This window comes from Sebastes umbrosus, chromosome 15, assembly GCF_015220745.1.
Source record: "Sebastes umbrosus isolate fSebUmb1 chromosome 15, fSebUmb1.pri, whole genome shotgun sequence".
Classification (NCBI taxonomy): domain Eukaryota; kingdom Metazoa; phylum Chordata; class Actinopteri; order Perciformes; family Sebastidae; genus Sebastes; species Sebastes umbrosus.
Genome location: NC_051283.1, coordinates 22,147,069 through 22,364,704, shown reverse-complemented (window position 1 = coordinate 22,364,704; position 217,636 = coordinate 22,147,069). Strand labels below are relative to the sequence as shown.

Below are 217,636 nucleotides of genomic sequence, written 5' to 3'. Positions count from 1 at the left end.
TTATTCTTATTAATCTTGCCTTAATTTAGTTAGTTTTCTTTCTTTATTTCTTTCTTTATTTATTTATTTTTATTTTTATTTTTATTTTTATTTTTATTTTTATTTTTATTTATTTATTTATTTATTTTTTCTCTGCATTTTGTTTGATCCATATTTCATTTTATTTTATTTTGTTATGAGGAAAAGAAGAAAAAAAAAAAGAAAAAATATATATATATATATTAAAAAAAACCTCCTCAACTGGCCAGGCATGGGCCATGCTGCCTCAACACCAACTTGGCTCCTCCTCCATCTCCTCTCTCCTCCCTCCAATGATTGCCTATGGATAGAAAAGGGCATAAGCCCTGAGCTATCAAACCAGGCTCACAAATTTACGATACGATACGAGAAAATGTAATCCTCTTTATTAAAAACAGTAGCCTAGAAATAAATCATGATCATGTTTTGACTGTACACAATCCTTTAAGAATCAATTATACTTTAATGTAGGTTTAGAATTAATATAATATTTAGAAACAGTAGGTTTAAAGGTGTTGTTGATAACATTTTTATGTAGAATCATAAACATCCACAGAGCTTTTAGATGGTGCCGAATAAAAAAGTATGGCTTTTCCTTAAATTTTTTTTTATTATAGTTAGGGATGTTAATGATTAATCGATAATCGATTAGTTGGCCTTGAGAATTTGATCGAGCATGCAAAATTGAATCGATCTATCAAATAAAGATCTGAAATATAAACAACGTGTCAGTAGAATGGAGTATTTTCAAAGCATGTTTCAATGACTCGCATTCCCAACCAGAGGGCGCTGGGAGAGGCGGTGGAGGTGTCCACATGCTGAAGGTGATGCGCCCGACAGCGGTCAACAGCGTCGGGAGCTGCAGCCGTGCATCAGGCCTCCGTCATGGTTCTAGCTGGCAGCATGGACACGGAGGTGAGAATTTTTTTAAAGGATACTATAAGCCAACAGAAGGGATGCACCGATCCGACTTTTTCAGTCCCGATACCGATACCTGCTTTGGGTATCAGCCGATACCGAATACCAATCCAATATTAGTGTTTAATTAATAAGCTGTGTGCTTCACTGAAGTGACTGGGATCATTCTTTTATGTGTATGGCAACAAATAGAACAAAAATACATAGATATAAATTTACTGAACTGTTATTTACTATTGAAATAATAAATCGTACACCAGCGCAAGTGCAAGTGAATGCAATGGAACGGGGGAGAGAGAGTGTGACATCCAGTGGAGGATAAGAGTTTGGTTGAGTTTGAAGTGAAGGTGAGATTTAGGAGTAGGCTATATAGGTTTAGTTAATGGACATTGCGATTTGAATAACACAGCACAGGTCACTTCTAATAAGTAGTTTTTATGTTTACTTTGGGATTACACTGGGGACACACTAAAAGAGACAAATCCTCACCAGCTGTGAAATGACTCATTATCACACGTTTAATCATTATCACAGTTAATTACAAGCACACTGTTCAAATTCCTGTCAACAGCTAGAAAAAAAGAGGAAACTGTTTGATGCAAATGTTTGAAGAATTAAAGGAAAAAGCAACTCGATGCTGGTGGAGAGCGCTGTCTAATACTGAGAACAGATTACATGATAACCCGGTAAAGGCCCAATTTGAGATTGTGAAAGGCAGCAGGCTATGATTGATCAGGGTCCATTGTGTAGTCTACCATGTCGCTTGGCCAAATCACAGCAAGAAGACTAAATAATCGCTAATCTATGTCCTTCAGCTTTCTGAGACATTTTAATGACCAAGACTTGCTTTCTAACTAAGTGTTTATGAATCACAATCAGTCTGCACATTCACCTCGACACACAAAACATGCACACACAAAATGCCAATATGTTCCTACTACCATAGAATCTTCTCAAAGAATCTATAGATGTTTACCTTGTAAAGATGGACGACATAACAGCTCCCGAAAAGTGAAGCAAAAACATCTTGATCGCCCCTTGGTGGCTGGCTGCAGTATAGGTCATAAAGCCTGCCTCCTCCATGTTAGCGGATGGGACCTGGGTCAAACTAAAAAGTCGAAGTACACGTCAAATACATTTTTCCCAAAGATGGTTTCAGTCATTTTAAGCAGTTTTTTATCATGCTGATGTACAGTATGTTCATGTGTTCATTTTTCTGATAAGTTTGGTTTTAATTAGTTATTTGATGCTATAAAAACGGGATATGACATCATGATTGACAGCTGCTCTTAGTGAAGTAGTCGCGGAGCCGTAGGATCGGGAATAGTACAAGAGACGAGATGTGACTTTAACTTTCCATAACAGTCACGAGTCTGTGTAATAGAACATGTGTCAATTTGATCATAAATGTACTTATAAAGATATTATGGTTAGTTTTTGTGTCTTTCGTAGCAGCTAAGTGGCTCACGCTGTGCTCGGCTCGTGATTGGCTCGGGCGGGTGTGTGGACGGGACCTCGATACCGCTTCAGTCCCCTGATCACTGCTGCGCAAACTCTGGCTCCAAATGACGAAATGAGAAAGTGGGGACGCGTCATCCATCTTTATACACAGTCAAGGGTTCCTATGCAGCTATGATCTGGGTTAAGCCCCATAAACCCAACTCTGGTTCCACCTACTGTATGACTATCTGTAATTGTGATACTCAGACTGGTCTGAGGCTCAATCTGGATGCCAGAAACTAATGCACTGTACAAAAATAGGTAGTAGTTTAGTGTTATTGCTTTTGTTTGCTGGAAAGCGTTGGAGTGAAAGATTTTGGAGAAATTAGGTTATTTCAGATTCCCTATTCAGCAGGTGTTAAAGGGGACACATCTTGTTCATTTCCAGGTTCATATTTGTTATTACTTGTTGTTACTTATTTTGGGTTTCTACTAGTAAATTTTTTTTACATGCTTTAATGCTAAAAGACCCCCGCCGGAAAAAGCCCAGACTCATTGCCTCGCCAGAAAATTATGGTGCACCTTTGCAAATCTAGTTCTCAAGCTGTGGGCGGTTTCTTCTAATGAGCCTGCATGTGACATAAGAAGGGGCTCCAAATCTGAATGCTTGTTCAATCACATGTTTATGATCTATCAGCTCACAAAAAACTGACTGGGTTGTGTTATTTCACAGTTTGTGGGTTGGTAGACACTCCAGATACCCAGATGAATGTGCATTGAAAAAAGTGAGTTTTTCATGATATGTCCTTTTTAAGGGTTAAAAGGCTAGGATTCAGATTAATATTTGAAAATGAATACAGTCAGTGGAAGGTCATCACAAGTATATTAATAAAACATGTGTGAGTAATTGTGTGTGTGTGTACATTTGTGTGTTTCCCAGTGAAATACAGACTGAGGGAAAGAGCGTGAAAATTTGGAGACTTTAATTAACCTGTTTAATTTCGCCTGTGGTGGTTTAACCACTCTATCTAGCCTAACGGCAGCCCGCAGTATTAATGGCTCAGTTAATTCCAAATATTAAGCATTAGCCTCGGTTTGATTAACTCTGCCAATTTCATATCTCATAATAGTGTCCTTTTTAGAGGGGATATCAGTGATATTCACACCCATAAACGTGGTCGTAGACGCTGTTGGTGAAACTTTAGCAGAGCGATCCAAACATTAATCTGAATGACCTCCAATGATGAATGAACGCTCATTACACTTCTCTGGCGAGTCCCTGAAGGTCATATTCACACTTCTTTGAGGAGTGAGGTAGTCGGTTGTAGATCCGCTGCCATACTTTCTCCTCTCTCGGCTCTCATTCATACACACAGTCTGTCTCGTTTGCTCTCGTTTGCTCTCACTCACTCCCTGCCTCTCTGTTGTTTTTGTCAGTGATGACGCCTCTCTTGAGTGCCCTCCAGGCATGTTGCCGTGGCGACTGGAGTAAAGGAGCGGATGAAAGAGCAAGTACCATCACTTTTTTTTTTCCTCCCTCCCCAACTCTCCCTCTCTCTCTGTCCCACCACCTATCTGTGCGGCTCCAGTGGATCACTCGCCTCCATCCACTCTAACATTTGTCATCCTTTTTGTCGCCTCGCACTCGGGAGGGAAAGTGCTGCATATGAAGAGCATATTCTTCCATTTCTTCCCGAACTGATGATCTCTCGCTTCCTGTTGCGCGCACCGACCGCACAGTGCCAATGAAAGCCAGATGAAAATATAGAGAGTGACATTTAATATGTTTCCTGGACCCGTCTCAACCAGCAGAGGCACAAATGCATATATTTATGATGTGCTTTGTGTGTATGAGTGTGTATTTTGAACATGTGACTGAATGAGGCTTCCCAGTGTCATAAGTTATTGAACGCAGTTGTTCTTTCGACTTTGCGCCGTGTGATGCACTGTTTATGTATGCTTATTGCCCCCCTGCAGCCTCTGCAGCAGCACGGTTTGCAATAGGCTGCCGGTGCACACTGTAGTAACAGTAACCATGGCTTCTTACCTTGACTCTGACTCTGTTTGTGATTAATTCATGAACAGCAGCTATGGGCATATTGATTATTCAGATAATTTGTTCTCATCAATCAGCCTCAACACTTTCATATATCCTTGTTGACTTCATATTGATTCCCTAACTGACTTCATTCCTGGCGTAAGCAATATTCCAGGAGAAAACGTGCCGGTTTTCTTCCTCAGTGGGATTTCTTTATTTCTTCCTCCTGGCTTCTATCTGTGCAATCTCTAATTCCCTACACCCGTCTGTCCCTCCTCTCTCCCTACGTCTCACTTCAGAGTAATCTCTGCTTTAATGTTAATGGATTAAAACGAGGTTGTCTTGATTGAGTTTAATGTCCAGTGGCGGTGTCAGTAAACAACAATTTATTTGATTAATCAGTTAATCTAGTGAAATGTCAAACTGGAATATAAAGTAGCTGTGACAAAAATAACAACAGCCTTTTGAACCTGCAGACGCAGACACATGAAACGTCTCTGTGTGAAAGTGAGAGTGTGTGAATACAACGTATCCTCATGCAAGGGTTCATATGATATCTTACGAAAAGTGATTCGTCATTTCTCATGCATTTTCCTACAAATGTCCAGCAACACCTGACGCACGTGTACATTTCCACTCGTTACATGCATACAGTCTTTTCAAAATAAACTTCCGTCTTCACAGGAAACAACTTGGTAAAGTTTAGGCAACAAAATTACTTAGGTTAAGGAAAAGATCGACTTGGTTAGGTTTAGGCAACAAAACCATCAGGTTTAGGCAACAAAACTACTTAGGTTTAGGAAAAGATCAACTGTATTAGGTTAAGGCAACAAAACTACTTAGTTAGGTTTAGGAAAAGATTGACTTGGTTAGGTTAAGGCAACAAAACTACTTAGGTTTAGGAAAAGATCAACTGTGTTAGGTTAAGGCAACAAAACTACTTAGTTGGATTTAGGAAAAGATTGACTTGGTTAGGTTAAGGCAACAAAACTACTTAGGTTTAGGAAAATATTGACTTGGTTAGACTTAGGCAACAAAACTACTTAATTAGGTTTAGGAAAAGATTGACTTGGTTATATTTAGGCAACAAACTAAGTATGGATGTTATGTGACAAATAAATCAGTGCTGACTTCTGTTTTCACAAGTGTCCAGAGTATTTTTACCCACCCGTCCAACTCGACCTCCTCCCTACACGGCGTTTATCGTTCTTTATACTTCGTGGTTCACGATTACATGGATTACATACAAATTGATTTTGTGATATATATATATAAATTCAACTGAATGAATTACAGTGCATTACTTTCCATAGGTATAGCTACGAACGGTGTATAAGAACAGCCTGAAAAATGCATACTGCATCTCTGGCCTGCCGCCCGAGCTCAGCATTGTCTCAGCAAACAGTGCTGACACAGTCACCTCGCCAACTTCCCTTATCCTCCTTTCTTTACTTCTTTCATTTGGTGTGAATCTGCATTTTGCAGTCCCTCAACTCCACTACGCCCATACAGGTGATAAAGTGAGGAATGGATAAAAAAGACTAAGGGACAAAAAAAGTTCTAGAGTGTGAGAGAAAAGAGAGGAGGAAATGGAGAGAGCCTGGGGGCACGGATACATCGAGGTTGGAGGAAGGAAGAAATTACAGTGCAGGAATCAAGGGAGAGGTAGAGAAGGTTAAAGAAGACTAAAGTATATGAGACACTGAGGAGTGTCAGGAGGGGAGATGGAGAGGGAGACGTGGAGGCATTAGCTAAATGGAAGAAAGGCCTACAGTGTTTTTGGTAATGGCATGGTGCTGAGGAGAGTCCTGGCCTAAGCTCCAGGTGGGCCTCCATCGTTTTGCCCCCTCGAGTGTGGTGCTTAACCTGCCTCGCTTCAGTAAGTGCCCAGCTGTGCAAATGGCTAATGTGATTGTGAAGATATAAGCCCAGGATAATGGCATCTGCCAAGCAATCAAGAACAATGTTCCTCAGCGTCGGGCTGTGATGAAAAGGGAGCACGGGGAAATGGATGCTAGGAAGATGGCTGAGCCTTTAGGGAAGGGAGCGATGTGTTGGTAAATGGTCGTAAAGGACAGAGGGCCGGAAGAGCGAGAAGATAAACTTTAAGGACAATCTGTTTTGAGAAACAGATAGAAATGAAATAGCAAAATGATGATTGGAGTAAATTGGCATGGATTAAGGGCACTTCTTAAGAAAACAAATATGGTCATCATATGAGGGCTTGGAAAACAACCAGAATAATAACCTCAATGCAGCAGGATATTTAGCTTGAGCTGCTTTGGGAACCATTGGTGGGTTGGACCCTTTAAAAGTTATGTATGTATGTTATTAGGCGATACAAAAACTTCACTTGACTTGTATAAGAGCGTTTTCACAAGCCAACATTTAGTCTGTTTAAATAGACTCTGGTGCGGTTCGTTTGGGCGGTTGTGAACGCAGTAATCGTACTCTGGTGTGGACCAAAACAAGCGGTCCGAGACCGCTAGCAACAGGTGGTCTCGGACTGTTTCCAACCGAACCAAACTGTAGGCTGACTGTGTGGGCATTTGTTGAGATGGACACAGGTAAACGACGGAGAGGACTGACCTGGACTTCTGCAGAAGTCTGATGTTTGATTGACATCTGGGTCGAAGAGAACATCCATCCATCCATTATCTGTATCCTATTCAGGGTCGCTTGGGAACTGGAGCCGATCCCAGCTGACATTGGGCGAAGGCGGGGTACACCCTGGACAGGTAAGAGAACATATAGAATGTGCTAAATAAAGACCACAAAAATAATGATGTTTATAAAGTTGTTTGAGATAAAATGGAGAAGGGATTCATGCGCTCAGTAGATCAGTGCCAAGTCAAAGTGAAAACACTTAGACAGCAATATATCAAAGTCCACGATTCCCTGTATATTTGTCTCTTGAGACAAAAAAGATAAATTCGCTCCTTCGTAAACCGCCCCTCAGCAAATTATTTTTTTTTTTGGTCCGCTTTAATTTGTGCACTGTGAAACCAAACCAGGCAAAATAGAAAACAAACCAAAAGTATCAATTTCACTCTGATTCGGACCAGCAAACGGACTATGGCTTGTGAAAGCGCCTTAAAAGACTTGGTTTGTAACAAAAACAAACTAGTTCATGTGACAAGTTGTCCTACCACGTCAAAAGGCAAAAAAGGAGCTGTACTGAACAGCAACACTCGAAGACGGGGCTGCCATCATACATACATTGCACATTCAATAAGTGACGGGAGTAAATGTGTGAAGAAAGAAGAGAGCTAAGCTCAAACCTTGCCTTTTCTCTCGTCTCCTCACACCCAGCCAATTGCAATGCTGAACTGGGTGTGTTCGTCAGATTGCCGGTTTTGGAAAGCAAATGCTGAATTTACAACCTCGTAGATGGTCATTTTCTTTATAGACCACACATGTTTTCACTACTCCATAACATGTTCAGCATTGTGTATCCGATCTCAACAAATTTCACCCGCAACATTAGATAATACAGTTCTTGTCCTTTGATATGCTGAGCGAGTGACGCAGGCGCACTCAAAACTCTCTAAAGAGCAAACATACCATCACAGCCTAATGCACATGATGGCCTCTACGTACTAGAAGGACGGGGAGGCAGAGAGAGGGTTAAGAAAGGTGGAAGGGTGTCAAATGATGGAATATTATGTTGTGACAGTCGGGAGGTGGTAGGGCACGGGGAACGCCGAGAATAGATGCACTTTCTACGGCATGAAATATTGAGGAGAGGAGAGAGAAAACAAGAGCGGAGCAGCATGTGTCTGATAAGCAAACAAAAAGAGAATGAGAAAATTATTGGAATGACTTCCAATCCAAAAAGGCTCAGAATTCACTTCTTGCTAGTAGTAGCAGTGATGCTGCAAAAATGGGGGAAAAAAAGGCTTTAATAACACATCAACCGGTATGATTTACTGTAGTATTATGTGAACAAAGAGGGGCTGAGAGGTTTGAATGAAAGACATGTGATCATTAAAGAGAATTAAACTCTTGATCTTTCATTCACAGAAGAAATCTGAGAGCTCAGAACATATGGAGCTGGCATTATATTGTAATGTTGCATTATTGACAGAAACAGGTGCAGCAATTCAGTAATAATCTGATTTGATCTGTAGTAAAGAAAGTGTTAGTTATAATCTGCTGTTCAATATACAGTTCAGACTGTCTAATTAATATGGTTCATGAAGTAATAACTACAGAATAGATTAACTGTATATTGATCTGACTGATAGTGTTGCATCCAAGGGATGGATGGATGGATGGATCGATGGACAGATGATAGATAGATAGATAGATAGATAGATAGATGGATAGATGGATAGATGGATAGATAGATAGAGAGATGAAACATGATAAATAGATGGCTAGAGAGATGATAAATAGATGGATAGATGATAAATAGATGGATAGATGGATGATCGATAGATGGGTGGATGAATAAATGGATAGATAGATAATACGTGGATGGATATATGGATGTGTGGATGGATAGATATATGGATGGGTGGATGGATAGATGGATAGATAGATGGATTGGTGGGTGGATGGATAGATGGATAGATAGATAGATGGATAGATTGGTGGGTGGATGGATAGATGGATAGATAGATGGATGGATATATGGATGGATATATGGATGGATATATGGATGGATAGATGGATAGATAGATGGATGGATATATGGATGGATATATGGATGGATAGATGGATAGATGGTTGGATGGATAGATAGATGGATGATGGATAGACAGAAATGAAGAAAAATCTCTCTGCTTCTTCATGATTGACTACGAATCGATACGAGTAATGGCAGATCTCGTTGCCAGGCATTTTGTTCACCGCGGCTGTGTCTTGGAAATTAGTTGATGCACGTCGTTGCAGAACACAAAGCATTGAAAATGCCTACATAAGCCGTACGCAATAACAATACGAGTGCAAGCACGAACAAGTATTGACAAACCTGATAGCATGCTGAGAGTTACAAGAGTTATGAAGAAAATGCAGAGGAAAATCACTAGACACTATTTTCTATCTGTTTTTTTTCCCCTCGCTCGGGTCTGCTCTTACTGAAGCTCTGAGGATTGGTTTTGTACGACAAAGCAAACAACAGCTGAGTCAATAACCGGGCTCAAATCAGCAGCCTGGCCTGACCACGGGACGAGCATCGATCGAGGAAGCAATTAAGTAAGCACCTCAATGTATTCATAAAGGATCGTTTCTCTCCTCCTCACCCTCGCTGCTGTCTGTAAGTAAAGCCAGTGTCTCTGAAACCCTCTAATGACCAGTAATTGGCTGGAAGCAGGGCGTCATCAGTAAACACAGCTCATTGTCTCTCATTGCTAAACTTAATGTCACACCCTGAATGGAAAAAAAAAAATCACTTTGCATCTCATCACTGTGCTTTGCCCACTGCTCTAATGAGAAGCTATAGAGGTGGAACTGCACTGGCAGAGAGGACTGACTGGCAGTGTGAATCAGAGTCAAAAGGCAGCGTTAGTCATTGCCATCACAGCCTCAGGGGTTGGCTGTTTCCTGCATGTACAAGTGCCATAATGCTCAAGGAGAACAGATATTATTAGCATGGAAACGACTCCCAATATGCCGTAATGGCTTGTACAGTACACGCGGCCGGGACACTCAGATCAATGTGTGACCACTCAGCCTTGTCATCCCTCGTCTCTATATGGAGACTTGTGTTGTCAAACAATGATAATCCTTATATGCTGTCCGTCTGTCCTTCATCCAAAAATATACAGCCCCGCTAAACCTGCTGCGTCTTCACATCGACGGCTATTTTTTGCCTCCTCTGTAAATGTTAGGTCGAAAGTTCACTCTGAAATAATGGAGCATGTGACCTTTTTCTCCGCGAGCAGAAGATATTGCACCCGAGGAATTGGGAGCATTTTGGATGAGAGGGTGTACAGAGGAGGAGGGGGAGGGTGGCGGAGGGGTGCAGCGAAGCCCTGAGGGAGAAGGAGAAATGTCACAATCACTACCGGAGCAGGGCCTGGCGTGGACATAAACCTTTCCCTGGTGTGTGCTTTATGGAAAGAATAGAAAAAAAAACACAGCCGCCCGGATTACGGCTTCATATGAGGGACTGGGAATACAGATGAAGAGGAAGACAAGCTGATTATGGAGGATGATGACACAGTGGGTTCAATATTCATCTAGCTGATAACTAATGGTTTGATTATTTATATAGTGTCAGGCAGAATGCAGCATCATTTACAGCATAGCAGCCTGTTATTGGCTCATTACTCATAACCAATGCTGCAGACTGCTGTATTCAACAAGTTAATGCAGCTCAGCCTTATTTCACACAATTATTACTGAAGCATATTGTCACACTGCACCGCCCTACTTTTTCATTTAACCTGCACAGAAATCTGAGGTGTCGGGAGAAGATTAAAGAGAAAATCCAGTATTTTTCCACCTGGGGCTTATTCTCATTCTCAACTGTAGTCATTCTGGCTACAGACGTTAACAGATGTTAATTTTGAACTTCTTACATCTGTTGTAGAGATTCGGGAAATGTGACTCCGGCAAAATAACGCAATTAATAAACGTATATTTTCAAGATATACTCACACAACGGTTTGTATGATATCTTACGAAAAGTTATTCCTCATTTTTCATGCGTTTTCCTATGAAAGTCCAGCAACACGCGGCACGTGGCAATATCCGCCTGTTACATGCATACAGTCTTTTCAAAATAAACTTCTGTCTTAACAAGAAACAACTTGGTGAGGTTTAGGCAACAAAACTACTTAGTTAGGTTTCGGAAAAGATCATGGTTTGGGTTAAAATAACTACGGAAGTTGCGTTACTTAAGAAGTTATGTGACAAAAAAAATCAATGTTGACTTCTGGTTTCACACGGGGTACGAACGCCTGTCTCCTGGACGAAAGTCTAGTGTTTTTTGACCCACCCCTCCACCATGACCTTTTTTCTATAGAGTGTTGGACGCTCTTTATACTTCCTGGTTCAGGATTATGTGGATTACATAGGAGTTGATTACGTGGGATATATACGAATTACAGTGCATTACTTTTTTGTAGGTATAGCTACAAACCGTGTATGAGAACAGCCTGAAATTTTAGAGGAATCAAACACTCCAAAATGTCCAGTCAAAATGATAGTAACTGAGAAATTAGTTACGTATTAGCTTCTGTAGCTAACTGCAGTTAAGGATCAACTTCCAGGCAATTTTCTGGCTCACAGACAAGTTTAACAGGACAGGATAGCAGGAAATATATTTAAACCTTCCATTATTTTAAACACACCTAGGGCATCTTGTCCATGTTGGCTAAAAGTTGTGCTAGAAAAAGCAACAAGCTACTGAACAAAACAGAGTTGAGATTGGTTTATCAACTGCAGTTTCCAAGGTCAATAATCCGCAAGCTCAAAAACTTGTATAAATGTATATTATTATTATTTTAATATTATTTTTCTTGTGAATCACTGGATAATTTTGGAGGTTTGCACACAGAAAATGTTGGAAACTACTGTCTTTGGCTGTAACTGAATGCACTTAGAGAAAACACTGTATCCTTTTTTGTAATTGTTTCATCACTCTCATTGTCATATTGCACCATGTTGCAAACTCCATCTGGCACTTCATGCAGGTTCAAGTAAAAGCTAGTAATTGTATGCAAATACAGTTTAACCTAGGTCTGAGTAAATTCCTCCACAGATGTCTGTGAATGGTCTGTGTTTATCTCCTGAAATCAGATCAATCATGGATTCAAGTGTTTGTCTACTGGGTGAAAAAGGAGACCCTGTCCAACTGTTCAAAAGGACTTTACTCCTGGTCGTCTTATATCCGTAGAGTAGAGTATCACAGCGACACATGGCAGGATGCCCAGAAGGCCTGTACTTGATGCTCGGGATTTCAATCACGAGTCCAACTGACGCTCGGGTCACTCATCCCTTTGGCTTTGGACCAATCCCAGCCAGTGATGCCCAGGCAAGCCGTCATGAGGTCACTATGTCAGGCCCGACCATCTTGCACAACCCTCCGCCTGCAGGGCCGAAGGAGCTGACTGACCTAATTAGCTGTTTGAATAATTGCCGTACTGTCTGGCATTTGGCTGATATGGATGTATGCGAGTGTGTGTGCGTAACAGAGGGAGTGATAGTGAGGACACGCTGGGCTAAAATGAAACATTTTCATTTATTGCTATAGACAAATCAGGGTTGCAGGCAATAGTAGACAAGCCTCCATTACTCACTTGTTCACACCCCACTTGTTAACACACATATAACACTGCGATATATGTACATGTAAAGGATTTCACTTTTTAAGAGGATTTGCCAGGAAATCTGTCCAAGATATGCAGTATAACCTGTTACATGCTGAAGATATAGTCACCAAATGCCATTAAAATAACGGTTATAATCTACTAAATTAAAACTTTTTAACAAAATGTAGTCCAGTTTTATCAGACAGCTAGACGTCTTTTCTCTTTTGTATTGTAATCTCCTGCACAAAAAATCCACTTCAACTCTGGAAAAAAAGGGAAAGTGAAAACCACATGCCTCTGCTCCATGAAATCTATTTCACTTCTATATTTCTCCATTAAACCCTTGTGTTTCGTTCACATTCTGAGCCATCCAGGGATCGCTAAAGACCAAGCAATCTGTCTAGACGGGACTGATGGTGAGCCACCACCGCGTATAGCATCTTTTGCGAGCTTGTTTCCTGGCTGGAATTCCATTTTTACAGTATCATGCGTTTCCAATTTGTATGAAATGATGCATTTCTTCAGATTACAACACACACATTCTCACTCCCAACTCTTCACATACAGACGCTCGGTCAGGACCCTTTGGCGTCACTTTGTAACGCACTACGCACCGTTTTAGCGTCAATTTTCCACGTGCAGGGTAGTCTGATAGACACACATGGTTAACGTTGTGAATTGAAACAAAACGACTTGGTTAGGTTTAGGAAAAGATCATGGTTTGGGTTAAAATGCTGTAAGTATATTTGTTAAATATATTTTGTTACCGGAGGGTGGGCTATCGAGACGGCGTTATCAACTGTAACTGCCATATGAGCGCAGTGCAGAGTGGCGGCGATTAGCTATCCAGTGGGGCACAACAGTGATTCAAAGGGCGGCCCGGCTATGTAAACAAAGCACAGAGAAACTCAGATTACAACACACACAGAGGGAGAGTGACTTCATTCTCTGCTCAGGTAGACATTACTCCTCTGTATCTTTACATAGCAAAGAGTTGTTTGATGCTACAGTATATCAATATTCTGAATCTTGTTTATAGAGCCTTTAACTTATGTATATAAGTTAAATAAGTCAACGTTGTCTTTTGGTTTCACACAGGACACCGGAGGCAGCCATGTGTGCGCTAGAGGAGTACGTGGAGCGTCATAGTGTGACGCATAGAGCCGCTGACCAAGCTGCAGTTTGACGACTTGGGAGTTTGATGATGTAAATCATTAGCTAGCAAGTAATTCCTGCTGGGTTTAATCAGCCAGCTGTTCCACACAGCACTTTCACATCCACACTGCGGAGGTTAGACAGAAGCTGTATGTTAATGTTATTTTTTCCCAAAGCCTGTATCATAACTGATTTAGTGATTTAGTAGAGCTTTGAGACTAACACAAACTAACCCTTCATAGGGGACAAACATCCCAAACGCCTCCACTGTCAGTGTAAATGCCTTCAGTTCATGTCACGGCAGTAATGGCAGCGGCGCTTACACAACACATAAATCAGCCGACAGACTCATGTGTACAGAGGGGTCAACCAACAGCACACACGACGTCCCCGTTAGGAGAGCTCACGCCTTTTGCTCTGCTCCTGATCACATGTCAAGACAGTTCTTCTTGACTGACCTGATCGACACGAGTCCCAACTGGGAGTCCCGAAGCAATATCTGCCTCCATTTAAAGCCCCTTGTTCTGGCTTCTCCCCAAACACCCTTGTCTTGCTTTTTCTTTTTTTTTGTGAGCGTCAGTATGAGCCACAGAAGGATCAGCTGATGCTCGGAGAGCTATTTCAGCAAGCCGCACAGTCCGCTCCGCTGTAAGCACTTGTGCGAAGGCCAAGTGCAATGCCTCAGAGGAGTATTGTTATTCAGTAGTCCAGTGAGGAGGACTAATGAACCAAGCAATCAGTGTTACTTGCTGATAGCTCCAGTGACACACCGCTGACGTAGTCACATATGTGGTTATACAAACCTCAGCAGGGATTTTGAGTGGAGCTGCATCTGTTTTTAAACCAAGTGTACCCAGATGTATGGCAGCCATGTTGGTTTCTTTTCCTGTGCTCTCTGATGAGCTGATAGTCGACAAGGGCGACACTTGTGCTGAGGCGGTCATCAGATTCTATTGTTCTATTTTCTCTATCACGCTGCCGGACTGAGTGTCTCATGACGGCGTGATTTTTCCACATGTCAATTCATCTTTTGAAAAACGCCACTCAAACTGCAAAAGAAGGAAAGAGAAAGTAAATGATTGAGTGGGGTTTTAAAACCCTGGAGAGAAACTTGTTTAGCTACATTAATGTTGAACTTTGCTGAACGAGAGAGAGAGAGAGAGAGAGAGAGAGAGAGAGAGATGGAAAAGGTAATAGCGCTCTCTCGACTGAGGACGCCTCATTATTTGCGGCGATGTGAATCGCATCAAAGCAGCTTATTATGATCATCAGTGCTCGATAGTGGAGATGGAGGTGATCCACTCCTGGGCCGAGGGCGCAGCCGTAGCGTGCTATTGATTTGGCTGTTAAGAGGTGCTTGTGTTACAAAGGGCATGCATCTCAGTCTTCCATTAAGATAATTATGCTTTCTATCGCCTTTTGCACACCTCTGTGGCGGTGGAATGAATAAAATTAAGCAAATAATTAAGTTGCTCTTTATGTGATTTTTTTTTTTTTTTTGCAGAGCTCGACAAACTAAGCAGCTACGTGCCATGCACGAGGTTGCGCAGGTGCTAAAAGGAGGGAACTAAATGCTTTCTCAGTGGAGAAGCAAGACTTTATCATAAACTGCAGGTGATTTCATAACCGTTCCATAAAAAATAAATTGGCCCTTCAGATGCTGGAATTTTGGGAGAGCAATTCAGTTTTGTTTTGTGCAGGAACTTAATTGAGTGAAGTTATTTACCGAGAAGTTCTTCCTCCGTAAAAGAACACACTCTATAATGAATGCAGCCGGTTTCACATTACACAGGGCTTTAACCCCGAAACTTGACACGGTGCCCTCTGAACACACACTGCTTGTGGTCGTCTTCCACCCTTTTATTCGACACGCCGAGGGCCTTCTCGGAGGACCTGTTTTGTAGAGAACCATTTGGTATTAGCATTTTCAAAAGGGCAATCGAGTCAGCGCGTCAGAAAACAGGGAAAGGTCACCAGGTTTCCTGCCGCTTAAAACCTCCACACTCTATCAAGTTCTTGCCTCGCTGCCACGGACCGGCTCATGCCAAATTGAGAGATTGCCCATTTTTCTCCCCAGTGACATTAAGAGGGTCATTTAGCACTCCAGCTCCGAAAATCCTGATTGGGCTGAACAAGGTCCCCCCCTCCCCCCATCCTGAACTGCTGCAGATAGCAATGTGGTAGCAAGACCTCAGACCCCCAGACGGTTTAGGGCTTGGCTGCGACATGACTGGCACTGAACCTCTGGGGTAAAACCGCCACGCTGGTTTGGGGAAAGGGCTGAGAGCGCAGGGGGGTGGCTGTGGGGGAATTCTCCATGAACGTCTGTCTGGCTTCCAGTGAAACTGGCGGTGCGTGCCTGGTGCGTGCTGTGTGGCAAAGCGAGCGAGGTTCCCCCACGGAGGCTGGTTCCAGCGGTGGGGGAGATGTGCTTACACGGTTGAGTTAGCTAAGCCTGCAGATCCAGAGGGGACGGAGGGGGTGGCATGGGGAGGAGAGGCACAGCTCCCGGGAGCAGCGTGAGTCTTGGCGGTGGATGAAAGTGCTGCCGCACAGGCGGCGATATCTCTGAGTACCCCGGGGTTGACCTTGGCAAGCCTGCCCTCACTGCCAACCCATCTGCTTGTTATAGAGATGTAATGGTTATGGCAGTAAGTCAGTTATACCAGTTATTACATGTTTGTTAGTGAAAAATCGGTGTAAAATCATAAATTAGAAAATCAAAAAAATCTTAAAACTGAAATAATGTTAGATTTGATTCAATTAGATTCAACTTCCTTTCATTGCACAGAGTGAGTACAGTACCAGTCCAATGAAATGCAGTTTAGCATCTGACCAGATGGTGCAAAGTGCATATAGACATACTGGGCAATAAATCAATATGTGCAATATGAATACACATAAATATGATACAGTGTGAAAAACAACTACTTATTACAGTACAATGAATGTAACTGTGATATATGTAACAATTTCACATGACAGATTTATCTATTTTTTCTTTTGTCTGGGTGATGTTACATAATTCTGTGAACCAGTCAAAATGTAAATGAATCAGAATGTGATCACAGGTGGTGGCTTGTTTGGAAGCTGTCGCTAAAATCCGATCAAACTACACCCACACGGTCCCGATGTAGCAGCTTAGCTGTTAAACTCTTCATAAATAATAAATAAAGATGTGAACTTTAACTTCGATTGTCGCTTTTTGAGTCGTGAATATTTCATGTTAGACTGAAGATTTGTCACCAAGTTTCCCAGGACTCAGTACCGACTATATACTGTAGGCCTACTGTAGGTACAGCTACCGAACAATAAACTTGAATTCTTAATGCCCAATTCTTTCTTTATCATATGCATTTAAGCTAAATTCAGACACATAATTAAAGAGGGTTTTTTCTAAATCATATGACTGCATTTAGTGTGTTTGTCACGTGATCATCACTGAAACTATAGGACAATTTCAGTGATTCACCACTTTCAATGCAGTCCTGTGATGGTCATTTGAGAGGGTCCCTAATAAAAACTGTGTGGTGTTAAACTTGTGTTTGATGATATATGGTTAGAATTATGGTAATTATCATGTATGTTGAAAATGTATCTGAAAATTAAAGGTGCAGTGTGTAGGATCTGGAGGTATCTGGCGGTGAGGTTGCAGATTGCAGCCGACTGAAGCCTCTCCCGTATACCAAGTGTGTAAAAGAACTACGGTGGCCGACGCAAAAACGTGAACAGCCATCTCTAGAGCCAGTTGTTGTAAGAGTAGAGTGCACAGAGTGCGTGTGTGCGTGGGAAGTGAGTGGTGAAGCAAGAGAGAGAGAGCGGTGGCGATGGCAGCGAGTAACGTTATTGACTCCATCCCAAGCAGGAAAAGTTAACAGTGTTTGGCTTTTCCGTTCTGGGCTACTGTAGAAACATGGTGGTGCAACATGGTAGAAACACAACAATTCTTATTTTCAGGTGATTATAAACTAAAGAAAACAGACTTATCAATATAATATTCAATTTCTACCAATCGAGCCGCCTAAATGTTACACACTGGTCCTTTACGCAAATAAAATCCCAAATCTGAAAATGTATTTCCAAAACATTATACAAATAAAATGTGATATAATAAGAAAAAGAATCAAGTCAGAAATTGTGAAACTTTTATCACACACATGAAACTTGATTAAGATAATAATATAAAAAGATGACATGCGTGGGATATATGCGCAGACGGTAAGAATATGGCGGCCGCCGGTGAAAATATTCTTTCAACACGGCGCATTCCCAGCATTGTAGGTGTCATCATCGGCATAAGCGAACACAGCATTGATCAGTGGCCACGTGAGTTTATTTACAATACCAAGGTTGTAGCCTTGATTGTTGAAATGAAATCTGTGTGGTGTGAATGGGTCTTGTTGCAGCAAGGACATTTAGTCTCTCCCGCCATGATTGAGACTATGAACAGTGGTAGTAAGTCCCAATACATGATATATCAAATGCAGTAAGCCAAAAATATCAGGTTGTCCTACTACATCTGGTTGCATTTTGCAGTATGCAAGCCAGCATGCTTTTCTGGCTATTCTGACTCACAATCCTCTGATATATGTCCCAGTTGTATGCATACTGCATGCAACAGTATGCACTTTGTAAGGGCAGCTTCAGTATGTACTAAAAGTAAAAAGTAAAAGTATGTGATTTGGAACGCAGCCTGGATCTCATCTGTGCAAGATAGATGCTCAGATGGTAAGAAGAATGGTCAAGGTCAGTGGATGATTATTTTTTTTTTCATAGCAAAATTTCTTTTGTTTATTTCTATGATTTCAACACAGATTTGTTGTTCACGATGTAGCATTATCAGGGAAGAAATAGGGTGCGTCCCCTGGATGCGTCAATAGTGAGTTTACGGCGTCCTTACGGGTTTCAGAGACACAGAAGGTGTCATCACTGCAATTTTACCACAATGATTACAAAAATAACTGATGTAAACAACACTTTACTAGCCTCAGAAAATATTAATAATTTAGATAGTGTTGTGGTCCCTGTATTAAAATACCTGTCAATCAATTTGAAGCTGAAAGAGCTTTGGATTCCGCTGGTGGGTTGATGTTTACATTCAAGGTTTTGTTTGCATTTGGATCACACCTTTCTGCGTCTCCCATTTATACTGGCGCAATTGTCTCTGAAATGTAATTATGTGTATGTCAGTGTATGTTTACATATTCAAACAAACACATTTATTACAAACCAGTCACTTTTCATTGACTGATATCTTTTGTCCGCCACCACCTGGTGTCTCAGCTGTTGATGTCTTCTTGTGGATGACAGCGTCCTCACTAATGTGAAATGGCATCCTCGGGGTTTGCATGGATTTTTATTTTTCTTCAAACCAAATCTCCTGATTAGAATTAAGAATCTCAGTCCTGTTGTTTTCCTCCTCTCGCCCCGGCCCTTCATTGGCTCTGTCAGTCTGTAAACGACGTCTGAATGGCTCTCTCCACCTGCTCCTCTCATCATCAGCGTGTTATCATCGCCTCAACACTCTTTCTCGCTCATTGCCTCCTTTCTCTCCCCTCTCCTCTGTCTCTCGTCACCTGTCCTCAACCACTCTCCCCCACCCCTTTTCTCCCCATTTTCTCCCTTTATTCCCCTCGTCCTTTTTTTTTTTTTGCCTGAGCGGCATGTGGCGAGCAGGTAAATAAATCACTAAGCAGCTCTGGAGGAGATAACGAGGCAACGGGGGATACTCTGCACTCTGCAGATGTGTGCAGATGCTGCGCCTGGAGCCACATGGAAGAGGACCATGCCACTTGATATATATACACCAGATATCTGCTGCGCCCCTAGAAAAACACATGGACTCTAATCAGATGCTCCGAATAAACACTGCTTTGAATGCATGGAGCGTATTTCGCCGGGCCTGCCTGTATTAGATTGAGGAACATTTGGAGGGGCAGAGAAAGGGAACGATGTTGAACCTTTTCTTTCATGCTCTCTGAATATACCGCCCTCCCAAAAAATTATTCATCGCCTCCCAACAGGAGTCCGAGGAAGCCAAGAGGGAGGTTAAAAGACGGTGAAAATATGCCCAAGGTGAAATTTCACTCTTGGTGATTTTTACATGCAGCGGATACAGAGACAATCACCAACACGCAAAGGCCCAATTACATTTTCTGAAAAGAAGAAGAAAGAGACAAAATTGTGACATTAGGGTAATGAAGGCAAAACTTCGCTAATGAGAAAGAGAGACACAGAAGGAGGGAGAGAGAGAGAGAGAGAGTTTACTTCCATTCCGGTTCGGTGACAGTCAAAGGAGCATAGTTCAAGAACAGCGAAAGACTCCGACGAGGACTTTTAACATGCAATTAAATCCCCGCTTTGGAAAAAATGATTATTCGAGCCCTGAGAGAAAGAAAGCTCGCTTTTCATCATGTAAAAGAAAGTGGGGAGACGAGGTGGGAGAGATGATGAGCGGGGAGTAAAGGCTGCCATCGGAGAGATATCCTCTTACCAAATGACACTAATAAGCAACGCAGAGAGCCGAGGAACACAGGGACAAATAGATCGATTGTCCGACCAAGGACCCAACGTTGGGGCGAGCGAAAAAGATAAATGAGTGAGGAAATATGATCACAGCACGTTATACAACACACAGTTTGCTATGATTGCATTATACTGTTATAATTAATGTTGGGGTGGGTCTCAAATATGAATAGGATGTAATTATTGCAGAAGAATTGCCGGGGTGGGTGTGCATACGTGTAGCTCAGGCATGCATACGTGTGTGTGCGTAGTGAAGTTTATGACATTGAGGAGTTTTCTTCCTGCTTATTAGGCAGGTGAAGTGCTACAGTATATTAGGATTTGCTCAGCTAAATGCTTCATGGCATCTAGACAATGGCTTATTCATTAACACTTGTGCCAACCATCAGCAAAGCAAATGGAAGCGCAATTAAGGCGAATAAATTAGGATTAACGTGGAAATGCAACGCATTCTCATTTTAATTAAACGTGTTTATTATTTATTTCCGGAGCCGTTGTCTCGCTGCCTCCTTAGAGGGCGACACAGGCTGAAGGAGAGTCACCCAGGTAGAGGTCTTTGTAGTCAAAGTGGCTGCACTCGCACATTTTATGACAATATGATATGGTCGTCATTAGCCTTGATAGAAATCCACAGAAAATCCTCATCCCACAGCCCGATTCTCAACGCATTTATGATCCCCTGCAATGCGACAGAGGGAGCCGAATCAACACCCGGCCCTTCCATTTCATTCTTTTAAAGTTACGCTCGGCGAGGTTTTATGAGCTCCTACACAAATCACATTAGATGAGTTGCCACCAAGTCATTTCTTATATATTACTGCACCTCATCACATCACCCACAAGGAGAGAGAGAGAGAGAGGGAGAGAGATGCAGCGAGGGCCCCACACACAGTGCCACATCGCTAAATGGCAGAGAGACAGCGGAGGGGTGACACGCGTCGTGTCATCGATGTCATGGCAGCGCGTCCCGCTGTCTCGTACGGTATAATCTAACCAGCCTGGGTGTTAAGACAGGCTTTTTCTGCCGTGCCAACGTGGCTCCTTGGAATGGAGTTGCAATGACAAGGCAGAGAAAATCAGGGACACGATGCAGACATGATGCACAAACTCTATACTACACACACACACACACACAGTTATATCCATCTGAAACTGAATTATGTTGAATAGGTTTGTAATTCCAGATCCATTATGTAGTTTGGTGTAATATTTTTCTAATATGCAGATAAATGGCCAAACATAATGGTATAAAGTCTATGGCTGTCAAAGTTAACGAGATAATAACGTGTTAACGCAAATTTGGTTTAATGCCACTAATTCCTTTAACGCGTTAACGCAATCGATCTTCCAGAGGTTGTACCGAGTTCAGTTTTAAAGCGAGAGTGAAGATACTGGTATCATATGAAACTAGGAAACCTAATGAATCCATTTTTACCAACCGTGTCATACAAGTCAGCACACTCACACACTGACAGCTGTTGTTGCCTGCTGGGCTGCAGTTTGCCATGTTATGATTTAGCATATTTTTTATGCTAAATGCAGTACCTGTGAGGGTTTCTGGACAATATTTGTCATTGTTTTGTGTTGTTAATTGATTTCCAATAATAAATATATACATACATTTGCATAAAGCAAGCATATTTGCCCACTCCCATAAGTGTATTAAATATTTGAGATTAATCAAGATTCATTATGGACAATCATGCGATTAATCGCGATTAAATAACATCAATTGACAGCCCTAATAAAATCACATTAAGATCATTTGCAGTGCTGCTACAATAAAGTTTGATGCCAGAAATGGTTAAATGTTGGCTCAAACTTGGCTCCAACAGAGTCAGCAGGATTCTTTTTTATACATTCACCATTTGGATGTTTTCATGTCAGTTAAGCGTGACAAATAAACAACATGTAACATTCACGTTGTCATACAAACAATTCGAAAAAATATATTGATGTGCAGCTTAATAGCACTAAAGATATTACGCCGGTGTGTAATGGCCTTTATGCAGAGAAAAATTACCGCCTCGCGGTTGTATGCGTCCTCCAACCAGTCAAGTTGCAGTTCACATCCATGTTTGTCCAACATGTCATCACTTCTTCATTCGACATCTGTGTAAAATTGTCATAGTTAACATATGAATTCTTGATTTATGGCCAAAAACATGTTTTGTGATGTCAGAGTGATCTTTGACCACCAAAATTAAATCAGTTCACCCTTGATACCAAGTGGACGTTCATGCCAAATTTGAAGAAATTCGTTCAAAACGTTCACAAAATATCACGACAATGGTACGGAAGTAAGGTCACTGTGACTTTGACCTTCGACAACCAAAATCTAATCAGTTCATCATTGATACAGGAGGACATTTGTGCCAGCACAATATTTTCACAATCGTGTAAATAGACCAGAACACAATGCAGTCACACAATATCTGGTGTTTGATCGAGAGATTTTTATGGGGAGGAAGAATGAATCTTTCTTCCTGTTACCACGTTTGACTTTCACAACTGCTTTCCCCTGCCACATACACCTCTAAAACAAACACACTGAGGAGAAGATTGAAGTTAAATGTGCGGCTAAATGCAGGCAAGTTCACTGAGAAACAGAAAAATACAATCCATAAATTAGAAGTGAAGAGAGGCTCGTGGGAGGAAAACAGATACGCTAAAAATCAAAACCTACATTACCGTAAAAGTGAATACCCGAGAATGCTTTTTATGTCTTCTTGAAACTGTTTTCACACACATCTTTCCTTCCTTTTGATGAAGTTACAAGGTGACAGCCTATATACCTTACCTTCTACTCACAATAGACTGGTACGCTGTGATACTGCCGGAATGAAAGTGGTACTACAGCTGAACAGACAGGCAACAGAAGGAAGCATGCAAATCGTCCCTGTTAGAAACTCCTCAAAGCTGCAGAGAAGAGTGACATTTTACTGAAATGACCAGAGCACAGCCAATCATTATCGCTGAAGAAAATCTGTCAATCACAGAAGCAAACATAGGCGAGGATGCCTCGCTACAAGGAGAGAAAATGTGGTTTTAAACAAGCACTTAGAAATTGTGGAAAAATCAACCCGGAGATAAGTGTTTCGCTTAGAGCCAGTGGAGGTAGGTTGGTTATTACATAATTACATAAGCGTAACCCTTTGTTGTGCATTAGCTCCCCTCCACACCTGAACCCAGTGGGAGTAAAACTGTAGCCTCAGCAGCACTTTGCTTTGAGTGGTCTCAATACGCCTATACTGTACGTCCATTGTCTTCTTGGGTAGATGGATACAAGAATGAATCAGCTCTCCATTAGACTTTCATGAGGGAGCAGAAAAGACAACCCACAGATTTTTATTTCTTTTACATTTACCTCGCAAAGGTAGAAGGGTGCTTGCTTTGCAAACAGTGATGTATGGCGCGTACCCACACAGATGCATTATCATAAAGAAGAGCCCTATATAGGAAGAAAAAGGAGAGTTTAGAGCCCCGAGCAGGACACAAATGGAAGCCCTGTGGTATTGTAAACACCTAGATTGGGAAGCTGCTAGAGTGGAGCCCATTTGAGTATTGAGGTAAATTAGGTATTAATTCTGTGCAATGAGAGTCACGTTGACGGCGGCTGGCCCCGGCGAAATTAACAAAATAATGAGATTTCGACAAAAGGAGAAGGAGAGAAAGGGCAAAAGAGAACCTGATGGAAGGGGCAGATGAAGGAGAAAGCAGTGAGACAGATAAACAGAGAGACAGACAGGAAAGAGAGAAAAAAAAAGAAAATAGAAAGATGTCATTTTAGAGGAGACGGGAAGATAGGGGTGTGGAAAATGAGGAGGTAAACACAGCGAGAGAAAGGGCAGACAGGGAGTCATAAACTGCATTTATAAACACGTCTCTATAGTAACCAACTGGTAATTTCACTAGCGGGAGCGCCGGGGAGGAGGAGGAGGAGGGGGGACAAACTGGGCCACCATTTACCAGCATCACTAGAATCAGGCTAAGAGAGACAGAGGCGGAGAACACGGGGAAAGACTGGCTGTTAAATTTTAAAAGATAAAAAACTCAAGAGGTTGTCTGGAATCAAAAAAGAAGAAGAGGGAAAAAAAAGAAAACGCTCACACACACACACATCACTTTTCTTTAAACACAAGCAGAAAGCAGGTCGTGCTCCCTTGGGCACTATAATTCTGTGATTGGTCTGTAGTTTTACCCTGCTGGGGGAGCGATTCCATCCTTCCCTCTTTTTTACTGTGAGAAGCTTCCAGAGCCTCGCTGTGTAAAATCACGAGCAGTTACAGCCCACCTTTACTACGGCGGGGTAGGTGATAATGTTGGCAGAGCGAAGACAAAAAAAAAGGCGAGACGGAAACATGGAACGTAGAGGTCATTTCTCCTGTACCAGTACGTGCTGCACATACTGTTAAGAGCTGCGGCACTTTCCTTACCATGTGCAATTACCCTTTGGCTGTGTGATGGTGATTACTAGGTGTGTGCGAGTGTGCGTGTCTTTTGCTGTTGTTGTTCTTTCATCGTCGAGGCTCTGCTACAGGAGCCATAATGTTTTCTAATGTACTGTAACAAACAGTCTCTATACGTCTCTTTTCTCCCCTGTGGCTCTGTCTTTGTCTCCATCAATCACACATATATACAATACCGCACACCTGAGACGCAGCACATGTAAAACACCATGTGTGGGATGCTTTCACGTGAACTTCCACTAGTAAATCTCAATAATATGCGTGTATGATATCTACATACGCTACACCTGACATGCATACAGCGGGGTGTTACATCTGGAGTGTCTGATATACCGTTTCATCGAGTTGTCATCCAAGACACTCAGACGGCGAGAGAAGAAAAAAAAAATGTAATCTACATTCAGATTTATGACAGCTTCCATTAGCCTGGAGTATTTGAGCCCGGGGATCGGCGGGCAGTATCCCTTTACTTTCAATCTCTCTTCGCAAAGCTGGAGTACAGACAATCCGGGTAAAGCTCTGCCCCCTTCCTTCCCCCTCTTCCCTTGCTCCCTCTGTCTTTCCTGACAAGACTGCAGATAAGACAGCAGCGAACAACAACGAGAGCGTCTCATACAGCCCACGGTGTCACCGGGGACCAAAGAGGGGGAGCCCTCCCAGGGACAAACCAAAGGAGCAGATAAATAACGGTACATGCTTGACTCCTTGGACGCCATGCGAACTGGAGTATTAATCACGGGCGCTACTTGAGGTCCTGCAGAGCAGCTGAGGCCTGCTTGCAGGAGCTGCTCGGTTGTAGTTCTGGTCCTCCTCGACATGCAATACATTCAATCACATGTACACTAGGCGTGGGGGAAAAAAATCGATTCACTACGTATTGTGTTTTTTTTTTTTTTACAATTTTGAAATTGATTTTTTAACCGGCAGAATCGATATATTTGCTTCATTTGAGTCTATGCGGAGGTAGAAGGAGGTTACAGCTTTTATTGTATGACGTGACGTCATATGCATTCCGTATCCGTCAACCAAAACAAACCGCAGTTGGCCAAAACGAGGAATTACAAAACAGCGGAGGGTCCGCGTGTACTGTAACAATACACATACAGTAAAGTATGGAAACACTTTGGGTTTCACACATTACCAGGGAAAGCAGAGCTAGACATCACGGCCAGAGCTGCATGCTAACTCTGTCCTGCCCAGGAAATGTTATTGTATTGCGGTAACGTGCAGTCAAGCCGGCCGTCACTCTCATCTCTGTGGTCAAATCGTCCGACGCTACAACTGTAGAGCACCCATATACTGACATTTATGTTAAATGCATTCAAACGACCCCGATGGAGCTGACCATGGATGTATAAATTGAACGGAACTGACGCTAAAAGATAGCGACGGACTTGGTGAAGTTAGCTTAAGTATACACGTGTGACTACGTCCAGTTTTCAAAATAAGTTGTTAACAAAGGGAACTGTATATATAAAATACATATATTCAATTCAAAGAGATATATTTGACTTCAAGACATCTCTGACTACATACATGCTGAAAATCAAACATTTTATTGGATTTATTTAGATATTTTTTCAAATTAAAAGTCCCTAGAAGTGTATAATTCAACTTTTTCCCCATGGTCTAGTGTTAAAAAAGTTAACAAAAATCGCAATAAATCATAATATTGAATCGCAATACATATCGAATCGGCACCCAAGTATCGTGATAGTATCGAATCGGGAGATAGGTGTATCGTCCCAGCCCCAATGTACACACAATGACCCAGACATAGATGAATATACACACAAACTCGTGCACAGCTACACAAACACACGCGTGCCACAGTGGTAACACTGGCCACGGCAACATTAGTCTCGCCGCATGATTGTCCTTGTGAGTGATGGCGGCGGCGGCGCACGGCCTCAGGTGAGAGTTATCTCGCCGCTTTACAAACTCCGCTGCGCTGTAATGTGACACCAGCATCGCTAATAACATGCAATCCCCCCCTCCCCTTCTTCACAGCTCCACATCTCTCCCTTTCTCACTTTCCCATTTTGGCACTCGTTTAATTGCTCCCCTCCCATCTTTTCACTGCTCTCTTCCTCCTTTTTAGCTCTCTCGCTTCCTCTCTGCTGCTCCCTGTTTTGTTCTTTTTCCTCTCTCCTCTGTGATTTCAGTCATAGATGCAGGAAACCTATTCCGCGGGGAGCCCTTGAGGCAACATCCAGAGAAATGAATGCCAGGATCATATCACACAAGATGCATATAGATATGGAGTACTTATGTTGAGCAGTGTGCAGCGCGGGCTGCCACAGAGGACTTATGGGGATTATGCCTGCAACAAAGCATCTGCACTGTAAATGCCTGTGTACAAAAATATACATAAAGCACGGTGAAAAGAAGGGAAATGTAATGTCCTACGAGGGAAACATTGTGTTAAATCAAAGGAGCGTAGGGTGCAATGACAGTGTATCGCTAATGCAGTCTCACAAGGCCGATCAACCAAATGAATTACTGGTTTATGTTTTGGCCACCTACTTTATTTGTTCATTTATTATTTATCCTTGTATAAATTTCTAATAATTCTGTGATTAATAGCGGTGCTTCTTCTCAGTATTGGGACCGCCAGTTGAGAATATAAGATTATGCAATGCAAATTCACAACACTTTATCAGCGAGAGCCTGTAAAGCAGTGAAGCTGAAAACAGGAAATTCTCTAAAGAAGAGGAGGTGAAAGAGCTACTTATGGACCCAAACTAGAATTTATTGAACCTGACAGCAAAAGCTTGTCCGTTTTATCATCGATAAACAAACACAGGAGGGAGGGAAACAGTGGATGAAGGCTTCTCTGATTTGAACTCAGCAAGGACCACGGGATGCGAGGGGAGGGGGGCCTGTGCGTTGAAACAGACGTAGGCCTATACTACTGATGTAGGAGGAGTGAGTAACGTTACAGAACACTTTTTCAGTCCGACGCCCTGCCAGGTGCCAGGATACAGTGACTGAAGGGCAGTGTTTTAATCAAGACCAACTAAACCGAGACCAAGTCATGACCAAGACCAGAGTGTATCGAGGAGTCATGACCAAGACCAGACCAGTGCGAGTCCCACACTGCATGACACACTTAGATAAAATGTGGAACATGCAAAACTAGAAGCATCTGACTGATCCACATTCCCATAAAAAACACCCACAGAAAACAAATGAAGCTTCCTCTCTGTCTAAATCAGACAACACACAGGGAATTTAGTGATATTGTGGTGAGTTGTGGTCTTGACCCGGTGTTGAAATAATATCCTGAGTCCTCTTTGTCTGAGATTGAGACAAGACCATGTAAAAATGCAGTCGATTCCAAGATTCTTTCAAAATCAAAGAATACATTCATTAGTCAGAGCACTCATACAAGAATGTAGCACTATCAGAGCGCTAAATATTTTTTTAACTTATTAAAGATTCTCTGTCAAAAATCAGCAGGGTGAGGCACGTAGAAACGGCAGCTTGCAGCTCTCTCTCTCTCCTATCGCTCTCTTTACAACCATAAAAAGCAAGCAGGCTAAGAAACCAAACTAAGTGACGTGTTCTGTCTGTCGATCTCCTCTGCTCCGTTTCAGTACTACGGACGGCGCCGTAAAAATCACATCGCATCACAGCAGTCAGTGGAAACAAACAAAACAGCTTGTTTAGGTTTAGGCAACAGAACCACTTAGTTAAGTTTAGAGAAAAAGATCGTGTTTTGGTTTAAAATAACCACATTACAACACCTACTAGTGGGTGTAGCAGGCCCCTTCTGACCCACATCTATGATGCTTATAACCACTATATAACCACCTGATAACAGTCAAACCGGCTGCAGTGGGAGTGGGTGACCGTGACCAATATTGTTTGGCTCGTTTAAAGAACCAGTTTTGAGAAAAAACACGGATATAATTCAGGCTTTTCTTTAAAAATATGATATCAGATTCCAAAAATGACAAGCTCAATTCAGCAGTCTATGAAAGTCATTCCTGAGCAAGGTTTTATTAAGACAATGCTGGTCCTCGTTCATCTGGCTGCTGCAAACAGGCGCAGCTGCCAGAGTTTCCCTCTATGTCCAGGAGGGCCCAGTCCTATCACTTGTGCGTCTCGGCTAATCCAGCTAATCCTGCCTCTCCCCGCAGACACCTTGTGTCTCTTGGCTCCCCTCCTTTGAGCTGAAGTTGCAGGAGGAAAAAAAAGCCTCATCTCTTGTCCACTACTTCTCCACGAACAAGGATGAGGAGGTGGTGGAGGAGGAGGAGGAGGAGGAAACTTGGCAGTGCGGCTTCCCTCTCTCTCACTCTCATTTCCGAAAATATCCTGCTCCCTAATCCGGCTGGAGATGATGGGAACAGAGCAGGTTGTCTTCCAAGGTGGAATATTGGATTCTGCCTGTTGCCCATCCTCATCCTGCAGGGACCAACTTTGTGTGATGAGTAATGAAGACCGAACAGAGAGGAGATTCCCTGCTACAGCACCGCACAGTTAATGAGAAACACTACAAACTGAAACAATGACACCATGCCAGTGATACTACTACACTGCCACGCACGGCCCACATATTCTTGGAACGTTTTTTTCTCCTCTGCAAAAAAAAATGTAGAAAAACACTCCTTTAAGTCTTAAACGCTGAGGCAACTGATTGCTGATCGGAGACACAAAGAAAAAGATGTTTTTTGAATAAACCAACAACACAGAAATGTCATGTCAGCCACTGGAGTAATTGCTTGTTTGTGTTACTCTGTGAATATTTGGCTCACCTATTTTTTTTTTACAGATCAATGCTTTCAAATATAGATCAGGCGAGCTCACAGTTGCAGTCCATTTTGACAGATGAATATAATGAGGAGTACTCTGTCATCATTCAAGGATCAAAGGGCAAAATCTAATTTTATTCACACCTTGAAAAATCCAATCAATTGCATTTTTTTGTGGCATTGTGTGTGTGTGTTTTAATGTTTGCATACATTAATGTCAATCTGTGAACTTTATAAGTAAGAGATGCTTTTGTGTCTCTGTGTACAAAGATATATTTGTGCGAGGGCTTGTGAGGGACTGTGTGTGGGACTGTGCACGAGATGTCATTCAAGCGGCGCACTGCGAGTGCTGCGAGGCTGCGATAAGCGTAAAAGATCTGATTTCACTTCTCAGCGTGCCTACCGCTTCGGCTAATTTTCATAATTAATTAAAAAGCCGGTAAACATTACATCACGCGGCTGATAAGTTCCCCCGCTGCTCTTCTTGCTTCCCCATTAACTGTGAATTATCAGTGTGCGATTGCATTTTCCCTCTTTACTATTGAACTTCAATGGAGTGATAGTATAGACCTAATGTTTGACATCACAGTGAACTGACACAACGTGGCCCCTGTCAAGCTGTCAATCACTGTGATGAGACTGAAGTTGGCTCACCAAAGACAGATTGTTTTCCATCAGCTTAAAGCAGCAGTGGGTAGAAATGGAGCAAATATGATTACAAAAAAGTTATTTTTATAAAACGGTCACTATATCCTGACAGTAGGGCATGAGACGGGTAATCTGAAAAAAAATAATGTGACTCTGTGTCCTCCGGTGCTCCTAATGGCATCTGCAAGATTTCACAGACCGGAGGAAAACAACCAATCAGAGCCGAGCTGGAGCCTTGCTGTCTCTGAGCAGCTGTCAATCACTCACGAACTCTGATCAAACGGTCAAACGAGGCAGCGCTGATCAAATATGAATCAATATTCTGTTACTGTAATGCCTATTTCTCTCCTCAAATGTTTTCAGAAACATCTTGTAGTGTACTGTTTAGCTGTAAAATGAGAAAGACCAGGCAGCCATGCTGAGATCAGTTGAGGAAATACCAAGCACCGCCCACCAGCCGGAGAAAACTTTCTCAATTTTACAGAAAAACAGTACACTACAAGACGATTCTGAAAACATTTGAGGTAAGAAAAAGCATTACAGTAACAGAATATTGATTCATATTAGATCAGCGCTGCCTAGTTTGACTGTTTGATCAGAGTTCGCGAGTGATTGACAGCTGCCTCCGTTGAATGAACAGCCAATAGGAACGCTCTCTCCCGTCACGGGCTAGATTTTTTAAAGCCTGAAAACAGAGCCATGAGGAGGTGCAGAAGTCTAGTTATCTCTCAGAACTTTTGAATTACAATATGCTGATAGGTTATTATGGATTTTTCACCCATTGATGCCAAAAACATTCTGCCTACTGCAGGTTTAACATTAACTTGTAAAGGCTTAAAACATCCCTCAAGCCAGAGAGGAATATATTCACGTATCATGTTGTGTTATTGTCGGCTTCCTTCACATCTTTTCCTTAATGAGCAGGAGGAGGAGGTACGTTTACTGCCAGTCTACAGATGGAGAGAGAAAAAGAAGAGGAGAGATTTTTATCTTTTTATTTTAATCAACCTTTTTTTTTTTTTAATCCAACTTACTCCCACTATGATCCAGGATCTCATTTACAAGCCAAGACAGGCAGCTTCATTTTGAGCCAATAAGACACCGACAATAAAATAAACAATTCATAATAAGTGACGTGCAATCTCAGCAAAAGGAAGCGGGTGAGCAGGAAAGACATGGTGGTGGTGGGGGAGAAGAGGGAGGCGAGAGAGGTTTCAAAATGATGTGCTAGCAGCTGCCTGCTGTGAACAAGCCCTCTCAGCATCCAGGTCCTCATTGGTTAGGATGGCTTAGAGTGGCGCCATGGGCCCTTCACTCTACTCAACCACCATCCTCCGTCTCCGTCTTTCACTTCCTTCTCTTTCTTCCCCTTCCTCCCACTTCTCTCTCGCTCTCTCTCTCTTTTTTTATTCGCTGTTCTCTTCAGCTTCCTCTTCGGAGTCTTTTCTCCTCATCAGCCAAGCATCTCCTTCACATCTTCTCTCCATATCTGTATCCATCTCATTCTGTGGGTGTCATTACAATGGATGCTAATCTAGATCGCCACACTTGTGTACAGGTGTACATATCCCACACCTATCACTCTCTCTAAACCCCCCACACACACGGTGCTCTAGCTGTCAGCATCACCCGCCCGTAGCAGCAGCTGCACTGTTTGCTTTGGGCCTTTCTAAGCAGGTCTCCTGTTGTCCGTCCGTCTCCTCGCTGCCCTGTGTGTGTGGAGTGTCACTGTCAGGATTAAGGCCTCGTAATGAAGAGCTGAGGGAGCGCCGCGGGCCCCAAAGGTTGGGGGGCAGAACAGTACTCCAACGGATTAACGCAGCACATAAGTGTTTGGTTGCACCACAGCGCGTGATTTGACAAACTCATTCCCAGGGAAATGCTCTCTGTGGGTTGCGGCGAAAGCCAGCAATGAGCGCGGCGAGCCTGAGTGAGATTGGCACATCGAGAAAACAGATCGATGCCATTCCTAATCTGAATGTGTGTGACATGTCAATGTGGTTCCTTGTTTCAACACTAAACTAAACTTCCTTGTTTCAACACTAAACTATAGGCTGTAAAGCAATCCAGTCTGTGGGGTGTCACCTAATTCAGTGGTTCCCAATCTGATCTGGGGTCCGGGCCCCCCATTAAGACGGTGACAAAGATCACAGGGATTTGTCTGCTCTGAGGTTGTCAAAATTAGATTTGTTTTTTTTATAACTAAAATCAAAATAACACACTTACTGGATAATTTATACAAAAGTCGGTATATTAAAAACTATTTAAAAAGATATATTTTTTTTAGGGCTGTCAAACGCAAATTCTTTTTAACGCCATTAATTTCTTTAACGCATTAACAGAATCAATCTTCCCGAGGTTGTAGCGGGCCCAGTTTTAAAGCTAGAGTGAAGATACTGGTATCATATGAAAATAGAAAACCTAGAAATCCATTGGTACCAACCATGTCATAGTAGCTCATCGTGAAGGAGGTTAAATAATGTCCGAAACTTGCGCTAAATTTTGGAGAGGAAAAACTGTCATGGCCATTTTCAAAGGGGTCCCTTGACCTCTGACCTCCAGATATGTGAATGAAAATGGGTTCTATGGGTACCCACGAGTCTCCCCTTATCAGACATGCCCACTTTATGATAATCACATGCAGTTTGGGGCAAGTCATAGTCAAGTCAGCACACTGACACACTGACAGCTGTTGTTGCCTGTTGGGCTGCAGTTTGCCATGTTATGATTTAATCATATTTTCTATGCTAAATGCAGTACCTGTGAGGGTTTCTGGACAATATTTGTCATTGTTTTGTGTTTTTAATGGATTTCCAATAATAAATATATCCATACATTTGCATAAAGCAAGCACATTTGTCCACTCCTATGTTGATAAGAGTATTAAATATTAATATAAATGTTATTTTAATATATTAATTGTCGATTAATTGTGATTAATCATGGACAATCATGCGATTAATTGCGATTAAATATTTTAATCGATTGACAGACCTAATTTTTTTGCTTAGTTGCAAAATCTGATGAAATATTCTGCTTCGATCCCTATTTGTTGGCGTTTAGCCTTTCAAAAATAACATTTTTCACTGCAGTCAAAAAGCTATTTGCTCTCCCTCTTGCCGCACACAAAGGGAGGCACCTGTATTAAAGGGGCGGTCTAGCAGCAATTTAACAACACCACAAATTACATTTATTTAACCACAATAACCTTAAAAAAAAACTATTTTGTCTCTAACACTATTATAGTAAATCAATTAAGTTGTCACAAAAAAGAGATCATATTATGTATCTGCATTCATTTGGCAACTCCGTCAAGATGTCATCACTTTTTTGATGAAACTGACGAGTTCTACTCATTAAAGAAAGTTGATTTAATGAAAAAAGACTAACTCATTTGCATCACATTGAATCACCTTATTGAAATTGAGGATTTTGTTCGAGAATTTGTAATTATATTTAGGGTGATGACGTGGGGTCAGCTTTTCTCAGATACAAGCAGGGGCGGGTTTCAAGGAAAATAGATTGGGAACCGCTGATCTAATTGTTCATAGGCCATATGCTCACAACACTATTTCATCCATTAGTGGGACTCCCTACAGAGAAAAAGATTAGGGAAATAAAATGCGCTAATTCCCCCAAGATGTCCCTCACACATACCTAGAGGCGACAGGAAAGATGGCACGGAGCATCGGAAAGACTCCAGAGCTCCCGGAATCAGGTGTAACCCTAATAAATATGGAGCCGCGCCATGCAAAATAACTGTCCACTTTAATTGCACATTTTCCCCACAGTAATTGACGGAATAATTAAGACTCGGAGGAGTCACCAAAACCATCTGTGCAGGTAAAAGAGAGGATGTCCAAGAGGGTCGATAGAGAAGTGGAGAGAAAGAGAGAAAACAGTAGCGTAGCAAATGAAGAGGAGGAGTGAGGCAGATCGAGACAGAGGGCAGGAGAAGGGAGAGAACAAGAGTGCAAACGTGGAGCAAAGAGGGAGACGGAGAGAAAAGAGGAGTGGAAGAGATGAACTCATTAGTTTTAGTTTTTATTCGCCTTGGAGGATCTGCTCTGCCAAATTCAACTTCTGCGAGACAGATTTACCCAAGATACCGAGTAAAGTTTCCCTCTTGGTGTCTGATTGTGTCTTTGTGTGTGTTCATCTACATGTCATTAATGTACATTATGAATGTGTGCATGTCTGTGCTGTATATGTGTTTGCATTGGAGGTACAGTTCCTCATGTGTCAATGTGATCATTCAGTTTAGAGGACAAACACAGGGACACGGCAGGCAGCAAGAGAGCACAAACAAAGATATGAAGAAAATAAAGGAAGAGGAAAAGACACCGCCATTACTCTCCTGATGCCTCTTCTTCCGTGCAAACATTCATTCTTTGTTTAGTATAGATACAAACAGGCCATCTGGGTGCAGCCAGCAGCTAGAAACGCCACTGCTCTCTCTCTTCGTGCATGCTAGTATTACAAATTGTTGGCAGTGTGGCAGCTGATCGTGTCACAGCAGACAGGCCTGACATGATGACTGGCTGACAAAAAGATGAAACAGATTTGCTTTAGAGTCTCTAGCGTGCCACAATGTTTGTTTTCTGTTGTTTGTCCTCCTATAGGCTCACCCCGCTGTGCGTCTGTGGCTACATTTACACCCAGCTATCCGCTAATGAGAGTGAATTTCAATTTGCGGTGCACAGCGGAGCAGAATGAAACTAGGAGCGGCGTGTGCGTGTGAACAGGTAAACGCTGTTAGCTCCCTTAACCAATGAATCATGCCTTAGCTGTGATTAAGGTCCGTAGCCATGGCAACGTTTAGTGCAGACAAAAGGTGGTGACTTCAGCAGCTTGGGAGAGTGCTGACAGGTGTGGGTTTCTCCATCAGCTTATGTGACAAATTGACACCAATTTTTCTTTTTCTTTTTTTCTATTTTAAAAAGCTTTTTCTTCCAATGAATTCATCATTTTCACGTGTAGAGCCCAAAAAACTGGTGGGACCACAGTGAATTGGAAAATGTGAGAATGTCACATCTCTCTTATCTCCATCTCCAGTGTGTGCAACTTCCAGCTGTCTGGTACAAATCTAATATGCATTGCAGATAGCGACCAAGTGTGCAGTCAGATTTGATAGTAACTACATGAAATATTCAGTTACAATGGAGGTGTCACTCTTTTCAAAGTGAGAACTGTATTTAGCACAACTCTTGAGGAGTGACAACTGTATTGCTGTGATGCCAATATACAGTGTACTGTAGTTTATTATTTACATGCTGTCAAGTGCCTGGTTTCCTGAAATGTCCTGAAATGAACACCATGATGTGTTTATATTAAAGCTGTCAAAGTTAACGCGTTAATAATGCCTTAACGCAAATTTGTTTTACCGCCACAACTTGCGAGGCAACTTGCGTTTTTTACGGTGTAGCGGGTTTTAAAGTTAAAGTGAAAATAATGACACAATATGAAACTAGAAAACCTAATGAATCCATTGGTACCAACCATGTCATATTAGCTTGTCAGGAAGAAGGCTAAATAACACTCCAAACCTACGCTAAATTTTGGCGAGGAAAAACTGGCATAGCCATTTTCAAAGGAGTCCCTTGACCTCTGACCTCAAGAAATGTGAATGAAAATGGGTTCTATGGGTACCCACGAGTCTCAGCTGTTGTTGCTTGTCGGGCTGCAGTTTGCCATGTTATGATTTGAGCATATTTTTTATGCTAAATGCAGTACTTGTGAGGGTTTCTGGACAATATTTGTCATTGTTTTGTGTTGTTAATTGATTTCCAATAATAAATATATACATACATTTGCATAAAGCAAGCATATTTGCCCCCTCCCATGTTGATAAGAATACATAAATACTTGACAAATCTCCCTCTAAGCCTTAGAGGGAGATTTGTCACACATTTTGTATCTGTTCACAATGTACCTTAGAGTCTAAGGTACATTGTGAACAGATACAAAATGTGTGATTAATTTGCGATTAATCACGATTAACTACAGACAACCAAGCGACTAATCGTGATTAATTAAATATTTAGACTGACAGCCCTAATTGATCTGCAAGTGTGAGCTCTTCATAGTGAAAGCAAAAGAAAGCAGGTTCAATGACCAGAAAGAAACAGATATGGTGCAGAAATTTGGTTGACAGGTAAATTTCTCTGTTCTTAGTTAAGCCCAACCACATTTTAGTTCCTAAACTCATCACCAGCCTTAATAAATGTTGTTTTTCTTGCCTAGACTCAACACTTATCCAGCTGTTCATGCGACACACTGATGAAAAAAGGGCTCATCCAATTTGTGCCACTTTTTCATAATCCAAATCATGCCATTGTCACATAATCCAATTTTTGGCGCCTGAAATGTAATCTTGGCATTATTCGGGTCCACGGCGCATAATCTGCATTTCAGTTTTATGAGAATATATTGCACTCTCTCTCTGCCTCATGGTTTCTCTCTTGCAGTTTATCCGATCCGAGTTTGCCGGGGTCTACGAGAGAAGACATTAACCCATAATAAAAGGCGGGAAGACGGGAATCAACACATTATAAAAGGATGGGTGGGGAGGTAGTCAACAGGCCTCGGCTCCCGCAACATCAAGGAAGTCCCAGGAGGAAAAGAAGAGGAAGGGAGCCAGGTCCACGGAGGCCCGCGGGGAGGGCCAGAATACATTACTGTCATCGACGGCACAGCTCCCCCGACTCACAGGGCTAGAAAGTAGTCTTGAGAGCGAGGGGGAACGCAGAACACAACCTATTCTATGGAACTACAAAGTGTTCTAGCTGTCAATGCGGCCGTGAATGATGTAGGGGATGGGCTGAGGTGTGTGTGTGTGTGTGTGTAGTGGTGGGTGGTGGTGCAGTAGAGCCACATACTGTAGAGGCTCGTAGTAATGAATTACAATAACAAATGTGATCTCACTGATGAATGAGTGGTTGAATACTTGAATAGCTTTCATTTAGGAGTGTCTGCCTCATTTCTAAAGCACGAGTGGAAGTCAAGAAATACTGAGGCCAAAATTGAGTAACAGAGTGAAATAGAGACGAACACCTTGAACTAAGTAACCTCAGTTCTGCTGGAGAGTCCTTGAGCAAGAATTAGAAACTGTAGAGGCTCCGCTAAAAACAATAGTTAGACATTTTAGGACTGGACGGAGCCAGGCTAGATGTTTCCCCCCGTGTCTAGTCTTTGTTCTAAGCTAAGCTAACGGGCTGCTGGCTCCAGCTTCATATTGAATGGTCAGATATGAGAGCGGTATTGAACTTCTTCTTCTTGCAAGAAAGCAAATAAGTGTATTTTCCAAAATGTTGAACTATTGCTATAATAGAGCACTCCACTGATGCAGCGTTGCCCTCCTATAAAACTGTCAAAACTCACGATGGACACTCGTTGACAAAAAGGATATAAATCGATGCAGCTGAACGAAGATATGAAGGTATTCTTTTTTATTTCACATATTCTTCTTCCTTGTCAAAACCTGGCACCTACATAGCCCACAATGCAACACGACCACCGACGCAGGGTCTGAAATCAACTTTTTTCACTGCCTGCCACTATGGCAGGCAAGTATTTTTTCTGCCACTCAGAAATGTTTTCTGCCACTTTTGAAATCTTTGAGCTAAATGAAAGAATATCGTTTTAGATCTGATGTTCAATGTTCGATATATTTTACACAAAAAACATATGCATAGTAAATTACAATGTTCGAATTACACCGTAGCTTCCGGGGCAACCCTATTTTTCAGGGTTAGGAGGGTACTGTATACAGAACTGTACTTTGTTATTGTCATCTATAGTGGTTATTTGCATTAAAACAAAAATGATTAGGAAATAAATGATTGTATTTTTATTTAAAAAATTAATTTGATTAAAAAAAATCTTTGCATTAGTAGTTTTAACAATGCATTATAAGCTGCTTAGAGCTAGTGTTAGGAAGTTAAACAGGTCTTAATTCCCTCTCTATTATCTAATTTATATTGCTGTGAAAACATCTCCTTCAGATTTATTCAAGTTTCTCGCCAAAAACTACATTTTACAAGATTACATTTGAACAAATCATGATAAAATTGTAATTTACCTTCGCCCAACAGCTTGAACGCATCATAATGTAACTCTATGGAATCTTCGTTAACGTTAGTAGATCAGTTATTTAGTCAAGCACGACTGTGCTGCCCACCTGCTGCTAACAGCTAACGTTAACTAGCTCTCCTCCTGCTATTGTTCACAGTGCAGCATTATCAGGGTAAAAATAGGGTGCATCCCTCAGGTTTATTAGCGCCACGCTGTTGAGCTTTTTTTCTCTTCGCCATGGCTCCAGTCCCAAACAAACTGAAATGTGATACAGGGTGCATATGGTGTTACATCATTGTGCATACGTAACTGTCGAAAAGCATCGATAAGAGGAATCGATAGTGACGTAGGCATCACAACTAGGAACCTTCTCAACAGGAACCTATTCTTGATACCCATCCGTAGCATTTTCCGTGTCCTCCAAAGTGGCGGCTGGCCTGACGATTTTACCCGCCACTGCCAACAATTTACCCGCATTTGGCGGGTGGCGTGTGCTAATTTCAGACCCTGCACCAACAATTCAGTTGGAGATTTAGGTGTGTTATGTTAGTAGCGATTAATGTAGCCTCGAGCTGCTAGACTCCAACCGAGATGAGGAGTGGGCTACAGTGGTCTGGTAAACTCACTTCTTTCTACCATGTTCCCCAGATTTTTTTCATTTTCAAAACTTGTAGTTTCATTCCCGACCAACTCTGACTCAAGTGCATCACTTGGGGCAATTTATCATGGAGTCACAAAAAGGCTTTATACAACTATTTCCCCGTATGTAGTAGTACTCCTCAAGACCTGTAGGTAGATTCTAATGTGTAAAACTGATGTAGTTCCCCTTTAAGCCTGCACTCTACGAGTGATTTATTAGTGTTAATATGGCAGGGAGCAGATTAAATGTACGTGTTGGGACACAACAGTACCAGCTTCATGTCAGCCTACTGATGAAAAGGTCTGGCTGAAGCCAACGCTTTTCTTATAATCATTATTACTCTCAGCAGGTATTTGAGATATGATATATATAATTTCATTACAAACTCATTTTAAAACTGAAAAGATGAAAGAGACGGGGGTACTGAAGTGCTCGCATGTCCTTGCGCAGCTATTATTAACACAAGAAAAATGAATATAGAACTTGAGATGAATGGGATTAGTGTCTTAACGCTGCTCTTTTCAAACATTAGCTAGATCCGACAGTCCCTGCCCTCTCCAGGTTATTAAACTGCCCATTGAGGGCATCAATCTTCTCTGATAATTACGAACTGCCTGGAAAGCTCTTTCTTTTATTTAACAATTAAATGTCTCGGAGATTGTCTAAGTGTAAAGATATATATTTTCTCCTGCCCATGCCTGGCTCTATCTGGCCCAGATTTCTGCCGCCTGCACCTCTCAGATCTAAAAAAGCTCCAACGACAGAGGGGGGCTGTGAAGTCTTTAAAGCAACTCTGAATCTCCAAATGTCTAAAGAGGCAGGGAGCACCGGGAGGAAGAGTGAAAGGAAGAGAGGGATAAAGCAAATGAGAAGGGTACAAGCATAAAAAGGACTGAGAGAGGAGTACAGAGATACAGAGATAGAGACACAAATACAAAGTGTGTCCATGAGAGATGGGGAGAGGGAGGGCTGGTCGTTCGACACAGTCAGAGAAGGGTGCAGTGACTGTGAAACTGCTTAAATAAACACTGCAAGAGAGCAGGAGGGGGGGAAATGAGCGATCGGGCCCCCCGGGGGAGAAACAAAGCAAAAGAAAAGAAAGGGAAGAGAGTGGAGGCAGGCTATTTTTTAAGTAAGGCAGAAGAAGAAGAAGAGGCATTAAGGAGATAGACCGAGAGGTAAAGAAAGTGAGGTACTGTAGATGATGTGTGTGACCAAAAAAAAAATAAAAAGAAGAGATAAAGAGACAGATTACGATCCAGACCGTAGAAAATTGGACTCAGAGGTGGAGCGTTTTTTAAAAGATGGAGGCAATGAAGGTGAAATGTGGCTGGCATAAAATGTGGCAAAACAGAGGGAGAAATAGTAAGTGACTGAGGAGAGTGAATCGATGGAAACAGAAACGATGACTGCCAGAGGGGGGGAAAAAATGCCTCAGGGACCGCTTCAGCCTTAACTCACAGAACGCCGCTGTGACAGGAAAACCTTTTACCTCCAATCCCCGGTAATTTCCATATTCACTTCAGCCGGCGTTGGCACGGTCTGCTACGTGAGGAGCCAGTGTCATGACTCTACAGGGATTATCCAACCTATTAAAACCAACTGACATTTACAAAAACAAATGGTAGTTTAACTTAAATGACTGTGCTTAAGATGTGAGCTTTTCACATCCAGCTGTTCTTACACCTCTCGCTAATGTTAGGAGTCACTTTTTGCTTTAGAGCTTTTAGTGCAGATGTGGTTGGTTTCTGAACCACCATCCCTAGATATATAATATAGAATACAATTTCATAAAATAAAGACCTTTGTTTCTTACACAGTGCATGGGTTATTAATTTACATTATACATATGCATATACTGGTACATCTACAATTCAGAACATAAGTAAGTCAACTTCTCTAGCTCATGCAAATTTCAGAGGATTTTAAAAGTCTTTGACCCGATCCCAAAGAGAAGTTACAGATGCAAGGTGACAACTTCCAACATGTCCATTATTACCTCCTTTCAAAGCCAAGTTGGTTTGTTTGTTTGTTTGTTTGTCTGTTAGCAGGATTACTCCAAAAGTTCGCGATGAGAAAAAATAAAGCGGCAGATGACGGGATGAGAGACAACGTAGTGTAACGTTATACAGACACAACAAGGCTGCTGAATGAGAGAGGCATCCGCCGATACGTTACACGGAAACACACCGTGTTAATAATAAGCCGACCACCTCACGATACTGGCAGTTGTGAGCTGTGATCTGTTTTTAAAGTCATGCAATCCCCGAGTGCCATTCTAGTCTATTTATGTTGCTCAGACTATTCCAACGTATCCTCATACAACAGTTCGTATGATATCTATACAAAAAGTTGCTCCTACTTTTTCGTGCGTTTTCCTACGAATGTCCAGCAGCACGTGTCAGTTGCTGCTTGTCGTACAGTCTTTTCAAAATAAAATTCTGTCTTCACAGGAAACAACATGGGCAACAAAACTACTTATTTAAGTTTAGGAAAAGATCGTGGTTTGGGTTAAAAAAAACTACAGAAGTGGCGTAAATTAAGTACGGAAGTTACATGACAAATCACATGGGTACGAACACAGCAAAGTCCGGTATTTTTTGCACCCGACCTCCTCCCTACGCTGCGTTTGTCACTCTTTATACTTCCTAGTTCACGATTACGTGGATTACATACCAAATGATTTTGTGGGATATATACGAGTTACAGTGCATTACTTTTTGTAGGTACAGCCACGAACGGTGTATGAGAACAACCTGACTATTCATAAAAGATAATACAACACAATGGGCTATTTTGTATCACATAACATGTACCACATTTTCAAATTTCTGTTTGTGTTTGGATTCAATAGAAAGATACAGCATGCTATAATGGGCTTTAGAGGCACTGGTAGGTGGATTCCTTAACTTTGGACAGCTAGACGTTTCCTCCCTGTTTCCAGGCTTTATGTTGAGCTAAATTAATCTTGTCCTGGCTTTAGTGTACAGACATGAGAGTGTTATTCATATTCTCTTAACTCTCTGCAAGAAAGTGGGAAAAAAGACATATTTCCCCAAATGTTTAACTATTCCTTTTTGGTTCAATAATTTCATTGCTGCCACCACGAGAAGGAAAAAAAACAGCTTAGTTTCTTAAATTTTAATGAGAAAAATTTCCATGTAAGATACTTTCATGATACATGTGTTTTTTTTATTATATTTTTAAAAAGAAATCTTTCTTGTTATAAAGAAATACAAACTTTACCACTCAGTAAAGCTCATTAGATGAAAAAGTAATAATAAAAAAATAATAATAACAAAGAAATAAAGAACTAATACAGATTAGTGATTTTGGTTGTAACTTTCTTAAGATGGATATTTTGTGCAGTTCTTTACTGTGATTATTCTCACATCTTTTAATGATGTACTAATTTCCTTTTCTCCTTTTCTGGGCACTGGGTTGAACAATGCACATGTAAAACTGATTTGCTCATAGTGGGGTTATTGTTGCGGGAAGCACAAGGTTTTTCCTAATTTGAAATGTTATTATATAAGTATATCATATGCTCAAACACACACACTATTTCACACTACATTGTTATACCTTGTGCACTTACCCTAACCCATCTATTATAAAAGCATATGGTACTGCTACATTTTAATCATGTATGTTTAAGGTGCTAAATGCAAGATTTAGAGGATTGTTATTGCCTCAGCACGGCTCTCAACATGGCTGAGCTGGTGGCTCGCAGTTAACAGTGACAACAAAGGCAACACTGCTTACAGAGCACACAGTGTTAACCTGGGGGGAAACAAGAGGGTGGGTGCTACGCTTGCGCAACAGCGCTGTCGGTCGGGACTGCGTTATCAGCTGTCGTATGAGAGCGGTACGGGGCAGCGGCCATGAGCTAGCACGCTCACATGCATGAACATGCACTAAAAGCAGATACGGCGAGGTCAACGAAGCACAGAGAAGCCCGGATTACAACACACAAAGAGGGAGAGCGACTTCATTCTCTGCTCAGGTAGACATTACTCCACTATGTCTTTACATAGCAAATAGTTGTTTGCTGCTATATCAATGCTCTGGATATCATATAGAGCACCTTTAAGGGAATTCTACACACATCCATACACAGATAATGCTCCGTCTGTGAGTTTGTGTGTTTGTCTTTGGTTGTGTTTCTCTTTGTATTGATGGAGTACCCATGTGTGCATGGGCGTTGCCGCTCCGGCTGCCGCTCGCTGTCTGTCGTCTCCGGGACCAAAGGTCAGCAGCTCAACTGTCACATTTAGTCCGTCACAGGATCTGCTCTGTCTTACAACAGCGGTGTGAGGTTCAAGCTCCGCTGACGACACTCGACCCTCCGGTGTGGGCTGCATGCGGGCCGGGGAGGAGAGTGACAGGGCCGGGCTGAGAAATGGCAGCCGACACAGGGGTCACGGAGCCAAAGGGCCATGAAGAGAGTCGCAGGGATGGAGAAAACACAGGCAGGGTGATGGAGGATAACCAGAGGAGAGGACAACTTCTCGGGGTAGCATTTGTGTCTCTCTCATGCTCTCCTGCTCCGTCTTTCTGCATTTTCTCTCCTCACCTCCACACCTGGCTCTGCTCTTTGTTTTGTGTTTCTCACCTCCTCTCTTTCTCTCTCTCTCTCTCTCTCTCTCTGCTGCTCGCTCTACCGCTCCGTTGGCTTCAGGCAACGCTGTCCGTTCCCCTCTCTCACTCTGTGATGGAGGGATGGCTTGCGGAGTGAAGGGGGCGATGGAGCGACGGAGGCCTTCAGGACGGGGAAACACATTCTCCCTTCCCTCTATTACCATCTTTTGCTGCCCCTAAACATCATTCTGATTGGTTATTTATTGTCTGTATGTCAACCTTCAGAACATCAGTTGTTACATTAAAGGGTCAGTTCACCCAAATTACTAAAAAACACATTTTCTCTCTTACCTATAGTAGTAGTAGTATGTATGCAGTCATGTAGTTTGTTTTGGTTCAATGTGGTCCAGGTTTTGAGATATCAGTCTCTTATATTCCTGACTAGATTAAAAGCACTTTGGTTCAGGTTTGGAAAAGATTGTGGTTCAGTGGAATCTTAATGAGGTAAACACATCGTGTCTCGTGCCTCAAGTCATTGTTGAATTTTTCAATATTTAACCAGGAGCACGATCTTTCCCTAACCTTAACCAAGTGCTGTGAGTTTCTAAACATAACTATAAACTAAGTTTTATCATGCCTTCGTTGATAGGAGAGGATATTGTATTTCCAGAGCGGATATTGTAGGAGGAAAATTGAAAGATGTCAGTGAACATTTTACTGTTATTATAGTATCAACATTTTGCAACTTGCCACATACGTTAATTAACCTAAATATGTTGTTAAAAAGCACCATTATATCAGTGACAAAACATTTTTGCTACTGCAAATTAGTAGTTTTTAATTCTAGGACACTGGTTCCCAACCTGGGGGTCCCGACTCTCACTAGGGATTGCCAAAGCTTCACGGGGGATTACGAGGCCTTCTTGGCCTCCTTCGTGATTTTAATGGGTGTAGACAACCTTTTTTAAAAATATACAATTGGCCTATATCTCAGCATTTAAAAAAATCTCACAGGATAAGGGCACGGTAAGACCTGAACACAAGCTGTATTCACAGACTCTCTCTCTGCTAAACAGCCTCGTCCTTCATGAGAAATGTAAGCAGTTAAAACAAACAAAGAGCTATAATGGAACAATGGCCAAGCGTCAGGGAGAAGAAAACACTGAATTTGTCAAAAAAATAAGCCTATCAAAAATTTAAATAAATACATAATACAGGCAAAGAATTGTATTAAAAGTTCCTAAAAATGACAGGAAAACTCATTTCTGACGCATCATTCACAGGAAATAATCTGCTCAACATTCATCCAAATCACTCGTTTTACACAAACTTCCTGCAGTTATTGCATTCACTATTTAGGTTAATTGTACAGTTTAACAGTTGTTCTGTACTGTTATTGAATATAATATGAATGATCCATGAAATGTGTCACTTAGTCATGGGTCGTCAGTTTATTCAATGGTAGAAAAGATGTTGGGAATCACTGTACTGGGAGGCCGGGTTAGTGATACGGACTATTGCTTTGACAGAAAAAAATCTTAGAAATTCAGGTGGAGGCAGAAACCTCATGAGGTATATCCGCCTCAGAACCTGGACAAATAAAACCAAAAGTGTGTGCATGGCTAGATATTACTAGGTGTAAGTGAGAAAATATGTTTTTGTAATTTGGGTGAACTGACCCTTTAACAAAGATCCCATTAATACATGCTGCGCCACACTGTAAATAACGATCTCAATTATCTGAAACCAGGTAGTGAAAGTGTGTGTGTGTATATTATTTCTCCTAGCATGCTTCGTTATCTCCTCACACACCTTAATGAGCCAGTTCTTCAGGATTGGACCAATTAGTCTCAGTAATCTGGTCAATTTAGCCGTTCTTGTGTCTCCTCAGGGTTTTCAACTCCGGGAAAATCTCGCTAACGCTCTCCCATTCGATGCCTCGGCATCGGATGTGGGGGTGGGAGGAGGAGGAGGAGGAGCAGAGGGGGTTTTGTGTGGGAGTTGGTGGAGGTGGTGATAGGAGGAGGAGGGGAGGAGGAGGGGGGGGGGGGGGGGGGGGAGCTATCGGCCGTTCGATATCATAATGGTGCATTACAGCTCCGAAAAGCTCCCTAGCTACCCCCGAGGTCAGGGAGAGTATCATTTAGCTTTGATAGAAGCATCTGTGCTCTGAGCGGCGGGCCTCTCTCCTCGCTCCCTCTCCCACAGGCATTATCGTTTAATTGCAGGTGTAGCGGGTACACAGGGTGAGCAAGGGTTATCCGTAATGCGAGGCAGCGTGGTTATATCCATGTATCACCGTCACTCGTTTCACCATTAGACCGAAACAAGCGTCGGGGTATCGATCTTCGAGCCCTCATTTACTTTCCGATAGGCCGCACAATTATTGGAGCTTTAATGAAGATTTTAAATCTGGATCTGGCGTGACCTCGGCATCGAGATGTGCGGTCCACTGCTTTGCACACCTTTTCGTCGTGACCCTTTGCTCCGCTTCGTCTCATTATATGGCGACATCGGCGCAGCTCCAATCTAGCATAATTAGCTCGTACCTATAATTAAGGCACCTCTTGTGGCTCTTCACTATCTGATTGTTTTGCTGTGGTGTGCTGTGTGTTATTAACTTTGCAAGGGGAAAAAAAAAAACCTCCCGTTTCTCTGCTGATTGTCTCTTCAGTAAGGTGCTCACTTCAACTTAAATGCTTCCGGTGTATACGTTTTGTAATTCTTCATTATACTCGTTTCTGGTAATTTACTTTTTCCCCCTGTGTACATGACGAGAAAAAACAAAGCGTTTAAAAGTGATAGCTCCATTTTTCTTGTCTGAATAAAAGGTAGCGTAAAGGTATTAAGGTATACATAATTCAATGACGTTCACAATAAGACGCTACTTAAATCTTTTTCGCTCCGACACATCATCTTTCACTCTGCTGCTTTTTTAGGTGTGCATAAACGACTCTCTTTATCAAAGCATACAGTGGAGAGATGACCAGTTAATTGAGATACAGAGTGTTTGTCTTGGACTGAATACACTAACATCATATTGATCGCGAGGCCTTGTTTATGTCACATCTGACTGAGCATGATCAATTCTGTCCTGGCACTTTGATTGATCACCAATATGCTGTCACGAGTATTGATCAGGGCTATGGTTAGAATAATGCCACCATGTTAAATGGGTATAGATGAAGAAGAATGTGCTGAGCTGGACTGATTTGTTTCTTGGACCGGTCCTTTCTCCCACTAGAGTTTCTTTTTCCTTTCTTTCTGTCACAAACATTTCTTGAATCTTCTTATTTTTGCATCTCTCTGGGCACATCTCTGCCTCACCTCTCCAATAAGCTTCCCTCTCTTCTCTCCACGTCTCCCTCTTGGCCTCGGTCTCTCCCTTTCGCACACAAATGCGTGCTCCTTCCTCTCTGTCTCTGCTCATTATCCCTCCTTCCCCCAACTTCTTGACTTGTCATTTTTCCAAAGCCTCTCCCAGATCTCCTCTGTGCGTCTGTGAATTGTCTCTCTCCGTGGCTGTGCCCCTGTACAGCCAGACTCTTCACTCCATCCATCTCTGTCTCTCTCCTGCCTCACCCCACTCCCCTCATCCATCTCTCCTGCTCCCTTATTCATATCCTCTGAGCTTTCTCTCCGCTCCTCTTTGTTGCATGTCATGGCAACCAAGTTTCTCCTTGACCCTGTGCAGCGAAAGCACACGCGAACACGTGTATGAAATACGTCAATACGTGAGTATAGACATATAGTTTATAAATATATTAATAGGACAAAAGTATGTGGACACCAGTGAGCAACTCCAGGTCTGAAAAGTGAAGCCAATGCTGAAGTGTCTTAAACTTGCATTCTTTCTAATAGCCAGCAGGGGGCGACTCCTCTGGTTGCAAACAGAAGTCTGATTGTATAGAAGTCTATGAGAAAATGAGCCTACTTCTCACTTGATTTATTACCTCAGTAAACATTGTAAACATGAGTTTATGGTCTCAGTCGCTAGTTTCAAGTCTTCTTCAATACAGCATGATGTTCATTTACTAAATTATGGTCCCATTTAGAGTCAAATAGACCATAAAGCAGGGTATGCTTTAGGGCGTGGCTACCTTGTGATTGACAGGTCGCCACCACGACATTGTCCGGTCTGGGTGTTGTCCATGTTTCGTTGTATAACTTTAACCCTTTCACAGTCCCTTTCACTTCATTAATTATAACCTTATTCAGCATTGGGTTGTGCATAGCTCCACCCTCTCATGTCCCTTCTGATTGCAAATATCCATGATGACAACCGCAAAAAAAACAGATGGCGACGGCAAAAATGCAGAACTCGAGGCTTCAAAACGGCAGTCCACAAACCAATGGGTGACATCATGGTGCCTACGTCCACTTCTTATATACAGTCTATAGTGGACACTCATATGTAATTGATGAACATCTCATCCAAGGTTGCAACCAACTGAGAATCCCTCCACTCACTCCTCCCTAACGTCAGCTGCCGAGTTCAAAACCGTGGTAACGCCTTTCACCTTGCTCAGAGGCCGTCCTTACCACAATAACACTACGAGCAACGGAATTCAGGCAGCAGCTGGTGGTAGCACGGTTTTGCACTCTGCCGCTCACATTACTGCAGTTTCACAAGCAGAGAACTACGGTGGCCTTCAGGTAACGTAAAAATGCGAAAGTCTCTCTCTAGAGCCAGTGTTTGGTTTGTCCATTCTGGGCTACTGTAGAAACATGGCGGAGCATCATGGCGGACCCCGTAAACAGGACTCGCTCCCCATGTAGATGTGAAGGGCTCATTCTAAGCTAACGAAAACACAACGACTGTTAGTTTCTGGTGATTATACGTTAATGAAAACATAGTGATGAATATTGTATTCCGTTTCTGCCAATAGATCCCCCGAAATGTTACACACAGTTCCTTTAAATAAGATGTAATGAGTACAGTAACTAAGGTTTCATATCTCTATGGGCAAATACACAACAGCTTGATCATACAAACATGCAGCCAAGCAGACAAAAGTCCAGTCATTCCTCCTCCTTTTCTTCTCCTCCCGCGTTGCGTCTGTCTCCTCTCTCTCCCTCCTTTCCTCCTTCCCTCCCTCTCCACAGAGCAGGGCCAATTAGAGAACATCCCATGTTCCTTCTTGGCTCAACCAAGACACTCTCCAGGGCTGCTAATTAAACACAAACCTTCCATCTCTTTCTTTCTCCCTCCCTCCCTGCCCTGTCACCTCTCTCCATCTGCCTCACATCCTCTTGCTCTCTCACCCCTCCTCTTCCCCTCCCAGCAACCTCTTTCCATCATTTCGCTCCTGCTCCACCTCTTTTCACAGCCCTCGCCTGGCTCTTCATCCCTCGGCCTCTTTGCCTATTTGTCACGGTGGAGGTTTGATATTCACATTGGGACAGTCTTCAGAGTCAATCTGTACAAAGCACCGGACTTGTTATTCTCTTCTGCTGGTGTTAACCACTCGCCCTGTGACCTCGGCCGTGTACGCTTTAGGAGAATGTCCAGATCTGACAGTGCTGCTCCTTTTTAACAATGTTCCTCCGCAACTACTGTTGCCCACTGTCCGCAGCTGAGCCCCGCTGACACTGACAACCAGTCCCGTTAATGGGCCAGTCATAGTTACCCGCTGTACTGCTTTCTTTCTCAGTCTCCCTTTTTTCTTTTCTCCCCCATCACTTCCTGTCAGGGCGCAGCATGAGGAAAATATACACTGTGCCGCTTCATAGAAACATTCACCTGGCTTTGGCAACATGTCAGTCAGTTCTCGCTATAAATTTTGGCATAAAAACACAGAAGACATCTGTCATTGCCATTTTCACTTAATGGGTTTCATCCAAAAAACTTTAGTCAAAGAAGCACAGCTATTTGTTCTTTTTTTTTGGCTGCAATGCAAAGTCTCCAATAACCAGAGAGCTAGTTAGCGATCTCTCTTGTTATCTCAGTTTTTTTCGTCTTATATCCACACAACTTTGAAGAAAACTTCAGACAACACAAATGTTTTGTTATTGCATAATCTCCGTACCCTCCATCACAGGAAACAACACCCTGGTGTGCACTATTTCTGTGTTGAAGGCTCCGCTGATGGCCTCAATAAAAGGGGAAAAAAATATCTCACAAGCGAATCTTTCATTTCCAAGGCAAAATAGGAGCAGCGAGAGATTCCTGCCAACCGAGAAAAAGGAACAGCTGTAGATGCTCATTCTGATTCATGCGCGGCAAACTAGTTTCTTGTTTTGGACTGATGGAGGTAATTAGTCGTGATTTTTAGGGATGGACTACCTCCAGGAAACAAGAGGAATTTGAATCCGCTGATGAGGTGACGACGTGTTCCATCTTCTGGTCGGTCACACTCTGTTTACCAACTGTTTCACGAGCAGACACTAAATTAATGTACACCAGCGGCAGTGGAACAAAAAAAGAAGATATCTGCGGAATAAAATGTGTTATCAGATATTTCTCTTATCTTTGCTATTTTCTTGTGAAATACTGGATAGTTTTGCCATTTCATTTATTCAAAATAACAATCTGAGAAGATAAAAACTAAACTCTTTCCTCTAAAGTAAAAGTCTCTCTAAAGATTTTCATTTGAATAAACATCTGTTATGTCACTATCTATCTATTCAGCGTATCGGCCACTGATGAAAGCCCTTGCATTAAGCAGTATTACAAACTGAGCGTCTGTGGCGACATTCCCGAGAAAAATCACAAGCGGCGCAGAGTTATTGACACGTTTTCCATCACCAGCAGTGACTGGTCTGCTAGAGAGGGTAGGCAGAGCTATGACTACAGATGATGAAACTTAAAAAACAAGTGCAAATCCAATGAAACAGTAACAAATTCGACTTCACACAGGCAACACTGTTTGGATCTCTGGGAAGTGAGATCCAAACACACAGCTGCAATTTACCACTTATCGTGCCGCCAAAGAGAACGAAATGGAGATCTTCAAGATTGGAACTTGTAAGTTCTCATAGCTCTTAAAAAAAGGGGTAACCTTTGGCAAAGGGTTGCAAGTTAACTTTGCCTTGTTTTTAAGGTTCACAAGCCAACAAGACTAAAACCTTGCACACTGATTCCGATGCATTTTATTAGGCTATTAGTTGCGAAAATTCACAGTACTAAACAGAACTGAATTAATGACGTAGGTGCGATGGATAGCGCTAGTCCCAAATGGGTCTAATGGCATTGGCAAAAGCTATCGTTTAGCTGCCTAGAGCACAATCACTGCTGTCTTATCTTTCCTAGATCCTTTGTTTGTGATCATCCCTGATTCCAAGCTGTTCTGCATTCACCTGCCACAATCTATCTTTAAATTACGCATCTCTGTATTCTTCTATTTCTTTATCGTTAATTGCTTTGTGCTGGGAGACGTGAATCAGTTTATCAGATGCTATTTTGGGTGATGACGTTTGCAAAGACAGTGGCTCTGAGTGGTCAAACAACACTCTTTTGCCTTTTGATGCATGCGAAAAATCACAGAAAATTGAACCTGTTCCGAAAGCTTCAATGACGGACGAAGATTTCGGATTGGATGTGTAAACATGAGGTTGTATTTGTGTTTAAACATGCCACAATTTCTGACGAAAAATACTTGAACTTGGTGTACAAAGGCCTCAAGAGTCTACAGCCAGCCAGGAGCTCTGTGAGACTGTACTGAGGAAAGTAGGTCTTTGAGGTAAATGCTAATGTTTGCATGCTGCTAGCATGGCTAAAACTTTTATAGGTACCATTGGTATATAGAACACATGAAAATATATTATTAAAAAAAAGAAAAATAGTAGTATTTTTGAAGATATGATCTCATATGATCACTGACTGCAGTGAAGAACACTTTTATTCACCACTGCATCATTAGTTATAAAAGTGTGCTGCCAGTGACGTCCAGTAAATATACCCATCCCAGAGGGCTGGGGGGGGGGTGCAGGGTGAGAGGTAGAGAGAGAGAGATTGTTCTGGGTCTCACTTTGTCAACAATTGATTGATAAGAGGTTTTGTTTCCCTGACGCCACCCAGATCACCCAACTCCCTCTCCCTCATTCAATCCCCGGTCCCTGAAGCAAAACTAATCCTAACTAAACTCCCAGGATTCCTCCCATCTTCCCATCCCACTCCCCGTCCTCTCACTCCCCCATGTTCTGTCATTCCTGAAGTGGCACTAATCCTCCCCCCTTCTCTCTTTTTCTTCTCCTCTTTCCTCCCCTTTGTGTTTTTTATGATCTGTCGTTACCGGAGCAAAACTAATCTCCCCCCCCCCCACCTCTTCCTCCTCCTTTTCCCGTGGTGGCTCCGGTCCTCCTCGCCTCTTATCCTCCCTCCCTTCTTCCCGCTCTGGCTCCCACTTCTTCCTCTGACACCCTCCTGTTATTCACCTCAGACCATAACTGTATTCACCTCTCAGCCCCACCACGCTACATCTCTCCTGCTCTCTACGGGCAAACTTATATTGACAGGAGAGCCTTTGGAAAAAAAAAAAAAAATCCGCTGCCATGTATGTGATGTTCCTCCCCAAAACATCTTGCGCAAATAGACTTCATCTGACACTTTGTATCCAAGAGCTGTACCAGAAGGAAGAAGATGTACCATGTAATAGTGTTCTTCAACCTTTCAAATAGGAGACAGTGACAGTGCAGCGGGAATGAAAGCAGAGGCAAGAGATTTTTACCCACACATACCTGCAGCCTTGCCGGATTCAGACATACTTTGACGTCTCATTCATATACTGAGATACAGTCATAAGCCCTGACAATACAGACGCACACACACACACACGAATACACATGTATTTGTATGAAAAGAGGCCCTGCAATTTTAGCTGTATCTCACAGAAGGAGAGTGGACGCACAGAGAGCACGAGGCTGTCAGCTCATTCTTCACAGCTCTTCCCGCAAATGCGCATATCTGCTGTAGCCGCATAATTACAGAGTTATCAGAGCCTTTCTCAGGTCCTCAGCTACCGACAGCATATGAAAAGACCCCAATTAAGCAATTATCTTTAAAGGTAGAGCCTAATTCAGTCATTTGAGCTCCAAAGAAGCATTGAGAAGGAAGACCACAGTGGCTGACAGCTAATTCAGAAAGTGGGGCTAAAAGCATTAAGGCTGAGATAAAAATGGAGAGGGGCTTGTCATCACGTAACGCTCTGAAAAAAATTGCAATAGCGGCGCCCGAAACGCCAGACTCCTGTCAGAAAAGATTATAGTTTTACATGCACGCCGTGGACATTGATGCCACTTTATCATACATGCCCATTCTTCCCTATGGTTTTAATAACACTGCAGCTCTCAGTCGTGGAGTTCAATTCACTTTAATTCCAAGATATGCCGCTAATAGTACAACATTGGACTCTCTAATGGCTAACAACTCAATAAAGCGCCCTTTCTGCAGCATGCCACCTTTTTAGTTTTTGCGGTTTAACAGTGGCTAAATGCTGCTGTCATTTTTTACAATGAGTTTCTCACACTTTCACTCTCTTGTCTTTGTCACTCTCGCTGATGTGAGATGTCCTCCTCCTGAACAAATCACCACGCCGCTTGCACGATCCTACGTTGCGTAGGAATCGAGAAAAAAAAGGAGAAATTGTTGCAAAATTTGCACATTTTTTACACCCATCTGCCATTTCTGCTGTGTCTAATGACAGATCATTTGCACCTCCGGATCGGCATTTCACTTTTTCAGCCTGCATATTCTGTTTTTTTTCCACTGCCTCTTGATCACTTGAGCCCGGTTGTCCGTAACGGTTGTTGTGTGTGAGCTTTTCGTGAGAAGACAGTGTTGCTGTTGTGGTCTTCTTTGTTATGTCCGGAGCTTTCTCTACGGTTGTATCAATCTCAATTGTCTGCGTTATACTGTTTGTCAATGTGTCTACACTACTGGGGCAAAGTGAAGTGATGAACGACTTGACTGGCTTCTCGCCTCTTGAGCTCACGATATATGGGGAAGGAACTGACAATTGCAGTTCTGGCTTTATATAACTTTGTGGTATTGTGCTGCAGTATATTCTAACTGTAGAGAGAGACTGACGATGTATATAGAGCTAGAGCTGTGCCGCTGAATGTCTTTTCATTTTGAAAACACTGCTCCGGCTCGTCCTGACAATAATCAACACAATGATAGCCAGACATATTGCGATGCATTATTCATTTTTGTCTGTGTCTGATTACCCGCTACCATTTGACAACCATCACACTCAAATGTGTTTGGATTACAAGCAGTGAGGAGTGAAAAGGGGGGAAATGGCTCATATATTGCCTATCTATCATGCAAAGAGGGTCTTTTGCGGCGGCAAGGGAAGAGAAGTAAACACGCTGGGAGTATAGTTCATAAACACAAAGCTCTATTTGACACAATGTCTATCCTGAGGGAGGATAAGTGGCCTCACGAGTGGTCAATAAGTCGGACAGTGCTCCATAATCCGCAAAGATGAATCCACGTTGCCGTGGCAATTCATAACGTTTGAGTTGTGTGGGGTCATTTAGCCATTTCCATTGATTACTGTCATTTTGGAAGTGTGTTGCCGTCGAGGGGCCTGAATGGAGAGGCTACTTAAGACTCGACATGCTGATCAATAGTGCAGTCTTCAGGTCCAGACGGCATCTCACACATCAAGGCCATGTGGAAGTCCTCCCCAGCTCTCCACCAGCTGGATCGATACTCCTCGCACGCGCACAGTCGCACGCACACTCCCTTTGCTTCCAACCTCCCATCAACAGGTGCAGTTTAATATGCCTCATTTATAGTGAGACATTGAATCAGCCCGGATTGAGTCGCCTTGTTCTACATAAAGAGAGCAGTCAGACGTTTCGACCGCCACTCGCCGGCGCAAGAAATATACTAATGTTTAAAAGACCCCTGAAGGATGTGCCAAGGTTGAAAATCAAGATAAAGCGCTCGGTCAATTCTAAAATTGATTTATAACCTACTTCTCACAAAAGAGCTCTTGAAAATACATGAGGCGGTGCCACAGTGTTTAAGGCTGATTTCATTTTGAGCCTTATTCCCTTTGAATAGAGTCTGGGGATGTAATCCAAAAATATGGTTGGATAATAATTTCTGTCAGCTTCAAAGCCACCTCCGGGGGGAATGATGGAGAGGAAACTAAGAGACCCTGAAAGCAACGCCGTGTCGTGTGTTTACAGGGCAGCATAATACTGTAAGGACAGGTGGCTTGACCCCTGCTGCTCATATCGACAGACGTTACAGATTTTCCTGCTGTACGGCTCGGTGTGCCGCGAGCAATCCCAACAGGCCATCTCATAAAATAACTCCCGCTGCCAATCTCAATATCCTTTTCAATGGGGCCAACTCATCGAACGACTCTTACACATATATTGCCATAAAGTCCAATGAGCAGAGTCGGCAAGGTCAGATCAATACAGCTGACCGGAAATGTGCTCGGGATCAAACGTCTTGAAATCTGTATCACCAGGAGGTGCCAGAGTCGCTCCTCAGACCAGATCAATGCTGACCGTCTGACTCCATTAGAAGAACCTTTTATCAACAGGACTGATTGGTGGAGGTGGATGAGTTAGAGCTTAAGGTTCAAGCTCTAACCTCTCGCAGTAGGTTTCAATTGCTCTTAAGTGGATTATCTCATTTTGAGATCTTGGTGGAACTCCTGCTTGTTGAACGGAGACGTTTGAAAACTAAAACGGGGACACATTTTAGTTTTAAAACTCCGGTGTTGCATCTTAGTCTGGACGGACAGAAACGGAGACCTTTGAAAACGATGACACAGACACCCACGTTCGCGTCGTGATTGGGTCTTATCAGTCATGACGTGTCCTACCCTGATTTGTCGCGCCCCATCACATTAACCTTTTTTGGAAGAAAACAAAGGACATCAGCCTTGTTGTCTATGCTAGCAGCTGTTGCGCAGTTAAATTCTGCATTTTATAACGCTACTACTGCCTACATACACAGGAGGCAAGCTATTATTGCAGTGTATTCAAAATGCCACGTTAAGCCGGCCAGGCACTGTACGGATTAAGCCAGATTCAACAACAACTTGGTCGCCCTCGACTAATTTTAGTATCTGGTTGTTGTTTGAAGAGCATTTTAGCAGTTTGACGGGGGTCATGACCCCTGATTGATGACCTGAACGACCAATAATCTGACTCTCCGAATTTTGGTTAGCTGCAGTTTGAGCAGTTCCATGGTCCAATTTCCCACATGGCTGCTGTGAAAAGATCTGCTGTAAACTGCAGTGAGTTTGTTTTAATGTTATTGGAGAAGTATCTTACATGTTGTGGTTAATTGTTGTCTTGACTGAGACTGTACTGCTACATAAAATTAAGGCTGCATCTAATGATTATTTTCATTGTTGATTAGTGTGTTGATTATTTTCTCGATTAATCGATAAGTGGTTTGGTCTACAAAATGTCAAAACATGAAATGAAATGAAATGAAAAATGTCGATCAGAGTTTCTCAAAGCCCAAGATGACGTCCTCAAATGTCTTGTTTTGTCCACAACTCAATAGATATTCAGTTCACTGTCATAGAGGAGTAAAGAAACCAGAAAATATTCACATTTAAGAAGCTGGATTCAGAGAATTTTTATTTTCTTTGTTAAGAAATTACTCAAACTGATGAATCGATTATTAAAATAGTTGTCGATTAATTTGATAGTTGACACCTAATCGATTAATCGTTGTAGCTCTAAATAAAACTGAACGTTGAAGAACAGACAGACCATAATGTCTGAATCTTCAACTCCATATTTGTCTTTTTTCCTCTTCCTTCTCTTACATTCAGAGTAGAATTGCACAAAGTAACGCTGTCTTTCTCTGGTTTTATCAACATTGTTTAGCACGCGATAATATGTTGATACGTCAGGCTAACACTGGTCTTCTGTCAGATTTCAACGACCCCTGCTTTACCACATTAACATCTTGACAGGAGTAAAATTCAGTGGGAACTCAATATTTTTAACTTTAAGACAATAACTGTGGTGAGAAATATTGGCCTTTGGCAGGTTTGATGCAAAGACGAGGTATCGTTCCTAAACGACAGCCTTCATTAGTCAAGTTTGCATTGTGTGATGTTGCACTGTATATATTTTGCAGGTCGCAGAGCAATTCTCCGCTCAGCTGGAGGAGAGATAAGATAAAGCCCGCTATTTCAATTAGCGTGAAACAGCTTGCTGTTAAAAGTGGTGAAGTTCAATCCGGAAAAGCTGCCATACCAGGATTCTATGTTGTTTCAGATTAAATGTAGAACGACTTGAGATACCAGGAAAACCTTAGAAAATATATGACTGCACAGAATGTCATTGACTTTGCTGTTATCACTATCACACATTTCTTTTTTTACTACCCTATATGGCCACGGTTCAACAACATTAATGTGGTGTTAAACACGGCTCCTTGGAAGTTTAATTTATGTCCTCATTTAGCCTTGCAGCACTAATTCTCCTTAAAATTGGAACTGTTAGACTGAATTGATGATTATTTCTTTATCTTAAATGGCAATTCAGCCAAAGAGTAGGGTTGGAATTTGGCCAACACTTGAATCGGGGAATACTATAGATTACAAATGTATTTATTATGCTTATGTGAAATAGTTGGATACAATATTTTGTCATTATATTTATTGAAACTTGTCTTATCCTATGTGATATTTGGACATGAGTTTTAATAATGTATGAGGACATCATAATTTGTTTTGAATATCTGAACAACATTATAGTGGAGCAAAGTAACACAGTATTTAAGGCCCCTTTGAAAAAGTTAAAGCAACTTGTGACTAAGTTATGTAAAACTTTGCAGGGGAGCCAACCAGCTGTCAAAGTGAGCGACGTTCACTGATTTTACTTTCATTTTGAGGGGAAAAAACATGCCATGTATGAATCTCACAGTGGGGATTTTTCATATTATTGTATTAAGACTTGAAGGAAGTTTTTGTCTCTTATAATGTTCTCAGCAGCGTGCCCTTGCCTCTGGACAGATCCCACCAGGAGCTTTAATTTAATATATGACACTCATTTTCGCCAGAATTGCCCTTCTGGCCTCAAGGTCTCATGTCATGTGTCTTAGGCGGGTGGGAGATCATTTCATATTTTCATTTTCCCTGACGGTATCAGTCTGAGGCAAATCACTAAATTACATTAACTAAATTATACATTTTGTGAAATGTATTATTCAAAGATTAATTTATCACAGACAGTTTGTTGTTTCACAGAATATTAACCTTAGAATGAATTTCCATTTTTTGTATACTTTGATAGATTAGTCTTATAAATTATTCTGTGCTATTCTAAAATTCATTTTTAGGATATGATTCTCTGGACAGTCTAATGGAGCAATTTTGGGCTCTTTGTTCCATCAGCCGTCTTTCAAACAGCAGCTCTCTCTCCTCTCGCACTCTGTATCAAACTTCCTTTTAGAAGGCGTCCCGCTGAGCCGACGACACCCAGACATAAATACCCCTTCTCGCCAGAGCACTTTCCATCTCCCTGTCTGACCTTCTTTCTCTCTTCTCTCTTCCCCAATGTCTTTCTCTCTCAGACTCTCCCTCTTTGTATTTCCTTTCCATTCACATCTCACCTCTACCTGCTCCTGTAAAGAGTTGCCTTTTGCCCTGTTTGGCTCTGTCGCTTTATGTCTCACCTCCTTCTTTCAGTGTAAAATCCCCCTCCGTCGTTTCTCTCCTCTGGTTCCTTAACTGAGCCCATCTTCACAGCCCCGTTATCCTCAATCACACTTTCCTCTCACCGCTTTTCATTTCCCTTTAAATTATTCATATACCTGGCTAAACTTAATAACACTTCGGAGCTCTTTTGGAAGTTTTCTTTATTGAATGGAGGTACAATGTTAATTCCCAATACCAAAATAGAACTGAACCAAACCATGAATCTTTATCTGGATCATTTTGTCATGCTGTATAAGCGTTCATAATGTAAGATCTGGGATCCGTGTTCAAACCCTGAACTTACAATAATATTAGTTCTCAGGGTTTTTTGTGCACACTGCAGAAGAGGCTGATCCTCTTCCTATTTTTGAGAGGCAAGAAGGAGATCAAACTATATAAAAGAGTTTTCCTTTTTTTAAATCGAGCAGTAGCTAGCTACTTGTGTTAGCCAACAGTTAGTGCGTTTTAGCAGCCATGAAGGGAGGGAGAATATGCACAGCCGGCCTGGCTATGTCAACAAAGCACAGAGATTTACGAGACTACATTTACAACAAGAGTCAAAGAAGATAGTAAATATTATTGTGTATAAAGAGATTATACTGTACAATGTCACAGAGTCCTGGAGTACACCTATACATCACTGCAGCAAGGTGAGAAGTTAAACCACCGGAGGAAAGCAATGACAGGATTTCAGGGGGTTTTAAGTTAGCACATTAAAAATCACTGGGTTAAAAGTTACCTTTACCCAGTGTGTTGTTTTACTCTTTGTTCGTATTATCTTTTATTTAACTGTTAGGTAGGGATGGAAAGAGTACTAGAATATTATAGGCATACTCAAATAAAAGTACTGTTTCTATAAAGAGAATTTACTCAAGTAAAAGTGCTTTTGTTAATATGTACTCGGATAATAGTTAAAAGCAGGTCAGATAAAATAAATTGTATTAAATGTAAACATATAGCCCGCACCAGTGGAACAACATCACGTCACAGAACCCTTGAGTCTAAACCAACAATAAAGTCAATTTCTATAGACAGCACTTTGCAGCCTGTGCATACAACTGATTATTAGCAGAAAAGAGGACACTGACAATTAAACAAAAATGGCCGACAGTAAATAGAAAGTCTGCGGACACCACACAGGCCTTGTTAGATACATAAATTAAATAGCCTGACACTTCTTGTAGAATCAACAGCAGAATAAAACACCACCAAGGCAGACACAACAGAGATATGCACAGTATAAAGACCACAAACACATATATTAAAACAGAAAGACAGCACAGCTTTACACACCATGTAGAGCAACACATAACACACACAACAGTGGTTCATGTGGAGAGAGTTACAACATCCATCAATGAGTTTGTTGTTGTACTCACCGGTCTGAATGTCTTGTGTAGCACGAAGTCCTCCTCAGTCTACTCCGGTTTCAACCTCTCTGCTAGTCCATCCTCAAAGCATCCAATTCAACAAGTCCAATTACCCTCTTTTGTCCCAGTAAAACCAGTCCACTCATCCTCTCTGCCCCAGTCAGTCTGGTCCCAGTACTGTGTAAACAGCAGAAAGGCCTCACACATTTCACTGAAGGTAAAAACTTCCTAAACAAATGCAGAAGTCACTGCTGGTGACCATTAGCATGTTAGCATGTTAGCCAGACCCACAGCATCATAGGTGTGTTTAATTTGGGTCACTTAGCGTGCCAGCCGGGTGATTAATTAAGGTAGATGCAACTTTTTTTTCTATTATGAGGCACAATAATGCAACTATTGCATTGTTGTGCAGTTTTTTTTGGACTATTCTCTACCTGCTAGCTTCCGACCGGTGTTATCCGCCATGTTGGAACGGTGTTCTTCCCGCCCTTCAGGGCTCTGCACCAATCATGAGACTGAAAACTAATTAGGCTCGTTGGAGATGAACTGCTCCTCACCTGGAAAGAAGACCAGATCAGGCAGCAGCAGCAGGGGGTGGTGACAAAAAGCTGCAGTCAAGTCGGACAGCTTTCAGCCGTTTCCAGCAGCCTTCACTGAATTAACAGGAAGTCACAGAAAAAGTTACTTCCTGTTAGATCTGATCTGTAGGCCACTTGTAGTTCTCAGACCACATTAGGATTTAGTTATATTTGTTTGTAAATATATATATATATATGGAAATGTGCGTGTACCTGGCATTGGATTCTATCCTTTATTATTTTTATGTCCGCCTTGTAAAGCACGTAATGAGCACTCATTTTGATAAGTGTTATATATAGATTACCTTCATTATTATAATAATTTTTATTATCAACCACACAAGATATGTTTAACAGATGTCTGTCATGATGATGCATGACATAGCCTCCTTTCCATAGGCCTTGGACACATGGAGTTCTGCTCTCCTGCGGCCGCTGACCGTTCTCTTTAAACATCCATGCCGCTGACACACCAGCTTGACCAGGTGGGAATAACCAAAGAAGAATGTTCTGATGCTGCAAGGCCATCAAGATTCAAGTTATTTACTCAGACAGCAGAACAACGTGTGAAAAACAACACGGACAGATTTTTGACAGGGAAGAAAAATGACAAGTCATTAAGCAAAAATGTTAAGATCCACAGAGGCTCCAGAGAGCAAGATATCCTTCTGAGCCTTTGTGTCTTTTCTTAGTAAAGACATTAAGCAATCTTTAGGTTGTTCATTTGCATAACCTGAAAAAAAAAATCATTAAAAGAGAAATGTTTCGTGATCGGGCATAATGACGTTTTGAAATTAAGCAATGATGGTTGTGACCCCTTTACACTGGTGGCATATGCACACTCAAAGGGTTTGATTTGTGTAATTTTAAGTCATTTTTCGAGCATACATGCCAAATATCAACTAGTTCCACCTTCTCAGATGCAATCATTTGCTGTTTTTCTTTGTCTGATTTGAATTGACAACACACACGATTACCTCAAGATTGTAATTGGTTTATAAAATGTCAGAAAATACTGAAAATGTCACACAATTAATTATTTGAGACAATAATCTGAAGCTTAATCGATAATAGAAATAATTCCATTAGTTGCAGTGATTGTCCCCTAGGTTTTTTGTTCAGAGTGAAACATTCTCTGAACACCATTAAAACCTTTCTTTGAAAATGAGCCCAGTAATATTAGTAATAATACTCTAAGTGAATAATACAGATTTTCAATAATAGGTCATCGGCCTGATGAACTGATTCATCATTTTTGCTGCACCTAGCTGTTCTGTAAATACAGCTACAGATTTAGGTTATCATCTACCTTTAAGATTCCAACAGGAAAACCATTTTCAGCATGATTCATCTTGGCAGACGCTCAAGCTTTTTTTTCCACCTTGAGGCGTCAAACATCTTATTCTGCCCACCACACATCTCCGGATCTCAGCAGGAGGCTCAGATTGCTGACCGTCATCACAGCCCGGTGATTACCTCGGCAACATTTTTCCAGAAATTGTCAGAAATCTCCCTGTGATTCGCAAAACATGTTCTTTTTCTCCATTTTCCCCTGACTTCCAAAGTTGTGTGGTTACTACCCACGGTGTCTGACTGTGTTTGCACCCACCGTTACCACCGGTCTGTGTGCATGTGAGACAACACAGACTAACTGATGTGCTTTTGTTAGATCAGAGCAACGTCACATTATAGAAACGGTTTTACAAATGTGATGTAGACAAAGAGAAAGTGCAGATTCACCCTGAGTCATAAACATTGTGTTTACATTTTCTGTTCCATGCAGCCTATGCAAAAAGCCACTTGAATGAATGTAGGTGATCTCCTCCTTTTTCCTAGTTGTGCTGTACTGCCCTCCACAGTCCAGAGTGTGAAACGTGAACATAGTGGCGTTTCACAGCAGAGCCGAGGCATTTCTATGTGCTCTATGTTTTTGATATCCTTTAATATATTTGAATGAGGAATTTCCTTTTTTGCATTGAACGGATTATATTTGGTCTCACTTTGATTATTAGTCTCTAGACACATTCAGCCTAAGGCAACTGGAAGTTTTCTTTGATTTACATATTTCCATGACCACAAAAAGCAGACAGTTTTCAAAGACGGATTACTGAATAAGACATTTACCCTTTAGAAACACATTTTGGATTGCTCTACCCTGATGTATTATGAAGATTTTTCATGGATTTATTACATTATTAGACTTCAAGATGGTTTTGAAGATAAGGAGCACCATATTCATAAGGTTTTAATAGGTTTTAATGCTCTCCCATACATTGCACCCAAATGATTTGGTGTAATGTAAAAAAAAAAGTAACATGGTGCTGCTGGGAATTCAGAAGTCCATAAGACACTGTGGCTACGTTTTAGATCACATACTTTTCTTTTTACTTTTAGTACATACTGCAGCTGCCCTTACAAAGTATGTACTGTTGCATGCAGTAGGCATACAATTGGGTCATACTACTTCATAACATTGTGCCTTGAACGTTGACCTTCTTGCTCATATATCCCAGAGGATTGTGGGTCACAATAGCCAGTAAAGAATGCTGACTTGCATACTGCAAAATATGATAGGATGTAGTAAGACATCCTGATATTTTTGGCACACTGAATTGAGACTAGGGCTGTCAATTGATTAAAATATTTAATCGCAATTACTCGCATGATTGTCCATAGTTATCGTGATTAATCGCAAATGAATCACACATTTTTATTTGTTCCAGATGTACCTTAAAGGGAGATTTTTCAAGTATTTAATACTCTTATCAACATGTGGCTGGGTAGATATGCTTGCTTTATGCAAATGTATGTATATATTTATTATTGGAAATCAATTAACAACACAAAACAAAGACAAATATTGTCCAGAAACCCTCACAGGTACTACATTTAGCATAGAAAATATGCTCAAATCATAACATGGCAAACTGCAGCCCAACAGGCAACAACAGCTGTCAGTGTGTCAGTGTGTTGACCTGACTATGACTTGCCCCAAACTGCATGTGATTATCATAAAGTGGGCATGTCTGTAAAGGGGAGACTCGTGGGTACCCATAGAACCCATTTACATTCACATATCTTGAGGTCAGAGGTCAAGGGACCCCTTTGAAAATGGCCATGCCAGTTTTTCCTCGTCAAAATGTAGCCTAAGTTTGGAGCATTATTTAGAATGAATATGCACGTTATTATTGCGCTATCTTTGACAGCCCTAATTAAGACATACTAAATCTTTTTCTGGCATACTAAACAGTATGTTAGTATGGGTATTGGAATGCACAGTGTGACACTGGGACCTTCACTCTTATATAATGAACTGAGTAGAGTATCACCTTTCCTCTGTTAATAGCCTCCTCCAGTGTGAAGATCAGTGTTTCAGCTCCCAGTGTTGTCTAAGCTGGAGATGCTACTGCTGAAGCAACCTGATTGAACTACATTAAATGCTTTAATGTGAACTAAACAAGTAGTCAATTATCAATTGTTGCTTTCCAATTTTCTGTCAATCATTTTTTAAGCAAAAATGCCAAGAATTCAGTGGTTCCAGCTTCTGAAATGTGAATTTTTGCAAGTGTCCTTAGTCTTATATGCTAGCAAACTGAAAATCTTTGAGTTTTGGTCTGCTGGTCGAGACATTTAAAAATGTTAATGTGTCATTTCATACACCAAATGATTAATCGAGAACATAATGAGAATATTAATTGATAATGGAGATACTGTTGCAGCTGAAGTTAGTTCATAGATAACCTGCACAGTTAAATAAATGACATGTGGCTATACAACTTTACATCATAGAGAACAAAACTTAATTTACAAAGAGCTGAATCCTGTTTAAAACACCTCTGAAACTGTGTTTTTGTTATTGCCGGTTCATTAAAACCTCTGTAGAGCAATAAGCCACCAGTCATTTACACCAAGTCTAACTTTTAAATGTGCGGCAGATGCTGCGCCCTCCTCTCCCTTTATGCGTGTACGCCGTCGTAACGACCGGCCCATTCAGTAAAACATTTTGTCCATTAAGCTCACAGAGGCATTTACCGGTAGATGAGACCCATATTACACATGGAATGGGAGACACTGGGATTGGTAGATTGGCAATATTACAGGCAGCTAATAAGAAAAACAGGAGTCTGGTCACAGCGCCAGACAACAGATGCAGTATCGCTGGATGAACACCAACTGTGTACCATAATATCACACATCCATGAAGTGTGCTGTCTGTCTGGCAGATATCATCAGATCACAGCTTTATCCCAGCAGGGCTCATTACATCACACGAGGACAGGTGAGGTGATGAGCTTCCACAACACCTGATTACCATACACATGTTGATGTTACAGCACAGATTCGACTCCAGTAGCACGCATGTTGAGTTATGAGGCTGTCTGGGGTCACAGGAGAGCAGCATATCAGTGTCAAAATAAAAAAAAGCGGCATGAACTTCAAAGATTTGGTGTTGTAAACAGCAATAACTCTTCAGTCAGCAGTTTTATTTTCTCTGAACAGCATCATCAATGATTGGTACCAACTGGGTCTGGTCGAGCCAAAGTGATGGTACATATAGAAAGATCACGTACTGGAGGTTTAACATCACCAGCTCTCTGAAGAAAGTATAAAGCAGTGTTGAAATAAACATTTTAAAGAATTGTTTGAGTTTTCTGTGCCCATGTGAAAGAGCCTCCTTCAGACTATCATTAAATTCAATGTTACATTGCAGTAATTCTCAAAGTGGGGTCCATGAAATAATGAGCTATAAATGATAAAATTGTGATGTATCCTTAAAAAGTGCACATCTACAGATGGGGACCATTTTCACCAATAAAACAAGCATATTGTGTCCAATACTCCCACCCATGTTAGCTTTGGGCCAACCCTGATATGATTGTGACACACAGCAATAGGTTCATTATTTTGATTTGAAGCACTTAAAAGATCTACTGGTCTTGCTACTGTTCATTTTCTGAAAGCTTTTTAGATCAGTTACTCGAAATGTAGGCTATTAACGCTGCCAAGTTTAGTTCAAATTCAATTTGAATAAAATGGCCCTCTGATTAAAAGGTATATAAGTGGTATTAACATTCAATAACAATTGCAAATGTCCCTGCTGTGGGACTAATAAAGAATTCTCTCATCTTAACATGATTCAAATTGAAATGTGTTTCTGTGTATCACTGTGAAGCGCGTTGAAAACAAAGAGTTCTTCCATGGGTAGTTCTTCCACTGGCATCTAAGAATACAAATAGTAGTAAGAATATGCTTAATCAGTGTCACGATTATGACGGGGTCCTTGGAAAATGTTCTCCCCTGTAAGGGGGTCCCTGGCCCCAAAACATTTAAGAACTCCTGGTATATTGTAAACACATTTGCAGTGAAAAAAATGAAGGCATCAGATGGCATGTTATGTGATTAAACATCAATTCATTTATGATTATCTTACTTTGTCCCGTGTGGGTGCATCATGCAGCTCATGAGATGTGTTTTGTTAGTGTGACCAGCAGTTTGCTTTTAAAAACAGGCTGTGAGGATATAGGGCAGTAATACGGATGATTCCAACATGCAAGTCACATTTCATTTGTGGCATTTTCCTTTTATTTTACAGTTGACAGAGACAGGAATCATAGTGAGGTGTATTCAAGAATGTCATGCTGCTGTCTGGGGGAGATTTGTGTTTGCACCAACCACCACATGATCGTATACAAACTTTAAGTTTGAAAAAGAAAAGAAAGTTTTGGGGGGTATATTTGCTAGTACTGACAAATAGGTGTTATTATAGAGTAAAAACAGTTTCATTTTGATGCAGCCACATGTTTCAATGCAAAAATGGGGCATTATCAATCCCACTGTCAACAGTAATCCAACATCCTAGTGTTCCTTCAAGATGTCCCTGCACATCACTCAACACAGATTTCATTTCAGTCGTTTCATCAAAGTTTAAATCCATCATAACTTTGATTTGATTGCATCTATTCTTTTTAATAATTATGAAAGGTGGAACAGCTCCACGCCTACACATGTAATTATAAAAAAAAATAATTGTCAAAGAGAACTGAACAAAAGCAAACCTTACAAAAAGGCACACGTTCAAAGAACAATTATTCAAGGCAAAATGTTGAGCCTCGGTGACAGCAGAGCAGCTCAGTGTGTGGTAGTAACGAGGAATAGACGGTAAACACAAACATGTCAGAGTGGGTGCAAGTACGAAGATGATAACAAGTGCCTTGATGCAATAGTATTCAATACCACAATCTGAAATAAATGGCTTTCCAACATCTCGTTCAGTGATCCACATTTATTCTATAAGAGCATTTTTAGGGTAGCGTTCGCCATTTATTTCATTGTCACAAGTATGTTCATGTGTCAGGTGGCTCTGTGTAATCGTACAGTAGTTGTAAACCCCAAATACTGCCAAAGTAAAGATTTAAAAAGCTTACATTTATTTCAGAAAGGGCAACACATTCATAAATACTGAGCAGCTGACTGGTACAAGCAGAGCCATCAACGTTATTTGTTTTAAAGTAGGCCAAAACTAATATAATATGCTCTTATGGATAAAGGGATCAAAAAACTAGTTTCTAAGAGACTCTCATCGTTGCGGCTTTTCAGGCACATGACAAAAAAACAGTGTTAAATGCCAATTTACAGTGTCATTTAAACCAAGCAGCAACATGTCACTTCAAAACCGCACTTTGATGTTTCAGAGTCAAACTTTAAATGTAGGATTGTGTCTGGCTTGTGACCCGAGCTTGACCCAGAATTCATTCTGTCAGAATCACTCAAAAGGTTTGATCAAGTTTCACTCTCCACATCTTATAACAATCGTTCTAAAAAAGCTGGAATATCCAAGCAGGTTCAGCATGTTGGACAGATTTAAGTCAAAAAAGACTGTAAGCTGATTTCAAGGTTTTCTGGCAGACGGCGTGTCGCTGCTGTTAAACACATGAAGAAGTCTTTTCCCTAAGAGAAGGGTGATGATTTTTTTTTTTCTTCAACGAATACTTCATTCCATAACCACTGTTCATACATGTGATAGTCCTTCTCCAGGTCCGACATGATCAGCCCAAGTCACCTACCACACCAGAGTTTGTTAATCTGACAGCATGATCCCTAGTTTGATGAGTTGATCTGTGGCAGGTAGGACTCGATCTTCAAAAAAGGACCCGGAGATTCTCTCCCTTATGCCTTTTGGCAGGTCAGAGGGCGCCGGAACAGCAAGATGTGCGGCTCTGAAAGAGGAAAGAACGAGGTAAATATATAAGCAGAGATAATGATACTTAAAGTGGCAGTAGGCAGAATATTTTTGGCATCATTGGGCATAAATTAACCTTTCAGCATATTATAATTCAAGTGTTCTGAGAGATAACTAGACTTCTGCACCTCCTCATGGCTCTGTTTTAAGGCTTTAAAAAATCTAGCCCGTGACAGGAGACTTTGGCCAATCAAAGGTCATTTCAGATGATTCCTATTGGCTGTTCAGTCAACGGAGGCAGCTGTCAATCACTCGCCATCTCTGATCAAACTAGGCACAACTAACTATGCTGATCAAATATGAATCAATATTCTGTTACTGTAATGCCCATTTCTGGTGTAAAATGTTTTCAGAAACATCTTGTAGTTTACTGTTTAGCTGTAAAATGATAGTGTGCTCCGGCACTTGGTATTTCCTCAACTGATCTCAACATGGCTGCCGGGTCACCATCTTTCTCATTTTACAGCTAAAACGTGAATAAAAGATGTTTCTGAAAACATTTGAGGAGAGAAATAGGCATTTCAGTAACAGAATATTGATTCATATTTGATCAGCGCTGCCGAGTTGGACCGTTTCATCGGACATTGCGAATGATTGACAGCCGGCTCTCATAGACGGCAGCTGGATGGCAGACAGCTAATCAGAGACGGCAAGGCTCCAGCTTGGCTCTGATTGGTTGTTTTCTTCCGGTATGTGAAATCTTGCAGATGCCATTAGGAGCACTGAAGGACACGGAGGCACATGATTGTTTTCTCAGATTACCTGTCTCATGCATTACTGCAAGGATATAGTGACCATTTTATAAAAATAACGTTAATCATTTTTTCTCCAGTTCAACCCACTGCTGCTTTAATGTGAAGCCTTTGATTCTTTACAGGGGAAACTTGACTCTTGTGAGTCCTATTCTGTTATTTTTGAATGAAGGTTGCGGTTTGACGCTGGCCGTCCATATGCTCGGGGTCACCAAATCTATTGAAACATTCAACACTACTCCGTACAAACTCTTCAAAAAAGGTACAACTAAACCCGTTTTAACATCAAACCCTCACATCAGACTTTGCATCTCTCATCTTCTGCCTGAAAGACATCAAGATTAGGTGGCAATTGTACTAGCTGAAGAAAAGAGGGCCAACAATACACAAGATACGGGGGCTTCAACTTTCAATCAAATAAGAACAGCAGTGGACCAGTTCAGTTAAATGCAAATTAGCGACATAGCAGTCCTCAACATTGTGTCATGTGCCTGGTTAGTTTCAGCTTGTGATCACAATTTTGTAAATATAGATTTTGCACATAAATGTAAAACAGAACTGTTGCTCATAGAGTTAGTGTGCCCTGCAGTTGAATAATGTCTGGCACAGAGGTTTCATACATATTTCACTCCCAAATATCCATAGGCATTATATACAGTGCTGTTCTTTTGATGAATGTCAACATTGTTATCTAGATCAGGGGGCTCATTACAGAAAAATATCCTAACTGCTACTAAAAAAAAAAAAATCCTATCTTCCTATTACAGAAGCAAATCCAAACCTCATGACTGCGTCCTATCATCAGACCTCCTGTCTCATCTTGTCTTTAGAAATCCTAACTGTAAATTTGATTCTTCAATCAGCACTCGTCCCGTCACGCCTGCATCTTTGATTTGAATGTACCAGCAAGCTACTCGAGATGGACAAGCCATAATATCACCAGCTCTCACTTGTTACTGGCTAGCAAGCCAGCTACAGCTCCATACCTCCTGGTAGGCCTCTCCAGAGCCGGACGCAGCATGTCAATCAAATTCAAAATTAATTGTCTTGGCAGTGGATATATACCCATTAACACATCCGGTCTGGGAAACTTAAAGCGTCATCTTACAGCTTGAGTAGCCTTTCAAACATTATATTTTGGTGTCCATGTTGTTCCCCAGCTTCATTGTCATTGCCATCCAGACAAAACAACAGTGCTGCAGCTGTTGTTGGCAGTTATTTTGAATTTAGGACAGGGTATAAGCCTTCCTAATTTAGGATCCCTAACTTGGGAAGTTAAGATGGTTCTGTGACAAATAAATATCTATCCTAAGATAAGAGGATTTTGTCCTAAATGCAGTTAGGAAACATGTTTCTTAAATACCAAAACCCCTAAATGTTATCCTAAACTGAGATAAGACAGGATTTCAGGCTTAAGAAGTTTCTTTAACGAGGCCACAGAACCCCTTTATCACACTTAAATCATAATCAAAGCCTTGTGGCTGTTCATTTATTATGGCACTGTACTTTTGTGAAGCCTATTCAATACTTGAACGTCTACAGCTACAGGTTACGAAGCCTATTTTCCATCCAGTGGTCCCATCAAGTAATAGAGGGGAACCAAGGAAACATTAATAATCAGAAAGACACAGAGTTATGACTGCTTTGTTAAGTTGTTAGAAGACCGTTATCCCTAGACACAACATTAAATACCTGGCTGGTGAATCATGTAATGAACCCATCCTTGGCTCTGCTGGACCCCCAGGTTCCTCCACTCGGTCTCTGACATCAAATGAGTCCTGGGTACCCGCTTTGCAATGTCTTTGGGTAGCATTACATGCCTGTAGGAAATATTAACATAAGATTAATGCACTAGATGAACATTATTATGACGTATCATGTTACAAGGCAAGGCAGCTTTATTTGTATAGCACATTTCAGCAACAGGGCAACTCAAAGTGCTTTACATAAACATTCAAGAACATTGAGGCAAAGTGCAAAAGAACATTAAGACATAATTAAAACAGTTATACAAACATTAAAGATTAGAAAATAAAAACAAGCTAAAAATAAAAGCTAGGATAGAAGCTAAAATAGAGTATAACACACAAGAGTAAAAGCTCTAGTGCAGTATATAAGATCATTATCTAGTTTAATAAAAGGCAGCAGCAAACAGGAAAGTTAGAAGCTTTGATTTCAAAGAACTCAGAGTTGGAGCTTTTAAAACGATTTTAGCAACGTGGCACTGCACAGAAACAGTTATGTTTTTATGCACCAAATATCTGGAACAAGCTCCCAGAAACCTGCAGGACCAACTCCAACTCAGTTATTTTAAATCAAAGGTTAAAACGTTCCTGTTTGCTGCTGCTGCCTTTTATTAAACCAGATAATGATGGGAGCTTGTTCCAAATATTTGGTGCATAAAAACATAACTGTTTCTGTGCAATGCCACGTTGCTAAAATCGTTATAAAACATAAAACAGCGTTGACATGCTGACAAAGTGACATTAGAAAGCGGATAAACATGAGCCATACACACCTGTACTCGTACTTTTCATCGTCATATTTATCAGAGTAGTAAATCTGTTTGTTAGACATGATGACGGAGACCTGCTGGAGAGAGATTTGTTTAACATTAGACATCAATCACACTCAGAAATGAGGTAAATTAGACGAATACTTTAGTGGACAACGTGACAGCAAGTTGTACTTCGTGTGGCTAACGGTCAAGCTAACAAGTTAGCCGAGAACAAGCGTTGTCTTGACAACTTACGTAAACGTCAAAACTATGTTTTTGCTGTTGTGTGACGCAACCAACTGGGTTTCAAAAGGTACCTTATATGACTGCCAAAGTATACTGATGAGAAAAAAGTCAATTAATCCAGGTTTTCTTGTCCAACAGTAGAAACACGTTCACCCTCTTTGTTTCCCTCTCGAATGTTTGCTAGCCCGCTTTGCTCCGTTCAAATAGACCTCCTCTCATCCTATTGGTCAATCCGTCTGGAGAACTCTCATCCCATTGGTCAATCCGTCTGCAGAACTCTCATCCCATTGGTCAGTTCAGTCTGTCGCTGGAAATCTATGTAATCGCTACAGGGACTTCTGATTGGTCAGCATAGAAGAGAAAAAACATAGTACATAATAACTTCCTGCAAGGAAAGTATGCAAAACAAAAAATGCATTGAAACTTCTTAGTATAATATAAGAATACGAATTACATGTACAGCCTTAGCCCTTAATTTAATTTATTATTATTTTCATCTCTTATTTTCATGTATAATTTTACATATTCTATTTGTTGTTATTCTGTATGCACCTTGTCCTTTTTACTTGAATGCAATGATCTATGAGCCATGTTGTTTGTAAATTTGAATTTGTTTAATAAAATATATTAAAAAAAAATTATTTTTTTTAAAAAGAGAACCCTAAAAAAAAAAAAAAAAAGTATGCAACACAATTCAAACATGATATGCTTTAATGCCATTACATAACAGTGACAGATATTTCCACTGTTTTGTTCTGGACGCATGTGTACATTTATACACATTTATGTATATATACTGTATATTTGTTTTTATCAGCTTGTCCTACCATTTTACCACTTCTATTATTATTGATATGTTTTAGCAGTTACCATATTTGTTTTACCCTATCTGCTTTCATTGTCTGAAGCCCTTTGAGACATAATCAACAGCTGAGAGGTACCATGGATCTAGGCCATATCTAAAAATGTTCATTAAAAAATCTGACCGCTGCTGGAACAAAAGATCTCCTACAAAACTACATTTATTTGACAGTTACTAGTTAATTTGCATATTGTTTCCAGATGTCACGTACAAAATATGGTCATTTTAGATTAAAGATTAAACCACCTTGACCAGATGCAAAAATTAAAATTATTCTTATACATCATAATAAATCAATACTATGAGAGGCCATACTTTTACTTTTTCATTTTGGGGAAGGTTTACACTGTGGTATTTTCACCATTATTTTACTGAAGTAAAGGATTTGAGTCTTCCTTTCACCACTGCAATCTAAATATAAAATAAATAATAATAATATATATATAATAATAATAACCACAGACTCCAATTCTCTTTAATATGTGTTTGGATTCTGATTTCAGATATATAGAGGTGTTAACTTAAATGTGATTATCACAGACAAAACAGTTAACAGACTCTAATTTTAAAGAAAAAGAGAGCCAGATGATGAAATCGATGTGCACACTGGAGCAACCTGAGTAGAAGGGTTTGTCCAGTCTGGTAAGTACCACAGTGCAAATATAACTCTGCAGACGTGTCAGTGTGCAGCTGGTCCTGCTATAGCCTCTCCCCCTTCTGAGTATATATATATATGTGTGCACGCATGCATCTTGAGGGGTTAGGTTCACACATGAAGCTGTATTATTATTATAAACCAGAGGGAAGGATCTGTGCTGCTCATCACCTGCTACTTTCACCTGCGTGCGTCAATCAAGTTCTTGACATCACACTCTCTTACCTGATTGGTCCAGAGTCGGTTCAGGGGGCGGTAGCTCAGGAGGCTGTGCTGAAATCCCATTGGACGAGAGATGCCTTCTACCTGATTGGTTAATTCTCGGTTAAGGGGGCGGGAGCTAAGTAGCCTGTGCTGAAATCCCATTGGACGAGAGGCGCCTTCTACTTGATTGGTCAAGCCTCGGATCAGGGGGCGGGACTTACGCAGGCTGTGCTGAAATCTCATTGGACGAGAGGCGCGTTGTTCGACGTGACGCAGCTTGGAATTCCCAAAGTTCCCAAGTTCACTGGAAGAGAGAAGAGCGTTTACTTAAAAAACAACACGTTTTGAAGGGAAAAACAGCAAACAACTGAGGTGTTTAACAACTTTGGTAAATAATCTTCTCTGTGTTTGATGTGATAAGAGTCTAGCAGGTGTTTTTAAAGCGTTCCCGAGCAGCTGGGCCCTGTGAGAAGGCGGAAGGAGAGGTGGGAATACTCAGCCTGCCATCCTTTGTTTACCATGATGACTGAGCTCTGAACTGCTGTTGCTACGACAACTATTAGCCTCCTTAATGCTGTGTGTTTTAAATATATACATGTGTATGTTAAACTGAAGCTAATAGTGTTGTCGACAGGTGAGTATTAACGTTTGTTTGCTTCGTGTCTGCATCAATGACCATTTTTGGTCATTTTAACTGCCAACACAGATTTGACTGGATGTGAATGAATGATGAAAACAAGCTGTTTATTCTGATTAAATCCTTTTTTTTAGCTACGCAGCAGTGTATTATGGATGCCAACACACCGTTACATAACTTGTATCAACGACAATCTGGTCTTTATCCCCTATGTGTGTGTGTATGTGTGTGTGTGAGCTCCCAATCTGCACAAGTGTGTCCTCTTAGACTACTATTTGCATAGTCACCATCAAAAAATATTGCAGAAAATGAGTCATTTTGTGTGCATGTTCAGAGCTATGCATATTTGACATTTAGCCTACCTATATTGACACTAATAACCAGTCAGATTATTACATCTAGATGCATGTTAACTCCCCACAAGACATGATGTGTAGTGTATGCATGCATGAGGGATGTTCAGTGAAAGACATTTCTGTCGTCGTCTGCAGAAAAGCCAGAAAGCTGAGTGTGCACAGTGCTGTGCCCACGTAAAGCCTGAAGAGGGCGATGTCTGACAACAGCAACAGCACAGGCAGCAGCAGTGGCTCCTCCACCAACAGCTGGACACTCCTCTCCCCAGAGGTAGGTTTATTTGTTTATTTGTTTATTTGTTTATTTTGTTTATTTGTTTTGCACAATTTAAGACTATACAACATAACAAACAAATAAATAAATGAATGATACAGGCAAGGCAAGGCAGCTTTATTTGTAGAGCACTTTTCAGCAACAGGGCAATTAAAAGTGCTTTACATAAACATTCAAGAACATTGCGACAAAGTGCAAAAGAACATTAAGACATAATTAAAACAGTTATAAAAACATTAAATATTAGAAAATAAAAACAAGCTAAAAAATAAAAGCTAGGATTGAAGCTAAAATAGATAACACACAAGAGTAAACGTTATAGTGTAGTATAAGATCATTATTTGATTTAATAAAAGGCAGCAGCAAACAAGAAAGTTTTAAGCTTTGCTTTAAAAGAACTCAGAGTTGTTCCAAATATTTGGTGCATAAAAACTGAACGCTGCTTCTGCATGTTTAGTTTTGACTCTGGGGGACACTAAGCAGACCTGATCCAGATGACCTGAGGCGTCTGGATGGTTCATACAGTGCAGGAAGAGGCAAAAAAAAAACACTGGGCTTATCTGAAGCCTCCACCTAGAGACAAGATTAATATAAAGAGATAATATGACTAAATAATAGTGATAACAAACAATTAGGACAATATATATATAATAACAACAATAACAATTCAGTAAATATATCAAAAAAGACAAATGTACATGGACAACATGGGGCAAAGCAATTACAAGACAGCAATTAAATGACCCTTTAAGCGACTTTTGAAACATTTGCAGCTTTCTCGAGATCCGTTCATCCAAACAACTTCACACTACCATTCCTTGGGTCCTCAGCAATACACACACCAAGTGAGAAGTCAATCAGATGAACGGTTGTCAAGAAACTCGAAGGACAAACATGCATACATACAGCTTCCATTTTAGTTTTATTATACTGAGATAATATTTCATCACTGAAATTATATTAAATATGACAGCTGAGTATATATATCACATATGTCAACACATCACATTCGACATTTATGGTTGTTAAATGTAAGTCTAGCTGTAACTTGTAGCTGCTATTATCAAGTATTTCAAAAATCATTACGGGAGAAAGCCGACTCAGCGTCTACTTTATTGATACAAGTTAAAAAATCCCACGATTCAGTTACAGTGACAGGTGATTAATGGGAAAAATGAATATGTTTCCTAGGCCAGGCTTGTGTGCAGGTGCATGCATGCCTGTGCTGTAAATTTCAAGGGCAGTGTTGCTAACGGGAGTACTGTAGGTGTTAATGTAAGCTTTTGTAGGAAGATTAATCTCCATGCATCTTCTGACTCCACAGGAAGCTGCTGTTGAGAATGTCGGGCCGGTGGATGACGGCACCGAGAGCCTGGGTGACGCCCCGAGTCTCTCTGAGGATGTGACAGGTATTGACAAGTCTGAGGCAACTGGCTCGGGTTGTGAAATGAATCGACATTTATAAGGCATAACAGGTTGCTTTTTTTTAAATGTTTTCTTTGATTGATATTTTTAGATTTGACATTGTGTGAATGTTGTTTCAGGAGCTGCTGCGAGTGACATTCCAGTAGAAACTGTCCTGTCTGAAGAAGGCCATCAGGTTGGTACACAGTAAACTAAGCATTAATCCAGTGAAGGCATAAATTAGACAATTAAACAACGTCAAAATCCCTCTACTGCATATTTACCTTGTTATAACCAGCCTGATGTATTTGCTTACAGCCCACACACACAGACAACGCGACAATAAAACATTTCTAGCATAGGTGCAGTCAAGTTTGATAGAACACTTTTCAGATCTATAACATCAAATTTATATAACCCGCCTTTGTTACCTGTACTTCAGAATCAAGAAGCTCCTTCTACAGTTAACATTTTGCACCCGTATGTTTAATAACCACACAGGGTGAAATGTGGAGGTACACTGAAAGTAGCCTCAGTAGAGTGTGATGTGTTTTCTAGGGCTGCAACTAACGATTATTTTCATTGTTGATTAAGCTGTCGATTATTTTCTCGATTAGTCGATTAGTTGTTTGGTCTATAAAATGTCAGAAAATGGTGAAAAGGGTCGATCAGTCTTTCCCAAAGCCTGTCATAGAGGAGTAAAGAAACCAGAAAATATTCACATTTAAGAAGCTGGAATCAGAGAATTTTTACTTTTTTTTCTTCAAGAAATTATTCAAACCGATTAATAGATTATCAAAATAGTTGGCAATTACTTTAATAGTTAATAAATAATCGATTAATCGTTGCAGCTCTAGTGTTTTCAGTAAGGTGACTGGAATACTGCCTCAGTCTCATTGGCGGCACCAGGGAGGGGCTTGGGTTTATTTCTGTGGTTTATTTATAATTTTTATTGTTTAATTCCTTAGAATACATTTTATTGAGTGTGTTTGTGAGAGTCAAATTGTGCATGCACATGAGTTTCTGGTTAGTTAGGAGGAGAGAAAAAGTCATAGAACGCATCTGAAATCCACAGTGCCTGGAGCACAATGGACAACGGGTGTTAGCTATTAAGACTAAACTACACTGTCATCACAAACAAAGCATTATTTATTTACATTTATTAATCAGAGCATTCACGATAATCACTCAAAATCAACAGGGGGAGGCGCATAGAAACAGCTGTTTACACCAGTCTCGCTCTCTCGTTGAACACCACGGTCAGTCATTAACACTATGCAATGCTCATTCATATAACATAGGGAAGGGAATACTGTTGATTCATTGGTTGAGTTGGTAGGCAGTATGAGTTTGATCTCAGAATCTGAGACGGAATTGTGCACAAACCTGCCTGTTGCTTGCTGCTGGTGTGCAAGTCCTGTCATAATTGAGGCATAATTGTGTGAAATTTTATGTTGAGGTGTGTTTGCGTAGGCAGGCTTGTGAACCTTACATCTACATCCCTTGAGCTGAATATGCCGCCTTGTTTTTAACACAGAATGACATTGTAACTTTCGCGAAGCAGGTACAGCGTGTGTGGGCCAGGGGTAGAAATTAAATTGAAATTAAACACGGCACATTAATGGGAAACCCTAAATTTCAGAGCACCCTCCCCTGATAAGTGGAGCAACCCCATTAAACCAGCAAAAGAACATTTCTGGCGCCACCACTGCTCAGTCTTAATAAGCCAGTGCCTACGCCCAATATAATTTGAGAAGTTAAGACCTGTTCTTTTGAAATCATCACTCTGAGCAGCATAGGAAGTAATTAAATGAAAGAGAAGTACTGTAGACAATACAGGCTGAGGGAAAATGGATGCGCTTAAAAAAAAATCATGGCACTTTATCTCAAAATAACACCTTGATTGCAATGAAGGTCACAGAAAGGATGATTTAAAGGTATTCACAGATAACTTTACTGCCCTAATTTCTAGGTGTGTCAAGAGACCTCTCCGGAGTCCAGTGAGGGTCCCATCCCGTCTAGTCCAACCCGGATGAGTCCCCTCCCACCCAGCCCTCTTGATCCTCTTGATCCTCTTGATCCTCTTGATCCTCTAGACCTTGACCTGGAGAGTCAGCCTCCAGTCATCCATGACATTGTAACCAGCTCCCCCAGTGACAACGAGCCCCTGGGAGCCATACCCTTCGTCACCAACATTGATATGGGGGCTCCGTTTGATATTCCTGCTGCTGATCTCCTGTCAGCCGAACCCGAGGAGTTCTGCTCTGCTCCTCCTCTGACCGAGATCCCCGTCACTACAGAACAAGCGCTTGATACGCCCGCTGATATCGGGCTGCTTCGCGAGGAGAGTCCTGTCCTCACTGCTGAACCTGAGGTCGACATCCCCACAGAGACCCTCACAGCCACTGATCCTCCCTCTCATGTTGAAGCCGATATCGACTTCGTTCCAGAGAGCGCAGAGCCGCCAAGTCAAGTCCCAGAGAGCCTGGTGACAGAAAGCCCCATCGATGAGAGTCCTGCACCAGAGACTGTTGGTTCAGTGGAGGCAGAGGAAGAGGAGAAGATGGAGGAGGAGGAGGAGGAGATGGAGCCTTCTGAGACAGTAACTCAGTATGAGAGAGAAGAAGAAGGTATGGGATCAATCTACACGAATACTTATGATGATTCAAGCATGATAAATCAGGCAATAGACAAACATTCCCAAATGTTCCCAAACATACCAACATTCCCAGTTAGAGAGGATGAAAAGTAGAGCAAGACGGCGTTTGCCTGGGGCTCCAAAATCACTCAAATCTGCCCCTGTCTGCATCCAAGTGCATCCCCATCCTCATGTTTTGCTACTGGCTGGACAAAAGCAAAAAAACAACAAAAGAAACCTTAATAGTATAACAAAACAATTTCCAGACAGGAAGGATATAATGAAACAAGAAAATGCCATAGAAGAAAACAAGTGAAACAAATATTTCCTCTCAATCTCTGTTTATTGTATACAGTTTTTCTCTAGTGGAATAATACACGGCTCCAGATGTGCTGTGTGGTAATATACGATTAGACACAAACTGATTTGAGAATATGCACCATATGAGCACAATATCGGCTGAAATAATGAGGCCTTTAATCTAGATTTGGCAGAGGCCTCCTCCTCAAGACAGAGGCCTCGATATGAGGTAATAAAGCAGGACCTGTTTTAAGGCCCTTATCATTCCAGTTTATACTGTAAAAGCGCTTAAACCCCAAACAAAGTTACAATTTGTCATATTACCACAAACAAGCTACAACACAATGAACTTGGGTTTTTTGTGGGCCCCTGGGGGTTCTTAGGCCCCGCTGGTAACACAGCCTTGTGCAATGTAAGCGGTTTACCGCTCTTTGAAATCAGCACTAGTCAATAGAAGCAGAAAATGAGAAGGCTCTTGCAGAAGAATTGGTTAACATGTTTCTTGTCTGTGTCACGCCAGCATCTGGAAAGTGATTTATCAGTGTGACAAGAAGGCGAACACCCTGCTGAGAAAATGAAGAAACACCCATGCATGAAATTACTGTTGTAATTTAGTGAGGAAAATGTCATCCATTTCCACGAGCAGCACCGACTTCTTTCTGTTTACACACTGTTGTTTTGTATTCGCTTAGATTTTGGTATTTTGCTTGAGGCAGTCTGCCAGTAGATAATTATGATTCCTGACACTTTTGTAGTCAAAGATGTCGAGGTGATTTGTTGAATTGACTCTGGGCCACAGTTGAAATACACATGGTTTAACTTTAAGCTCGGTGTCATTTCTCAAGAATACATTGTAAAATGTGACGGTCCTCTGCTGCGTTGCTTTTTCATGTCTCAGTATGTCTTCTTCCTCTTGTTATATTTCTCCCTCCCGTAGTAGCATCCAGCAGCTTCGATATTGGCAACATAAGCGGCGTTGGTGACACGAGCGGCTTTGACGAAGGACTGAGGAGGAGGAATGTCCCGAGGACATCAGATGAGGAGGACGAGGAAGAGGAAGTGGAGTTCAGGCTGGCCGAGAAGAAGGCGGAAAAGCCGTGGTTCTCCTTGAACAAATGCATTGTGGGTTCTCTGATCCTGCTCTTCTTAGGTTCCCTCTTCCTCTCAGGTGAGTTCCTCTAGCACACAACTGAGCCTGCTCGCTTGCTTCTGCTTTTCATCGTCCGACACAGTAAGAGGCACTACTTCTGTTCACAGTCACAGTCATTAACAGTAAGACTGAAATCATGTTTATCGTATTTATTACCTAATAAATATGCTTATGTTATCTGAGGATCTGTGCACCTGTTTACACCTGTCGTAACCACTGTCAAAAATTTGCACATTTTTCTAATTTGACAATGTCAGTATTTACAAATTACATAATCACATTTATCCGCAGCTGTCAGCAGTAGATAGATGTCTGTTTTTAGATCTTGTTGACTAAGCTCTACTATGTCAACAGGTTTCCTCTATGACCTGGATAATGGTAGGTCCAGTACTACAGATGAGACAGCAGTGTAAGCTTTTGCGCTAGCTGGCTAACGCTCAACAGCTCGTCCAAGCACTTATCTGGCCTGACACTTCATGCAGCGGCAGCAGAAAATTGCAAATAACACGCATTCTGAATGGTACAATAACACTCTTCATCACGGTTATGAAGGACTCACTGGATGTTGAGGGGAAACTTAAACCACTGCTGGCAATTTGCTTGCAAGATATCTCTTTTAAATAAACAGTTTCTGTGTACAGGTAGTGCCTGAGCTCATAGAATGCCCTTCACAACAAAGGTATCTTATATATGCGGTTGTATGACATCTTGGCAGCCGTGTGTCAATAAGAATGCCTGTTGTAAGACTGGATTTGAAAGATGTGTTGTTTTCTTATCTGACAGGTGACTTCGACGCCTCTGAACTGAGTGATGGAGAACAAAGCCAGGTCTGTTCCTGCCGTCTCTCACTCCACTCAACTCAATCTCAGTGTCTATACTGTAGTGAGTCTTAAAACCTAAAAGACACATGCTAAATAAGATTATTTAAAAGTATGTGTTTTATTCATTTGCCAATGATTTTTCAATCCAGGACTGGCTTAGCAGTGATCCACAGGATATGAAAGAGCTATTGGATAAACTGACACAGGAAAACCAGCAAATCGCTGAGCTAGAGGCTCAACTACGGGTCAGTATACCGGTTACATTGATGTTAATGATGTCATTTTATCATTTCATGATGATCTAATGCACTGCAATATATAGACAGCATGTTTTCAATAAACATTTTTTGATTATTGTCCAAGATGTGCACATCCTGGCTTTGACAACAACACTTGTCTGCATTGTGATCGTCGCTATTTTTCTTTATTTGTTTAGTCTCAGAAAGAAGAACTCGACTCAGCACTGACGGCAGTCGCAGTGAGCGGTGATGAAAAGGGTAGAGCAGATCTGGAAAAAGAAAACGTGAAGTTGAAGGAAGAGCTGTCATCTCTGCCTGAGCTGAAGACAGAGCTGGAGAGTCTGAGGTCCAGGGTGACCGAACTCAGCCAGCTCACAGGTATGATGAAGTGAATCACATCATTTAATGTAGAATTAAATCTGGGCTGTTATATTTTGATTTCAGTTAAAGGGACTCTCTGTAAGAATCAGAAATTACTTGTTTTACAGTGACACGTGTGGCCGTTAAGTCAACGAAATATAATTGAATAATATCAGTTATGTTAGTTTGGATAGTAGTTGTAGTGATTCCGTCTGGAGGTCTACCAAAAATAGCTACATGAGGGAATGGGGGGATTTTAATCGCTACGATTTCTGAGACCGCATCAAAAAACAATTGACTCATCTGCTGGTGATAAGAGGTCATAGAAGTAGGAGATGTGGCCCTTGGATAAGGTTCTGGCTTTAAGCACCAAGTCTTCGCCTGTTTGGGGGGTGGGATCTGGGGGAACTGGGGGGGGAGTGAGTTCTAGCAAAATTACGTAGCTTAAAGTATCTAAAAAAGTCGGAGCTCCCTAAACTGAAAGCAACACGCAATTGATGGAAGCTGGTAAACAGGTTGTGTGTATACAAGTTTTCCAGGCAGTGGATGCCTTTCCTCTCCAGCGAAGTAAATCTAGGATCAATTCCAGCTGGTAAGAACAGATGATTATTGCACATAGGGGTCGCCTGAGGAAGAGTAAGCCATCCAAAGCGCCGCCTAATCTGTGCCCAAATTTTTAGAGTACCGATAACGATGGGGTTAGACGTGTATTGCGAAGGGGAGAGGGACAGGGTGCTGCAAGCCAGGGCTTGAAGTGAGGAGGAAGTGCAGGAGTCAGCCTCAATCTGATACCAACTGCCACGAGATAGAGGGAACCAAAGCATGATCTTGTGCGCGTTGGTTGCCCAGTAGTAACCAAGGAGGTTAGGTAAACAGCCCGCCCAGCGACCTGTTCATCTGTAGAAGTGTTCTACCAATTCTCGCGTGCCTACCGGCCCAGATGAATGAAGATATAACACTGTCAACAGAGTTAAAAAACGATCTAGGTAGACCGATAGGAAGACACTGAAATATATACAAGTACCTAGGTGAGATGTTCATTTTGATAGTCTGTACCCTTCCCTGCTAAATAGAGTGGTAGATGGCTCCACCTCTGTAAATCAGAGAAGGTCTCATTTTTAGGTTAGGTTACAACCTGTTCACACATTGGCAATAAAAAACGTTTATACGTGTAAAAACCCATTTTAACTTTGATTTCTTGAATCCTTCACAGCTGATCAAGAAATGCCCCCTGCTACCTCGAGCTCAGCCCCTCAGCCCGGTGACAAAGATGGTCAGAGCGACCAGAAAGCAGCTGCACCTGAGAAGAGGAAGGACACACATGAGGGAGGACGTCTGAAGGAAGAACTCCAGAGGCAGAAAGGGCTCCTGGAAGAGAGCAAGAAGAGGCTGCAGGGGATGAAGAAAGACGGGGGCAACAGGAGACGAGTGAGGGACAATTTGGAGGAGATCCAGAAGAAGCTTTCTGAACAAGTGGAGAGGTGGGGGAAGAAGAAGCCGCAGGAAACCAAGTGGAAAGGGAACAAGGGCAAAAATAGCGACCACTGGAAGAAAGATGAAAAGAAAGAGTGGAGAGGAGAGAAAGACTGGAAGCACGGCAAGGAGGGAGGATGGAGAGACAAAGAGGAGAAAAAGGAGAAGGAGTGGAAGTCCCAGAAGCAAAACTCTCACAAAGAGGCCTGGAGGAAACACCAGGACGATTGGGAGAAGAAGAAGGACGAGCGCAGAGTGGACAGAGAGGAGAGGAGGAAGGAGAAACCGTGGCACAGCGAGCCTGGTAAGAACTCCCACAACCATCATCATCAGCACGAGCATCAGCACCACCACCACCACCAGCAGCCCCGCCAACCTCACCAGTACAAGCACAGCGACTTCTGGAGAGACCAGGAGCAGAAGCTCAGGCGCAACATCCGCCCCCAGCTGGGCTGCACCTCCGTGGAGGACTGCGCCGCCAAGGAGGGGCTCTACCCGGTGGAGCTGCCCGAGTTCGAGGAGCTGCTGGAGGGCTACCTGAGCAAGCTCGAAGGCTCCTCACCCGAGAGCAAGGACAAGATCAGGAAGCTGACCGCCGAGTTCTTCGAGGACGGCGGCTTCATCCACGACAGGGTTCTTTTCAGCGACTTCGCCGAGGACGTGGCGGACATCCTGGAGGACATGGTGGACGTTTTGGAGGACGGCGGGCGCGGGGACGACGACTCCCTGGAGGAGGAGATGGAGGAGTTTGAACGGGAAGCCCTGTGGAAGTTCGCCGCCACAGTTTAAATAAACAAAGATGGAAATATGGTTTTATAGGACATTTCTTGCCTACATTCTCCTCTTCTGAGCTGTAATTGTAGTAGCTTCTGGTACAGAGTGGTCGTGCCTCTCATAAACGTGTCCCCTCGGAGTCTTTAATTATAAGCTAGACTTGTCATTTTTGGACTTAGTTGTTGTTACCTACCTCTGTCAGGTCATGCCTCCTAATGCGAAGTCCTTCAGTAACGTGTTTTGTGGGTTTTCCTCTGCTGTATAGTGTTTTCTCAATATGTAGTGCATGTTGCAACTCATCCTGTAAATTCAAACTGAAAATATTTAGATCACTCAAAGAAAACTGGGCTTTAAGGAGATGGTATTTGCAGAAATAATTCCGTTGAGCACCATTAAATATATTCTTACAATCCATATAGTATTATATAAGTTGTCAGCTAAATACCTCTCTGTCATGTGACGGTGTGAAGACAGACCTGACGTCACTCCGAGCAGGTTAAGACAAATGCTGAGACTTTTTTTTTTTTTTTTTGAAGATACCATTTGCCTGGAGTCACAGTGTAGCTGTCCAATCCCAGTGGATGAGGATCCTGGTTCTTTCAGTGATAAGAATCAGATCAGGTCAGACCAGTTTTGAGTCAGCAGCTCTTTGGTACATTTGAGCCAACACACACACACACACACACAAACACACAGAGAGAGCAGTGGTGTTTGAGAGCCCCTGAGCGTTTGGTTTTCTACATCTGAAGGACTTTTCATCCTCCGACTAACCAACTGTCAGTTGACAGCAGATGTGCCGAACAACCAGGAACCGGTTTGGGGAAAAAAAGAATTAAAAAACAAGCAATAGGACAAAGTGATAGCCATAGTAGCTACATTTATGACTGCTAAAACCACTTTAGCACTTTTCAAAAACATTCACATTTACAGCAAAGTTTCTCTGTTGTTTTTTTTTTGACCATTACTTCTCTTTAATATTTCTTGTAATGTAGCCATGGGGACCTCCAACACATGATCTACATATACTGGGTATCCCAGAGAGTCAAAAGTATAAAGTTAATGTGCCAGGTTGATGTTAACTGACATGCACACACGTGATATAGTACAATTTATTTAGTGCAAGAAAATAGCAAAATGAGGAAGCTGCTGCATTTTTGTCCCAATTTTAAGGTGAATGAGCCAGACAGAAAAGCAAAGCAAGGTACTTTAAGTGTTTCAGAACTGCTTTCCAGCGTTGGCTAGATGTTTAAGTTCTTTTTTTGCTTTAGGGTTTGATTCATATTCAGTCAAGAAGTTTTCCCCTCTTTAGGTGGATGTGAAGTTAAAGTCGACACATTGTGATTGTTTCTCATTGTTCAGCGGTTGAAAGAAGCTTTTCATGTTTATTTATTCTGTTATTCTGTCGGTACACTGCAACTTGTTTCCTTCTTTTTAGCGACACTTTGTCTTAGGCCATACTTACACATTGAATGTGAAAATGGTTACTTTGCTGTTCAGAAGTTTAGTTTGCCAGCTACTGCTTACGTGCCTTTATTATTAGGAATATCGTAGATTGGACAAGAGGTCTTGGATTTAATTTGCTTCTGCGAGATGAAGAAGAAAACAAGTTTACACTGCTTGTCTAGAGGGCAGAGAATGAATGTCACAGGGTTTACATATGAACAGAGTTGTGTTAAATGTTCTCTGCTGTTTGCACAGAGGAACTTTTTATTTTTTAGACCAAAGGGATCGGAGGAAAGCTTAATTTCAACAGATGAATCAATATTTGAGAAGTGTTTTTTGTCTTTGTGGGACAACAGTAGGGCTAATGTAGGACCTGGCTCAGATGTGCATGTAATTGATCCCTGGACAAAATGTAATTGAAAAATTTGGATAATTTTTTAATTTTGTTCATCATCAGTTATGTCCTCTTTTAGGAAGTCAGTGTTAAGTTCAATAAATTTTTCACCATTGAAATGTTCCAGTTGATTCATTTATTATATCGAGACAATAAAAACAAATACCACAGAATCAGGGCTGTCAAGGTTAACGCTTTAATGCAAATTTGTTTAAACACCACACATTTCTTTAACGCTAAATGCAGCTTTAAAGCTAGAGTGAAGATACTGATATCATATGAAACTAGAAAACCTAAAGAATCCATTGGTATAAACCATGTCCTACGAGCTTGCCGGTAAGGAAGCTAAATAACACTCCAAACTTACAAGGAAAAGGAAAAACTGGCATGGCCATTTTCAAAGGGGTCCCCTGACCTATGACCTCAAGATATGTGAATGTAAATGGGTTCTATGGGTACCCACGAGTCTCCCCTTTACAGACATGCCCACTTTATGATAATCACATGCAGTTTGGGGCAAGTCATAGTCAAGTCAGCACACTGACACACTGACAGCTGTTGTTGCCTGTTGGGCTGCAGTTTCAGTATCAGATAAAAAATGTGTGATTCATTTGGGATTAATCGATTGACAGCCGTACACAGAAAATATCCCCTGCTTCTATTTAAGTACTGAAAAATGTACAATGATACCAGACCACGTGTGACTTGCTGTCTGACTCACTCTCTGACGGGAAGTGGACGTGTTGGCATGACAGGCATCTATTATCACACCTATAAGGCCAAACTAAAATATTTACATCTAGATTAAATACTCTTTCGCCGGCACGAACTCTCTCTTAGCCTGTTACACAGGATACATGAACCACCTGACCTAATATGCTGCTGATGAACGAGAACGGAAGCAACGACTGAGAACGATCATGAAACTGCAAAGAGAGCTCGTCGTTCTTTGAATACTACAAGCATCTCTGTGTGTTTCTGTACTTTTCCTCTGTAGGATTTCTTTCTTTTCCACACACATTTACTCCTGACAAAGACAGTGTGTTGTCCTGAATGCCACATTATTGCAGTCATGTTTTGTATAAACCAATTACTGCTGAGGCATGCATGATTCAGTGGCTTGATTAGAACGGCCTGACAGAGATCCTTGCTCTGCAGACACACTGGAAATGGCTTTTGTGCTATCATCAGTACAAATTTGCCCTTTGTAGGACAGAGTGGCAGTTTTTTTTCTTTTTCATGTGTGTGTTTATGTGCAGCTTTTAGTGGAAATCAAGCCGAGATAAGGCCGGCCTGGTGGATGGGGGAGAAAAGGGCAGGTTTTCCGCTGATGTGTGCATCAGTGGACGGAGATGAAGGGTATATATTGAGGGAGGTGATGGTCAGAGTGGAGGGACGAGGTTCTTAGTAACACATCGCACAGCATCTCGACACAAAAAGGTGAGACCACGGCCACTGTTTTTCTGACTAATATCTGCAGTGAAAGATGTTTGTTGAGGTTTTACTCTCTATATTCACTTCTCAGGTCTCAGCACAAACCATCATGGAAGCCGCCATCTGCACCCTCGTCACCCAATTCAAGAACTACGCTGGGAAAGACGGATCCTCCAGCACCCTGAGCAAAGACGAGTTCCAAAACCTGGTGACCTCTCAGCTGCCCAACTATGTCAAGGTAAGTCTCAGACGTTGTTCAGAGACACTTTGCCTGATGATTTCTATCTGCATTCTGAGCACCTACAGATAACATTTATCAAAGAAACTGTAGTTTATGATGCAACGTGTCTGAAGCCTCTGCTCTGTTATTCAGACATGTTACTGCAGGTGTATTGCTTTTACATATAACTCAGCTGTGACCCTCATCTTTAGTTTTACAGATTACTTTCTCAAAGTTGAGCATGATGTCACTTCATCATGTCCTGGGTAGCCCATATGAAATATCTACATCATCAGCATGTAAAATGTACAATATATGTGTATATTTCATCGAATATTGTGATTATATACTTTTTATATTCCAATTCAGTGCATGTTTTTATGCTCTGTTTCAGTGTATGACATGTCATTATGAGGTCTCATGCTGCAACATACAAAACAACATACTAGAGTTGCAGCTGAAGATAATTTTCTTTATTAATCTATCAGTTATCTTTTTCCCATTACTTCATTGTATATTAATGTGTATGAAATGTAAAAAATAAAACCAATTTCCCATCTTCAATTAACATTATATGATGTCCAGCATACAGTAACGTCTTAAAATGACTTAGTTTATCTGGGGAAAATAATGTATTTAACTTAACAGTGATATAAAATGAAGGAAAGCAAGCAAATACCATATTTAATAAGCTATAACTGCCAAATGTTTAATAATTTTACCTGACAAATCAGTTAAAGTTCAGTTAATTATCACATTTGTCACAAGTAGGTCTGTCACAATATCAGATTTTTTTGTCTCTTTTTTGGCAAATTAACTACACTCAAAATACCAGTGTAGGGAGGTGGAGAGAGGGTCTGTCACCATAACTGTACAAAAGCGTGATTTAAGAGGCGCTGCTGGATTATTACACAATATTATCATATGTGTATTTTTAGCATCTGGTATATGGTTTATATGGTATATATACCCGGTATACCCCTAGTCACCAATTAACTTAAAATTTGTAAGTATAATGTTGTATTGCGTCTCAATGAGACTAGCCTGGAAATATTCAGGCATGAGCAATAAGTCAGACGCTGTGCAAAATGTATTAATTGCACATTTTTCAACATATTCTGATTGAATAAGTGTTTTATAATGACCACTGTAAGTGATCATTTCCCATTGTTGTCCACTAATATATTTAACATATCATCAAACACATTAAACATGTGCTTTTGAAGGCATCAGAAAGGTGCATGTGGCTGTGAATGAATGCTATTTATTACTACGCTCCACCATTAGATGGCAGGACAGTCTTGCAGAGTAGCTGATGTTGCAGCTCAGGGTGATGTTGCATTGATCAGGGTCTCTTCTCTCTGATGTGATCACCCAACAGAACGCCAGCGACCCCGGGGCCATCGAGCAGCTCATGGGTTCCCTGGATGAAAACAACGACGGGGAGCTGACTTTCTCCGAGTTCTGGCAGCTGATTGGGAAACTGGCGAGCAAGCAGGGAGGCTTCAGTCAGTAGAGCTCGCCGCCGCCGTCTCCTCATGTCAACTGTGGCTTTCTTTGAGCAGATTGTGCAGCGCCGATCAACTCGACCGGAGCTGTCACACTGTAAAAATCAAAGGCATCTGAATTCTTTCATCACTCCACCAGTCGGTGCCACATGTGTAACTCTTTAGTTAACCATTTGTTGAATGTGGGGGAACATTTGAATTAAAGGCTTCATTGTCTTGAACCCTCATCCACCCAACACTGTCTCCTGTCATTCATTCACCACATTATATGATGTCCAGGCATTTGAGCGGGAGCGTATTACAGCCTTGATTTACGGGCCTGTAATCCTATATGCGTTCCCGCTGCCACAAATACACCATCCAGACCATATCTTGTTCCATAGAGCTTCATAATGCCGGCACAAAGCTGCCTGTCCGAGCGTTAAACATAAGGTCTTCACTGTCTGTCACGGAGGCCTCTCAGGGGACTGCGTAATGGACCCAATACATCCCATTATATTTGGGACATTTGGGAGCTTTGCGGTTTAATTGCATTGTCCTTGTTTAGCGGTTTAATTCTCGGTGTTATACGATCACTTTGTGTTCATTCTGATGTCTAGACAGAGTTATGCGTGCTGGCTTCCTCCCCAGCTGTTTTATAGCCTATAGGCCTGTTTTAATTCTGTACAAGAGAGAAAGGTACCGCTCGCTGCTGATGTTTAAAACGCAGATCCTTCAACAGATAAGACAATGTGACCTTTGTATCCAAATTACGCATGCTAAAGGTGCCAGCGTGGGAGGAGCGGTGGCGGGCACATGAGTCAGCGAGCAGCATTACAGTGAGAGACAGGGCACTACATCGAATGTAGGCTGGCAGCGTGTACGTCGTCTGTGTAGGGATGTCTGAGTGGGTTTCCCAGAGTGTGGAGGCGTGTATCTCTCACACAGAAAGAAGCACTGGTAGTGAGATTTAATCTGTGGAGGGGAATTTAAAAAACAATAAATACCTGAAAGCCCTGTCAAGAATCTGGCAAGACTGCTTTTCCTCTTTCACCACCTTTGCTACCCACACTGACTTCCCTCCCTGTAGTATCTCAACGCGTTCTCATTCCAACTCGTCACATACTGACGCTTTACCAGACCCCTCGGCGTCACTCTTTTGGAGTAAACATGTCCTTAATGTTTTGAATAGGACTGTGAATCGAATAAAACATTTAATCGTGGTTAATCATATGATTGTCCATAGTTAATCACAAATTAATCACACATTTTTATCTGTTTCAAATGTACCTCAAAGGGAGATTTGTCAAGTATTTAATGCTCTTATCAACATGGGAGTGGGCAAATAAGCTTACTTTATGCAAATATATGTATGTATTGGAAATCAATAAACAACACAAAACCCAGAAACCCTCACAGGTACTGCATTTAGCATAAAAAATATGCTCAAATCATAACATGGCAAACTGCAGCCCAACAGGCAACAACAGCTGTCAGTGTGTCAGTGTGCTGACTTGACTATGACTTGCCCCAAACTGCGTATGATTATCATAAAGTGGGCATGTCTGTAAAGGGGAGACTCGTGGGTACCCATAGAACCCATTTTCATTCACATATCTTGAGGTCAGAGGTCAAGGGACGCCTTTGCAAATGGCCATGCCAGTTTTTCATGGCAAAAATTTAGCATAAATTTGCAGCGTTATTGAACCCCCTTCGCGAAAAAAACTAGTATGACATTGTTGGTACCAATGGATTCCTTAGGTTTTCTAGTTTCATATGATGCTACTATCTTCTTTGCGTTAACTTTGACAGCCCTTATTTTGAGGTAAACCAAAACACATCTAACCCTTTAGCGTCTCATACTCGACACTAAAGGGTGCCTTCAGTGTCGGTAACGCTGACTGCCGTGACAAAGCGTTGGTATTTCACGCCCCGGGAATGACAACGGGCTGAGTTTTTTTCACTTTAGATTCTTAACTCTCAAATTTCCAAAGTATCAGTTGGGAGAAGCTTCAGCCAAATTTCAGTTTAAACAGTCTTTTTGTAGTTGAAAACTATGATTTTGTTCATGTTTGTCACTTTTGTTGAATTTGTGTCACTTTAACACATCTATGAGACACACAGATGTGTAAAAAAAAAAAAAAAAAAGGCACATCCTCCCTAAAATGGATTGTCAGATTATGGAGCTATGGCCTACTTTCCAAGTGTGTTTTTTTTCTATGTCTTTAATAAGTGAAATAGTTTAGAAAGCCACCGAGCCCTGTGCAGATGAAGTAATATATCCCTCCTCCCTCCTCTATCTGTCTCCTCGTCCCAGCACATGAAGCCACAAGCCTTCCTAGTTGGCGTGAAACTGCTCAAATCACACATGACGCGAAACAGCTGGCCAAAGTGAGCCAAAGATAATTCCAATAAAAACACAACTAGAAGTGTTTTGATTCACTTTTCACTCCCTTTTTCCTGCGAGTTTAAAGCTTCTCTTCCACATTCCCACTTCTCCTTCTCTCTCTCTCTCTCTGTGTCTCTCTCACTCTTCCAGGTACACGCCCTTTGACTTGTCAGGGGGAAAAGTTTTAAGGAAAGAAAAAAAAAAGTCTAAATCACGGAAGAGATTCTGCTGCTGTCCTACTAGTTTGGCAAGTTTTCTCTGCTCTCAAAGCGGCGTAGAAAAGGCGGAGAAGAGGGCAGAAACTCCACATTTGCGCACATTTATACACTACAGACTATATACGGTGAGTTGAACGCGTCTTTTTGGATTCTTTCTGGGTTTTTCCTGCCTATAATCACTGTGTTTGTTCATCGTTTTTGCCACGTTTCGATAGACTCTTGCAAAGAGCCATCATCATGAAACTCAGTCTGACTGCAGGACGGTGTCAATGACTCCAGCTCTCACTAGTTTATAGGCTCATGTTGCACTTTTAGCATAAAAAAAAGAGTGAATAATGAGAGTTTATGGTTATTCTTGCTTTTATTGAGGTACTTTTGGGGTTTTTATTGGTGGTGTTTGGTGCCATATGCTTTCTCTCTTTCTCTCTTGGAAAGATATTTGAGATTTTGACGTAGATCAGTTGTCAAGTCACCGATCATTTGCCAAACAGCTTATGAAACATTAAGGTGACAGAGTTGTTGAGTTTATGTGGATATCCAGTTGGGCATCCGGGTCGCGCGTAAAAGCGCACAAAATCAACAAATATGCCATTTTTTCTTTTTTTTATTTATTTATTTATTTATTTATTTTTTGCAATTTGACAACTTTTTTTTAATGTCTAAAGCTCAATGTTGATCATTCAAGAGCACCAAAATATTTGTGATTTTTTTTTTTTCTTTTTTGTCAAACGATTCTTTTTCTCACACACTATGACCATTTTTTTTATATATATAAATATAAAGAGGCCTTGAGAGAGTGACAGCTGGTGTTCAGGGTGGACTTTTGGTGTCGTTTTTTACACCTTCTTTCAACACTCTTATTCAATATTCAAAACAGATCATTATGGTGTTGATGGTGATGAATCCTGTTGCGCAATCTGTATTTTTCAAACCCAACTATGTGGCTATTGGATGAGAGACAGCAGAGACAGAGAGACATTTACAGCCACAACCGAAACTTGTTCCTCTGTTAATATTTTATGCTGCACACGAGCGGTAGTATTGTCATTACTCTGCGCACATACCGTCTCACATTCAGCCCATTTGGAAACGCAACACTCAATCTCCTTTGGGGCTCTGGAGGGAAACGGGAAACCTCTGGTTGTAGGCCTGTGTCTTTAATTATTTGCACAGTTGTTGTTTTTTTTGGGGGCCTTTTTTTTTTTTAAGACAAATAACTGGGGGTTGGTTGGACAAGATGGATCTCTGACGTAGGATGGGTGATGCAATTTGTCTAAATTATAGGGACACGTGTTGGGACTGTGTCCAAGCTGGGTAACACCACCTTAAGAAAGGTCACTAGGTGAATAATGGATGTGAGAATGGACAGAAATGTCAATCCAGGAATAGAGGAATTGTCTTTAGCTGGGTATTTTATGACAGGAGCCGTTAAGGCCCTTGTGTACTAGGAGGGTGTGTCACCTCCACCAGTGCATTGGTAAAAGTCCAAACAGTACAACTCCATTCCTCATATATGATAAATAACACATTTACATGACAGTAGAAGCATCGCTTTGTACTACTATATCATGATAGTCCAGTGTTGGTCATGTATGGTTTTTCTTTTGTTGCTTTTCCCTGATGATGGGCCTTGAGGCTAAATGGTTGTGGAAGATGTGTATGAATGTGAAATTTATATATGTTTGGAAAATTTGAATGTTATTAGTGTAACAAATATATGATCTTGTATATAGTATGTATGTGATAAATCTAATGTGCTTGATTTCGGACCCCAGGAAGACTAGCTGGTGCCATTGGTATCAGCTAATGGGGATCCTTTTTAAATAAATACTAGTTACCACTATGTTCATATGTACAGCATGTGCATCCCACTATATAGCACATTTACCTCATTGTGATAATATACTATGATAGCATGCAGACGTACACTATCGTATGCATGCCATATCCCTGTGAAAGTTTACTGCAAAATATGAATTGACCTGCAGCAACACACTGACACACGTGACCAAAGTGTCACTGTAGCCATGATGTTAAGTTTTAATACCCCACGTTTATCTTATCCCCACTTATCTTCTACTCCTTTACACATATTGGTCCTTGGTAAAACTATATATATGACAGTATATATCTTGCTAAGCACTAATGGCTTCAAGGAATAGTTTGATATTTGGACAAGATGGATCTCTGACGTGTGACGGGGTGATGCAATTTGTCCAAATTATAGGGCACGTGTTGGGACTGTGTCCAAGCAGGACAACACCACCTTAAGAAAAGGTCACTAGGTGAATAATGGATGTGTGAATGGACAGAAATTTCAATCCAGGATTAGAAGAATTGTCTTTAGCTGGGTATTTTAGGAGAGGACACACGGAGAGCCGTTAAGGCTCTTGTGTACTAGGAGGGTGTGTCACCTCCACCGGTGCAGGAAGAAGTCCCCTAATGTTCCAACGAAACTAGGAGACGGTTGTCTCTGATATCAGAAAGAAACTGACAAGAAACATGATATACATGGATGGAAGTTTTTAAAAAGATGTGGCAACTGAACTTCTTTTGAATCTTTGCTCATATAACATTATTACTATTGTTAAATGACAGCTGTATTGACAATCAGATAAGATATGCTTATACTCTTTTAGATACAAACTTGTGGTTTTGTTGTGCAGTTTTGGGATCAGCAGGTCAGGTAGTAAAATCTGAAAGGGGGTCGAGTGAAATGTTAGCTTTTAATAGCCCTATCTGTGCTACAGTGTCAGAGCTCCCTAATGACACTAACAGGCACACAGGCCACATAATTGGCCACATATGCTGCTTGTAGTGACCGCTGTGGAGAAGAAATTGCTTGGCTGGAGGGGTTGCTTCAGTTTGACACGCACTTCAGTAATTGAGGTACGAATTTGTCGCCTAACAAACAAGCGTTCGGCTCAGGAGACGAGGAATCCACAGTACAGTGTGTTTTCTCACCAGCACTGTTGTTTGCTCTGCTCGCATTTGAATACCGAAGCAGACGGACGAGTACGGTCGCCTCGAACATTATCCTCTCAGTGCTTTGGGGCAAACTGGCTCCGGAGTTTGGCCTGTAAATTCCTGTCTAAGTGATCTCCACAGACAGCAATGAATGGAATTCCTGCAGAGCCGTGTCACCTACTGGCGTGTTTTACATTCGGAGCAAATGTCTGTAGATTGCCTATACATATGTCGACATATTACGCTTGTGATTGTGTCTCTGTGAGTCATGTACTGTAGCATCTATGGACTTTTAAATGTGCAGGAATTCGCTGCTGGCGTGTAACAAAAGCCTTAAAAGATCCTCATGGAGCCTCATTGTCAGATATGTTTGAGTGTATTTGTGTGCAACAGTGTGAAGGAAGAGAGAGTGGCACTGAAAGAGAGAGGCCGCTACAGCTGGTGAGAGAGAAAGAAAGAAAGAAAGAGAGAGAGAGAGAGAGAGAGATGAGCAGACAGGGACTAGGTAATCCCTTAGGTAATCTGAAGCCCGGTCCCTTCGGTCGTCTCAGCAGATCAGATGACCTATCAAAGATCAGAACTTCCATTGTGCATCACGGCTTGTCTCTCAATCAGACTCCCTCTCACCCTCTCCACTTATCTCACGTCACCGTCCCTCCCTTATTGCGGCTCCATAGACTCAACACCTGAAACGAAAGGCCTCGCCGGGACACGAGGAGATCCTCTGTTTCATTTTCCACTGGATGAGCCTACGTCGCTTGAATGTGTTTTGAATCAGACCCTGTCCTGGAACTTCCTCCCTAAGTTACACTGCACGCTACAGCAGCAACAAGTTGAATCACTTCTGCCCTGGTCTGCTGTTTGTCTGTCTATCTATCTATCCATCTATGCATCTAACACCTCTTCCTTTCCCCAGAGAGAGCAGTCATGGAGTCTGCTGTTCAGACCATGGTGAAGGTCTTCCTGAAGTCGACCAAAGGAAAGGAGAGTCTAGGAAAGAGTCAATTCCAGAGCCTTGTGAAGAACCAGCTCTCCAACGTCCTCTCGGTTAGGAAATCTTCATTTAACCTCTCTGAAATATTACATTGTGTAACCACCTCACCACATAGTAGTCTTGCATTAGCATCAAAATGACCAAATGATGGTGTAATATACAGTAGGTAAAGTGATCTGATATGATAGAATGACATTCATCAGCATTATAATGTAGATAGAGCCACTGATAGAGGGTCATTTACTAATCGTGTATTGTGATGTCACCGGTGGGAGTCCAGGTAGAGTTACTAATCGCCGTGCTTGATTGTCTCATGGTTGCGTGTGCCCACTATCCAGGACACAGACAGTAAAGAGGCAGTCAACAACATGGGTCAAGGACTGGACGCCAACCAAGACGGCAAGGTCGGCTTTGAGGAGTACTTGAAGCTGGTCGGCTACCTGGCGACCTCGCTCAGCGAGCAGCGCAGCCTCGCCAAAGAGGAGCCCGCCCAGAACGCCGCGTCCGGACAAGTGGCACAAAGCACCCCGGACAAAGTGGAGGAGGTGAAGCCAGAGGCGAACAACGCAGAGGCGAAGGCGGAAGCAAAGCCAGAAGCGAATGAAGGGCCGAAGCTAGAAGCAGTTGCTGGTGGCATAAAGGTAGAAGAAAATGTCATGAAGGTAGATATAAAGTCAGGCGGTGAGACGCTGCTCGAGGTGGCGAAGGAGGAGGTGAAGCCAGCGGCGGCGGCAGCGGCAGAAGCACCAGCAGCAGCAGCAGCAGCGGTGGTGGCGGCGGGATCGGTGGCGGCGGGATCGGTGGTGGCGGCGGGATCGGAGGTGGTGGCGGCAGCGGAGGAGGCGGTGGCGCCCGTGGAAGTGGCCGTGAAAGAAGTGGGGGATGAAACAGAAGAGTGTGTGGAAGCTGCAGAGAATCTGGCTGCAGGCTTGCAGGAAGACGTAGAGAAGAAGATAGAGGAGGCGACCTCATAGGGGACAATCCATCACGAAACAAAATCACACTACACGATTATTACATTCAACACTACACACAACATTAATGCCAAAATAAGTATAAGCCACTAAAGATTTTTTTTTTTTCCCCAAATGCACACAACTTTGAAGTAAAAAAAAAACAGTAAAAGTCCAAACACTACAAACCCCAGCTCCATTCCTCATATAAAATATGATAAATAACACATGTACATGACAGTAGAAGCATTGCTTTGTACTACTATAGTTACCACTATGTTCATATGTACAGCATGTGCATCCCACTATATAGCACATTTACCTCATTGTGATAATATACTATGATAGCATGCAGACGTACACTATCATATGCATGCCATATCCCTGTGAAAGTTTACTGCAAAATATGAATTGACCTGCAGCAGCACATTGACACACGTGACCAAAGTGTCACTGCAGCCATGATGTTAAAGTTTTAATACCGTCCTCTTCCCCACCACGTTTATCTTATCCCCACTTATCTTCAACTCCTTTACACATATTGGTCCTTGGTAAAACTATATATATGACAGTATATATCTTGCTAAGCACTAATGGCTTCAAGGAATAGTTCGATATTTTGGGAAATATGCTTATTAGCTTTCATCCATTGAGTGTGAAGCTACAGCCATTAACTTTAGCATAAGGACTGGAAACAGGGGAAAACAGCTACCATGGCTCTCTCCAAGATATAACGAAAGTGGTTCCAATTTTCTCAGCTAACTCTCAGCAAGAAAGCTAATAATTTCCCTGAATGTCAAACTATTCCTACAACGGCTGCATGGAAATCTGACAATAACACTATATCATTTTTTTTTTTTACATTTTACATTCTCGTCTTTTAACACATCACAGTGCTATGGAGCTGATTTGGCATGACAATAAACACATTGTTTTGCTGAAGATTTGCATTTACTTCAAACCATTTTTAATTGTGTGCTCACTCAATGCCCACATTTCTCTCTCTCTCTCTCTCCTTCTAGTCCACTTTATGGGCTGTCTCTTTCATTTCTGTAATTCCCAGAGAGGTTCACTTCCTCCAGTATATATTCTCTTCACACGTAGTCAGTCATGGATTGGGAACTGGAAGATCTCGTGTGGCCTTATAGGCTAAATAATTAAGGGTCCAAGAGTGGAATGGACACCAAAGGGCCCTTACCTTCAATAGGGAGCCCAAAATAGTCCCATGGGAGTGGGTTGGTGACTAGAGGAGTCGGCCAGAGAAGGTGCTCATGCAACCTAATCCATCTGGATTAGAACTGGCAGATAACGGGTGTCACTTGGTGGCAGTTTTTATACTTTACGATACAATTAGTTAATTTTTATTTGTTGTGTTTCTTGCACACCGTATGACATTTCCATGGTTATTGATCCATAAATGTGCTGGATATCTGAAGGGACCCCTGGTAGCACTGGATTGGAGTGACAAAAAAAGTGGCTCTCATTAAAATTGCTAATTGTTGCTTGTTGTGTTCTGCCGGTTTTAGCACCAGTTGATCAGGCTCGCGTGTTTGTTTTGTCGGTCACACCCCTCATACACTTTAAAGACCCTGTTTGACCAGCAACTGGATCCTTGAGGCACACAGGCATTGGGAAACCACTGGATTAGGCATTTGATGGGTAACACACCTTGGGACACAAACAATTACATGAAAGCAATCCTGGGCTCCAGTGATCCTGCACATCAGATGAGGTGGTGGTAGTGTCAGAGGGATCGTTGTCGGAGGTGCAAAAAAAAAAAAAATAATACTGAGCCATAAATATTAATCTATGTGGTGTGATCTTTTACAACAGGCTAATACATAACATGTTGCATGCCATCAGAAACGTATTTGCTAATATTTTACATTGTATTGCAATTATTGTGGCCAAATATTTAAGTTGGACATGGCCTCTTCTTTATATTTATCTTTTTAACCCTAACTCTTTCTTATTTGGACCACTATGGAGATCACTTGAAAATTCTTTGTCACATTATATGCAATTTGTTAATTACAATTTAATGGTTTGTAAATTGTCTCATCATCAATAATGCAGCCATGAGAAAAAGGCTCGTGTTGCAGCAGGCCCCGTTATACGTACCTGGCCAGCCCACGTAGTGATTAAGGCGTGCACAGTTTTGGGCACGCTACCAAATGTGCACCTTGTGCACTGTAACAGCACCTGGCACTTCAGACTGCTCAGCAGCAAAAATGGGGCAAGACAAATAAACCTGAGTCATGTGGTCACCTTGCCTCGCTGCGACACTCCCATTGTAAATACTCTCTCATTTACACACACTCTGCTCAGCCTTTATACTCATAATGTGCTGTGTTTCCTGCATGTTCTATTACTAACCAATCTATTGGATTTGGGGCTATTTAGGCTTTATCATTATTTCTTTTATTACAACCTATATTCTTTTTTATATCAAAATATTTTCTAATCATGGTACTTCCTGTGAATAATGGAAACATATCACTCTCTTGCACCATCTACAGCCAGCTTTCTGTTCAACATGTACATAGGTCTCATGTTTAGTGCATGTTTGTGTTCTTTCTTTGCTCTCGACCAATCATCATAAGCAAAATTATGGTTAAAAAAAAGAAACTGGATAAAGCAAAATATACGTTACTGGCATGTTTTAAAGGGGACATATCATGAAAAACTTTTTCAGTACTCATACATTTAGGTATCTGGAGTGCCTACCAACCCACAAACTGAAGTAAAACAACCCAGTCTGTTTTTATTGGCTGCCTAGATCAGAAAACATGTGATTCAACAAGTCATTCAGATTTGGCTCCCCTTCCTATGTCACATGGAGGCTCATTAGAATATATCACCCACGGCTTTAGAACTACCTTTGCAAAGGTGCGACATGTTTTTCTCGCAAGCCAATTAAAGCAGACTGGGCTTTTTCAGGAGGAGTTCTTAAAGAGACAGGCGCTAAAACGGAGCGTTTCAGACAGAGGGTGAATACAGGTAAATTCAAACAGACAGTATGAGAAAAATAATGTGTTTTTTTTAACATTAAAGCATGTAAACATGTTCTAGTAAAAACACAAAACACAAATATGAACCTGGAAATGAGCATGATATGTCCCCTTTAAAAATGACCTGTCTTGCACTAGCACTAGCAATTCTATCGCAGCTAATGCTTTCTTTTAGCTTGTTTGGAACCGCAGATGGACGGAGTGAACTGTGAGAGCTAAGTCCTCTTACAAAGAGCTCAAACTGTCTGCACTGGCAGTTTTTTTGTTACTGTCCCATAGTGTGAACCCCACCCCAGCCCTAACTCCATGTAGATTAAAAACATGCTGGAACGAAACGAAAGATTTGTGGCAGGGAGTGTTTTGCAGCCAGATTTTCATCGACACACAATACGTCTCTTTCATTCTGTGAGACGCAGTAAGATAAAAGCTTGTGTTAAGAGCACTCCCGGCGGATATAATAAGTGTACATACAAGTATATGGATGTGCTTCGGGCCAAAATGTTTGCGATTATGGGACCATTCCCAGGATGTTGTGCAGGCTTTTCATCATTGTGCGCTGATGTACTTTATTTCCTGCCAAGTACTACAGGGTGTGTTTAGCAGTTGGACTCGTTTCAGTCCTCTGTCATGTCCAGTAAACTTCACTATGCTAGTATTTCAACTTCATATGTAATGCTGTATCATTTTTGCTACTTCTATGTAACGTGTTTAAAGGCTAATATCGAAATAAAACTGTGACGATAACATAATTTGTGTTTGCGTGGCCTACTATGTGCTAGGGCTGTGTATTGGCAAGAATCTGGCGATACGATACGTATCATGATACAGGAGTTACGATTCAATATATCACGATGTATTGCGATACTGTAAGCAGGTTGATATATTGTGATTTTTTAAATAAAATTTTAGGAAATCTGTCATAGTAAAAAGAACACACCACCATATGCATAAAATCTGAGTTAAAAAAGTAGAATTTTTTAACGTAATCAGAACAGTGGGATCTGCATTTGCCTTCATCACAGTCCCTGTAACATCCAACATCATAGCACTACTTTGAGAGGGCACAAACACTGAGAGGGCGCATCTCTTTGCGAATGAACTAAAGTACTGAGTAAGAGTTATGCAAGTAAACTATATAAACTAACTTTTTATATATAACTATATAAAATCTATAGTGTTTTTGAGAATCGATATAGTATCGCAAAACATATTATCGCGATACTCAATATTTTCCTACACCCCGACTATGTGCTCGGTTACTTGCAAGAACTGAGTGCTAGTTAATCTTTGCATGTAAACTATATAAACTAACTTTTTTATATATAATTATATAAAATCGATACAGTTTTTTTGAGAATCTATACAGTATAACAAAACATAATATCGTGATACTCGATATTTTCGATATTTTTTTACAACCCGACTATGCGTTTTGTTACTTGCAGAACTTGAAGAATCCAGTTGTCTTGTATGTGATGGAGAGAAAGCACCTGCAAAGAGAGAAAGGGGGAGGATAGAGAAACAAAAGTAGAGAGTATGTAATAGGGTGAAGGAGTTTGGGGGGTGAGGAAGAGGAGGAGGGGGAGGAGGGAGAGGGGCAGGTGATATTTAAGCCACTGGCAAACTCTCTCCCCATCCATCTCTGCCTTGGCTCAGTCCCCTGCACCTCTTCACAGACAAAGGAGGCCCTCCATCAACACTCAGGTAAGACAGACAGCTCCGAGGGGTTTCTTCACTCTACTTTCTCCTCTGCATTTATCGAAGGTCTACTTGTAAAGTAAATTAAAAAGCATTTTGTGTCAGCCGTGGAACTGCAGTAAATATCTCCAGTGCAGAACGACGCTGGGTAGTGGGCACTCAGAGCAGCAGAGGTCTGTGGGAGCCATTTGAAAAAAAAATGTTATGCTGTTTGCTTCCGTTTGATGTGCAAACTTTGAGAAGAACATGACAGGGAGTTTATACATCAAACAAGTGAAGCCAATAGGGATTAGTGGCAATGCGGTGTTAAGAAATGACAATATACTGGCATTGTTGTAGAATAAGGTATTTAAAATGTATGAATAACAACTATAAGCATGGATTAACCAATATGTCCTGCCTTTTTTTTAACCAAATGTTTTAACCTCATAGGCAACTCAACGTAGACATTGCTCCATCATACTCAATATTGTGTTACTGACAGCATTCTCGTCTCCATGGTTTCCTATTGTATTGTGTCAGCGAGTGAGACAGATGACCCGTATAGATTTTCCAGTTAGCCAGCTTTGGTGTCCACTCGCCTCCTCATTTGTCTCCGCTCGGCCTACGACTCGGACCTCTCCGGCACAACGCTCCGCAGCATGATGACAGGCGATAACCGCTGACTGACATTATCCCTGCATCCCTGTCTCTTTATATAATAATTCATAGTTAATAAATCATGCACGGGGGTTGATAGACGGACTGATTGTGTCCCTCGGTTATGGGTTAGCTTCAAAATTATGCCATTGACTTTTATTTTTAGATAGCTAGATCCTTAAACTTTAGACTTGAGCAAGTGTGGAAGTGAGTGTCTAGAGTATGCTGGTTAGGTTACTCGGCCTCTTAGTCTCTGAATGTGATTACCAGACGAGTTTTGTGTTTCCCTCCTAGTCTTCATCTTGAATGATGAGGCTGTTACACGATCAACAGACAGAGTTCAACATTGAAACCACTTTTCAGCGATACCACAGCGTTAATTGTTCCATGCATTACCCATTCAGCTTACAAGAGCGATAACTCAAGAAATGGACAAAACATGTTCTTAAAACTATCTACTATCTAAGTGTGCATTTTCTAAATATATTGGGACAGGAAAAAACTTCACCCTTTTAACTTTGCATCATTGACAGTGACTTATCTGTGTCTGTCTGTGCAGTCTCTCCACAAGTCCAGCATAAAGAAGCTCCAAGATGCCGGACACAATGTGTGTAAGATTGTTCAAAAAGCTTTCCCAAAAGCTATCCTCCATCTTTCCATCCAAACCTCTGAAACATAAAAACCCAGTAAGGTCAACACACACACACAGTGACCACACTATTTACATTAGGGTCAGTAATAGCGTCTGCTACACGCAGAGCGTTATTCAACCCATTGTGTAGAAATGGGGAAAACATCCTTCCTTCCATCCATCTGTCTGTCTGTCCTACTGTCACTTTGACTTGGTGGCTTCACCCTTGACTGCCATGTGACCGCACATGCAGCTGGGGCTGGAGCGGGCATTTTGTGACAGAGTCTGACCTTTTTGACCTTTGACCTTCCCCAGAATGTCCAAGGAGCCCAGTTCCAACCTGGAGAGCGCTATGCAGATGCTCATAAAAACCTTCCACAAGTACTCTGGGAAGGAGGGCGACAAGTACACGCTGAGCCGGGGCGAACTGAAGGAGCTGCTACTAGAGGAGCTGGGGACTTACTTAGGGGTAAGAGAAGGAGTGTGTGAAATAATGTGCACTAGTGCAAAGTGAAGGTATGCGCTCACATACTCAGACGCGCAAGTCCAGACAAGCTTGCGCAGTGATGTATGCCCGCACACACACATAACAGAGCACACATTCTTAACTCTTTCTCTGTTCGGCCTCCTCACAGGGCTCCAAAGATAATGAAGCGGTTGAGAAGGTGATGAACGACTTGGACGCCAACAACGACGGGGAGGTGGACTTCACCGAGTTCATCATCCTGATGGGCGCCCTCACCGTCGCCTGCAATGACTTCTTCCTGGATGTCAAAGATGAGAAACCGGCGGAGTCGGCGGAGAAGAAATGAATCAGTGCAAGAGAGGGAGAAAAGTGGGAGGGAGAGGTGGAAAGAGGGGGAAGAGGAAGAGGGGGAGGAGGGGAAATAACTGTAAGAGAAAGAGGACAGAGCTGCAATGGATTTTTGTCTTGTGCAATTTGTAAACTACACAGGAGGGGAGCGGTCCAGCAGATAGTTTGTGGGCTCACAGTACACGGGGGCATTCAGCAGGAGTGGTGTTTTCTCCTCTGCAACTGTTTTTCCATACCACGCAGCATATCCGGAGCTAGTCGCACTCAAAGCAGTGAGTGACTTCACATACAGAACAGGGTAGATTTCAACTTCTTTCAACCAAAATATAGCAGTTTGGACCGTTTCTTGTAAGGCTCTGGAAAGGAAAGGAAGTTAAGCAGAACGCACACCCGGATGTTTGAGCACTCCTTGCACATTTGTGAACATATATTACAGATTATCATATTAATTGTATGTACTCAGCGTTGAACAATACAACATGATTTATCCCCTCTCTTGCGCATATTTTGTAATCCCTTTTGGTAATAACCAATGTGCATTCTTCCAAAAATATTAAACGTGGCATTTAACCAACTATTTTATTGTGGCGTGTTTGGTTTCGCATTCTTAGAAATCCCTCAAGTATTCGTGGACATGACGGGCATGAATCGCTGCACCTGGAAATCAAGTTGAGAGAAACAATGCCAGCAAAAGTGTGTGTTGGAGTGTGAGCGTCCACTCTCTGTGTCTGTTTATGTGTGTGTGTATTGGGGATTCCCACAGAGTAAACTGCTCCAGCTCACACATCCTGCCAACAATATCCTGCAAGTCTTGTTCCACTAGATATAAGCTGACCCAGATGTTTGACTTGGATGTGCATGGAAAAACTTCTTCAAAAGAGCGAGAGACAGAGGGAGGAGAGGAAGCGACAGAAAGAAAGAAAGAAAGAAAGAAAGAGAGAGGGTGTGAGGAAAGATAAAGAGTGTTTGTGTGCATGTGTGTGTGTTTGTGAATGAAGGAAGGAGTGCATACGCGAGGAGTGAATCCAATTTATGGAGCACATTAGGGAAGTATGTAACTTGGAAAGCAGTGGTATAATCACAGAGGAATGCTCAAGTTGCTGTGACTGTTAGCACACTTACTGTCCCTCAGTGTCCAACACACACACACACACACACACACACAGATCAGTAAATCAACACGTCTTCTTCCACCTCATTGGCTTTCCCAGCTGCCCGTCAGTTTTAAAGAAGAAACGCTGAGCGGCTGAATCACAGATCCTCGCCTGTCAGCCGGAGGGATTTCTTCACTTCTGGGTGTAATTGTGCTTGAACACTGATGAGCCTCCTCTTCTTACCTTCAGAGATATTAAGAGACTGATTCCAGGTCAGCCAGCGTCTATGGGCGTGGCTCGCCCCTATCTGCTTTCATTCTTCTGCTGCTGTGTTCTCTGAAGGCGTCCTCTGATTGGGCGGTTTGAATATTTGAGCTGGAGGTGCTGGGCCCTGCAGATAGGTAAACAATTCAAAACAAAACAGTAGTCTGTGGCTGTTAACCCTGTTGTAGCCTGGAGGGAAACAAACAACCTCTTCTCTTCTGTTCTCATGTGGGACAAAAGAGGGTAGGCAAAATAATACAAACGGCAGTTTTTAAAGCAAATGCAGGTGCAATAAAAAAAGGAAATTAATATGCCAAAGGAAACAGTTTAAAAAGACCTGACAACATTATGCCAAAAACAAACTGCAATAACAGTCACATATAACAGACATACAGCAGCCTATACCTACAGTGGTGGAAGAAGTATTCAGATCTTGTTCTGTAACGATATCCAGAGCATTAATATAGCATCAGACAACTATTTGCTATGTAAAGATATAGAGGAGTAATGTCTACCTGAGCAGAGAATGAAGTCACTCTACCTCTATGTGTGTTGTAATCTGAGCTTCTCCGTGCTTTATTAACATAGCCGGGCCGGCGATACATGCCTTTTAGTGCATGTTAGTGCATATGAGCGTGCCCCACTGGCTAACTAACGGCCGCCACTCTGCCCTACTCTTATATGGCGGTTACAGCTGATAATGCTGTCCCGACTGACAGCGTTGCCTCAGAAGCGTAGGACCACCTTCCTCCCCTCCCCCCCCCAGGTTAACACTGTTAACCCCCCAGGTTAACCCCTCCAAAGGGTCACAGGATACATCTAAGGGTCATGAGATGATTCATGGGGTGGAAAGTTTTTCTACACAAATTTACATGAGTCTTTTTGAGACTTTTCTCTAATCTTTGCTTTTTTAATTCAAATAAAACCATCTGGGAAGTTTAGAGACAAAATCACTCTTTGGTTAAACTGTTAACAACTCGAACTAACTAGACATTTTATATGTGAAGGGGCTCCAACCACACTGCTTTTTTCTGTGAGGGGACACAAGCCAAAATGACTGGGAACTATGAATCTTTAACAGTGCATTGTGTTTTTTTATGTAAACTCTTCTAAATGTAGTAAAAGTACAATATTTCCCTCTGAAATGCAGTCGAGAAGAAGTATAAAGTAACATCAAATGGAAAGTATGTAAGTAAGTACAGTACTAGAGTAAATGTACTTATATTTCACCACAGTTTGGACTGGTGAATACTGTCCTTTCACGTGTAATAAGGGTTATTTTGTGCATATTTTAGACTATAAATGTATTTTAGTATTCAAATTGAGTGCTTATTAAATGCAATGCAATTCCAATGGGATTCTGTGAGAGGAGGCTGATGTTTGTTCAATCAAATTTAGGCAGGTAACTGATGTGTATCAGTTCAGATGAGAGCCAGGCATCCACCACGAGTTTATGCTCTGGGGCACTTACTTAATTCTCAACCACACTTGGACAAACAATGGCTTGAGGACATCCTACCAAACAGTATCTAAAAACATGCCTGACCTTACAAGGTGAGCCGGTTCCACCTAAAAGGCAAGAAGAGTCTCTGTGGATCGATCACACATGGCAGGTGCTGCCAGTGTGAGGAAAGGAGATGGGCAACACAAAGCCGGGGCCATGTCACTGGCAGCGAGCCTGAAGCATCTGATAAGGGAGGCAGGGACACTTCGGTTACCAACAGATCAGGTCAAGCGGCGCCCAGATGTCAAGCCACCGCGTCCATCACACAGGTATCACGTCAAGCCGTCATGCAAGCTTGAGAAGGGCGGCAGCGATTGCATGGGAGTAGGGTGGCATGCATGTGAGAACAAAATGAAATTACTCATTCAAGTATACAGTGGCAAAGATGGCTCCAGGTCTATATCATGTGATGATTAATTCCTTTCCAGGTGTAGCTCGCTCTCTCTCTTGGGATGAATTTGAGAAGGCCTGCTTTCCTCAGGTTCATGAAATCCATCTTGATAGAAGAGCGCTGGGAGCCCTTATGGCTGCAGAACGCTGCCAGCGAGCAGTCAGGAGACATATGAATTACAAGGAGCTGGCACTCACAATTCATAAAGAACATGCTCTGATATAACAGGCTCCAATCACATTTACTCAAGTATTGTATCTCCATTTTAACTTATGTTATACTTCTACTCCTAGTTACCTTTAAGATTAAGCTTTTATTTTGTATATATAAAAACATATTATAATCATAGAATACACCACATTGTTAAAGATTAACCCAGTGGTTCCTTATCTTTTTGGCTTGTGTGTCTAGTTGGGGCCCCTTGTCACATTTCAGATGAGTTGTTAGCACTTCCACCAAAGACACATTTACTCTCCAAACTTTTCACATGATTTCATTTTTTTTTTTAAACTGAAATGATCCAATATTTTACCAAAAAAAATGCAAAGATTAGATTGTTTTTTTCTTCTTTCCACCCCATTAATCATCTCACGGCTCTGCAGATTTGTCTCCTGACCCCAGGTAAGTAGGCCTGCTAAAACAGTAAAATGCTGCTTTACACATTGATGCATCAGTGCTAACAATCAAATCCTATGTCATATACAGAAACCATCTGTATGCAGAACTTTTGATACTTTCATTTTGCTGATATTTACATTGTTGTATTGGTACTTTTACTTACCTGACCTTAATACTTCTTCCACCACTAATAACAGATTCATTTTTTTTCTCGCTAAGCAGGTCACACAATTTGACTGTTATCAGACTTTTGAATGTGCATTATCAGTCGCTATAAGCACCATAAATGTGGGTCATTAGGAGTCTACTACATCTACCATGTTGCAAAAGTGAAAGCGAAACTTAAAAGCACCACGTTCTAACATGTTGTAAAACTGAATGAAACGTTACGTTCTGAACACAAACAAAAAGGCTTCTTTAGGTTCAGGCAACAAAAACTGTTAAGTTTAGGGAAAACATCATGTTTTGGCTTAAAATAATTACGTTTCAAAACACGGGATGCAAAACTTGGTCTCCTGGGTGAAAGCCCTTTCACACTGTCTATACTTCAGCACCTGACTTCCACTTCTGCCTGCCATAATTACTACGGTCGAAAAGGTCGCTGTCGTGTTCTTTTAAACCTTCTTTCGGTTATCGCCCATGTGAATAGATGATAAAACTTACTATTAGATGTAGTAGGCCCCTATTGACCCACATCTATGGTGCTTATAGCGACTGATAACGCCTATCTAATGGCCTGACAACAGTCTAAAAGTGTCTCATAGCCTACGTCACCTGCAACCAGTCCGCTGAAAGTTACCTCTGGTTTTAGCGTGATGAAATGTTACCTGTGGGTCACTTGCCTTCATAAATTAAAACGCAAACTCTTGGCACCCAATAGGAGCAAACAGTGATAGTGTCCTCCCCGAGAGTCAAGGTGACAGACAGATATCAGCCTCGGGTGACAGCGAACAGAGTGAGGTAAAGGAGAGGGGCGAATGATACGTAAGAAAAGGACAGAGGGTTGGTGTCAATTGCTGTTTTTTCCCTTCACATTAAGCGTCCTTGACACAGGTGTAATGATACTACTCTTACACTTTGTCTGTTTTAGTGCTGCATTTACCTCAGATCTACACAAGGTGCTCCTTGCAGGTATACATAAGATGTTTGTCCTCAACATGATCCTGCTGCCTAAACCTAATCCCTCCCCAAGACCTTTCCTCCTCACCTTTTCACTCTAACCTGGCATAATAATCTCTCCCCTTTTAGTGAAATGGAGCACTTAAACTTCCAGACAAATTACCAAACCACTGAAACCACAATCAAGCTCTCGCAAGTTAAAAGATTCATTATGCTCAAAAGTGCCCTCATTCAGTCATTCCGGCATCTGTGAAGAGGCCGGCTCCTCAGGGACGATGAGGCAGTTTGATGCTTTGATCACTCCCTTTCAGAGCGCACATCACCGAGACAAACACCCTCACGTGTTGCTGTTCATGTTGCTGATTTATTGGGATCAGAGAGACGCTCACAGGGGGATTTCCAGCATCGACATTCAGGAACTTTTATTCTAATGAGTTTTACGATGTTTGAACAACAGGTCTCAAAAATAAGAATGGTGAAAAAGTATAGCAGGTGTGTTTCCTCATACAGAACGTCTGCTTCAGTGCTCTGCCAAAAACTACAAACTGACATCCCTTAAATCTTTCAAGGGACATAAAAGTGGCGGCTCTCCAACAAATACGTAACATAAGACAAAACTTAACTCTAGTTATACCATATTTTATTGTAAACCTGGCTGTGTTACAGATCAGAGTTGTCCAAATGATTTCCAGCATCTCTAAATTAAGAGTACACATACAAATGTTTGAGTTACATTTAAAATACACGATGAAAAAAAAGACTTCAGGGAATATAATATAGTTTCCACTTCTCAATGTGGTGTTCTGCCTCTAGCACCAGGGGGCATTAAAGGTGTTATTGATAACATTTTTATGTAGACGAATATTTAAAAAAAAAAAAAAAAGTCACAGAGGTGCCGAATAAAAGTATGGCTTTTCTAAAAAAATCATTATGATTATGAATTAATCATTTTAAAAATCTTGGCGGGTCCAAAATGAATGTTTTGTTTATCTCTGTGGAAGATATCTGACGTTTGGTTCCCACTTCTAACAAGGCTTGTGAGACGATAGTAAACGACGTTGGTATCACATAGTATATCTCTGGGTTGTCAGTTAGTGTAGAAAAAACAGATAATTGGCTGAGTTTGATGGTAAGTTCCTGGCAACGACTTGTTGTGCAGTAAATGAAACGGAACGTGAGGGAGAACGCGACAACTAGTGGCTGAATGTTATCAATAGCACCTTTAAACCCTGAGGGAGAACAGCATTACTTTTTAGCTACAAAGGTTGTTTCTTTTTCTTGATTATTTTATTGCAAAATCTGTCATTAATTTCTCACACTTATACCTATAAGTGATCCCCATTTAAAGATGTCAAAACCCATTCATTTTACAATGTTTTCTTACCACAAATCACGCTAATTTTCAGGTTTATTTTACAGATATTCCCCCATAATTAACAGGCTTGTTTAGCAGAAAATCAAAGATGAAACGTGGCCTCAGTTCTCGCCATGAAAAACACTAAGCCATGGTCCTGCAAGGCACATTGCATCAGGGTGAATCACTCACTCTTCACAGTGCACACATAATACAATGGAAACAACTCCCTCATTCACAGTAAAACAGAGGAAATCCTCAAGGGGCAGTGGTTACAGACGACTAACAAGCATAAGAGCATAAATTAGAAATATGCTGCGAGCACAAATATTAAAATAAGCTTGTCTTTGTTCATATCTTGATGAGTGTAATGATATGCTCTGTGTGTGGATTTGACCAACTATCAGTTTTGAGGAAAGAAGAGAATTCTTTGTTGGCATGTTGGTGTAGTGTACCAGCACGTCCACCAGAGAGGGAAAGAGAGCCACAAACTGCTGAGTTTCACTCCTTTCTGCTTCATAGTAAGTTAGTGTCAGTAACAAAAAGTATCACGTGTAGCTTCTGATAGAGCCACGTTGGATAATTAAACATCCGTGTATGAGTCTTGGTCCCAATCCAACTCTCATTGAATCATTAAAAGTGCCTCGTCGTCTGCGTCCTGCTTCTCCCCTTGTTTACATGCAAAACAGCAGCTTAGAGGTTTTGCATCAGCTGCACATCAAAGTAAAATAAAGACAGAAGAAGACATCCAGAGAGACACAATGCAAATGTTTCTTATCATCAAATAAAAAGAACACACAATGTAGGGTCATACAGGAGGTTATAAAGTGAGACAGAGCTGTAGAAGTACACATTCATGGGAGAGGTGAGGTCTTGACTGATAAACATGTTGTCCATGCAGGAAAAGGCCCAGAGGTGTGTTTGTTTTGTATACCTAAGCAGGGGTAGGGTGTGGGGTGGAGTCAGTGGATGCGAGGTACTGGGTGCAGCAGAGTCATGTGCTCGGCGCCGTCGAAAGGCAGCCGCTGGGTGCAGTAGTGGTGCACCACCTCTGGGATGCTGGGGAACACGCAGCTGCTCTGGTCCAGGGTGTAGCCGCTCTCTTTGGTCTGGGCCACGATGATGTGAACGCAGCCTTGGCTCGTCCTGAGTCACACACACACACAGACGAGAGGGAAGGAGAGAAAAGAGTTAACCAATTTTACATTTTGCATTATACAAGTTTGATCTTATTTATTTCACTTACTGGTGTGCTTTATATTCATTAACGTAAAATAAAAAGAGATAAAAGATTAAACTAGCATTATTCTACATTTGCCTTATATCATGAAAAGACCAACATCAACAATCTGTTTGTCATTCCCCAAAAAATCGGTCATAAATATATATTTTAATTTTTATAAAACACTAAATTATTGAGTAATATATTGTATTTTCTTTTTTATATATAGTTTTCCTGATCATTTTGGGGATAATTGTGTGATTTATGATTAATTCAACCTCTTATGTGTTATATGGAATTTGTAGGTATTGATTAAAAAAAGAAATTGGCCTAGTGCTAAGCTGTACTTGCCTGTATTCCTCTAAAATATATATTTCTTTTTGGGCCAACATTATATTAACATCCATTTTCTATGATTGCGTTTTTCAAATGATTTATGTGATATATTTGACTCATTTGTTATTTTTGATATAGGCTTGTTTAATATTGATCTTTGTGTTCCTTTTTCATAGAGGCATGCTCTGTCCCCCATGTGGGAGTATCAGACAGCATTGTTCAGCTCTGATTGGTCAACCTGAGTAGATTGACTCTCAATAATGCAGATCCCAATCACCTGAGTGATGAATGGGCATGTGTGCCGATATATTGCTTGTGCTGCTTTGTGATGGTGATTTGATAATGCCTGACAAAGATCTGTTGGATTGAAAGGTTGCACAATTAAAATTGCTGGGAGCTTTTAATACAGTGTGAGGATCTTCTGTTTGAGATTCTAACTGGACCAAACACATTTTAAATAGGGCTGTCAAATGTTCTCCGTTTTAAAGCAGTGAAGGTAATGACATCATTTGAAACTAGAAAACCTACGAAATCCAACCCTGCCATACTAGGTTGTCACAAAGGAGGCTAAACTTGCACAAAATGTTGGCAAGGATAAAACTGGCATGGCCATTTTCAAAGGTTTCCCTTGACCTCTGACCTCAAGATATGTGAATGAAAATGGGTTCTATGGGTACCCACGAGTCTCCCCTTTACAGACATGCCCACTTTATGATAATCACATGAAGTTTGGGCAGGTTGTGAAGGTTGTTTTGTGTTAATTGATTTCCAATAATAAATGTATATATACATTTCCTTTAAGATACATTTTGAAGAGATAAAAAATGTGCGATTAATAGCGATTAAACATTTTAATCTATTGACAGCCCTAATTTTAATCCTTGTACACAGTATGTGATCAATATGTGATTTTTTTTTTTTTTGTCAGCCCCTGAGACACTACTGATGCACTTTCAGGTTGCACTCACTTGAGGGCGATGGAGTACTTGCTGTTGTCCGACTCGCTGTTCCTGACCAGGAAGCTGGCCTCTTTGCAGGACTGCAGCTGGAGCTCCGCCTCCTGGCGAGTCACACAGCCATGGTACCAGCTGAGACCGAGACAGAGGGTGGGAGTGGGAGGGTGGATTACACTTCATCTGCTATTGATCAAGTCTACAGCCTCATTTCATACAAACCCCTTGGAAATGAGTGACTCTTACGTAACACTGTAATCTATAAAAAATCTGGAGTGTGGAGGTTTATTGCAAGAATAAGAAAGAAGAAACACACTCTGACATTCAGAACATTTGAATTACTTTTAAAATAGTTTGGTTATTACAGTTTTCAACGTCTCCTCACCTCTGTTTCTCCAGGGGCAGGGAGGGGTGAACGCAGCAGGCCTCGGGTTCAGGGTTGCTACCGGGGGTGGATGATGGCGACAGGGTCGGAGGAGAGGACCGCAGGATCTTCTGGGTCCAGCTCTTCTGCCTCAGATGCTGATTCTGCTGCGATGGCGGCGGCTGGGTTGGAGGATGTTGGGGCTGCCTGGTGAGTGTGGGGTGAGGCGTCTCATCTTTGGTTTGCCGTTCAGGGCTGTCAAACTGTGCTGGGGGAAGAAGAGAGACGAGAGAAGATATCAAGTCATGTAAAGAAACTACTGACTCTGTGCCTGAGTTTGAACCGGGCGCTGAAGCCTCAAGTAAATATAGAATAAGAAGACGGCAGTTTGATGATTCATGCAAGATGTTATTCAATATGCTGTTGGTCTATGCAGCATATGAAATATAAATGTGAGAGCAGGCCTGAGTTGTTGTTTTTGAACAAATGTATGAGGCAGAGGAGAGGCTGTATGAGTTCAGCAACACTGTAGTCAATGATGTATTTCTTTTATTTAAAAGCAATTTGAGGTACAAAGATGAGCAAACATTTCCTTGTTCTCAGATATAATTTTGTCTAGTTGGATGTAATGTAACAAACGTATTGTGTACCCGACAGAGTTCTGACAATGTGCTCCTTCCTCCACTCCCAGGGCAGCTCGTACTCAGTGGAGGGTCGAGGATCCAGCTCGGGCCAAGTGACCGCCGTCTTGTCCCCGTCACCACTCCCCTCGTACGGGATGTCGTATATCTGTAAGGGCACGGGCTGACCTTCCTCTGCCGTCTCCTCGCTCGCCTCCATCAGCACACACACCTTCAGCAGGTCCTTGGACCCCCGACGTCTAATCTCTAGCAGGAAGAAAACAAAGGGATTAAAGATTAAACATCTACCACCTGGAGAGGCAGACTGGAGTGATGGATGATGACATCACCTGCAGCAGCTTTAGGGAACATGACGTCAGTAAACGACAAGTGACTGAAAAACACTGGAGGCAGTCTGCATCAACTGTCTGTGAACACCAGACCAAAACCAGCCACAGCATAGACCGGGAGGGTGCCAAAGTCAAGAATATTGACAGGATGCAAGCTTCAATAACCTTAAAAACAGTACCACTTCTAATGAGGCACTCCTTATAAAAGGTTTATAAGTTGTATCTAATGGCTCTATCAAATCAATTAGCCTACTAAATGTTCAACAGATCAGTTACAAGAAGGGCTGTCAAAGAAAACGCGATAACGCGTTAACGCAAATTTGTTTTAACACCACTAATTTCTTTAACGCATGAACGCAACTTAAGATTTTTAGGTTGTAGCGGGCTCAGTTTTAAAGCTAGAGTCAAAAGAAAAGAAAACATCAGGAATCCATTGGTACCAACATGTCATACTAGCTTGTTGCGAAGGAGATTAAAAAACGCTCCAAACTTGCGATAAATTTTGACAAGGAAAAACTGGCATGGCCATTTTCAAAGAGGTCCCTTGACCTCTGACCTCAAGATATGTGAATGAAAATGGGTTCTATGGGTACCCACGAGTCTCCCCTTTACAGGCATGCCCTGAAATGTTAAACACTGTTCCTTTAAAGCCATTAGTTACAACTGTTAAAGCTTTTATAAGAGGGGATTCTGGTAAGTAACTGATGTCAGCTTCTGCATTAATAATAACGCTGCCCTACTCTCATGGCCTTGCTTATTGAGTCACAGTGACATCAGACTCCTGCTGAATGATTTAAGCCTCATAAATTGACTCAGTCACATCATCACATCCTCTGTAGACTTCTCTGAGGAGGCCTGGAAGCAGCACGGCCACTGATTGAAGTAGAACCTACAGGAGCGCACCGCAATAAAACATGTTCACGTTCACAGCGGGCTATTGTGTAACCCTTTTAGTTCAAACAATGGAGTGATGGAATGAAAGGTCAGTAGAGCATGCGATTGGATGACGGATCGCCAGTCTTCCTAGATGCTGGGAAGTTTTGATAAATGGTCACACAGGTCCATATAGGGGGTTACACAGAGAGGAGGTGAGGGAGAGCCAACTTCCTTTTTAGAGAATAGTACCAGGAAACAGAGACAGGAAAAAGGAAGCAGGGGCAGGAAACTGCACCCATTGTCCGAACGCAGCGCAGTTGCCATGGTGACCCCATGGGGTGCAGAGAGCACTAGGGGAACGAGTTTGTGTTCTCACTGCTCGGCCTGCAGAGACCAAAATTGGGATTCATTCACACAGGCCGGGACTACATGGTCCAACGTCATCTGTACAGATGAAGTGATTCAGGGGCTGAATGAAAGATCACAGCTTTTACTGGAACAGCTGGCAGCTACAACAGAAGGCAGGAAGAGTATATTGATGAAAGTCTCACCAGTAATCATCTGCTGGGCGTCGTAAGGCTCCATGTAACCATCGTTCTCCCCGACCCGCTCCGCCTCCCTTTGCTCTCTGGTCTTCTGAGCATCAAAAGGATCTGCGTAATCCTCAAGGATGATCACCTGGATAAAAAAAAAAAACAGGAAATCACTGTATTTTTAATACATAATTAAATACTTAAATGTCTGAAAAAACAATTAAAGTTTTCAGAATGGCACCAAATAATAAAGGGCTAAAAATGTGATTTAAAAGATCAAACAAACAGGGATTCCCTAACTAGGGAGTACTAAGTACTTCTGAAGTTCCCAGGAGATGTAAAGATTGTGCTACCAGCTCTAACAAGCTGTCTGCACAGGAAACAGCTTTCAACACCTGCAGAAAAGACGACATAGATGGCTAAAAGTAACAGATAAACAGTTGAATCACCCAGCTTCTGCCACTCTAAGTGGTATTAGTACAAATATCCAACCAAACCTACTGAAAAAAGAAAGAAAAAAAGACTATGGTCATTTCCAGGATCACTGTCTGGTAGGAAATTGTAACATTATCCACCTTTATATGATTAATAGTGTTAAATATCATCTAGTTTAAATTAAAAACATTCAAATATATTACAGATATATTGAGATATTATTCAAATATTCAGATAAATTCAATTATCGGTAATTATTGGTCAATCAGCTGATTATTTTCTTGATTAATAACTTAACTGTTTCGTCTATAAGATGTCAGAAAATAGTGAAAAATGCCCATTATATTTTGCCAAATGTCTAGCTTGTCCAAACAACAGTCCAAAAGCCAAATATATTCAAATCCTCACATTTGAAAAGCTGTAACCCGCATTTTTTCGGGGGTATATTTTTGCCAACTAATTTTTGATCAGCTAAACGATCAATTATTTCACATCTAGTTTAAAAGCAGTTCAAATTAACACGTTTGGTGTCGATGTCAAACAAACTCCAGTAAACTACGAGACAGCTAGTCAGAAGAATACCTGACTCTTCATCAAGAGACTCTCTCTCTTGTAAATCTCTTCACATTCATTATCTCTCTATTCTGTGACACAGTCAGGCCTGACTGTCTTGTCATCTTATCAGTGTCGTATAACTTCATGTTTGTTTTACAAGCCACTGGCCAAGAGACAATGGTGAACCATAAAAAGAAGTTGTCTCTCTCTCTAATCACTTTCGGTCGTGTTCCCTTGACAAAGAAATGTTGGCATTGGTTGGTGTTTCAATAAAGTAGCAGATGATTGACAGGCTGACACTCAGAGTGTTGGTAAAGTGTTTAGTTTAGAGAGGTACATGTTTTCCTTGGTCAAGTCTTACAGCATATTACACCTTCACCTCTAACTTCATATTCTCCATTAACAGGGAAACTATAACTCACAGTAACTCCACCAATCAAACCTATAGTGGCTGCGGCAAACATGAATTTGAGATCAAGAAGGGGGATTTACTCCCTTTCTGAAATATAAAACTCCCGTTTCATTCTTCCTCCTCCTCTTTTATGTGTCTTTTTTTTCTCACCATCTCTCCATTATCACTGTCCCTGACTTCACTATCTTTTTTTTTTTTTTCAAAGCCACGCTGGAGGGGACTTGGGTTAGCGCCTAAGTGTCAAATAACATGATGCTTTTTATAACATGATAGCCTTCTTCACCAGGGGGCCTGAATGTAGTGAAAGAGAGGGATGAGGTGGAGGAAGAGGAGGAAGAGGAGGGGGGTGGGGGGATACTGAACCAGATTACATACAGGAGAGGAAGGTAAGGCCTCATGTCTGACCACAGCTTTGTATTCAATAAGACGAGGAGGGCGGGTGTAAAGACGAGGGGTGGAGAGGAAGAGAAGGAGAGATAGAGAAAGACAGACTGGGAGGAGTGGACACAATGGGGATAGTGGAGACAAAGGAGGAAGGAGGGAGACACTGAAACAATAATATCAATTTTCAGAGCTTGGACTGGATCCTTGCTACTTCATTGTCAACAGTATTGATGACACCACATGGTAGTTTTGTTGCACTTACTACTAGAATAAGAGAAAGCTGCACACTAACTTGGTTTAATTTCACTTCCGAACACCAACAATCAATCAACAGTAGCGATACCACACTGTAGAGATACTCAGTTAAAAGTAAAAGTTAGTGAGAGTTTTATGTCATGGCAAAACAAAATGTACTTAAAAGTAAATACTCGTTAGGTGACAGAAAGATTACTGTCATTGTTATGATACTGTATCATGAGGCGGCAGTAGCTCAGCCCATAGGGACTTGGCTTGGGAACCAGAGGGTCGCAGGTTCATGTCCCCTGGACTTTATACAGCTGAATAGTAGCTGCCCACTGCTCCTACTAGTAGGACGAGTTAAATGCAGAGACTAAATTCCACTACTGTGTGCTGTGCAGTGTACAATAAAAGCTGATTTACATTTACAACATTATATTAAATTAGGAAATTATGATTGCCAATGGTGGAAGAAGTATTCAGATTTTTTATTAAAATAAAAAACCTAAAAAAATAAAATAAAAATACTCTGTTACAAGTAATAGTCCATCATTCAAAAGTATCCTCAAAATATACTTAAAATACCAAAAGTGAAAGTACTTATTATGCAGAGCGGCCGATTATTAGATTATAATTATTGATATGTGAAAGTATCACTAATATTGCAGCTAGTAATGGTGGGGCTTATTTTAACTACTGTATATAGTGCCCTTTATCTAAAACATTATGATTTATTAGTGTATTCTATTCTATTATTTATTAATAGTCCTAATTTGTAAAGTAACCAGTAAGTAAAGTAGTGGAGTAAAAAGTACAATATTTAACTATAAATTGTACGTATCAATGAAAGTATAGGCTACAAGTAGCTCAAAATTGTAGCCTATACTTGACAGTATTTGAGTAAAAGTACTTAGTTACATTTCACCACTGATGTTTGCTGATGTAGGCTATTAACATGTAAGAGGTAAAGCTCATATAAGTAGGCTATAGAATCCTAAACATTGTATAATTTGAATCAGGTTTTGCAACATCTTAATCTGAAAAAGTAAAATAGTAGCCTATTGTCAGATATTTCCTTTGGACTCAACTACTTAATTACTTTATAGTCAAACAAATCTAAATCAGCCAACGTCTGTTATAACCCCACATAATTTATTATTTATTTATTTTTATTTATTTACTATGGAACAAGTTACCTCCTGATATATGCACTGTCACTGACCTAGTACTTTTTAAATCTAAGCTCAAGACTTTTTTATTTAGATTGGCTTTTAATACCTAGTAGCACTGTGACATTTTTCCTGTGCTTTTTTATGTACCTTTTTAGGATTTTATGATATGTTATGTTATTTCTTGATGTTAATGTAAAGCACTTTGGGTACCTTTTGGTTATTGTAAAGGGCTATACAAATAAATGTTGATTGATTGATTGATTTAAAACAAAAATGACTTTGTCCCTTGTTATATCACTAATAAAACTATCAAGCCTCTAAAAATATACTATAACATCAGAATATTATAAGTTAAATAGATTTTCTCACCGTCTCTGCTTTACACTGGGCTGCTGGTTTCTCAGCTTCAGGTACCACTTGGTTGGTGATGGTTGAAGTGTTGAAGTTGGGGCTTTTGTCCTGTTTGTCCACCCTGATCAGCCGGCTGATGAAGGCGTTGGCAGATGGAGAGGAGCTCTTCACAGCAGCTCTGTGCTGCTGCTGCTGCTGCTGCTCCTCAAACACCGGCTCAGCTTTGGAGTTCTTGCGACTCTTCCCAGACAGTAGGAGACTTTCCCAAACTTTACCATCTTTCAAGGAGCTGACACCGGTTCTACTCAACTCTATGGCCGAGTTCTTTCGGTTTCTCCCGGACAGCAGAGACCCGACTCCTCCACCTCCTGTTTTGGTGGAACCAGATGTTTTGGTACCAACCAGTCCAACTTTACTGGCTTTACTGGGTTGTTGTGAGCCTGACTCGGAGGCTGAGCGGATCCTGTCGGTACCGTTCTTCAGATTGGTGGGGAACTCCTTGAACCACTTTGCCATTGTGACTCAGATGGAAACTCAATAAAAACCTCTGTGCGTACTTTGACACCTTTTTAGCACCCCATATGCCACAGGACCCCAGAGACGCACCTTTACAAACACACAGCCTTTCTATAACAAAAGACTTCCGCTGCTTTATTCTAGGATATAGAGCATGTAGACCACAGGATCTCCACACCTCACTTTAGAGCAATGGCTCTATCTTAAAAGTAAAAAAAAAAAAAAAGTGAAAACTTACATGCCTATTTGGCAAAAAATACCACTTCTTTATCCCATTTGTGATGTTCTTACACCTGTTCCTTCTTCTGCTCAGAGGAAAAAGTTTATTCCCTTTGGATGAACAGATATCTTCGGAGTGGGAAGACCCGAAAGAAGGCAAAGTTCTTCTTGCTTCTGATTTGTGATCCCATTCCCAGAGTGGCTTATCTGGTCTTTCACACAACTCTCCACTGTCGCAATGAGGCTCCTGACTGCGCCTGGAGTATAGAGGGGAGGGAGCATATCTGGAGTTAAGAGGAGGGGGAGGCAGGACCTGGTGGGCGGTGATAAGCTTTCTAATTGTAGAATAACCATTTGGGGAGTTTAGTAGGCTATTCTACTTTAGACTGACCTATGCCCAGGTAACCCACCATGGATATTGACACCTTTATTGTTATTTTATAATTAATGTAGCCTTTGTTTTAATAACAATATGCAATAAAATAAATATATACATCAAAATGGCTATTGATCTTGTATCACAGCTGTTACCCTGCACATATTCAGTTTTACCAGTTTTTTTCATCTCCTTGTATTTTTATATCTGGTATATTTTTTTGTACTTTGTACTTTGCACTACTAACTTTTTACAGCCTTTTTACTAACATGTTTTGCACTATGGAACTGTGATTCTGGAAACTTGAATTTCCCTCAGGATCAATAAAGTTACTATCTATCTATCTATCTATCTATCTATCTATCTATCTATCTATCTATGTATCTGTCTGCACACAGTATCTTACCTCAATTTAGTTTTTTTCAGATGTTTAGACAGTTATGTGAACATTTTGATGTTGAATGTTAATTCAAGATTAATCATAATGTCAATTCATTGGCTGTCTAATTAATGCTCTTGAGTAATCAAACATCTGCACACATCTTACCTCCATTTAGTTTTTTTCAGATGTTTACGATTTAAATTGAAGTTGACAGTTATGTTTTACATTTGGATGTTGAATGTTAATTCAAGATTAATCATAATGTAAATTTGCTTAATTGGCTGTCTAATTAATGTCCACTCCTTTAATTATACAGGGTAATAGTAGTAGGGAAATGGTCTGTTCTGAGCTGCTCCACATAAACCAGTGAAAGGTGTGACACTAATTCTATACATTTAAAATATATACTGTGGACGAATGTTCATTCAAGATTAATCATAATGTCAATTCATGTGAGAAAATTGTGGTATATGCTCCCTAAAATGCTGGTATTTCAATACATTTTGCTCTTGATTAATCAAACATCTGTACACAGTATCATCTTACCTCCATTCATGCTTAGGTTATTTTCAGATGTTTACAACTTAAATTGAGGTTGACATTTTGAATGTTAATTCAAGATGAATCATAATGTCAATTCATAAATGTGCTTAATTGGCTGTCTAATTAATGTCCACTCCTTTAATTGTACAGGGTATAGTAGTAGGGAAATGGTCTGTTCTGAGCTGCTCCACATAAACCAGTGAAAGGTGTGACACTAATTCTATCCATTTAAAATATATATGTGGACGAATGTTAATTCAAGATTAATCATAATGTCAATTCATAATGTGCTTAATTGGCTGTCTAATTAATGCTCTTGAGTAATCAAACATCTGCACACATCTTACCTCCATTTAGTTTTTTTCAGATGTTTACGATTTAAATTGAAGTTGACAGTTATGTTTTACATTTTGATGTTGAATGTGTCATAAGGTCAATTCATAATTGGCTGTCTAATTAATGTCCACTCCTTTAATTGTACAGGGTATAGTAGTAGGGAAATGGTCTGTTCTGAGCTGCTCCACATAAACCAGTGAAAGGTGTGTCTCTAATTATATACATTTAAAATATATACTGTGGACGACGATTATACAAATAATTTTTCAAAACTTCCTTTTATAATTGTATATATCATACAATACAATCTGTTTTTTAGTCATTATATTTGAAAATTAAGTAAAAGTAAAAAGTATATTCATCGACGACCCCCGTGTTCTGCTGTGAGATGTAACCTTCCATGGTGCCGCGATACTCCTCTCGCTTGTCGCTCTTTGTCCGGGTGGCGATATCAGAAGGCCATGAATGATGATGATGATAATTATGGCTAAAACAATTTGCGTTTTTGAATGAATTATAGTTGAAATGGTGGATCAACAAGCATACACCGTGTGAGGACTGGTTGTCACACCAGAGAGTTTCTATTTAAAGGACGAGCAACGGAAGAAAAGGGTACAGTTTGGCTTCCCCCAAAAGAACAACAAGTCTGCAAGATGGCTAGCTGTCTTCAGTGGCATGCTAACGTTAGCTAGCTAGCGAGCTAATGTTAGCATAGTAAACAAACACGTTTTATCAAAAACATGATGCTTTTATCGTATGAATGCTTTTGATAAGTGGAATTAAGTGTCTCAAATGATGTTTTCGACTCACAGTTTCGGATTAATGTTGCAGTGTTTGCAGCTTCTGGGTGAAATCTCAACGTTTAGCATGCTAGCTGGCTAGTTAGCCACCATTGAGTAACGTGGCTAGCTAGTTAGCCAAAGGTAGTAACTAGCTTTGCGTGGTCGACTTCTTTTCCTGCAACATCTGTAAGTGATTATTTATATAGAGAGGACGTAGGAGGGATTGCTCTGTTACTTTGCTTGGACTGGCAGTAGAGGAGCAACCAGTTAGTGAGCTATCTAGTAGGAAAACTGGCTTGCAAACGTGACACCAACTTGTGCAGAAATTTAATTTGTTACCTGATTTGGTGACCAAATCCCAGCGTGACAGACTTAGATTTTGCAGCTGTAAATTAGTTTGCAGACCTGGCTAGCTGGTAGGAAAACTGGCTTGCAAACGTGACACCAACTTGTGCTCAAATAAACCAGTTTTGTTTTACCTGATTTGGTGACAGACTTATATTTTGCAGCTGTAAATGAGTTTGCAGACCTGGCTAGCTAGTAGGAAAACTGGCTTGCAAACGAGACACCAACTTGTGCAGAAATTGAACCAGTTTGTTACCTGATTTGGTGACCAAATCCCAGCGTGACAGACTTAGATTTTGCAGCTGTAAATGAGTTTGCAGACCTGGCTAGCTAGTAGGAAAACAGGCTTGCAAACGAAGACACCAACTTGTGCTCAAATAACTAGTTGCTACCTGATTTGGTGACCAAATCCCGGCGTGACAGACACCTTACATTTTGCAGCTGTAAATGAGTTTGCAGACCTGGGCCGGCGTTGTAATATAATATATATAATATACGTGTTAGTTAGTGATGTGATTGACATGACCTGAAAGGCAGATTTCCACCCTACCCTACCTACTCGGCTCATAAGCCTCCTTTGCAAGACATTTTTTAACTTTTTTTTTCTTGCATATGAATCGGTGATATGCCTACTTCACCGACAGTCATATATTAGCTAATGGCTGCCGAATCGGGGAGACTACTGGCGGGACCAGGAAAACGAAACAAAGGTAGGACATTAATTTCACCCATCTCCCCAAATCAGATTGGGGGAATCATCCATTATACTGCGCTGCAATGAGGATGGGATGCACTGGTGCTGTTTAGCAAAATCCCCCTTCTCGCCTCCCCCCATATGTGAACTTCACGACTGTCTCCAGGTGGTTGGTGGCTGTTTCCTCACAGAGTGGATCCTGTGAATGGGGGTTCATGTCTATCTTGCTGTATACCTTCAACTCCGTTTCCTCGTTCTCATGTCTTCGTCTTTTTCCTGTCCTCCCTCATTGACCTTACCTCCTCTTCTTGCCTCTTGTTTGCGGCCTCTCGCCTCTCTCGCCTGGGTCATTTTTGGTCTGCCTGGGTCATTTTGCGATTCAAGGCTTTCATAACCTTGGTGGATGATAGCGCCTGGATGTTCAGCATCTTGTCCCTCATGCCAGTCTATGTCCCACATCATTGAATCCATCTCAACTGTTGGACTTCAGAAAGAGGCCCTAAAGGTCTAAAGCTGCTCCACTCTGTCACTAAGGGGTATTGGCCAATCCAAATGTGATGGTGCGCTTGATTGGTGGTGGACCAATAGCATGAGACGCGGAGGCTTATTTCTGTTGTGGCTAACGTTATATATCCCCCTTTCCACCCCCTTCCCTCCATATTTCACTATTTCAGCTGGACAGATGAAGAGCCCGGAGAAGAAGAAGGCGAGGAAATCCACCAACCAGGTAATAGTTGTTTTACTTTGCTACATAAAGGATGTGACCCTGACGACCACTAAAAGAAGAATTTATATTATCTGGTCTTGTGAAAGCATTAAAAAAACATTTTTTTCTCCTTTTTGTTCTAGGCGGCAGGGTTCTCCCACCTCACGGAGTTTGCACCCCCTCCGACCCCCATGGTGGATCACCTGGTCGCCTCCAACCCCTTCGACGATGACTTCGGGCCCCCATCCCGACCCAGTGTGGCACCTGGACCAGGTAGTGCTCCATTTCTTCCCAGCCCAGGCGCAGGCGGAGGAGGTGGTTATGGTGGTGGAGGCAGAATGGGCGTAGGCATGGGCTTCATGGGAGGCCCGGGAGGACCAGGCGGCGGTCAACCTGGACGAAGGCCACCGTTCGGCCCTCCGTCCAATGCTGGACCTCACCACCAGCTAGGCTTTGGAGGAATGCCTGGCTTTGGAGGTGGCGGTGGGGGCGGCGGTGGGGGAGGAGGAGGGGGTGGTGGATTCCCCCCTGGTGGCCCTTCTCAGTTCAATATGCCACCAAACTTCAGTCCACCCATGCACCAGGGGCCAGGATTCAATCCCATGTTGTCTCCAGGGGGTATGGGAGGTCCCGGGGGAGGGGGGCCACCCCACCCTCGGTTTGGCATGCCTCCACAGCAGCAGCACGGACAGGGTGGACACCCATTCAACAGCCCACCGTTACCTGGTGGCGGAGGCCCAAGAGGGCCCCCACATGGCCCCCTGCCTCCCATGGGAGGAGGCATGGGTCCTGGGATGAACATGATGGGTGGCATGGGTGGTGGCCCCGGAGGCAACATGGTGGGAGGGTTACCGGGTATGCCCCCTCAAGGACAGTTCCCTCCCTCACAGGATGGCCCCTACGCTGGCCCCAGTCCGCCAGGGCCAGGCAACGAGGATGGAAAGAACTTTGGTGGAGGAGGGCCTCCGCCCGGGCCTCAACAACAGCAGCAGCAGCAGCAGCAGCAGCAGCAGCAGCAGCAGCAGCAACAGCAACAGCAGCAGCAACAGCAGCAGCAGCAACAGCAGCAGCAACAGCAGCAACAGCTTAACCTAAATCCCAATGGCCCCCCTCCTAATAACTCCACTCCTGGCCCTCCTCCTAACTCTGGCCCACCACAGCCTGGAGGAGGCTTCCCTGGCCACCCTGACGTCCAGCAGTCCAACGCCAATACACCTGGTCAGCCTCCCTCAGCACCGCCACAGCCTAACCCCAACTCTTCTCCTACTGGTCCTCTAAACGGATCAGGCCAGCCCCAGCATCCACCACCCAGTCAGCTACAACCCCCTAGTAATTCAAACACCCCCAACTCTAACAACTCTACCCAGCAGCAGCAGCAGCAACAATCCACCCCACCTAACTCTGCCCCTGGCTCCACCCCGTACAACCAGCAGAACAACACTCCTGGCGCTGGTGGTTCTATGCCAAACGCGGCCCCCAATTCGGGTCAGAACAGCATGACCAACAACAACGGAGGCAACACTCCCGGCAGCAACCCCAATCCCCCCTCTAACTCCACTTCGACCCCAAACACCCAATCTCCCCTGCCCCCCGGCCCCGCCGCCCCCTCGACCGGGCCCGGCTCTGGCCCCGGGAAACTCGGTGGCCCCGGGATGGTATTCCCCTGCGGCCTCTGCATGGCGGAGGTGCATGACGATCAGGACGCCATCCTGTGCGAGGCTTCGTGCCAACGTTGGTTCCACCGGGACTGCACAGGCCTGACAGAGCCGGCGTACGGGCTGCTGACTCGAGAGAGTGCCGCCGTTTGGGCCTGTGACCTCTGCATCAAGACCAAGGACATCCAGGCCGTGTTTGTGCGCCAGGGATTAGGCCAGCTGGTGGCAGCTAATGAAAGTTGAGGAGTGGGTGACAGGAGCAGCGTGGAGGTGCATCACATGAGGACAAATAGAGACATCCTTTGCTTTGATCTAACTGAACGACCTTTGTGTCATGTTAGCTACTTGCCCAACTTTCTCTTGACTAGCCCTTTACTTGTTCACTAAACAGAGAAACACACTCATTGACATTCATGCTTATATATAGCACTTTGAGTGACTCTTGGTAAATGATTTTTCTCCCCCCCTTCCCCCTCCCCCCACCCCCACCCTTAAAGGAGTCAAATCATAATGAATGTTAAACGACACAGTCCTTCAGACATCTAGCCTGCCAACCAGCAAAGCACTGACACCAACACACTACCTCACACACTTTGTGACTGACTGGCACGGACGCTCCCGCACTGACCGACTGTGATCGACTCGCCACACTCGTGCACAACATGAGTGTGATGATATTTTAGATACACAAACCCCACGTTAAGCGGAGAAAGTAATGTTGAAATATCCCCCTACTGTGTATTGATATGACTCAGAGCATCAGCGTTATTCTCTGATTTTCGCGGCTTTAAATTAAAACAGACATGATATATCAAATCTTTAAAATTAAAAAAAATATATATTGAAAGAGTGCCTGAAAATTTAAAAGGGAGTTTCATTTATGAATTGATCCACAGCTTTATTTACCATCGAAAATGCTTCATTCTAGCACTGCCCTGTCGCATTGGGTGAGTCTTTTTACTGCAAGCAAGTGAAAGAAAATGGAAAATTGCATCAGTATATTGCAGCGTAAAATCTCAAGTGTTTTGTGAAACATAAATAAGTTCTTTTGTCAGTTCCTCCAGCCGCGCACATGCATACATACACACACTTTGCCCACATACATCTATCTGTCATTTTGTACCCAGTGCTGATTAATCCAAAGGAGACCCCGGCCGAGATTTCATCCACACCTCACAGAGATAATTGTAAATATATGGACAAAACATTTGTCTGGAACTCCCCATCATTTGTGAACACGCTACAGAGTTGACCAATGAACAAAATAATAAGTTGAACTTCTGTGTCTTGGTTGTAAACAGTATGACGTTTTGTTTTTTATACAGTGCATTGGAGTCAACCATTTTTTTTTTTAATCTCTGCAGTACACATGAATTGTGAAATCAGTGCTTTTGGATGGTGTTGGCATAGCAAGTAGTGACATCATGTCATATCAGATGTGCATAGTCCTTTTTAAGAAAACAAAAAAAAAAGTTGGGGGGTTGCATGTGAACCAATGCAGTAACTGTCTGATCTGTTTATGTTTATATTCTGGCCTCTGCGCTGCAAGAGGCCTTGAAGTAGACCAAATAACTTAAAGAGCGAACAATACCCATTTTTCACATTTCTGTCACGGTATAAGGTGTTTATAACTATCCTTCCTTCTCTCTTTCCTTATTTTTTCTTTATTCAATGTCCAAGTTGCCTTTCTTTTTCTTGCTCTCTCTCAGCTGGTCCTTTTTATTTTGTACTGGTTATTTGTGCTGTGCTCTTGCTCTGCTCTGGCGCCTCCTGGTGCAACCCGGGGAAACCAGTGAGTCCCACACCAGGTGGGGAAGGGAAAGGTACTGAACTCTGAAGTAAAGACAGATTTGTTTTTTTTGTACTTGTCCATGTCTGTTTTTATTCACATTTTTTTATTTGTTTGCTAATTGTTGTATTAAAATGAGGGTTGAAAAACCCAATGAAACAGATAATGTAATTTCTTTGTCATAATGCTCGAAGTTAAAGCTACAGTACCTTTTTATTAATCATCATCATCAGTGATTCGTTTTGAGTTTTTTTCTTCTCAGTTTACTGTGAAGTTCATTTGAAAAAATTATTGAGAAATTTTGCGAGAGTTATTTTGTGAAGCCTTGGGATAATATAGTCGGCTCAATGGTGATTCTTAATTTATGGGTCTGTAAATTCTTAATAATTTCCGAGGAAGTTGGCACTAATTATATAGGTAAAATAGAGACAGCGTTCAGTTGGTACATTTCAAATTCATTCCAATGAAATGTTAAAAGACAATTCTAGTCAGGGCACAGCAGGTCAGCTGAATATGCAAATTTGTATACAGTTAAAGAAACAATTTAAAGGTGCTCTATATGTGATCCAGAGCATTAATATAGCATCAAACAACAATTCATGTTTTTTTACAAAGACTTTGAGTACAGAGACACATGAAAGACACCTTTAATAGTGATAATATAGAGTATGAGTAGCCTTTTGATGTATATAGATGAGTTAAAGGGGAACTACATGAATGAATAGGAGGCTAATTTTGTGGATCTGCATAATGTTTTTCTTTTTCTTATACTCAAATGAGCTTTATTCTATCGTAGTGTTGTCTGTTGTGAAACAGAAAATGTTCCCATATTCTCAGAATATCCCTCTGGGTGTCATCTATAACATCTCAACCTATTCATTGTCTATGGAGCAGCTCCACACTTTATACCCTATGAAATCACAAGTTTGAGTTTTAGCGCTCTAGTTTTTGGATTTGGGAGAGTTCATGTTTACTATTTTTTTTTTTGGACTGTCTTAGACCATAGGAATAACATGTATGAATTTTGAAAATTGGGCGTACTTCTCCTTTAAGATGATTTATCATCGGTCACAAAGCTGAGTGAGTCAAAAATTTTGAGTACAAATAACATGATTTTCACTTGAAAAAAAAAAATCAGGTCAATTATACCCAATGTTTTGTTTTTTTGTACATTTATTTATTTATTTATTTATTTCATTTTATTTTTCCTTTATTTGGTTTTACTCAGACATTTACATAAACATACTTAATTAGATACAAATATGAACTGAACCAACTTATCCACTTTTTACAATGAAATTATAGAACACACAAATAGAACATGGGGTACTTTTCATGTGAAATAAGATAAAATAAATCATAATAATAGAAGAAATTAAATTTAGAAAAAAAGAAAAATTAAACAAAAGAAGGGTATTTTGGGGAAATAAATCCAATTTTCCAATCCTATTTAAATTTCCTCAAATTTATTTTTATTGAAGCCTCTTTGAGAAAGTAATTCTTTCCATTACAAATATTTCATAAATTACATCACACCAGTTCTCTAATGATGGGGTAACTGGTTTAAGCCATTTCTTAGTAATTGCTTTTCTAGCAGCTACTATACCCTATTTTTTATATTTACAGATGGTATTTAGTGGCCATATAGGCTTCAGTGTAGCTATAGGAAGTAAATGATTAACCAACTGGAAAAGCCCTTTTTTCCTGTCAATAGTTAATTAGTTTTGCCTCAGAAGTGATCAGTATTTCTCCTGATCTGCGTTGGTATTGGACATGATTATAGCTCAATACTGCCATGCAGACATTTTCAAATTGATTGAGAAATTCCCATAACACCTCAGTAGAAATGAGTCACACACACACTCTGTCTGTATTAACCTGTGCATGTGTATGTATGTGTGTGTGTGCAGAGATGAAACTGAGCTGAGCCCACAGCAGGCACCGCCTCCTCGGTGGATCCGCCCACCAATGAAGTCGCTCCTGAGGCGGGACGATGACTATCCGATGTGCTGCAACAGGTTGCACTGGTAGCAGAGAGGAGGGGGGGAGAAATATCCCGATGTGTTCAGTTCATTGAGTAACATCTTGTCATCCCAGCAGCACTGTACAGATAGAGCTGCTGCTGAAGATACAGGAGCTGAGGAGGAAGGATCATTATTACAGCATTTGGATCATCTTTTGCAGGTGCAGTAGAGTATTTACTCAGCTGCTGCTGCTGCTGCTTATCAACTGTACATTTACTTTAGTGGGATCAGGTGGGGGAAAGTACCTTTTTTTTTCGCTTTGAAAACATTTGGCTAAGCAGAGATGGACACCTGTGGCTTTGTGATTGGATTTGGCAGCAGGCTTTCTATAATAACCGAGCAAAAGCCTTTTGTTGTTGTTGCGCTTTTCCGGCGTGTTGTCAGAGTTGTAATTCTAGAATTCGGATGTCTGCTCGTGCGTAATTCTAGAATTGGATGTGACAGAGGATATGAGAGGTTCTTATAGCAGGTAAAGGGCTTCAAAGAGGATATGAGAGGTTCTTATAGCAGGTAAAGGGCTTCAAAGAGGATATGAGAGGTTATTATAGCAGGTAAGGGGCTTCAAATAGGATGGATTAGGAGGCAGGTGAGCTGGTTGTTGTTTACTCGTGGTCCTACTGGCTCGAGTAAACAAGCCCGGTGGTTTCGACGCGCACCGATACTAGCTGACCGGATAGGTGGGTGGGTGTGTTTGTGACGTAATTAATCCAGGAGGAGCAGACAGGTGCTCACAGGGGCTTACCCTGCTCCTCTGAAAATAAAGTAGCTTGATTTTACATATTGATGTGCATTTTTTTAAAGTGATAGAGCTTTTATTTAGTCAAGCTGTGTAAATAAACTGCCAAGAAAACACAATGCATGGCTTTGTGTTCGAGGCTATATAAACTCTAGGATAAACAGATAAGCCTCATGACACTGTATATATCCTTGGCAACCATTATAGTTTACAACTCGGCAGCTGTTTGGAAGGTGTTTAATCAATTTTCACTTTATTTTATATATTGATATGAATTTTTTAAAGTGATAGGCCTATTATTTATTTAGCTGTGTAAATAACCTGCCAAGAAACACACAATGCAGGCTCTGTGTTGGGTATATGTTCGAGGCTATATCAACTCTAGGATAAACAGATAAGCCTCATGATACTGTATATCCTTGGCAACCATTATAGTTTACAACTCAGCAGCTGTTTGGAAGGTGTTTAATCATTTTTCTCTTACATTTAAAAATAAATTGCTCCATAAATGTGTGCACACTTTCAAGCTCACCTTGAGGTGTTTTAGGTAAACAAACAAGTATTTCCATGTTGTTGCTATTTTATACAAGATGACCTGCAGCTATCTCTCTGACACAGATCATAATACTGGTAATAGTTTGCATAGTCTGGCTTTTTTGTTTTTACAGTAAAACAAATGCTAGGTATTGAAATCATATGTTTTTGGTCTCAAATAGAGCAGTGTGTTATCGTTTATTGACTTTTATTGGAATTGTATGGTGATATGTTCATTTAATGGGATTGTTTTACAAAATTCTGCTACCTGAATTATTTATTCCAAGCAAATACATATATTCTTAAAAGCTAACAAAATGTGTTCATTTAAGCTGCAGTGGGTAGAAATGGAGCAAATATGATTTTTAAAAAAGTTATTTTTATAAAACAGTCACTATATTCGGACAGTAGTGCACAAGACAGGTAATCTGAAAAAAAATTGCCTTATGTGACTCTGTGTCCTCCAGTGCTCTTAATGGCATCTGCAAGATTTCACATACCGGAGGAAAACAACCAATCAGAGCCGAGCTGGAGACTGTTGTGTCTGAGCCGACTGTCAATCACTCGCAAACTCTGATCAAACGGTTAAATTAGGCAGCACTGATCAAATATGAATCAATATTCTGTTACTGTAATGCCTATTTCCCATCTCAAATGTTTTCAGAAACATCTTGTAATGTACTGTTTGGCTGTAAAAATGAGAATGTTTGTGACCCGGCAGCCATGATGAGATCAGTTGAGGAAATATCTAGCACCGCCCAGCAGCCGGAGCACAGCCAATAGGAACGCTCTCTCTCTGAAATAACCTATGATTGGCCAAAGTCTTCCGTCACGGGTTCGATTTTTTAAAGCCTGAAAACAGAGCCATGAGGAGGTGCAGAAGTCTAGTTTTCTCTCAGAACACTTGAATTACAATATGCTGAAAGGTTATTATGGAATTTTTGCCAAGTGATGCCCAAAACCTTCTGCTTAGTGAAGCTTTAAGGTTTTGTTTTGTTTGTTTTGTCCAACCAACAGTCCAAATCCTAAAGATATTCAATGTATCATTGGATATAAAACAGAGAAAAGCAGGAAATGTTTATTTTTAGAAGCTGGAACCAGTGAAAGTTTTGCATTTTTACATCATAAATGATTTGAATGATTACATAAATTGTCAGAGTTGTCTCCAATTACATCTCTTGTTTATTGCTTAATCAACTAATCACACGATACAGGCCCACTGACATCGATTTCAACCAGTTCTACTATCAAAGTAGCTCGTCTTTTTGTTCAGATACCCAAGGGCAAGAGACAGTGTGGGCGAAAGTTGCAGATCAGACGTGTGGTCGGAGGCAGAGGAGGGCGCAGGAACAGGGCCAGAGGAAAATGAGCTGGGTGAGGAGGAGAAAAGGGAAGAGTGATGGCAGATCGGCCCGTTTGGTGACATTCCTCTCTGTCTCTGTTGACACGGCCATTCCTTGTGACAAGAGAGAGCACGAGAGGTGAACCCGTTGTCACTGAACAGTGTTCGGCTACTGGTTGCTGAAAAACCACTTGAAATCTGTATTTACCCAAAGAACATATTTACACCTGGGAGCTTTCTGTGTGATCAGCAGCTGAGGGCTGAGCACCTCGACAATAGACAAGCGTATCATCCCTTTTTCCAACATAGCCGAGGAGTAGCCCGTTCTTTAACCTTCAGATCGTTGTTTTGATGTCAACACCGTCTGCAAACCTGGTTGTTTGTTCTGATAGGACGGGGGAATTAATTTGTTTTGGCGTTGTATTTTTAGTCTGCAGTTTGTTGTCTTTTAATGAGTCTCTTCACTTTGTATTTACTGCCTATGTGGACAGTTTTCCACATGTGTAGGCTTTACAGTTGCCCTAGTTCTCAGTTTCCTCTTAATCTGTCCTTATTAATACAAATGCAAACCACGCGCAATGCCGAGTGTAAAGGGGAACGTCTGGAATCCCAAGAATGTTTTTTGGGAAAAGACAAAGGCTGACTTTGATTCACCAATCCAGCCTCAATGCCAGCCGAGACGCTTCGCGTTACACTATAACCAGCATCCAGTTAGAGTCGGTTACATTTTAATTCCTGTGAGAGTCTCATCTGTAGGTACGGACAAAGGAAACAGACTGGGGTTGAAGTACGATGGTGAGCTCTGTGAAAGAGAAAAGCAGCTTTTGCAGCGCAGCTTAAATACAAAGATGAATGTGTGAAGAGAAATAACACTTTCATGTGATCATGTGACAAAAGTGTTTTAACATGATTTCACATAACTTAGTACTTTCTTGCCACTGAAAAAAGCAGCGATGCTCATTAGATCAACTACCTGCTACCAGATGGGGAATGCACAGCAGGTTTGTGATGTCTGTGCATAACCCTTTCAGATGTGTGCGTTTGTGCACACACTGGAGCCAGCGTATGCGTCTGCAGAGCTCAAAGTAAACAGTCTACGCCTGAGTGAGTCCACTCTGAAGTCTGGTGACTGTGGAGACTCTGGCAAAGGCAGAGAGAGAGAGAGAGGAGGGGAGCCCATTCCTGACATAGCCCCCAGTGTTTAATGCTCCACGGAGCCTGGACAATAGGAGGAGTATTCACCTTCTCATAGTGTTCATCACCCGAGCAAATAAGGTGGACATGCTTAGCTTATACTACTAACATCGTAGCTGACTGGGTTGTTTAAATTTAGCCTATAAACCCAAAATTAATCTGCAAATATGTTGATTAATCGTTTCAGTCATGTTCTGGATCCAGCTTCTCAGATGTGAGGATTTGATGGTTTTGTTTGTTGTGTATGATATAACAGAATATCTTTTTGGTTAGATGCTAAGTGGATTTCGATGCACTCCCATATAGTTGGAGAACTCACAAGAGACAATAAAAAACAAACAAAAAGGAAAGCTCTACATTAGGGCTGTCAATCGATTCAAATATTTAATCACGATTAATCGCAAATTAACTGCACATTTTCTATCTGTTCAAAATGTACCTTAAAGGGAGATTTGTTAAGTATTTAATACTCTTATCAACATGGGAGTGGGCAAATATGCTTGATTAATGCAAAGGTATGTATTTATTTATGACTGGAAATCAATTAACAACACAAAACAATGACAAATGTTGTCCAGAAACCCTCACAGGTTTCATGTAGCATAAAGTATATGCTCCAATCATAACATGTCAAAACTCAAGCCCAACAGGCAACAACAGCTGTCAGTGTGTCAGTGTGCTGACTTGACTATGACTTGCCCCAAACTGCATGTGATTATCATAAAGTGGGCATGTCTGTAAAGGGGAGACTCGTGGGTACCCATAGAACCTATTTTCATTCACATATCTTGAAGTCAGAGGTCAAGGGACCCCTTTGAAAATGGCAATGCAAGTTTTTCCTCGCCAAAATTTAGCGTAAGTTTGGAACGTTATTTTGCCTCCTTTGTGACGAGCTAGTATGACATCGTTGGTACAAATGGATTCCTTAGGTTCCATTATTATCGCGTTAACTTTTACAGCCCTACTCAATATCGAAGCAACAGAGGCCAAGATATCCTGATTTTATAATCCCTAGTAAGGGTCAAGCTCCAAAAATGCTGGATCCTACATTTCCCATCATGCAACAAATAGCATAATTTTTGTTTGACCCTCCTTGTCTGGTAAATGCACACATCTTTCAAACGCCATGCTCAAGACATTATGCAACTTTTATCACGGGCTGAGTAGTACTCCTCATGACGAGTAAACTGACCTTCATGTGTAAAATCAGTGGAATGCCCCTTTAATACAATATTAAAGTCAGTAAAACACAGGTTCATTCGGTACTGTGGCCACCAGGAGTGCAAGCTAGCTGTTTGAATACATAAAAAAAATATCAAAAACCCATTCATTAATAATGATTGGATGACAACATCAACACAGTCACCATGACTATGTAAACTAGATAAAACGTATTGATTACTTCTGTGTGTTTGTGTCTCACACACACCCAGTCACACTCTCACTCTTCGTTTTCCCACACCCTCTGAAACCGACCTGTACACAGAGGTTTTTAGCGCCCCAGTGGCATATTTGTCATTCTGGTTGAGAAGGAATTAAACCTGTAGAGCAGCAAGAGAAAATGTCGGCTTCATCAAGGTTTAGCAGCAATCTGATACGATCGCAGAGGAAGAAGAAGTGACACATGCACGTTAAAAAGAAGCAGTTAGGGAGTAATTACTTTTTTGTAAAGCGTGGAAAAGCAAAAAAAGGCCTAAGGCGCATCTTAACAGTGCAACAGCTGAAACAAAGGTCTGAGAATTTAATCATCTGCAGGTCTGTATCGTGGAATAGACAGAAAAAAGGGGACTTTCATGTTCTCTCTTTCATAACTTGTTCCACTAATTCACCTGATTTGCATTTTCTTTCCCTCCCCGTCTGCCCAGGCTGCTCGCACAGAAACCAGGAAGTCAGCATGAGCACTCTGTCCACTGAAAAGAAGCCTCTTGTGGATTACGGCGTTCAGATCCGCTTCATCAAGGACCTCCACGACACAGGCGGAGGTTATACCGACAAATCCAAAGCAAGCAACAGTGCGACCCCTCCTTCCAATAAGTACGGGGTGGCCGTGCACGTTCAGGGAATCTCTGGACAGCCTTACGTGGTCCTGAAAGATGGCGAGAAAGGTGACTCTTACGGGGTTCAGCTGAACACTCCCAGCTCCGGCTCAGGGCCACCTTCACCGTTCACCAGCCTCCCCAAGAAAAATACAAAACCAGAGGAATTTGCAAACCCCTATAGCCCTGCTTCAAATACAGCACGCTCCAACGTATCTCCAGTAGATGATGAGGTCGGGGAGGTTTTTGGGAGCCCTCATAAGAGACCTCCAGGGGATGGACAAGCAGGAACACAAGGGGAGGAGGAGAGCGGAGCCGGCAGGAAAGCTGAACCTCGACTCAAAGCAGCGGCCAGTGAAGCAGAGAAAAACAGAGACAGGACTAGTAATGAGGAGTATAACGAAGCAGGCCTGAAACCTGTCAAATTAAACGGCGTGGGACCCAGAGGGGTCAAGCCGACTGGCTCTGGTTACACTGGCTCTTTGGGGAGACACAGCAGGAAAAAACAGAGCACTGAGTACTCTTCATCGTCATTCCCAAAACCCCCAGCGTCAATTAATGAGGAGCCCATCCCAGTGATCGACACCAACTCCCTGGCTCCCATCAACAAGCTCATCAGTAAGTTCAACAGCGGGACGCCGGCAGACAGCGGGACGCCGGCAGACAGCGCCCCACAGGCGAGAGGCCGCTCCGGAGCGAGGCAGCGGCTCAGGTTTGACGAGCGCAGGCGGTCGAGAAGCCTCGATGCTAGAAATAACGTCCAGCCTGAGGTCCCCTCACCGAGCTCTCCGACTCCCAATCCCTACGCTGCTCCTCCGTCTGCCTCCTCCAATTTGTTGGCGTCATCTTCCTCAGCGAGCAGCAGCCCTGTATCTGTTTCCAGGGTGACGGCACTCAAGGCCCCCAAGCCAAGCTTTAACTCACTAGGGAAGTTTGTCGCAAAGGACACCTATCCAGCTGTAGCCAAAAAGCCTGTAAGTACCAGCGATTGCGAGGTATTAAACGGTCTCTTTGTATTGTGTCTGTTTTCTCACCCTGCTAACTCTCTATTTAAAAGGAGATAACTCCGAGGAGCATGAGTCAAAGCAAAGGGGTCATCAATGGGGAGGAAGCTCAATCGAAGCAAGCTATTTACAACATCCTTAGAGATGGGTAAATAAACTACAAGCATGATATACTGAATGTCTAGAGTGTTTGTCCTTTTCCAATCTAATCCTCTGTTTCCTGATCAGCACCAGCGAGAGTGAGGGGTCCCTCAAAAGAAAGGCCGGCCTCGTCTATGAGACAACCGGCAGTTTTAAGGTACGACAAAACATTAAAGACCACATAGAGTAAATGTGAGCAATTTTACTCATTGATCAGTGAAAATAGCATCATTTTGTGTGAGAGCCATTCACATTTTGGCGTTGACCCCCTCACCCCTAGATGCCACCAGATCCTACATACTGCACCTTTAAAGTACAAGTTGCAAATAGTTGCTTTAAACGTATTAGTAGCATCATTTATTTATTTTTATTTTGCAGCCATCCAATTTAGATAGCTCCACACTTTACAAAAAGCTTGGCGAAACAATTGCATACATATATAAAACTAATAATACATAATCCAATTAGCTCTTGTGTTGTGTAGGTTCAGCATGTTGTCTGTGATGGGCGTCTTCTCAACAGAGCAGCTCTTATAATGAAGCTAACAGATGGTTGGCAGCCTGTCCTCTTTTCTGAGGATATGAAGTTTCTATTTCATTCACTTTGTCTCCAAGGATCCTCTTTTGGCAGGCCAAAAAAAATTTTAAAATGAAGGAGCATGCTGAGTATTCCTCTGTCAATTCCGTTGCCATCTTTGCCCCTTTGTGCTCCTGTCACACCTTATTAAAATAGATTGTGCCACAGTTTTTATGAGCACGAGCACCACTACTTCCTTTTTAATTTGCATCATTCTGCATAAATCTGCATGCAGAAGCTATTCCTTTGTGTCCTTAGCTCCTCATATTACATGCACTTGATTATGTATGACCCCTTGTTATGTACTTCTCAGTGTGTTTGTGATCGTGGCTGCCTCTGAATTGTTTGCCCCGTCTTGTCTCTTGGCAACGATGCACCTGCAGAGGAAAGCTGTTGAGGTCTCTGTGTGTGTGTGTTGAGCGCGCGGCCATTGAGAGGCATCAATAATTGAGTCGGACTGGAACCCTGCACCAGCTGGGGGTTGGCTTGCCGGATGGGGTCGGAGGGGTCTTGTTGTACAAAACCATCCATGTTCGTCGTTGCTGTAACCGTGCCGTCCACTTTAGTGGATTTATTGGCTGATTCCTCTTCCAGCAGACATCTCAGGCTCTTCAGAAGCGATAACAGCTACTGATCCACAGCCAGCATCAAACTGCAGTATGAAGGGGTTTACACTGTCTTGTTTTTTGCCGGAGGCTATTTTTTTCCTCCAGCTCTGCCTCAAAACCAAAACATTGCTTTTTGTCTGCATAAAGCCAAAACACAAGATCAGAGCAGGATCAATTGAGTGTGTGTCATAAAAGGATCATCCAAAGACTGCTTTGGATCATTTGTGATACAACTAGTGGCAGATAACTCTTTGAAATGTCTGATTTCAGAGAGTTATCTGCATTTAGAAGGATAAAACAAGGCAGTGTTCACATTCCCTCTGTACCACTAATGTCTGAGGCTCTTTCTAAGTGCTCGTGGTGTGTTTTGACTGGTCTAATGCAGCGTTGCCAGTTAATGTGTGTCAGTGGGAGAGTGATTAATGCACCGGCACCCTGTTTGTTCCCCCGGTAAATAGAGGATCAGATGCTGGTGTGTTGGGTTACTTTAGTCCAAGAAAGCATGTGTTTGTGTAGAGAATGAAAAATTGTTGTTTGTTCCAAATTACAAAGGACTAGAGCACTGGTGGTTCATCCCTTAAACGTGAAGCTATGTCTTCTTGTTTCCCCCCCCCATTTCAACCAAAGAGTGATTATTCCTTCTCAGGTAGTTTTATTTGAATAGATCGGGCATTCCTGGTTCCATAACTAAAAGTCCCATTTCAGTATCCCATAAATAATGTTTCACTGAAACTCTCCCGGTTGAATTATCAGTACAAAAGATCAGCTATTGCTTTAGAAAATATCTGGTTCTTTGATAAAAGTCTCGGTCTGTGTACATACAAATTTAAGGGAATAAGTTAACTACGACTCCCAGGGTGCATTTCAGCAAGAAAGATCCAATGATTGAGCTTAAAGTCACATCACAAATTAAACAAAGAAGCGTTTTGAATTCTTCTTCTCCGTAGCAAGGAAGGCCGAGGCTCAAAACTTATGGCCATAACATAATCCCATCTGGTTGCTACATTATCCAGGAGAATCCTGTGTTTCTACGTTAAGTTACAATGAGGCCCAAAGTGGTAAAATGATCCAGTAATTCATAAGAAAAAAAAAGCAGCGTAAAAAGAAAGTCTGAAAAAAATAACAGAAATGTTTTTTTTTCTATTCATGACCCCTAAGATTTGTCTAGCGACCCCTCTGTGGGTCCTGACCCCCATGTTGGGAACCACTGGACGAGAGGCTATCAAGACCAAATCATCTGTTATTTAAGATCAGACTTTTATTGAATTTCTTTTGCATTATGTATTCACACCATCCTCAAGTATTCCTGCTAAGACTGCAGGGCAGCTGCTTTATTGTAGATGATTAATACACATAAGGATACAGCTGACGCAATTCAATCAAAGCACTCAAAAGAACTTCTACATATTCTCAATTATGTTATCTTCTGTTAATTATCTCTTTGTGAGGAACTGAAAAGTCCCAGAACGGGATTATCTACAAACTGTCCTGCAGGGAACGAGAGGAAAATGAAACAAATCTGTACAAAACACATCTTCATAAACCATCGCTGATAAGTAAGGAATGGGAGGTTCCCCCGAGGAGCACAACCGTCCGTGATCCTCGCTTTGTCTCTCTTCTTCTGCTTCTTCTGCTTCTGCTTCTGTGTGTGCGTCCCTGTAATGAGTGTGTAGGAGGATAAGAGAGGTTTCATGGGCAGGCTGCGCTTCCACCTCCTTTTCAGTGACGAGCGGTGCAGCGGTGTGGGCGACGCCGCTCCGGCTCTGCTCCCCTGCAGCCTGTCAGAGAGAGTTGTTAATATGAGGAGATCGTTGGGAGGTTCTTTTTGACGATGTCTGAGCTCACTGGCAGGGCCTCTTCTCCTAAAGATTCTTTTTTGACTGTCAGAAACTAGGGCAAGGAATCCAAAGGCAGGGCTTCTTCTTCTTCTTTCAAAGTTTCAGATAATACAGGGAGCATTATGTAGTTGCAAGGTCGACATAGACACTCGGTTGTTTCCAGTCCTGCTCTCTGTGTGTTTGTGCTCTCTCTTTGTCCTCTTTCTCTCTGTCTCAATCTCAATCTCGCACACACTTTATCTCTGTTTGTGTGTTTGTATTGTATACAGAAGGGAGGATCTGATGGGAGCTTCAACAAGGGGAAACTCGAGGAGCTTCTGGAGCAACTCGATCGCTGCAAGAAAGACCTGCAGCAAGTTCATGATGAGTAAGGACCTGTGTGTGTGTCTGTGTGTGTGTGTGTTTGGTTTCGCATGTACAGTGTGTGCACTTAACAGCCCAACAAGAAGCTTCCAGATATTGTTCCTGGGGCTTTTTTTGTCACAGCATCATTTTACTCATTCATTGCCTGATTGATGGGCTTGTTTATGTGTTTGGCGTTGCAATATTGATAATGTGTTCGTGTGTGTGTGTGTGTAGACTGGCTGTGGAGCGCATGGCCAGAGAGGTGGCGGAGACTCGTCTGCGCCTACAGGAAGATCAGCTGGCTGAGCTTCAGGAGGAGCTGAGGAGGGTTTCAGACTCCGACTCACTGCAGACGGTGCGAGGAACACACTCACACAGAATAAAACATTACAGCACTCCCACTTGTCTGTCTATCTGACTTTCTTTGTCTTTCTTTCCCTCCGCAGGACGTGATGACCCTGCAGGCCGACCTGACCGAGGCTGCCATGCTGCGTCATCGCCAGGAGGAGATCTTACACCAGCGGGAGCGGGAGCTGACGGCGCTGAAGGGGGCGCTAAAGGAGGAGGTGGAGTGCCACGACACAGAGATGGAGACTCTGAGGGAGCAGTACAGCCAGGACATGGAGAACCTGAGGACAACCATGGAGCAGGTCACACAGGTGGAGGGAGCTCTCCTTTGCTTTTGGTGCACAGAGTCAATCACACAAAACTTTACTGTGTTGTAGCCCATAAGTTTTTCTAGGGTTTAAACTGTAGTGCAGAAGTAGTTCGTTGAATGTATAACAAAAAAAGGATTTAAGGCTGCACAGCATGGGGAAAATATGCAATATGTGATAACGCATATCACGATAATGTTGAGAATCGCGATAACGATATTACTTGCGATTAAATAAAGAGATATTAAAGTGCATTCAGTATGCTGCTAAAATACAACAAATTGTTTGTTGAATTAAAAAAACAAAAAAGAAAATTATTTCCAGCATTCTGTTATTAACAAATTGAACTGAAGATAAAAAAGCACCAATAAAAAAAGTGATAACATAACATTATAAAGGGCAGTTTTCAACTGATACTCTCTTTCAACTAACTCAAAAAATCCCAGAGTGCAAGATCGTAGTCTTTCACGATGTCTTTATCACACACAAGTTGACATTGCAATGACGATATAAAAAATGATATATTGTTCAGCCCTAAGAGTTTTTTTTTTAAATGGATTCATATGCAGTTGTCAGTATTTGAGAGTTCAGGCTGAATTTATTAGCAAAAATGATTAAAAATGGAGAAGACGGAGATAAAAGGAATACAAATGTGCAGCTGAGACCCAAAAGAGGACACAAGAGACTCTGAAAACAGTTTCTTCCAATATCGAGCAAATGGTACACAACAAGAATATTAAAGGGGAACTACGCATTTTCAAAAATCATACATGTTATTCCTATGATCTAAGACAGTCCAAGAAATATTAGTAATCATGAACAATTCTCTCCCAAATCCAAAAACTAGAATACTAAAACTCAAACTTGTGATGTCATAGGGTATAAAGTCTGGAGCTGCTCCACAGACGATGAATGGGAGACTGATTTTATGGACCCATAAAATGTTTTTTTGTTTTTTTTATACGCAAACGAGTTTTATTCTATTGTAGTTTTCTCAGTTGTGACACAGAAAATGTTCCCATATACTCAGATCATTCCCCTGGGTACCCTTAGTGTCATCTACAACATCTCTCCCTATTCATTGTCTATGGAGCAGCTCCACACTTTATACCCAATGACATCACAAGTTTGAGTTTTAGCACTCTAGTTTTTGGATTTGGGAGAGTTGTTCATGTTTACCAATATTTTTTGGACTGTCTTAGACCAAATAGGCGTAGTTCCCCTTTAATTATTAAAAGTAAAAGAACATCTGTCACTTAATCTCTTATGAATGCTTCTGATATGTTCCTCTCAAGTACTACATGTGCTGTTACTTTTTGTTATAGGAAGAGTTTGTCCTGGTGTGTTTTTAAGCCCTGGAAAAACAAGATTCTAATCTAAATGGGAGTAACTGGTTCAATAAAACACCAAAAAAGTGTTGGTTTAGTAACTCTGATGTCACTGAACCAACACGAGGAATTCAATAAACTGAACAAGGAAAAGGCGAGACACCAATAAATACCACTTTAAAAGAACTGCTCAGCTGCAGCTCCGTTTTATGTGCGTCTTTAAGTCCGTTTCAGCAACTTTCTTGCACCCCAGAAAGTCTTATAGACAGGTGCTTCGGACCATAAACTGACTGTGAAGGAACGAAAGATTCTGCACCGTCACCTGCTTGTACTCCCAATGAAGAAAGTGAGCTTGAGTGATCGACAGTTTCTTTTTCAGCATTTATTCCTTTACAATAGGAGGTTTAATTTTGAGCTTTTGATATTTGTGTTCAACATAAACCTGCACTTGCACTCATTATATTGTTAGAGTGTCAAAGTCAGAGCCTGCAGATTAGAGAGCAATTAACCAGGGAGGGTTTATAACCTCTACAGTCGCAAAGCCAGCAAAACCAGTAATCCCAATGATTATTTCTCAGTTTACGATAACTGTAATTATTTTTTGTTTGTTGCATCATCATCTGCTAACCGATAGAAACATTCAGAACATTTTTTCTAATCAGAGCATCTCTTTGTGGAGATGTGTTGTGGAGAACAGTCAGGTTCTACCTGTCAGTTAGTTTGTGTGCATCCTGCATCCGTTATTAAGGCAATACTAAATTGCACTTTGATGTTGCATCTGCCCTATTATCCACTCAGGCTTTGTCTCGTCATTCTGTCTTATGTGTCAGTGTGCTGTCAGCGTTCAAACACTTGGGTCGGGGTATCTTGAGTTCAGGCTTAAGCCCAATGCGTGTGCAGACAGAGTTTGGAAAAGAGAATTCTGCTACTTGTGATTGCAATGCAAAACTTTCCCAGTTGAGTTTCTATTGTAGAGTTTCTGACTATTTTTGGAGCACCGTACGTGCTGTAGGATGTGGTGTAGAGGAAATTTGAAGCATATATGTATGTACAGGAATAGATCATTAGGCAGATTTTGGAGACGGTAACAGCGGTGTCAGGGAAAAAAGTATCACGCAGCTCGAGAGCAGGAAATAAGCAGACCGGCTGGCAGCTGCTTCTGATGTGGCGATTTTATTTGGCGAGTGGAGGATTAAAGTGGTTGGTTTGTGACGGCTGCTCTATCTTGTTGTAGAAGTCTTTTTTAGAGGTTGAAGACATGCTGATGAAGGAGATCTCAGATTTTTTGTTGTTCCCTTGTGCTGAACATTTGAAAAAGAACTACAAGATGTGATAGATTTGGATGCGTGAACTGCTTTAACGTGACACAATAATGAGAAAATGTAATGAGTAATAAATCAGCGTGACTCCCATTTGATATAATTATTTGTGTGTTGCAGTCCCAGGAGCAGATAGAAGAGGAGAGGGAGAGAGTGAACGCCTCCATGTTGACGCTGGAGGACGAGCTGGAGAGCTGCAGAGATCAGGGGGAGCAGTGGAAGACCCAGCTGGACGCCACCACGGAGGAGCTGCACAGCACCAAAGAAGAGTCAGTGTCTATAAGCCTCTCTAAACTGTCTTAATCAATTGTGAGCTTGAAATACACTTACTGTATCTTTTTCAGCATCTAACTTCAAAGGAATTAAAAAAAAAACAGCATTGCATAAGCATGAAGTAACGTTCAAAGACCATGAATATGTGGATGAATCAGTGTTCATTTTAAAGACCTCAGATAGAAGCTGATATTTCTAAGATCTCACGCTGAACCAAACTGATTATGGAGCCATAATGTTGCTTTGGATCCATAAAAAGTCAAAGACACACACAGCTACAGCAGCAAAGGCTCATATTCCCAGTTACTCTTTAGTCAAGCATCAAACACACTCATCATATTTTATACTTTTACAACCAGTTCAAAGGCGTTAAAATGCTCACTGAGAACTTAAGTTCTGTAAAATCTTTGTGGATATACTTTGGTTCGGCCTCCTCCTGAGTTATTTTTAATGCATGAACTCTCTCACTTGACTTTTCATTCAGCAGGAGCGGGACGCACGTCACCAGCAGTCGAATGTGAGAGAGAAAATCAATCTCACTGTGTTTGGTTTGAGTAGGTTTAGACTAGTTTCAAATCAGCAAATCTGACATTTGAGATATACGTTCCCTGAAATTCACTTGAATATGTCAGAGTGGATTTTGTGTCTGATGATTTTGATCATTAGATCGTTGAACAGTAACCCAGTGATAATAAACCCAATCACTCAATCAAACCAATCAACATTCAGAAATCTACCTAATTGATTTTGTCTTAATGAAGTTCTATTGATCAATCGTTGTTATATTGTTTTTTATGCAGTAGTTTTACCCCCTTGGTCTTTGTTTGTGCTGGTGTGTGCTTATGGCCTTGCAGTGTGTCGTGCAGTGTGTGTAGTTTATAGAGCTACTGTTTTCACTGTGTGTGTTCTTTAGCACAATATTTTATTGAATTGTCGAGAACAAAATGTAAAACAGAACACATAATTTCAGCAAAGATAGATACGATCAGATTACAAACCTAGATGTAAAAAATACAGACAAACAGAAAAAAAAGAGGAAAACTAGAGATGCCCCGATCATGGTTTTTTGGCCAATCCCGATTGTCGATGAGCCATATTGGTTATAGCAGCTGGTATACAAGGCTCCAGACTGGCTTTTTTAGCATCGTCCTGAAAAATAATTTCAGCCGTCCTGAAGTCAGTGTAAACTGTTAAAAATTTGAAATGTCATCCTTTTATTTATCCTTTTGTTATTGTCATCTATAGTGGTTATTTGCATAAAAACACACAATTCAAATGATTAGGAAATAAAAGATTGTATTTTTGCTTTGATTAAAAAAACATTATTGGCATCAGTAGTTTTAATGATGTGTTAGGAAGTTAAATAATTCCCTCTTTAATATCTATTTTATATTGCTGTGAAAACATCTCCTTCAAACTGGATTTATTCAAGTTTCTCACCAAAAACTTCATTTTACAAGATTTCATTTGAACGCATCATGATACCGTTACCTTCACCCAGTACTAATATTTGCTGAGTAGAGCTTGGCTGCCAGCATGGCATGTAGACATACATATTACATGGGAAGACATTATACAGCCGCCTCAGAGCTTTGATACATTACATGAATCAGCTGATGCAGAGCAGTAAAACACCCAGGAGAGAGCATTAGACATTCATGGGGGCACTGATAGGATGCCAGGCTACAGTGCAATGCCCCCCCTGCTCTCTGTGCCTGCTGTGCAATTTGCGAGGTAGTTTAGAAAAAGGCGCCCACAGCTCATCAAAAACCCTCTCATTCCCCTTCAAGACTGAGCTCATCGGCAAAACTTTAAAGATTTCTCCTTGCCACTGGTTAACAGTAGGAGGTCTGGGCTTAATCCACTGAAATGAAATGCATCTTCTCACTAATAGGAGAGGCTTGTTCAAAAGTTTTTTTTTACTGGATGCTCGTCAAAGAGAGAGAGCCCTTCACCTGCGAGAAATCAGCAGAAAGAAAACCAGGATTCATTAGTATTTCCTTATCAAAACTAGAGATTCTTTAACATCTGCTTTCTCTCCACAGGCTGCTGAAATCACATTTGGAGAAGGATGAATGTGAGTGCGAGCTCAGGTATGTTCAGGACTCGCTGCTCGCCGCGAAGAAACAAACGCCTGCATCTGATGATAACCATTCTTTAGCAGAGGTATTTCACATGTCAGTCAGATTATGTGTGGGCTCATCTCCTCTGTTTTACAGTACCATTAGTAGGGTTTCCCTGTAGCTGAGGCTTCAATAATTTCATTCATTTTTCCTGCACACTTGCATGCCCCCATCACATTGTTATGCGCCCTGGCTCATTCCTCTCACTCACACACGCACATTATTCATCTCTGATTGCTTATCCCAAGGAGCTGCGGCGTTGCCATGATGATCTGAAGCGGGCTCGCGCCGATCTGGACAAACAAAAGGGCGAGTTAGACGAGAAGAGAGAGGCACTTCAAGGCCTGAGGAGAGAGAGCAGAGACAAAGAGGCCAAGCTTCTGTCTGAGATCAGCCAGCTGAAGGAGCAGTCGCAGAAAGACAAGGTCGAGCTGGAAAGGGCGGTCGAGAAGGCGAAGGAGGTGAAGCAGTCTATAGATAAGAAGTGATTTTTGATGATATAATGGATTTAATGTATGAAACAAACAAGGGAGTAGAGCTTTCATTGAGACAAATGTCATAATTTTAAAAGGAAAGTTCATGCACATTATGTAAATTCTGCATGTTTCTCTCTGCAGTCACCAGTCGGGTCTTTAGGAAAGACTGTGGTGGACCACGGCGCCAACCTGGAGCTCCAGGAGGCAAACACTCGTCTCAGGGAGAGGCTGTCCCGCATGGTACTGCACAAAAACAAAAAGAAGACACACAGCTGTACACACACACACACACACACATGCGTGCAAAATTATGTAAACCGACATACTGTACAAGAAGAAAAGAAATTGCCTCCCACGCAGGCTCTATTTTCAACCGAGACATGTGGAGTAAATGAAATCCAAAGAAAAAACTCAAACATATAAGCTCAGAAAATAATCCCTCCGAGATAAATTTGCACAAGATGCGCATTGTGCTCTGTGCACGTTGGAACAGAAACGTATTGTAGCTGCTTTAAGGGCTATAATCTTGTTACCTAGTCATACACAAATCAGTGTAGATGCAAAGCCAATACAAATCAACTTACGTTAAGGATACAGAGTAAGATTTTGGGCTGGAGTTTGTATGCAGTGATCAGGAAAATGCAGTACAGACTGTACCCAACTGTTTGAATAGTCTTAGAGCCCTTTTTTAGTTGCCTCTCTCCCTGTTTTAAATGCCATACAGGTATAAAAATAACACATTAAATGCCTTTTACTTACAGCATGATAGTGATAAAAACACAAATGAGTCCACAACATCAGTGTATTTTTTCTCCAGACGAGGCTCCACTCCAGCACGCCCCGGAGCCCAGGGGCCGAGGAGGCGTTGGAGGCTCTGGAGGATGAGAACCGCTCCCTGAAGACTCAGCTGGAGGAGGCCAAGAGAGGAGCCACCCGCCTGAGCAAGGAGAGGGACGAGCTGAGCCAGCGGCTGGAGGAGAGAGACCTGGAGAGGGAGGCGCTGAGGAGGGGCAAGATTGACCTAGAGGACCAGAAGAGGCTGCTGGACCGAGCCCTGGAGAAGATTAACAAAGAGGTGTTTATCAGGGTTAGGACAGTATCTCGGTTTACTGATGTAGAGATAGATATTGTCACTCACCGCTGTCTTTCTGCTTCCTCCGCCGTCAGATGGAGTCGATGATGGGAGATTCCCGTCAGTCGGTGGCCACCCTGCAGACACAGCTCGAAGACTACAGGGAGCGCTCAAGGAAGGACCTGCTGGAAGCCCAGCGCAACAGCAAGGACCGGCTGGCTGAGCTGCAGAGGGCTCAGAGCAACCTCAAGGCCCAGCAGGAGGAGGTGAGGACAAATGGGTTGAGAATGGAAAGGATGAAACCTCTGAAAAGTTTGAAATTGTGTTAGAATTTTCTTTCCCTTCCATTTTTGAGGTACTTATCCATAGTCAGTGTATTACCTACAGTAGATGACAGTCGGCACGCCCCCAGCTTGGAGAAGCAGACAGGAGTTACTGCACGATGAAGTACTGCTGTGGACTGGGCCGGCAGCACAACGTACTTTATCGTCCTGAAAAAAAGGCCCAAAAAAATGTGTATCAGTTTAAGTGTACGCTATTTTTAGAATATTTTCACCACTTTACCTTGCTGTCAGACAGCTATACAGTCCAACAGGGAACTGAAGCCACTGTATCAATCTATGCTCTCGCCAAAGCCACCAGACTCCATTGAAAAAAACAGTGATTTAACCTCGCAGAACACGGAAGTTTCTGGTCTACCGCTGCCTCAATTTGTTAGTTTGTTTGTGTTATTGTGTGACTTTGGTTAGTTCGAATTCACCAAAGTCACACAATAACAAAAACAAACTAAACGATCAAGCCATAGATAGACCAGCAACCTGCGTGTTCTGCTAGGTAAAATTTCAAGTTTTTTCAATGGAGTCTGGTGGCTTTGGCAAGAGCTTCAAAATACCTGAACTATCCGTATAAGGCTGGTGGGATTTTGAAGAATGCATGAAAATGTGATGACTTTGAGTAAAACTGTGGTGCCCTTCATCTTGCTTCTAGGTTTCCCGTCTGAAGAAGGAGCTGCTGGTGTGCAGCGAGGACAGAGACAGCGCCCAGTTGGAGAGAGACCTCCTCAACAACCGTCTCAAACACTTGGAGAGTGAAGTGGATTCAGAGAGGAGCTCCTACACCGACCGCAGCAGGGAGATCAGGGGCCTGGAGGTGAGGCTTTCGAGGTCAAAGGTCACAAACTGGGAAATCTAAAGTCGGGTGGGAGTAAATCAGGGATACGTTGATGTGTCAGCAAATGGAGTAAAAAGGTTGAGCTTTGAGTACAGGCAGATTTATCTGTTTATCTGTATGTGTTCACAGGATAAGATTAAGACTATGGAGATCGAACTGGATGAGGAGCGGAACAGCGTGGAGCTTCTGAACGACCGTATCACACGTAGCAGAGATCAGGTGCCACATAGAAACATTTGAATACACATGCAAATAAGCCAGAGGCATTTCTATGTAATCGTAAAACAGGTGTACTCACACACTGCCTCTTCTTTCTTTTCCTCCCGTCTCACTTCCTCCTCTCAGGTGGACCAGCTTCGCTCAGAGCTGATGCAGGAGCGTTCGGCGAGACACGACCTGGAAATGGACAAGAGCGCACTTGAGAGACAGGTACTGTTCATTCATTCAGTCCCCTGCACACGCACATAGACTCACAAAAAAATGCTAAATCAGTAGTTCATTCACCTCACTCTCCCACTCCGCTCCCAGTTGAAGGAGTTGAGGTCTCGCATGGCAGACATGGAGGGACAGACTCGTCCCGCACCTGGACTCGGCCTGCTGGAAAACAAAATTCAAGAGTTGGAGGAGAGACTACGCAGTGAAGAAAGGTACGGCTGAACACACATGACGGGTCAAAAAAGGAAACAAATATGAAGTCCTACTGGGGGAATATTTTAATGAGTCAAAGCAGTCAACCATCTATACAAAAAACACCTGGGAATTTTTGTGCCATAACATACCCAGTAAAAATGAAAGATAATTGTGTCATAGTATTGCAGTGTTCTTTTATTGTGTGAATTTCTCCATCCATACAGGGAGAAGTCCAGCATCCAGGCCTCCCAGAGACGAATGGAGAGGAAACTGAAAGAGCTAAACGCCACGTTAGACCTTGAGAGGATCCAGCATGTTGAGCAGAGAGATCAGGTAATTATCAATATTTGCATGATGCAAATTATCTTTAGTGTTTGTTTTAGTGTTTGCTGGTTAAACACTAAATGCTGACGCTCAAACCGGATCTAAACAATTAAAGGATATAGATTGACCCACTTTCTTGCCGAGAGTTGGATGAGAACATTGTGTCTCCGTGTTGAACAAGAGATGTAGAGATGGATTTTTATTTTTTAAAAATGAGACATAATTAAAGTTACAATCTCAAAGATCTCCGTTTCGTTTTCTCTGGCGGCACCTATTGTGATAAGCGGTAACTGCAGGTGTGTTTTTGGATCTCACTTCCCAAGAAGTGAGTGACATCCAAACGGTGGCGGGAATTCCCGAGACTGTCGCCACTGACACCCAGTTTATAATACTGCAAATGCAAGGGCTTTCATCAGTGGGCCATAGGCTCAATCACCATTGTGTTACCTTATTCGGCAATTGATAGATACTTGAAGGGATAGTTTGGGTGTTTTGAAGTGGGGTTGTACGAGGTATATAGTCAGTCTATCAACTACATTAAATGACGGACGGCACGCCCCCAGTTTGGAGAAGCAGACGGGAGAACCAGCAAGGGAGCAAAGCAATGTACTGATGTGGACGGGGCAGGTTTACCTTGCTGTCAGACAGCTATACAGTCTATGGTTCTGACGGGGAACTGAAGCCGTTATCTATGCTCTCCATTGGAAAAAGAACAGTTTACCTTGCAGAACACGGGAGTTGCTGGTCTACCGCTGCCTCGATCAGTTAGTTTGTTTGTGTTATTGTGTGACTTTGGTTAGTTCGGATTCACCAAAGTCACACAATAACACAAACAAACTAACTGACTGAGGCAGCGGTAGATCAGCAACCTGCGTGTTCTGCGAGGTAAAATTACAGGTTTTTTCAATGGAGTCTGGCTGCTTTGGTGAGAGCATAGATGGATACAAATGGCTTCGGTTCCCCGTCGGAAAGGGCTGTCTGACAGCAAGGTTAAGTGGTGAAAATATTCTAAATATAGCATTCACTTCAGCTAATATAGATTTTTTTAAGGCGGGCCTTTCTTTTAGGTGGCTAAAATACGTTTTGCTGCTGGCCCCGTCTACAGCAATACATTGTTTTGATTCAGTGCAATAACTCTTGTCTGCTTCTCCAAACTGGGGGCGTGCCGACCATCACCTACTGCACTATGGAAAAGTACCTCATACAACCCCACTTCAAAACACCCAAACTATCCTTTTAACAGACATTTATTTAAATAAAAATCTTTAAGATTATTACTTTAAGCGCTAGAGGGGTTAAATACTTTCCTGTGGTTGTCTCAAGTTTCCTGACTCTGTTTGTACTTCTTTACCGGTTTTAATTATGTAGTAAGAATTATCGATGGATACTGTTTGACCTACGCCTGCTGTTTAATCATTAACGCAGTTCAAACAGTGCTTAATTGCTTCTTTAACAAAAGACTAATCTCATCTTTACTCCTCCTGACCCACACCCAACCTCACTCGGTCACCAGGACGAGCCCTGACCTCCCTCCCCCTCTCATCTTCCTGCCGCCTCAGCCCTTTTTTCATAGGCATAGCTGCTTCCTTATAAACTCACACACCTGTCAAACCTCCTCACCTCCTTCCCCTCATGGCTCTTCACCTGTGACCTCCTCTGATCCCTCCCTCTAACTCCCTTGCCTCTCCCTCTCTCTCTCCGTCCCCAGCTGTCTCTGCGCGTGAAGGCCTTGAAGCGACAGGTGGACGAGAGCGAGGGAGAGGTGGAGCGCTTGGAAGGAGTCCGCCGGAAGGTTCTCAGAGACCTGGAGGAGCAGCAGGAGCTCCAGGAGGCACTGCACGCCAAAGTCACAGCCCTGGAGACTGAAGCAAAGTAAGTTATTGTCACATGGAATAAATATTTACTGGTCCTCATGCAATGGAAGAAGACTTCCTTAACTTAACTTCATGCGTCGTCTTTACACTAGGTGGCACTCTGTAGTAACTAGCTGGACACATGCCTGTGTTCACTGAGCTGCAGCTGTGTGAAGGTAGAAGAAACTGAGTTTCTGTTGTTTGTTTTATCTCAGGCGGAAGTCACAGCACACACACCGTGCATCTCTGGGCCCCACTTTGAGCTCTGAGGATGAGGACGGTTTCTATGACGGCAACCTCACCTCCATCCTGAACGAAGGCCACCTGCAGACCTCCAACTGCTAGAGGAAGACAAATAAAAAGACCTATAAAAAGTTTATTTTTTTCCTCCAGTGAGATTTGATCAGAGAGAGAGAGAGAGACTCAGGGGCATCAGGGACCCGATGGTTGCGAAGAACTCTGTTGCCATGCACTACAAACTTGCCTTGCAGTTGTTCCTCGGTTTTATTTTTAGTACAGCAGTCCAACAGAGACAGGTTGTCAGGATAATTAGATTGCATTTTTTTGAGCCTTCAGCCGTGATTATGATTGCTTCACTGCTGTCATGTTTTATCTGTCTCGAGATCTTCTATCATGTCGAGGAGAAGAATTACAGTTACACTTCGAAATACACGGTTTTATTTCACGTACTGAATCTTTTCAAAAAAGGCTCTTTGCTGTGTGTTGACTGTATTTACTGTGGTAGCGCATTACTGTGGCATGGTTTATGTTCAGAGGTCATACTTCCAAATTCAAACCACTTTTAAACCAAAAAATACCTTTTATAAGACATATTTTTTCTTATATCTGTGTTTGCTTGCGCATGATAAGTTACATCTGTCAGTGTTGTTAGCAGCTCATAGTGTTTCTTTGTGTATTAAAAGTGATATTATGGGGTTTTTTTACCTTTTGAATGTGACAATGACCATTTAAACTGAGCCTATATTTTTACACTGTATTAGCCGTTACTCAAGACAATCAAATTATACGTATAGTAGCACTCAGAGATGAATCCTCTCCCTATAAACTTTTCTACTTGCTGATGTGGTTTAATATAAGCTTGATTCATGTGCATGTTTTCACTCAAATGCCTTAAAAAGTAGCTTCATATCTTTATTTTTCTGTTGTCTCCGCATGTGTTCTGTTTATACGCTGCTGCTGCTGTAATAGTTTTAATCCATAGGCTTGCCTGTACTTGTGTCACCTTTACATTCCTATTGAAACAATCATCAGCTGAGATTTGGAAGTGTTCCACATTTCTCTCGGTTGCACCTGGCTGTGAATGTTGATTGTAATCTCCTAATGACATTTTTGGTGTCATGACACATCTCAATTTGTATCGGGGGAATTACACGCAACGTTGCTATTAAATGTAGAATATGTTTATTAAGCTGCTGGTTACAAATTTGACAGATATTTTAAGTAAATTTTGGACCGTGTGTATAATAAAAAGAGGTATATTGTATATTTCTTATCCGGTTTTCTTGATTTCTGATCTCATAATATTAGTACTATGCAATATCCTTTTTTAAAGAACATACACTCCTAATTAGCTTTCATTGTAAGTGACGGGAGAAAATCCCCAGTCCTTGTTTTGTGAAAAAATGCATTCAAAACTCCCAAAGTTACTGTCTTTTTAGTACAAACGCTCCTCTTTTTGTTACTATCCTTCTACTGTAGTTCAACGGACTGACCGGGGAAACAAAAGGAGGGAATTTTGAAAAAATATCCACATAACTGGTAAACAGGAAGAATGATAACCGCAAAAAAACTCTTCCAATGGACATGTGGGCACTTGATTTTTGTTTGAATAAATATTTGAAAAATTGTGAACTTATCCTTTAGCCCTTACGCCACGGGGGCGCCCCATTATTCAAATTTATATATCACAGTAATATTACGTTTACATTGAATGTCCGTCCCATTCTTGTGAGCGTGGTATCTCAGGAATGTCTTCGAAATTTCTTCAAATTTGGCAGAACGATCCACTTGGACTCGAGGATGAACTGATTAGATTTTAGTGGTCAAAGGTCAAGGTCGCTGTGACCTCACAAAACACATTTTTGGCCATAACTCAAGGATTCATCTGCTAATTATGACAATTTCACACAAATGAAAAACAGGATAAAATGATGAAGTGATGATAGACATGGATGTAAACTGCAACTTGACTGGTTGGCGTAGGCGTACAACCGCAAGGCGGTAATTCTAGTTTGATGTCTAATCCAATAAGAATGGCAGCAGCATGAGCCATCACATGCCATGGGTGCGGCCATTGCATCAAACCCGCCTGCTTTGTGGACGTGTTTCTGATGGAGGTGTGTCAGTTAGCGGCAGGCCTGAACCCGGTAACAATTATTTCACCTCTCAACCTCGCTTCACTCCGTTAAACCTGCACACCTCTGTGTGTCCAAACAGGAAAAAGACGATCAACCAGACTGAAGATTTTCCACTTTAAATACCCCACCATACGAGTTTTCCTCGTAATAACAAAGCCACAAGATAAATACTAAGTCTATACATCTATGACTAAGAAACAAGGTTTTAGGAAACTGGAACTTTGTATTTACAACAGAAACCAGTTTAAAATACTAATAAACCTGAGGCAAGTTCACACGGTACAGGGATACAGAGAATACAGAGAATACAAGATCAAGGCCGGCTTCTGTCCTGCTGCTCTGTCTATGCTGCAGCTTTCTTACCACTGCACTTCAGTCGCCTGATGGTTTACTGTCAAAAGGAATACATACATACATACATAAAGTACATACATACATACATTGTCAGGCGATGTGGCATTATGGTTTATATAGTATTATCTGGAGACAAATAAAACAAATATAACTGAGCCAGATTTAAACAAGATGAGCTAGTAAAACTGAATTCATACTGTGTATTTTACCTGTAAATACTGTATATTTAGTGTTACTTTCATCTTATTGCATCACAATACAACCCTGATAGACCTTTTGGTCATTTGCTCATTATAGTCACTTCCTATACTGAGCATAAGACTATCCAAATGACTGAAAGCGCAGCCTCAAGCGGTCCTTAAGTCACAAACTGACACATGACAAGAACAAGTCAGATGTTACTATCTATCCAAGATGTTAAACTGGAGGGGATTATTATTTCATATGAGACTCTTTCCCCGAAAAACAACAACTTGACATTAAAATTGAGTGTTATGAAGATTTTTGTATATTCAAATAAAATGTCTGGCCTCAGTATTCTTAGCTACTTGTCTCAGTAACAAGTCGGCTGCACGTTCTTTTAGCTCTGGCTGACTTCCCCCCTTAGAAACACACACAGTCTGTAATCCTTAACTGGTTTACTGTAATTACTGAAGGCATCAAGCTGTAATCATGACTCCACCTCATCCAACCTTCCTGTCTTTATCCTCAGCTCATCTTCTCTCCTCTGTCTTTTTTACAGGGTTGGGACTTTCCTTTCCTTAAAATGTTTGTTCTGTTTCCTTTTCTAAAATACTATAATATTCAATGACATGTCCATGGATATGCTTTCAATGTGATGCCTGTAAATTTCCATCTATCAGGGACACAAAGTGTCTAATTAGATCCACATGTGTAGTTAAGTGCAGGCAATCAATGATGGAGCTTTTCTGTATGCACATCATATAATTAGCTGCATTTGTAGTGGTATGAAGATACATGCATGATGCGTGAGAAAGAGAGATTTTACAACTTGGCTGATCAGGACTGTTCATGCTGCAGTGTTAAATTACATATGACGTTGCTGTCATGCTACTCTACACCAGTTCTAACATGCACACATATAAACTTAGATTGCACCTTTAAACAGTATACAAAGGTGTCTACTTATCTAACAAAGGCCAAACAACTGATCTATAAAAGTAGTGCATGTTTACTTTGGGCTGGGCTTTTCTAAATGAGCTGCCTTTTGAGTTTGTGTCATTCTTCCCAGTAGTCTATTTAACTCAATAGGTGCCTCACACAAAGCAGAGGTGCTATATTTACAGCAGGTTATTGAATTTCAGTGATGTGTACAAAGTTAAAACCTTTGTTTGGGTGTCGCGGAAAACAAAGAATAATGGGCGTTATGTCTGAAACCAAGATACAAAACATAATTACATGATGTCAAACAGCGGAAGAACGTAAAATGATAAAGTATGGTTTAAACAGATTTGAGGATTAAAGTTTGTTCTTTCTTTCATTTCATTTTATGCCACACCTGCCTAAAACTATAAAGCAAGTAACAACAGGAAACAGTCTGTCGTCACTGAAGTTGAACCGACATGTTAGGAAGTGTCTTTAGCAGCTTTTTATATGAATCTATGCTCATAACAGATTGATGGATTACTGTTGATTCAGTCTGATAAATATAATCAACAAACTTTGTAAAAGTATTACATAATCCCTCTACCAAAACTCTATTTAGTGCACTACTTCTTACTTACTAGTTTGATCCATTATTCAACAAACATCAAAATGTTCTCTCACTGTCACTGCAGCGTTGTCAAAAGCTGAAAGTAGGACGCTCTCTCTGGGCTGATGTGTCACACGTCATGCCACGAAAAAGTTTCAAGCCGTATGCCAACAGAGGTAAATGAGTACAGCCATAAGGCCCAACAGGAAAATAAGCAAGTGTAAGTGGCAACAGAGCCACCGGACATGTGACCAGACTTTTATTGAACAGGACTACATCCTATTTGCAGGTCTGGCACAGAATTAGCTGCAGAGCATGAAGCAGATCACAGTTACTGCAGGTTCCTGACAGAGATGTTGCTGGAAAGTTGGGAAGAGGTTGAACAAAATTTGATTTGAAACAAGGCAGATGAAGAGAGGCAGCATATGGGATCAATCTGGAAGAAGATCAGGCAGGTGACTGAGGACAAAATGCTGTTTTTCAGCAGCGCTCACACCAAATGTCTGCCGGACGGAGGCGTCATCAACTTCTCTGAGGTCAGACAGTTTATTTCTTGAGTGCATCGATCATTACCATCCTTGTAGATCCCCGGGATAAATATGAATGTTTGATTTGGATTTATTAATATTATGCTGTGCCTTTAATTTATAGTATAAATGATTGCCGCTTGTGATGTATATGAAGCATTTTAGCCTACATTCTAGGCTGCCAGAAATGACCAGTCTGTGTTGTCCAAAAGATATGTTTTAATGTGAACTATCCTTGTCAAATTATGCAATACAACAACATCATAAACAATAAGATATGATCAGCTAAGATAAAATAATATGATTATATTTAAAGGTGCAGTGTGTTGGATTTAGTGGCATCTAGCGGTGAGGTTGCAGATTGCAACCAACTGAAAGTTATCCCTTGTGTCAAGCGTGTAGGAGAACTACGGCGGCCGATGCAAAAACTTGAAAACGCAAATGGCCGTATCTAGAGCCAGTGTTTGGTTTGTCCGCTCTGGGCTACTGTAGAAACATGGCGGCCGGCTACAGGATATAAATGGCTCATTCTAAGTTGACGCAAACACAACGACTTATTTACGAAACTTATTTTCAGTTGGTTATACACTCAAGAAACATACTTATTAATATTATAATTAGGGCTGGCAAAGTTAGCGCGATAATAACGCTTTAAGGTAAATTTGTTTTAACGCCACTAATTTCTTTAATGCATTAACACGATCAATGTTTTGAAGTTTGTAGCGGTCTCAGTTTTAAAGCTAGAGTGAAGATACTGGTATCATATGAAACTAGAAAACCTAAGGAATGCATTGGCAATTTTCAAAGGGACCCCTTGACCTCTGACCTCAAGATATGTGAATGAAAATGGGTTCTATGGGTACCCACGAGTCTCCCCTTTACAGACATGCCCACTTTATGATAATCACATGCAGTTTGGGGCAAGTCATAGTCAAGTCAGCACACTGACACACTGACAGCTGTTGTTGCCTGTTGGGCTGCAGTTTGCCATGTTATGATTTGAGCATATTTTCTTATGCTAAATGCAGTACCTGTGAGGGTTTCTGGACAATATTTGTCAGTGTTTGTGTTGTTAATTGATTTCTAATAATAAATACATACATACATTTGCACAAAGTAGCATGTTTGCTCTCTCCCATGTTGATAAGAGTGTTAAATACTTGACAAATCTCCCTTTAAGGTACATTTTGAACAGATGAAAAAATGAATTTGGGATTAATCGTGATTCATGGACAATCATGTGATGAATCGCGATTAGATATTTTTAATAGATTGACAGCCCTACTGAGCACGCGAAAGGCCCTAGAGCCAGTGTTTGTCCGTTCTGGGCTACTGTAGATGGCGGCAGGCTCCTTGAAGAGGACCTGCTCCATATGTAGATATAAACGGCTCATTCTAAGGTAACGAAGACACAACCATTGTTATTTTTAGTCGATTATACACTAAAGAAAACATACTTATATTCCATTTCTAACTAAAGATCGACCCTAAATGTTACACATTCATTTGGGATTAATCGTGATTAGTCATGTACAATCATGGGATTAATCTCGATTAAATATTTTGACAGCCCTAATTAGAATCAATTTCTGCCAATAGATCACCCTAAATGTTACACACTGTTCCTTTAATTGATCCCCAGAAATGAAATTTAGCATTTCAGCAGCTCAAGAAAAAATCGTAGAGGTAGGAAGTGGAGAAGAAAACAAAATATGTGGGGGAAAAAAAGAAGTAAATCCAAGCTATACAGTCTGCAACTAACCTGATTTATTACAATGACAGGTTTAGTCCTCCATACCGTACATCCTGATTTATCATGCAGTACCTTCAGTACATTCCATCTAAACGAGGCGCAGGCATGTTGAAGAGCTGCAGGATTCAACTTTAGTACCTGGACAGAGAGACCGTGAACGCAACACAGCACAGAGGCTGCAGCTGTCTCTCTGCTTCTTCTCTCTCTAGTTGAAGTATCTGACTACAGTTGTTTGCGAGGAGGACGAGATGTAAAGTGTGGCAGATAGGAAAGAAAAGAAACTTTCGACTACTATAATAGTTGTCTTCATTGTGTGATGTGTTGGATTCACTTTCCACTGAGAAGATGAGCGGAGTGACGAGGACTGAGGGGAATGGAGAGGAGGACAACAAAACTAATGTGAGTGATGAATAAAATACTATCTTAAATGTTTAATTAATGAGACAGAGTTGAATCCCTGCCAGGTTTAACTTAACTTAAATGTGTCTGTGGTACTCAATAATACTTTTATAGTGACTTAATCCCACTTTATATTCCCTGTGGTGCCACTAGAGTTAATTTTATTATAATCCACAGCTGTGGACTGTCCTATTTTACACAATTGCTGTGCAAAAGTTCAGTTTCCCATTTGACCATATGGAAGTGAAACTGCACAGAAAAAAAATATTTTCAAAAATTAAAAAAAAAAAAAAATAGTAGGTCCTTATGTTTAGCCAACATGAGACATTTGAAAGTGAAACTGCAGAGAAAAATAATATTTAAAAAAATTAAAATTAAAAAAAAATGATTAGGTCCTTATGCTAACATGAGACATTTGAAATACTTTTATGTGACATTAAAAGCAGAAATTCACTTTTCACCAAACACTTTATGTCTGAATACATTGTTGGTGGGAAAAAAGTTGTTTTTGTTCACATATGAAAGCAAAATGTGCTTTTAATTCTCATTTGTCTAAGAGTTTGAGTCCTATTCAACACACCTGTGTTTCTTTTTTTGGCATTAGAAAAAGAAAGGTTGCTGCTACATTTCGACACCACATTATGTGAATTAAGACACAACAGAGCACACTGTGTGATGTGAAATGTTGTTCTCAAATGTGTGTTGCCCCAAAGCACATTTTATGGTCATGGCATGATGATGGTGGCAAACAGTCAAGTTGATCTTTTCCTGTACAGACAGATAGGAGCCTATAGTTTGAGCATGTCAATCTGATGGTATTAATTGTACACTGTGACATCATTCAGTCTTGTAATGCATTGAAGATGTGGCTGAAATGAAATCAAACGACTGTGATTTAAAAGCCTTATCCTCTGAAAAAGACAAAAACAAATATACCTCTTGCATGTTATCTATCATGAAATACTCATGCAGATCAAATAGCAGGCGACTGCTGGATTACACTGCCGCTTGTTGCACAAGTTGAATGTCACATATCATTAACTTTTCCCACAGAGTGACTGTATATGTGTCACTGTGTACATAGTGCTTTCACTGGAACTTTAACCTGCTTTTTCCCTTTTAAAGAATTATTGTGGAGACAGTGTTTAATGTGTATATATACAGAAGAGAAAAGCCAGAATACCGTAGTGTTTGCTCTTTCACAGCATAACCTACTGTAACTAGTTATAAGAATGACTTTATATGTCAAAACAAGTAAAGTCTGAACGCCCTACTTTAAACGCAATAGAAGTAAATTAAATTATTATACCCTCCAGTCATGTTTTTATGGCTTAAAAATAATTGTAACTTTTTATGTCGTGCTAGAACTTCATTAAGTTAATCATTTGTTGAGAAAACAATTGACCTGATGTTGTCCTAGTGTTGACAGAGGATTCAATGCCAGGAGTTCCAGAGAAGTCATTAAGGAAGTGCCAAGTCCTTGTTGGTTGAGTAATCAAATAGAAATATTTTCTTTTCATTGGAAGTCAGAGAATGTTTTTTCTCTGTGACTAATCTTATTTATGTATCTGACTCTGTGACATGTGATCCAGTTTGTGCAAAACCTGCTTTTGTTGCACGGTGTTGTTATAACTAACTTCCTTGTAGATACCAAAGTGGCATGAATAAGACTTTTCAAATGAAAGGTAAACATTACATACGTTTTTTATCATGGTTAAAGTAATTCATAGGCCTAAACCATTGAGATAATACGTGTTATGACCCGTCGTAATGGTACATGTGCACCAGGATGGTGGCATGAATGAACAGATCCTTTGTTTATACAGATATCTGGCAGGAAGAGGAGAATAACCAGTCATGCCTCGACTGAAACAAATGTTGCAAATGCATTTTTGGTATCTTCCAGCTTTGATGGGCTCTAACTGTGATAAAACAAAAATGAATGATTAGAGTACGGTTTTCATTCCTTTCCCTGGATTTACAGTTTGGAGGGGATACATTTTCATCTATCGTCGACTGTAAGTCAAATGAACTTGACTTGATCAGTTTAACACTATGAATCCACTGGTTCTTTTCCGTGATCTCACCGTAAACATGAGCTTTGACCTTGTTTGCATCCAGTTCTGCAAACCACTATTTCCACTGGGAAACCTATTTCATCCCACTTAAGCACATTTAGGAGTTCTTTTTTCCTTCCTGATCTTGACAAATGACATTCAAGTTAATGCGTGTTCTTCTGTCATGGCGTGAGAACGTGGTGGGAAGAGCAACGATGCTCTAGGCAAAGATATTATTAAAATAGCTTCGCTGGATTGTTGTGGGTTTTTGTCAACTGTAGGGTATACTTACACAGCGAGCTGCATAAGAGAGATCCTCGCTGAGCCTTTTGTGTGTGACACCAACATTGTTAAATGGCATGCACTGCACACATATCAACAAAAGATACGCGACTATAAATATAAACACATAGCGTGACAACTAGCAGAAAAGAAAAGGTCTGCTCTTTGTGTAAAGAAACATGCAAAACACAAAACGTACACAGTATGTGAGACAATAATGTCATACATTTAGAATATAATACACTAGTGAGGAAACTATTAGTCAATTGACAGACATTAATCAACAACAGTTTTGTTTATCAGTTAAAGCAGCAGTGGGTAGAATTAGAGGAGATATGATTTTAAAAAGTTATTTTAATAAAACGGTCACTATATCCTGACAGTAGTGCATGAGACAGGTAATCTGAAAAAAATCATGTGCCTCGGTGTCCTCCGGTGCTCCTAATGGCATCTGCAAGATTTCACAGTATGGAGGAAAACAACCAATCAGAACCGAGCTGGAGCCTTGCCTTCTCTGAGCAGCTGTCAATCACTCGAGTACTCCGATCAAATAGTCAAACTGATCAGCGCTGATCAAATATGAATCAATATTCTGTTACTGTAATGCCTATTTCTCACCTCAAATGTTTTCAGAAACATCTTGTAGTGTACTGTTTAGCTGTAAAATGAGAACGTGAAGAGAAACCTTGAGCTCAGTGAAATAATGATGAACGGTTTGGTCTATAAAATGTCAGAAATGTCTTGTTTTGTCTGACCAACAGTCCGAAACATAAAGATACTCAGTTTTCTATCATAATAGACCAAGGAAACAATCAAATATTCACATTTGAGAAGATGGAACCAGAGAATTTTTGGTATTTAAAAAAAATAAATTACTCAAATCGATCGAATGATTATCAAAATAGTTGCTAAATAATTTTCTGCTGATCGATTAGTTGATTGATCGTTGCAGCTCTTGACTAATCAATGAATGTGGCCGACGATATGTAGATATAAACGGTTCATTCTAAGGTAACAAAAACACAACGACTCGTATTTTCATGTGATTATACACTTATGAAAACATACTTACTATATTCCATTTCTACCAATAGATCCCCCTAAATGTTACACCCTGTTCCTTTAATTGATAATGAAATTACTTTTAGCTGCAGGCCTATGATACACTTAAAATGGTAATAAAAAACATTAGATTTAAGATCATTTCAGTGATGGAAGTTTGACGTATAAAGTCTCAGCAGGTAGTTAGAGACACATTTGGACACACACACACACAAGCGTGAACATATTTGGACCGTGGCATTTGACTTTTGTTTGCACAGTTCTGTTTACACTGCACACACTCACAGCGCAAGGGACTGTTATATAAAGACGCTTCATTAATCTTTCTTATATAACTCGCACCACACATTCCTCCGAGTTCTGCTACCTACAACTGTCACCATGTGCCAGATAAAGCCTTCATCCTGCAGTTTTATCTATTCCTCAATTATTATCCTATGTTATATATTAGTATATATTTGCATACTTTTACTCTACGCCTAATAAGTATTAAGGTTTAAGCTATAGTCTCTTATTTACTCTGAATGATTTGAGACTGTTTGATGAAGATAAAAACCTGGTTCCTGAACTCTGAATTGGAAAAAAAATGTAATTTCAGTCTGATTATCACACCTTAAAGATGTCTTTCTGATCATCTGTCATGCAGTTTAGATTCACCATCAACAAACATCTTTGTTCAGAACTGTTTATAATCAGAGAAATGTTCCCTCCAGTTCTTTCCATTGTGTATTTCAAATAGCAGTCCTGCAGGGGAGGCTAGCAACCATGTGCGTCCTTGGACTGGCACTGTAGCTCTCTGACTGGAGAACAATCTGGAGGAAAAAAAAAAGAGGTTGGGCAGCTGGTGGAGCCTCAACCAGCCATGTAAGGCAAGACGGCCGTGGCTTCCCACGCACTTAGTCACAAAGAAACAGACAGTCAGGATCACAGCTGCCTGAACATCATCACGGGAAGAGTCCGCGACAGCTCCGTCTGCCCAGGTAAATATCAGAGTGATCCTATGTGTGATAAAGTAAAGGGTTTACATTTAGGTTCGTACGGCGTGAAGTACATGATGGTACTTGCGGTTGTAAGTTTAGTCTGCTTTATGAATTGTTTATATGATTCATTTGGGCATGTCTTCATTGGGAATTTGTCATACTTGTCATAAAGGGCTAGATTCCCACACACAGATTAAACCAGTCCAAAGAGATACTTAAACATATCATTTACAAAAAGACACAATAATTTACCTTTTATTGGATTATCATGATTTATTATGTCTCTTTTTGTATATGAAATGTTTTAAGTATTATTTAGTATTTAGTATGTAGTATTTTAAGGAAGTTTTTTAAGTATTTTTAAAGTATTTTTTTAAGAATTTGTGAGTTCATCTTCATTATATTTTATTTGACACAATGCAAACATTGCGATTGAGTCCGGCAAGACAAAAAGCAACTTTAAAACTTTGTAGAATCACTTCCCATTTGCCAGTTACGTCTTGTACTGTGGAGAAGTGACTCACTTTTGTTGTATTGGTGACACATAATGTGGGCATTTATCGCAAGAGAAGAGTTTATAATTAACATGTTTGACGTGTGATGGCGAGGTCAGGACTTGCTGGTATCAACAACTTACCATGTTTTAAGTGTTTTATGGCCTTTCTTATCATTCGTAGCGTGTGTGCTGTGTGTGCTGTGTGTGGTCGTGTTGCTTGGTAATAAAAGTGCTTTGTTTTGACTGCCCTCAGAGATGGATGGGTTTCACACGTTGTTGTGATCTCTGTTGGCGCCTGGAATGTAGATACTAGTGGTGTTGGTGCAAAATAGTGATCTGTTATTCTGCTTTCTCAGCTTCTTAGAATGATTTATAGATTTAGAGCTGTGTCTGGTTGATCCTTTACTCATTGTTGTTCTTCAGTATCAGTCAGCCTGTACAGCTGAGTACAGCAGTGATGTCATCTCCAGATCAGTAGACAACAGTCCTGGAGGAGTTTGTAGCTCGATAGCTGGGATTGGATGGTCCTGTATTGATTGTGGGAGGTTACTGACTGGTATGAGGATGCTCTTGTAGACCGGACGCTGAGGTAAAGCAATGATGTCACCTCTAAATCAGTAAACAAGAGGAGTCACGATGGACAGATTCGTAACCGTCTGTTTTCATATTAGCTGCAGGTCTAATGCAGTATGGATGATCTGATCTAGGGCTGTGATTATTTTAATTATCGATTATTCTGTCTATTAGTTGTTTGGGCTATAAAAATGTCAGAAAATGGTGAAAATGTCAATCAGTGTTTCCCAAAGATGACGTCCTCAAATGTCTTGTTTTGTCCACAACTCAAAGACATTCAGTTCACTGTCATAGAGGAGTAAAGAAACCAGAAAATATTCACATTTAAGAAGCTGGAATTAGAGAATATTGACTTAACAAAAGTACTCAAACCGATTAATTGATGATCAAAATAGTTGCCGAATCATTTAATAGTTGACAACTAATCGATAAATTGATTAATTGTTGCAGCTGTAAGTGCAGATTTCTTTCCCTGAATACCTTCTCTGCTCTACTCTACTTTAAAACACATTATTCTTATGTACTCTACTCTGAGCTACCCCGTTCTTTCATTATGCATCTACTCGACTAAGTTTTAGAGTTGAAATAATTAGTCGATTAATTGATTAGTCAATAAACAGAAACTGAATAGTCATATTTTGATGAATGGATTCATTATTGGAAGTAATTTCTAGTAAAATAGCAAACATTACCTACTGTAGTTCCAGCCTCTCAATCGTGAGGACTTGCTGCTTTTCTTTGTCTTATTATGTGGTATTAAACTGAACATCTCTGGGTGTTGGACTGTTGGTCGAAAAAAAAAACAAGTTAGGAAATTATAATGAGCATTTTTCTCCATTTCTGGCATTCTTTCGATAAAACCATTGATCAGTTAATCAAGAAAACTTTACTTTGAATTCCTGAATGGTACTCCAAAAACATGTAAAGTAGCTATAGCGCCAACAAAAGCAGGTCACTAGAGACAGAAAACCGACTCTCCCTCAGGGCTCGCTGCGGCTGCTCAGCTAAAGAGCTGACCTGTGAAAAGATCCAGTGGAAGATTATTTACACAAAGGTTTATTTTAACGCTTCATTTGCGCCACTGCTTTGTTTTTCTTTGTGGATAGTTTCACACCAGTAGATGTCAAATTAATTTGATAGCACTCTGGAGACACTTTTGCAGTGATCTGTTAAACAAGGCAAAAGCTTTTTTTGCTCACCATACGTATTGTTTAATGAAAAACGGTTAGGGGCAGCACAGAACATGAATGTTAAAGTGGCAATCTCGAAGATTTTCTTTTAAATAAATGTCTATTAAAGTCACTATCTATTGCTGAAGGAGGCAACACACTGGGGATTGAGCCCACTGATGAAAGTATTGTAATATTTATATATTTGCAGTGTGACAAACTGGGTGTCTGTGGTGACATTCCTGGGAAAACAGTGTTGTTTTACAGTTTTTCTCCATTGAATACACTCAAAAATGGATATATGTGCACAATTCTGGAAACTTGAAGCTCATGTACGTAGAAATAGCTTTTTTTAATTCTATTTCTAAGCTCATGTATAAACAACAAGACTCCAGATTGCTAAACTCTGAGCACAAATAGAAATTCTAAATCAACCAGGGCTGACTGAAATCTTAAGGATTGACACTGTAAGATACTACGGACTCGTCAAAATTGGTTCATTGTTTTGCTCAAATGCAGTTTTTTCATAAATCACTGATTAACTACAGTGCGTTAAACACATGAACAGTATGGATCATTTGAAGTGCCTACGTGTAAACAAATAGTACGCAGTTGTACTTTATATATTACTGTAGCAGTGCAAGAGGTTTCTTTGTGGTAAATTAATTTAGTGTTGCATAGTTTTCCCATTAGAAAGCTGGAGTATTTAAGTTTGTCTTTTGATCTTATCAAACTCATGAGAATCTGATTAACGTAGATTTATAGTTCGGAGGGAGAATTAATCAACTGTAATGGAACAACAGCTGAACACCTCAATTAATGGCACTGATGTCATCTCTAAAGCCATTTTCATTAGTTAGTGCATAGTTCCATATATGCCCTGGAGGGTTGATTGTATTATGAAATGAGTTTATATTGTAAACATGACACTCATGTCATATAAGAGATGAAGTAAACCCAACTTAACCTCGCTGCCTTTGTTACTCTTCTTAGAAATCCCATAGAAATGCTAATGAAGCATTCCCTGAGCTGCATGGACAAGCCCAGTGGATTAGAACAAAGCGGTAAAGAAGTAATTTGAGGTTATATGGCAGTATAACCTGTTTAATTAGAAAAAAACACCCTCATATTCCTCATCGCATGCATTTTCTGACTGTTGTGTTTTTCTTGTCAATACATGAATGTAAGAGCAGTTACATCAGGACTTAACAGTTGCTCACATCGGACACGCCAGGACCACAAAAGTATGCAGTGATTCAATGTGTAATTTCACCATAGAACAGGATCTCATGTACAGACCATTTGGCCTGTAATGACACCTAATAAGCACCTTTTTATAGGAGTGGTTCCCAATCAACCTTTCTTTCAGCCATAATCATTGGTTGGGACTGTTGTTATGATGATGTGCAGTTGACCTCTGCTATATCTGTTGACTGTAACGTGAACAATCAAGATTTTGAGGTAATAATAAGACTGGAATTTGCTGACACGTTTGATAATTAGCCTAGATTGCTTTGGCGTTCAACACTCAGTGTCTGAACCACCACAACGATATGATCTTATAAGGGCAACATTGTAGTCTGCAGATTCCCATATTTCTTTTGTTTGTCTCAAACATGCTGCTGTTGCTGTTTGCCATGAGTTTTCCCATGGACAGATGAAACTCCTCATAGGCATTCAGTACAGAACATGAAAAAGGTTGAACTTGGCACAGGATTTGGCACTGTTAAGGATTGATTTACATACTGAGTACCAAAATCTACCTGTGATTTACCTACAGTGTACTTTTATGAAAAAGCGCAGTAGCCTATTCTTGAGGTGTGCTTATTTTGAAGCTGTGTGGAGGTGCATCAGTCACATGCCTGTAAACGTTTTAATGAAGTGGTTTCCAAACGAACACAAAATAGCGTGTGGCGAGCTGCAGAACATTATGTCTGTGTACAGTAAGCACCTCCCAGGGCGTGTCCGTCCCACAATCCTCTCTGTGAAGCCCTCAAGCTGTCGCTCCCTCAGATCACAGAATGAAATGTTGGCTCGCCTCTCACCGCCTCGACTCTGATGGTTTTTCAGGCGGCGCAAGCATACAAAAAGATCTGCCGTTCAAGCTAAAACCATTTGGCCTGCGTTTGACTTGCAAAGCAGAGAACTGGATGCTTACGTAAGTAAACAAATGCGTTAGCCACAGGTGACGTCCTGGTTCGCACCTCTTTGATCTTAAACCATACGTTACTGTATTTGTGTCGACTTGACTTGTTGTCGGCATGTTCACACACACTCTAAAATCTGTTTTCCACCCATTTACATGATGCAAGTTTGTTTTAGGTGTCACACACACACAAACAAAAAAATGAAAGGGGACATATGATAACGTATTTTGGGTTTCTACTAGAACATGTTTACGTACTTTAATGTTCATGGGCTACGATCCAAATCGCATACTTTTTCTTTTTACTTTTAGTACGTACTGCATACTGACCCTTACAAACTACGTGATGTTGCATGCAGTTTGCATACAGTTGGGACATACTTCTTCCTCATAACATTACGCCTTGAACTTTTACCCTCTTGCTCATATATCAGACGATAGCAGGTCAGAATTGACAGAAGAGCATGCTGGCTTGCAGACTGCAGAATGTAGTAGGACATCCTGGTATTTTTGGCATACTGCATTAGACATACTATGTATTGGGACTTACTAAATCGTTTACTGGCATACTAAATAGTATGGTAGTATGAGTATTGGACCACACAGATTTGTGCACCTTTGCAAAGGTAGTTCTCAAGCTGTGGGTGATGTAGTTTAATGATCCTGCATGTGACATAGGAAAGGGAGCCAAATCTGAACGGCTTGTTGAATCACATGTTTTCTGATCTAGTCAGCCCATAAATAACTGACTGGGTTGTCTTATTTCACAGTTTGTGGGTTGGTAGGCACTCCAGATACTCAAATGTATGTGCACAAGCTAAGATTCAAAACACTGGAGCCGTGGCCCGTCTGCTCCTCCGGTGTGACTGATAGCAGCGCACGTTTTTTGCAATTTGAGAGTTACTTTCTAGACACGACAGCGTTAGCCTCTGGCCATCAGCAGCAGTTAGAATCACTTCTGTGTCTCAAATACTCGCTGCCTTGATAACCCAGCTGCACACAGACCACAGAGAGATGTATCAAGGCTTTTCAGGTCTGGTAGAATCTAACATTAATGTTATCTCTGTTGTTCCAGTTTGTTAGCTTGCTTCCAAGAATGTGTTTATGTGCCAATTTGTTTCATATGTGGCAACAAGGTGTTGAAATGGGCAGCAGACGGGATCACACCGGCCAAAACAAAAACAGATGTTCCGGACCAGAATAGAAATATCAAAGGAGAACATACTGGCTGTAGCATTGTTGTCGGAGAAGCCAGTATTTCAATTCATCATGTTTCCTTAACCTCTGATGACACATCATGATCATTTTATGATTTATTACAGTAAATATATTACATATTGGTCCTTTTAATGCTCTATTTGATTACTTTTTCATCGTAACATTTGTCGTAGGCGACTCCGACAGGATGTTATGAAGCATTTTGCTTATATTGAATGGATAAAAACAATAGACCTTTTCATTGCCATTGTGTTACTAGGGCAACATCTTTGGTCCAAGTTTACTTCCTGTCAGCTACTGCAATAACAAACATTGGAACAGGAAATACAAAAGGCCCATTTAGAATATTTATGTTGTCAAGTTTGAAGAGGTCAATAGTGTTGCCATTCTGCTCATGTTTTGCGATTTATCGTGATCTGCAGGCAAGAGGCGTCACATGATTCATGATTCATTGTTAATTGCCTAATATCATCAAAAGTACATCAGAATGCAGTTATAAATTCAGGGCCTCTGTGCAGGGTGTTACTATTGTGCCAAGATGTCACACAGAGCTGTAACATTCACTCGCTGACTGGCACTTAATGTGTGTCCAGATGACTGCACTGCCATGGCGTTACTTGGAAGACTGATACAGTGAAGGGCTTTTCCCAGGAATGAAGGAGTGATTGATGGTCCTCGCTATCAAGTGTGAAAAAAAATCTACAAGAGTTGCAAAACGTATTGTTCTGGTTGGGATACTTTGTACATTCTCACAGTCAGGTTCACGTGTCACTAAATCATGTGCAAGTTGTTATTGCATTATTACCTTCACACTTAAAAATGCTAACAACAGACCGCGGTATGTAGAGAACATGTCAATGCCTCTTTATCATTCCTGCACTGTCACCACAGGCGTCATTCTCACAGGAGGCAATTAAAGGTGTGTATGGTGGCTTTATTAAGTGTACAGTTGGTAGGCTACACTGTGTGTGAGCTGCATAGCTGTGCTGTTTGACAACTGCGGCATACTGAGTGACATACTGTAGATCAAACAAGGTGACATTAAAAGATGTGACGTTACATAGCAAGTACTTTTAGGGAGTGAATGCAAAGTATTTGACAGGTGAAATAATAAGATGAAGAAGATTCCTGACATAACATAGCGTGATTTAAGACTGGGGAACAACATCTGTTTCTCTTGCATTTTATTTACCATGCAACAGTATCACCTGTGTGGGAAACTTGTAAAAATACCTTTCTGGATGAATATAAAAAGCCACTCCTGGAAAACACATCACACCAGTGTGACTCCAGTTAGCTGTAAACATCACAGCTGCACCACAGCTGTATTACAGCTGTTCTCTCCCTCTGTTTTAGCCTATATTATATCTTATATATTCTTTATCTTCCAACTGACTGAGCATTTATTGGTATATTGTTACTATATAGGGGGGAGAAAGAAGGAAGGACATGCAGCTCCTACGTGGGGCGCACGTTCTACTGGGTGAGCTAGAGGTTACCCCTTCAGCTTTTTTTAAATAAGTTATCATAATAATAGTTATCGTAACTAAGTCATCATAATAATAGTTTGGGTGTTTCTCTGAGGTTTCCTTCCAGGTATCATTTAAATCTATGGACAAAGAATAAAAAATTAAATCAGCAAAGATATTAAGATAATTACAGTACAATCGTCTACATTTAATTTGTGTTTCTTTTTGCTTTTGGCTATTGTGTCATTTGGTCTGATTGCTATCTAACTTACTCTGTAGCTGATGCCTATGCAAAGTTTAATTAAGGCCACTGATGATGATGATGATGATGGCACCCACAGCTGCACCACAAGTCTAAGAGTTTTTATAATGACTAATAATATCAATTCAGTCTTCACCTCATGTACTGGAGGGCGGAGGCTCACTGCATACATCAGCTGATCACGTACATACACACACACATGCATACATACTAACACATAACACCACATACACTAGAGGCTAGTATGAATCATAATTTAGGTTGGTGAGAAGATAACAGTCAACTGTGTTATATAACTCACCTGTACCTGGACTTTATCCTCCACCTGAAATGGAATTAGTTCGTCAAAGGGGACAAATGGTTTGTTTTCTTTGCACATTGAGAGAAAAGCATTAACCTCCATTTACTTTGCTGGGTGTTGCCAAGGAGGATTATGTATAGTCAAAGCAACTATTTGCTTTGGGGAAAGGTTGTACATTATATTATGTAAAACTATCTGGCAAAAAATGTCAGCAGAGTTTAAGGGGATTTAATTTGACTGATGTCAACTGTCATCTAATTTCTTTTAAATTGAGCTGCAAATTATACTTTTCTCAGCTGGTTCCAGACATGTTTTACCTCCCTATCCCGTTGTCTAATTATTCACTATCTATTACGTTCTTTGTTTGTCTCTGAAACCTAAAATCAGAATAACTGCAGTATTTTGTCTTACAGTTCAAGAAAGTTAGTCCTATACAAATTTGATTTTACGAGTTGAAAAGTTATGTACTCTGTTTATGTCTACATTAGGCAATTTTCAACGGATGTTCTACAAGTAAGGGATAATATACAGCGAGCCATTCATTGCTGTGAAATAAGCCCCGACAGGGCAATACGCGAAGGGGTTTATTTCACAACAATGACACGCTAGCTGTACATTATCCCGCTTATTACACGGCTACTTACTCAAGAAATCAATAATTTGACACAAAAATGGTCCGCCAGGGTCCGACATCAGAACTGCGTCCATAGTAACGGTCTGTTGTTCATAGCAACGGCAACAAAGCTGTGTAATAACATGAAATTAATCAATACACTGGTTTATGATGTGAACTTTGACTAAGTAGCTAAGATAAACATAGAACAACATGCACTTCCAGGGAAAGCCTACAGTCACTGTCATGTTATCAGGAATATATTATACGTCATTAAGTGCGCCCCATTAAAAAACAGCTTATGATCAACAAATAAAAGAACTATAAAGATAGAAATGGAATAAACACCCAATCCTGTTGGACAAACACAAGTCAGACCATCTGTTTTTTATCCAGAATTGCCAGTCTGTGTGTGTGTTGTTGTTGTTGCACAAACTATTTTTTATTAATACTCTGTTATTAAGTGAGGTTGTCAAAGCATGTATGACAGCACATTCTCACATGATCTGTTTTTATTTCTAAGGCAACAAAGTTGAATTGAGAGTGACTCAGCAGTCACGGTTGTTTTGAGTGGTGGTATTTGGCTCCTACTGGACCGGACTGGTTTCATTTCTCCAGTGAGTAGAGTAGAGTAGAGTAGAGTGGTGTGTTTGGTCACAACCACCAGACTTTCCCCCCCGAGGACTCAATGGAAATGTCTCCTCTGTGTCGGTTGCTAGGCTATGTGGTCAAACACAGTGTGGCATCCACGGAGGAACTTCAGTGTGGGGAAGTTTTATGGCAAAAAGTACGCCTTTCTTTCTCTGCTCCACCCTCTTTCTCACTTATGTTTTTCCCCTCCTTTCTCTTCATTGGTTGTTGTTTTTTTTTTCAAAATCTCCACAGCTCCATTTAGTCATCTAGTTCCTCTTATGGCCTCATCTTTCATTCCAGGTCCCATGCAGGCGGCTTATTAGACTCTCGCTACAAGATCAGGATCAAGCAAGCTGCACCTCGGAGTGGCACACCAACAAGGTACAAAACCAAAGAGGAAAACAGTTTTGTCATGTTTTTTTACTGGATGAAATGGAAAAAAGTATAGGATGAGACATTTACTAAACTTTTTATTTTTTACTGAATATAGGAGAGCAGCATAGCAGTGGTGCTGCCTCAGAAACCAGAGGAGCAGGAAGAAGCGCTCATCACTCCCACAGAAGACAAAGTTGAAGTCATTAAGGTATGTGAGCTTTTTTGGGTGTTTGTATGCTTGAGCCAGTCCACCTTTTTAAGCTCATCTGAAGTATTTGTGTGCTCACCTGTATAATCCAACTCAATGCTGTCATTCAGGTTTTCCTGGAAGCCCGTCCAGAGACAGAGGGGAGCGTCAGGATGCTGACCGACGAGGTGTCGCAGATTCAGGAGGTCAGTGTGCGACAGACGGAACCCAGCGACGCCTTCCTTCAACCGCATTTAGACTATGAGTCAACATTCTAGGCATAGCTCATATAGCATTAAAGCATGCGTGCTGCTGGGTTGAATAAGTTGAAGGGTGCAGTAATAGTTTCTGTATGAAACAATTATTGTTTTGTGTTTTTGTTTCTAGGTGAGGTACTGTCTGAAGACTCTGAGAGAGCAGATGGCAGCCAGGCAGAACACTAACAACAACAAGGTACACGCCCTCTGCAAATATGATTGTTTGGTCAATAAACAGAAAATTAATGATAGCAATTATGGTAATGGTTTTTTTTTTGTTTAGCAAAATTGCCATATATGTTTTTGTTTATTTGTTAGTTTGGATCCCTTTTATTTGCTACCAGGATAGCAACTATTCTTCCTCATCCATTTTGACGTCTTGTTAGGGGAATGAAGGAAGAGGTTTTACATGCTTCACCTGCCTCACAAGGAAATTTCTTCTCTTGTATCAGTAGAGACTTTGGTCCAAAGTATACTGGAGCACACAGATTTAAGGCAACCAATTTTATTAGAGGACTAATGTGATGCACTTGGTGTTGAAACGTTAGTCCTCTACTAAAGTTGGTTGCCATAAATCCGTGTGCGCCAGTATACTTCGGACCAAATCTCCGAAGTCTCTCGTGATAAAAGTGGTGGACATATTTTCTTCATTTGTTTGTGTTTTGTGTATATTTTGATTGTGTTTATGTTTAAGCTGTTGTGTGTTGAGCTCGCTCAGCTACCGTAAAACTAACTAAAGATTGCTTTCATATTTATTAATCTATATTAAAGAGACCAACATGTAATACATTTACCGTAATAAATCATGAAATGACCATGATACGTAATCAGAGATTGAGGAAACATGCTAAATTGAATATACTGTCTTCTCCGACAACAATGCTACAGCCAGTATGTTCTCCTTTGAAATTTCCATTCTGGTCCAGAACGTCTGTTTTTGTTTTGGCCGGTGTGATCCCGTCTGCTGCCTGTTTCAACACCCCGTTGCCACATATGAAACAAATTGGCACACAAGCAGCCTTCTGCAGCCATGGAGGCAAGCTAATGAACTGGATCAACAGAGATAACATTAATGTTAGATTCTACCGGTCCGTGTGCAGCTGGGTTATCAAGGCAACGAGTATTTGTGACACACAGCCGGTGAAGTGATTCTGACTACTGCTGGCCAGAGGCTAACATGGTCGTGTCTAGAAGGTAACCCTCAAATTGCAAAAACTTGGGCTGACTGCTATCTGTCACACCGAAGGAGCGGACGAGCCACTGCTCCAATGTTTTCAATTTGGACTGCTGTTATCTGTTTTAAAACGCTAACTGTCAGTGCTACATATTGCTCCTTTAATCAAAGTATTTCATGCATTAATTAAATCATTGTTACAAAGTGCTTCATTTTTAAAAAAAAGACTTAAATCAAAAACAAGCAAAAATTGCGAATCAGGACAAGGAAGCATCAATAAAATCCTCAACAAAGTTTGCTGATCCGACCCCCAAAGGGAGTCATGACGTAAAAGCCTGGTCACCACAAGTCTTTCAATTTGATCAGAGTACAACCAGGAGCCCTTGAATGGCATCAGCAACTCACTCACATATGGTGGAGCCAAATTATGTAAGGCCTTATAAGTCATTACAAGGATTTTAAATTAAGTTCTACATTTAGCAGGCAGTGAAACAAAGCCAGCACCGGGATAATACGGGATCGCTGTGGAGTCTTAGATTGAAATGATGTAGCAAAACTCTTAACTAATCATAGACGTGCTACAGAAAACATGAATACGATGCATTCATATAGTAACTGTAGTGTTTCTCAATGTATGTGTATGTTTTTTCCTTCATCTGCTTGTGTCTTCTTAAATGCAGTGCAGTGATCTCTCTGGGCCACTCTAGTATTTGCACATTTTACGAGTAAAAGGTGAAATAAAGCGCTAACACCATGCTGCTCTCCTCTCCAGTATCCAGCCAATGGCTTCAGAGTCAACGTGACCAGCAGCCAACCGGCTGTCACCAACGGCAACACCGTTATCCCCGAGTCAGACGCTAAGGTAAGCTGATCGCAATTCTCTTAACTAGCGTTCGCTGCGTCTTTTTATGATCTGATTATTCATCAGTTTAATATGAGTGCACCGCGGGGAACGGCAGAAACCAATTTCAGCTGAAACTAGTTTGAATGCATTCAAATTTCTATTTAAATGACACGGCATAACATTCATTATGGAAAAAATATCTGGCCCTCCAGCTGTTTCGCACTCACACTACCCAGCTGCCTGCTGCTCCGAAGAAAATGGTGCCAGACTTCTCTGAAGCTGATAACAAAGCTCACCACACACACAGCGAAGGGCTCCCTTACATTCTGACTAATAGCGCACACACAAACACACTGCCTACACACACACACACACAATATTGTATTTCAGCACATCATCGACATCTCTTGTAACACAACACCATTATCTACCAGCGAAGTAGAGTCGGAGCAGGGAGGTTTTGTGGCCTTTTATACACAGTGACCTGTATGTGTGGTATGTAGGTAACCTCTGATCAATTTACACTGGCCTCCATTCTAAGTGGTGTCACATTATACAGCAATACAAAATGCATTTTTGTCTAAAGGACAGCAGTGACATAAAAGGTTATCTCTGCACAATTTAAAACACGTCCAGCTTCTTGTCACCTCAGGGTAGGCCTTAAACATGTAGCCTATCAGCAGCCGCTCTTATCTGTTCGTTAGCTCCCGCCTTGCCCTCAGGTTCATGTAGTGTTGCCAGATTAAGCCTAATTGAGCCGTCCCTCTCTGTCTGCACGCTCAGGTCGGGGATAATCAGGAGGAGAGCGCGAAGCTCAGGGAGGCGACCAAGCGTCTGTACGCGCAGCTGAAGGAGATGGAGAAGAGGCACCAGGAGGAGAGGGAGAGACTGCAGGTCTGTCTCACTAGACGAGTAGCATGACACCATTTCCTGTCGGCAGCTATGACTCACTCCTCAGCTGCCGTCTTGTTCCTTTAATCATCCTCATTATGTGTCAGTCTTTTCTCTGGAATTCATCCCTCATCCTGTGATCCCCCACTGTTTGCGTCTTTGCTCTGCAGCACATTCATCTGTCAGGTCATGTCGGGACACCGGCCACAGACTTTACCACAGGCTGATCTATCTCTCTAGTCTTGCATCAAAACCTTCTTTATAGTTGGTGGCACCAGCACAATTATATTGAGACAACAGGGAGACAAATAGAACCATTTACATAGTTTCAACCCTAATTTTAGTCATCTTAATTGCAAGTCATCATCAAATACATTTAGGTTGTGACTCAGACAAGATTATTTAATTTGGACAACAAAAAAGAGACTACAATTAACAATTTAATTTAATTATTAAAACTAGTTAAATACTATTAAAATATTTTATAATTATTAAAACACAATGCTTTTTCTAAAAATGTAATTGAGAATTTCCTGAAGCAATTAGTTTAAAGAGGACCTATTATGCTCATTTTCAGGTGCATACTTGTTTTTGGGGTTTTTACTAGAACATGTTTACATGATTTAATGTTCAAAAAACGCTCTATTTTTCTCATACCGGCTGTGCTACAGCACCTCTTTTCCCCCTCTGTCTGAAACACTTTGTTTTGAGCGCCTGCCCCCCCATCCCTAAAAGCCCAGTCTGCTCTGATTGGTCAGCTGGCCCACTCTGTTGCGATTGGTCAACCGAACTTAACTCTTTGGACTCTTTTGGCTCCAGCTCCGCTCAAACTAACTTTGTCTGAGGGCGTGCCAAACTAGCTGCTAGGCAGGTATTATGCAAGTGTGTTACTTGGTGACATCACCAGGTTACAGAAGAAAAGGCAGGACTTCAAGCAAGGCGTTTCTTGCAGTTCAGGAGCAGTGTTTCTTCTGGGCTTCTTTGGGCTTTGTAACTTTTCAAACTTTTTTTTAAAAATCTATATAACACACGTAAGGAAAGGGAAATGGCACAAAAGCATAATAGGTCCACTTTAAATGTTTTCCAGCTATGAGCTCACTTTCCTTTTTGCATTGCATTTAGGGCGACTAGATTCTAACAAATCAAATTTGGGACAAAGAGTATGTTTGTGTGGGACAATGTGGGACACGTTACCAAGGCTGAGAGGTAGTCTACAATTTTGATATAATGTAATAAAAAATAAACATTTCTATTCTGCCCCTTACCTCGTAACATCTCTATGCTTTGCCAGAATGCATCCATAGATCGGCACAGCTCTTTTTGTCTCTTGAGAGACTCACATGTACTGTGTTGCTTCATGTCGTATGGGACACGGCTCATGTACTAGAAAGGAAGGTAGAGGTGTAAGTTGTCCTGTCCTAACAGGTGCAAAGAAACTAATATCAGTGAAGCCGTCTATCAGAGTATGGGTGTGTAGGGAACTTAAAAGCCTCTGAACACCCCCCTGGGGTTTTCAGTTAATCGGGCTCATTAGACATCTGCTCAGGCTGAAGGTGGGTCGGAGCTTTGATGGGATTTATTAGGTCACAAATCTTCATCAATAAGAATGAGAAAGGTGTCATTTGTCTCGCCCTAGTAGTTGCAACAAAGCTAAGAGGAGACTCAGGAAGATGTCACTCAATTAGTCTATACACACCCACATACGTAGTCCAGAGAAGACGTCTAATCAGCCAGCCAGGGTCTTTTTTGTAGATTTGACCATTATTCCTAATGGTTATGAAAAATATTGTACTCACAACGTTAATTGTCGGGATCTGGGAAAGCCGCAAAGTTGCTATTAAAAAGTCGGAAAACACAATTAGTCAGGCAATCAGAGAGGTTTTAAACAAACCAAACTATCTGTTGTAAACATCCATTACAGTTTATAGGCTTTCCTGGTTGAACTTTTACTTCTGTACTTACTGTTGTGCAAATATGGATTATAAATAGTTTATTTCTCTTATTACTCAAACTGAGGAATATCTTGAAGATCGAAAGGTTGCCTTGAGAAGAGAAAAAGCAAAATAAGCTATTTATTTGGAGCCTAACAGTGTGCAGACCTCCTTTGTGCCCTGCAGTAAAGTATTTATTGTCTTGCACCTGGGTATTTTGCCTGGATGTGCGCCCACTGGGTCCCTCTTCAAACAGTGATTATGCCGACATTTAAGGGCCACTCATTTTCGGTTTTAAAGTGGTTTAGATAATCTTGACTAAACTGTCCGCTAGCCCAAACAACTTCACCCCGAGGTCTAATCAGCCGGAGTAATTGGAAACAGTAATTGTTTGGGTGTGCGGAGCCTTTAATCGGGTATCCATCACTGATTACTTAGTACTTAGCTCTTACTCTGTGGCTCCCCTTCACAGGCCGAGTCACAGGAGTACGGCGTTCGTCTGGCCGAGCAGTCCGAGCGGCTGCAGAAGGCTGAGGAGCGCTCGGAGGAGAGGGGTCAGCAGGTGGAGGAGCTGCAGAGGCTGGTGGGAAGCATGGAGGTCGAGAGCGGCATCCTCAAAGACAAGATGGCTGCAGGGGAGGCAGAGCTGCTGCAGCTCATAGAGGACAGGGAGGAAGGGGAGGAGGATGAGGAGAGGTGAGATGAGCTGAAGTACAATCATTGGTCCAAATAAGAAGTAGAAGTTTGTTTTTTAACAAGCCAAGTCAAATTCACTGTTAGATGCCACTTTTATATCTTCTAACATGAGAGAATATATCCCCAAATATGAATTTTGACTCGCTTCCCAGGCTGTAAATTACAAATCATACAAATAACACACCTTCTCTAGTCAAAATTATGAATAACTTAAGTTTTTTTAATGTATAGCTTTATACTTTATATATATCCATTTGCTATTAGTTTGACAGGGTTGTCTCATATATGTGTGTGTTTGCAGGTGTGAGGAGCTGGAGAAGGAGGTAGCCATCCTGAAGGAAAAGATCCATCACCTTGACGACATGTTAAAGAGTCAGCAGAGGAAAGTGCGTCACATGATCGAACAGGTATTTATGCACACAAACACGTTGACTAGCAGTGCAAGGTGCACACACACACACACACACATTCACGTTGCAAATGAGCTCTCCGGTGCCCACAACTGCACAGGAAGCCATTAACGAGGAAATTAGATTTTTGAGGAGGCGGACACATAAAGCGTAATTGATTCGCGGGAGCGGAGCCAAGAAGAAACGTGTGGTGAAACGAAACTCACTCGTCATGAATAAGTGATGCTGCATCTGCTCCTGTTGGGAAAAGTGAGCTGTGTTTCTCCTAAGCTTCTCACATTGTTTTGTTTGTGTTTGTTTGTTTTGTCTAATGTATAGCTGCAGAACTCTCGGACGGTCATCCAAGAGAGAGAGCGATTCATCAGGGATCTGGAGGAGAGGGTGGCTTTCCTGGAAGCTGAGGTCAGGAGCTTCATGTAACTGTAGTTAGAATCTGAATGAATCCACTAAAGGCTGTTATTACTATGACTGAATTCTATTCTGACATTTTTATATATTTATATTATGTGTGTTTTTAGTTGTCCTTTTTGCACTAAAGCTTAAAGGAACAGCGTGTAACATTTTGGGGGATCTATTTCATAACTATGTTTTCATTAGTATATAATCACCTGAAACTAAGAATCATTGTGTTTTCATCACATTAGAATGAGCCCTTCATATCTACATAGGGAGCGGGTCCTCTTCACAGAGTCCGCCATGTTGCTCCATCATGTTTCTACAGTAGCCCAGAACGAACAAACCAACTCTGGCTCTAGAGAGAGCCTTTTGCGTTTTTATGTTACCTGAAGGCCACCGTAGTTCTCTGACACGCTTGTGAAACTGCGGTAACGTGAGCCGCAGGGTGCAAAACCGTGGAAACGCCAGCCGCCGTCTGACTTCTGTTGCTCCTAAAGTAGTGTTATTATGGTAAGGATGGCCTCTGAGTGAGGCGAACGGCGTTACCATGGTTTTCCACTCGGCAGCTGATGTACCACAGAGGGGTATTCAGTTGGTTGCAATCTGCAACCACACCACTATATGCTGCTAAATCCTACACACTGTACCTTTAAGGGGCATTTCGAATGCAGGATTTTCTATTGTAATGGAGCCTATTTACATTGGGGTATTGCTACATTTGGTGGAAGACTACTTCTTCCACCACTGAACATCAAAAGTCATCGAGATGTCTGTGTTAAAGGAGCAATATGTAGGACTGAGAGCTAGCGTTTAAAAAAAGACAAGCAAAAATTGAACGCCACACTTTTCCAAAAAAGACTAAACACTTTTTCAATCAAGTAAAAGCTGAAAGGTTATCCTGCATGTAAAACTTTCATACGACTGTTCTGTAATTGCATCTGTGCTTCTGAGCACACAATTTATTGTCTTTAACCCCTTTCTGTCTGCAGAACAGAGAAATGCATGACCACATGGAGTACTTAATGCCAGGCCGGGACACTCCGCCCTTGACGTCCACTGAGAACAAGCCAGAGGTTGTTTACAGGTGAGCTGCTCATTTTCTTATTCACAGTGACATGTTGATTTCATCCTAATGAGAGAGTGTCTTGTCTTAACTGTCATGCAAACCTCATAACATTAATATTTAATTTTCCTTCTCCTGTACAGTAAAACACTCACACCGACGAATCAGACCAACAAGGCCCTCCCGTTCATCAAAGTCATTGAGATCAAGTCCTGAATGGAGCGTCAACCAAACGATTGACATGAAGTAAAATACAGTGTAAATATATATTTAACCACCCACCGTTATACAACACGTAGATCTGCAGTGATTTAAAAAGACTGACTTAACAGACCTCATGGTGACGAAGCACATTGGTCCTTTGTTAGTTCCTCATAGTTACTTTTGAGGCTGTTCTGCATATCTTTTACTGGCTCTCTCGGTGTCAAACAATCTAAAAAAGGAAAGTCAAACTAGGATCCAATGGTAGGAGGAATCCTAAAAAAGGAAACAAGGAAGGAGCTGTGCACTGCACATGATATACAAAGACACAAATCTGTGCAGTATACTTTGTCAGCAAGTCTTCACGATGCAGTGGCAGCTGCCAGAGTTCAGTAAAGTTCCCGGTGTTGCTTTTTTTCCACCTCCCATGCAGAAGCTGTTTGAACAGGTCAATATAAAAAAAGGTGGGTCGAGGTTTAAAACCGCTCTGTTATTATTGTAAATATCTCTGTTAAAACATACATTTAGACAAATGTACAAATGATTACATTGTGTTGAGTGTTTTCAGCACTTGTTCATCCTATAGCCTAATGACCGCACCCTGAGCAGCCGGGTTCAGGGTCAGATTCCTCAGTGCTTTGCACCACATTGCCAATGGCAGGCAAGCAGTTGGCTATGTCAATGCTGAAATATGATTTATGTTAACTTAAATATATTTCTCTGACATTAGAGTGGATCAAATATAATAAGAATGATATTGCTATTTGATATATTAGAAGCTTTATTTTAATTATGCTGGAAAACACTAGTTAGAAGTTGCTTGTAGATATATAGAGGTTAGTTGATAGAAACATTTTAATTCTTATCTACGCTGCCAAGGTCTGCCTCAACACCCTTATTACATATCCTGTGCTAAAAGGTTGCATTTTTAATAACAACTCTCATTTAACTGATACACTTGCATTGTTTGTATGGTCTTTGCTGTTTTCCTGTAAAATACTTGCAATCCATGATGTACATTTTTATAAATTGAGTCCCCATTTACTGTGAACGCTGTAGATAGATACATTGAAGTTCAGTCTGTGTCATTTTGTTGTAGACTACAAAATAATCTAATAAATAAAGTATGAATAAAATGTGTCGGACTCATTTGTTTTATCTTTTATCATCCCTGTTGTTGTATCTTTGCTCCATAACCTTGTACCGCCACCTAGTGGAGATATTAAAGACGCTGAATATGGAGAAGTGGGTTGTAAGACTTTTATCTTAAACCACAAAAGTGTACAACCTCACACAAATACAAATCACACAATATCAATTAAATAACTTCTCAATGTCTGTATAAATATCTTACATCTGTACAAACACAGTTACTCAAAAGGTACACTCACACAGTATTTACATTTGGACTTTTGAGAAAAATAAAAGTGAATCCTGGTGACTTCCTATTAACTTTGTTCTTATAAAAAAACCTTGCCAGGTTGGCTACAATCATATTTGTCCTCTGAACACACGCATTAGGTCCAAAATATGTACAAAGGCCTCGGGTGTAACACGTGCACATATGGGCTTAACCGATAATGAGAGAAAAAACCTTGTGACTGCAAGATTTTAATAATAAAATGAGACATTTCTTCTTCTACATAATTCTTTGAAGTAGTGGGTGAATTTTAAAGCTCAACTTGAAAACAAAGTTACAGTACGTTACAACTCTATGTTTCCCGGTAGACTGTGTAACCGCGCTGCTCTCACACACCACACAAACATTTTGTGACCGTCAGTCTGTAGCAGTAGCGGTCTCTCACAGGGTGCTCTCCAGTGTGTTGTAGTTGTCTTTGAAACTTTTGAGCTCCAGGAAGTGTTTGGGCCTTTTGCTGCGCTGGCCAGTGGAGGGCAGGTAGGTGACCTGGATGGTGGAGGGAGTGCTCCGGACAGGAGAGCCCGTCAGGTCCTTGGCTGCGGACTGGTGATGCTGGTCCAGGCTGGTGGTGCTGGAATAGGCTTTCACCCTGAGGAGAAAGGGAGGGGAGGAGAAAAGTTAACGATAAGATGGATGGCATTGCACAAATATATTATTAATACTAGTACATGTAATAATATTCATGGATATTAGTAATGAAATAGTAACAGTAGTAGGGCTGCACAATAAATCAAAATTAATAATCGCAATACGGCCTACTGCAATTTTATAATCGCAGTATTTGTTTCTTAAAGACAGGCAGGCTGTGTTAAATAAACTGCTCTAAATCTAGACAGTTTTTTCATCACATTATGTTCAGTGCTTAACACTGTGGAACGGATTACATGCGGAAACATGCACTACACCTTGCCCTGTCAGTGTCAGCAATGCAAATTGGAAAACTTGTTTCAACAATGTTATCAGACAAAACTGTTTCAAGTCTGGACCAGCAGCTACAACGGCACTTACACATCAGCCAGTTCGTTGAGAGCTTGCTGGTATTCAAGAAACTCAGCTTCCCCGAACACCTGACACAAAGAGATTAATTCAAATCAATCACATAACTGTTAAACCGGTTACATTCATATTTTCTTTTCATCACAAAAACACTTTGTACACACCCCAGTCCCGTGGCGAGCACTGTCGTAGCCTTCAAGCAAACGGTCAATGAGGGCGCTGCGGCTGCTCTTGATCAGGGAGTGGGAGTTGCGCAGCTCCATCAGCCAGTTCCTGAAGCTGCGTCCAGTAAACGCGCTGGGACAGCGGCTTATCTCCTGCAGAGGAATTTCTGAAGGCCAAACAGGAAGGAACAAGAAGTGAAGGTTAGAATAGATGAAAAATCCACACTCCTCATGGGGGAAATGGGTCGCTGCAAAAACAGGATCTGGTAAACTCATAGGGCAAGACTTGAGAAATAGTTTTGTTTTTTTAATTAGAGATTAACAGATGAAAAGCTGTTTGGCTTCTCAAGTGGTAAGTGTTAGGGCTGCAACTAACGATTATTTTCATTGTTGATTAATCTGTGGATTATTTTCTCCATTAATCGACTAGTTGTTTGGTCTATAAAATGTCAGAAAATGGTGAAAAATGTCGATCAATGTTTCCAAAAGCCCAAGATGACGTCCTCAAATGTCTCGTTATTCAGTTTACTGTCATTGAGGAGTAAAGAAACCAGAAAATATTCACATTTAAGAAGCTGGAATCAAAGAATTTTGACTTTTTTCTTAAAGAATTACAAAAAACGATTAATCGATTATCAAAATAGTTGGCGATTAACTTAACAGTTGACAACTAATCGATTAATCGTTGCAGCTCTAGTAAGAATTTATGTGAATTTGAGATATCATAACAGTAATGAGTGTCAAAATAATGGATTCAGTTATGTGATGAGATGATGATAAGAATAATGCATGCAGCTGCAGAATCAATAAATCTGAGCATCACATTTAATCTCTCACCTGAGTCACGGATGGCATCCAGAGCTTTCATTCTATACAGGTAGTTGTAGCAACCTGTGAATTACAAACAGGTTTTTGTTAAATTAAGAAAAAAAGGCTGTAATGCATTTCAAAGCGATTCAACAAGATGAGCTGAACAAGTGACTGACTGATCTGTGATCCTTGCTTCAGCCTGTCGTCTTCTTCTTCTAGGAGACGAGGCTCGAAGCGGATCTCCTGGACTTTGGACAGTCTGGAGTCAATCTCCTCCTTCAAACCCTGTAAAATCAATTCACAAATACACAGACACATGAGAGCTCTTGCACCAACGGCAGCTGCTGCATATATTTGGCAACACACAAGAGGTAAACAAAGTTATAAAAGAGGAGATCCACTTTACCTTAGGCGCATTGTGGCCAATAGGAGCATGGGGTCCTCGTCGGGATCTCATTGCGAAACGCATGATTTGCCTTTTGACGAAGATAAACAGCAGCACAAACACCTGAACACACAAAAAACAAACGTGACAGGACACACAGGGGTTTTAGCTTCAGAATCATCACATGAGCTCCTTTTTTTTTTTTTATTGAGAAATTTACATTACAATATGGCATCGTACAGGACAGTCCACAACTACAAGGGAACAGACAAGCCTGGAAATTGGTGTAGAGTGCATAAGAGTGTAGATGAAGAGAGCGAAAAAAAAAAAAAGAAAGTAAGGGAATGTGTGAATAATGCTAATAGTGTTAGGGATTCTCTGTAAGGTTAAGGTCCTCAACTAACATCGAAAGCTTCATAGCATTCTTTTTCTTCATATGTTTCAGAGATGAAAAGTAAAGACACAGCTCCTTATGAAAAACATAGAAATTTGGTCTTGATTTCAGGAATCTATTTTTATGTATAAAAAAAACTTTCCAAGAATGATTATGTAATTGATTGCCAGGTCATGTACCAAGTCATCTTTCACAATTGTACCAAATATAACATTTTCCTTTGTTAGATTAGAAAAATTTACAAATTTACTGGACAACCAATAATGAAAATCATCCCAGAAAGCATTAGCAAAAAATACATTCATAAAATAAATGTTCTGTAGTTTCAATCAGTTCATCACAGAACAAGCAATTATTGTGATCAAAACCAAAACGGTTTCTTAAGAACTCATCATATGGGTACAGTATATGGGTATATATATATATATATATATATATAGGTGTGTGTAGGTATATATACTCCTTTTCGATCTATTCACTATTATTATTTCTTTTATCCATCTATTTATATATTTATTTTCCCTTCTCTGGGATTATTCAATGTGATGTAAAATGTGTACATCACCAAACTTTCCATGTGTACCACATTATCGCCATCACTACAAAGAGGAACAGGGGGGGTCTATGAAATACAGGTCTAGGATAACATTGTTTCAAACATGTAAAACACTGATTTCTTTACAGTTGTACTGCTTCATTGTATTTTTTGTGCCAATAAAAAAATTGAACATAAGAATTCATCACATGGGTACAGTATATGGGTATATATATACATATATATATACATATATATATATATGTATATATATATATAGGTGTGTGTGTGTAGGTATATATACTCCTTTTCTATCTATTCACTATTACTATTGTTATTTCTTTCATCCATCTATTTATGTATTTATTTCTTTTTTGTTTTCCCTTCTCTGGGATTATTCAATGTAATGCCATGTGTACATCACCAAACTTTCCATGTGTACCACATTATCTCCATCACTACAAAGAGGAACAGTTAGGATAACACTGATTTCTTTACAGTTGATCTGCTTCATTGTACTTTTTGTGCCAATAAAAAATGTCAACATAAGAATTCATCACATGAGCTCCTATAAGCTAGCAAAGCCAAACTGAAACTGTACTTACCAAGCTTCCATAGGCCATAACCAGCACGACATTAACCCCTGATAAGGACTCTGCCATGGTATCTGTCAGTATGTTCAGTTTATCCTACAGGTTGATTAGCTAACTTAGCTAACAATGAATCTAACCATTAACGTTATGCTAGCCACGTTAGCTTGGTAGCTAACAGTCTGTTGTCCATTTTTACAAAGAATAACTTCTTCTGCACAGATTATAACTTGTTTATCAGCTTTGAAAATATGTTTTTAGACAAAAAACTATGCAGATACCGTACTGATACTCCTCTTAATGTTCATGCAGCATGAATTACGCAGTTTAGCTGTTGCTAGTTAGAAGCAGTGAGGTGCGACAGCGACAACTGCTTTACGACTCTCCAGATTACCGTAGTAACTGTGTAAGAGAGGACCAGACAGGTCAAACCTGTACCTGTAGTTACATGCTGTACTATATAATACAAATGTTATGATTTGTTTAGCCCAGTGGTGAAAGAAGTACTCAGATCTTTTACTTGAGTAAAAAGTAGTAATACTACAGTGTAGATATACTCTGTTACAAGTAAAAGCCCTGCATTCAAAACTTTACTTTAGTAAAATTAGAAGTAGTAATCACATATTAAACACTATATAATTATTATTTATATTACTTATGTTACCTATTTTCTTGCATTTTATATTTTATATGACATCACAATATTACATATTATTTTAACATAGTATAATGAATGTATAGACATACAGTAACATATTGCATATATGCACTTTGTGTTGGATTATACTGTATATGTTACATTATTCTTATGTTAATGCTGGTGGTAGTAGTAGTAGTAGTAGTAGTAGAAGAAGTAGTAATCACATATTAAACACTTTATAATTATTATATTTATATTACTTATATTACCTATTTTTTGCATTTCATATGACATCACAATATTACATATTATAGTATCATAGTATAATGAATGTATAGACATACAGTAACATATTGCATATAAAACAAATTGAAATATAAAACAAATAAACACTCAATATATTTTAATATATTTTGATTTATATTGTATTTATTATTCATGCTTGTACCTATACACTTATACCTATGTACAGTAGCACACATACAACATGTCTATAACGACCTAATTATACACCAGTAGGACCCTTAACAAGTCTCTACCTCAATAGGGATTTCAGAGTTGTACAATCTGATACATTTGCACAATTAATAATAATAATAATACTTAATAATAACAATAATAATAATAATAATAATAATAATACATTTTATTTATATGGCGCTTTTCTAAAAACTCAAAGAAATTATTATACACTATTATATTATTTTTTTTTCATCTGTTTTCTTACTTATTAACCTGTGTCTTGTGCTACTGTAACATGTGAGACCTGAGTCTTTCTGAATATTTTTTTCTGAATATATTTTGATTTATATTGTATTTATTATTCATGCTTGTACCTATACACTTATACCTATATGTACAGTATAGCACAGACAACATGTCTCTGACGACCTTTTTCTACACTAGTAGGACCCTTAACAAGTCTCTACCTCAATAGGGATTTCAGAGTTGCACAATCGGATACATCTGCATAATTAATTAATAAAGTCTTGTGTAAATTTATTGTGTAATATGTAGTGTATGCGTTTGTTTTGTCATGTCTGTGCTGTCTTTCATGTATTTTATTTGATCTATTATATTCATTAATTTATTTTTTCATCTGTTTTCTTACCTCTTAACCTGTCTTTCAGAATATTTTCACTGAGTGCATACTGTCAAGTCCATGGCCCCAAAACTGTTATAATATACAGATATTTTTTTATTAGATAAATGCAATCTCTCACATGCCACATCCCTCAATTTTGCCAAAGTTTATTATCTGTGTTTTGCATCAATTTCAGAGTTGCACAGTCGGATACTTTTGCACAATTATTTGCACAATTAATTAATAAAGTCTTGTGTAAATGTATTGTTGTGTACTGTGTATTATGTAGTGTATACAGCTTTTTATTGTCATGTCTGTGCTTTCTTTCATGTATTTTATTTGATCTATTATTTATCTGTTTTCCTACCTCTTAACCTTTCTCTTAACTACTGTAACTACTACTATACTATACTGTACTGTACTACCACTGTAACATGTGAGACCTGAGTCTTTCTGAATATTTTATATATATATATATATATGTATATATAAATATATACATATATATATGCAAAACACAGATAATAAACTTTGGCAGATGGGATGGGGCATGTGAGAGATTGCATTTATCTTATAAAAAAATATATGTATACCATTACAGTGTTGGGGCCATGAACTTGACAATATACACTAATATATATATATATATATATAATATATATATATATATATATATATATATTATATATATATGCAAAACACAGATAATAAACTTTGGCAGATGGGATGGGGCATGTGAGAGATTGCATTTATCTTATAAAAAAATATATGTATACCATTACAGTGTTGGGGCCATGAACTTGACAATATGCACTAATATATATAATATATATATATATATATATATATATATTATATATATATGCAAAACACAGATAATAAACTTTGGCAGATGGGATGGGGCATGTGAGAGATTGCATTTATCTTATAAAAAAATATATGTATACCATTACAGTGTTGGGGCCATGAACTTGACAATATACACTAATATATATATATATATATATATATATATATATACATATATATATATATATATATATATATGTATATATAAAACTGAGGGATGGGGCATGTGAGAGATTGCATTTATCTTATAAAAAAATATATGTATATAAATATATATATATATATATATATATATATATTATATATATATATATATTATATATATATATATATATTAGTGCATATTGTCAAGTTCATGGCCCCAACACTGTAATGGTATACATATATTTTTTTATAAGATAAATGCAATCTCTCACATGCCCCATCCCTCAGTTTTGCCAAAGTTTATTATCTGTGTTTTGCATCCCCACCACCATCACCTCTAGTGACATGTCCTAGCTCATAGCTGATAATATTAAACTATTTCAGTGTGTGTGTGTGTGTGTGTGGTCACATGTTGTGGGTCCAGTTTCCTCGCAGCGCCCTGCCTGCCTGCCTGCCTGCCTGTGTGCTGTGAGTGAACCACGTGACGCAGCTCTCCGTGGTGTCAGAGTGGAAAAGAAACAGGTAAATTCAGTCTCTCGCTTGTTGTGTTGAGCGAGTCGCCTTATTTCCCCCAACTTTAGTTGTATCAACTTGGGGTTTAAGGAATTATATATATCCTGTCCTAAATCTCGACAAACGAGACCACTTTGTCGGTCCGGTTGTGGTAGCAGCAGTGTGTTAATACTGAGCCGGAGGTTTCTGGTCAGTATTATCTATTTTCATTTTAGCGGCCTGCAGGCCTATCTTTAGCCTCGGTGATTCCTAATGTGGAGAGCCCGGACATCAGACTCTATAGCGGGGATAGAATGTTCTAGAGTGGCGGTTGTGCAGTTTATGGAGCGGCTGCTACTACTGCTAACTGGCTACCGTTGCCTAGCTACAAGAAAAGACGTTAGTTAGTTAGCGTTAATTAAATTAGCATGGCTAGCATCTGTTAGCAGAGAACTAGTGGTATGGGCGTTTGTTGGTTTGGTCGAACATGAAAGCTTCACCGCTCTGCTTTGCTTGCAGCTGATTAGATAATTAACTTGTTGTAGCTATTTCAAGCAAAGTCAACTAACGCTAGCCAGTTAGCTGAATAGCCAGTTATAGCTGTTAGCTGGTTAACTAGCTGGTTAGCTTGTTAGCTAACTGTATAGCCAGTTAGCTGGTTAGCTTGTTAGCTAGCTGGTTAGCTGGTTAGCTTGTTAGCTGTAATGCCAGTTATAGCTGGTTAGCTGTATAGCTAGTTAGCTGGTTAGCATGTTAGCATGTTAGCATGTTAGCATGTTAGCTGTATATCCTGTTATAGCAGTTAGCTTGTTAGCTAGCTAGCGGCGGTGTGAATTAGCCTCGTTGTCGCCATGAGGTGAACACCGTGAGAAGCGGAAGCCCCACCAAAGACTTCAAAGCTTGGATGCTTTTCCCCTCTCAAGTATTAGCTAGCATTGTTTGACCATGTGGCTGGCTAACGGAATGGGATATGTTTAGACTGGGCCCTGGCTTTAGGGCTTTAATGTTTTGTGCCTCACGTTTAGTCCACATTTACGTAACGTATGCAAGATTAAAGCAGCAGGCGATCGCAAGGTTAACGGTTTTCTATAGTCGAATGTGCTATTATGTGTTTGTCTCTGATTTTGGTGTATCAAAACAGTGTAGATCTGTCCATCATGTCTTTGTGATCATATACTGTTGTTTTACTATATAGGTCCAGGCTATTTTTACATAGAAAATGTTGCATAATGCTCTTTAAATATAAGCAAATATTATGCACTTGTAAGCCTTGGAGTGCAGCAGTGGTACTCTTTGCTTCACGGGTCAGACTAACTGTGGTTTTTTAGACATTCCCTTAGAAAAAGGGGGCTGAAAAACACCCCTTTGTCAACGTTTTGCAGGCGTTTCTGTGAACAAAGCTGATGCTGTCTTCTTGATACCGCTGCTAGCCAACCCCCCCCCCACTAGGCAATAAGCCACCAGGCAGTTTGAGGAAGTGGTGTATTCAAGAGTGCACCACCAGACGTGTACATGATGACATAATTAGGTCATAGTCACAGGTCTGTAATGTCTCTCTCTCTCTCTCATCCTTCTTCTCTCCTTTAGGTGTTAATTCCTTTGTAAATACTGTTATTTGTATATACTGTAAATGATGACGTCCATGGGCGGGAACCGAGCCCGGGGCAGCTGGGAGCAGACACAGGGCCAGACACAGAGTCAGACACAGCACAAGCAGAGGCCTCAGGTACCCCTCACTCACCCTCACCCACCTGTCACACTGCCCACGTTCACAGTGATTAGTACCAGGGTTGAAGAAATCAATATATTACTAAATGTCACTTGTTTTGTTAAGACATAGTTTCTACAAAGCTACATAGTACAGACACCAACAATTGGGACAGTATTATGCCAGTTACAGTCCTATTACGTAGGCTTTTGATGAGTTTCAATAGACTAAAAAATGCAATACAGGATAATCAGGACTGTTGACAATCGGAAGGGAAATGCCTGATTTTGGGCATTTCAGCTTCAGTCTGAACTACACTGATCAACTAAGTCACTGATCTAAGTTAACCAGCTAACATCACACAAGTTTGATAGGTACGATGTAGTGTTTGTGCACGTTTTTAAGCGTTTCTAACAAGACCTCTAGCAGCCACTGACAGTGGTGCTTACTGTTAGATGAGGCATAATATTTGCATAAAAAGTTGTTAAAGATTTCACAAATGGCTAAATATGAGTTTGTGCTTTTATGTTTTTACAAGAATGCAAATCTGTTTGTTTCAAATATATTTCGTTCCTCTTGGAACAGGCTACCGCAGAGCAGATCCGACTTGCGCAGATGATTTCAGACCACAATGATGCAGACTTTGAAGAGAAGGTCAAACAGGTGAGCAGATAGATGCACATCCTTTTGTCCTACTTCAGCCTTCCTGTGTAATTTTTCTTGTTCTTTTTGAAAATAGTTAAATAGCACTACTTTGCGTTTTAGCTCTGGTACATATAATATTACGTCTATTGTGTCCTGCATTGGGTGTGTATGTGTGTCTCTTATATTATGCATATTGCATATATACAATTATTATTGCATATTTGGTTTGCCAGATGTCATTAAGCACATAAAGTCAGTGACACAGAATTCAGTGCATTATATTAAGGCTGCGATGGGGCTGAATATTAAATATACTAATAATATATAATTCTGTGTAAAATGTGTTGGTTAGCTATGATAATGATCAGAAAAAATGCTTGAACTATGTATTTTTTAAGGCACAATCTCAGTTATGAGAAAGAGACAAAGCAAATGATTTAATACCAGATTCTTGGTCCATTTCTTCCTTTTTGCTTGTGTTGTTAAGAGAAACCACCCTGGATATCGCTGGCTGCTCTTATCAAATTTATCTCTGCAGTTTCAGTTACTAGTTTGTGGGGATGTCACGAGAACCGATGTCGGTACTTGTTTTTTTACTGTACCGTTAGGGCTGGAGACTAACGTTGTCCCAGAGACGATAGAAAATGTGTTTGGGACGCAGAAAACTTACTATCAATGCGTCCAAAGGATGCATCCTATTTTTCCCTGATAATGCTACATTGCGAACAACAAATCCATGTTGAAATCAGCAGTACCAAAGCTAGTTAACGTTCACTGTTAGCAGCCGGTAAGCAGCATAGTCCTGCACGGAACTAACAGCTAACATTAACTGGAGCTGTCATTGATTTACATTATAAAATGTGAAGGTATGTTGAAGTACATGGGATTTATTGTTTTACTTTTGTTTTTTTCTGTGGTATCGAATTGGTATTGAGAATCGTGGAATTTCTACGTGGAACTACTACATTTCTGGTATCGTGACATCCCTACTAGTTTTAAGAACTAGTGCTCTAGCTCAAATTTATCATACACTTGATTACTTATCTGCCCATGTGGCTTTACATTTCTTTTCAGTGTGGTTACACAGAATCTTGCATTAAATATTGTGTTTAATGATTAAGTCAAAGTTAAAAAAGTAAGACCCTAAAATGGCATCTGAGGTCAGAAAGTTCTGTAAACAGGTCATCAGGACCTTTTGATAAGAGAGGTTATCTTTTGCACACTCGATTATGATGTGTAGTAATTTCAAAGGCATTGAAAGAGGGCGTGGCGTCACAATATTTATGGAAAATTAACCTTGTGTTTAAGCTACTGAAGTGATCAAGATGCTGAATCCCTGCAGGTAGCAGCCAGGCGTGCTGTACTGTAGCTAACCCTGTGTTCTGATTTATGTATGTTTTTAAAAAAACATTTTTCACAAGACTACATAAGAGCCTTTAAATAACAATACACTGGGAGTGTCAGCCAGGGGTCACCTGTGTGTCTCATCGTACCACTCCTTCTTTTGCAGCTGATTGACATCACAGGCAAGGACCAGGATGAGTCTATGATCGCACTGCACGATTGCAACGGGGATGTCAACAGAGCCATTAACGTTTTGCTGGAGGGTAGCCCAGACACTGTGAGTATTGGCTTTGTGTGAGGGCTTAGCGCTGTGAGGGCCAGATTCTGGAGAAATCAGTGCTACGCTGGGTCAGATAACTGTGATATTGGACTGAAAATGTACACTGACTGTACAAGTAGGGATTCTGTGAATGTATAGCATCATATGAAAATGGACAGAAGCAGGGTTTTCCTAGTTAAGACAAAGTTGTATGTAAAGTTAAAGGTGTAAAAAGAAGTTCACTGTAAACACATTTTCTGTACATCCCCTGTTGGTCAGTATGTCAATTCTGAATGCCCCTATTAAGTTTTCACTGACCCATTAAGAAAAATGAATCCTTTCTGATAATTTCATGTACGACCAGTTCTTAAACATTGCAATGTATGAATTGGCCTTGCAAAACAGGTGCAGTAAGGACGAGCTCAATGATCCCTCGTAGTTACATACAGCTTTGATATAAATGTAACTAGTAGAACATATGGGGGAAATTGAAACCAGAAAAAGTGGAAATGGGTCTTGCCAGCAGCACATTAATCAGACCTGATAAGGGGTTGGCAGCTCCTTGCATTGTCAAGATACAGGCTCAGTGGAGAGACTTTAAAATGAACTAGTTGAGTATTGCTTGCTGGGATATTACCGACAAGAGGAACAGAGTTTGTTTTTGTTTTCACTTTGTGATTTTTAAAGTAACTGTTGCCATATTTGGCCCACCCTGCATCTGTGTTAAATTCATAAGTGAAATCCAACTCAGAAGTAGTCAGATGTAGACTTAGCACATGGAGAGGAAGACCACCAGAAACATTTTTTATAACCAGTTGTCTCACTGGTGGACCAGTCAATTGTCTCAAGTCAATGCCATACTGACCACCAGGCTACACTCAACATCCAACCTGTTTGTTTATGAATCCATTTCTTTTAGTTGTGGTCATATTTTGGCTGTCTACATCGTCCTGTTGTTATGGCAGCTTTTCTTCAGTGGTTGTTTTCTGTCTTGGTGACTCAGTACAAAGTCAATGAGTCCAGCAGTGTGACGCTGTCTTTATTTCTTCCCAAGGACTCTTGGGAAATGGTGGGGAAGAAGAAAGGGGTTTCAGGCCAGAAGGAGACTAGCCAGGCAGAGACCGGAGAGGAAGGAAAAGAGAACAGGGAGAAAGGAGGAGAGAAAGATGTAGCACGTCGTCGAGGTGGAGCTCCACGTAGGGGGCGTGGAGCCAGCAGGGGACGGGAGTGTAAGTGTTAACCATTCTTTTACTGTGGCTTCACTGTTTTAATTTTTTAGATGTGTTTATAAAATATGAATATTTGTTATCTGCAATTTGTGAGCATCATTTGTAAAACACGGCTGTACTTCAAAATGTGCGTGCGTGCGTGCGTGTGTAATCTGACTCCTCTGTGCAAGCTATTCCAACTCCATACGAAGCAGACACTTTCAGTTTGTAGCGTCCGTTGTCCGACTATGTATTGACAACACGGCGCTGATGGACCAAAATGAACTAAATGGGTTTTATCTATAAAAAAGGCAAAACGACGGTGGGGGTGGTGGGCAAGTAATGTAATCGGTGTATACCCGAACACCCTGTAACACTGACTACCGCGGGAAACCTAATTTGCATCAACAGTAGCTTATAAATTTGTAGAACAGCGTGGCTTCTACCTGTTAGATGAAGATAGTAAGAATAGAAATTTAATAGAAAGAGAAATGTGTTGCACATGTACTGCAAAATTACTGAAGGAAGACAATAAGAAGCCTTTCAAAAAATGGCAGTTTCTAACATCACCTGCATGAAAGCACGTTAAACTAATCATTGATTGAAGATGGAAATCAACATGTCATAGGTCAACTCCATTATGCCATTAGTAATTTGTAGCACACCAGTAGACCCTTCTTAGCCCCGGCTGTGATCCCGAAGGGGGGACAGTGTGTGCCACAGTAAATGATAACCAGCAAGAGATTTATCATTCATCTTCATTTTGAATGAAGGGCTACTCGGCTCTCATACAGCACCACGATTTTTGATAGAGTTTCTCAGTTTATATGATTATTTTGACATCTGCATGCAGCGCAGTGTCTAATCTGATGCCGTTCTCTCTTCTTGACTCCAGTTCGTGGTCAGGAGAATGGCCTGGACGGAGGCAAGGCTGGAATAGCTGGAAGAGGTGCAGAGCGAGGCGCAGAGCGAGGCGCAGAGCGAGGCCGAAGGGGAAGAGGCAGAGGAAGAGGGACTATCGGTAAGTGGTTGTAATCCTCTTTAGACAAACTGGTTTGTGAAGGAAATGTATCTAATAAAAACGAGGCGGTATCGAGGGAGGGTTTTTATTTTCTCTTAAACCGCTGCCATTCTTTCTTGTGAACATAGTTGTCAAGCTCAGAAACTGAAGTAAGGTCTTGTTGTCTCCCTAGGAGTATCTGGACGGCGAGGAGGCAGATTTTCGGCGCAGGGCATGGGGTAAGGGAACACCTGCTTTGCCTAAAACCAGAGGGCCTTTTGTTCCACTTTTACCTGTTGCCATGGTCACCAGAGAGCAGGACCCCAGCCTATTGTTTAGCCTTAATCCAAAGGAGGGAGAATATACATCAGCCAATGGCATAGAGCAGCGTGGGCAGAATAACACTCTTCAGAGTGTACATGATGTCTAAACATTTTTATTTGGAGTGCAATTTTTGATAGATCCCCTCAGAAGGGTGTCTCTGCTCTCTGGCCCTAGACTGCAGCATAATTCAGTTGTGTTTTGCTTGTTCTGTGTATCTTGTGTGTGCTGTTAATAATGTCATTGGTGAGTTAGTATCTTATACTGGCAGCTTCAATATGTGTCATTACAGAGGAAGTACTTCTTTCAACTGTGATGACATTCTTGCCCAATTTAATCATTTAATGGGCGACATTGTAGCTGTCATAACAAATTTCCTGCTTTGACTATAAGCAGTTAGGTGTGATGTTACTCTGCAGTTATAGATCTTTAAATCTTCTTGGTCTGCTGAAGTAGCACATGTGACCTGATGTGGCTTTCTCTAGTGATGTCGACGGCTGAGTGGCTTCCTCCCAAGAGAAGCCTGGATGTAATTTTCACTCTTATGAGTACAAAGTGTTGACTGTGTGCTTCAAAGCTACTGTAATCATGCCACAAATACATATTTGAACACAGAGGCTCAGAAGGTAGAGACGACTTGAATGAAACTAAAAGTGTTTTGGTGTAATTCACAGATATTTGCTCAAGTGGAGGTGCACACAATAACTATAACAAAACCTGAAGTCTTTTAGGTTTTATCTGTATGCTCTGTGTTTCCATGATGCTGTGAAAATGCCCTACAATATTAAGTACATTTGTGGAGTGTGGACCCAGATATTGACTTGCATATTTCAAGGAACACTACAATATGCTTTCTTTGTCATATTGGACATAAATGAGCTGAGTGCTGGCGGGGCTTTCCACCTGCAAACGCATGCAGTGCTAGCTAAGGTGTTTTCATGTTAACCTAACCCCCCCCCAACCTCACGCCACACAGCAGTTCTGTGATTGCTTTTGCTTCTTGCTGCTAGCAGACTCAGTTTACCAGCTTGGCTTCACTGTCAGTTAAACACGGTGACTCAAATGAAACACGTGGCTTTAAAGGAAGCGGTCTTAAACTGATCAAAGATCTTATCTGCTTTATTACTGTGTGATAAGGTGATGGTGTGCATCTGTGTATGTGTGTATCATTGGTACCTTGTGCTAGTACATTTAAGATGATGCAAAGGCAGCGTGTACCATTCACCTCACATACACATATTCTGCTCAAAAATGTTAAATTAAACTGAATCAAACACTGTCAGCTCACAAGGGAAACAAGAACCACACTTCATTACTGATGAATAAGCTGATCAAAGAGATTTGATCTAAAGTTGGCGTAAAACATAAATGACTAGGATTAAAATGTGGGTACTCTATTGATAAATTAATTCAATATTAACCACAAATGTTGGTTACCAACAACAAATACAGCAGATTATGTTGTTTTTATTTCCATATTAACAGTAGCTAAAACCTCATGGTGCCAAGAATCTCAGACACAAATTCACTCACTTACTCAGTGACCAATACGAAGAATGAGGAGGTATTTGGTTATTAGTTGCCTGATGCCTGTGTCATTAAGCATAACTGTTGTAGCTAAGTTATGACTTCCAAAGGCTATGTTGGCTATGTATAAGAGGTTAATAGTTTATATAGTAAAAGATCAATACTTGAGTTCCGTGGATCGATACAATATTGCCACAAAAAATATCGTGATAGTATAGTGTATTGATATTTTTTTTTTTCCACCCCTAGTGGAAACCATCATGATTCCAAGAATCTCAGACACATTCATTTTTATTATTTAATGCAATATAGAAGATACTCAATCTTTAAAGCTGCCCCAGTTTGAAAACCTTGTTTAAGGAAGTCTTCAGTGTTTTGACAATATTAGTTACTGAAGTAATAGAAACCTCACTTTTTGCGGCTTATTTTAGAATGTGTCACCTTGTAGGAAAATAGGGGGTGTTTTGTCCGTGTATAAAGTATTGGCTCATCGCTGTTGGATCAGATCATGGTTTTAAAAACTGTATTGAATTGATCTTGAATCTGCCCCTTCAGATTGTGACACATACAGGAATGTTGCATCCAGAGTGGTGTTGGCCGTAACATGGCTGCATATATCAACCTCCTCCATTGCTGATGTTGCCTGTTGTGAAGGGGATGCATTCATTATGTAGCCAGTTGTATTCACTTGTACCACAGCATTGGTTGGCACATTTACAGCGCTGCCTCTTCTTTGGGGTAACTGTTAGCAGCCTTTGTATTTGAATTCTGTACTTGAGTTTGCAGAAAGGAAACCAAGGGAAGAGATCATTGGTGTCCCAGTTTGTTGTATCCATAGAGGCCTCTCCATTTAGCGTATACATAAACCCTCTGAAAATGGTATATTAATATTGTAGGACACGGCTACAAAAATATAGTAAAAGTGTGGTTTTGCTCTGGTGGAGACTGAGCTGTTTATCTAAATTGAGCCAATTAAATTTGAAGCTGGTCAAAGTTTATCACAAAGTATGTGTTTGCCACTTTGTTTTAGAAAATAACAGTGAGATCAAATGCGACTAGTTGACTTAGATGGCTATTTCTTTCGATGGAGAAGATATGGAATACTGACTGATGTATTCACATCAGCATCCTGTACAGCTGTTCAGTAATAGCTTTGAGATGATGTGGCTGTGTGATTGAAGGTACCATTGAAATTCCTGAGATTGTTTAGGGTTTACTGCATCAATGGGAAGATTACTGCATTTACTCTTGCATAACTGCTCTCATCTAGCATTGGTTTTTGTGTTTGTGGCTGCATTGTGTTTACCTCTGATGAGTTGGGTTTCTTGGACTGTGTTATTTACCCACCATGACTAAAAGCACACTGGCTTGCCTTGTATTGGAGAGTGACTGACAGGTGGTGTAGAGTGTTACAACACTGACATAGGCAGATCGAAGGCATTTTTGCTTACGCTGCTGCTCTGGATTGTGGTTTGAAAAACAAAAGCTTCATCTTCTACTTTTAATTTTGTTGTGCTTCTTGTAATTGCCATTATTTTTCCTCTAAAGCCAGATTGATAAGGGGCCCACATATGATATTGCAGGAGGTGAGAGGTGAGTGCATCGCCTCTGGTGTGTCTGTTATTCTTGTTTTCTGTAGGGAGTGTGCCATAGAGAGAGTGCCATAAAACAGGATGTTGTAATATAAGACATTATCAAAACGGAAAGTATTACTCCTCATTCTATTAATAGGATATGAAAAAGATATGATCTTCTGAAATCTGTGATGTTAAATCTGATCACGCAAGCAATACATGCCCTCAGATTCGCACAGGAAGGATCTTTGACAAATAATGAAAGCGGCTTGGCTTGACTCAAAAGAAAAGTCTTGTACTTCATCATGTTGCCAGGTTGCACCAGCTGTAATTTTCCCAGCATGCACGGATGTGTCAGATTAATGAAAGACATGCAGTACCAGGAATGAGTTTTTGAGTAACAACAAAAACAGTATTTAGATGCTCACACGTCCTTATTTGCATGTCTTGACTGTACAAGCTCTCACAGTAAGACCGTAATGGTTTCACTTCAGTCTCTTATCATTTCCTCTTGCCGCTAAAACCCCAGTCACTCCTTTTCTGAAGTGTTTCTATTAGCTAGAAGTGTAATGATGATAAGAGCAGAGTTGGGGATTTATTCAAACAGTACTCAGAGTGCAATATGCAGGCGCACAACCAACTAGCTCACGAGTGGTTTGAAGCTCTTAAGAAATGAATTGGGGGTCTGTTTCTGCTTAACGTTTTCCAAACTTTGACCTGTAGAAGGTAAGTTAAAAACGGACCCCAGATTATTGTGTGTTGGCACCCAGTTGTGGCTGAAATTATTTTTTTTTGCAGTGTTGACAGACCTTCAGCTGCGGTGAGTACATACACTCAATTCTCAACCCACTTATCACTTTCTTCCCTAGAACATTCAACCCTGCCGACTACGCGGAGCCAGCCCAGACAGAAGAAAACTACGGAGGGGGCAGCACCTGGAACAACACAGGAAGCGCGGAGCTCGAGGAGGGAGCAAGTAAGTTAATTTATTAGGAAAGGTTGCCCTCCAATAAGAGAAGTTAATCTTATCAATGAAGCATCTGTTTACCATCAGAAACAATTTTAATAAATCGTTATCAGCATCCCAAAGAAGCTCACGCGGTAAAGATGAAAGGAAGGTTCACTTGCGTTCAAAGGACGCTTGCTTTTTGATGCTGGGCGTAGAAGCTTCCTTCATCAACCGTGCACACTGTTTATAAATCCCAGACATATTGTATTCCTCTTAGATCTTTACATTCTGTCTGATCTGTATGTCCAGTTGACTAAAATATAATCATCTCTTTTCATTGCATACAACTTTGATCTCCTCACCTCTGTCTTTGTCTCTAGGGTTGGAATACGCTGCAGGAGAGGGAACAAATTTCCCCCCGCCCAAGTTTGACTCTGCTCCTGGTAAACCTGCCTTCACTTCTCTGTTGCTTTTATGCATCCCTTATTCTGTTTGATTCTCTCTGCCTATCTCAGTAGTATTGAACTATTTCTCTTTGACTCATAGGTGCCTGGAGGACTGCCACAGAGGAGTGGGGCACTGAGGACTGGAATGAGGATGTGAGTGTTTAACCTCATGCAACTGCTGCTGTAGCTCTAAATATAACATTAAGTGAGAACTTCTAAAGACAAACCAGAAGTTATAACAGATTTTAGCGTTGTTTCTCTGATGGAAGACTGGATCATTTTTTAATCTAGCTTTGTTAACTTTTTTCTTCCAACTATAACGTCTTCTATCTTCTACTCTCTCTTCCTCTGCAGCTTTCAGAGACCAAGATATTCACAGCTTCCAGTGTGGCATCCGTGCCTCTGCCTCAAGAGAATGTTACCATCACCAAAGGACAGAGGTGTGTCACTTACGCACTTTATTACCCTGACTCATGCTTTTCCTGGAATTGGTCGACAGAATAATTACATTTGCTCACTGTTTGCTCAATGTCAAATATTTTACGGCTCAGGCTTCTCAATTATGAAGATTTGCTGTGTTTTTTTGTCTTGCACTATAGTAAACTGAATATCATTTTGTTGGTTGGGGGATAAAACTATTATGAAGGCGTCACCTTGGAAAAATATGATGGAATTTTTCTTTTGCTATTTTCTGATGTTTTATAGACCAAACAATTAATTGAGAAAATAATCTGCAGATTAATAATTAAAATAATTAGTTGCAGCCCTAAAATAATTAGTCATGAGTTGACACAGATCACATTTTAGATGTCTTCTTGAATATTTCCCCCCTTGCTATAGGATTGACCTTGCGGTGCTCCTGGGGAAGACTCCCCCATCCTCCTCTTCAGAGACAGAAAACCCCCCCATGGAGGCAGCCCAGCCAGCCTCCTTGTCCCAGTCACTGGTTTTCAGCAACTCCAAGCAAGGGGTGCCACTCTCCCAAACATCCTCCAGCACCCCTTACACTCAGCACAGCATGGTGAGACTCACAAAAACACCCTGGCTCTTAGATTTTACTTACTGATGCAAATTATCTCTTAAGTTTTATCAACCACTTCCTAGCGGCACAGGAAAAGGATAGAGCCATTGACATCATGTCATAACTATGGTCATGTAGCACTAATATTTTGATCTCTGCCAGGCGTAAGCCTGTGGGGAGATTATGCATTTGATCTTGTGTGTGTGTGTGTGTGTATCTGTCTGTTCACAGCTACGTATACTACTGAACCATTAGTCTAATATTTTGTGCTCATTTATAACTCTATGCTGAAAGACCTCTCGTGGTAGCGGTGACTCACAATTTTTTGAAGGAAAAAAATTTTACTGTTTTATACCGTCATTGACTGCTGACTCCTCACTCCTCTTAACCGGTCTGTAGGGGCCACCTGCTTCAGTAGCAAAACGCATTTCCGGCAATTGGCTAGGCTAAAATCAAGCCTTTGTCGTGGCTCAAAAATTGACAGTCTGAGAAAAGTTTGGTCTCATTTTGAACCGCAGCATCTGCAGATAAATTCCATATCCAATGTTGTGTGATGTTATAACCGTCTTGACTGTGAGGGAGCCAGGAGGGACAACTGAGTGAAATTCAATTCTTCTTTTGTTCTGATCTGCCTTTAAGCACTTTTCTAGTTTTTTATGGTGATAACTGTGTCATAATCTGCCAACATTGCAGGTCAGCATGCTGAGCAAGGGTTTCGGGGATGTGGGGGATCCTAAAGGAGCTAGCACAGGGACCACTGGCTCTCAGTTCCTGGAGCAGTATAAAACAGCCCAGGCACTGGCCCAGCTGGCAGCCCAGCACTCCCAGACTGGACCTCCCACGACAACCCCTTCATCCTGGGACACCAGTGCCACGTCACTGGGACAATACGGTGAGATAACATCCTACTGTAATTACTCTGATCTTCCTCCACTCCCCTTGAGCATCTTAAGGATAATGACATAAGTCTTTTTTCAATGTAGGACAATCCAAACTGCTCTCAGGGTCTTGTTCCTAACTTAAATTTTTCCATTTTCCAGATATGAAGACTCAGGCGGAGTCTGCGGTCCATACGCCCTTTACAAAGCGGCAGCCTTACCAGGCCGCCACCTCAACCTCGTCCATGTTGGATGTTTTCCTGCAGGACAAAGGCATGCCTCCTTCCTCCTCGTCTTCTTCCTTACCACAACAAACAACATCCTCACCCCATGCGGTGCCTCCGCCTGCTTCCTCTCTTCCCAAAATGGCAATCCCTTCTCTAGGTCAGCAAGTTTCCCCAAGTTCCTCAGATGCCCAGGGTTCGAGTCCACTGCCTTTGCAGCAACACAAACTCAAACAGCAGAAGAAGAGGACCTCCATCACAACAAAGGTAACAACTGAATTCAAATTATGGCATATTTTAAATGTGATGATTGTTTTTTGTTTTATGAGAGAGATTAAGATTGTAGAAACCATCCTTGGAAAAGACTCAAAAGTATTTGTGCCAAATCTTAAAATGCCCTTCATCTTCCTCAGATTCCTGCAATGGCGGTAGAGATGCCAGGCTCAACAGACATCTCGGGCCTCAATCTTCAGTTTGGAGCACTGCAGTTTGGGTCAGAACCAGTTCTACCAGAGTACGAGTCCACCCCCGCCACCACAACATCAGTCAACCAGGTTCAGAACAGTCTCTACACTAGCCCCAACAGGTTGGTACATCCAAAATACAACTTTGTACCTTTTTAATATGAAGATAAAGTTCATATTTACACCCCCTTTTGTGTTTTTTAGAGATGCATGTTCACAGTGAAATATTTTAGCATTTTTATTATTGCTGGACATAATAAAAGCAGTTTAAGTTTTTATTTTTTCTTATGCAGAAGTACTGGGTAGTAATTATAGATTTAAGTGCACATTCTAGTCTTTAAAAGTGCTTTGAAATTTAGGTTTTGATGATCAGTTTTCAAGTCAGAGCAACTGACTGTTCTCTAAGAACACAATCTTGTCAATGCCATCACAATCTGCAGTGAGTCAACTCCAGCTCTCTCCAACTCCAGTCAGATGGACATGTACGATCAGAGAGCGTCCCAGAATCGACGCTACCCTCACTCACTCTCCTCCTCCCCTCAGAAGGATATGCAGCCCAAGGTAAGGCCAACGCTTCCCTCTTTTTCACTTAAACTGGTAAAACATTTGATATGGTGTTGTGTTAGTACTTAAAGGAGTGGCTGGTGTGGGCAGCTTGCTTAACCCCCACTTGGTCCTTTGGAGCTTATTACTATCAATGATGGAAAGGCTTTGGTTTAATGTGGAAGTCTCCTGGTGTAAATGTCTAACTGTAAAGATTTTAAGACGGGGTCTCAAGGTTTAACGTTCTTGTTTAATCTAAAATCATTTAGAGATCATTACCTGAACTCAAGTGTTTAAAAAAAACTGGTGTTACTCTATATTCACTCATTGTTCCAGTTGTTTTGTTTTATTGTGGTCATTGTAAAACACTACTGGTTTCAAACCTGACTTGTAGTTGTTATGCTCTGCATAGCAAACAAGCTTCTCGGCTTGACTGTTTCTAAAAGCCCAACACCCTTCAGCTTCTTAAGAATGGCCTGTTTCCATAGAAACCTGCGAGTTCACCTTCATTGTTGTTTTTACAGAATGGCTACAGTTCAATGCAAACAACACAATCTGTGGAAGGTAGGTGTCTATTTACAAAGCTCTTTTTTTTTTCTTTGAAAGCATTGTTGAAATTTTTCCTGATCACTCTGGATTGGAATTTATTCCAGAAACCTATTTGTTCTCTCTCCCCAGCTGCAGCAGGCTCTGCAGTATCAGGCAAGCAGGTCTCTGATTTGGTCACACCGGTCTCCAACATGGGCACTTTGGCTGACGGCGGCTCTGCCTCCTTGTTGACTACATCCAATCAGACATCCCTCAGCGGTATGGGGCACAGTGAAGACCTGCCTCCAAGCACCATGCCCCCTCCTCAGCACAACAAGTGAGATGCTGCTAAATTAATACAAATAATAAAGTAGGAGATTAACTAGTATCTTAAATTATGACCTCAGCAGAGTCCTGCATTGGGTCGGGTAACGGGTAAGAATTTATATAAATTCACGGACACAGGCACTAAATGCAGTCGGGCAGCAGTTGAGAACAAAATTGTTTTGCTTTTTTCTGGAGAAATCAGGAATGAAAATGATTGTGCTGTGTTTTTGGCTGGACCATAAAGGACCAGCCCTACAAACGCAAAAGTCTGTCACTGAGTGATTGGTTGCTCAAGTGTTGGAGTTTTCTCACTGGCCATTTCTCCTTCAAAATTAAAAGGCGGGAACAGTCCTTTGTTTACGTTTTTAGGGGGGCGTGTCAGCGGTTCCACTCATGAGTGTGCACTCTAATGCTCCCCTATCGACGCATTTCCACCAGATCCGGTGACGGAGGTCGTCTCAGGGCTTTCCATCCATTTCCTATGGAAAGCAGGAGAAGCAGTCACCCAGTGCATGGTGGGAGTGTTGTGGCGAAGGTCTGTATTTGCATAAAGTTGAAAAATCTCAACTTTATGCAAATGAGCCCGTCCAACGCGACAAATCCAGCTCAAGAAACTTGGACCAAGCTGTCAAACCAGGCAATCTATTTCTAAAATAAAAACGAGATTCAGCAGTGGCATAGCCTCTGGCTTTAAATCTTTTGGTGAATTGTTTAGACTGAATAACAGAAGGTTTATGAGCAGGCCCCCATGTTGTTTCCTGTTTGAAACGGCAAGCAGAAAACCAGGGACCAATCAGGTGCTTTCCACGATAGGGTACGTCACCGCTTGAACGGCCAGTTGAGTGGAGCAGCGCGTCCCCTAGTGTCCTCGCCGGACCTCGTGGACATGTATCGCTGGATTTAACATTAGAGACATGACCACTGACTTTTTGTGTAACAATTTAGCCAGTGTATCAGTAAATGTGATGGGATTCGGAGATAGTTGAGATGTGTTCTGAAGCTTCCTGTATTTTTACAGCTCTCACCAATCGCATCAGAACAGCCTTGCTCCATCTTCAGTCCGGACATCCAACTCGAGCTTAATGGTGAGCTTGTTATGTTTATTTCTGTGTTTATACCAGAACCCATCATGTGGATCTAGAATATTGTCTTTTGCTTTTTTATGATCCTTGAAGCAGATTTGATGTTTTTTTAACCAGACAGAAACCATGAGTTGTGTGTACACACTTAAGCAGGACAGTCACAGTGCATCTCCATCCATCTCTGCATTTTCAAAGCTGCATTTCCTGTGATGGCAGATGGACACATTAGATGTCCATTCACTCTAATGGAAATGTAATCTCATCAATCCTAACCGCATCTTTTTATCTTCTTCCTTCCGTCTGTACAGCATCCCAGCGTAGACGGTGACTCGAGCCTGCACTCCTCCTCCTTCCCTTCCTCCGTGTCAGCTGTGCCGTCATCGGTCTCCTCCTCTTCCTCGGTGGCTGCTGCGCAGGTGTCCCTAGGGGGCCCTCAGGCCTCCTCCATGGGCTCTGCCACAGTTTCAGCCCACTCCGGCCTCGGCCCCGTCAGCAGTCTGGCCATGGGCCTCAACACTGCCTCCATGGGTGTCCAAGCTGCAGCAGCCGCCGCTTCAATGTCCTCGGTGGCCTCGGCCATTCCCTCTTCAGTTACTTCCTCACGCATCTCTGCAGCATCCTCAGGTTAGACATAAACACAAGCACAAACATGAACAATACACTTTGTCTTTGATAGCCACTCCTCTTTAGACCGTTTTACATCCAAAGCCTGCTGAAATTGCTCAGCAAAATTAAAGTATTTTAGCTTTTCCTTTCCCCTCACGTTGTCTTCCTTACTTACTTTAATTTGCGCTGTCAGTCTACAGGTAGCACCAATGAGTTAATTGTAGCCTCGGTAATTTGGTGTCAGGGCTTCACAATTCTGAATAACTTGCTGGTTAAATGGACTGTCAGGATTATATATGCATCCATAGTTGTTTTTCATAATCTGAGTGTACTGAAAGCATTAAGTAGAGCTTGTCTGGTGTTAATACTGTTCTTTAATCCCTCATTTTGATCCCTCATTTGATTTTTATGTTGGTTATGGTTATAACTGGGAACCATTATGGTTTGTGTGGTCAGATGGCAGGCATTATCTGAAGCTTCTGTAGCTTCATCATAATGTATTTTGCGGGGGTTTTCAGGTGGTTGTATAAATTTGTACTAACTGATAACCGAATATGACCCTTTTATTTGGTAAAACAGCAATGTTTTTTCAGATTTAGGGTTGGATAAATTGGTTTCCATTTCCTCACCATCTCTGGCAGGGTTCCCATTCTTCTGACTCATCTTACTCTCAGTTTGGTTACTCTGAAGCTTTTTTTTCTGTCTCTCTCTCGCACATAAACACGTTAGATTTGTTTTCCTCTCTGCTCCCTCTGCTGGTGAATAGTTTATCACATGGTGTATTGCGGTCTTGTTATTTACTGATGCAGCTCAGGGAGAAATTTGTAGCACTTAACGGGTCTCTCCTTGCTAATTGAAATCAGGTAGAATCATTTTTATGTGCAAATGAGATTGTAATGGGCAAGAACTGACATTGGGAATTGATCATGGTTGATTGTGCTGCCCTGCTTTGTATCTGTAGGTTATGTTGTGATTTCACACTGAAAATACTGTAGATGCATATACTTATTTGCCAGTGCAGAGCTTTCCATAAGCGTCGACTGCCAGCCAAGCAGCCGAATACTCATTTAAGTCCAGACGGCTACTTTATTATTTTAATTTTGGTCAAATTAATGCATTTTTTAAGTTTTATGTCTTTGTGCTTACAGGGAAAGCACCTCCAAACCTGCCACCTGGAGTGCCCCCTCTACTGCCCAACCCATACATCATGGCCCCTGGACTACTGCACGCCTACCCTGTAAGTTCCTGCCAGGATCAAGTCAGTCTTTATACAATCCGAGCGTTACCAGAGTTTGTTATATAATTGATATAGTAACACGTTTTTTCTGACACGTGCTTCGTCTCAGCCTCAGGTGTACGGCTATGATGACCTACAGATGCTGCAGACAAGAATACCGCTGGTGAGTTTTGTTTTGTGAAAAGTCTTCAACTCCTGCAATAAAAACATTACGCATAAATCATACCTCACGTCCTGTATTTTTATTTAATACAAAAATTTAAATTTTCTCTCCAGGATTATTACAGCATCCCCTTTGCAACTCCCACGACAGCACTGACCGGCAGAGACGGCGGCCTGACAAGCAACCCTTACTCCGGTGAGCCATCTAACATATGTGTCTAGTAAAAGTTGAACCTTCTGTTGAGCCACGTGTGTGTGCGGCGCTGGCAGAGAGAGCGAGACTACGTCACCCCTGTAGCTTGTTCAAAGCGAGTCAGGGCAGTGGCGAGCCGAAAGCGGTCGCAAGTGTGGTTACACTTTTCAAAACTCGATGCAGACAGCACTCGCTGAAATATGTGTAATGCGAAATGCAAAGCTGGCCAGGGCAACACCTCTCACGTGCTTCCTGCGAGACACACATGACGGCGTTGTCATGCTATGCCCTGGTGACAGACTGTGACAGGATGGAAGTTGTAGGGACGGACTAGGGAGGGTGATAGAGAGGTAGGGAGGGGGTTTATATTGTGTGGTGGTGTTCTAAATAAGTAAAAAAAAAATTAATTCTAAAGTGTTGACTTATTGTTACTCTCCACTCTGTCCTGTCGTTCTCCGTTTCCCGTATTTGCAGGTGACTTATCAAAGTTTGGTCGAGGTGATGCATCATCCCCGTCTCCGGCCACCACATTAGCGCAGACACAACAGAACCAGACCCAGACGCATCACACCGCGCAGCAGCCCTTCCTCAACCCTGCGCTGCCGCCTGGCTACAGTTACACAAGCCTCCCATACTACACTGGCATGCCGGGCCTGCCCAATACCTTCCAGTACGGACCTGCTGTGTTTCCGGTGAGAAAACTGAAGTCTCCACAACTTACAGTCCTGCTCCTACCCTGAGTTTTTTTATTTTTGTATTATTGTTTTTAATATCTTCTCATAAGGAACAGATACATCATAATATCATGAGGAAAATGGGTGGGTTTGGACAGGAACGGGCTAGCAAATACTATATCCTGGATTTTTGTGACCCTACAAGACAAACGTTGGTTACCCTATTTGGTTACCACTTGATGACATCACATGCCACGGTTTTGTTTTTGTCCAGGTGGCTCCTACCTCGTCAAAGCAGCACGGTGTGAATGTCGGCGTCAATGCATCAGCCACACCCTTCCAGCAGGCTAGTGGCTATGGTTCCCATGGATACAGCACTGGTGAGGCACTAAACGATATTGAAGCGGCATGTTGAGAGGGGGTCATGCAGGTCCTGCTCTATATACTTGCATACCAATAACCCTGTGCTGTTTCTCACAATGAGCCCATTGATTTCTCATCGGTGTGGAGTGCAAATTTCATTTGAGCTCTGCAGCATCTACAAGCATAAACACGATGCTTGTGCAACGACTTCTTTTTGTTATGCTTGTGTCAAGGCAGTTGCTAATGGTTCATAACACATTGTTGTCTGCTGACTCACTTGAATCGTTGACCTCGAAGTCAATTGAAATGTTTTCGGATTGAGCATGATTAATATTGAGGTTTAGTTGTCTGAATATTGGAGATGCATCTGCACCTTGTACCCAGTTTTCATCGCCTGCACACGAACGGAACTTGTCTCAATAATTCAGCTGATTTATGATGGCAAGAAAATGTCGCTTTAGTTAAATGGCTTCTTGTGATGAAATATATGGGACTGCCATTTAATCAGGATGGGAAAGGGAAGATGGGCTTGAACAGTGGCACCTGGCTATACCAGTTTAAATAATAGAGGGGTTAGATTATCGGTCTCCTGCTGTCTTCCATAGCTTGCTTTGCTCATTTCAGAAAGTGGAGTTTGCCCCAAGGCTTCACCTTCCACCACATCCCCTGCACACACGTTCATCTCAAACAAACCAACAAATGGATCATCCTCCCATAACTCTTAGCATATTTTCTCTCAGCAGTTTCATATTTTCCCAGTGGTCTTCTGCTACTCTATTTTCTTTTTCAGTGACGCTATATTTTATTTTTCATACTTTAATTCATCACTCAGTATCCACCTTGGGTCAGGACATGTGCGACACCTATTCGTTCTAAGCTGCACCATCTGCTGCTTTCTGCCATCACCCAACTCAAGCTCACTCTCCACCCCCCCCTCCCACACACACACCCTGCCTGCCCCCTCACTTCCCCCCACTTCCCCCACCTCCTCCCCTCAGACTTGGGTCAAATAGTATTTGCAAATGATGTTGGCGTTGATTCTGACCTGCTTGTTGTACTGGATTGGCAGGTTTTGCCACACAGGACAATGCATTTGGTGTCAAAGTTCAGATAATTACAGTGAAGTATTTGGTCATTATAGTGAGTTTCCTAGAGGACTTGACACTATCTGTATCGTCACACTGTGGTAAAACCAGTCCATGTGGTACACCGTTTCAAACAAACGCTACGAATTATTTGCAAATGCTATTTGAGGCGGGTCTGCTTCCCCTGCCTGGTGTGTCTAACGCTGTGGGCTGCGGCTGTGTGTCTGACTGTTGCAGGCTATGAGGATGTGGGCCAGGCTTCAGGGAGTGGGGATTTCTGTAAGGGCGGATACGGCACTGCCGTGGCCGCTGCCGCTACTGCACAAAACAAGCCAGCCAGCTCTGTCAGCGGGCCTGGAGTCGGTGAGTGCCGCCACATGCCAAAATAAAGCAAAAAACAAAAACCAACCCTATCCCTCCCGTCTTCCTCCTTGTGTCACCAACCATCCTTCTCCCACTCTTTCGCTCTCGTTCCTTTGCCTCATCGCTGATGAGCTGCGCCTGTGGGAAGACCCGTCACACTACATCCGCTTTTAGACAGTCCAACGCAGCCTGCCTCTCTTACTAGCCTTGTCTGCCATTCTGTCGGTTTCCTGTTCTCTTCCAGGGCAACTCATCATCAATCCAATCTGTTTTTTATCTCCTAGACATTAACGCTATGTAATTATCAGGTTTAGAGTCAAAAATGTGGCAGATCACAAAGGCTGTGGCTGCCACAAACTGATGAGTTGTTCTGGTTGATGCTGTCCCATTTTCCCTCTGTGTTGCTTGCTCTTCACTCATGTTGTCATTGCTGGTATGTCCATCTCCAGAGTATCAAGTTCACTGTCCTGTGGGTGAAGTAGGTTACAATACAAGAGAGGGAGAGAGAGAGAGAGTGCAACAAAATGTCGATATTACTTGTAAAATACAGCTGTGCTATTCAAGAGTGTGTGTGTGGATGTACCGTTTGAAGAGCTTTTCAAGTGGCTGCAGCAGTATTCACACTGTGCACATTTATGATGCTCTTGTTCTTCACACAGAATGGTATAAAGTTGGCCTGTAAAGGGCGCTTGAGAGTTTGATCATCAGTATTCCTGCCATGATCTGCGGGGTCTGTATTGTGGATTTTCTGTGACAAATCTCATGAATATTATTTATGGGTGTGAAAGTTAACACAATAATGTGTTAGCGCCACTAATTTCTTTAACGTATTAACGCAACATGCAATTTATAGGTTGAAGCGGGCTCAGTTTTAGAGCTAGAGAGAAGATACTGGGATCACATGAAACTTGAAAATCTAACTTCAATGACTTGAATCTATTGGTACCAACCATGTCATACTAGCTTGTCGCGAAGGAGGCTAAATAACACTCCAAACTTGCGCTACATTTTTGTGGGGGAAAACTGGCATGGGTCCCTTGACCAAAGGGGTCCCTTGACCTCTGACCTCAAGATATGAAAATGGGTCCTATGGGAACCCACCAGTCTCCCCTTTACAGACAAGTCATAGTGAAGTCGACACACTGACAGCTGTTGTTGCCTGTTGGGCTTGAGTTTGCCATGTTGAGATTTGAGCATATTTCATGCTAAAGGCAGTACCTGTGAGGGTTTCTGGACAATATTTGTCATTGTTTTCAATTTTTGTTTTGTTCCAATAATAAATATATGCATACATCTGCATAAAGCAAACATGCAGTATTTGCCCACTCCCATGTTGATAAGAGTATTAAATACTTCACAAATCTCCCTTTTAAGGTACATTTTGAACAGTAAAAAAAAAGTCTGAAGCGAATGCTATCAGATTAATGATAGTGATAGACTACAGCGGCACATGGGGATGAGCATCTCTCGCGCTGACAATGGATATTATTTAAGGCTCCAACAGTTTTAAAAACCACCACTGATGCAGCCTTTTAAGGGACTCAAACCATTCTTCAATAATAACATTATGTTCCAACTTACTGCTGTTTTCTAGCAGTGCCACGGCTTCAGGTGCCAAATATCCCATTAGCATTGTGGCTCTTTCCGTAACTGTCATGTCTTAATAAAGCCATGAAAATGGTTTACACAACAGACTGAATGACAATTTAACTTACCTTAGGAAGAATTCATCATGTGATCAGTGCTCTTGCTCACAGATTGAGAAAACATGAATTTTACATTAAGGGACTTTAAGGCATTAACATTGTTATGTCTTTTCCTGTCAAGTGCCCCCCCCTCCCCCAGTTGACCTTGTTCTGCATCTCTATGGAGATACAGGGGGTCAGTGTGTGCCAGAACAACCACAGCAGTGACCACCAGATACAGTCAGACTGTAATCACTGCGGCTGACTGGAACTGATACGCTGCTACACCATCTTTCTCACCTCTTCTTCCTCTTCATCTCATACCTTTTCATCTCCTCTACTGTCCTCACGAAAGGGAAATTCTACTCAAATCATCTATGAACTAATGCTGACATAGATGTCAATTTCCCAGGATTCTCTTTTGTTCTTAAGTCATACGATTTTTTTTTTTTCCTCAGATGCTTGATTTGAGAAAGTGTTCCCACAAATATAGAAAGTGTCTATAGAATTATAGGTATCCGATTCCTTGTTGTTAGCACACCATATAGCAATTACGCTGGTTATAATCTGAAAATAACCATGTGGCTGGGCATGGTTTGTTTGGTGGATGTTCCCTCAACACGCCCAGTTCTTCCCGTTTTTGGACTAATTTTGTGTCCCGTCTCCTTTGTCTCTGCAGGAGTCTCTGTGACATCGAGCAACACGGGGGTACCAGATATTTCAGGGTCTGTTTACACAAAGACGCAGGTAATTACAAATGATAAATATTTCAACCCCTTCGTCACAGGAAAGGACTTTCTTTCCTTCCCCCTCCGTGCAGTTTGAATCTAGCAAAAATGTCACGTCTGTCCTTTGTGTCACTTCCTACAGCAGTCGTTTGAGAAGCAGGGTTTCCACGCTGGCACGCCAGCAGCTTCGTTCAGCCTGCCCTCGGCTCTGGGGAGCGGAGGACCCATCAACCCCCCGGCCGCCGCTGGCTACGCCCCGGCCCCCTTCATGCACATCCTGGCACCGCACCAACAACCCCACTCTCAGATTCTGCACCACCACCTGCAGCAGGACGGACAGGTAGTGCACATGGTTTTGTTGTCGTCTTTGTCTCCATCTGTTGGTGCAGGACGCTTTCACACCTGTAGTTCAGTCCCAAGAAAAAAAAATACTTATTTGTCTTTTAGTTCTGGTTTGTTTTGCTTTCACACAGCTTATCATAAACTATCACAAGATCATATGGAGTTACAGGTAACTTATAGTCAGTCACAGACGCTACATGGACCCGCGTGGGGAAATCAAATTCCAGCGACTGAAAGCAGATCGTGCAGCAAATTCCAGCGACTGAAAGCAGATCGTGCAGCATCTTAAGTGTTTATCATTCTTCTCTGGTGTCACAGAGCTCACTAAGAAAAAAGAGTGATATTAGTTGAGGCTGCAACTGGGCCTCATCTGTCAAAAATAATGACTGACGGGTAGAAAAGGGACAAAACGGAGACGTCATGTACCCTATTAATAGAAGAGGGGAAGCTCCTGTGTGGGCACTTCCTTTTTAATGAGTAACTGCCAGAATACACAGCAGGACACAACCTTAGCACACCCCTGCTCTACTCCTTTCAAAATCCCTGCACTCAATCCCTGAAGCCTACACTTGTTACCATGGTTACAAAATGATCTTGCATAAAATATGTTTATGGGGTGCACGGATGAGATTGCTTTTTTTGACAGTTCACGATCAGCAGATGGCTTTAAAACCAAAGCTATATAAAGAGAACTGGATACAGCGTTCATTCCTATGAGAGTTGCTCAGTGGCGCGTGAAGCCAAAATGGCTCGACTGCCGAGTGATAAAGTACCCGGATCTTCCAGCAATCTTCCGCATCCATTGGGCCCATAGAGCAGACGCAGTAGCGTTTTCCTTTAACTCCGCCTCGGGCTCATTCACATGAACGGTGGAAGGAAAATAACTCCGGATTCAGCTATTAGTTCATTTTACAACTTTTAGGACTTAATGATTTAAATAGGGGCTATTCAAGTGTTCATACTGGAAAAAATTATCTGCTTAGTAACAGACGTCTCTTTCCCAATGTAAGTCTATGGGAAAACATCTTTTTTGGCCCAATGGCATCACGTGATGGACACAGATGTTGTAATTCCCCCGTTTGGCCACTACGAAAATTTGCTTCAAAGCCCGGCGCTCTTCCTGGGCTTGTTTAAAAGTAGTTCAGCTTTCAAATTCATGCTAAAATTACATCTGTCACAAAATACTGTGATTGGTCCGTTTTGCTTTCACCCAACAAAAGAAATGCACCACACTGAGCCCCAACCGAGGCCCGTCCTTTCAAAACATTGTGAGGATCTTTTTTGTAGGATCCAAATGTAATGCACACAAAGCATCACATTCCATTATTTATTTTATTTTAATTTGTTTAACAATAAAGATGAGGTTTGAATAAAGAAACATTAAAATACAGATTAACATTGTGTTGCATAGGAAGAACCAAGGCAAAAGATGTAATGTATTCAGGGTGTCTAGCTGAAGCTAATTTGCACCCCTTGTCCCTTTTTTAGGCTTTAAAATTAAAGTTAAAACAACAAACAATGATTAAGACTGGTTCTGGAAAAACAAACATTAAAGACTGTACATGTGTTATGTGTGTATGTCTTGAACATGACTATGTACTGACATACAGGTGTAACTAAATGTAGGTGTCTTTTGCAGATGAATCACAAAGTGTATAGAGGTTCATCATGTCCCTGAACTAACACAATATTTGAGTAAACACTTGGCATGAATGGAAAGCTTACAGATGAACTCTGTCCTCTCTCACAGAGCGGCACTGGACAGCGCAGCCAGAACGCCTCCATTCAGCAGAAGGCTCAGATCAACAAGGCCGCATACAACAGCTACAGCTGGGGGGCAAACTAACATCCACCGTCGGGGAGCCCTTCCACGCTGTTGACAGAAGCTAGAAGGGGGCTCGTCACTCCTTCCGCAAAACAGTCTCCACATATAAACTCCCTCTTCCTCCTGCAGAGATTCCCTCTCCAGTCTCTTGGCCCAGCACTCCTGCAGCTCTGACCGCGGTCAGAGGAGGTGCTGTGCCGAGAGAACGAGCACTGTAATGATGCATGGTTGGGCGGGAGGGACAGAGGGGGCTTAGAAGAGAGGGGAGACCGGAGATAAATGGTTCTAGAAATACACCGTCAAGAGGTGAAATATTGAGTGTTGGGAATTCGTATCGTGTTAATCCCCCAGCCCCACCCATTTTTTCTTTGACTTGTATGTAACATAGAACTGTTTTCTAAAAGAATGAACGTTTCCTGTATGGTCTTTTTTTTTTTTTTTTTTCCCCGTCTTCCCCCTCCCCCAATTCTTTTTCTTGCAGATGGGGAGGAATGAAGTAATATCTGAAGGTGGGGGGACAGGCTGGTTTTGTATTTCTCACCCTCAACTCCCCACTCCCTTACTTTTGGTGGAAACTCTTCCCTCCCACACAAAATTCCCCCAAACACAATAATTTGCTTAATTGCTGTTAAATGTTTTTTTTTTTTTTTCTTTTTATGTCGTTTTAAGTTTGAAGAAACAATTCTCTAAATTGGTAGAGTTGTGAAGTTTATTTTTTACCAAATATAGATATATTATATATAAAGACATATAAGCGAGCTCACTGGCTTTGACTGTGAGGAAAGTGTGTTTGTCATGTGACTGCGTGCATGTTTGTACACACGGGGGCCGTGGTTGTGTACTGTGCTTTGTTTTTTGCCTAGCACAGAATTTTTCATTATCCAACACTTGTACAGTAACTGTTCCCATGAATTATAAATATGTTTGCATAAAGGCCCCACCTATTCTGCAAGAGATGTTGAATGATTTCCAAGGCCAATACACACCCAGTCTGCCTTCCAGTGTGTTTATTTTTATTTTTTTTGAGGCCCCCCCACCTCCTCCCTGCTCCACCACCTGTCTCCCATTGTAAGGAAACCTGCAGCATTGAATACTGATGGACAGAATTGTACTATGGGTTTTTTTTTTGTCAGTGATTTATTTTTTCTTTTTGTACTGTGCGTTTTAAAAACAATTTAAATGGATAAACTTGTCTTGTACATATATAAAAAAAACACAAGTACTGTAGTCCCTGTTTGTTTGATGGCTTTCTCCTTTTCCTTCTCAAATCCTTGCAGACTTGTTAGCTTTTTGTTTCATATATTTTTTTTATTTTGTAAGAATATATAAATATTAATTAAATAAACAAGAAAAAGACATTTTCATCATTTTGGATGTGAATGTCTTTTAAGAAACTATATTTGTTTCTCATGTGGCTTGTAAATGCAGCAGCATCTCTTCCAACAGTTTGACGATGATGCCCAGCAGTGTTTGTGTGTGTGTTGCTGAAGGGCTGGCCTTGATTCATCTGACAGTTTGAAGCGTTAAAGTCACCGATACTTTATATCAGGGGAACAATGAATTGACAAACACTGTAAGAAGCGTGTGCCATGAAGTGTTTGGCACAACTGAAACCGTCTGACTCAGAGGCTGGAGCGTTGGTGTCTGTTACAGGCCCGAGTTATCTAACTAACCCCAGGGGATCAGCAGTGCCAAATTAAACTCCAAAACAGCACATCTCCACATATTTGCTTTGTTTCTTTGTTGTTTACAAGTTTTGGATGCATTTTTTGCATCTAAATAACCGGTTTTACACTGTGACTGACAGCTAACTGCTGAGGATGCCACCTAAATACATATCTTGCTGCCATTCACATTTTGATCAGTCCTGTCAACGTACAGCCGCGCTGCCGGGCCTGACGAGATACGGGTATGTGCCGTTTTCCTCATGAGGTGTTGTAGATAAGGAATTAATTATTTTAAGTGAAAAGCAGTGGTGGAAAGTTTAGCACATTTATTCGAGTAGGTATACAAGACTATAATTCTGTTTTGTGCTACTTTATATTTCTACATCACATTTCAGGGGGAAAACTTTACATTTTAAATCAAGTACATTTAATTAAGTTGCTAATTACTTAAAGTAGAGTAAAAATGTGAATGCGGGACTTTTATTGTTTTTTGTTGGTATTTCTGTTCTTTCACCACTTCTGAAAAGCTTTAGGACATGAGCTTGACTGCATTTTGGGTGACTACAGTATTCAAACAACTGACTGACAGGATGTCAAGAAACGGATCAGCTTTTTTGGCAAAAAAGATAAGATAAGATGAACCTTTATTAATCCCCGGGGGGAAATTCAGGTGTCAAAGCAGCAAAGCGCAGATACAGAGGTATAGGTGTACAAAAAGATTATAAAACAATAAATAGAAATACAGAATGAGCAAACATGCCCGTGCGGGCCCACTGTGGGAAAGTGTGGGTTTACTGTGGGCAGTGTGGGCAGGGGCAAACCCACAATAATCCCATGTGGGCTGGCCCATGTGGGCCCTGCAGCAGTTTTGCCCTTTAGGGCCCCCATGATGTTTTTCTGTGGGCAGCCCACTGTGGGCTAACCCACAGAAAAACCCACACAGGGCCCCTGTGGGTTAACCCGTATGGGCCCGCAGCAGTTTTGCCCTATGGGGCCCACACATGCTTTTCTGTGGGCTTGCCCACAGAAAGCCCACACGGGCCCCCTGTGGGTTAACCCATGCGGGGCCCGCAGCAGTTTTGCCCTATGTATATACATATATACTGTATATACACACTGTAAAAATTGACAGCCGCATTAAGTTATGTGAATTTATTTCTTCTCTTTAAATCCACTTGTCATGACAAGTTTTGGATACTGAACTGAAGTTTATAAGTTTTCAATAAGTGAAACTGGGAGGAAGGTGGAGTGAGGAGATCAATAAGTGAAACTGGGAGGAGGGTGGAGTGAGGAGATCAATAAGTGAAACTGGGAGGAGGGTGGAGTGAGGAGATCAATAAGTGAAACTGGGAGGAGGGTGGAGTGAGGAGATGCCAAGGAAATACAGAGACGTTGCCGCCATTTTTGAGTAAAACAGAAAGACGAGTAAGAAAGTAACACAGGACTATTACTATAAAACGGCAATAATGAATTAATTAAATAATTAATAATTGAAGTGTGGTGTTAACCGGTTATCCACAGAGAATAAGGCCAATGAAAGATAAAATAGTGACATTGAAAACAACAGTGGACTACTTCCAGCGGCAGAGGGTCGCACTTGACTACAGATTATAATTTGTGGCGGAGCAGTACGCGGAGCTACAGAGCGGAGTGATACGTCAAATTAATCCATGGAAATTTCCCGCTGAATAACGCAAAGACAAAGAGGAGGTGAGGGTTAAGGGTTAGGGGTTAAAACACAAAAACAAAGAGGAGGTGAGGGTTAAGGGTTAGGGGTTAAAACACAAAAACAAAGAGGAGGTGAGGGTTAAGGGTTAGGGGTTAAAACACAAAAACAAAGAGGAGGTGAGGGTTAAGGGTTAGGGGTTAAAACACAAAGACAAAGAGGAGGTGAGGACATATTCTCTTTTAAATATTGCGTTGGAATTTTTGTGGATAAAATGAAATAACACTGCAGGAGTGTTGCCTGGTGACCTGCTTTGTGAATGTAACTGCATTACCACGGTTTATCCTGCTAACTGCTAATTCATTGTGTATATCAAAGCCTCAAATGATAAAAATAGCGTTAGCATTAATACTCCACTGGGCTCCGGTTAGTTCAGTTGGTTGGTGCGTATTTAGAATGTCCGTTAGAGCCGTTAGTTAGCCTTTCTAACTAAAGATCCGCTAGCTAGCGTTAGCTGCTTTAGCTAGCTAAGTGTCATCTCACTAACGTTAGCTAACGTTACACGGTCAGAGTCATGGCTGATTCATTCAGGTCATGAACGGGTTTGTCCTCAGAACACTCAGTCACCCCCCAAAGTGTTTGCCGGCTTTTTAACCGTCTACTGGTATGTTTTTTTTTAGTTTTTTTTTAATATCTCAACAAGGCAGTAGCGATTGCCTCGAAGGGCTTGTCTCACCAGAGCTGTTCAGGCTCTATCTGGCACCATTAAAAAACGGAGTGGACTGTAAAGATGAAGCTGTACATGTAAATAGTTCTGAGGCTTGCCCTACACTTATTTTATTTCATCTGAGGCATTGGGCTGCATGTTTGAAGAATCCAAACAGGTATGTGTTGAAAATGAATTCAATGTCATAGATTAATTAATTTTTGTTAATGTTTTTATGTTCTTATATTGATTAATATTATGTCATTACAGCAACAGGCATATTCAAATAGCCTATGATGTATTGCAAACTTATGTTAGAGTAATTTATGTCAAACAATTGGCAAAATAAATACCTTTAAGTAGAACAGCATCTGTGCATGCACTGCTTATTTATTTATTTCTTTATTTTCAGACGAGAAAAATAGTTTAAAAAATTGAGTCACCTAAATTTAAAAGAGAACATTTAATTCATTTTTTTTTCTTTACAGATTTCTTCAAGCAAGTCAGCCAAGGAAGAATACTACAACACTACAAAGAGCGCCATGGGCATTATCAGAGGAGTTCAGGCCTCATCTGTATTTACAAAGATTGTTTTATAATGTTTCAAACCCAGGCAGAATTTAAAAATCATTTGAAAGAACATATACAGTACATGAAGCTTATAAAATTGTAAACAAATTATTCTGTGATTTGTGTACATTCTCTGAGCCTAGTGACATTAACAAATCTCTCATCTGAAGACTCATTTGAAAAACAGAGAAGTTGTTAAATGTCCCTTTGCAGGTTGCTTTTTTAAGTGTAGTGTGCTGTCGACATTTACTGTTCATAGAAGTCGCAATCATAAGTCTTCCACCTTAGAAAATGTCAGACCAGAGCCTTTGGTACGACATACACTTTCAAGAGGATTTTGTTTTGAACACTGAAGATATACTTGCATCTGATTCTTTACCAGAGGCTGAACATGAACTTGAAAATTTGAATATGAACTATGTGCATTTGCTTATTTAAAGGCAGGGTTGGTAACGATTTTAGAATAAATTTTTTTTTTATATTAGTTGATGTTCTCATTACATCCTGAAGGCAATCGATAAATACTCTGACAAAAAAAGAAAAACATTCCGGTATCTGTGGCAGTCACAGTAATAACCCGTCAAATCATTTAATTCGGCTCAAATGTAATGATTGGACGTGGCTACCTGCCTGCCTGCACACACTCTGCCTGTGTACTCATTGGACGTCTCCACATCTTCCCAGTTGCTAGCTTGACAGCTTTGAGTACTAACAATAGCCATGTTTTCCGTCAACAGTCATTGATATTTTTATTTATAATGATAATAGTGGGGGGATGTCTTTGGAGGGAGGCCTGAAGGGACGGACTGACAGTGGGCAGCCCACTGTGGGCCCCGATACCGTCGTGAAATGCGGGGCACATGTGGGCCCCACACTTTGGGCCCCACAGTGTGCGGGCCCACAATGGGCCCCAGTGGGGGCCCACTCTGCCTAGTGTGGGCTGACCCACCTGGGGCCCAAAGTGTGGGGCCCACATGTGCCTCACATTTCACGACGGTATCGGGGCCCCAGTGGGCTGCCCACACACGGCCCAAT

The 217,636-nt window shown here is 41.2% G+C and overlaps 11 protein-coding genes and 1 long non-coding RNA gene across 33 annotated transcripts; 8 read left to right on the top strand and 4 right to left on the bottom strand.

Annotated features, from left to right (window-relative positions):
- Positions 1-66,048: 66,048 nt before the first annotated feature.
- On the bottom strand, positions 66,049-71,086 carry cks1b (CDC28 protein kinase regulatory subunit 1B). 3 transcript variants are annotated; one of them, XM_037795918.1, is made up of 4 exons: positions 70,914-71,086; positions 70,618-70,691; positions 69,792-69,919; positions 66,049-67,324 (listed from the first exon to the last, which is right to left on the bottom strand). In XM_037795918.1, exons 2-4 carry the CDS (start codon positions 70,674-70,676, stop codon positions 67,275-67,277), a joined length of 237 nt encoding a protein of 78 aa, XP_037651846.1. In that variant the 5' UTR covers positions 70,677-70,691; positions 70,914-71,086; the 3' UTR covers positions 66,049-67,274. The 3 variants fall into 3 exon arrangements, with proteins under 3 accessions (XP_037651846.1, XP_037651847.1, XP_037651848.1); XM_037795919.1 differs by having other exon boundaries at positions 70,618-70,688; positions 70,914-71,063; XM_037795920.1 differs by lacking the exon at positions 70,914-71,086 and adding an exon at positions 70,852-70,872 and having other exon boundaries at positions 70,618-70,688.
- Positions 71,087-72,760: 1,674 nt separating this feature from the next.
- pbxip1a (pre-B-cell leukemia homeobox interacting protein 1a) lies at positions 72,761-84,942 on the top strand. 4 transcript variants are annotated; one of them, XM_037794425.1, is made up of 11 exons: positions 72,761-73,048; positions 73,692-73,824; positions 75,152-75,236; positions 75,372-75,427; positions 77,204-77,861; positions 79,107-79,337; positions 79,674-79,697; positions 80,103-80,146; positions 80,290-80,385; positions 80,577-80,757; positions 81,953-84,942. In XM_037794425.1, exons 2-11 carry the CDS (start codon positions 73,750-73,752, stop codon positions 82,999-83,001), a joined length of 2,499 nt encoding a protein of 832 aa, XP_037650353.1. In that variant the 5' UTR covers positions 72,761-73,048; positions 73,692-73,749; the 3' UTR covers positions 83,002-84,942. The 4 variants fall into 4 exon arrangements, with proteins under 4 accessions (XP_037650353.1, XP_037650352.1, XP_037650351.1 ...); XM_037794424.1 differs by having other exon boundaries at positions 72,763-72,951; positions 79,092-79,337; XM_037794423.1 differs by having other exon boundaries at positions 72,763-73,048; positions 79,092-79,337.
- Positions 84,943-86,101: 1,159 nt separating this feature from the next.
- s100a11 (S100 calcium binding protein A11) lies at positions 86,102-88,221 on the top strand. The gene is made up of 3 exons (XM_037793921.1): positions 86,102-86,263; positions 86,349-86,495; positions 87,859-88,221. Exons 2-3 carry the CDS (start codon positions 86,367-86,369, stop codon positions 87,991-87,993), a joined length of 264 nt encoding a protein of 87 aa, XP_037649849.1. The 5' UTR covers positions 86,102-86,263; positions 86,349-86,366; the 3' UTR covers positions 87,994-88,221.
- A 2,223-nt stretch (positions 88,222-90,444) lies between these two features.
- Positions 90,445-97,336, top strand: s100u (S100 calcium binding protein U). 2 transcript variants are annotated; one of them, XR_005210339.1, is made up of 4 exons: positions 90,445-90,696; positions 94,455-94,585; positions 94,871-97,144; positions 97,181-97,336. XR_005210339.1 is itself a non-coding variant. In XM_037795393.1 (3 exons), exons 2-3 carry the CDS (start codon positions 94,466-94,468, stop codon positions 95,504-95,506), a joined length of 756 nt encoding a protein of 251 aa, XP_037651321.1. In that variant the 5' UTR covers positions 90,445-90,696; positions 94,455-94,465; the 3' UTR covers positions 95,507-97,336. The 2 variants fall into 2 exon arrangements, 1 of the variants encoding a protein (XP_037651321.1); XM_037795393.1 differs by having other exon boundaries at positions 94,871-97,336.
- A 2,789-nt stretch (positions 97,337-100,125) lies between these two features.
- Positions 100,126-102,855, top strand: s100s (S100 calcium binding protein S). Of its 2 annotated transcripts, XM_037795623.1 has the most exons (4): positions 100,144-100,200; positions 101,393-101,440; positions 101,780-101,933; positions 102,100-102,855. In XM_037795623.1, the coding sequence occupies exons 2-4, from the start codon at positions 101,427-101,429 to the stop codon at positions 102,274-102,276; spliced, it is 345 nt and encodes a 114-aa protein (XP_037651551.1). In that variant the 5' UTR covers positions 100,144-100,200; positions 101,393-101,426; the 3' UTR covers positions 102,277-102,855. The 2 variants fall into 2 exon arrangements, with proteins under 2 accessions (XP_037651552.1, XP_037651551.1); XM_037795624.1 differs by lacking the exon at positions 101,393-101,440 and having other exon boundaries at positions 100,126-100,200.
- Positions 102,856-108,532: 5,677 nt separating this feature from the next.
- On the bottom strand, positions 108,533-118,427 carry LOC119503719 (SH2 domain-containing adapter protein E-like). Its single transcript, XM_037795622.1, has 6 exons — positions 117,441-118,427; positions 113,895-114,021; positions 112,148-112,384; positions 111,519-111,765; positions 111,149-111,268; positions 108,533-109,768 (listed from the first exon to the last, which is right to left on the bottom strand). Exons 1-6 carry the CDS (start codon positions 117,936-117,938, stop codon positions 109,585-109,587), a joined length of 1,413 nt encoding a protein of 470 aa, XP_037651550.1. The 5' UTR covers positions 117,939-118,427; the 3' UTR covers positions 108,533-109,584.
- Positions 118,428-120,188: 1,761 nt separating this feature from the next.
- pygo2 (pygopus homolog 2 (Drosophila)) lies at positions 120,189-125,928 on the top strand. Of its 2 annotated transcripts, XM_037795008.1 has the most exons (4): positions 120,189-120,406; positions 121,566-121,631; positions 122,290-122,342; positions 122,465-125,928. In XM_037795008.1, exons 2-4 carry the CDS (start codon positions 121,580-121,582, stop codon positions 124,217-124,219), a joined length of 1,860 nt encoding a protein of 619 aa, XP_037650936.1. In that variant the 5' UTR covers positions 120,189-120,406; positions 121,566-121,579; the 3' UTR covers positions 124,220-125,928. The 2 variants fall into 2 exon arrangements, with proteins under 2 accessions (XP_037650936.1, XP_037650937.1); XM_037795009.1 differs by lacking the exon at positions 121,566-121,631.
- Positions 125,929-127,616: 1,688 nt separating this feature from the next.
- Positions 127,617-128,222, bottom strand: LOC119503616. The gene is made up of 2 exons (XR_005210357.1): positions 128,035-128,222; positions 127,617-127,902 (listed from the first exon to the last, which is right to left on the bottom strand). It is a non-coding gene; the product is annotated as an uncharacterized LOC119503616 (long non-coding RNA).
- cgnb (cingulin b) lies at positions 127,815-150,871 on the top strand. 4 transcript variants are annotated; one of them, XM_037795473.1, is made up of 21 exons: positions 127,815-127,949; positions 133,461-134,605; positions 134,689-134,783; positions 134,864-134,933; positions 138,068-138,165; positions 138,378-138,498; positions 138,590-138,802; positions 141,567-141,715; positions 142,207-142,236; positions 143,765-143,885; positions 144,091-144,303; positions 144,460-144,558; positions 145,136-145,393; positions 145,486-145,656; positions 146,378-146,539; positions 146,690-146,779; positions 146,906-146,989; positions 147,089-147,207; positions 147,415-147,523; positions 149,223-149,386; positions 149,583-150,871. In XM_037795473.1, exons 2-21 carry the CDS (start codon positions 133,490-133,492, stop codon positions 149,710-149,712), a joined length of 3,612 nt encoding a protein of 1,203 aa, XP_037651401.1. In that variant the 5' UTR covers positions 127,815-127,949; positions 133,461-133,489; the 3' UTR covers positions 149,713-150,871. The 4 variants fall into 4 exon arrangements, with proteins under 4 accessions (XP_037651401.1, XP_037651404.1, XP_037651405.1 ...); XM_037795474.1 differs by lacking the exon at positions 127,815-127,949 and adding an exon at positions 128,372-128,466; XM_037795476.1 differs by lacking the exon at positions 142,207-142,236.
- Positions 150,872-156,200: 5,329 nt separating this feature from the next.
- Positions 156,201-179,314, top strand: tuft1b (tuftelin 1b). Its single transcript, XM_037795060.1, has 12 exons — positions 156,201-156,492; positions 170,054-170,134; positions 170,244-170,336; positions 170,447-170,521; positions 170,703-170,768; positions 172,519-172,608; positions 173,374-173,484; positions 175,885-176,108; positions 176,410-176,515; positions 176,837-176,920; positions 177,904-177,998; positions 178,121-179,314. Exons 1-12 carry the CDS (start codon positions 156,439-156,441, stop codon positions 178,191-178,193), a joined length of 1,152 nt encoding a protein of 383 aa, XP_037650988.1. The 5' UTR covers positions 156,201-156,438; the 3' UTR covers positions 178,194-179,314.
- Positions 179,315-179,424: 110 nt separating this feature from the next.
- On the bottom strand, positions 179,425-183,854 carry LOC119503341 (protein C1orf43 homolog). The gene is made up of 7 exons (XM_037795063.1): positions 183,488-183,854; positions 181,975-182,076; positions 181,745-181,853; positions 181,596-181,649; positions 180,759-180,925; positions 180,607-180,665; positions 179,425-180,187 (listed from the first exon to the last, which is right to left on the bottom strand). The coding sequence occupies exons 1-7, from the start codon at positions 183,542-183,544 to the stop codon at positions 179,980-179,982; spliced, it is 756 nt and encodes a 251-aa protein (XP_037650991.1). The 5' UTR covers positions 183,545-183,854; the 3' UTR covers positions 179,425-179,979.
- A 2,717-nt stretch (positions 183,855-186,571) lies between these two features.
- ubap2l (ubiquitin associated protein 2-like) lies at positions 186,572-213,389 on the top strand. 11 transcript variants are annotated; one of them, XM_037794448.1, is made up of 31 exons: positions 186,725-186,891; positions 188,269-188,407; positions 188,975-189,052; positions 190,545-190,655; positions 191,692-191,866; positions 192,741-192,866; positions 193,039-193,084; positions 196,242-196,286; positions 197,137-197,243; positions 197,597-197,659; positions 197,763-197,815; positions 198,017-198,102; positions 198,503-198,683; positions 199,377-199,575; positions 199,724-199,834; positions 199,946-200,052; positions 200,199-200,371; positions 200,690-200,810; positions 201,317-201,356; positions 201,471-201,657; positions 202,666-202,732; positions 203,038-203,353; positions 204,484-204,572; positions 204,682-204,735; positions 204,849-204,930; positions 205,402-205,619; positions 205,876-205,981; positions 207,287-207,412; positions 209,777-209,844; positions 209,968-210,165; positions 211,918-213,389. In XM_037794448.1, the coding sequence occupies exons 2-31, from the start codon at positions 188,312-188,314 to the stop codon at positions 212,011-212,013; spliced, it is 3,525 nt and encodes a 1,174-aa protein (XP_037650376.1). In that variant the 5' UTR covers positions 186,725-186,891; positions 188,269-188,311; the 3' UTR covers positions 212,014-213,389. The 11 variants fall into 11 exon arrangements, with proteins under 11 accessions (XP_037650370.1, XP_037650376.1, XP_037650374.1 ...); XM_037794442.1 differs by lacking the exon at positions 186,725-186,891 and adding an exon at positions 186,572-186,711 and having other exon boundaries at positions 199,724-200,052; XM_037794446.1 differs by having other exon boundaries at positions 199,724-200,052; positions 200,720-200,810.
- The last annotated feature ends 4,247 nt before the right edge of the window (positions 213,390-217,636 follow it).

Bases quoted from the DNA above. Each gene is read 5' to 3' on its own strand.
- cks1b (XM_037795918.1), bottom strand. From the start codon at position 70,676: ATGTCTAACAAACAGATTTACTACTCTGATAAATATGACGATGAAAAG. The intron at 69,920-70,617 runs GTGTGTATGGCT...TATTTCCTACAG, and splicing joins GATGAAAAGTACGAGTACAG to GCATGTAATGCTACCCAAAG. The intron at 67,325-69,791 runs GTATTTAATGTT...TTCCTCTTTCAG, and splicing joins TTACATGATTCACCAGCCAG to AGCCGCACATCTTGCTGTTC.
- pbxip1a (XM_037794424.1), top strand. From the start codon at position 73,750: ATGTCTGACAACAGCAACAGCACAGGCAGCAGCAGTGGCTCCTCCACC. The intron at 77,862-79,091 runs GTATGGGATCAA...CTCTTGTTATAT, and splicing joins GTATGAGAGAGAAGAAGAAG to TTCTCCCTCCCGTAGTAGCA. The intron at 80,758-81,952 runs GTATGATGAAGT...AATCCTTCACAG, and splicing joins CGAACTCAGCCAGCTCACAG to CTGATCAAGAAATGCCCCCT.
- s100a11 (XM_037793921.1), top strand. From the start codon at position 86,367: ATGGAAGCCGCCATCTGCACCCTCGTCACCCAATTCAAGAACTACGCT. The intron at 86,496-87,858 runs GTAAGTCTCAGA...ATCACCCAACAG, and splicing joins AGCTGCCCAACTATGTCAAG to AACGCCAGCGACCCCGGGGC.
- s100u (XM_037795393.1), top strand. From the start codon at position 94,466: ATGGAGTCTGCTGTTCAGACCATGGTGAAGGTCTTCCTGAAGTCGACC. The intron at 94,586-94,870 runs GTTAGGAAATCT...CCCACTATCCAG, and splicing joins AGCTCTCCAACGTCCTCTCG to GACACAGACAGTAAAGAGGC.
- s100s (XM_037795623.1), top strand. The intron at 101,934-102,099 runs GTAAGAGAAGGA...GCCTCCTCACAG, and splicing joins AGCTGGGGACTTACTTAGGG to GGCTCCAAAGATAATGAAGC.
- LOC119503719 (XM_037795622.1), bottom strand. From the start codon at position 117,938: ATGGCAAAGTGGTTCAAGGAGTTCCCCACCAATCTGAAGAACGGTACC. The intron at 114,022-117,440 runs GTGAGAAAATCT...TTTTTTATCCAG, and splicing joins CCCAGTGTAAAGCAGAGACG to GTGATCATCCTTGAGGATTA. The intron at 111,766-112,147 runs GTACACAATACG...TTCTTCCCCCAG, and splicing joins CATTGTCAGAACTCTGTCGG to CACAGTTTGACAGCCCTGAA.
- pygo2 (XM_037795008.1), top strand. From the start codon at position 121,580: ATGGCTGCCGAATCGGGGAGACTACTGGCGGGACCAGGAAAACGAAAC. The intron at 121,632-122,289 runs GTAGGACATTAA...TCACTATTTCAG, and splicing joins ACCAGGAAAACGAAACAAAG to CTGGACAGATGAAGAGCCCG. The intron at 122,343-122,464 runs GTAATAGTTGTT...TTTTTGTTCTAG, and splicing joins CGAGGAAATCCACCAACCAG to GCGGCAGGGTTCTCCCACCT.
- cgnb (XM_037795473.1), top strand. From the start codon at position 133,490: ATGAGCACTCTGTCCACTGAAAAGAAGCCTCTTGTGGATTACGGCGTT. The intron at 142,237-143,764 runs GTGAGAGAGAAA...TTCTCTCCACAG, and splicing joins CACGTCACCAGCAGTCGAAT to GCTGCTGAAATCACATTTGG. The intron at 143,886-144,090 runs GTATTTCACATG...GCTTATCCCAAG, and splicing joins ATAACCATTCTTTAGCAGAG to GAGCTGCGGCGTTGCCATGA.
- tuft1b (XM_037795060.1), top strand. From the start codon at position 156,439: ATGAGCGGAGTGACGAGGACTGAGGGGAATGGAGAGGAGGACAACAAA. The intron at 156,493-170,053 runs GTGAGTGATGAA...CTTTCATTCCAG, and splicing joins AGGAGGACAACAAAACTAAT to GTCCCATGCAGGCGGCTTAT. The intron at 176,109-176,409 runs GTGAGATGAGCT...GTGTGTTTGCAG, and splicing joins GGGGAGGAGGATGAGGAGAG to GTGTGAGGAGCTGGAGAAGG.
- LOC119503341 (XM_037795063.1), bottom strand. From the start codon at position 183,544: ATGGCAGAGTCCTTATCAGGGGTTAATGTCGTGCTGGTTATGGCCTAT. The intron at 180,926-181,595 runs GTGAGAGATTAA...TTTGGCCTTCAG, and splicing joins GGATGCCATCCGTGACTCAG to AAATTCCTCTGCAGGAGATA. The intron at 180,188-180,606 runs GTAAGTGCCGTT...CTTTCTCCTCAG, and splicing joins CTCAACGAACTGGCTGATGT to GGTGAAAGCCTATTCCAGCA.
- ubap2l (XM_037794442.1), top strand. From the start codon at position 188,312: ATGATGACGTCCATGGGCGGGAACCGAGCCCGGGGCAGCTGGGAGCAG. The intron at 198,684-199,376 runs GTGAGACTCACA...CCAACATTGCAG, and splicing joins CTTACACTCAGCACAGCATG to GTCAGCATGCTGAGCAAGGG. The intron at 205,620-205,875 runs GTGAGAAAACTG...GTTTTTGTCCAG, and splicing joins ACGGACCTGCTGTGTTTCCG to GTGGCTCCTACCTCGTCAAA.